Genomic DNA, 256,862 nt, shown 5'->3' with positions numbered 1-256,862 from the left:
AGAGGATCTTGGATTAACAGTTCCTGCATGCAATACAGGCTGAGAAGCAGGCAAGGAAAGACTTGAGGAAGCCACAATAGTCTTCCAGACAATCACCTTACGCTGTTGTATGGATGCCTCCCACCGGCGTCTAGGCCGCATGCCTTCAATGCAGCTGCACACGTGGATCGACGTGTGGTGCGGTTTTGCAGCCTGACAATGCACAAAAGAAAGAGCAGGAATATGAATTTATATTAAAAATGACAGTGGACATTGCTGTAGACATTTTTTAGGAAAGAAAACCAAATCCATTCTCTGCGATTGCTGGAAAACCACATAACTGGCATCCTATATACCCCAGTTCTCTGTAAGGCGTTATGCATTGATATCAGCTTGTAAGCGAAACGCATTAAACGGGTGATAACAGCGTTGGCGCTTGCACATAAGAGACTGCACACGTCGCTTAAAGAATATATTCTGCTTTCTACCAACGAGGCGGCTCTGATGTTTGAGCTCCAATTTTAGGAACTAATTCCTGCTTGGTAAAGAAAATGTGTTGTGGAGGATTTTCAGGAAAATGAAAGCAGGCTGGCAAAAACCCTATACCATTCTTGGTTGAGTATTGCATGTTAACTGGGATGTTTGTTAGTATCTATAAAAGTCTGGCAAATGTGCATCCATCAGTACGTGTATGCATGTGGTAATGTTTATGCATGGCGATTCATTCATGTGTGTGAGTGCATGCCCACTGATGTGTGTCTCTCCAGGTACAGCGCTAGCCTCCAGGGATGGGGAGGTGTTAGAGGTGAAGGCGGGTAATCCAGTGCAACTCCATAGTGGTGGTGCCTCAGGCGTCGGACCCTGCCAGGCCAGTACTATTGCCAACACCCATGCTTGGCCCCATACTAGGCAAGGACTGGCAGCAGCGAGGGCCGTAACCAGCGGAGAGAGCACTGTAAATGGTAATGCAAGTCTTTTAAATAGGATTTTGTGCAAAATCATTGTTTGTTAATACTCACAAGTAGTAATAATAAGTACAGTAAGTACATTTAATTTATATGCAAACTTTCATTGAGCATAATTTGGTGTATGGTCTTATTAAAAAGCAAAACAATTACAAACAAATGGGATCAAAAGTTTACATTGTTAATTAGATATCATATATAAAATACAGTGACATTGTGTATGTATGCACAGGGATGGGTACCTTTTTTTAACATTTGAAACAGTACACAACCAATTCCTGTTACCTGAGAATCGATACAGTTACTAATTCTCAGTACTTTAGTGTTAATTCCTGTGTTAATAAATGTTTTTTTTTATTTGTATTTACCATTCCCCACTGAGCTGATATTAATACCCGTGCTGTCCAGTTGTTTGCTTACTTGCAAATGAGACTCAGAAGTGTATGTATTTATTTTAGTTTATCATAGATGTGTTGCCATAGTCAGGAAGTAAGTTGTGCTACGGGTGTATCCATCCAATATTAAAGGCCTACTGAAATTAGATGTCCTTATTTAAACGGGGATAGCAGGTCCATTCTATGTGTCATACTTGATCATTTTGCGATATTGCCATATTTTGGATTTAGTAGAAAACATCGATGATAAAGTTCGCAACTTTTGGTTGCTAATAAAAAAGGCTTGCCTTTACCGGAAGTAGCAGATTATGTGCGCGTGACGTCACGGGTTGTAGGGCTCCTCACATCCTCACATCCGGTACTGGCAATGTAACATGATCTGTACCTGTAAAAGTACCAAATTTGGATCTGTGTACGTGTATATACTCCCAATGAGGACATTCATGAATAATATTGTAAAGTAAAATAAAATAATACAATGAAATTTATAAATAATTAACTAAATATCCATCCATCCATACATCCATTTTTTTACCGCTTATTCTCTCTGGGGTCACGGGGGACGCTGTTGCCTATTTCAGCTACAATCGGGCGGAAGGCGAAGTACACCCTGGACAAGTCGCCACCTCATCGCAAGGCCTAATTAAAATATATATTATTTAAAAAAAGATAAAAAAATAATCAAATGTGTGAATAAAAATATATTTACCGTATTTTTCGGACTATAAGTCGCAGTTTTTTTCATAGTTTGGCCGGGGGTGCGACTTATACTCAGGAGCGACTTATGTGTGAAATTGTTAACACATTATCGTAAAATATTAATATTATTTATCTCATTAGGAGTGACAGATTGTTTGGTAAACGTATAGCATGTTCTATATGTTATAGTTATTTAAATGACTCTTACCATAATATGTTACGTAAACATACCAGGCACCTTCTTAGTTGTTTTTTTATGTGTCATATAACGTACACTTATTCAGCCTGTTGTTCACTATTCTTTTTTTATTTTAAATTGCCTTTCAAATGTTTATTCTTGGTGTTGGGTTTTTTCAAATAACTTTCCCCCAAAAAGGCCACTTATACTCCAGTGCAACTTATATATGTTTTTTTCCGTCTTTATTATGCATTTTTGGCAGGTGCGACTTATACTCCGGAGCGACTTATACTCCGAAAAATACGGTAATGTAATATATACATAGAATAAATATGATGTAAAAAATAGAAATACACAATTTTATACAGCTTAGAAAATGGCTTATACTGTAAGAGCCATACAACACAAGAGCAGCTAAAGTCACCACTTTAATTTCCTTAATGTGTGCGTGAAAGTATTTTTCTGTTGCGAGCGCTTTATGAATAAAAACCTATAGACATCCGAGAACCTATTTCTTTACCATCCCATTTTTTATTTCATTGTTTTCTTTATTTTACTGGTTGTTTTTATCCTGTCCTTGGGTGCTTTAAAAGGCGCTTGCAAATTAAATGTATGATTTTATCATTGTTATGAAACAATATGCTCTTGCAGTAAAGACAAGCGAGGAGGTGGTCCCTCGCCACGGTCTGCCACTAAGGGAGCGTGCACGGCCTGACATGATCACGCTTGGCAGCCTTTCACTGCAGCAGGTCAGTGCTACAAAGAGGAATATCTGTGTCATCCTCCCATATTCACCAGCGCTTCATCCATCCATTATGCTGCATGCGTACGTACGGGTGCAGCTTTAGCTTATGGACAAAGAAACGTGTGTGTGTACATTTTTCTGTGTGTACATTTACCTTTCTTCCTTTTTTTTCCTCCCTTTACTTGTTTCTCTGGCCCACTTTTTTGCCTTTTTGCCAAAGTGCAACTATTTTGACTTTGCTCTTAATGTCTCCTGAATGCCCTGAAAAAAAAAAAAAAAAAAGCTCTTATGAGATCTGACATTCACAACAAATAAAAGTTTGGGTGGAGATGGGCCATACAGTTTGTTTCAGGCACTGAATGCACTGTTATGTACTCATTGTACAGTGTAATCTCAATTTATGAACTTGATTGGTTTTTTGAACAGGGTTTGTGATTAGACAAGTTTGTATAATGAACCATATTTACGTTAAAGTTAAAATACCAATTATTGTCACGCACACACTAGGTGTGGTGAAATTTGTCCTCTGCATTTGACCCATCCCCTTGTTCACCCCCTGGTAGGTGAGGGGAGCAGTGAGCAGCAGCGGTGACTGCGCCAGGGAAACATTTTGGTGATTTAACCCCCAATTCCAACCTAGTGTATGTGTGTGACAATTATTGGTACTTCAACTTTAACTTTAACCCTCGCTGAGCTTGACTTGGACATTATCTGGACTGGACCTGGTTTTAAAAACCTTTTAGACAAGTCTAATTTCATTAACAACCCGGTCTGGGGAAGATAAGGTTTTTTTTTTATTGTATTTTATAAATAAAATGAAATAAGATAAAAAAAAAAAAAAAAAAAAAAAAAATCTTGGATAAAAAAGAAAGTAAAATCATATAAAACAATTATATTGAAAATAGTAATTAATGATAGTGTTAGTGGACCGGCGACACACACAATTATGTGTGTTTCAGGGACTGTGTCCCTTGCAGATTGTGTTATATATGTTGTGGGAACCAGAATTTTGGTAGCAGAAAGAAACATCCCTTTTTTGTGTGAGTGGGTGTGGATGAGTGTAAATGGGGGAGGGAGGGGTTTTCTTTGGGGGGTTGATGCACTAATGGAAAGTGTATCTTGTGTATTTTTTTGTTGATTTAATAAAAAAATAAAAATAACTTTAACCCTTGATGGTGAGTGCCAAGCAGTGAGGTCCTATTTTATAGTTTTTGGTATGACTCGGCCAGGGTTTGAACTCACGACCTACCGATCTCATGACGGACGCGCTAACCACTGAGCAGGCACATATGCATACATTTATAATAAAAAGTATGCATGAATTGTTCATAAATGTATGGTGTTATCCTTAAGAAAAAATTTAAACATGAATAATGGGGGTCTAGTCTTCACAAAAGTCCATATTAGAAAAAGTTTGCACATTTTGTGTTACTTTCTGTCTTGGGTGTTGTTGGTCTGGAACCCAGGATGCACAAACAGCAGACAAAGTGCATGTAAAAAAAGTATTTATTAAGCAAAATGAGTGCAACGGGGAAATGCACAAAAGGGCAACATCAATAAAGCAAGCATAGGGAAAGTCCAAAGCACACAAAGCAAAAAGCACCAATCAAGCAATGATCGAAAAGACGAGGGTAGCATTTAAGGCATCCAGATTGGCAGACAGGAACAGTTGTGCCCGGATTGTCCAATCTGGGGCAGGTGAGGAAGCCAGCGCCCAACCAGGAGAAATAGTAGCAAAAGGAGGCAAACCACTTTTTATTTCCAAACCCCAAAACCAGTGAAGTTGGCACATTGTGTAAATCGTAAATAAAAACAGATACAATGATATGCAAATCCTTTTCAACCTATATTCAATTGAATGGACTGCAAAGACAACATCCTTAACTTTCAAACTGGTAAACGTCATTTTTTGCAAATATTAGCTCGTTTGGAATTTGATGCCTTCAACATGTTTCAAAAAAGCTGGCACAAAAGGCAAAAAAGACTGAGAAAGTTAAGAAATGTTCATTAAACACGGACATCCCACAGGTGTACAGTCTAATTGGAAACAAGTGGGTGCCATGATTGGGTATAAAAGCAGCTTCCATGAAATGCTCTGTCATTCACAAACAAGGATAGGGCGAGGGTCACCACTTTGTGTACAAATGCGTGAGTAAATTGTTCACATTTTGTTTTGTACAGTTTAAGAACAACATTCCTCAACTAACTATTGCAAGGAATTTAGGGATTTCACCATCTAAGGTATATAATATCATCAAAAGGTTCAGAGAATCTGGAGAAATCACTGCACGTAACATTGAATACCTGTGACCTTGGTTCCCTCAGGCGGTACTGCATCAAAATGCGACATCAGTGTGTAAAGGATATCACCACATGGGCTCAGGGACACTTCAGAAAACCACTGTCAGTAACTACAGTTTCTCGCTACATCTGTAAGTGTAAGTTACAACTCTACTATGAAAAGCAAAAGCCATTTATCAACAACATAATCATCTAAGATGGGCTGATGCAAAGTGTAAAAGTGTTCTGTGGTCTGATGAGTCCACATTTCAAATGGTTTTGGAAACTGGACGTCGTGTCCTCCAGGGCCAAAAAAGAAAAGAACCATCCGGATTGTTTTAAGCCCAAAGTTCAAAAGCCAGCATCTGTGATGGTATGGGAGTGTATTAGTGCCCAAGTCTTGGTTAACTTACACATCTTCGAAGGCACCATTAATGCTGAAAGGTACTTTGCTTTTGGAGCAACATATGTTGAATTTCAAGCAACGTTATCATTGTCTTGGCATTGTCTTGGCATTGTCTATCGTTGGCACTGTCTTGCTGAAATAAGCAGGGGCTATTTCAGCAAGACAATGCCAAGCGTTGCTTCATAATAAACGAGTGCAGGTACTAGACTGGCCTGCCTATAGTCCAGACCTGTCTCCCATTGAAAATGTGTGGCACATTATAAAGCGTAAAATATGACAACGGAGACCCCGGACTGTTGAACAACTTAAGCTGTACATCAAGCAAGAATGGTAAATAATTCCACCTGAAAAGCTTCAAAAATTGGTCTCTTCAGTTCCCAAACGTTTACTGAGTGTTGCTAAAAGGAAAGGCCATGTAACACAGTGGTGAAAATGCCCCTGTGTCATCTTGTTTGTAATGTGATGCTGTCATTAAATTCTAAGTCAATGATTATTTGAAAAAAAAAAAAGTTTCTCAGTTCGAACATCAAATATCTTGTCTTTGCAGTCTATTCAAATGAATATACAGTAAGTTGAAAAAGATTTGCGAATCATATTATTCTACTTTTACTTACGAATTACACAACGTGCCAACTTCACTGATTTTGAGTTTTGTAATAACAGAGCTGGAACAACAAATACCGTAACTGTTCTTCTCATTTATAGCCGACCCGCCGGCACACTCACTATGTCAATAGCTCTGTGGTGCACTTACAGTTTGAAATCACAAAACTCTTTATATTTAATAGCCAGGTTGCTACATTGATTAGGAATGTAAAATAAAAATAATTTTTACTTTGTTATTTAATCATCTTGGTGTGCGACAGAAGAGAGAGGGAGGGAAGGGCAGTGATGACAACGCTGTTGTTACCTCCTGAATGTTTCAAACCGCACGTTGTCCGTCAGTTGCTTTCTTTTGAACTCATGTCGTGATAGAAAAAAAAGTTGTAAAAAGTACTACTGTGGCACGGGAGATCGATCAGTATCGAATTTGCAAACATTTCCACCAAAAACTGAATTTTATGAAAAGCGGGCCTTGTATTTTTCGTCAACAGCAAACTAGAGCACGGCTGCATAGAACAAGCGTAACGATCCCGAGCTCACCAAACATTCATTTGCCTTCCACAAACAAGAGAATACAGAACGTGCCTTCCATTGTGTTGGGAAGTGTAGATCCACATTTACATGCATATGTAAACAGATTGCAGAACTCATACTCACTGTATATTTAGTCCTAATCTCACTTGAAAGGTGAGTAGGAGTACGGTATTGTCGGAGTAGAAATTGAGCGTAATTGGCGAAAAATGTTCCAACAATATCTCAGCATCACTCGGAAGTCAATGACGAAGTTGACTCATCCTCCTTTACTGGATAATCAGTATCAGTGTTGGGATCAGTCTTATCATATTTATGCACATTTCCCCCCATTCAAACTACATTATCCACTAGAGATTTTACGTCTATTTAAAAAAAAAAAAAAAGAAAAAATATTGTGCTTTTCTTCTGGAGCTATTCTTTCATGGAAAGCCTGTACAGAAAGAAAGACTCCGTCACTTAGCTGCGTCAATGTGTCGTGTGTGAATGTGCTGACTTGGATGTAAACTCGCACTCTTGAAGTGCAACATACCTGCAGGGTCTGGCCCGGTATTGATTCGCTGCAGATTGCGGTGGAGTTCATTTCTTTTTTTTCTGCTCCTCCATTGTGCAATGACTGCATGCTGCCGAGAAGATGCCACCGAATTGGAGTCAGTGGGCAAAGATGAAGAGGAGACTGAGGGCGGTCTTCAGTGAGAATGACATAGTAACTAATTTACAGTATCTTACAAAGGGCAAACACTTGTATAACTGCATTATTCTAGATATTAAAGGCCTACTGAAGTGAGATTTTCTTATTTAAACGGGGATAGCAGCTCCATTCTATGTGTCATACTTGATCATTTCCCGATATTGCCATATTTTTACTGAAATGATTTAGTAGAGAACATCCACGATAACGTTTGCAACTTTCGGTGCTAAGAGAAAAGCCCTGCCTCTACCGGAAGTCGCAGACGATGACGTCACATGTTTGATGGCTCCTCACATATTCACATTGTTTTTAATGGGAGCCTCCAACAAAAAAAGCTATTCGGACCGAGAAAACGACAATTTCCCCATTAATTTGAGCGAGGATGAAAGATTTGTGTTCAAGGACATTGATATCGACGGACTAGAAAAAAAAAAAAGTAAAAAAAAACGCGATTGCATTGGGACTGATTCTGATGTTTTTAGACACATTTACTAGGATAATTCTGGGAAATCCCTTATCTTTCTAATGTGTTGCTAGTGTTTTAGTGAGTTTAACAGTACCTGATAGTCGGAAGTGTACGTCCACGGGTGTGTTGACCCGCAGTGTTTCAGGGAAGTCGACGGCAGCTGTATGGACGGCACAAGCTCAGCTGATCTCCAGTAAGAAGCTACTTTTTACGACAATTTTCTCACCGAAACCTGCTGGTTGACATTCTGTTGGGATCCATGTTCGCTGTGATCCATAGTAAAGTTTCACCTCTGTGAATTTTAAACAAGGAATCACCGTGTGTTTGTGTGGCTAAAGGCTAAAGCTTCCCAACTCCATCTTTCTACTTTGACTTCTCCAATATTAATTGAACAATTTGCAAAGGATTCAGCAACACAGGTTTCCAAAATACTGTGTAATTATGCGGTTAAGGCAGACGACTTTTAGCTGTGTGTGTGCGCAGCGCTAATATTTCCTAACAGCCAGTGACGTCAAGCGTACGCGTCATCATTACGCGACGTTTTCAAGAAAAAACTACCGGGAAATTTAAAATTGCAATTTAGTAAACTAAAAAGGTCGTATTGGCATGTGTTGCAATGTTAATATTTCATCATTGATATATAAACTATCAGACTGCATGGTGGGTAGTAGTGGGTTTCAGTAGGCCTTTAAGCTTGTATATATTAGAAGAGTCAGTGCACAGTTTGTATACCAATTTGTATTGATGCCCACTATCTAAATAGCTGATAACACAAGTTAGTACCCGGATAACTACGTCTTGCCTAGAGTCAAGCATGGTGGCGGTGGCCATTATAGGGGGCTGCATGACTGCAACCAGTACTGGCGAGATGCGGTTCTGATCCGATTACTCTAATCCAGTGTTGTTCAACCTTTTCTGAGCCAAGCCACATTTCTTTCATTGAAAAAATCTCGAGGCACACTACCAGCAGAAAACAGAAAAAAATTAAACTCAGCAGATGATATTGACAGTAAGAAGTCGTTCTCGCAATTGTTGGATATGAATTCAAACCAAAACCAACCATGCATATATTTTCTCTCAAAATAGGTGTACTGTCATGACCTGTCGCATTACACTGTGACTTATTTTGAGTAGTTTGGTGTTTTCCTGTGTATAGTGTTTCACTTCTTGCCTTGCGCTCATATTTTGATGTTGATTGTCATGTTATGTTTGGATGTACTTTGTGGACGCCATCTGTTCCACATGCTGTAAGTCTTTGAGTGTTGTCCAGCATTCTGTTTTTGTTTACTTTGCAGCCAGTTCAGTTTTAGTTTAGTTTTGCATAGCCATCCCTAAGCTCGAATGCTTTTTGTTTACTTTTGGTTTAAGCGTTATATACCTTTTTACCTGCATGCTGCCTCCCGCTGTCGTCTGCATATTATGATCCTGACAAACCATGACAAACCGACATCTACAAGGCAATTAGCTAACTGCTGCCACCTACTTATATGCAAGAGTATTACATGGTCAATCTACCGAGCTCTAGACAACACAGACACTCAACAACGGCACATTATTTGCGGATTATAATACTAGTTGGCAAAAAATATTTTTAACCCAATTCGGTGAAATTACATAATCTCCCACGGCACACCAGACAATATTTCACGGTGGTTGAAAAACACTGCTCTAATCTAGTGGCAAGTAATACTGCAGTACTGCTTTTTTTGCAAATAAAGCAAATTTTTTTGCTTGAACATGCTCAATTTAAGCAAGTGGCGGGCCGTGCGGTTCCCACCTAGGCCTTCAGTGATGTCCTGTGTCCAAGGATTACCTCTCAAAATACCATAATTGATGTCACCACATGACAATTGCTGGAGAAATACTATACAGGAACACATTTACAGACTACTGGTCAATGCATTACATTAACAATGTACAAAAATGGTTATTTTCTGGCGCATTTAAAAAAAACAATTAAAAACATCAGCAATTAAAACATATCTTATCTTATCTGTCAATATTTAAATTGCAAAAAACATACTAAACGAGAAAAAATTCATAAATAAAGCATCTGAACTCACAATTTCTAACACCCATTCGAGCTTCCGGGGTTGGCCGACATTGTCTCACAAGATGTAGTTTCTCTTTAAATATTTTTCTTGAAAATGGCCTTGCAAATATATGTTGTCTTGTCTAATCATAAAAGATCCAGACGAGGTGTGTTGGCTGACATTTAACCTAAACGGGGCTACTGCGCATGCTCTTCACTGCTGTGGCATGCTGGGTAATGGAGTTCTTATGTTACCTAGCTCATAACATCACAATCTACTGTATATCTGCCTTAGGCCAGCTAGAAGGCATTCCTGTCAACTGGTGATCTGATTGGCTAGCGCGAATAAATTCAAATAAATAAATACAAATAAAAATATTGGTTCAGTGGCCCACAACTTTGTATACTTTTCGTTCAAAAGTCACGTGACGAAATCTGTTACTGGTGTATTGTTTGATTAACCAGGTCATTTCTGACTTATCTGTTTAAAGGCCAACTGAAATGAGATTTTCTTATTCAAACGGGGATAGCAGGTCCATTCTATGTGTCATACTTGATTATTTCCCGATATTGCCATATTTTTGCTGAGAGGATTTGGTAGAGAACATCGACGATAAAGTTCTCAACTTTTGGTCGCTAATAAAAAAGCCTTGCCTTTACCGGAAGTAGCAGATGTGTGTGTGACGTCACTGGTTGTAGGGATCCTCACATCCTCACATTCTTTATAATGTGAGCCACCAGCAGCAAGAGCTATTCGGACCGAGAAAGCGACAATTACCCCATTAATTTGAGTGAGGATGAAAGATTTGTGGGTGAGGAAATTTAGAGTGACGGACTAGAAAAAATAAAAAAATAAAAAAAATAAGGCAATTGTATTGGGAGCGATTCAGATGTTTTTAGACACATTTACCAGGATAATTCTGGGAAATCCCTTAGCTTTCTATTGTCTTGCTAGTGTTTTAGTGAGTTAAATAGTGCCTGATAGTCGGACAAGTGTGTCTACGGGTGTGTTGACGCCAGTCTCTGAGGCAGGGGTAGGGAACCTGTGGCTCGCGAGCCAGATGTGGCTCTTTTGATGACTGCATCTGGCTCTCAGATAAATCTTAGCTGACATTGCTTAGCATGTTAAGTAATTAATAATTCCGCTGGAAATGACAGTGTTAAAAATAACGTTCAAAATATAAAACATTCTCATGCATTTTAATCCATCCATCTGTTTTCTACCGCACTTCTTCAAGGTTGCGGGTGGCTCAGCCAATCCCCGCTGTTTTTCAGGCTACAGGAGGGTCGCATTAATGGTAAGACGTATTTGACTTATTCTTGGTTAGTTTCAGAATACCAATGTTATTATAAAGAATAAGAAACTTATTATACTCTAAAAATGGTGGTCTTACTAAAAAATGCACGCATTTAGTTGTATTCAGCGTTAAAAAATATTATACGGCTCTCACGGGAATATATTTTACAATATTTGGCTTTAATGGCTCTCTCAGCCAAAAAGGTTCCCAACCCCTGCTCTGAGGGACAGAAGCTCCGCTGATCTCCGGTAAGAAGCGACTTATTTTGACAATTTTCTCACCGAAAACTGCCGGTCGACATGTAGTCGGGATCCATGTTCGCTTGACCGCTCTGATCCATAGTAAAGCTTCACCTCCGGGAATTTTAAACAAGGAATCACCATGTGTTTGTGTGGCTACAGGCTAAAGCGTCCCACCTCCACCTTTCTACGTTTGACTTCTCCATTATTAATTGAACAAATTGCAAAAGATTCAGCAATACAGATGTCCAAAATACTGTGTAATTATGCGATGAAAAGAGACGACTTTTAGCTGTGTGTGGTGCTGGGCTAAAATGTCCCCTCCAACCAATAACGTCACAAACACATCATACGCGTCATCATTCCGTGACGTTTTCAACAGGAAACTCCACGGGAAATTTAAAATTATAATTTAGTAAACTACACCGGCCGTATTGGCATGTGTTGCAATGTGAAAGGGGAACATTATCACAATTTCAAAAGGGTTAAAAACAATAAAAATCAGTTCCCAGTGGCTTGTTTTATTTTTCCAAGTTTTTTTCAAAATTTTACACCTCCCGGAATATCCCGAAAAACTGCTTCAAAGTGCCTGATTTTCACCATCGCTACATCCACCCGTCCATTTCCCTGTGACGTCATACAGTGCTGCCAATACAAACAACATGGCGGTTACCACAGCAAGATATAGCGACATTAGCTCGGATTCAGATTTGGATTTCAGCGGTTTAAGCAATTTAACAGATTACGCATGTATTGAAACAGATGGTCGGAGTATGGAGGCAGAGAGCAAAAAACGAAATTGAAGAAGAAATTGAAGCTATTGAGCGAATAGCTATTGACGCTATTCGGCCATAGCATGGGTGTACCTAATGAAGTGGCCCATAGCATGGCTCCCTTATTAGCATCGCCGGTAAAACGTGCGGACCAAACGATCGGGACTTTCGGATCTTGTGACACTGGAGCAACTTAAATCCGTCGATTGGTAAGTGTTTGTTTCGCATTAAATGTAGGTACCTAGTATCAAATGTACATACAGCTAGCGTAAATAGCATGTTAGCATCGATTAGCGTAGCATGTTAGCATCGATTAGCTGGCAGTCATGCCGAGACCAAATATGTCTGATTAGCACAAGTCAACAACATCAACAAAACTCACCTTTGTGATTTCATTGACTTAATCGTTGCAAATGCATCTGCAGGTTATCCATTAATCTCTGTGCCATGTCTGTCTTAGCATCGCCGGCAAATTCAATGGGGGTCTGGCGGCAGATCTCTTGCCAGTGGTGCAACTTGAATCCCTCCCTGTTAGTTTTGTTACACCCTCCGACAACACATCGACGAGGCATGATGTCTCCAAGGTTCCAAAAAATAGTCGAAAAAACGGGAAATAACAGAGCTGAGACCCGGTGTTTGTAATGTGAAAATGAAAATGGCGGGTGTGTTACCTCGGTGACGTCACGTTCTGACGTCATCGCTAAAAGACCGATAAACAGAAAGGCGTTTAATTTGCCAAAATTCACCCATTTAGAGTTCGGAAATCGGTTAAAAAAATATATGGTCTTTTTTCTGCAACATCAAGGTATATATTGACGCTTGCATAGGTTATGTGATAATGTTCCCCTTTAATATTTCATCATTGACATATAAACTATCAGACTGCGTGGTCGGTAGTAGTGGGTTTCAGTAGGCCTTTAATACATGTTGCTAAAAAAGACATCAGTAACTGTTACGTATGGTAATAGTTATTAACGTAGCTTATTTACAGGCCCCTCATCCAAAAAGCCATGAGGAAACAACCCAGCCCAGACTCAACTCACCGCCCCACTGGTGAGTCCATTTCATTTCCATATTCCTCCCCATCTGATGGCGCATCACCGCCACTCGCGTGAAAAGCATCCCCGCTGACGTCCGAGGAAGCATGTAATCGCATAAGTCCTCTCCGTGCGCAATGCATTGTGGGTAGCATGGCTCGGGGCCATAAAAATCCGTCCACGTCATTGGGGTCGGAGGCGCATCAATTCTCGCCTCGTCCACTGGAAGCCGGAGATCACACGTCACAACTCGTAAAAGCGAGCGCCCCGCGGGCACCTGGCTCGGCGTGTTTGGGTTTTTAAGTAATTACGGGCTGGCGTGGCGGCTGACGTGATAGAATCAAGAAAGTACTGCGCCCATCAGGATCTTTCTCTTGTGTTTGCTTGTTTTGTGGGTGGGTGGTAGTTGGACACCAGCCCTGTCAGATGAATGTAGTTGGGAGTTTAGCGCTATGACCTCCTCTCGACAGCTTTGAACCCTGTAAATTCCTTCTGATATCAATGGTGGGTGGCTATTAGACACGGGAGACTTTGTACGCATCACCCAGGGCTACATCTGCCTGGGATTGAATGAGAAATTATTTCACGTTTGCCCATGAAAGAAAAAAAAGAGGGGCGACGCGGCGCTGACTTGTGGTTTTTGCAACAATTCATTTGTCTCCTCTGTTTCTGATTTAATGGAGGTTGAGTAATTGCATTAGGAGGCACATTGTGCCTTGTTGTGAACTGATGAAAGCACATGTAATACTTTTGATAGGCAAACAGGGGAAGAAAGAAAAGAAAGCGCTGGCGCCTTGCCTTTGATGCTGAACATTTATTTGCCGAATTATCATTCTTTTTACTCGCATCTTATCCCCAGTCACAGGCAGGCCGGGGTCCCTGTGATATTGCTTTATTTTGAGGAATTAAGAGACGTAGCGAGGAGACGGAACGAAGCGGCGGCTTATTACGTTACCTCTGATAAGATTGAAAGGCTGAGAAAGGGAGCGCGAGAAGGAGAGACGAAGTGTGTTGCTGCGGCATTATTAGATTGTGCTGCCGTCGGCTTGTCGGGGTCCAGAATGCAGGTTGCTAACAGCGTTAACTTCCGGTGTGTCTTTGTGCAGTGCCGCTGAAGGCCCGTCGCACCGAGCTCTGGGGGAAGGCCAGGAAGCCGTGTCCAAATATGGTCAGATGACAGGAGTCCCAGAATCCTCCTCGTCAGTGTCCCAATCGCTTTGGCAGGTAAAGATGCGGAATAAAATTTTCTAAGGAGATTTTTTGTCGTTTTTAAGCAAAAAACTTTGCAGTTTACACCCATACTGTACATTAAGGTGCAAAATAGTTTGGGAACCCTACAAATAATGAAAGTGTGGTAAAAAAAAATACAGAAAGACTCTCCTTCATCTCAAATAACAATACATTTTTACTAAGACAGGACGCCCAGAATTTTCCCCATCAGTGTCCCAATCGCTTTGGCAGGTAAAGATGCACAGTAAAAATTTTATCGGGAGATTTTTTGGTTGTTTTTAAGCAAAAATGTTTGCAGTAAACACCCACACTGTACATGAGGGTGCAAAATAGTTTGGGACCCCTACAAATAATGAAAGTGTGGAAACAAAATACAGAAATATGCTCCTTCATCTCCAATAACAATACATTTTTACTAAGACAGGACGCCCAGAATCTTCCTCATCAGTGTCCCAATCGCTTTGGCAGGTAAATATGCGGAGTAAGATTTTATTGGGAGTTTTTTTTGTCATTTTTAAGCAAAAAACTTTGTAGTTGACACCCATACTGTACATGAGGGTGCAAAATAGTTTGGGAACCCTACAAATAATGTAAGTGTGGAAACAAAATACAGAAATACTCTCTTTAACCTCCAATAACAATACATTTTTACTAACTTGCACTTTAAATATATACATAAAAAGTAGAACAAAACATGGAACTTGCATTGTGTGCTACTAGGGTAGGGCGATATCCAAGTATGATGGGATGACGAAACTCCAAGAATCCTTCTTGATTGTGTCCCGATATTTTTGGCAAGTAAAAATCTGGATTAAAACACTAGGTATTCTGATGCATTTTTTTTGTTTGTTTGTAAGTGAAAACCTTCCAGAGAAAGGCAATGTTAAATTTTAGGGTTGCAAAAAATAAATATTTCTTAATCATATGTGATTGTCATTTGGGAACGATTGCTAATTGATTCAGAAAAAGAAAAAGAAAAAAAATATATATACATATATATATATATATATATATATATATATATATATATATATATATATATATATTGGTGATTGAGGGAACCTCTCATGAAACACTTCTGTAGAGATGAAGTAGTCTTGTGATTTTTTCCCACACATACATATATTGCGCTATACCACGGTATCAAGCACTATTATATGGATGATCTAATTAAGACATATATATATATATATATATATATATATATATATATATATTTATTTATTTATATATATATATGGATGGATATAAATATATATATATATATATATATATATATATATATATATATATATATATATATATATATATATATATATATAGCACAAGCCCAAATTTTAAACAAATGTTCCCATTTTCAATGGGTTTTCTTTATTTTCATGACTATTTATATTGTAGATTATCACTGAAGGCATCAAAACTATGAATGAACACGTGGAGTTATGTACATCACAAAAATGGTGAAAAAATTGAAAACATGTTTATATTCTAATTTTTACAAATTAGCCACCCTTTACTCCGATTACGGCTTTGCACACTCTTGGCATTCTCTCGATGAGCTTTAAGAGGTAGTCACCTGACATAGTTTTGATACCTTCAGTGACAATCTACAATGTAAATAGTCAGAAAAATAAAGAAAACACATTGAAATGAGAAGGTGTGTCCAAACGTTTGGCCTGTACTGTGTGTGTGTATATATATATATATATATATATATATATATATATATATATATATATATATATATATATATATATATATATATATATTAATTAATCTGTCCTGTCCAACCACTCAGGCAAATAATAATGTTGATGCAGATGCCCATAGCTGCTGTACACATTTACTTTAGGTAATATAAATGTAGGATACTTCTCTTGTTGCCTTATTTGTATTTGGCTTTATTAAATGTTTGGGTAGAATATTTTTTTTAAACAAAACCAATTTTCTTTTAAGTAATATGTAAGTGTTGTCAGAGCTGTTTATCTAATTTATGGAGGAATGTACTTAATAGAACTGGCACCAATACTATTTTAAAAATTGAGAATCGATTCTGAATCGAACCGTTTCCTCCATGAATTTAATCGAATCGCAAAGTTCACAAAGATTCACCGTCCTACCAAATATGGTGGGATGAGAGAACTCCCAGAATCCTCTTTGAATGTGTCCTGATATTTTTGGCAAGTAAAGATGTGGAGTAAAACATTCGTTTTTTATGTTTTTAGTGTGAAAATCTCTATCGTTGGCACACTTGCAGATGGCGCAAAATTGTGTTGGTACTCTTTCAACAATATAAGAAGCAAAGAAGGAGCACTAAAATCTCTATTGAAGGCCATATTTAAGTAATTATATATACAATCATTTATTTTTGCGCAATTTTAGTAGGTACAACAATTTTACTCAAATTACGATACTTTTACGTTTCCATTACGGTAATTTGCCATGTCCTTTCTGTTACCTCAATCTATGAGTGTTTGGAGAAAAGAGTTGTCCCTCAGCTAATTATTATGCTTTAAGTTTCAAGCACAGGTTTGGGTGACAGGCATTAGATTCCGTAACAGTCACAGTGAACCCCGTAAAATTCGCCCAAAGCATCTGGTCTTATTGCTAGCATTACGTTATAGATAGATATGGGCAAAACTTTGTTTGCCAACAATGAAAAGGAATAAAGTGGGTGTGAAGGACGCTTCTGAGAAGAAGTAGGGGATGATATTTACTGAATTTATGAAATACATCATAAAAACATGACCAAGCGTGTCGCCATCTTGGCTAGTCCGCACCATTATGAAGCAGAATGAGTCTAACGCCAGCCAAGAATGTTAAATATAGTATCTAAACAGTGTACATTTATACATTACAATATTTAAAGGCTGATGATAATGGGTTGAACATAGAATCCAACCCGCACCCTCCTGATGTAGAAAGAGGACGATAAAATAATATCCATACGGTACACATTTATCCATGAAAATTTTGAAAAACTGCTGATGGCGTGTTTGACAGAGATACCGCAGAAGTCCAGTCTCCAAAGTGAGTCCTATACATTATAATTACCTTACTTCATAAAACTACGCAAGTTGGTAGTTTTACATTCTATTGCATTGTTTTGATACATTATTATCTAATCTTTATTTTTTTTTTTAAGGCTTGTTAAAATTGTGCTGCATCAACCAGAATTGGTTTGAATTCATTTCAATTGGAGGTTAGATGGTGTTTTGTTGTTGTTGTTTTATTAACCAATCCAACAAAATAATACACAATAATACCTTAATATTACAATTACAATTCCAAAACCAAACCCAGCCCAGCAACATTTAGGATAGCAATCCTCGCGATTTCGAGGACACACAACCATGACACAAAACAATCCAGAAGTAGTCAAACAATAATGCAAAATATCAACAACAGTATCAATATTATTAAGAATTCCAACAAGTGTTTCGAGTCAAAAGTTCGGTCACAGAACTGATTATACTGGTAAATTAGGTACTAAAGCACTGCTTTCGATACCGTCGATCATAATATTTTATTAGAGCGTATCAAAACACGAATTGGTATGTCAGACTTAGCCCTGTCTTGGTTTAACTCTTATCTTACTGACAGGATGCAGTGTGTCTCCCATAACAATGTGACCTCGGAATATGCTAAGGTAACGTGTGGAGTTCCCCAGGTTTCGGTCCTTGGCCCTGCACTCTTCAGCTAGGTGACATCATACGCAAATACGTTGTTAGCTTTCACTGTTATGCTGATGACACCCAACTCTACATGCCCCTAAAGCTGACCAACACGTCGGACTGTAGTCACCTGGAGGCGTGTCTTAATGAAATTAAACAATGGATGTCCGCTAACTTTTTGCAACTCAACGCCAAAAAAAACGGAAATGCTGATTATCGGTCCTGCTAGACACCGACGTCTATTTAATAATACAACTTTAACATTTGACAACCAAACAATTAAACAAGGCGACTTGGTAAAGAATCCGGGTATTATCTTCGACCCAACTCTCTGCTTTGAGCCACACATTAAAATCGTTACTAAAACGGCCTTCTTTCATCTCCGTAATATCGCTAAAATTCGCTCCATTTTGTCCACTAACGACGCCGAGATCATTATCCATGCGTTTGTTACGTCTCGCCTCGATTACTGTAACGTATTATTTTTGGGTCTCCCCATGTCTAGCATTAAAAGATTAAAGTTGGTACAAAATGCGGCTGCTAAACTTTTGACAAGAACGAGAAAGTTTGATCACATTAGGCCTGTACTGGCTCACCTGCACTGGCTTCCTGTGCACTTAAGATGTGACTTTAAGGTTTTACTACTTACGTATGAAATACTACACGGTCTAGCTCCAGCCTATCATGCCGATTGTATTGTACCATATGTCCCGGCAAGACATTTGCGTTCAAAGGACTCCGGCTATTTAGTGATTCTCAGAGTCTAAAAAAAGTCTGCGGGCTACAGAGCGTTTTCTGTTTGGGCTCCAGTACTCTGGAATGCCCTCCCGGTAACAGTTCGAGATGCTACCTCAGTAGAAGCATTTAAGTCTCACCTTAAAACTCATTTGTATACTCTAGCCTTTAAATAAACCTCCTTTTTAGACCAGTTGATCTGCCGCTTCTTTTCTTTTTCTCCTCTGTCCCACCCTCCCTTGAAGAGGGGGTCCGGTCCGGTGGCCATGGATGAAGTACTGGCTGTCCTGAGTCGGGACCCAGGATGGACCGCTCGTCCAGAGTCGGAACCCAGGATGGACCACTCGCCTGTGTATTGGCTGGGACATCTCTGCGCTGCTGATCCGCCTCCGCTTGGGGTATTTTCCCCTCTGGCTCCACTATGGACGGGACTCTCTCTGCTGTGTTGGATCCACTTTGGACTGGACTCTCACGGTTGTGTTGGATCTACTATGGATTGAACTTTCACAGTATCATGTAAGACCCGCTCGACATCCATTGCTTTTGGTTCCCCTAGATGGGGGGTGGGGGGGTTGCCTACATATGCGGTCCTCGCCAAGGTTTCTTATAGTCATCATTGTCACCGACGTCCCACTGGGAGTGAGTTTTCCTTGCCATTATGTGGGCTCTACCGAGGATGTCGTTGTGGTTTGTGTTGTGGTTTGTGCAGCCCTTTGAGACACTAGTGATTTAGGCCTATATAAATAATCATTGATTGATTGATTGATTGATTTTCTACAGTACTTGTATGGCAACACATTATTTCCTGTGGGAAAAGTAAATCTTTAAAAGTCATCAAGTTCATGTTTTGGAAATATTTAGTATTTGCCAAGACGTGACTTGATCATGTATTGAAAAGCAAGCAACTCATGATGTAATTGCATGAAATGGTGTACACACAGGTATCCTGCCTTTTGGTATTTAAACTTTCGTCACTGTTTTCATTACACAAGTGTGAAAACAGTGCAATCACTTCTTGCAGGTTTGCTCGAGCGATCTTTGTGGTTTTAGGAATGAAAGTCGAAGAAAAAAAGGAGATGGAGTGAAGTGAGACGGAAGCTCATCAGCAGCTGTGGGAGGAGTGTGCTGCTGTTGTGTTGCAGGCGGGGATGAGGCAGCCATGCCACCATGCTGGCTTAAAGATGTAATGAATCTTCAGTCAGGGGCTTTCCTTCCAGGGTGACAACTGGCTTTGAGGAAGGTTGTAAATGCAGGGGAGATTGTGGTATAATTCCTCAGACTGGCGTTTGTGCCCCCCAGTCACCATTCGATTATCTCCCAAATTGCTGTGTTTCACTGAGATAAAGATTTTTTATGGCTTGCTGACTTGAAACAACCGGCACAGGCGGAATAGGGGGCAAGAAGAGGGAGCGGGGAAGAGAAGAAAAAAAGCAATGGCCCAACCTTGCTGCACGCATAGTAATTCCTTTTGGTAAATGACAAAATCTTTGTTTAGATGACATTTCCCTAAAATGACTGCGGTGAGATGAATATGAAATATGAAATGCCACATTTGGCATGCAAAACTATGAAAATGTATTTCTGTGCAAAATTCATGGAGGCATTTAATTTAGAACGTGTTTAATAACTATGGCAGCCTGCATCAGTAATCCTGCCCGGAGGTCCCAAAAAGATTGTCATATTTATTCTCTCCTTTCTCCCCCCCCCCCCCCCCCTTCATTCCCAAGCCAAACATTTTAAGGGTAAATGTTCATTGTTAATTAAGATTTACTAATTAAAATGAAAATAATTAACGAGAAAGCTTAATCTCCGAATATTAGCCCATACTTAGAAAGAAAGGAAGTTGTTGTATGTGGCGTTTCCTGTCTCCATTAGGAGTGCATTCTCAAGGCTTGAGAAGATACGTCGGCGACAGGGCGGCGACGTGCCAACCGGAGCATGACGGATCCCTCTGTGGAGCCTTTGATCTCATCTGTAGGAGTGCTGTAATGTTACGCCACTTTAGGCACAAGTCAGGCTCGGGGCGAACAAACCACCTCTGATATGGAAAAATTGGCTCACTTCACCTTTTGCCTTCACCTTGCCGTCTCGCGCAAACAATACCTCTTAAACACACACATGTGCAAATTGGGGTGCCTCTCTATTATATTTTTGTTCCTTTGCTCCTTTATTCTCTATTCTACCCGTCCTCCTCCTCCCATGCACATTTTTTTTTCCAATGTGGGGGCTTGGAGGCCTCTGTCACCTCCCAAAACGTGAGATGTGTGGGCTAAACCGCTTTGCCACCAATTATACTAATTTCACTTCTGCCCAAATTGTTTTTTGTCGTTGTTTTGGTATGCAAATATGCTTGAGCAGTATTACTGCAGGGCTCACCTTCCCCCCTTGAAAATATATACAGAGCAATGGGTGCGGCCTGCCATGGTGACACACTTTTAAAGTGAGAAACGACTACTAAGATTGTGTTGGTGCGCTGAATATTACAAAAGTGACACTGTGGAGAGACGGAGCCGGCGAACCGACAGCAGGGCAGGACAAACAGCGGTCCTACCCAAGATGGCGGCCAGTAGGCGGAGTATGCAGCGGAGCAGAGAGGCGGGGCAAGCTTGTAGCTACGCTGCAGCCATCAGAGTCAGGTGCGTAAACCACACACCTGCTCTCAATCCCTGCATCTGCTCCTGCAGTTTAAAAGGGGAGAAGGAGGAGCAATCGTGGCAGAAGACGGAGGAGAAACTGCAACAGACGACGACAAAGATGATGAGAGCGACCAGAGGAGAGATGAGCCCCTGCGGAAGACGCAGCCACCGGCCACCGAGAGGCGCGCCGAGACGAGCAGGAGCAGGAAAAGAGGTCGTGCTAGAAATTGGCGCCACGGACTGGGAGTCGACACTGTTTGTTGAAAGAATAAACGAGTGCCAAACCTATTACAATGCGTCTTGCATCGATGGTCCCTGCAACCCACACCATGACGACTGGAGACCTGTCACAGACACATTTTAGCAAACCATATTTTCAAGGAACAATAATAAGGAATTAAAACTTGGAAATCTTTTAGAGTAGCCAGTGTACAATCTTTGCCGTGCAGCCACAAGTCGGTGAAACACAAGTCATGCATTGATTGATTGAATTTTGTATTAGTAGATTGCACAGTACAGTACATATTCCGTACAATTGACCACTAAATGGTAACACCCGAATAAGTTTTTCAACTTGTTTAAGTCGGGGTCCACATTAATCAATTCATGAATTGGGATGGAAAATCGAAAACCGGTGTCAGTTAAAAAACCTAAGGAATATAAGTATAACAGTATCTCTGTCAAACACGCCATCAGCAGTTTTTCAAAATTTTCATGGATAAATGTGTACCGTATGGATATTATTTTATCGTCCTCTTTCTACATCAGGAGGGTGCGGGTTGGATTCTATGTTCAACCCATTATCATCAGCCTTTAAATATTGTAATGTATAAATGTACACTGTTTAGATACTATATTTAACATTCTTGGCTGGCGTTAGACTCATTCTGCTTCATAATGGTGCGGACTAGCCAAGATGGCGACACGCTTGGTCATGTTTTTATGATGTATTTCATAAATTCAGTAAATATCATCCCCTACTTCTTCTCAGAAGCGTCCTTCACACCCACTTTATTCCTTTTCATTGTTGGCAAACAAAGTTTTGCCCATATCTATCTATAACGTAATGCTAGCAATAAGACCAGATGCTTTGGGCGAATTTTACGGGGTTCACTGTGACTGTTACGGAATCTAATGCCTGTCACCCAAACCTGTGCTTGAAACTTAAAGCATAATAATTAGCTGAGGGACAACTCTTTTCTCCAAACACTCATAGATTGAGGTAACAGAAAGGACATGGCAAATTACCGTAATGGAAACGTAAAAGTATCGTAATTTGAGTAAAATTGTTGTACCTACTAAAATTGCGCAAAAATAAATGATTGTATATATAATTACTTAAATATGGCCTTCAATAGAGATTTTAGTGCTCCTTCTTTGCTTCTTATATTGTTGAAAGAGTACCAACACAATTTTGCGCCATCTGCAAGTGTGCCAACGATAGAGATTTTCACACTAAAAACATAAAAAACGAATGTTTTACTCCACATCTTTACTTGCCAAAAATATCAGGACACATTCAAAGAGGATTCTGGGAGTTCTCTCATCCCACCATATTTGGTAGGACGGTGAATCTTTGTGAACTGTGCGATTCGATTAAATTCATGGAGGAAACGGTTCGATTCAGAATCTTTGTTGAGCATCTTTGTGTTTGTAAAACTCAAGTCTTTGTCGAACACTATTCAGTCAGTGAAACGCGAGTCCTTGTGAAGCACCTGTGAGTCAGTAAAGCTTGAGTATTTATAAAGAACATAACTTTAGTGTTTGTTGAACACTATTCAGTCAGTAAATCTAGAGTCTTTGTGAAGCACAAGTCAGTCAGTAAAATTGAGTCTTTGTGAAACACCCGTGAGCCTGTAAAACACAAGTCTTTCTGAAGCGCCTATGAGTCAGTAACACTTGAGTTTTTGTCGAGTGCCTGTGAGTCAGAAAACCTTGGGTCTTCGTGAAGCGCTTGCGAGTCAGGTCAACTTTGTCGAGCATCTTTGAGTCTGTAAAACTCAAGTCTCAGTCCAACACGAGTCAGTCAGTAAAACGTGAGTCTTTGTGAAGCACCTGTGAGTTAGTAAAACTTGAGTTTTTGTTCGATACTAGTGAGTCTGTAAAACTCAAAGCTTTGTGAAGAACCCTTGAGTCCGGAAAACTCAAGTCTGTGTTGAGCATTTTTGAGTTTTGTAAGACTTGGGTCTTTGTCAAACTCTATTCAGTCAGTCAAATGCAGGGAGTAATTTCAACAGACCTAGTGTGTGTGTGTGTCTATGTGTGTGTGTGTGACTATCAGAGTCAGTAAAATCTGAGTTTTTGTCCGACACTAGTGAGTCAGTAAAACTTGAGTCTTTGTGAAACACCTGTGAGCCTGTAAAACACAAGTCTTTGTGAAGCGCCTGTGAGTTACTAAAAACTTGAGTTTTTGTCGAGTGCCTGTGAGTAAGAAAACCTTGAGTCTTCGTGGTGCACTTGCAAGTTAGGTCAACATTGTCAAGCATCTTTGAGTCTGTAAAACTCAAGTCTCAGTCAAACACTAGTCATTCAGTAAAACTTGAGTATTTGTGAAGCACCTGTGAGTTCATTTAAACTCAAATCTTTGTGAAGCAGTAGTGAGTCAGTAAAACTAGAGTTGTTGTCTGACACTAGTGAGTCTGTAAAACTCAAATCTTCGTGAAGCAACTGTGACTCTGTAAAACTCAAGTCTTTGTTGAGCATCTTTGAGTTTGTAAGGCGTGTGTCTTTGTCGAACACTATTCAGTCAGTAAAACTCGAGTCTTTGTGGAGTGCCTGTGAGCCTGTTGAAGACAAGTCTTTGTGAAGCGCCTGTGAGTCAGGGAAACTTGACATTTGTGGAGTGCCTGTGAGTCAGAAAACCTTTCCTAAAGTGCTTGCAAGTCAGTACAACTTTGTGAAGCATCTTTGAGTCTGTAAAACTCAAGTCTCTGTCAAGCACTAGTCGACGAAAAAATGTAGTTTTTGTTGGACACTAACTAGTGATTCTGTAAAACTTGAGTCTTTGTGAAACACCCGTGAGCCTGTTAAACACAAGTCTTTGTGAAGCGCCACGAAGTTACTAAAAAATTTAGTTTTTGTCGAGTGCCTGTGAGTCAGAAAACCTTGAGTCTTCGTGGAGCACTTGCAAGTCAGGTCATCATTGTCAAGCATCTTTGAGTCTGTAAAACCCAAGTTTCTGTCAAACACTAGTCAGTCAGTAAAACTTGAGTATTTGTGAAGCACCTGTGAGTTCATTTAAACTCAAGTCTTTGTGAAGCAGTTGTGAGTCAGTAAAACTTGAGTTTTTGTCTGACACTAGTGAGTCTGTAAAACTCAAATCTTTGTGACACAACTTTGACTCTGTAAAACTCGAGTCTTTGTTGCGCATCTTTGAGTTTGTAAGGCGCGTGACTTTGTCGAACACTATTCAGTCGGTAAAACTCGAGTCTTTGAGGAAGGTTGTAAATGTGGAGTGCCTGTGAGTCAGAAAACTTTTCCTAAAGTGCTTGCAAGTCAGTACAACTTTGTGAAGCATCTTTGAGTCTGTAAAACTCAAGTCTCTGTCAAGCACTAGTCGACGAAAAAATGTAGTTTTTGTTGGACACTAATTAGTGAGTCTGTAAAACTTGAGTCTTTGTGAAGCACCCGTGAGTCTATTTAAACTCAAGTCTTTGTGAGTCAGTAAAACTTGAGTTTTTGTCCGACACGAGTATGTCAGTAACACTAGAGTCTTTGTGAAGCTCCTGTGAGTGCCTGTGAGCCTGTTAAAGACAAGTCTTTGTGAAGCGCCTGTGAGTCTGTGAAACTTGAGACTTGTGGAGTGCCTGTGAGTCAGAAAACTTTTCCTATAGTGCTTGCAAGTCAGTACAACTTGGTGGTGCATCTTTGAGTCTGTAAAACTCAAGTCTCTGTCGAGCACTAGTCTACAAAAAAAATTAGTTTTTGTTGGACACTAACTAGTGAGTCTGTAAAACTTGAGTCTTTGTGAAGCGCCCGTGAGTCTATTTAAACTCAAGTCTTTCTGAGTCAGTAAAACTTGAGTTTTTGTCCGACACGAGTATGTCAGTAAAACTAAAGTCTTTGTGAAGCTCCTGTGAGTCCATAAAACTGGAGTCTTTGTCAAGTGCTTGTGAGTCAGTAAAACGTGAGTCTTTAGCGAGTGCCTGGAAATCAGTAAAACTCAAGTCTTTGTCGAGCAGCATTGAGTTAATACACTCGGCTCTTCGACGAGCACCTGTGAGTCAGTAAAACTCCAGTCTTTTTCAAGCACTCGTCAATTGGTAAACGGTGTGTTTGACTTAAACTTGAGCAAACTGCACCTCCAAACTGTGCACATTCTTTGGCATGGAATAAGAGGAACACAAAGGGTGCGTTTCTTTAAAGATGCTCTTTTATAATCAACCACCCGTGTCGTGTTTGGATGATGTCACACTTGTTACGTGGCTTATGCAACATTCACCATCCCGCCTACACATCTTATAGTGTGTGTGTGTGTGTGTGCGTGTGCGTGTTTGTGTGTGTTGTTATAGGTGCCCCACAGAACAACCCCCCAGCCTGTGGATGTGTGCGTGCGTTGTCTAAGGGCCACCAGAGACAAGCTTCCCAGGGGCTTCTACAGCATCAGCGTGGCCCTTCACAGCCACCTCGGAGGCCCCGCTCTCGCCTGGACTAACAAGAAGGACCAACAAGAATGGACTGTGTCCACAGATCCTGTTGAGCACCAGGGCCACGTCTACGACACAGACCTGCACATCAACCAGAACCTGGTCATGGTGAGGCCTCTTTCCAAAAAAAGCATTTATTTTTTTGGAATCTGCGTCTGTTAGCACGACTCCAATGTGAGATATGAATGAGTGGTTCTTAACCACCATGTTGTTTTAGCTGTGTGTAAACAGTGTGTTTGCTTTACACTGAGCATCGCGATCCACAGATAAGGCCTGCACGCCTCAATGACAACAGAAAGATGGTCTTTGGCAGGTAACAGTGACATGTTGCCTCCATTTCTTCTGTTGACACTAATATGTTTTTATTCAACCACGGAAAGACAGAATCGGGTGCCCCCCCCCCCTCCTTATTTACATTATGCTCAGGGAAGTGTCTCTCCCTCAGATGTGTGCATGATGAAAAAGAAGCATTAATGCAAACCATGTGCTGCCTCTGCAACTCTGACTCTGCACGGGAGACTTACATTGATGGGAAATTGGAGTAAAACACTGCCTCAGATGCAATCCTCCCAACAAACCAATATCCTGTGTTAACATAGCCCCGCCATCCAGGCTGTACCGTAATGTAACAATTTTCTGCACATACTTTCAATGTATTGAATTTATAAAGCATTAGTGTCCCAGTTTTCGGCGATCAAAACATAGTCAGCCTAGACAGCGCAGTACAAAAAGTCCTCCCCCTATTTCTCAATGTAAAATGCTTATGACGGCATATGAAAATATGCCACAATCGCAGCCTCCTGGTTTTTTTTTTTTTTTTATACTCTGGGAATCTTGGCATGAATAAAACAACTTTTTCAACATGACATTTAACACCGCGTATGTAAATCAAACCCAGAATCAAATATTCATTACAAAAAAAAAGGGGAAGTCATGTTTTATTTGAGTGAAAATGAAGACCGAATTGGTTGAGGAATGCAAGTGTCTGCTTTCTTTGTGCACATTTGGAAAATTGTGAAGCTCAAGTTTTGCGGGACTGACTAAAGCTGGCATAAATTGTTCCACTTAGGCGTTGGTACGGCAACACCTGTTTCAGACTGTTATCGACGGTCAAAATAAAGTTAAAGTACCAATGATTGTCACACACACACTAGGTGTGGCGAAATTACCCTCTGCCTTTGACCCATCACCCTTGATCACCCCCTGGGAGGTGAGGGGAGTAGTGTGCAGCAGCGGTGCCGCGCCCGGGAATAATTTTTGGTGGTTTAACCCCCAATTCCAACCCTTAATGCTGAGTGCCAAGCAGGGAGGTAATGGGTCCCATTTTTATAGTCTTTGGTATGACTCAGCCAGGATTGGAACTCACGACCCACCGATCTCACTAGGCCACTGATAACGCAATTTCTTACTACTCATAAGATTTGGAGAAAGCATTCGACCGTGTACCCCGGGAAGTCCTGTGGGGAGTTCTCAGTGTGGGGGGTATCGGACTGTCTGGTTGTGGCGGTCCACTCCCTGTATGATCAGTTTCAGAGCTTGGTCCTCATTGCCGGCAGCAAGTCAGACCCGTTTCCAGTGAGGGTTGGACTCCGCCAAGGCTGCCTGCCCTTTGTCACCGATTCTGTTCATAACTTTTATGGACAGAATTTTTAGGTCAGTCATGGCATTGAGGGGATCCGGTTTGGTGGCTACAGGATTAGGTCTTTGCTTTTTGCAGAAGATGACGTGGTCCGGATGGCTTCATCTGGCCAGGATCTTCAGCTCTCACTGGATCGGTTCGCAGCCGAGTGTGAAGCCACTGGGATGAGAATCAGCACCTCCAAGTCCAAGTCCATGGTTCTCGCCCGGAAAAGGGTGGAGTGCCAACTGCGGTTTGGGGAGGAGAGCCTGCCCCAAGAGGAGGAGTTCAAGTACCTCGGAGTCTTGTTCACGAGTGGGGGAAGAGTGGATCGTGAGATCGACAGGCAGATCGGTGTGGCGTCTTCAGTAATGCGGACGCTGTATCGATCCGTTGTGGAGAAGAAGGAGCTGAGCCGGAAGGCAAAGCTCTCAATTTACTGGTCGATCTACATTCCCATCCTCACCTATGGTCATGAGCTTTGGGTAATGACCGAAAGGACAATATCACGGGTACAAGCGGCCGAAATGAGTTTCCTCCGCCGGGTGGCGGGGCTCTCCCTTAGAGATAGGATTAGAAGCTCTGACATCCGGGAGGAGCTCAAAGTAAAGCCGCTGCTCCTTCACATCGTGAAGAGCCAGATGAGGTGTTTTGGACCACCCGGACACCTCCCTGTGGAGGTGTTTCAGGCACGACCGATCGGTAAGAGACCACGGGATAGACCCAGGACACCTTATGAAGACTATGTCTCCCGGCTGACCTAGATGCCTTGGGATCCCCCGGGAGGAGCTGGACAAAGTGGCTGGGGAGAGGGAAGTCTGGGCTTCCCTGCTTAGGCTGCTGCCCCCGCGACCCGACCTCGGATAAGCGCAAGAAGATGGATGGTTAACATACAGTAAACGGTAATGGTTGTGTGTTGTTGCTGGCAGGGTTAGCTTAGTACCTAAAGTTTGAAATTGTTTTTGTTGGTATATTTATTATGAGGACATATGTTTTTTTGTTATATTTCTTCTGTGTTTAGTGTTTATTTTTGTTGTTGGTTCTATTTTGTCCCTTGTTCATCCTCTTGTTGCTACGAGCGCTGATCGCCCTCACCTGCTTCTGTTTGGTGATTCGGACACGCACCTGTGGCCTATTCAAATCTAGCACCTTTATATATGCCAGTCTGGCCATCCAGTTGGTTCATAGTTCACTTTAGGGGACTGTTTACGTACTAGTTGCTGCTGTTTTATTCTTGTTAGCGTTACACTACATCCTATTGTGGAGGTTGCCCTCCTGTGGTTTCTTCTGACCACAAAGATCCTCTCGTGAGCCCGGTAGTCTGGTGCAACAATGTTTTATTGTCAGCACTCGTTTCCATCAACTTCTCAGTCTTTCGGCTGCTCTTCCTCTTACAGCGTGGTATCGTGCGCATGCGCGGCTCCTCTTGCTAAAACTCCAACTCCAAATGACTTATCTCGTCTTGGCTGCTGCTAACAAGCATGGCAGGTGATTGGATGATCAATCCCAGCTGGGTTATCCAATCACCTGCCAGCTGTGCTTCGAGGATGGTCCCTCCACACACCGATCAGCGGCAGGCCGGCAGAACACGCCCCCCTCCACACCTATGTTTCATGTATTTTTGATCGTGCTGTGCTAAGAGCTTTAGGTGTTTTCCTTTGGCGTCATGTGAACATCCAAGCGGCATGATTATTTGTCATTTTGGCTGTTCAAAGGATTGAATTATTTTCTTACCTGAACGGTGTCTCCTGCTTCCGCTTGTTGGGATCACAAACACAACCACCCTACCAACGTTGCGACAACATACAGTATGTATAAAGTATGGATCTGATTGGGCAGCTTCTGTGACATACCTTAAATATTGCAAAACAAACTGCTGTTTGCTGGGTAGGATTGCGAAATATAGATGATATACGACAAACTATGTACATTTGGTCGCTGATAAAGCTTTCAATACTATTCTTATATCGTGATACTATACGTTGATCATATATCCTGGTTGTATCTCGCAAATTTGACAGGGACAAGCAAACGAACGTGTCCTCATCACAATAATAATCTTTGTAAGATATGCAAACCGCAAGCTAGAGCTCTTGAATGTAAACAGAGGTGGGCGGAGCAATGCAAAGGCCGACGATAACGATACCAAGTGTTATAGTATAGTATCGATAGCAGAGTGATTATATCGATAGTTGTTTTTATTGATTAAATCATACAACTGGAAGTAATATGTTACGGAATATACCAGCAACAAAATTAGAAGCCCTTGTCACCAGTTTTGAAATGGTTTTATTATCATTTACATACTGAATATTAAGTCATGATGTCTATTGTCTTGATTCGAGGCCTTGGCGCCCGTCAGATATGATAGAAGCAAGCTAGTTGCCATAGTGAACCTCGTGAGATCCAACCAAAACATACGGTCTTACCCGCTAGCATTACCGTATAGCCAGAGAGTGACATAAATTTGTTTTTATAGTGGGTGTGAAGTACAGTGCTAAAAATAATACATTGATGATTTAAGAAAGTAATATCTAAATGAAGAAGCTGCTGATGGTGTCTTTGACAGTTTCTCATTGACATATTGTAGAAGTCCACTGTCCTATTTAATGCTGTACTTTGTTATCTACATATCTTCATAAAACTACTGTAGTTGTGTTGTTTGTACAATGTTCATTTTTAAAAGTCTGTTTTTCTTTTTAAAAGGCATGTTACATGATAAAATCTTGAGGTTTTGGAGGAGCCAAGCACTGATTTAATGGACAACGTTGTTTCGCAGTAGGTCTCGAAACAACACGAGAGTTCGCAATGTATTGTAGGGGCTGGGTAGTCATTGCTGCTGGACAAAGTTTTTGTTTACATGACTGTTCTCAACCAGCGATTTTGTGAGAGAGAGCAACAAACTGGATTAGAATGGGTCACGCAAAATAAAAAAATCAAGAAACAAACTGGACCGTGTTCCAGATGCTCGCCACCTTAGAAAATAAGTACAATTAGTGGAATTGATTTATTTGAGCATGTTCAATAGACGAGATTTGGGCTAGCTGCGGAACATGTTTTGTTTCTCGATCGTCAACGGAGTCAGTTTTTTTACAGGCCAAACATTTTTGGAATGCACAGTTGGTAAAGGCTCACAGACAACCAACTTTGGGTGTGTGTAAGACCTCGCAATTTTACATCAGAAAGGGAAGACTGTCGCCTTTTCAGAGGTAAATCAGCAGGACTTGTCACTGTGTGGTGTCTCCTGGAGAAATTTGTTTCAAACTGAATATATTTCAAGTCTGAAATACACTTTGCATTAATATGGGAAATATTTAAAGTCTTCTCAGCTATCGATCTATGAATAGGGGTATTGCTTTTTTTTTTTTTACCAAATACGTAACCGCAGATTATTTATCTTATCCAATGTTAACAGCCTACTCAATGGTACATGTACAACAGAATAACACAGGCTCCGATTCAAACTTACCCAGTGTGAAAATGCTGTGAACACACCAACATATACCAGGTGATGGCGTTAAAAGTCATGTTTGATTGTATGCATCACGGCTGCTATCCAGGCTATTTATTGTCTCTTTACAAGCTCACTAACCCATTTTTTTTTCCTTAAGCAATCTTGACAACCAGTTATTGATGCCGCACACTTGTGACCTATTTAGAACTTTTTTAAAGGAAAAAACACAACTCTACAACCGAGTCTTGCATGTCACCAAATGTAAAGAGGATATTCTGATGCCATCAGACCCATGATGTATTGCGTTTTCACATCACACCTTTCAGCATTAATGGTGCCTTCACAGATGTGTAAGTTACCCATGCCTTGGGCACTAATACACCCCCATACCATCACAGATGCTGGCTTTTGAACTTTGCGTCGATAACAGTCTGGATGGTTCTTTTTCTTTTTGGTCCAGAGGACAAAACGTCCACAGTTTCCAAAAACAATTTGAAATGTGGACTTGTCAGACCACAGAACACTTTTACACTTTGCATCACACCATTTTAGATGAACTCGAGCCCAGCAGCGTTACTGGGTGTTGTTGATGCATGGCTTTCGCTTTGCATAGTAGAGTTTGAACTTACACTTACAGATGTAGAGACAAACTGTAGTTACGGTCAATGGTTTTCTGAAGTGTTCCTGAGTCCATACGGTGATATCCTTTACACACTGACGTCGGTTATTAATGCAGTATCGCCTGAGGGATCGAAGATCATGGGCATTCAATGTTGGTTTTCAGCCTTGCTGCTTACGTGCAGTGATTTCTCCAGATTCTCTGAACCTTTTGATGATATTACAGACTGTAGGTGGTGAAATCCCTAAATTCCTTGCAATAGCTCGTGGAGAAATGTTGTTCCGAAACAATTCACTCACGCATTTGTTCACAAAGTGGTGACTCTTGCCCCATCCTTGTTTGTGAATGACTGAGCATTGCATGGGAGCTGCTTTTTATACCCAATCATGGCACCCACTTGTTCCCAATTAGCCGGTTCATCTGTGGGATGTTCCAAATAAGCACTCCTCAACTTTCTCAGTCTTGTTTGCCACTTGTGCCAGCTTTTTTGAAGCATGTTGTAGGCATCAAATTACAAATGGGATAATATTTGCAAAAAATAACAAAGTTTTCCAGTTCGAATGTTAAGTATCTTTTCTTTGCAGTTTATTCAATTGAATATAAGTTGAAAATTATTTGCAAATCATTGTATTCTGTTTTTATTTACAATTTACAAAAGGTGCCAACTTTACTGGTTTTGGGTTTTGTACATCTAAGTTTTATTTCTGGAGAGTTGCAGGGTCCAGAAATTCATGGAATTGTCTTTCAATCACTTTATAGTTGGTTCTCGTTCCCTGCTGTAAGCTGCTGAATCAGGGTTGATTTATACATTGCATGCCCCGTTTATAGAGAAATATTTTAGAAGAGTAGACCAAATTTATATTGGTCTTTTTGATGAAGCATTCATGCGACTACAGATGTGTTTCTTCTAAATCTGTGAGGATTTCAGATGCTCTCATGTAAACAAATCAGTTTGGGATGGTCAATAGTGACAGCTGGGTCTTTTGTTGAGGCTTATCCAGTGATCTCCACACAGAAGTTGAAGGGTTTCTTCTCACTATTATACCCTCCACATTAAAGGCCTTAGCTATAGCTGGAGCATTCAGCTCGTGTGGACACTGTCGCCATACTTGTGGGCGTATTCACAGAGCTGCAGCATCCAGATTGTCAGACATAAAGAACGGGCTAAACGCTGGCATGAAGTGAATGCAGACCTGGGATCTGATTCAGAAGTAAGATTTAAGTACAGCTTGGTAAATGGCTCATGACACTCACCCTCCCTCTCCTCCTCGTCTCTCTGGAAGCTATTGACAAACCTGCTGTTGTCGTCCTCATTGATGGCGGTGGAAGCGATGATCAGATTTGTCTGACGATCATGGCTGGCTTGGTTGTTTTCTTTCTCCCGTCTGGCCCACACTATGTAGCGTGCAATCTTCCCCAGCCTCCTCTAAGAGGAAATGAGGAATTAGTGATAGTAGGAGGAAGCCAGGAGCTTATTTTTCTTTCCTGCCTCCGACTCTTTTTCATGCACCCCATCTACGCTTTTGGGTTTTGAATTTAGTCAGAGTCACTTCAGCTGGCGTGTGGGAGCGAAAGAGTGGGGCCTCCTAAACACTGAATAAAAAAGCAGCGCAAAAGAGTTTTAGGGTTAAGGGGATTTGAGGATTTTTGGGATCCCCCTCCCTCCTACAATATGTTTGTACGGTCAGTGAAGAAGTATTGAAGCAGACTACGCCATGATAATTTAACAGTCCCTCTATAATTTTACAGGCTTTTCTATTTTATTGTTAAAGCTTAAAATGCCTGGATTTGAGGCAAAAGTTACAATGTTTTGACATTTTTCTTTCAATAACACTCAATTTGTGATTTTATAATTTTTTCAGTGTTTCTTGTAACGTTAATCAAAAAGACACAATATTCAAACAAAAATTGGACAACAAATAACCTGTGTTGACGTGTTAAATACAAGACTTGATGACACTGGATGGTAGTAAAAGCAAATACCTGGAGCTCTTGGTCAAATTACTGTACTGTTTTAATTCATTATAGTTTTAAAAAGTCATAATAAAAAACGAAAAAACACCACCCAAGACTTCCATGTTGCTGACATTCTGCGTGCATGTTTTATGCTTGAAATGTTTCTAAACATGTATATATCTCCCAACTATTTTCGTAACCTCAATCAATCAATCAATGTTTACTTATATAGACCTGAATCGATACCAATATTTTGGTAGAGGTACTAAAATTATTTCAATACTTTTTGGTACTTATTGTTACTTTTGTAAATAAAGGGAACCCCAAAAAATTGCACTATTGACTTTGTTTCGACAAAATTTTAGGGTATATTAAACATGTTTCTTGTTTGCAAGCTGCAAGTTTGCCCTTAAATAAAACAGTGAACATACTAGACAACTAGTGTTTTTATAGTAAGTAAAGAAACAAAGGCTCTTAATTTAACTATTGACATTTGCAGAACCATTTTGTGTCATTTTCCATTCTAATATTTTGTTAAAGTTATTAAGCACAAGTGGTAGAAAATTAATTAATGTACTGTTAATACTTTCTGTTTAAACATGTTCTTTCTACGCTTTTGTTAAAATGTAATAATCACTTATTCTTCAGTTGTTTGATACTTTACATTACCACAAATTTGGGTATCAATCCGATACCAAGTCGTTACAGGATCATGCATTGGTCGGATTCAAAGTCCTCATGTGTCCAGGGAGATATTTCATGAGTTTATCAATTTAATTTCATTGTAAATGAAAATATGTTCTTAAAAATTCTCCACTGGATAATTAATGGTTAAGTACATCAATTAATACATGTAGACTAGAAGGTAAATGTTTGTATACAACATAAGTACTTCTTAAACTTTTCTCACAAAATACCATCTCAGAAAAAAAATCGTCTTTCCATGTACCACCATAATGACCATCATTGAAATACAGTAGCCTAGTAGGCCTGAGTATGTGCAAATTCCTGTTTCCGAGGGAAGACGTTAATTAGAAGAGCTTGGCTCCCCCGACTACAGTTTTGACTAAAAACTGTAATTTCCTGACTACTGATTGTGATCACAGCGACAGGACAGCCTGCTAACATATTCGACTTCAACTCTGCCCGGTTGGAGGCACAGATTCGCCAAAGTCAGCGAACCGAAGGTTTCCAAAAGCCGAGGGCTAGCAACCCAAAACTAAACATCCATCCATCCATCCATCCATCCATCCATCCATCTTATTCTGCTTATCTGAGGTCGGGTCGCGGGGACAGCAGCCTAAGCAGGGAAGCCCAGATTTCCCTCTCCCCAGCCACTTCGTCCAGCTCTTCCCGGGGGATCCCAAGGCGTTCCCAGGCCAGCTGGGAGACATAGTCTTCCCAACGTGTCCTGGGTCTTCCCTGTAGCCTCCTACCAGTTGGATGTGCCCTAAACACCTCCCTAGGGAGGCGTTCGAGTGGCGTCCTGACCAGATGCCCAAACCACCTCATCTGGCTCCTCTCAATGTGAAGGAGCAGCGGCTTTACTTTGAACTCCTCCCGGATGACAGAGCTTCTCACCCTATCTCTAAGGGAGAGCCCCGCCCCCCTGCGGAGGAAACTCATTTCGGCCACTTGTACCCGTGATATTGTCCTTTCGGTCATGACCAAAAGCTCATGACCATAGGTGGGGATGGGAACGTAGATCGTCCGGTAAATTGAGAGCTTTGCCTTCCGGCTCAGCTCCTTCTTCACCACAACGGATCGATACAGCATCCGCATTACTGAAGATGCCGCACCGATCCGCCTGTCGATCTCCCAATCCACTCTTCCCTCACTCGTGAACAAGACGCAGAGGTACTTGAACTCCTCCACTTGGGGCAGGATCTCCTCCCCAACCCAGAGATGGCACTCCACCCTCTTCCGGGCGAGAAACATGGACTTGGATGTGCTGATTCTCATCCCGGTGGCTTCACACTCGGCTGTGAACCGATCCAGTGAGGCCTGAAGATCCTGGCGGGATGAAGCAGTCAGGACCACATCATCTGCAAATAGCAGACCTAATCCTGCGGCCACCAAACCGGAACCCCTCAACGCCTTGACTGCGCCTAGAAATTCTGTCCATAAAAATTATAAACAGAATCAGTGACAAAGGACAGCTTTGACGGTGTCCAACTCTCACTGGAAACGTGTCCGACTTACTGCCGGCAATGCGGACCAAGCTCTGACACTGATCGTACGGGGAGCGAACTGCCACAATCAGACAGTCCGATACCCGAGAGTATGGGGTATCGGACTGTCTAAACTGTCTAAACAGTCCAATACTAAACAACATATTTTAAAAGCTTCTGACCACTCAAGTGATCTACAAGAAAGGCTGACACAGCTCTGTCAGGTGCAAGGTACAGGAAACTGTTTTTTTTTTTAAAAACACCATTGAGCCGCAGCTTGCCACAGAAGCTAACAACACCAACGGCTTCACTTCGTTGACGAGCAACCATGACCATGACAAGATGTCGTCAACAGGGCAATACAGCGTTACCAGAGGTGGAACCGGACTTAAAAGAGTTAGTAGGAACCAGGGGCGTCGCCAGACCGATTTCACTGGGGCACGTGCCCCACTGTTGATCTGCAGTGCACCAGTAAAAATTTCACTAATAAAAAAAAACCCTTCAGAGTTTTAAATCTACATAACATAGACAACAGCGCACATACTACTTAGTATGGTAATTGATTGCTACTGTATTCACTCCACGTAACAATGAGCACATGGCTACTTAATATGGTAATTTATTCACGTGTGGATGAGACTTCAGTTAAGAGAGAGAGAGAGAGAGAGAGAGAGAGAGAGAGAGAGAGAGAGAGAGAGAGAGAGAGAGAGAGAGAGAGGATGCGAATCATTGCTCAGGTAAGTAACGTTAGCCAACAACAATTTGTTAATTATATTATTTTGATTTTGATTTGACTCAAACTGCAACTCCTAGATGGATATCAGAAAGTTATTCGCCCGCAGCAGGGAAGAAGCAGCAGGAATGAGAGGTGTAAGTGAAGTCCTAGCTAGCTAGGCAACATCATTGTCTTAAGTTTATGCTAAGTTAGCTAACGTTCTTCCTTGTATCAAGACAAACATATTCATTTGCTGTACGAGCTGTCGGGGGAATTTCCAATGAACATGAAACATAATGTTGGTTATTGTCTGCTGGTTCTGCATCAATGATGATTTGGAGTAAGCATGTGTGAGTTGAGTGCTTCTCAAATGGTTTATCTTCAGAAAGAAAAACATTTTTCCATATCATCAAGTCGTGAGCCAAATTTTTAAATTATTCAATTTTATTTCACAGAAAAATAGCACAGTAGACTTGTCTTGTTAATCGGTGTGACTTTGACTAAAATAATCTTGTTTTGTCACCAGAAAAATGGCTACAGCTTGAGCATCTGGTTTTGTTTCCAGAAAAAATAGTAACATTTCTGTATTTGTTTTCAGAAAGATGGCTGAAAATATCGGGTTTTGTTGCCCCATTTAGATTTTTTTTAAATATATTTCCATGTCTGTCCTGAGTCCTCCTCCAACTTGTTAGTCGGTTTGCCTTTTGCTAAAATACTCACTAATAGTCACTAGAAAAATGGCTAAAAATATCTGGTTTTGTTGCCACAATTGGATTTTTTCTCCTAAACTTTTTTTTTTTTCATGCAAACATCTGACTGCGACTCACTGAAAATGACACACAATCCACTTTTATGTCACGACCCACCAGCTGGTAACCACTGGTCAACTGTATAACAGTTACTGTAATATTTCCATGTCTGTCCAGAGTGATTGACCACTTTGCAAAAAATGAAAACGAGACGTTACAGTTTACTTCTCAGAAAATGATTCCCTGAACAGACACACAACAGTTGTTCATTTATTGTTTTGTGTATATTTTATAGTTTTGTGTATATTTTATAGTTTTGTGTATCTGAAAAAGGATTAGCCACATTGCCATAAATGGAAATTAAATAATATAAAAGAACCCAGAGATGTAGGGGTGCTTTATTTTTTGTTTTACTTTTGTAGATGTTAAATTTGCAGATGATTACTGCAATATATACTTCAAAAAGATTAATTGGTCTTCCTTTTTGTTTTTACCAGTAGCAGTTTAGAAGTCTGGGGTAAAAAAGTGCACAAGTAGGTCATATGCATTAGTTAATTTCAGGTGGTTAATCAAAGATCCATACAACATCATCTGATATGATTTCATAGTTTAAAGCACTATTTATGTATTTTTTATGATAAATAAGTGCTAAAAATGTTTTTGCTTGCGCGCTTTGCACGCTCATATGAATTATTTGTGCCCCAGGTGTGCCCCAGTACAGTATTAGGTCTAGTGACGCCCCTGGTAGGAACTCTACACAACAATGTAAATGAAACACAAAGCAACATCAACAATATCCAGGAATAGATGATCAATGGTCCACAAAAATATGTCGCAAATCTCCAAGAACAGATTAATAAAGATAGAAAATAATGTCGCAATGATATGATGGAATTTAGAAAGTTCAGAGAAGAAATTACAATTCTCGGTTAAGACAACACAGCATTAAAACAGAAGGTAGACATGCTGAAAGAGGAGAATGCAACATTACGCCAACAGTGGAATGCCAAGCAGCAAGACAACAACCATGGGGACATCAGCAGTGTCGTGGAGGACATTAACATTGAGATAGAAACATTGCGTCAACAGTTGCAACTAAATACAACTGATTTGAATAACTTCAGAGAGGAGATGGCTGCATTGATTCAACTGCTCAATGCCAGACAACAAGATATCACCAATCTGGGGAATATCACTGTTTTGGAAAACATCAGAGACGAAGTGGATCAGTTTGCACAAGAGAATGACATCATCATTGCAGGGCTACGCGTCAATCCTCGACCCTATGCAAAAGCATTTGACAGCAGAGAACCAGATGACATGGACGCTGCTTCAACAGAGCAACAAGTGGTCAACCTTCTGCAGTGAATTAATGTCAATTTTAACACCATTGATGTGTGCATTCTACTTAATAGAAGAATCAACACCACCACACTAGTCATCATCGTTAAGCTTGCCAAGAGGAAACCCAAAATGGCATTGCTGACACAAGGGAAAAAGCTGAAGGGCACAGATGTGTACATGAACGAGTGTAACAGGGTCAATTGTGCAATCTAAATAATGTATCTTATAATACAGTATTATTTTTTAAACTACACTAAATGTGTAAGTTACTTGTAATTACCTGAAGGATATTTGATTTTTTTGTCAATGTGGAAACATTGTCTCATTGTCCTTACTGCAATAATTGTTGTGACACCTGTCTCTATATATGCCTTGGACACGCTGCCCTACTTCCCTTTTGTCCACTTTAATGGGAGAGGGGCTCGACCATGGCAGAAATACTCTAGACCCCGCCTATTAGACCAGTTATGGGGCTAGAGTATACAAATGAGTTTTAAGATGGGACTTAAATGCTTCTACTGTGGTAGTATCTCTAACTGTTATTGGGGTATTCCAGAGTACTGGAGCCCGAATAGAAAACGTTCTATAGCCCGCAGACTTTTTTTGGGCTCTGGGAATCACTAAGAAGCCACAGTTCTTTGAACGCAGATTTCTTGCCGGGGCAAATGGTACAATACACAAATAAGTTTGTCTGCATAAAAGCATAGAATAACAATAATGCGAATACTTGGTTAATATTCAGGTCACAACAGAGTATTGTTAGCGATTGTTGATATTTTTCCTTTTTTAAAGTGCTCCACAGGCGTACTATTGTACTCCCATTAGCGTCACTGTTAGCCACCTCAAACCTGCTGTATTTACGATTTAAAAGGCATAAACAAAATCAACACAGGGATTGTGAATAATAGGCTAAATTCCAAAATAATTGCAGTTCCTCTTGAAGTTATAAGATAGTCTTACATCAATGCCTCTACATGTTAAAAGCGAAGCAAATATATGTGCTTTCCATACCAACAGATTGAATATTTCCACCTGGTGATGGATGAAGTGACCCGCACCTCACTGTCACTTCATGCTTTACGCAGTTCTCCGAGTAAATAAGAACCCATGTTTGGCGTGGATTGCGATAAGCGCTAACGCTGTTTGCCCCACGCAAGATGGCCTTGATAATCCCATCAGTCTGATTGATGGTTGCCTCCCTGCGTTCAGTGACAAATTCAGTGACTGTCAGCCCGTCGCGTTCCCTCCGTTTTGTGCTTGGATGCTTTATCACCGTGGCTTCTCCGCTTCTGTGGACGGGTGGGAATGACAGTTACGGGGGCTCCACACAAAAACATGGAAATGTTTGTGGGGTGGTATAGCTCGGTTGGTAGAGCGGCCGTGCCAGCAACTTGAGGGCTGCAGGTTCGATCCCCGCTTCAGCCATCCTAGTCACTGCTGTTGTGTCCTTGAGCAAGACACTTTACCCACCTGCTCCCAGTGCCACCCACACTGGTTTATATGTAAAAAATAAGTATTGGGTTTCACTAAGTAAAGCTCTTTGAGTCACTAGAGAAAAAGCGCTATAAAAATATAATTCACTTCACTTCAAATAAGTTAGAGGAGGATTCAAGTCTGGGATGTAGATGAACTCGCCCCCCTGAGGGCTCATTTTGCTGTCGTTAGAATACATTCTGTCTGTCGTTGGCTATGTGGTTGAGAGCAAGTCTACGCATGTTTACTTCATTAGTTCTGCATTAATAAATGTGTGCTTACGTTGCTGGATGCACCTGCAGGGGTTCTGCATGCAATTAAGAGTAATGTTGTCCTTGTTTTGTGTCTGCAGATCTTACCGCCAACCTGTGAGCTTCTGCCCTCCATGGTCTTCGTGTTCCAACTGATTGCATCACCCGGGCAGATTGGCTACATGAAGTCAGTTCTGGCTTGGGGGGCGTTTCCGGTTTGTGGATCGAGGCTCGGGCCGGTCCAAGGCAGGTATGCTGTTTATCCGATGTATGGATAATCTGCCTAAATTAATAAAGTTTGGTACTCACTGTCCTTTTTTTAAACCAGGTACAAAACTCCACTCCTTCGAGGAGAGCCCCACAGCCAGGTGGATCAGTTTTGGAAAATTGAAGCCCTTATGTCCTCAGATCTCGATCACTGGCTGTGTAACATGTACTTTCAGGTAGGCTCATTAAAATCTACAATTTCTATGGTTTAAAAGTGTTTTGTACTGTGAACAAGCTTTTAGATGTGTTTGTAGCTTTAATGCTAATGAGCTGTGTTTCAAAGTGTTAGCCGAGGTGCCGGTAACCCAAATTGTTGAAGGAGCCATATTAGACCAAAGTTACAAAAAAAAATCTGTCTGGAGCCGCAAACATATTTTAAGTCTTATATAGGTGTTATAATAAAGGCAACACATGACGTAAGTATCTATATTAGCTATGATAGCCTACTAGCAAAATAATTATGTGTCTCAGGCTGACAGAAATCTTTGTTACAGAAATGTTGAAATGTTTATTTTTATTTTAAACATTTTACAACATTGGAAAATATTCAAAAAACAGAGGTTCCTCAGAGGGTGAGATAACTCCTGGAAATGAATGGCTTATAATGGCCAAAGGTATATGTGTGCGTGTCCAAGTTAAAATAACTGGCAGGCTGTCTTCTGTAATGGGATTAGTACAATCTTTGCAAGCCGGGTAACATATATATAATATATATAAAACAATTATCAGACATGCAGTCAGTCTTACTTACAGGTAATGTGTCAAGAGAAATTCAATATTAAATTAAATGCACAGAGAACATACGTAAAGGATATCAAAAGAGCTCAAATGTACCTACAAGTGAGGCATAATGATGCAATATGTACATATGTACATACAGCTAGCATAAATAGCATGTTAGCATTGATTAGTTTTCAGTCATGCACTGACCAAATATGCTGTTCAACACTCCAACAAGTCAATAACATCAACAAAGCTCACGTTTGTGCATTTATGCACAGCATAAAACGTTTGGTGGACAAAATGAGACAAAGGACTGGCATAAAACATGTTTTTTTGTGGCAACGTCAGAGAAAGTTTTACATGCAAACAAACTGTGGTGAGTTCAAGAAGTGCCGAAAATAGGACAAAACGGCACTCGCCAAATACTCTCATCAGTGAAGCATGTTTAACATAAACAGTGGGATTTATAACAATTAAATAGGTTTGTGTCATTTTTGTCCTACAGAAACCATATTTAAACAAAGATTAAATTTCCCTCTCATCCTTTTCCATTTTAATACATTTTTGAAGAAGCCCCAGGGAGCCACTGGGCAACGCTAAAGCATACTTGTCAACCCTCCCGGATTTTCCGGGTGACTACCAAAATTCAGCGCCTCTCCCGAAAACCTCCCGGGACACATTTTCTCCCGAAAATCCCCCGAAATTCAGGCGGAGCTGAAGGCCACGCCCCCTTCCCCATTTAGACGGTAACGTCTGCATAATACTCACTTCTCAGGTAAAAAATGCTGGGATGGAATGAGCATCTTGCCGCATTTTCCCTAATGGTGTTTTCGAGTCTGAAATGAATTCCAAAGTTATGGCTGCAAAATTTTACTAAAAGTCATGTGAAGCATGATTTATAATTTAGTCATGAACTTTTCCAAAGTAAAAAGCGGTTCAGCAGCATCCCTCTCGCTAGTGGCGGGAGGAGCAGTGTGACTGTCTCTCGGAGCAAAGCGCTGTCTTACTAAAAGTAGTTCTTCTGTGTTATCTCTAACAATAACAATGTCACAATAGCTTGGTTAATAAACAGGTCATGGCATGTACTGTAAATGCAGCGTTGCTTGTTGTTTTTGGGTGTTTTAGACCACTTTTTCAGAACCAGAATCAGAAATATTTTATTAATCCCCGAGGGGAAATTAAGATTTTCAACACAATCCCATTCAAGAGCAGACAAACATTACAGGGAGACAGAACAGGATCGCTGACAGGTCTGCAAACATCCGGCACCTCTTACAAAAAAGGTGATACATAGGTAAACACTGGGGGAGAGGGGTGTGGAAAAAAAAAAAAAAATCAGTCCAAGCCTGGGTCCCTGGGGAGGGGTTCCACTCTGAGGCCAAGGAAAAAAAAACTCGTAGCCATAGCACACATAACACATGTGTAAGAGGGAAACATCAAATAAAAGAAAGAACATTAAAGACATTAAAAGAGCAGAGCTGATGCAACCAGCCATTTCTTCATACAGCTACAAAAGTAAAACAACAACAACAAAAACATATACACTGTTTCTGTATATGTCCATGATATATGTTCTGTTTTTGGACATTACTACTTGCCGTATGGGATGGGAATCCGGATGTTGTGTGTCAGGGTACTAACATGCCGGCTGATATAAACAAACGCTGAGAAATAGCTCTGTGCCTGCCTACTTTATGGGTTATAGATAAACCTATGGATAACGGAGACATATATAATAGTCTCCTTTTCAGATAAGAGGACGCATCCAATATTGTTATCCGGATGGAACTCGGTAGAAATTCGGGAGAATGGTTGCCCCGGGAGATTTTGGGGAGGGGCACTGAAATTCGGGAGTCTCCCGGAAAAATCGGGAGTGTTGGCAAGTATGAATATACTACATAAGAATGGACTCATAATTAAATGAAAACATAGATTTACAAACAGTTATGCTGTGCTAAAAATAAAAGAAAAATGTTTTTGAACTAAACTGACAATAAAATGAAAATACAGCATCCCCACTTTAGTCATAATTTTTGCGCATAAAAAACTTATCTGACTTCAGCTTCAGACTTCTTCTGTTTGTTTGATATTTTCATTACTCCCACAAGTAGTGGAAAAGTGTATTACAATTGCCTACCGCTGCTGCCCGTACAAACCACAACTAAAAAACATATTTGTTCGGCGGCCCTCTATAGGGCAATGGACCCCTGCAATAGATGACTCCAATTATAAGCCACCTCGTACTTGCCGTATTATCAGATCAGATCAGATCAGATCAGATCAGATCAGATCAGATCAGATCAGACATACTTTATTAATCCCCGAGCGGAAATTAAAATTTTCAGTACAATCCCATTCAAAATCAGACAAACATTACAGGGAGACAGAACAGGATCGCTGACGGGTCTGCCAACTTCCGGCGCCCCTTACAAAAAAGGTGAGATACAGGTAAACAAGTGGGGGGGATTTGGGAGAAAAAAATAAAATATGACTTACAATCCATAAAAATAGAAAAACATATGTGAATGATGGGTAAAATTCCATAAACAGAGCAGTACCCCTTTAAGAGAACTGACTAATCACTGGCGTGTGCATTTTGGCATGACTATCAAGAGCAGTCTTTATTGAATCAAACTGTCATTATTTCATGCTGTGACTTACTAATCGAGGCTGTTTCTGCAGTTTGATCACTCATACCTGTCGCGTAATTACACACACATGCTGCTCTCCCATGAATAATGGCGGCAAAGCAGTGCACCTGCAGAAAGCAATAAAGTATTCTAATTACATCCGTGCTTGTGTTTGATATTCAAGATAAAGACCCTCCCACCAGGAACATCCGGGGCACCAGAGTGTTCAATCCCCCCGCAGACACCGCCTTTAAACACTTCTGCCGTGCTGCAACCCGCGGTCAGGCACAGCCGACCACAATCCAAACGGGATCCACGACCCATCCATCCTCAGTCCCAGTTGAACCCGCTCCACGCCGGCCCCAGCAGTGGAGCACGAGAGCCCGCAGTGATGCATTCTCCCCGGGGCTCCGCCTTCCACCTGTCAGCCGATTCCCCTTGTTCGTCATCATCTCTGCCAGGTAGGGGTTCAAATGTTCAGTCCCGCCCCCGACTAGGCCACAGTGGGAGGAAAATGTCACCCTAATGTCAGTAGAAGAGCGATTGGAAGAATGGCAGCTTTCACTACTCTTCTCCACTGGTGCTGCAGGGCATTGGGTGGGTTAAGAGCATAAAGTGTGTTTTATTATGCCAAAAGAAAATCAACTGAAGCATAAATAAGGGAATCAAATATTTGAACAGCAATTTATATTGGGTAAGGTGACAAACCGAAAAACTTCAGCTGTGACTTTTTTGGGGTTTTTTGTTTTGCGCTCGAGCCAATGTTAGAACAGGTTTCTCATGAAAAGGATGACAAAGCGGGAATATGTCGTGTTTAAATGCCTCTCAATAATAGGATAGGATAGGATAGGTCTTTATTGTCATTGCATAAGTACAACGGAACTTTGTTTTCAACACAAACCTGTTCAAGATTAGACAAACAAACAGTGTACAGCTTGGGTGTCAAACTCTGGTCCGCGGGCCAAAATTGGCCCGCCATGTAATTTAATTTGGCCCTTGAGGCAATATCAAATTAACATTAGAGCTGGTCCGCCGCTGTAACACCACATTCACCGCTAATACTCATACTCGTCAACCTTCCCAATTTTCCCGGGAGACTACCGAAGTTCAGTGCCCCTCCAGAATTTCTCCCGATTTCCACCCGAACACTAATATTGGGGGCGGGCCGTAAAAGCACTGCTTTAGGCGTTCTCAACATGTCGCCACGTCCGTTTTCTTCCATAAAAACAGCATGCCGGCCCACTCACATAATATATGCGGCTCATACACACACACAAGTGTATGCAAGGCATACTTGGTCAACAGCCATACAGGTCACACTGAGGGTGGCCGTATAAACTGTTACAAATATGTGCCACACTGTGAACCCACGGCAAACAAGAGTGACAAACACATTTCGGGAGAAGATCCGCACCGTAACACAACATAAACACAACCGGACAAATACCCAGAACCCCCTTGCATCACTAACTCTTCTGGGATGTTGCAATATACACCCCCGCTACCACCAAGCCTCACCCCAACTCAAACCCGCCGCCGAAAAAAGGCCTTAAATTTGTGTTTTTATTTAATTTGATATGCCAATGATATTTTTTAATTAATATTATTTGAAACTGGATTTTGCATGTCACTATAAACTTATATAAGCCTTGCTTGGTCAATATTCAATGCAAAACTTGTTTGGGTCCATATTATTAATTTGTTCAACCTCGGCCCGCGGTTTTGTTCAGTTTTAAATTTTGGCCCACTCTGTATTTGAGTTTCACACCACTGGTGTACAGGGTTACAGAACAAGAACACTGATGGGTCGCCATGAGGCGCCCCGTAAAAGATGGGAAAAAGGTAAACGCTGGGGAAGGATGAGTAAAAAAATACAATCCAGACTGGGCTCCTAAAGGGGCCCAGTCTGGAGTGGGAAAAAACCTCCATAGCAAAGCACATATACATATTACAACATACATCTCGAGATATCTAGCAACACAGGGAAGGTAGTTCAAGGTCATGGTGGTAGGCCGCAGTTCTCAGGCGCTGACCTGCCATTCATCACCCCTATGGGATTTGCATCAAGGGCGTGGGGTTGAGGGGCATGGGGTGTGTATGTGTGGCGTATATTTTTGTGGATGCGTGTGTGTGTGTGTGTAAGCCCGTAGTGTACTCTGTTCCGCAGCCTTAATGTATTGCAGTCGCTAGTCCAAAGTTAACAGCAGGTGTGTGTCCATGAAAGACAAGAAGGGAGTTTGTTGTGTCTTCGCTGTGCTGTCCTTTGGGAGAGTCTCGACGCCAGGGAAACAATCCAAGTTAGAATGATTTTTATGCTGGTGAAAACAAAATTTGCTTTTCACTCTAAATTGTTTATGATTGGTCCTCAAACCTGCAGGGTAGACAGTCCGATGTAATCCACAGTTCTTCCCGCATCCTCCAATCATTTGTGACAGCTTTGAAGACTGCCATCAACTTCCAATTTGTCGACAAACCAGAGCAACGCTTACTCAAATCGGCAGATGTCCGGTTGTCATAACTCTGAATAGGTGAATATCTTCACATCCTCAACAGAAGAGGGTCGGCAGGCACGCGGCACTCCTTCTTCTCCCAAGAGTCCGTCGTGTGTCCAGCAACAACCGCTTCATCACGACAGCAGGTTCCCCCAAACCCAAGATCTTGTAAATTTTGTTGAGGCCAGTTAAATAGTTCCAATGTTTAGATTTGGAGAGCAGTGCAAAAAGAGGCAACAAGAAAGTTAAGACAAGACAAAACAAAGAAGCAAGCAGGAGAGATAAGGGAGAGGAAAGGGGAGCGTCCACCCTCGATGAGTGCCAGTGTCCCATTGGTTTATTTATTCTATATAAAACTGAAATACCATTTGGGGTCTTACCTTCATTGCCTCGCTGTAGAAAGATGACAGCGACAAGCACCTGCCGGGTCATATACGCCCCCTCATGGTGAGCCTTGTACTGCGAGCCTTGCTCTATGGTATTGATCTGCAGTTTATGTCCAATGAGCAAAAATTTTGATGTCACCCCTATGTAGTGTTGTCCCGATACCAATAATTTGGTACCGGTACCAAAATAATTGTGTACTTTTCGATACTTTTCTAAATAAAGGGGACCACAGATAATTGCATTATTTGCATTATTTTGATGGCTTCACGGTGGCAGAGGGGTTAGTGTGTCTGCCTCACAATACGAAGGTCCTGAGTAGTCTGGGGTTCAATCCCGGGCTCGGGATCATTCTGTGTGGAGTTTGTATGTCCTCCCAGTGAATGCGTGGGTTCCCTCCGGGTACTCCGGCTTCCTCCCACCTCCAAAGACACGCTGGATTTTAATGTTGGTCATTATGGTGGTACTTGGAGAGCCATGTTTTTTCTGAGGTGGTACTTGATGAAAAAAAGTTTTAGAACCATTGTTATAGGCCATTTTGTCTAATGACTTACAGTAGATTTAGACAAAACTTTATTGAGCCACAAGGGAAATTGTTTGCTTGTAATGCTTATAAACAATTGATAATATCTGTAAAAATGTATCTAAATGTTTTTGATCATCAAAGACATGCACCTGGGTTAATTGGCAATACTAAAACTGACCCTAGTGTGTGAATGAGAGTGTGAATGTTGTCTGTCTATCTGTGTTGGCCCTGTGATGAGGTGGAGACTTGTCCGAATGCAGCCGATATAGGCTCCAGCACCCCCTGCAATCCCGAAAGGGACAATCTGTAGAAAATGGATGGATGGATGGATTTTGATCACAACCCGTTGGGGACACCACAAACCTAACCCCAAATCCAATTGCTATTACTTGGCAGTTTCAATCAATTCTATTGTCGACCAATTGGTCTTAACGCAAACAAACTGTTAACTCTACCCTCGCCCTTTGATTAGAAGTATTTTATCGGAACCGTTTAACCTTCCATCTCATCTTCCACTCGCCAGGGAGGCTTACACTGTGACGTCCTCTAGCTCCAACAGGGGGCGCTATGAACAGCTGTGAGACAAGGTCAGTCCAGTATGTCCTAAGTTGACCTCAAAGCCTCCCCCAGGTTTTCCTTGAGGCATTTGAAGGAGATACTGAAGCCATGTTGACTGCTATATTCGAGAAAATGTATAAGTTTTTCATCCCTAAATGGATTTGTGAAACAAGGTCCTAACTTTTAAAATCTATCAATCAATCAAACAATGTTCGTTTATATAGCCCTAAATTACTAGTGTCTCAAAGGGCTGCACAAACCACAACACAAACCACTACGACATCCTCGGTAGGCCCACATAAGGGCAAAGAAAACTCACCCAGTGGGACGTCGGTGACAATGATGACCCAGATGACCCAGTGGGACGTCGGTGACAATGAGGACTATGAGAAACCTTGGAGAGGACTACATATGTGGGCAACCCCCCCCCCCCCCCCCCCCCCCCCCAGGGGACCGAAAGCCATGGATGTCGAGTGTGTCTAACATGATACTGTGAAAAGTTCAGTCCATAGTGGATCCAACACAGCCGCGAGAGTCCAGTCCAAAGCAAATCCAACACAGCAGAGAGAGTCCCGTCCACTGCGGAGCCAGCAGGAAACCATCCCAAGCGGAGGCGGATCAGCAGCGCAGAGATGTCCTCAGCCGATACACAGGCGAGCGGTCCATCCTGGGTCCCGACTCCAGACGAGTGGTCCAACCTGGGTCCCGACCCTGGACAGCCAGAACTTCATCCATGGACATCGGACCGGACCCCCTCCACAAGGGAGAGTGGGACATAGGAGAAAAAGAAAAGAAACGGCAGATCAACTGGTCCAAAAAGGGAGTCTATTTGAAGGCTAGAGTATACAAATGAGTTTTAAGATGAGACTTAAATGTTTCTACTGAGGTGGCATCTCGAACTGTTACCGGGAGGGCATTCCAGAGTACTGGAGCCCGAACGTAAAACGCTCTATAGCCCGTAGACTTTGTTTGGGCTTTGGCAATCACTAATAAGCCGGAGTCCTTTGAACGCATACCAGGGGTCCCCAAACTTTTTGACTCGGGGGCTGCATTAGGTTAGAACAATTTAGCCGGGTGCTGGGCTGTATATATATATATATATATATATATATATATATATATATATATATATATATATATATATATATATATATATATATGAGATAGGCGCCAGCGCCCCCCGCGGTAGAAAATGTATATATATATATATGTATATATATATATATATATATATATATATATATATATATATATATATATATATATATATATATGTGTGTGATGGGGTGGCGACTTCTCCACTTGTCTACCGCCCGAATGCAGCTGAGATTGGCTCCAGTGACTCCCTGCGACTCCAAAAGGGACAAGCGGTAGAAAATGGATGGATGGATTAGAAAGAACGGATTTAAAAAAATAAAAATAAATAAATAAAATCGAGTAATTATTTTCTTTTCTTTAACTTGGGACATCCCGCGGGCCGGATATTGGACGCTTTGTACTCAAGCACTTATTTGGAATTATCAATCTCCTTGTTATTGATACGTCCCGCCTCCCTCACACCGCTTCTTATATTAAAGCATGGCTCATCTTTATTTAACAGTCCTAAAAAGTTTCTGCTTTAAACATCACACGGGCTTTTTAATTACAAATGAGTTGTGACAGGTCTGCTGCGTGGCACCCTGGCCCATTTTAAACGTGATGCCGACTGACAGCTCGGCAGTGTTCTCCCAGCGCTGGAACATGTGGAAGAAATTGGTCTTTTACATTTCACAGCTTGTCGCTTCCTCCGCCGACTGACCTGTGACCCCCCACAGAGAGCTTAACGCCCACAAGGGAAGTGTCCCCAACGAACCGAGTGGCTTTCTAGGGAGAGAGGGTGCAGAAGGCGGGGTGAGACCTATGTTCTGCCAACGTACCGGGTCTCCTCCACGCACATGGCTTCATCCAAACCCAGATGTGGATGTCAGCTTTGTGAGAAGCTTGCTTTGGAAAGCGAACCCGATCCGATCAAAAGGTGTCCGAGCCAGGTCTCTCATTCTTGTGCCGCCTAAGCCGAAGTGACGTCGGTGCCTCTTTTACATGCAGATCCGTTCACGTTACATTATGTCTGGAGAACATTCCGCCGTTCATGCGCAGGGATTACATCAACATTGAAGGAAGCCATTGGGCGGACAGCTTTAAACGATCTCCAAAATGCAAATCCCACTCAGTAGGGAAAAGCAGACACAAATATTTCCTTCCCATTCCGCAGTTTTTATGTCAAGTATTCAGGTTTGAGATTTCCTTCCCATTTCGTCAATATGTTAAGTCATGGGTGTCAAACTCATTTTGGAGAGAAAAATCTACTCCCAAGTGGCCGGGACTGGTGAAATCACAGCACAATAACTTAAAAATAAAGACAACTTCAGATTGTTTTCTTTTGTTTAAAAATAGTACAAGCACTTTCTGAAATTGTAAAAATCATAATGTTGTTGGGTTTTTTTTACACCTACATGTTGTGGTTAATAGTCTATATACTTCATTTGTCGGTATTTATACTTTCTGAATAAATGATGAGATTATGTTCATCAGCATACTTGCCAACCTTGAGACCTCCGAATTTGGCAGATGGGGCGAGGGAAAGGGGTTTAGGTTGGGGTGGGTTAAAGTGGGCGAGGTTGGGTGGGGGGGAGTTTGGTGGTAACAGGGGTGTATATTGTAGCGTCCCAAAAGAGTTAGTGCTGCAAGGGTTGCTGGGTATTTGTTCTGTTGTGTGTATGTTGTGTTATGGTGCGGATGTTCTCCCGAAATGTGTTTGTTATTCTTGTTTGGTGTGAGTTCACAGTGTGGCACATATTTTTAACAGTGTTAAAATTGTTTATACGGCCACCCTCAGTGGGACCTGTATGGCTGTTGACCAAGTATGCATTGCATTCACTTATGTGTGTATCAAAGCTGTATATAATGTGTGAAATATGACCAATGTATGATCCTGTAATGACTTGGTATCGGATTGATACCCAAATTTGTGGTATCATCCAAAACTAATGTAAAGTATCAAACAACAGAAAAATAAGTGATTATTACATTTTAACAGAAGTGTAGATAGAACATGTTAAATTAGAAAGTAGGAAGATATTAACAGTAAATGAACAAGTAGATTAATAATTTATTTTTGACCACTTGTTCTTAAAGGCCTACTGAAATGAGATTTTCTTATTTAAACGGGGATAGCAGGTCCATTCTATGTGTCATACTTGATCATTTCGCGATAACGCCATATTTTTGCTGAAAGGATTTAGTAGAGAACATCCACGATAATGTTCGCAACTTTTGGTCGCTAACAGAAAAGCCCTGCCTTTACTGGAAGTCGCAGACGATGACGTCACATGTTGATGGCTCCTCACATATTCACATTGATTTTAATGGGAGCCTCCAACAAAAAGTGCTTTTCGGACCGAGAAAACGACAATTTCCCCATTAATTTGAGTGAGGAAGAAAGATTTGTGTTTGAGTATATTGATAGCGACGGACTACAAAAAAAAAAAAAAGTAAAAAAAAAAAAAACGTGATTGCATTGGGACGGATTCAGATGTTTTTAGACACATTTACTAGGATAATTCTGGGAAATCCCTTATCTTTCTATTGAGTTGCTAGTGTTTTAGTGAGTTTAACAGTATCTGATAGTTGGAGGTGTGTCTCCACGGGTGTGTTGACGGCAATGTTTCAGGGGAGTCGACGGCAGCTGTATGCACGGCGCAAGCTCAGCTGATCTCCGGTAAGAAGCGACTATTTTACCACAATTTTCTCACCGAAACCTGCTGGTTGACATTCGGTCGGGATCCATGTGCGCTTGACCGCGAACCGATCCATAGTAAAGTTTCACCTCCGGGAATTTTAAACAAGGAATCACCATGTGTTTGTGTGGCTAAAGGCTAAAGTTTCCCAACTCCATCTTTCTACTTTGACTTCTCCAATATTAATTGAACAATTTGCAAATGATTCAGCAACACAGATCTCCAAAATACTGTGTAATTATGCCGTTAAAGCAGACAACTTTTAGCTGTGTGTGTGTGCAGCGCTCATACTTCCTAACAGTCCGTGACGTCACGCGTACGCGTCATCATTACGCGACGTTTTCAAGAAGAAACTCCCGGGAAATTTAAAATTGCAATTTAGTGAACTAAAAAGGCTGTATTGGCATGTGTTGCAATGTTAATATTTCATCAATGATGTATAAACTATCAGACTGCGTTGTGGGTAGTAGTGGGTTTCAGTAGGCCTTTAATAATTTTGACAAAATATTTGAATGGAAAAAGATGCAATATGTTTGTTTACTTACTAGTAAAAGACAAGTTGTCTTGTATGTTCACTATTTCATTTAGGGACAAACTCGCAGTACAAAATATATGTTTAATTTACCGTAAGGTTTTTTTGTTAAAATACAGCCAAAATAAACAAAATTTGTGGTCCGCTTTATTTAGAAAAGTACCGAAATGTATCGAAATAATTTTGGTACTGTTACCGTTACCAAAATATTGGTATCGGGACAACATTAGTTAGGATAAACAGTATATCAGATATTTGGATTTAAATGTCTCAGTTGACTCATCCGAGCACGATGGTGAGTATTTGGCTTTTTAACTCGGAGATTAGCTGAAGGCACTTCGGGTTAAGTGACCTTTCCCATTAAATGAATGATCCAGTTACATCGGGTTTGTTTGAACCCACATGACTAATTAGATTAGCGTCTCGTTCCGTGATCGCCATTAGTGGATCACCACGAGCCACGCAGATGATTCTGCCACAATTCCGCAGCTTCTTCACTTTGTTGCCTCCCATCAAGACATCCATCCCCTTGAGCGGACATGTGGATTTCAAGGTTTCCCTTATTGAATGTCGTCTTCAGAGCGTCACCCCTTCAGTTTCAGGATGTGGTCTCCTCTGGGCCCCAGTCCCTGTCATCATAGTTTTAAAACCGCAACATACGCTCGCAATCATCTGAACGCGGCATCCTCTGTTCAAAAGTGTATGTGCTCCAAAAGACACGCAGAGTAGAGTGGGTGATGAAAGGTGAGGGGTTTACTTTATACTCTCGAGGGACGATGCTATAGAAATACAACTTCAGAGTAGTCCGTATACAGCTTGTAAACGAGCTACTGAAAACAAGTCACACTCAGTCAATTGTCTGACTTGTACACCTCACAATGAACAAATTTTATCCAAAGTGTCAATAATTCATACCAAATTTTGGGAAATAATGCAAAAATGCTTCCCAGAATGTTTTACTTTATTTAAATGGAGGTTATTGTATATGAAATTAAATGAGTTTATTTCCGTCATTTTGTGTGATCAATTTAACAGCACAAATTATACATATTAACAGCCATACACATACACACACAAAAAGAAAAAGGAATAGGCTGAAGCCAAGGCTTATATTTGCCTGAGCTATACATTCACTAAAAATTAGATTGCCTGAAACATCAATGTAAAAAAAATCAATGGGATGAATGTAATTTTTGCTATAGTTTATAATGTTCCATTATCTCACCTTTCAAGGCTTTTTTAAACCTTCATGTCTTCAACTCATCCCTGAGCTTTTTACACTATTTTTAACTCCTAAACCAAAAATATATTTGAATCTTATATTCGTTCTTACTTTACATATTTCAAAACTCAATAACCCATGTAAACTATAGTTTTCTCCTCTTAATTTAAGCTGAAAGGTTGTTGTTCTATACTTGAAACATAATTTCCATTGTTTTTAAAAACGCAATATCTGAAAATGTAAACACATTAGAACTTATGAATAATGGGTTGGTAGGTTCAAAGTAGCACGCTTTGTGTATTATTCTAATTACCCTTTTTTGGAAGTTTAATTATTAGGTCCATGTTTGTTTTATAAACATTTACCCAAACTTCAACACGATATGTTAGATATGGAAAAATAAAAAATAGTATAATGATTGTGATATGTTTATCAGGGATGTGTCGATCGATCAAACATTGATCATTGTCACATTTTTGTGAAAAAAAATATGTGATCGCCAAATTTCAAACACAAACGGCGATCCCCTCTCCTTGACAAGCAGCGAGCAGCTAACATTGCGTCGCCATACACAGTGTGGAGCCGCTCCTTAAGCTAATAATTGTCATCTCCATTATAACATTTTAAATGTCATTATCGAGTAGCATTATCACTGGAGGACGAGGCTAAACATGTTACACACCGAGAACAAGCAAAACGTAGGCATGCTAATGGCTTAACTAACCGAGCTTTATCAGCACCAAGAAATACATTAAATGCTTGGTAAATTTTGAGAGATGGATATGAAATCATGTAGCAGATGAACGTAAGCTGATATTAACATGAAATTAACGAGTACATTAATAAGAGTATAGACTCCAGAGAGAGGATAATGTAATATAACTGCTGGTGTATCAACTTTGTGGCAATCAGTACATGACATGTAAGAGAAGGGTGCATTGATATAAATTGGTGTTGCCGATACTAAGACTAGTATCAGTATGTGATCGATATTAGAGTGATTACTTAACATTTTTTTCAAAGTCTTAAATTTTTTATTTTTTTGTTAATGTTAACAAATTCCGAGAATAATTATTTCCTAGACTATAGTGGTCAAAAACGTCAAATACATTGTGTACTGTTGACTTTCTTTTGAGTAAAGGATTGTTTGTAATGAAACATAATCAGGAGCTAGTTTAAATAGTATGTTGATGTTGTTACACTGTCAATAGTGTTTACCATAAATACATCTAAAAATGTACAGGTACTAGGCTGTACATGTAATCGGTATTGGTATCGACCAATCTTACACATGGATGATCGGTATTTACATATATATATATATATATATATATATATATATATATATATATATATATATATATATATATATATATATATGTGTCCATCCATCCATTTTCTACCGTTTATTCCCTTTCGTGTCGCGGGGGGCGCTGTGATAGACAGCCAACATTCACACTCACATTCACACACTAGGGCCAATTTAATGTTGCCAATCAACCTATCCCCAGGTGCATGTCTTTGGATTTTGGAGAAAGCCTGAGTACCCGGAGGGAACCCACGCAGTCACGGGGAGGACATGCAAACTCCACACAAAAAGATCGCTGATCAGAACATTCCCAGTATTTAGGCTTTTGTTAAACGTGACAAATGATTCCTGTTACTCAAACTAATTTCACTTCCTGTATATGAATTTTAACATCCTGTGGGTGGAGCTAATTCAATTGGAATTCTAATTATTCAAATTAATGTAAATACAATTGTAAATCTACAATTTGGGTACAAGTTTTACTCCATGAACCACTTTTCTCCAGTGGCGGCAGCACTCGTTCAACCACAATTATCTTGCTACTCACTTGTGTTTCAAAGTATTTGGACAATGATGGCTTGGTGAGAGCTGTACAGAAGAGTGTTTCCTAACAATAGAGCGGGGCCCAAAAACATATCTGTTTCTTAGCGATGGGTCGCAGAAGTACTCAGTTGTAATACACTTTTCCACTGCAGTAATGGAAATCTCAAATTGAAAAAGTCTCGAGGTAAAAGCATAGAGAAGTTTCTTCAGCGCAAAAATTACAACTAAAGGGGTGAAGCTGTATTTTCATTTGTACTTTTATTATTTTAGAGTTTATTGAAGAAACATATTAATTAATAAGTTAGTTTATCCATTTGAGCACATGATAATTGTATCTAAATGTATTTTCCTTTCTTCGGCAGTATATTTGGTTTGTACTTAATTTTCTAGGGCTTCACGGTGGCAGAGGTGTTAGTGCGTCTGCCTCTCAATTCGAAGGTTCTGCAGTCCTAGGTTCAATCCCAGGCTCGGGATCTTTCTGTGTGCAGTTTGCATGTTCTGCCTGTGACTGCGTGGGTTCCCTCCGAGTACTCCGACTTCCTCCCACCTCCAAAGACATGCACCTGGGGATAGGTTGATTGGCAACACTAAATTGGCCCTAGTGTGTGAATGTGAGTGTGAATGTTGTCTGTCTATCTGTGTTGGCCCTGCGATGAGGTGGCGACTTGTCCAGGGTGTACACCGCCTTACACCCAATTGTAGCTGAGATAGGCGCCAGCGCCCCCCGCTACCCCAAAAGGGAATAAGCGGTAGAAAAATGGATGGATGGATGGATGGATTAATTTTCTAATCGGCCTAACCCAAGCCTAAGGTTTATGTGTTAATCCATCCATCCATTTTCTACAGCTTGTCCCTTTTGGGGTGGCGGGGGGGGGTTGCTGGAGCTTATCTCAGCTGCATTCGGGCGGAAGGTGGTGTACACCCTGGACAAGTCGCCACCTCATCGCAGGGCCAAAACAGATAGACGGACAACATTCACACTCACATTCACACACTAGGGCCCATTTAGTGTTGCCAATCAACCTATCCCCAGGTGTATAATTAATACATGGTTTCGTATCATTTGACAAGGTTGTAAACTGTAAGTAGGTTAGATATAAATATTGAATATTATTAAAATCAAGAGTAAGATTAGTGGTAATTCAGTGGTAATATTGGAGTGGAAAAGCCCTGAAATCAAAAAAGTTAAGAACCCCTGATTTAGAAGTTATAATCAAAAATGTCTCCTGAAATGGTAGGCGTGTACTTATCATAGACATGCTGCTAATTAGCATTAACGATGTTACATGGCGATTTCAAGAACTCCAAATTTGGTAATGGAAACTACAGCTAAAATGCACGTTACATTCAAACAGCTGTGCATTTTTTTGGGTCAAAATTAAAGGCCTACTGAAATGAGATTTTCTTATTTAAACGGGGATAGCAGGTCAATTCTATGTGTCATACTTGATCATTTCGCGATATTGCCTTATTTTTGCTGAAAGGATTCAGTAAAGAACATCCACGATAAAGTTCGCAACTTTCAGTGTTAAGAGAAAAGCCCTGCCTCTACCGGAAGTCGCAGACGATGACGTCACAAGTGTGGGGGCTCCTCACATATTCACATTGATTTTAATGGGCGCCTCCAACAAAAAGTGCTATTCGGACTGAGAAAATGAAAATTTCCCCAATAATTTGAGCGAGGATGAAAGATTCATGTTTGAAGATATTGATAGCGACGGACTAGAAAAAAAAAAAAAAAACAGGTTAAAAAAAACAACGCAATTGCATTGGGACGGATTCCGATGTTTTTAAACACATTTACTAGGATAATTCTGGGAAATCCTTAATTTTTCTATTGTGTTGCTAGTGTTTTAGTGAGTTTAATATTACCTAATAGTCGGAGGTGTGTGTCCACGGGTGTGTTGACGCGCAGTGTCTCAGGGGAGTCGACGGCAGCTATGGACGGCACAAGCTCAGCTTTTCTCCGTTAAGAAGCGACTTTTTAACCACAATTTTCTCATCGAAACCTGCTGGTTGACATTTGGTAGGGATTCATTTTCGCATGACCGCGGTGTGATCCATAGTAAATGTTCACCTCCGGGAATTTTAAACAAGGAATCACCATATGTTTGTGTGGCCAAAGGCTAAAGCTTCCCAACTCCATCTTTCTACTGTAACTTCTCCAATATTAATTTAACAAATTGCAAAAGATTCAACAACACAGATCTCCAAAATACTGTGTAATTATGCCGTTAAAGCAGACACCTTTTAGCTGTGTGTGTGCGTAGTGCTCATACTTCCTAAAAACGCGTGACGTCTTGCGTACACGTCATCATTACACAACGTTTTCAAGACGAAACTCCCGGGAAATTTAAAATTGTAATTTAGTAAACTAAAAAAGTCGTATTGGCATGTGTTGCAATGTTAATATTTCATCATTGATATATAAACTATCAGACTGCGTGGTGGGTAGTAGTGGGTTTCAGTAGACCTTTAAAGAACTGATGCGTTCAGTAAAGAAAAAAAAATATATATTATTGACACACATTCTTTTCAGGCTTTTGTTTGCCTAATAAAGATATACAGCCCACCAGATCTGTCCCCCGGGCTTTAAGTTTGACACCTAAGCTCTAGATATTACAATTTACCATGCCAATAAAGCACAAAGAAGGCACAAAAAAGCACAGTTAGGCTTCACTTTCTAAGGTTTCTATTGGATTTGTCATAGACAGGCTACCAATTAGCATTAGCGATTTTACATGACTACAACTAAAAATGCACGTTACAATATATTAGCTGTTGTGTCATAAGTACAATACTTATAGAATAAACACTATGTAGGGCACACCACTAATTTAGACCGGGACATTGAGCTTTAGGGCAAAGACTACTTTCTAGCTAGCCAACACATCTTAGTCTGTACTGTGTGTTCATTTTTGTGGATTAATATATTTTGTTTTATGCAAACATTTAAATAATAGCTAGGTGTTTGCAGCAATGCTAATGTGGAATCCTTTTAAAATAAGAGACATGTTATCAATATTCATTCGGAGGTCGACACTGTGAGGGATTTCAAAACTCCTCAGAGCATCACAAAAACAGACTTTATAGGGAGTAACTGACCTACGACCCCAGTGGGACTTAGGAGCAGTCATCAGGCAATTAGGGGCCCAGGTGAGCAGCAACTGCCATCTCAGCGGTCCCACGCTGACAGGGTCTCGACACCGTTATGGCCCTGGGGCGTTTTTTTGTCTCCTTGGCCTGTTTTGGAGTGAAGGTGTGTTAGAGAGTTAATGCGTTATGCAAAATATTATCAAGCATCTTGTGTGTGTGTGTGTGTGGGTGCATCATTGCAGCGCACGGTGTGTGTGTGTGTGTGTGTGCGTGTGCGTGTGTGTGTATGTGTATGTGTTTGTTGGTTTTCATACGTGTTGGTAGCACATGGGGATTGTTGCTGGCCTTGAGTGCCTGAAGAGGCTGGAGTCGTGGCAGCTCCAGTGCTCCGAGTTCACGGACGTAGCCCTCAAGCTGTTGCACGCTGCCTCTGCCTCTGCTACAGTCCTACACGTCGAGGCCTCGTGGAATGACGAGCAAACGCATCCCTATTCACAGCGGGCCAAACAGTTGTTGTTGGTTTTTGCTTGTGTCCTTGAATGCTTAATGAGACATTGTGAGCATTCATTGCGGACTTGTTGCCAACCCAGGGTAGACACTTCGATAGAACCAGTGTATTGTTAACATAAAGATATAATATCTAGGCTGTACTGTATTACTATGTGTATTCATTCATTCACTGTCAAAAAGATGATATAAACACTTCAATAAAGACTCCAGATGTTTATTTGAAACACGCCGGACAAAGTTACACAACATATGTTTACACTTGCACAATTCAACGTGTGCACATAAAGGAGTAGGAAGAAGAAGAGTTTATTTAACCAACCCTTCCTCCATGTCTCAGTAATTACAAATAGTTTGTCTACTTCCTGTGTTCAACATGTACCAATAGAGACGTGATGTTTGCAAACGAATCAAGCCCTTTGGTTGACTCTTTTAAGAAAAACAATAAGAAGCGATTCGCAGTTGCAAACTGTTTAATATGCTGACCAACTGGCGACTCATTTTTTAGTTTTATTCATGCTTACCATATTCATGCTACTGTCATTTTGTAATTTGTGTAATTTTGTTCTGTATTGGTAAAATGCTCCTGCGCTCCACAAATGTGGGGGAAAATTCAAATATGGCGCCAACTTAAGGAACGTTTACAATGACAAAGCAGCAATTAAAAACAAAAAAGTAAAGTCAATATTTCATAATTATTTCCCGCACTAGAGTAATAATGTTGTACCTATATACATATATATCCATCCATCCGTTTTGTACCGCTTATTCCCTTTGGGGTTGCTGGTGCCTAGCTCAGCTACAATCAGGCAGAGGGCGGTGTACACCCTGGACAAGTCGCTACCTTATCGCAGGGCCACAAATATTAATATATATATATATATATATATATATATATATATATATATATATTTATATATATATATATATATATATATATATATATATATATATATATATATATATATATATATATATATATATATATATATATATATATATAAATATAAATATATATATATATATATATATATATATATATACATATATATATATATATATATATATATATATATATATATATATATATATATATTAGGGGTGGGCAAATGAATGCGTTAATTACGCATTAACTCATCAATCTATTAACGCCGACAATTATTTTATCGCACATTTGCGTATGTTGTTTACATGCTTTTATTTTGTTAACTTCTTTTCTTAACAAGATGGCATCTCTTGGATGTACTTCGGCGTCGAGGGGCTCTTGGTAAAGATGGAACATTTGGAAAAAATACCGGACAATTCTGCAGATTTCATGGCTGGCTTACAGCGTGGTCACTCCGGGATCACTTACGACCGCCAGACAATTCTGGATGTGGATAGATCGGGCCGTTTTGGACTGAATGACGCGTGCTTGCTAGACCGGCTAGCTAGCATGGGAATACTTTGCCGGCTACATCCAGCGGCCTGTGAAGCAGCGGAGTATATGTGTTATCTGTCTATTTATGAATAATGCAGACCAGGAGTGTTGGCTCAGTTCTTAACGTTTGCTTTCAGAGCGTGCATATAACAACATACAAGATGCCGTCATGGCGACACAACCTACACCGGGCTACCGCGCATGTTCGTCACTCCTGTTGCATGCTGGGTAGGGTAGTTCTTTTTTTCCCTGGCTCATAACATCACAATATAGTACCATGTATATGATGCGTTCAGTTTATCAAAGCACCAAGCAAACAATCGGAAAATTCCCATCATATCAATTCCTAGATATGGTCGTAATTATTTTAGGTGCACTACGCAGAATAAACACAACATTATTAATATTGCTACTACGGATAATTTGATAAAAAATTCCCTAAAACAGCCCACTACCTATAATACAGGTTTTTAAACATAAGATCCCTGATAAAAAAAAAAATTCTACTGTTATCTCAGAAATTGCCTGTTCAGATGTTATGATTGTGGCTCAGAGATTTGTATGTAGATTATATTTATTTTCCATAACAAACAGGATAACTAAAATACCCTGGCAGTGGCAATAAGCTTAAATGTTTGTATTTACATTTTTTGAGTTGATTTTCATAAAATATGCTATTTAACTGCTACTGTTTAACAAGGACTTATTTAAATTGTGTTTGCACAACAAATGTTTTGGCGCTTTTGTTCATGTGAGAGAATATTCCAATAAAGGTGCATTACACACTACTTTTGAAATAATTATTGGGCTTTGCGTATACAATGCAGTTAATCGCGATTAATCGGAGAATAGTGCGATTAACTTCGATTAAAATTTTTAATCGTTGCCCAGCCCTAATATATATATATATATATATATATATATATATATATATATATATATATATATATATATATATATATATATATATATATATATATATATATATGACACTATTGTGCCACTATTGTTCTTTTTTTTATTTTTATAAATGTCTAATGATAATGTCAATGAGGGACTTTTAATCACTGCTATGCTGAAATTATAACTAAAATTGAGACTGTTGTTAATAATATTCATTATTGTTTCACTACTTTTGGTTTGTTCTGTGTCGTGTTTGTGTCTCCTCAATTGCTCAGTTTATTGCAGTTCTGGGTGTTGCTGGGTCAGGTTTGGTTTTGGAATTGGATTGCATTGTTATTGTATTGCTGCGTATTGTTTTGTTGGATGGATAAAAAAAAAAGAGAATCGATTCTGAACCGCACAACGCGGAGAATCGCGATTCAAATTTCAATCGATTTTTTTCCCACACCCCTAATATATATATATATATATATATATATATATATATATATATATATATATATATATATATATATATATATATATACATACATATATATATATATATATATATATATATATATATATATAGAGAGAGAGAGAGAGAGAGAGAGAGAGAGAGAGAGCAATGACAATTTTAATAGCATGCATACAGTTATAATATTGTGCATCACATATTTCCACATGTGTGTGGGGGATAAAGATAAAAATACATTTTTTTTTTTTAAATTTCGAAAGATGGTACAAACTGATGAATACAAATCATATGATAAACAAAACCTAGATCAAAACTAAAAAAAACTGTGAAAATTGATGGAAATATTATATAATAACAGCGACCTGTTGCTAGGCGGATTTATGGTGCACACTGTTCCCCCACCCAACTGAGAACCAGCAAAACAAAAAATCCAAAATATTGTAAAATATTTAGAAAGTTCTAAATCACTGCTCAGCATTTAATATAAAAATGAAAATACATTGGCGGGGCATTTAGTCTTTTTGCCTTTAATTACTTCATGTGTCTTTTTTCAACATTATTAGTGTGAAAAATAAAATCACATTTACATCCATCTTTATATAGTCATATATATATTTTTTTATATATGTACGATACATATAGATGTGACCGCTTGTCACCACTGGGGTACTGGGTTTCACACAGTAAGATTTTTTTTTGCATGTATAAAAAGCTAAGGTTTACTTAATTACAACCTTCAGGCGATGCAGGAACCCCGTTTTAAAATTCTGTGAATGTTAATATGCTAAATAATGCAGATCTCTGACTCTTCAAGCATGAGACACACATCTGGCGGCTTACCATTTAAATTACAGGAAAAAGGAATGGAGAGGAGGGGGGTGGGGGGGCACTTCAAAAAGTAATTTTCCAAAGAAGAGACAAATGGGAAACATGTATTATTTATTTATTTATTTTTGTTTAAGTTTTTATTGCATACATACATTAGTCTGGCAGATGACTGTGCACTCAAATGTGTGAGGTTCGAACTGTGCACTGAACATACTTTAAGATTTTGTTTGGTAAAAGATCACTGGTATTTTAGAAATCAATGAATATAATTCAGAATTGATCAAATTTGATTGATTGAGCAGGTTTTTTGTCCGCATCTTTTCAGGGAAAGATTCTTCTCCACACGTCATTTGGTCAAGCAATCGTCCTCACGGGGAGAAAGAGGGGAGTGGGCTTCACTGCCAGGTAACATATTATATTATCACCCACCTTACTATTCATCAAAAATTATTTTCACTTTAACATGTCTTATAAAGTAAACCACGGCCCTAGTGTGTGAATGTGAGTGTGAATGTTGTCTGTCTATCTGCGATGAGGTGGCCACTTGTCCGGCATGTACTTCGCCTTCTGCCCGAGTGCAGCTGAGATAGGTTCCAGCACCTCCCCGACACCCCCGAAAAGGACACTGGTAGAAAATGGATGGCATTTTCAACCAAAGAGCGACGAGTGTCCCCTAGAGGGCTGCAAAAAATGTTTCTCAGCTTTGGTCCATATGGGGCAAAGTGGTACTCAGTTGTAATACACTTTTCTACCACTTATGGCAGTAATGACAATATCAACCATACAGAGGAAGTCTGGACCTAAAATCCTGGAAAAGTTTCTTGAGGGCAAAAATTATGACTAATGTGGTAAAGCTGTATTTTCATTTTATTGACAGTTTATTTAAACAGCATTTATATTAAAAACAATTTATTATTACATTTAGTCAGATTGTATGTATTTTTGTTTTAATCATTATATTTATATTTTATATGATAAATTAATGTATATGTATTTGTATTTATTTTAGCACTGGATGTATTGAAGAAAATTAAAATAAAGAGTAAGATTGCTAATTTAATGTTAGTATTTGATTAGGCCCCGGACTCCTTTTGTAGTGGAAAATTTAGGCCCCGAATTCCAAAAGGTTGGAAAATCCTGCCCTAGAGGGCCGCTAAAAAAATATCCATTTCTCAGCCTGTGGCAGAAATTACAATACCAAATAAACTGAAGAAGTCTGGAGCTAAAGTAAGTTAGTAAGTAAGTAAGTAAGGAGATTTTATTTATAAATTGCTTTTCACGGATAAAATCCCAAAGCGCTGGAGAAAACATAGGTAAAGTAAAACAACAATTCAATTAAAACATCAGGGGCAACATCATAAAAAGGATATAAAGTGGATTAAAATTGATAATTAAAAGTGCATTAACTAAAAGCTTTACTAAAAAGAGGAGTTTTCAAATGTTTCTTAAAGTTTCAACACAGTCAAGATTACGGAGGGACTGGTGCAAATTGTTCCAGAGTCTGGGAGCTATAGCTTGGAATGCCAAGTCTCCACGGGTTTTAAAACAAATTTTGGGGATCTTTAGAAGACCCCGGCCTGAAGACCGTAGGGGCATAGCAAGTCAGTGATGTACTGAAGGGCTCCACCATGCAATGCACGGAATGTCAGGACTAACATTTTAAACTTGATGAGGAATTTAACTGGAAGCCAATGAAGACTGGACAGGATAGGGGTATTATGGGCTAAAGTCATAAAAACATTTCTTAAGCGCAAAAATAATGACTAAAGTGGTGAAGCTGAATTTTCATTTGCACTTTAATTTTATTGACAGTTTAGTTAAAAAAATTTATATTATAAAACATTTCTTATAAATTAAGATGTGATTTATTGTATTATCTGTACTTCATTTTAGTTGTAATTAATTTAGATATACATATTTTAATTTTTGCACTTAAATTATTGAATAAGATTAAAATTAAGAGTATATTTAGTAACTTAGTGTTAAAATTTGATGTCGGCCCTGGGCTCCTTTTGTAGTGGAACATTTGGGCCCCAAAGTCCAAAAGTAAGAAAACCCTGCCCTAGAGGGGCTGTGGTCTGTACGGGCCGCAGCAATACTTTGTTGTAATACACGTTTCCACCACTTGTGGCAGTAATGACAATACCAAACAAACTGAAGAAGTCATAGAGAAATTTCTTAAGTGCAAAAATTATGACTAAAGTGGTGGAGCAGTATTTTTATTTGTACTTTAATTTATTGACAGTTTAGTTAAAAAACATATATTATACAACGTTTATCATACATTTAGATGTCATTTATTTTGTCATATTTACTTTATTCTAGTTTTAATTAATTTGGATAACTATATTTTTATTTTTGCACTTTCCTTATTGAATCCGATTAAAATCAAGAGTAAGAATACAAATCTAGTGTTAATATTTGAAAGAATACTAATCTACTGTTAATATTTGATTAGGCCCCGGGCTCCTTTTGTAGCGGGACCTTTGGGCCCTGAACTCAAAAAGGCTAGAAAACCCTGCCGTAGTTCAGCCGTGGTTCGCAGCGGTACTCAGTTTGAATACACTTTTCCACCACTTTTGGCCGGGCGGCGGCAGTGAGAGCGTTTCAAATGTAATTAGACAAATTTACTAGGATAATTCTGGAAGATCCCTTATCTGCTTATTGTTTTAATAATGTTTTAGTGAGATTGTAAAGACATACCTCGAGGTCGGATGGCTGCGGTGAACACGCAGTGTCTCAGAGAGAAGCTGAGGAGCCAAGCTCACAGCTGCCTTTTAAACAGCCACTGCAGGAGGACGAATAATCCAATGATGTCTCCGGTAAAATATATATCACAATTTTCCCATCCAAAAACATGCTGGTTGACGTAGAGAAGCATGTTCGCTTGACCTCTCTGTGTTAAAAACAAAGAAACACCAGCTGTGTCTCGGTGCTGAAGACAGCTGGAATACACCGCTTTCCACCTACAGCATTGTTCTTTATAGTCTCCATTATTAATTGAACAAATTGCAAAAGATTCAGCAACACAGAGTCCAGATTACTGTGTAATTATGCGATGAAAACAGACGACTTTTAGCCGTAACTGGTGCTGAGCTAATATTTCCTGACAGTCCGTGACGTCACGCGCACACGTCATCATTCCGCGACATTTTTAACAAGAAACCCGTGGGAAATTTAAAATTGTAATTTAGTAAACTAAACCTGCCGTATTGGCATGTGTTGCAATGTTAATATTTCATCATTGATATATAAACTATCAGACTGCGTGGTCGGTAGTAGTGGGTTTCAGTAGGCCTTTAATCTGCCATGACCCGTTTTCTAAATTTGGTTTTAGTTTGCCGCATCCTCCGCAGACTGTTTTCCCTGCTCTTTAAAACCCGGCTAACTCTGTCAAATGTTCCGGCGCGGAACCCAGTTGCCTAATGATTAAGTGGAGTGATCTCCAACCTGCCCCAGCCTGGAAGCACAAGGGATCAAATTTCAACCATTCAACCTGCAGTGCAGGCCTAATTAAAATGAATTTTCTCCAGGCGACCACTTTGCCCCCAGGGCGGGAATCCGGCTCTATACCAGATCTGCTTTTAAGGTATTGCATTAAATTTATTGCGGGGAGACGCCAGAGAACATTGTGCTTCATATACCCACTGCATTTCTCTCTCCCTTTCCGCCTCCTTGCCACCTTTTTATTGTGATCATCACTCTGGAATCCCAGCTTTCTTTGGCAAAGATTGCCCTATGAAAACGAATGGCGCTTTTATCGGGCCCGGCTGGTTCACGACTTCCTGGGTCGGTCTCAGGAGAGGCCGAGGAGGCGGGCGGCGGGGGAGAGGAGCAGGTTCAAAAGACGGAGCGTGGCGCTCATTAGCATACATCAGTATGAGTATTTTGCAACTTCAAGCAGAAAGGCACTAAGCCCACCCAAGGGCAACGCAGGCAGGGGCTGACAGGCCAGCCGCTAACATGTTGGCGGCTTAACAAATAATATCGACTCCAAAGTAGCTCGGTGAAATATTCAAAGCCGCACTTCCTAACTCCGTTTGACTGTGTTTATGATGATGACAGTAAACGACTTGTACGTGCTATCATATATTTAACTCCGCCCCCCGCTTGAGTGATGGCGTGCCATATGCGATTTCGCCGCCGCGCTCGTCTCGTGTCAACGCCGCCGCGTTTCGGAGACTCTTCCCAAAGCGCCGCCGCTGTCACCGTCGCCGTGTGCATCCCCCGAGAAAAATTTTGCCAGGGTTGCTTCCTGCTTGGTTTACAAATGACGTCCGCGTGTGTTCTCTGCTCCTCACAGAAGAAGCCAATCAAGAAGACAAATAGCCGCGGCGCCAGCGTGAGCGGCGGAAACGGCGCCGGCGAACCCACCGCACACGCGCTCACCGTGGCGGAAATGGAGGAGTACACCTTTTCGCTACTGTAAGTCACTCAACATGTAAACAAAACATTTTAGCATTAGCTATTCAGACAACAATGACACAGGTTCGGAATCACTCATGCAACCACAGCTCCCCTGTACCAGCAGCACTCATGCGGCCATAGGCTGTGACACTGCCGCCACAGTACTTAATTTATTGGTACCCACTTGCTGTCTCAATAGCTGCAAAACAAACGACTCATGTTTCATCCAATGAACCACAGCTCCCTATTGTCAGCAGCACTCGTGCAGAATTACTGCTAGAAGCTGTGTGCTTCTTGTCACACCTATGGATCATGTTTTGTTTTGGTCATGTTCGATTTAGTTTTTTGGACATTTAGTTCTGTTTTGCATTTCCTATTTGGTCTTGTTACCATGCCAACTCATTAGTTTTCATCTTTCATGTCTGATCATGAGATTGTATGGCCATACTACCCTGAGCATCCCCAATCTTGTTTGTTCTCGAGGCTAAGCAGTGTCTGGCCTGGTTAGTACTTGGATGGGGGACTGCCTAGGAATACCAGGTGCTGTTTGACCTTAGGACTCTTTAGGTTCCTTTTTTTTCACTCCCTGTTTTGTCACCATGACGACCAATTAGTTCACCTGTCTTGTCCCACACCTGTTTGCACTTATCATGTTCATTATTTAAGCCACAGTTACCAGGTAGTCAGTCTGGCAACTTCATCTCCTTCACGCCCTCGATCATCTGCGTCATGCCTTGCTATGCTGTTCATTTTGTCCACGTAAGTTTTTGTCATTCATGCCATAGTGCAAGTGTTTTTGTTTCATGTTTATAGTTATAGCCTCTGTGCTAGTCTTTTGTTTCATAGCCCAGTTTTTGTACTTCCGCCCTCGTGCGCACTTTTTGTTTATTCCTGATATGAGTAAATGAATTAAATATGTACCTACTAGAGATGCGCGGATAGGCAATTATATCATCTGCAACCACATCACTAAAGTCGTCATCCACCCAAACCAACATTTCATCAAAGCCACAACCGCCCGCCACCCGCCCGTTGTTATATATCTAATATAGACGATGCACGGCATTAGTGAGGTTAGACAGTGTAACTCCGTCCAAATAGCACAGACACGATGGCTTTCTTGAACTGATTTATTTGAAGGCTTCCTTTCCCTTCAAATTCACAGTGAAAACTGTAATAAATAAAGCATGTTACAAACGTAAAAATAATAACATGCACAGCATGTGGATCAAACAAATACCTCGTTGGCCATACCCGGAAGTAGCTTCCTTACATCCGTCGACAGACCAAACGAGACACTTCAAAATAAAAGTATGCCCACATACTGTTTCAAAGAGTGCTGCTCGTTTTTCCTATGTGGGTAACAACATTTAACTATATATAAATGTTTGATTTCTATAGGCTAGTAAGGTAAAGTGTTGTACCTGACAAGTTTGGGCTACCTTGCTTCTGCAGCCTTCATCAGAGGTGTCACGTGATGTTAGTGTGACGTTGTCTGTGACGTGTTATATGGATTGTACCATCAAGAGTTGTCAGGTACAACACTTTACCTACTAGCCTGTATAAATCAACCATTTATAAATACACGTCAGGAGGCTAAATGAACCTCTTCAACATAACATTTAACTATGTATAATGTAGCGGCTGGCTACGGGGTGTTAGCCAATGACTTTGGCTGGGGGGCGGGACTTCCATGAGATATTAGGGAAGTGTCGTTATCGACAGGAAGTGAGAGTTCGAGTTGTCCTGGGAAAAGCGTTAGAGACATGAGAGCTGTTGTGTGGTTGTGTTACATGTTGTGCAATTAAGACAAGACAAACAAAGAAGTTTTATAAGCCTACATTCCTGGGATTATTACAATATATATTTCCGAATTGGTTCCACCGCCACCCGCCCGAACCTATATATAATTTATTTTTTCCTCATGTCTGCGGACTCCGCAGTTGTGACCGCAAACCGCGCATCTCTAGTACCTACCTTCACGCCGTTTCCACGCCATTCACTTCGCACCTCGGGAAAACAACCCCCGTCCAAGTTCAAGCCTGACACTTCTAGGGATGACTTTTGCAGAACGTACTTTGGTATTTTTCTTGCTACAACTTGTGTTGGCAGCGATTTAGACAACAATGGCTGTGTGTTAATCTTTACTGCTATACAAGATGTACACTGAATACTCTTAACGTATATCTGTATACATACGGCTGTTACGACTTATGTTGGAAAATTGCCATGAGGCCCGCTTCAGAGTGGTCATGTTGGAATTCTTGTTTTCGTCAATGAATCGCAGCTCTCCAGTGTCAGAAGCACTCATGCAACAACAGCTGCCCTGTACCAGCAGCACTCATGCGGCCATAGGCTGTGACACTGCCGCCAAAGTGCTTCTTTTGTTGGTACCCACTTGTTGTCTAAAAAGCTGCAAAACAAACAACTCATGTTTCATCCAATGAACCACAGCTCCCCATTGTCAGCAGCACTCGTGCAGAATTACTGCTAGAAGCTGTGTGCTTCTAGGGATGACTTTTTGCAGAACAGACTCTGGTATTAGCAAAAGAAACAATGATGAAATACAAAACTATGTCTGTGTCTAAATAAATAAACTGACAGATGTTTCTTGCTACTCACTTGTGTTGTCAGCGATTTAAACAATAATGGCTGTGTGTTAATAAGATGTACACTGACTACTCTTAACGTATATCTGTATACATACGGCTATTACGGCTTGTTATGTTTGAAAATTGCCATGAGGCCCGCTACAGAGTGGCCATGTTGGAATTATTGTTTTCGTCAAAGAGTCGTATCCCTCCAGTTTCAGACGCACTCCTCCTTCTGACTCATTTTAATACATCTTCTTTCGGTTCAGGACTACACACATGAAACCTTCATCTATTAGGGGATTCATGCTCTGCTTCAGAATGTCACAGTACATGTTGAAATTCATGTTTCAGTCAATGAACCACAGCTTGCCAGTGTCATCAGCAGTCATGCAGCCCCAGACCATGAACCTTCTGACACACTTATCTTGCGACTCACTTGTTTTTTTAGCTGCTTAGACAATAATGACAGTGTCTTCAGTCATTTTATTATATCGTGTTACGGTTCGAAACTAAAGACATGAATCCTTCAACTATGTAGGGACCCGAGCCCTGCTTCAGAATATTATCACAGAACATGTTGAAAATGAGGTTTTGGTGGACGCACGGCTGCTGAGGGTTGGCAGCACTCATGCACCCCCCGACCATGACACTGGTGACACACTTAAACCTGTGTTGTCAGCATTTTAAACAATAATGGCTGTCTTGTTGACTCCTGTTAAGTGCGTTGTACATGTTGTACTGTTGTACAAGCTGTACACAGACTACTCTAAAGTATATCCAAGTTATGATGTCTTCTTAATGTTCAATACTATTTAAATTAATCCCTTAACTATGAAGGGTTTCGTGCTCTGTTTGAAAATGTCACAGATCACGTTTCAGTCAAAGAACCATAGCTCTCAGTCTTGGCAGCACTCATGCAGCCCCATACCATGAAACTTTTGATGTAATTTTATTGCTACTCACTTGTTTTTTCAGCTATTTAGACAACAATGGCTGGTTGTTGAGCCATTTTCAGTGAATACTTCAGTTCATCTATACTCCTACAGAAAGCAAAAATGTACAAACCCCGTTTCCAAATGAGTTGGGAAATTGTGTTGGATGTAAATATAAACGGAATACAATGATTTGCAAATCCTTTTCAACCCATATTCAATTGAATATGCTACAAAGACAACATATTTGATGTTCAAACTGATTAACACTTTTTTTTTTTGCAAATAATCATTAACTTTAGAATTTGATGCCAGCAACACGTGACAAAGAAGTTGGGAAAGGTGGCAATAAATACTGATAAAGTTGATAAATTATCATCAAACACTTATTTGGAACATCCCACAGGTGTGCAGGCTAATTGGGAACGGGTGGGTGCCATGATTGGATATAAAAGCAGCTTCCATGAAATGCTAAGTAATTCACACACAAGGATTGGGAAACGGTCACCACTTTGTGAACAAATGCGTGAGCAAATTGTCAAACAGTTTAATGGGCTATTGCAAGGAATTTAGGAATTTCACCATTTACAGTCCGTAATACCATCAAAAGGTTCAGAGAATCTGGAGAAATCTCTGCATGTAAGCGATGATATAACGCACCTTCGTTCCCTCAGGTGGTACTGCATTAATAAGCGACATCAGTTTGTAAAGGATATCACCACATAGGCTCAGGAACACCTCAGAAAACCACTGTCAGTAACTAGTTGCTACATCTGTAAGTGCAAGTTAAAGCTTCACTATGCAAAGCGAAAGCCATTTATCAATATTATCTAGAAACGCCGCCGGCTTCGCTGGGCCCGAGCACAGCAAAGATGGACTGCTGCAAAGTGTCAAAGTATTCTGTGGTCTGACGAGTCCACATTTCAAATTGTTTTTTGGAAACGCTGAACGCCTTCCGCCCGATTGTAGCTGAGATAGGCGCCAGCGCCCCCCGCGACCCCAAAAGGGAATAAGCGGTAGAAAATGGATGGATGGATGGAACGTCGTGGTCTCCGGACCAAAGAGGAAAAGAACCATCAGAACTGTTCGAGGTGCAAAGTTGAAAAGCCGGCATCTGTGATGGTATGGGGGTGTATTAGTGCCCAAGGCATGGGTAACTTACACATCTGTGAAGGCACCATTAATGCTGAAAGGTACATACAGGTTTTGGAGCAACATATGTTGCCATCCAAGCAACGTTATCATGGACGCCCTTGCTTATTTCAGCAAGACAATGCCAAGTCCCTTGTTACAACAGCGTGGCTTCATAGTAAAAGAGTAGTCCAGACCTGTCTCCCATTGAGAATGTGTCGTGCCTTATGAAGCCTAGAATACCACAACGGAGACCCCGGACTGTTGAAGAACTTAAGCTGTACATAAAAAAAGAATGGGAAAGAATTCCACCTGAAAAGCTTCAAAAATGTCTCTCCTCAGTTCCCAAAGGTTTATTGAGTGTTGTTAAAAGAAAAGGTGATGAAACACAGTGGTGAACATGCCCTTTCCCAACTACTTTGGCACGTGTTGCAGCCATGAAATTCAAAGTTAATTACTTTGCAAAAAAAAAAAAAGTTTATGAGTTTGAACATCGAATATCTTGTTTTTGTAGTGCATTAAATTGAATATGGGTTGAAAATGATTTGCATATAATTGTATTCCGTTTATATTTACAGTACATCTAACACAATTTCCCAACTCATATGGAAACAGGGTTTGTACACTGACTACTCTATATCGGTATATTGGCATACATACATGTGTTTGGGCTCATTATGCTATGCCATGTTTCAGGAATATAACCGTACTTTTTCGAGTTCACGTCTTTAGCCAATTAACTGCAGCTCTCTAGTGTTGGCAGCACTCATGCAGCCCCAGACCACGACACTACTGATACCCTTATAATTCCAATCTCTTGTGTTGTCAGCGATTTGAAACAATAATGGCTGTCTGTTAACATGTTTTCAGTGGGTATTTTAGTTCATATATACTGTTGTACAAGCTATACAGTGACTACTGTAGAGTACATTAAATCCAAGTTATTGTATATTTTCAAGATTCAAGACTATAGAAATATAACTTTTAACTATGGCGGGCTTCACACTCTGCTTCATAATGTCACAGTATGTGCTGGAATTAAAAATTTCAGTCATTGAACCACAGCTTTCCAGTGTTGGCAACACTCGTGCAGCCCCAGACCGCAACACTCCTGACACGCTTATCTTTCTACTCCCTTGTGTTGTCAGTGATTTTAAGCAATAATGGTTGTCTGTTAACATGTTTTCAGTGGGTAATTTAGGTCATCTACTGTTGTACAAGCTATGCAGTGACTACTCTAAAGTACTGTTTATCCAAGTTATTGTATATTTTCAAGATTCAAGACTATAGAAATATAACTTTTAACTATGGTGGGCTTCATGCTCTGCTTCAGAATGTCACAGTATGTGCTGGATTTCAAATTTCAGTCTATGAACCACAACCTTCCGGTGTTGGCAGCACTCGTGCAGCCCCAGACCATGACACTGCTGACACACTTATCTTTCTACTCCCTTGCGTTGTCAGCAATTTTAAACAATAATGGTTGTCTGTTAACATGTTTTCAGTGGGTACTTTAGGTCATCTACTGTTGTACAAGCTATGCAGTGACTACTCTAAAGTACTGTATATCCAAGTTATTGTATATTTTCAAGATTCAAGACTATAGAAATATAACTTTTAACTATGGTGGGCTTCATGCTCTGCTTCAGAATGTCACAGTATGTGCTGGAATTCAAATTTCAGTCTATGAACTACAACCTTGGCAGCACTCGTGCAGCCCCAGACCATGACATTGCTGACACACTTATTTTTCTACTCCCTTGCGTTGTCAGCAATTTTAAATAATAATGGTTGTCTGTTAACATGTTTTCAGTGGGTACTTTAGTTCATATATACTGTTGTACAAGCTATACAGTGACTACTGTAAAGTACTGTAAATCCAAGTTATTTTATCGAAATAAGTTATAGAAATAAAACTTTAAACTGTGGCGGTAATCATGCTCGGTTTCAGAATGTCACAGTATGTATTGGAATTAAAAGGTCAGTCAATTAACCGCAGCTCCCCGGTGTTGGCAGCACTTGTGCACCCCCAGACCATGAGATTTTTTAAACAATTCTTACATTTGAAAAAATGTTTAAAATGATCGTAGACTCTAATGACTGTGTTTTTACACACTTTCAAAGGGTATATATGTATATATATATATATATATATATATATATATATATATATATATATATATATATATATATATATATATATATATATATATGTACATATATATATATATATATATATATATATATATATATACATATATATATATATCTCTTTTGAAAATATATATATATATAACAAGCTATACACTGACTACTCTAAAGTACTGTATGTTAGTTTTGCTAATCTCAGACGGATGTTTTGTATTTTTAAGGTAATTTGCTTGTATAGTGCACACCTAGCATCCAAAATCTTTTGAAAAAGCTGCAAAAACTCCATATTTTTTTAGTTGTTACTTCCTGTAGGGGTATTATCCAGTTGTCCCAATACTTTTGTCCATAATGTGAACTTCTTGTTGCAAATATTGAAAAGTCCTGCAAGCACAAATCATAATTCCGGGGGTAAGCAAAAAGAAGACATGTTCCTTTCATTCCTTAATGAAATTTCAACTGTTTTGCATGCAAATGAATACGGACTCCATATTGCTTAAGTTTGGGCGACAATCATTTGTTTTTCCCGGGCCCTGTTTTGACATCAGAATTAGGCGACTGAAGTTTTCCTTTTCATCATGGCTCTCGGCGTTTGATTTTAATGAGAGAAAAAAAAGGGGGGGAGGGGCGGGGGCATGAACAACAAACAAAGCCCAGCTTTTCCAACTGTGTTAAAAGCAACACGGTGCAGAACATGCCCATGGTGCATCAAAAACAAGTCATATTTATTTTATTGCAAAGTACACACACACAGGTGTTGGATTTAAAAAGGCATCTGAAATAAGGGGAGGGGGACATGTTTCTGTAATTTATAGCTGCTGGTCACATAAGAAAAAAGATCAGAGACTACCGTTGGGAACACACTGAATTCAAATGTCCTGCCAACAAATGACGACTATCCGCAGCAACAATTAAATGCTTTTCTCAATTCAGGTTTTTTTTTTTTTTGTGAGCTGTTGCAGACGTTCCTTTCATTGAGTTCTTTGCTATTGGAGGCCAGGCTCCATCCAAGTGTTGCTATTGATTTCATCTTCACAGGAGAACACATTACACCATCTTTTGAGCTAAAGGCTGTTTTATGACCTCACCTAATCAGAGCATTAGAGAGACACTGTCGGCTTTCACGGGAGATATAAAAGACACCGCCAAGCTCAAAGTCATCGCCTCCCACTGCCATGTTTGACTTTGCCAAGGCTTCTCCACATTACCTGACTATAGGACAGTGTTTTTCAACCACTGTGCCGTGGCACACTAGTGTGCCGTAAAATACAGTCTGGTGTGCCGTGGGAAATTATGTAATTTCACCTAATTGGGTTAAAAATGTTTTTTACAAACAAGTAATTATAACCCGCAAATGTGCCTTTGTTGAGTGTCTAGAGTTCGGCAGAGTAACCGTGTATTTCTCTTCCATATCAGTAGGTGGCAGCAGGTAGCTAATTGCTTTGTGTTATGATCCGCTGCCCGGATCATAGTCTGTTAAAGTTTTTTGAGTCACTTGTGTTTTCCGTTAGTTTTGGACTCCTTTAGTTCCTGTTTGTGGACCTCTGAGTTGGTTACCATAGGTACTTATTATTTTCACCTGCCGCTTGTATTTGAGACGCGACACGCACCTGTTTGTAATCACAGACATTATTTAAGCTTGCTTTTGCCAGTCAGTCGATCTGGCTTCATAGAATAGAATAGAACGTACTTTATTGATCCCTGGGGGGAATTCAGCATCACAGTTCGCTCACAATAAACAATAAAAATAATTAATAATATAAAACATATATTATATATATTTGCGACACGCTACTCTTACGTACGTTTTTGCTTGTCTCCTAGCTCCTGCTAGTGATCTCTAGTCTGTGCTAAGTTGTAGTCTTAGCTTCCGGTGCGATTGGCACCTTGTTTTGTCGGTTTGTTTTCTGTTTTGTACCTGTTTAGTGTTATTTTACCATTAAATCATGTTCCTACCTGCAAGTCCTGTCTACAGTTGTCTGTTTGCATCCTGGTGGAACAAACCCCGCAGCACCCTGCAACCCAGTTGAAACAGCTTTGTAGATGTCTGGAACAGGGTTTGTGGTGATCACAATATGCGGGAGGACTAAAACACTACTAAAACTCCAAATAAGTCGCGGCGTGATGTGACAGGTCGTGACAGTACTTAGAGACAAAAGCTATAGTGATGCATGTGTTGTGATCCGGCTTCTGGATCACACATCTCTAGCATGTTTATGTCCTTTTTGTATTGTCCTATGTTTTGATCAAGTTTTGGACTCTACCGATCCCGTTTGTTAGTGCACTTCCTTGTTTTGTATTGTCACCATGGCAACCTAATTACGCCTCCTGCACAGACTCACTACGCACACCTGTTTTGAATTATTTGTGTTGTATTTAAGACCACCTGCTACCTTAGTTCCTCCTGGCTGTTTCGTTTGCTGACGCAACAAGTTACGATTGCTTATCCTCATTGTTTTCACTCTGCTAAGTTTTAGCTTAGCTTTCCGCGCGCTCGGCTCGCGCTGCTTACGGACTTTTGAACTCTACCCTTGCTACAAGTAGCATTTAGCTTACCGTGCGGTGGCACGCCTTTTCTTTTCCTTTGTCAAGTTTTTTGTTGTGTTTTATTATTAAATCTGGTTCCTACCTCCACTCCTGCTTGCTCCCGTCTTTGGCATCTTGGGACCGACACCTCCGCGCATCACAATGCGCCCACCATATCGTAACAGGAAACAGCCAGCATCACGTCGCCTTGCCGAAGACCTCCCGGAGCTCCGACCCCACCAATCCTCTTATCCATTATCCCACCACATGTATCCCACCACTCCAACCCAGGACTCTTCTCTACGGGTTGGTACTTTGTTCACTTCTCCCGTTCCCAGTCACCATGTTGTTAGTCGCATTAGCATCCCACCATCTTCCGCCTTCCCTGTCACTCACAGTGACGTCACTCCGTTCACGCCCCCCTATGACGTCACCGTTAACACCTTAGTGGATTCCTCTGCACATTTTTTGACCGTAGTGACGAGGAGTTTTTTGAAAATGAACTTTCTCCCATTCCACCCAAGGACCTAATTTTATATAAGAACATTTTCAAGGATAATTGTAGCACATCCAAGCCCAGTCACACTCCCAACAATGACTTTAATAATATAATTAATTATTACCAGGACATTTTCCGCCACTACTATGACTCTAGTCCGTCTTCACCCCCCACACCTGCTTCCCCCCCTCTCAAGTCTCGTTCTCCGCCTGAATCTGTGCCTTTTTCCACCTCATTTAGTGAGGATTTTGAACATTTTAGAGGGGAGGAGCCTGCCCTCCTCCAAACCTCCCACGGCCCGCCCTTACGGTCAGCCTCTGTCCAACTAGGCCCCGTCTGGAATCCGGGTCTTGAGGGGAGGGCCAGTATTACTACTAAGCCTCCTAGACCTCCACCACCGGTGTTTACCCCTGTTAAACCTGTTAAGCCACTACGGCCTCCTAGACCTCCTCCACCGGTGTTCTCCCCGGTCAAGTCACGCCCTCTTAGACCTCCTCCACCTGTGTTCCGTCCGTGCCCTAGTTCTAGTTTTAGCCCTGCTTCTGTTCAGAGTTCAAGTCCTAGCCTTTCTTGTAGCCATAATTCTAGTCATACTCGTAGACCCGCTTGTAGACTGATTCGGAGTCCAAGTCCCGGTCCGAGTTCCTTAGCTTCTCATAGCCTCAATTCTAGTCTCAGACCCACTTGTAGACTGAATGGTAGTCCAAGTCCCGGTCCCAGTTACGTACCTTTGTGTAGTCTTGATCGTAGTCCTTGTCCTAATTCCCCTCGTGGTCTTAGTCCTCACAGTAACCCTAGTCCTTGCCCAAATTCTTGTCCGAGCCCCAGTGTCACTGTAAGTCCTAGTCTTTGTCCAAGTCCTTGCCCGAGCACCAGTATGATTGTAAGTCCCAGTCCTTGCCCTAGGTTGACCTCTAGTCCTAGTTCCTGCCCAAGCCCTGGTTCGACTGTAAGTCCTGGTCCTTGCCCAAGTCCTTATAAAAGCACTAGTTTGATTGTAAGTCCTGGTCCTCAAACAAGTCCTTGCCCATGTCCTAGTGTTAGTCTAAATCCTCGTAGTAGTTGCCCTTGTTTCAGACTTTCCCCTAGTTCCCCTCGGCGGGCCCCTGTGCCTGCTCCTCGGCTGAAGCCGACTCCTGCTCCTCGGCTGAAGCCGACTTCTGCTCCTCGGCTGAAGCCGACTCCTGCTCCTCGGCTGAAGCCGACTCCTGCTCCTCGGCTGAAGCCGACTCCTGCTCCTCGGCCGAAGCCGACACCTGCTCCTGATCCGCTGCCGGCCTCTGCGCCTGATCCGCTGCCGGCCTCTGCGCCTGATCCGCTGCCGGCCTCTGCGCCTGATCCGCTGCCGGCCTCTGCGCCTGATCCGCTGCCGGCCTCTGCGCCTGATCCGCTGCCGGCCTCTGCGCCTGATCCGCTGCCGGCCTCTGCGCCTGATCCGCTCCCGGCCTCTGCGCCTGCTCCCCTGCCGGCCTCTGCGCCTGCTCCCCTGCCGGCCTCTGCGCCTGATCCGCTGCCGGCATCCGCACCTGATCCGCTGCCGGCATCCACATCAGCATCGGTGCCTGCTTCGGTTACAGCCCCCACGCCTTCGTCTGCTGCTGCCAAGCCGAGTCCTCCTCCACGTCGGCCACGGGTGTGGCCGTACCCCGGGCGTCCGCCTCAGCAGGCGCGTCCACCTCGACTCTGGCCACGGGTGTGGCCGTACCACGGGCGTCCCCCTCAACGGGTGCGCCCACCTCCACAACGGCCACGGCTGTGGCCCTACCCCGGGCCTCCTCCTCGTAGGACGGGTCTTCGTCAGCAACTAAAGTGGCCTCTGCGGGTTCGCCCGCCTGGACTGTTGTGGCAGCGACGTTCCACCCGCCGCCGCCACCTAGCGTGTCCTCGGTGGATCCGAGGACACAGGACTTATCGACCCTCCACCAGGTCCTCCCTCCACCCTCCCTTCATTTTCAGACTGTCTCATTGTGGGAGGGGGTTCTCTTTATTGCTGTTTTTTTTTGGGGCATCTGGGATCTGCCCCTTAAGGGGGGGGTAATGTGATCCGGCTTCCGGATCACACATCTCTAGCATGTTTATGTCCTTTTTGTATTGTCCTATGTTTTGATCAAGTTTTGGACTCTACCGATCCCGTTTGTTAGTGCACTTCCTTGTTTTGTATTGTCACCATGGCAACCTAATTACGCCTCCTGCACGGACTCACTACGCACACCTGTTTTGAATTATTTGTGTTGTATTTAAGACCACCTGCTACCTTAGTTCCTCCTGGCTGTTTCGTTTGCTCACGCAACAAGTTACGATTGCTTATCCTCATTGTTTTCACTCTGCTAAGTTTTAGCTTAGCTTTCCGCGCGCTCGGCTCGCGCTGCTTACGGACTTTTGAACTCTACCCTTGCTACAAGTAGCATTTAGCTTACCGTGCGGTGGCACGCCTTTTCTTTTCCTTTGTCAAGTGTTTTGTTGTGTTTTATTATTAAATCTGGTTCCTACCTCCACTCCTGCTTGCTCCCGTCTTTGGCATCTTGGGGCCGACACCTCCGCGCATCACAATGCGCCCACCATATCGTAACAGCATGGTTGGTTATGGTTTAAATTCAAATCCAACAATTGCCAGAACGACTTTTTATCGTCAATATCGGCTACTGAGTTTCATTTTTCAATAATTTCTGCTGGTGGTGTGCCTTGGGATTTTTTTAAATGAAAAAAATGTGCTTTGGCTCAGAAAAGGTTGAAAAACACTGCTATAGGAGACGTGCAGGAGGGACGGTTTGTTTATTTAGTTCTGCCTTTTTTTTCTTTTTTTTTTCTCGCCTGATAACGTCTGATGCTTGCCGGTGTCATTATGCATGGACACCGGTAAAAATCCCATCAAAATCCGAGGACATGTACAGTATGAGCACTGCTGCAGTGATGGAGGGATATTACTGCCATCTATTGAGCCACCAGAGACTAAGCTCATTGAGGTTTTTATAGGGTGTCCTAATATTCATGCATTATTAAGCAAACATGTGCATGGGGGATTGATTGGGGATATTCACATGAATCACACGTTGCATTTATTCCCAGTAAAGTGCACCTTTTTAAGCAAAAAATAATAATAAATAATTGTGTGAAGGCTCCAAAGCATTCACACATTCGGTTTTCCACACCAAAATGCATCTATTTATTCTTCTATTACTACTACTTCTTCTTCTTCTCCAGATTTTGGCACGCTCTACCCTCCACATTTTTCAAACTGTTTCAACTTCAAACTGTTCAGCCTATTAGGGAATTGCGGGCTTTCCCATGAACAATTCAAAACATTCCCAGATTTCCCAGAATTTCGGGTTTCCCAGGACATTTTTCCCATTCAAAATTAATTGGCCGTTTTTCAAACTTTCACTATTTCCACATTTTTCAACCGATTCAAACCATTTCCACATTCAACACGTTCCACCATCCTGGAAATTCAAACTATCATTTTTCCAAGTTAAAAAAAATCTCCAGAATTCCTGTTTTTTCCAAAGACCTATTTCCACCCCCTTTTTATGGCGACTCCATTTCAACCGTCAAAACATTCTTCTTAATCAGGAAAAAAAAACATGTTCTTTGAACTGGAAAAATTCCCGGTTTTTCCAAAATTCCAGAAATTTTGTAATACCATTTCTCAATTCAACATTTCTGTCAACATTTCTCCACAGTTCTCAAAAACTCCCACATCAACAATTTTAATTCATTCAGACCATTAAAGTTTTTTACCATTTTCAAAAAAATTCCCGCTTTTCCCGAAATCCCAACATTTTTTGGAAATTCTCATTGAAACCAATGGGACGTTCTTCAAAGTTCCACAATTCCCACATCTTTCATCTGATTCAAAGAGTTCCAACTTTGAAATATTCAGCCTGTTTGGGAATTGTGTGCTCTACTTCAACAATTCCAAAAAAATACCAGGATTTCAGTTCAACTTCAGCACACAATTCATTCAGGAATTACCTCATCTAGTTCAAATATGATTTTTTTGGGCTGCATCACATCCAAACTCAAAATCAACTTGTTTCAAATACTCGGGTGCCCTATTCATGCATTTATTTTTAATTTATGTCTGCTGATGTCATTTATGTTTTTTCCAGGCAGTTAGTACTATTTTTATTGTATTATAATCCGCCATTTATTTAATTGTTTTTGTGTGTTGTTGATGTTTCCTCTCGTTTTCATGTGGGGTTTTTTTTGCATTTTTGTTCGGGACCCTTTGGGACTGTGTGACAAAGGGTGGCACTTTCGTGACTTCTGCAGTGTTTTTTTGTGAACCTCTGGATCTGCCTCCCGGGAGCCTTTTGGCCATGGAGACCAGCTGGTGGGTCTCTGCCAAACCAGAGTCCGTTTGGAGGGACTGGAGGAGATGCAGATGAAGAGACAGGGCCGCAGAGCTAGTGCTGAGCGCCAGAACGAACAAGCTTCATAGTGTCTTGGTTGAATGAGCAGGTATCAGACACCCCGGTCTCCTTGGACGTATCCTCGCTCATCCATGTGGACTGGACACTGACCGAGAGTTGGTAGGCGGCCGTAGGTGGAGTCGGCTCTCTTGGTTACTTAGTTGGGTCTGCTCCTGTCTCTGGCCATGCTCCTCCCACCCCAGCAGACAGTGTATATGTTGTTATTTTATTTTTGTTGTTGTTTTAGTGAGTGTAGAAGTCGCTGGTTGCATCAGCTCTGCTATTTCAATGTCTTTAATGTCCTTTGTATTTTTTGATGTTTCCCTCTTACACACATTTATGTGTGCTATGGCTGAGTTTTTTTTTGCTTGGTGTCAATTTGGACCCCCTCTCCAGGGGCTCAGGCTTAGACTGAATATATTTTTCTCAACCCACCCCCCAGCTTTTACCTGTTTCTCACCTTTTTTGTAAGGGGCGTTGGCAGATCTGTCAGCAATCCTATTCTGTCTCCCTGTAATGTCTGTCTACTCTTGAATGGGATTGTGCTGAAAATCTTAATTTCCCCTAGGGGATTATTAAAGTATTTCTAATTTTGATACTGATAAATTTTATATTATCTCTTCGTCGTCTTATACTGTATTCAGAGTTTGGAGATGTATACAGTCTGACCTCAGGTTTTTAGAAATGTGTTTCGGACTGCCAAACAAAAAAATTAAACAATTTGTTTCCCATAAGAAAAATCCAATTCATCTTCATGTATGAAAAAAATACACATTTTATAGATAATTATTATATTTACATGCAGAAAAGAATCAGAAATATATACAATCAACAAATGCAACATATTAATCTAACCTTTTTCAAATGGCCACATTTCAAATTCAAAATATGTTCTTTCACACATGTTAACTGCTGTCATGCTATCATTAGAATGCTTTGATTTTGACTAATTTTAAAAGACTCAGTTAAATATTGTTACTTCACACATGCTACAGTAACTGTTCGCATGTTAGCATGCTATCATTAAGTGTGCTAGCCTTTGAGTTAATTTTGCAGGTGTAACTTTGGTCAAACATGTTAATTCACACATGTTTACTTTTAGCATGCTAATGTAGCATGTTGGAAGGCTAGATTTTTTCCTCTTATCAGGTATACATACATTCAAAAGTCATATATTGGGACGGCGTGGCGCAGTGGGAGAGTGGCCGTGCGCAACCCGAGGGTCCCTGGTTCAATCCCCACCTAGTACCAACCTCGTCACGTCCGTTGTGTCCTGAGCAAGACACTTCACCCTTGCTCCTGATGGGTGATGGTTAGCGCCTTGCATGGCAGCTCCCTCCATCAGTGTGTGAATGTGTGTGTGAATGGGTAAATGTGGAAGTAGTGTCAAAGCGCTTTGAGTACCTTGAAGGTAGAAAAGCGCTATACAAGTACAACCCATTTATCATTTATCATTTATATAGTCGTATATTGTGTTTCTTGACGCTATCTGGCTAGCGTGCTAACTGTTAGTATTTCAGTTTGTCTTTAGCTTTTCTGCATTCATAAGCAATTTTAACCGAAATGTATGTTTTTAGTTTCTATTAACATCCTGATTATCAATCCCAAATCTTCATTATGTTTGGTAGAACATAGCGTTTTCCGCAGATTGGCAATTTACTTGGTGTAGTAAGGTAAAGCGTAGTGTGAAATAGTTTAATAAAATATGGGGCGAGGGTCACCACCTTGTGAACAAATGCCTGAGAAAATTGTCGACCAGTTCAAGAACAACACTTGTCAACAAGCTATTGCAAGGAATTTAGGGATTTCACCATCTAAGATCTGGAATATAATCAAAAGGTTCAGAAAATCTGGAGAAATCACTGCACGTAACATTGAATGCCCATGATCTTGGATCCGTCAGGCGGCACTGCATTAAAATGTGACATCAGTGTGTAAAAAATATCACCACATAGGCTCAGGGACACTTCAGAAAACCACTGTCAGTAACTATAGTTTGTCGCTACATCTGTAAGTGCAAGTTAAAACTCTTTATGCGAAGCGAAAGCCATTATCAACAACACCCAGAAACGCAGACGGCTTCTCTGGTCCCGAGCTCATTTAAGATGGACTGATGCAAAGTGAAAAAGTCCACATTTGAAATTGTTTTTAAAAACTGTGGACGTCATGTCTTCTGGAACAATGAAGAGAAAAAAACATCCGGATTGTTCTAGGCGCAAATTTCAAAAGCTTCCATCTGTGATGGTATGGGGGTACCGCTGAATGTTACGCTGTCATGTTATTTTCATATGAAATAGTCTAATAAAATAAATTGTCATTAATTGAACATGGCCTCTTGAACTAACCATTAATTTGATTAATTGAAGATAGAAACCTTAAATTAAAGGACAAAATACAAAATGATGGTGTTATTTAGTGTTGGACTTACATCTAAATCCGTCGATACTTTTCCGCTTTCGTTGGATTTGTACACATGCCCAGATGCAAGGAGTGCATGAATTTAAATGGAAAGCACAACTCCTCAAAATTTTCGTCAAAAATAAAATCATACTAAAAAGATCGGCAAGTTAGAGCTTCTCTCCCTGTCACATGCACACCAGTGACTACACAGACATGCATGGAAAAAAAAAAAATACTTTGAAAAAAGTAATAGCAGACAAAGGAGTTATGATGTTCTAAAAGTAGGGGGAGGTTTGACTTTAAAATGGCTAAAAAAATGTTTTTTTTCCTAACACATCTCGACGTCGCGGTTGTAGGTGAGAAACCTGTTTTAATCAAAGTCATTCTCACGTGGCAATTAGATCTAATTAGTCCAATTATCAAGATTATAATTACACTGAAATACACCCCCTTATTCTCATATCAATTATGTGACTTGTCCTGATCAGGAGAGACGCCGTTAGGACAGAGCTGCGAGGTAAAACAGAAAAGCGTCCTCCGTCTCACGAGGCCACATGACTTCATTCATCCCCAAAGATCATATTCCAGAAGACATTAAGATATTCTGTTGCATACATTAAAAAAAAAGCAAAAAAAAAAAAAAAGCAATCAAGCACACAAAAGTGAGCACACCCCTGACATATTAGCCACAATTTGGAACTGAAACTTGGAAACATTTCAGAGTAGTCAGTGTACAGCTTGTGTCACGGTATGGATTTTAACATCCTCACAGCCCGAGTGTTTAGCCACTTGAGAATTTATTTTCTACAGTTAAGCGTTTTGGTGTTAGTGTAATGATCTGGTGGTGCATGAGTGCTCCCATTGCTGAAGAACTGTGGTTCTCGAGTAGGAAACATGAATTCCTACATTTGCAATGTTTAGCATCTGGAATGCAGTTGGTTGGCTGAGTAGTATCTTGTGGGATGGCTTAACTCAAATACAATTGGTTAGCAGATTTCCTGGACCAGTAACGTCAAGTCTATAAAAGCTGCACGGCCTAAAAGTAGAACTGTCCAATTTTTTATTTTTTTGAATACACACCTATATATATAAAATATATACATATATATATATATATATATATATATATATATATATATATATATATATATATATATATACATATATATATATATATATATATATATATATATATATATATATATATCTGTGTGTATATATATGTGTATATATATATATATATATATATGTATGTATATATATATGTATGTATATCTATATATATATGTATGTATGTATATATATATATATCTATGTATGTATGTATAAATATATATATACATATATATATATATATATATATATATATATATATATATATATATATATGTATATACATGTATATATATATGTATATATACATATATATATATATATATACATGTATGTATACATATATATATATGTGTGTGTGTGTGTGTATATACATGTATATATATATGTATATATACATATATATATATATATATATATATATATATATATATATATATATATATATATATACATGTATGTATACATATATATATATATGTGTGTGTTTGTGTGTATATATACTGTATATATATATATATATATATATATATATATATATATATACGTGTGTTCTGCGTGCGAATGACAAATAAAGCTCCTTGTAACCTTGAATAACCGGCCATTAACATTACATTAGATTAGATTAGATTAGATTAGATAGTACTTTATTTATTTATTCCGTCAGTTTAGTTTTGAGAAAATAAAGTGCCGCAATAATTGGCTGCAAATGTCAGCAGCCAAATTACGAGGCTTTGAACACGTTTTTGAAATGGTTCCATAGTCATCTTGTAAATGCAAAATAATATATCCTGATATATATCGTTATCACGGCAGTCTGCATTATGTATCATGAGATTAGATTAGATTAGATTTTAGGAAAAAAAAAACAACCCTAATGTGTTAATGTAAACCTGAATGTCTGTCTGCGATGAAGTGACGGCTTGACCAGGGTGCACCCCGCCTTCTGCCCGAGTGCTGCTGGGATAGGCTCCAGCACCCACTGCAACCCCAAAAGGGACAATTGGCAGAAAACGTATGGATGGATTTTGGACAAAAATATTGAAAACACTAGAACACACTAGAGGCTGTGCAAATAAGTTTTTATTTTCTTTTAGTTTTATTCAACCTGGAAAGGAATACAACTCTTTTTGCACAATATCAACAATGCTGTCAAAATATTGTCCCACAATATTTGTTTGTCTTTGGTACACTAATGTGTATATTTTAGGCCATTGGTTCTTTGTTCTATTTTTGCAAAAATGTATACAGTATATCTATTTTTATATTGCTATTTTTATCTTTGGTATGAAAATTATTATGTAACAACATCTATTAGTATTTTTTGGTTCTTTGTTGTTGCTATTTTTGTATTATGACAATTTATTATTGGATCATGTTGTACTGCATTTTAATCGTTTGTTCTGTGGTTGTGTGATGTTTTTTGCCTGGACCCCAGGAAGAATAGTCTCCACTGCGGTGTAGACTGATGGGGATCCTTAATAAACTAAACTAAACAAAAAATACTGATCCTTGCATCCAAATCCAGCATTTACAGTATTAGCAGGATGGCATTAGTAGGTGCAGAAGACACACAGTGCGTTCCTGTTGTAGGAATCAAAGAGAACACATTGACCTAATTTCCCCCAGTTAGCTCGCCTCGTTGGGGACCAACGTTCCTTTTCCGCAGCCTATCAGCGCGCTGGCACCGCTTCGTGCGCCCTCCATCTGTTGACGCGTTCGGGTTTAGTAGGGAAAAGGGACACTTTGTTGAATCCATCTGTTTGGTTCTGTGTGTGTACGACGGAATAAAGGAAATAATCCTGTGAACACTGCAACTTTAAATCACAGTGCGTGCAGGGGTCAATCAATTCTGATGCTGGGAGAGGTGGGTGGGTGGCAGCGCCTCGGTCACCCCCAGGTCGCTTTCCTGTGCCGGAGGGGCTGGGGATGTTTACGAGAGACCCCCTGTGGCGTTGGGGATTTCTGAGTCCAGGCGTCAGTTTAGCGGCAAAGACTTCATATCTCACTTCCTTCCTCCTTTTTACGGAAATGAAAACGGTCAGGCTTTAGGTAGCCCAGTGAAAGGCTAATAAGCACTAATGTAGTGTTGTAACGATACCAATATTTTGGTACCAGTACAAAAATATTTCAATACTTTTCGGTACTTTTCTAAATAAAGGGGACCAAAAAAAAATTGCATTATTTGCTTTATTTTAACAAACATTCTTAGCGTATATTAAACATATGTTTCTTATTGCAGTTAAGTCCTTAAATAAAATAGTGAACATACAAGACAACTTGTCTTTTAGTAGTAAACAAACAAACAAAGGCTCCTAATTTACAAACCCTGTTTCCATATGAGTTGGGAAATTGTGTTAGATGTAAATACAAACGGAATACAATGATTTGCAAATCCTTTTCAACCCGTATTCAGTTGAAAAAGCTACAAAAACAACATATTTAATGTTCAAACTGATAAACATTTTTTTTTCTGCAAATAATCATGAACTTTAGAATTTGATGCCAGCAACACGTGAAAAAGAAGTTAGGAAAGGTGGCAATTAATACTGATAAAGTTGAGGAATTCTCATCAAACACTTATTTGGAACATCCCACAGATGTTCAGGCTAATTGGGAACAGGTGGGGTAAAAAAACATGATTGGGTAAAAAAACAGCTTCCATGAAATGCTAAGTAATTCACAAACAAGGATGGGGTGAGGGTCACCAATTTGTAAGCAAATAGTCGAAAAGTTTTAGAACAACATTTCTCAACGAGCTATTGCAAGGAATTTAGGGATTTTACCATCTACGGTCCATAAAATCATTGAAAGGTTCAGTGAATCTGGAGAAATCACTGCACGTAAGCGATGATATTACGGACCGTTGATCCCTCAGGCGGTACTGCATCAAAAACAGACATCAGTGTGTAAAAGATATCACCACATGGGCTAAGGAACACTTCATAAAACCACTGTCAGTAACTACAGTTGGTTGCTATATCTGTAAGTGCAAGTTAAAAATATACTATGCAAAGCCAAAGTCATTTATCAACAACACTCTGAAACGCCGCCGGCTTCGCTGGGCCCGAGCTCATCTAAGATGGACTGATGCAAAGTGGAAAAGTGTTCTGTGATCTGACGAGTCCATATTTCAAATTATACTTGGAAACTGTGAACGTGGTGTCCGCCGGAACAAAGAGGAAAATAACCATCCGGATTGTTATAGGTGCAAAGTTCAAAAGCCAGCATCTCTGATGGTATGGGAGTGTATTAGTGCCCAAGGCATGGGTAACTTACACATCTGTGAAGGCACTATTAACGCTGAATGATCCATACAGGTTTTGGAGCAACATATGTTGTCATCCAAACAACGTTATCATGGATGCCCCTGCTTATTTCAGCAAGACAATGCCAAGCCACGTGTTACAACAGCGCTGTTTTGTAATAAAAGAGTGCAGGTACTTTCCTGGCCCGCCTGCAGTCCAGACCTGTCAACGTCGAAAATGTGTGGCGCATTATGAAATGACAGCAGAGACCCCGGACTGTTGAACGACTTAAACTCTACATAAAACAAGAATGGTAAAGAATTCCACTTTCAGAGCTTCAACAATCAGTTTCCTCAGTTCCCAAACTTTTATTGAGTGTTGTTAAAAGAAAAGGTGATGTAACACAGTGGTGAACATGCCATTTCCCAACTACTTTGGCACATGTTGCAGCCATGAAATTCTAAGTTAATTATTATTTAAAAAAAAAAAAAAAAAGTTCATGAGTTTGAACATCAAATATCTTGTCTTTGTAGTGCATTCAACTGAATTTGGGTTGAAAATGATTTGCAAATCATTGTATTCCGTTTATATTTACATCTAACACAATTTGCCAACTCATATGGAAACTGGGTTGGTAGCTGCTGTAACACTTTGTGTCATCCATCCATCCATTTTCTACCGCTTATTCCCTTTCGGGGTCGCGGGGGGGGCGCTGGCGCCTACCCCAGCTACAATCGGGCGGAAGGCGGGGTACACCCTGGACAAGTCGCCACCTCATTGCAGGGCCAACACAGACAGACAGACAACATTCACACTCATATTCACACACTAGGGCCAATTTAGTGTTGCCAATCAACCTATCCCCAGGTGCATGTCTTTGGAAGTGGGAGGAAGCCGGAGTACCCGGAGGGAACCCACGCATTTACGGGGAGAACATGCAAACTCCACACAGAAAGATCCCGAGCCCGGGATTGAACCCAGGACTGCAGGACCTTTGTATTGTGAGGCAGACGCACTAACCCCTCTGCCACCATGAAACCACTTTGTGTCATTTATTATTCTATTATTTTGTCAAAATCATTAAGGACAAGTAGTAGAAAATGAATTATTATTCTACTTGTTCATTTACGGTTAATATCTTCTTACTTTCTCTTGTAACATGTTCAATTTAAACTTCTGTTAAAATGTAACAATCACTTATTCTTCTGCTTTTTGATACTTTACATTAGTTTTGAATGATACCTCAAATTTGGGTATCAATCCGATACCAAGTAGTAACAGGATCATACATTGGTAGTATTCAAAGCCCTCATGTGTCCAGGGACATATTTACTGAGTTTATAAACGTAATATGCATTTTTAAAAAATGAAAGAAGATCGACATAATCATAGTAGTATCGACTAGATACGTGCCTGTATTTGATATCATTACAGTGGATGTTAGGTGTAGATCAACCAATGGCGTTTGTTTACATTTTGACACTGATGAGCTACGGTCTGTACTGATACATGTTTAGCTATTCTTCGTCTTGCAGGGATGACTCTTGTAAAAAACGTGCTTTATTTGTCGCCATGGAGACGAGGATTAGTGATTTAGAAGTAGCTAAAACACTGCCGACGGCGGCTTGACATTAACCACTAGCTAGCCATGCCATAAAGCACCTTTTTGCCCTGAGGGCGTTTCCGTGTTATAATGTCACCTTTATCGTTAGTTTTTAAGCCAAAATGCGTCAGTTCTCCCTTTTCTGTCTACACTCTGTGTCTGCTTGTAAGTACTCCATGTGTGTGCGCTGCCGAACATGCTCGTCTGCTCGTAAACCAGCAATGTCACGACGTGACTTTGATGGACCGGTACAGTTCAGAGACTGTATAGTACCAAAAACGATTGATTAGTATCACGGTACTATACTAATACTGGTATACCGTACAACCCTACACTGATGTGGCTGTCCGTCAGTGTTCTCAGCGAACCCATTGGTGCTCTGGCTCACATGCCGCGGTTTTCCCACACATGCACACAGGAGGGGTTTCATACAGAGGACAAGTGACAGGAAGGATATGTGTGAGCGTATGAGTGATTGCGTCTGATTTGCTCATGCGCGTATTTAGGACAGAGGTCCGCAATCACTTGCTCCTCGGTCTGACAAAAAAACAGGTAAAGTCAACAAACGAGCGTTTAAAAGCAGCGTTTAGCATGCATATGTGCAAATAAATAATTCTGACAGGTACTACGAAGGTTACAACTGACATTCTAGCAATGATGTCAAAATGTGTTCTGTGGGTTTGCATGAATGATATCACTGGCGCTCACTTGGGTTTGGACCATTCCTGCTTTCAGAAAGGTGTCTGGGGGCTATTCTACCTTTATTATTTGTGTTTATATTTAGCTAAGTTTTACATTTTAAAATGCGGTGTTGCCCTCCCATGTCTATACATTGATTAAAAACATTCTGTATAGTATTATTTAAAAAAAAATAAAACAAATTGACAGTCTGAAGGTTTTTGGTTTATTTTTCCTGTGTATTTTTGTTCCAATTCCTGTTTTGGTTTTTGTCTTGTAGCATACTTGCCAACCTTGATGACTTCTGATTTCGGGAGGGGGGGGGTGGGGGCGTTGCCGGGGGTGGGGCGGGGGGCGTGGTTCAGAGGAGAGTATATTTTACAGCCAGTTCACCAACTCGAGTATTTCATATATATACACACATATATATACACACATATATATATATATATATATATATATATATATATATATATATATATATAAAAATATATGTATGTATGAAATACTTAATATTCAGTGAATTCTAGCTATATATATTTATTTTATTTATATGTATAAATAAAATAAATAGTTGAATCTCAGACGGCACCTATCAAATACACAGTAATAAAAACACAGTTGTTGTACTAACTGTACTGTGCTTGCTGGCAGTGGTTACGAAAAAAACAACAACAACACCTACCTTTCACTATTTGAGTAGCGTCACTTCCGAGTTTCCAGAGGATGGTGCCAGTATGTGCTTTGCCCTGCCGTCTCTCGCTGTCAGCTCTGTTCGTTTTTGTGTTGTTTGCGTCTATTTTTGTCTCTGTCAGCTCACTGCTTGTCTTTGCCCCTTGCCCCTTTCCCACTGATATGATCAACTTCGACGTTGGTTTTTCGACGTCCCAGTCAGCTTTTTCACCTGGCCGGATTCCTGCCTTCCTTTCCCGCCTTGTGGCTCCTCTCCTCCGCCACCTGCGGGCTGTGTGTCGGGCTGCACCTGGATTAGCTGCGCCCTTGGACGTGCTGGCCCCCGCCAGGTTTGGTCTTGTGAACGCAAGATCTATGACAAACAAAATATTTATCCTTAAGAATTTCTTCACTTCCCGCGGACTTGACTTCCTCTGTGTGACGGAAACATGGCTGAGAGCCGGTGAGTCCGCCCCTCTTGATGAACTTCTGCCTTCGGAGTGTCCCTACTTTAATTCTCCGCGGTCGTCCGGTCGAAAAGGGAGAAGATTAGCAGTAGTTTTTAAAAATGACTTTGAATGGCGTCAGATCCGCCTGCAATCCTCCTTTTCAAGCTTCGAACTGTGCATGTTTGAGCTGAAGGGGGCGTGGCCTCCAGCTCCAGATAAATTTCGGGAGATTTTCTGGAGAACATTTCTTCTGGGAGGTTTTCGGGAGAGGCGCTGAATTTCGGGAGTCTCCCGGAAAATCCGGGAGAGTTGGCAAGTATGTCTTGTAGAAACCATTGAAGCACTATTCTCTAAACCCGCTCTCGATTAATGTTAAGGGGATTAAGGGTTTATCGTCCAGTGTAGCCACGCTTGCGACACTGGTGCATTGACCGGTGTTTATGGTACGCCTTTTGATTTTTGCTTGTTTACTCCTAATTAAAAATACTTTTTCTCTGCACTTTGCCTACCGTTCCTGCATCTCGGGGTCACACCAACAACAACAATTCACAATTCTGACCGAACATATCAATACCTCAATAAAAAGCCTCACAGATCCTACAAATGGAAATTGAAATACATACTTAAACCAATCAATCAATCAATCATCCATTTTCTACCGCTTATTCCCTTTCGGGGTCGCGGGGGGCGCTGGCGCCTATCTCAGCTACAATCGGGCGGAAGGCGGGGTACACCCTGGACAAGTCGCCACCTCATCGCAGGGCCAACACAGATAGACAGACAACATTCACACTCACATTCACATACTAGGGCCAATTTAGTGTTGCCAATCAACCTATCCCCAGGTGCATGTCTTTGGAGGTGGGAGGAAGCCGGAGTACCCGGAGGGAACCCACGCAGTCACGGGGAGAACATGCAAACTCCACACAGAAAGATCCCGAGCCTGGATTTGAACCCAGGACTGCAGGACCTTCGTATTGTGAGGCAGACGCACTAACCCCTCTGCCACCGTGAAGCCTCAATCAATCAATCAATGTTTATTTATATATTCCTAAATCACAAATGTCTCAAAGGGCTGCACAAGCCACAAGGACCTGCACGGTTCAGATCCCAAATAAGGACAAGGAAAAACTCACAACCCAGTGCGATGTCAATGTGAATGACTCTGAGAAACCTTGGCGAGGACCGCAGATGTGGGTGACCCCCATCCTCCCCACCCTCTCGGGGAGACCAGATGCAATGGCCGTCAATTGTGAAAGTCCAGTCCATAGTGGATCTAACAAAATAGTGAGAGTCCAGTCCATAGTGGATCTAATGAAATGAAATTAAAACAATTAGTAAACATATTTCCTTAATTTTCATGCATGACTCGTTTGGTAGCGTGGCCGTGCCAGCAACTTCAGGGTTCCTGTTTCGATTCCCAGCTTCCGCCATCCTAGTTACGTTTGTTATGTCCTTAGGCTAGACCCTCCACCCTTGCTCCTGATGGGTCAGTAGTGCCTTGCTTGGCAGCTTCTGCTCTTAGTGTGTCAATGTGTTTGTGAATGGGTGAATGTGGAAATAGAGTCAAAGCGCTAAGAGTACCTTGAAAGTAGAAAAGCGTTGTATAATATAGCCCATTTGCCATTTTTCCATAATTCATTACGGGTTAATTGTTTTTAAACCTGTTCCTTTTTTTAAATTGTAATTTTTTTTTAAGTATATACTGATTGCGAGACGGTTAAAAAAAACTGTCACAACTCACATGTCTTGTAAATAAATGCATAGATGCATTTTTAAAAATTGATTGATTGATTGATTGATACTTTTATTAGTAGATTGCACAGTACAGTACATATTCCGTACAATTGATCACTAAATGGTAACACCCGAATAAGTTTTTCAACTTGTTTAAGTCGGGGTCCACGTTAATCAATTCATGGTAATAACAATGAGAAACAATGTTTAAATATAATAATATTGTTTTCTTAATTGTTCATTGTACAAGCTGTATAATTATTTACATTTAAGACAGTTAAAGGTCCCATATGTAATAATTTTATGTCAAGTCATCATTAAATGGTCCTAGTATGTCAAGAACATTAATAAATCATGTTATTTCTGATTACCTCCCTAACTGATAACAGTAGTTCAGCCGGGATATGCCCATTTAGATTTACAGCCCCGAAATATTGTTAATGTTTTCATTTCGATGCCCCGCCCTCCACCGTTTGACCAATTAGAAAGTCTGTGGGTGTGTCACATCCAGGTTGCCAGTTACACTCTGCTACCTTCGTGTAACTACTGCCACTGGTAAAGTTACTCAACATGTCAGACCTTAGTAAATCTAAAAGTCACCGTTGTGATTCTCAACTTATTCATGACAAAGCCAGGAACAAAACGAGGCTTTGTATCAGAGATGCCTTTGAAAGATGGAGACTATTGAAGGCAGATAATTTTTTTTCATCTGACGCCAAACTTGCTAATTTCTTCCTTGATAGGTAAGTCAGGTATTCACGTTTTCTTATTGTTCCTATTATTCTTGTAATAAATGGAAAATTACATTTCGCATGTAAACTATATTGTCCAATACAGTCTATGATCTTCTCTCACAAAGCTAGTATGTTTGTGCAATGACTGCTTAGCATGCTAGCCCGGTCAATGACACATCGACATACAGGCTAGCGGGGAAAATGTGTGCCAGTTAGTCTGTGTGTCGATGTGTATCCAACTGACGGGGAAAAGTATATTTGCAACAAATAAAATCTATGTGAATATGGGTAGTGTCAGTGCCTATTTCGTTCTCAATATGCATATATGCTGAGGAAATTTGTTCAAACATTAGCACGGCTAATTGCGGTTTCTGGTGCTGTATGTGCATCAGACACATATGGGGTGGTATTTGCTTGGCACAATATAATGCATTAAATGTAATGATTTTTTACTTTGTGTATTGACATGGTAGTAGGCTATATGATGTATGCATAACATGGTTTTTGTGTAACGTAGGTTGGCTCATAGATTTGCAATCTGCACTGAAAGATGGTGATGTGCATACATGGAAGAGAATGCGGTGCGTCAGGTTGGATGCAAAATGGAGTTATGCGATATGTAATATATTATTACATAGAATTATTTCGATGCTGGTGCGTGCAGTCGAACTCGACATTTTAGCAGGGTAATGCCAACAATCTGTCCTGACTCCTGAAGAAAATATTGTTGCATAACTTTAGAAATACATTTTGGCTAATCGACATCAGTAACTTAGTAAACCATCTTGCAAGAAGCATAAACAAGAGAAACCTACAGCCTAAGATTCGACAATTGCCATTTAAAGTTCCTTGGAGTAGGATTCAGATTCGCTGCATATCTGGCAACCTCAGTCATGGAGAATGGGAAGGGACTACTGAATTTTGACTGTGGTTGCAGTACCAATTTTTGGCCACATTACTACATATGGCAACTTTAAAGGCCTACCAAAAACCCACTACTACCCACCACGCAGTCTGATGGTTTATATATCAATGATGACATATTAACATTGCAACACATGCCAATACGGCCTTTTTAGTTTACTAAATTACAATTTTAAATTTCCAGGGAGTTTCGTCCTGGAAACCTCGTGTAATGATGACGAGTACGCAAGACGTCACAGGTTTTTAGGAAGTATGAGCGCTGCGCACACACACAGCTAAATGTCGTCTGCTTAAACGGCATAATTACACAGTATCCTGCACATCTGTGTTGCTTAATATTTTGCAATTTGTTCAATTAATATTGGAGAAGTCAAAGTAGAAAGATGGAGTTGGGAAACTTTAGCCTTTAGCCACACAAACACATGGTGATTCTTTAATTAAAATTCCCGGAGGTGAAATGTTACTATGGATCAGAGCGCGGTCAAGCAAGCATGAATCAAGACGGAATGTCAACCAGCAGGTTTCGGTGAGAAAATTGTGGTTAAAAAGTCGCTTCTTACCGGAGAAAAGCTGAGCTTGTGCCGTCCATAAAGCTGCCGTCGACTCGTCTGAGACACTGCGCGTCAAGACATCCGTGGACGTACACCTCCGACTATCAGGTATTATTAAACTCACTAAAACACTAGCAACACAATAGAAAAATAAGGGATTTCCCAGAATTATCCTAGTAAATGTGTTTAAAAACATCGGAATCTGTCCCAATGCAATCGCGTTTTTTTATCTTTTTTTTTCTAGTCCGTCGCTATCAATATCCTCAAACACAAATCTTTCATCCTCGCTCAAATTAATGGGAAAATTGTCGTTTTCTCGGTCCGAATAGCACTTTTTGTTGGAGGCTCCCATTAAAATCAATGTGAATATGTGAGGAGCTCCCACACTTGTGACGTCATCGTCTGCGACTTCCGGTAGAGGCAGGGCATTTCTCTTAACACCGAAAGTTGCAAACTTTATCGTGGATGTTCTCTACTAAATCCTTTCAGCAAAAATATGGCAATATCGCGAAATGATCAAGTATGACACATAGAATGGACCTGCTATCCCCGTTTGAATGAGATAATCTCATTTCAGTAGTCCTTTAAGGTATGCAAGGCAGACCTGAACAAATAAATGTGTGGGCCACATATGGTCCATGGGTCGTAGGTTTCTTGATCCTATTTTAATATGATCATATTAAAAAAACCTTATCAATGCCAAAATTATATTTAAAAAAAACTGTCATGCCCCATGGAAAAAAAATAAAAATACACAAATACAAAATAATAACAATAATACACAATAATACATAATAATTACATATAACATACCAGAAAATCTCCTAGAAAAAAAACGTTGTATAAAATGAACACATACAATTTAATTAATCAATAAGAATATAAATGAAAACCACACTAGTCCCTTTATAATGTTAATTCCGGAACTGTGTCCCTAATGAAGGGGCTACCATGCTCCTCATGTAACAGACAGCTTTACACTGTGGCTCACTCAATTTTCAACAGAGATCTCTCTCGTGACCGTGTCCTGCAGTCTGGGAGACAAGGTCAGAAAGCAGTTAAATACTGATGCAGTTCTCTGGAGGTTTTGATTCTGCAGCAGTCCTGGAAGCAGAGGAGAAGTCCTTGCAAATGCGTGCGTGGCGTGCCACAACTGTCTTTTTTAATTCTCGAGGCATAAAACAATCACATTTGATCTGCAATAAAACTCGAATCATTCAGCCCTTGAATATAAAAGGCAGCAGTGCACAGTGAAGATGCAATCAAGCAGCCGAATGGCTAAGAAAAGCTGAGCTAATAACCGTCAGTGAACGTTTAGGATTGGTTTATACCAAGGGTCACCAACCTTTTTGAAGCCAAGAGATACTTCTTGGGTACTGATATAAGCGAAGGGCTACCAGTTTGATACACACTTAAATAAATTGCCAGAAATAGCCAACTTGCTCCGTTTACCTTTAATAAATAAATCTATATATATAAAAAAATGGGTATTTATGTCTGTCATTCCGTCTTACATTTTTTTTCCTTTCACGGAAAGTTTTTTGTAGAGAATAAACGATGAAAAAAACACTTAATCAAATGGTTTAAAAGAGGAGACAACACGAAAAAAATCTAAATTAAATTTTGAAAACATAGTTTATCTTCAATTCCGACTATTTAAAAGTCAAAATTCAACCGAAAAAAATTAACAGAAAAACTATCCATCCATCCATTTTCTACCGCTTATTCCCTTTCGGGGTTGCGGGGGGCGCTGGCGCCTATCTCAGCTACAATCGGGCAGAAGGCAGGGTACACCCTGGACAAGTTGCCACCTCATCGCAGGGCCAACACAGATAGACAGACAACATTCACACTCACATTCACACAATCTTTTTGAAAAAATAAAAAAAATAATTTATGGAACATCAATAGTAGTTTTTCCTGATTAAGATTAATTTTAGAATTTTGAGAGGGCTTCACGGTGGCAGAAGGGTTAGTGCGTCTGCCTCACAATACGAAGTTCCTGCAGTCCTGGGTTCAAATCCAGGCTCGGGATCTTTCTGTGTGGAGTTTGCATGTCCTCCCCGTGAATGCGTGGGTTCCCTCCGGGTACTCCAGCTTCCTCCCACCTCCAAAGACATGCACCTGGGGATAGGTTGATTGGCAACACTAAATTGGCCCTAGTGTGTGAATGTGAGTGTGAATGTTGTCTGTCTATCTGTGTTGGCCCTGCGATGAGGTGGCGACTTGTCCAGGGTGTACCCCGCCTTCTGCCCGATTGTAGCTGAGATAGGCGCCAGCGCCCCCAGCGACCCCACAAGGGAATAAGCGGTAGAAAATGAATGGATGGATGGATGGATGTTTCAAATAGGTTAAAATCCAATCTGCACTTTGATATAATAAATAACAAATTGGACCAAGCTATATTTCTAACAAAGACAAATCATTATTCTAGATTTTCCAGAACAAAAATTTTAAAAGAAATTCAGAAGACTCTGAAATAAGATTTGAATTTGATTCTACAGATTTTTGAGATTTGCTGGAATAATTTTTTTGAATTTTAATCATAATAAGTTTGAAGACATTTTCCACAAATATTCTTTTTTGAAAAAACAGAATCTAAAATAAAGAATTAAATTAAAATGTATTATGATTCTTTACAATGAAAAAAAAATACTTGAACATTGATTTAAATTGTCAAGAAAGAAGAGGAAGGAATTTAAAAGGTAAAAAGGTATATGTGTTTAAGAATCCTAAAATCATTTTTAGGGTTGTATTTTTTCTCTAAAATTGTCTTTCTGAAAGTTATAAGAAGCAAAATAAAAAAATAAATGAATTTATTTAAACAAGTGAAGACCAAGTCTTTAAAATATTTTATTGTATTTTCAAATTCTATTTTAGTTTTGTCTCTCTTAGAATTAAAAATGTCAAGCAAAGCGAGTTCAGCTTGCTAGTAAATAAATACAATTTAAAAAAAATAGAGGCAGCTCACTGGTAAGTGCTGCTATTTGAGCTATTTTTAGAACAGGCCAGCGGGCGACTCATCTGGTCCTTACGGGCTACCTGGTGCCCGCGGGCACCGCGTTGGTGACCCCTTGTTTTATACTATGTTAAGTGATTAATTGCATTTTGTTGATAGTTGACTCAAAATGAATCACAATTATTTATAGCAAGCTACAATTTCTCATCATTAATAAGTATAACATTGACAAGTAATTTAAAAGTTTTTAAAACTATCACTGGATAATTTGTTTGCATTATTGAACATGCTTTTTGTATACAGCTAAACACAACATAGACATAAACATGCTTTTAATGACAATGAAAATAAAATACCTGCAGTGCGTTGATACAACCCCAACATAATTTCAATTTCTGCTGTAGGAACACTTGCATTCAAACACGGGGAGCTACACTATCATGTTTTGATACCAGTTTTAGGCATTATTAACACAACATGTTGATTGTCAAAGATGTTTGGTAATGTAGCACAACCCGAGGGTCCCTGGTTCAATCCCCACCTAGTACCAACCTTGTCACGTCAGTTGTGTCCTGAGCAAGACACTTCACCCTTGCTCCTGATGGTTGCTGGTTAGTGCCTTGCATGGCAGCTCCCTCCATCAGTGTGTGAATGTGTGTGTGAATGGATAAATGTGGAAGTAGTGTCAAAGGTAATCAAGGTACTCAAAGCGCTTTGACACTACTTCCACATTTACCCATTCACACACACAATGTCTTAACCTTCTCTATTCATTATGAAAGTCTAAAATTCAGCCGTCTCAACATGTTATAACAAAAATATACATACTATTTCAGACAGCCGGGAAATGTACCCTCCTTTATTCCTCAACTGATAAACCAGCATTTATTTAGATAGAGATATCCAAGATTACATTAAAAAACACCTTCGAAAAAGTATAATTGTAATGTAAATCTTTTTTAAAATTTGGTTGATGTAGTTGGACCAGATTAAGACACGTATCGCATTTATTTTGAATCCGAAAGTGTGTGATTGGTTGGACCAGTCTCTTGAAATGTTTTGATGACAGAGGGATACAAAATTGCCTACCGTCTTTCAGCAGCCATGACTTTGGACCTGGGCTTCTTACAATACATTTTAATACATTTCCGCTCGCTATCTTTATCTGCTTGTGGCTCAATAGTAACTGAACGCGGATACATTTTTCCACACTACGGAATGGACCAAGGGTCACGTTAATCACGCATTAATCGATTGTCAAAAAAATTAACACCGTTAAAGGGAATTATAGTTAACACGTCATTATCACATTTACTTTGACAGCCCTAATACGCAACTACAGGTGAAACTAAAAGTGGGGCAAAAAAAACTAATCACAGTTAAGCTGTAATTACAAAATTGTTATTAAGTGTGGGTAATAAAACTATTTTCTAATTAAACTAAACAAATACAATGTATTTTATTTTTTTAATTTTCTATTATTTTTTTGAATACTGAAGACATTATTACATAAAATATTTTTGAATGTAAAAATAATCCTACACTTTATTTGTAATTTTCTATATCATATTTGTGTCTTTTAATTCAATGCTAGTGTTGAATTGCACTAGTGCATATTTGCTCACCTCCCTTCCATTGTAAAAAGGAGCAGCTGACTATAAGTCAAACAAGGATTACTAATTAAGTGGAACATATTTTCTCATTGCTTTTGATTATGCACTCTTCCCTTAACTGTCAGCTGCAAATAATTCCGATAATTCACCGGTGCATCGTTACACCGTTTTTTAATTACATGATGATGTACAGCGGCTGAGTCACTCTTCCATAATTCTCCTTTTAACAACACCCCGAATACCTGCCACTGAGCCTCCATTTTGTCAATGAACCTCATTTATGTATACGTGCTTGCCTTGTCAGATCCTTGGTAGGAAACAAAGCCTATAAAACTCCCTTATGGTAATTGTTCTCGGAGCAAATAAAATAAACGAGGAGAAGATAGTGGAATAAAGGGAACGTCTGTTTTGAAAATGTTCTACTTGTTTTTATGCACATAAGCATATTAAAAAAATAGCTAATTAGTGATATAGCTTCCTGCGGTATATTATTAATTTTATATTATTTTTTATCAATACAGGGAATGCCTCTAGGCAAAGCACATAAGTGTAGTTGTTTGTTTTTATGCATATAAAAAAACGAGCATGCCATCGTTTAAATTATTTTATCAGATGCTGGCTATAATTCATTAAACATACAAATTACACTGAAAAAAAAAACACTTTTGTTTTTGCACCCATTTTTCACAAGTTGAACTCACAGATCTTAAACTTTTACGATATACACAACATATCTATTCCTGTAAAATAGTGTTCACAAATCTGTCTAAATCTGTGTTAGTGAGCATTTTTTCTTTGCCAAAATAATCCATCCCACTTCACAGGTGTGGTATATGAAGATGCTGGTCAAACAGCATGATTATTGCACGCTTGTGCCTGAGGAAATGTGCAGTTTTATCACACAGCAAAGTGCCACAGATGTTGCTAGTTTTAAGCGAGTGTGCAGTTGGCAATCTGACTGCAGGAATGTCCACCAGAGCTGTGGTCCAGGAATTGAATGTCAATTTCTCTACCATAAGCCATCTTAAAATGCATTTAATCTAATTTGGTAGTGCATTCAAACGGCCTCACAGCCTCAGACCACATGAAAACACACCAGCCTAGGACCTCCACATCCAGCAGTTGCACCTCTATGATCGTCTGAGACCAGCCACCCCGGACAGCTACTGCAACAATTGAATTTCTGCACAAACTGTGAGAAAGTCTCAGGGAAGCTCATCTGCATGCCCGTCGTCCTGATCAGGGTTGCAACCTGACTATAGTTTGTCGTCGTAACCAACTTAAGTGTTTAAATGCTCACATCCGATGGTGTCTTGCACGTTGGAGAGGTGTTCTCTTCAAGGAAGAATCAAGGTTTTTACTGTTCAGGGTAGATGGCAGACAGCGTGTGTGGCGTCATGTGGGAGAGTGGTTTGCTGATGTCAACGGAGTGGTCCATGGTGGGGGCGGGGTTATGGTACAAACTGGCTTCGGTCATACTTGCCAACCCTCCCAGATTTTCTGGGAGACTCCCGAAATTCAGCGCCTCTCCCGAAAACCTCCCGGGACAAATTTTCTCCCGAAAATCTCCCGAAATTCAGGTGGAGCTGGAGGCCACGCCCCCTCAAGCTCCAAGCGGACCAGAGTGACGCGTCTACAGTCTGTTTTCACGTCTGCTTTCCTACAGTGTAAAGAGCGTGTTTGCCAAATTACTTTATAACTGTAGAATGATCGAGGGCAAGCTCTTGGTTTCTCATGTATTTATTGTTAGGCAGTTTCATTAAAGTCCTCCCAGCCCGGTAATAACACACAACAAGAGCAGTCACATTTTCGTCTACCGTAAAGCAGTTCGTCTGCCGTAAGCTCCAATGTTGTGAACTTGTAACACTCTTAAACAGGACAATACTGCCATCAACTGTACATAAAATAGAATAGAATGTAGAATAGAATGTACTTTATTTAATTCAGCACCACAGTTCGCTCACAATAAACAATGATAATAATAAATAATATAATATATATATATAATATATCATATATATAATATATGATTACTATAAATATGTTCGACATATATTGTACATTTAAGTGCAGTTAAGGTACATATGCATCATACAGTCTGATGGCTGTCGGTATGAAGGACCTCCTGTGTCGTTCCGTGTTACATTTTGGGAGTCTGAACCTTCCACTGAACGAGCTCATTCTCTCCGCAAGGTCCGAGTGTAGTGTGTGGGAGGTGTTGTCCATAATGGCTCGGAGCTTTGCTAGACTTCTTCTCTGCCAGAGAGTCTAGCTGTGGTTAGAAAAATAGTGACAGAGAATAGAAGAAAGATGGACATTTCAACCCTTGACGCAACAATGAGTAGATGAGTGTGTATATGTGTAAATAAATGAACACTGAAATTCAAGTATTTGTTTTAGAGATATATATATATATATATATATATATATATATATATATATATATATATATATATATATGTATGTATGTATATATATATATATATATATATATATATATATATATATATATATATATATATATATATATATATATATATATAATAAAATAAATATACATACATAGCTAGAATTCACTGAAAGTCAAGTATTATATATATGTACAAAGTTGGCAAGTATGAACAACGAACGCGAGTGCATTTTATTAATGGCATTTTGAATGCACAGAGATACCGTCACGAGATCCTGAGGCCCATTGTTTTGCCATTCACCCAAGACCATCACCTTATGTTGCAGCATGACAATGTACAGCCCCATGTTGCAAAGATCTGTACACAATTCCTGGAATTTGCCAACATCCCAGTTCTTGCAAGGCCTGCATACTCACCGGACATGTCACCCATTGAGCATGTTTGGGATGCTGTGGATTGGCTTGTAGGACAGCGTGTTCAGGGTTCCTGCCAATATCCAGCAACTTGGCACAGCCGTTAAAGAGGAGTGGACCAACATTCCACAGGCTACAATACACAAACTTAACAACTCCATGTGAAGGAGATGTGTGGCACTGCGTGAGGCAAACGGTGGTCACACCAGATACTGACTGCTTTTGGGGTGTGTTGATATAGAACAGGGGTCGGCAACCCGCGGCTCCGGAGCCGCATGCGGCTCTTTGACCACTCTGTTGTGGCTCAGCTGTATACTTGCTGACCTTCCCAAATTTACCGGGAGCTTTCTGACCTCTGTGCCTTTCCCTAAAATTGCCTGGGGTATACATATTACGATTTTCACTCGGACAGCAACATTGAGGGCGGGCCGTGATGGCAATACCCACAATATCTTATACCACATGTAGTTGTGGCAGCCGGTCACGTATTGTGCGAAATCTTGATTACAATCCTCAAGCGATTGCAATGCATACTTGTTCAACAGCCATACAAGTTACACTGAGGGTTGTGATATAAACAACTTTTAACACTCTTACTAATATGCGCCACACTGTGAACCAACACCAAACAAGAATGACAAACACTTTCGGGAAAACATCCGCAATGTAATAAACACAATATAAGAAATACCCAGAATCCCATGCAACCCTAACTCTTCCAGGCTACATTATTCACCTCCCGCTAGCACCAAACGCCCCCCCCCCCCCAGCCCGCCCACCTCAACCGAGGGCCGCGTGTCTGAGACCCCTGGTTTATACATAGCACAAAGCAAAAAAAAACCTCTGTATACAGTGTCATTTCATTATAAATTTCAAGAGCCTTGTGGCTCCCATTATTTTCTTTAGTTTGTGGAACGGGTCAAAATGGCTCTTTGAGTGGTAAAGGTTGCCGACCCCTGATATAGAAGGTGGTGTTTATCATCAATAGCTGGCAGGAGGAGCGACATCATTGATTATCAGTGTTGGGACTAACGCATTACAAGTTTCTGTAACGCAGTTATTTTCAACGGTAACTAGTAGTCTAACGTGTTATTCTTTTTATTCAGTAACTCAGTTACCGTTTCTACATGATGCGTTACTGCATTATTTTACACTATTTTTTATATAGTATAGGCTAGAAACTGAGAAGATTGCAGTGTGTTTTATTGGAAAGCTGTGACGTCGTCCTTCTGATTCTTCCGAGAAGAGGCGTGCTGTGTGTGCGTGTGTTTACTAACAAAACATCATGCGGAGCCGAAGCCAAGTTTCTTAACATTGAGATATTCTCACAACTTTTCTTTTGTCGAGTACAAAGAAAAGAACATTTTAGTTGAATTTAAGTTGTGTCTTGGATCAAAGATCCTATCTACTGGCCAAAATAGCAATTAAAATCTGCTGAAACAGCCACAAAAGCAACATGCTTCAACAAAGCTCGTAAAGAGAGACACAGACTCCGACGTCTCTTCACTAGCACCTCAACCTCCGCCACCACCTAACGGAAGGACTGCTAGCCAGGACAACGTTGATAGAGCCATTGCAGCGTTTGTGTTAGAAAACATGTAGGCTATTTCTACAGTGGGATCACCTGCTTTCGGGCCGCTAATTAGCATGATAACGGGCGTCAAACGGCAAATGTCACGAAAACATTTTCCAAGTTCCTGAACACAGTGGACAGTGAGCACATAAAAATGGAAAGCAAGCTAAAGAAGACACTCCAAACTCTGCCTCTGCTCATTCAATTATCTTATTTACTCTTTCATTCAAGACTTCTAGTGTTTGATTATCACATCACTCTTCATGTATAGACTGTAAAGTTCAGAAACATAAAGAGGGATCCGAGTGGGGACAATCTTTCCTTTTCTCTTAACTAAAACTGTGCAAATGCGTAGAGCAGGGGACACCAACATTTTTGAAACCAAGAGCTACTTCTTGGGTACTGATTAATGCAAAGGGCTACCAGTTTGATACACACTTAAATAAATTGCCAGAAATAGCCAATTTGCTCAATTTACCTTTATTAAATAAATTTATATATATAAAAAAATGGGTATTTCTGTCTGTCATTCCGTCATACATTTTTTTTCCTTTTACGGAAGGTTTTTTGTAGAGAATAAATTATGAAAAAAACACTTAATTGAACGGTTTAAAAGAGGAGAAAACACGAAAAAAATAAACGAAAATTGAATTTTGAAACATAGTTTATTTTCAATTTCGAATCTTTAAAATTCAAAATTCAACCGAAAAAAATGAAGAGAAAAACTAGCTAATTTGAATCTTTTTGAAAAAATTAAAACAATCATTTATGGAACATCATTAGTAATTTTTCCTGATTGAGATTAATTTTAGAATTTTGATGACATGTTTTAAGTAGGTTCAAATCCACTTTAAAATAAGATTTAAATTTGATTCCACAGATTTTCTAGATTTGCCAGAATTTGAGTTTTAATCATAATAAGTTTGAAGAAATATTTCACAAATATTCTTCGTCAAAAAAACAGAAGCTAAAATGAAGAATTAAATTAAAATGTATTTATTATTATTTACAATTAAAAAAATTACTTTAACATTGATTTGAATTGTCATGAAAGAAGAGGAAGGAGTTTAAATGGTAAAAGGGTATGTGTGTTTAAAAATCCTAACATCTTTTTTAAGGTTGTATTTTTTCTCTAAAATTGTCTTTCTGAAAGTTATAAGAAGCAAAGTAAAACAAATAAATGAATTTATTTAAACAAGTGATGACCAAGTCTTTAAAATATTTTCTTGGATTTTCAAATTCTATTTGAGTTTTGTCTGTCTGAGAATTAAAAATGTTGAGCAAAGCGAGACCAGCTTGCTAGTAAATAAATAAAATTAGAATAAAATAGAGGCAGCTCACTGGTAAGTGCTGCTATTTGAGCTATTTTTAGAACAGGCCAGCGGGCGACTCATCTGGTCCTTACGGGCTACCTGGTGGGCACCGCGTTGGTGACCCCTGGAGTAGAGTGTTCTTGACTTCAGTACAGTGCTCATCTCCTGAAGACATGATTTTGTTTCACAATTCCATGAGAGAAAAAAAAAACGCCTGGTTAGGCGTGAATATAGCAGTATGCGTGCTGTATATAGTGACATGATATATAACCATGTCATTTGTGCCTTCTTTGGGTGAAGCCAGGTTCACAACTATGTTGTGATATGTTGTTATTATGCGGTTTTGTATGTTATGTTGCAGCTATTTAAAATAGTTGTGTCAATTTGTTCTGGCCCAATACAAATCGACCCATTGAAACATATCTTTGTCATTTTGTGTTGTATGTAGACCACATTGCTTAGCAGAATTCAGTGATGCAAATGCATGTCAAGTTGAGCAACATTATGTATTATTCTCCAATGTAATAACAGTACAGAAATGAAGGTTAAGAGGGCATTAATGGGCGCCTTAAAAAAATAAGTAACTAGACAGTTACTTTTCACAGTACCGCATTCCTTTTTTGTGTAAGTAACTGAGTTAGTAACTGAGTTACTTTTGAAATAAAGTAACTAGTAACTGTAAGTAGTTACTGGTTTTCAGTAACTAACCCAACACTGTTAATTATGCAACACACCCAGGTTGGGTGCATGTGCTGGTGCGTGAGTAAGCCTACCAACCACGGTCCTAATTTCTAATTTTCTGAGTCAATCTGGGTAGTGTTGTTATGGAAGGTGGTGTTTTTTTTATCAATAACAAGCAGGAAGAGTGACATCATTGATGATGCAACATGTCCGGGTTGGGTGCATGTGATGGTGCATGAGTAAGCCCACCGTGATCCTAACTCTTTATTTTTTGGAAGGTGGTGTTTATCATCAATGACTAGCAGGATGAGTGACATCATTGATGATGCAACATGTCCGGGTTGGGTGCACGTCCTGGAGCATGAGTAGCATACCAACCACGGTCCAAATTGATAATTTTTTGAGTCAATCTGGGTTGTGTTGTTATGGAAGGTGGAGTCTAATATCAATAACTGGCAGGAGGTGCTACATCATTGATTATGCAACACGTCCAGGCTTGGTGCATGTTGTGGTGCATGTCATAGCCTACCGTAGTCTTAATTGCTTATTTTCTGACTCAAACGGTGTGTGTTGTTCTGGAAGGTGGTGTTAATCAATAACTAGCAGGATGAGTGACATCATTGATGATGCAACAGGTCCAGGTTGGGTGCATGTGCTGATGCATGAGTAGGCATACCAACCAGGGGCCTAATTGCTCATTTTTTGAGTCACTCTGAGTTGTGTTGTTATGGAAGGTGGTGTTTATTATCAATAACTGCAAGGAGGAGCCACATCATTGATGATGCAACAAGGTTGCATAATCTCATAGGCATGCTCTGTATTCAAACACTGCAGACCTTGGTTGCCAAAAACAATGAGTCTAATGTGAGTACAGTCTTAAACATCTTAAAATCAATTGCAAGAATGGCTGGCAGTGTCAGCAGAAGACAAACGCCATTAAATCCTAAAACAGTTGCATAATCAAGGAGATGAGATGTAAGCAAAGATAAGGTATCACCCGTCCCATCTCTTTGACACCTCAGATAATCACGCTTCTGTAATCAGCGCAGCAGTCATGCATGTGGGCCACGAAGAGAACAATCACATTATCCGTCAATCTTTTAAGTCTATTTTCACACTCTCAATCTTGGGCTTTCTCCACGCGCCCAACAGCGAGCCGTTCCTCGACGATGTGCGAGAAGACGAACGGTTTTAGCGTTGCATTCATAAACAATGCCAGTGGCCCAAATAGGAAAAGTGACAGGAAATAACTTTAATCCTCAAAATGAAAGGATAAGTCCGATACTTTAAGTGGCCCCTTGACTGGAGGGTTTAAACCAGCGGGGGCGTGGCAGAAGGATTGGGAGAGTTACCTTCTGTGTTCTTCGCCCTGGAGACTTCTTACCATTAATCTGCTATTTAAAACGGGGGACTTTACTGTAATCCTCCCCATGCTGCCCATTCTCATTACCTATGCATTTTCCCAATTCCAATTCTAATTTGCGTTTATTTTACTATTTTTAAGAGCAAACCCCTCCGGGTGATGGCTGATTGACAGGTACACTGTATTGCCAAAAGTAATTGGCCACCTGCAATGACTCACATTTGAACTTGAAGTGCCATCCCATTCCTAACCCATAGGGTTCAATAAATGGGTTGTACTTATATAGTGCTTTTCTACCTTCAAGGTACTCAAAGCGCTTTGACACTACTTCCACATTTACCCATTCACACACACATTCACACACTGATGGAGGAAGCTGCCATGCAAGGCGCTAATCAGCACCCATCAGGAGCAGGGGTGAAGTGTCTTGCTCAAGGACACAACGTACGTGACGAGGTTGGTACTAGGTGCATGGATGGAACCAGGGACCCTCTGGTTTCCCACGGCCGCTCTCCCTTTGCGCCACGCCGTCCCATATGATGTCGGTCCACCTTTTGCAGCTATTACAGATTCAACTCTTCTGGAAAGGCTGTCCACAAGGTTGCGGAGTGTGTTTATAGGAATTTTCGACAATTCTTCCAAAAGCACATTGCTGAGGTCACACACTGATGTTGGTCGAGAAGGCCTGGCTCTCAGTCATCACTCTAATTCATCCCAAAGGTGTTCTATCGAGTTCAGGTCCGGACTCTGTGCAGGCCAGTCAAGTTCATTCACACCAGACTCTGTCATCCATGTCTTTGTGGACCTTGCTTTGTGCACTGGTGCACAGTCATGTTGGAAGAGGAAGGGGCCCACTCCAAACTGTTCCCACAAGGTTGGGAGAATGGAATTGTCCAAAATGTGTTGGTATCGTGGAGCATTCAAAGTTCCTTTCACTGGAACTAACGGGGCCAAGTCGAACTCCTGAAAAACAACCCCACAACATAATTCCTCTTCCACTAAATTACACACTCGGCACAATGCAGTCTGAAATGTACCGTTCTCCTGGGAACCTCCAAACCCAGACTCGTCCATCAGAAATGTCATAACGGGATTCGTTACACAGGTGGCATCCTATGACAGTTCCACGCTAGAAATCACTGAGCTCCTGAGAGTGGCCCATTCTTTCACAAATGTTTGTAGAAACAGTCTCCATGCCTAAGTTCTTCATTTCATACACCTCTGGCCGGGGCAAGTGATTTATTTATTTATTTACATTTATTGATTAGGACACCTGAGTCTGAGCATTTAGATTGGTAGCCACATACTTTTGCCAATGTAGTGTGTATGCATTTTTCGCCCAGTCTTGCATGGTTGTGTCCATTTTTGGAGCAAACATGCTAAGCTAATTAGAGAGCAGCTTCTGACCCAGATTTTACCGAATCCTTAAAAGTGCAATTAAAATGTAATGAGTGCCAAGGCATGGTTCAATCCAACTATGGGCCTATCAGTCGTCCAAGGGACAAGCATCGTGTTTTTTGTGCATTATAATCCTGCATTCGGAGGTGCCATAATGAAATCTATTCAGCGGTGAGAAGAGATTTCACATCGCGTTACCAGTTTGCGTTGGAAGCGGCACCGGCGTCTAAAAATATTCCTCTTTCATGGACCATCAATATCTTCATTACATGAAGGATGTGTGTCAGGTTAGGTTTGCTGTTTTCACTTAACGCTTCTTGACAGGGGAGCATCTTGCCTCTGTGTTTCCAGCACAATCTATGTAGCGAGGCAACCGTGTAATATTTACATGAATGTTTTTTAGCCTTGCCGTTGAGGTTATGGTTTGAGTTTATTCGAACATGCACAGAATTGCAACATGATGCATCACAATTGCCAACGTGTTCTTTTCAGCATGTTCGAAAAGGAGTAGGAAGGAGCAAGGTTTATTCAATCCTATTCCTTTTTCATTACATAGCAATTGCTAACGCTTTTGTTCACTTCCTGTTGTCAATTTGTGCACAATATACTCCCTATAGAATATAATATAAAAACAAGTAATAATAAATATTAAAGTAAATTGCATTTTGTGTTGTGGGATGAGTAAGGTTAGTTTGTCAATGGCATTTGTAAACAGGACTTAATAAATACATTTTGGGAATAATGGGAGAAAAATAATCTTAATTCAAGAGATGATCCTAATGATATATATACAGTAGTACCTTCATTTACAAGCTTTATTGGTGTAATTTTATTAAGTAATTTAGTAAAAAAGTACATCTACCTTGGAGAGTAGACTAGTGGACTGATCCTTCCAGCTGCTTTTTTGTCAAATACACTAGCAGCAGCTTCTCCTTATTTTCATAGATAAATGCCTGCCATTACGATATCATGTTAAAGATTTTGGCTGGCATTATGGTTTGCGTTTATTCCCAACATGCACACAATTGCAACATGATACATCACGATTGCCAGTGTATTCTTTACAGCATGTTCGAAAAGGAGTAGAAAGAAGTAGAGTTTATTTAATCCTATTCATTTTTCATTACATAGTAATTGCCAACACTTTTGTTCACATCCTGTCGTCTATTTGTAAATAATATACTCCATATATAATACAATATTTAAAAAAGTAATAACAAATATTAAAGTAAATTGCATTTCATATTGTAAGATGAATTTAGTTATATTTTCAATGGCATTGTAAACAGGACTAAGTAAAACAATGACACTGCAAATCTGGGCAATAATGGGGGGGGAAATCATCCTAATTCAAGTGATGATCCAAATAATACATTCACAGTAGTACCTCAATCTACAAGCCCAGTTGGTTTTATTACGGGGTAATTTTATGAAGTAATTTCTCAAAAAGTACATTTATCTTGGAAAGTGGACTGGTGGACTGGTCCTTCCAGCTGCTTTTTCATCAAATACACTCGCAGCAGCTTCTCCTTATTTTCGTGGATGAATGCCTGACATTTCATTATAATTTCAAAGCTTTTGGCTGACGTTATAGTTTGAGTTTTTTCCGAACATGCATACAATTTTAACACGATACATCACAATTTCCAGCGTGTTCTTTTCAGCATGTTTGAAAATGAGTAGGAAGGAGAATAGTTTATCTAATCCTACTCCTTTTTCATACATAATAATTGAACACTTTTGTTCACTTCCTGTTGTCAATTTGTACACAATATACTCCATATATAAAAAACTATTTAAAAAAGTAATAATACATATTAAGGTGAATTGCATTGTAAATTGTAGTGCTAATTTTCCAAATTGTTGTAGGTATTACACGCCGCCCACTCCCAACTTTTATCTCGTAATGATGCGAACCACGCCCATACGTAACACACAGGCAGTTGCATTAGTTTAGCTTTGTGATTTATCACCTGCAACTGTCTTTGGGCCCATGGTGGCTTATTTTGTAACCGTAATGAAAAAAAAAAAATGAGAAGAAAACCCCCACAGAATATGTGTGATATTGCGTGGGGTTATTTAGCCACTGAGCAGGCTAATGGGATGCTACTGTCCGATGTTATCCAAAACAACAAGAATGTCCACAGCTCTGCCCGCATCCCCCATTTTTTTTTGTGGCAGTTTTAGGGTATTTTGAATGCTGCCAGCGTCTTTCAATTTGCCGACAAACTACAGAAACGCTCACTCCAATCAGCAGTAATTCCGAATAGGTAGTTTTCTTCAAGGTCCTCGTCCTTTTCCTCCCAAGTGTCCGTCGTGTGTCCAGCAACAACCGTTCCATCAAATTATGCAGGTTCCCCCAACCCCGAGATCTTGTCAATTCCATTGAGAGGCCAGTTAATCATTCAATCAATCAAACAAAGTGTACTTATTCAGCCCTAATTCACAAGTGTCTCAAAGGGCTGCACAAGCCACAACGACATCCTCGGCTCAGATCCCACATCAGGGCAAGACAAAACTCAACCCAATGGGATACAATGACAAACCTTGGAGGGGACCGCAGATGTGGGGACCGCCACCCTTGGGCGACCGGTGTAATTGACGTAGAGTGGATCTAGTTCATAGTGTGAGGGTCCAGTCCATAGTGGGGCCAGCAGGGGATCATCTTGAGTGGAGGCAGGTCAGCAGCGCAGAGACGTCCCCAACAGATGCAAAGATGAGTGGTCCACCCCGGGGTCCCGACTTTGAAAAGCTAGCGCTTCATCTGTGGTCACCTAATAACTTTTCCACGCAGGAGAGGGGGCAGGGCAGAGAATAAGACGGCAGATCAACTGATCTAAAAGGGGGGTAATTTTAAACAGAGGTAGCATCTCCAACTGTTACCTTTAGGGCATTCCAGAGTACTGGAGCTCGAATAGAAAACGCTCTATAGCCCGCATACTTTTATTCATCAATTTCAATGTTTGGATGTGGAGATCAATGCAAAAAGGGGCGACAAGAAAGTTAAGAAAAGACCAAACAGGAGAGATAAGGGAGAGAAAAAGGGAGCGTCTGCCCACTATGGGTGCCAGTGAGAAATCCCTAAATCACTGTTATGACTACTATTTCCAACATTTTCATTTAAGTCTCCATATGACTGTTGTTATGTAAACCAAGCAAATTAACACCATGTCTGGTAGTTTTCAGCATCCATGCGCGTTTGCGTGGCGCCACAGGAGCAGAAAGCGATCCCTTGGAGCAGTCTTTAGCATCCCTCAGCACCTCTGCCTCCTCTGCGACGCCCTTTGTTGGTGTACTCAGTTATTCCCTTTCATATCTAGAGCACAGATGGAGACGAACTCGCAATATGTCAGAGTGGGCGAGCACACGTGTGACAAACCACATATACTGTAGCATATAGGAGTAGTCTGCAGTGATTGATACATGTAAACACAAGCAGTACGGCCTGACCTCCATTATCTGGCGAGCATTAATTAAAGTGAGTTTAAAGTAGACAAGCTATGGATGCAGAGTCAGATGTTTGATGGTAAGACTTTAGGCCTTTGCCTTTGGATATCCCAATGTCTCACCACGGCGTCCCAGAGCACGGTTGGAATTCACTTTGTAGTGTCTATCTAGGGAAAATGGTACAGTGCCTAAGGACAGAAAACAGAATCAATTGTGTTGCCCTACCCCTCCACCCAATAAATTAGTCTAGACTTGCATCTCGCATTACTTTAATGGACTCCGAGCAAACGCACTGCATTTCCTCCCACCTTGCAAACTGCGCCGAAATATACAAAGACTGTCCGCGTGCCACAAAAACAGATGATTTTTGTGAGCTTGGCGTTCTCTCTGAGGTGTTGAATTGTTTCAAGTTCCTCCGTGGATGCGCACATGGGCAGAGGGATTCATTGAGGAAACACTTAGCCAGCAATTTTGGGCTGATAAATATTAATAGGTTTTCAGCGAGCTAACATCTGTCATGAAAGTTGGCCACTGGTGAGTTAAGATAAAGTGCAGAATTGGAATAAATTCGCTGTGGATAAATACAATTCATCCAACGCCTTTTCAACTGCATTCATGTATTCATGTATACATGTATATATATATATATATATATATATATATATATATATATATATATATATATATATACATATATATATATATATATATAAATATATATATATATATATATATATATATATATATATATATATATATATATATATATATATATATATATATATATATTTATATATATATACAAACCCCGTTTCCATATGAGTTGGGAAATTGTTTTAGATGTAAATACAAACGGAATACAATGATTTGCAAATCATTTTCAATCCATATTCGGTTGAATATGTTACGAAAACAACACATTTGATGTTCAAACAGATCAATTTTTTTTTTTTTGCAAATAATCATTACCTTTAGAACTTGATGCCAGCTACACATGACAAAGAAGTTGGGAAAGGTGGCAATACATACTGATAAAGTTGAGGAATGCTCATCAAAGACTTATTTGAAACATCCCACAGGTGGGTGCCATGATTGGGTATAAAAACAGCTTCCCAAAAAATGCTCAGTATTTCACAAGAAAAGATGGGGCGAGGTAAACCCCTTCGTCCACAACTGCGTGAGCATATAGTTAAATTGTTAAATAGTTAAAGAACAACGCTTCTCAAAGTGCAATTGCAAGAAATTTAGGGATTTCAACGTCTACGGTCCATAATATCATCAAAAGGTTCAGAGAGTCTGTAGAAATCACTCCACGTACGCGGCATGGCCGGAAACCAACATTGAATGACCGTGACCTCACTGTATCAAAAACCGACATCAATCTCTGAAGGATATCACCACATGGGCTCAGGAACACTTCAGAAAACCACTGTCACTAAATACAGTTTGTCGCTACATCTGTAAGTGCAAGTTAAAGCTTCACTATGCAAAGCGAAAGCCATTTATCAACATTATCCAGAAACGCCGCTGGCTTCTCTGGACCCGAGATCATCTAAGATGGACTGATGCAAAGGGGAAAAGTGTTTTGTGGTCTGACGAGTCCACATTTCAAATTTTTGGGGGAAATATTGGCCATCGTGTCATCCAGACCAAAGGGGAAGAGACCCATCTCGACTGTTATCGACGCAAAGTTCAGAAGCTACCATCTGTGATGGTATGGGGGTGTAGTGAAATGAAGTGAATTACATTTATATAGCTCTTTTTCCTCAAGTGACCCAATATCTAAGTTACAATTAAACCAGTGTGGGTGGCACTGGGAGTAGGTGGGTAAAGTGTCTTGCCCAAGGACACAACGGTATTGACTAGGATGGCGGAGGCGGGGATCGAACCTGCAACCCTCAACTTGCTGGTACAGCCGCTCTACCAACCAAGCTATATCGCCCCTATATTGTGTATTAGTGCCCAAGGCATGGGTAACTTACACATCTGTGAAGGCACCATTAATGCTGAAAGGTACATATAGATTTTAGAACAACATATGCTGCTATCTAAGCGCCGTCTTTTTCATGGATGCCCCAGCTTATTTCAGCCAGACAATGCCAAGTCACATTCAGCACGTGTTACAACAGCGGGGCTTCGTAAAAAAAGAGTGCAAGTACTTTCCTGGCCTGTCTGCAGTCCAGACATGTCTCCTATCGAAAATGTGTGGCGCATTATGAAGCGTAAAATACGACAGCAGAGACCCCGGACTGTTGAACGACTGAAGCTCTACATAAAACAAGAAGGGGAAAGAATTCCACCTTCAAAGCTTCAACAATTAGTTTCCTCAGTTCCAAAACGTTTATTGAGTGTTGTTAAAAGAAAATGTGATGTAACACAGTGGTGAACATGCCCTTTCCTAACTACTTGGGCACGTGTTGCAGCCATGAAATTCTAAGTTGATTAGTAATTGCAAAAAAATTAAGTTTATGAGTTTGAACATCAAATTTCTTGTCTTTATAGTGCATTCAATTGAATATGGGTTGAAAATGATTTGCAAATCATTGTATTCCATTTATATTTACATTAAACACAATTTCCCGACTCATATGGAAACGGGGTTTGTATATATATATATATATATATATATATATATATATATATATATATATGTATATATATATATATATATACATATATATATATATATATATATATATATATATTGAGAGAGAGAGAGAGAGAGAGAGAGAGAGAGAGAGAGAGAGAGAGAGAGAGAGAGAGAGAGAGAGTGCAGCAAAAATATTTCTCAGCTCTGGTCCTTACGTATGGGCTGCATCAGTACTCAGTTGTAACACACGTTTCCACCACTTGTGGCAGTAATAACAATACAAAACAAACTGAAGAAGTCTGGAGCCAAAATCCTACAGAGGTTTCTTGAGCACAAAATATATGAACAAAGTTGTGAATCTGTATTAACATTTGCATTTTAGTTGTATTAATAGTTTATTTAGGAAACATATATATTACAAACTACTTATTATTAAGTGTAGTTATAATGCATCCAGTTGTATATAATTTATTATTATTATCTTGTATTTAATTAATCAATGTTTATTTTGTTTAGCACTGTAATTATTGTACAACATTAAAATCAAAAGTAAGATTACTAATTTTGTGTTTATATTTGTGTGGACCACATTGTAACAATATTTGTTTTTTCTTTCCGAGACCCTACAGCAACTATGTGAACTACTACACCGTGTGAAACAGAAAACAATTTTTTGGTTTTCCAGAGGTTGAAGGTTGCAAAAACAAACAGAAAAAAAGATCTGTAATCTTGGCGACAGAATTGTCTTTCATTTTTCGGCGTCAGAAGTGGAATCGGATAGTATTGTAGATAGCAGATCTTGGCCAGATCCCATCATCCCTAATTCAGATCAGAAAATCATGGGACATGTAAATAAAACAAAAATTTAAAACAAATTGATATTTGTGTTTGTTTTTATTGGTATGTTCTTATAAGCCACCTCTTATCTGGGACTGCTGCACTCAAAAAAGTGAACGTTAGTCAAAACATAGACCCCTACGGTGTTGCTTGTGCTATTAATTTTCAGACAAAATACACCACATGCTGTCATTAATACTCAAAATGACTTGAAATGTCTCACACACAGCAATATTAGTCATAAAGCAAAATAACTTTGTAGGGGGAACTGGTGGGTGTTAGTAACTTTAATGTGCAACTTGCAATATAGTTTCTAACAACACGGTCAATTACCATGTTGATATGTTTTGTGGAGGGTCCCAATGACTACTTTGCCTTGGACCCCTCAGATGACCACTGCACTGCACCTCATTAGTGCAGATTTGCCCTGCGAGCATGCAACCTCATTATGCCCTGTGTAAGTCATTTTATCGTTAATTGTCTTAAAACAGATCTTCGCAAATTGCACCGGGTCCCTCTCAGCTGTCCGATCCAGCCCACTTGGCCCTCCGCATGCTGCCGTCCGAGCTGGGCCTACCGTTACCCCGGCAACATCATCAACAACAACAAATGCGTGGTAGCTGGCGGGGCTCTGTTTGGCAGCTTGGCCTCATTATACTGCTGCTGGCTTTGATGTGGTTTGTGAGGCTCTACCTGCATTACTGCAGCCAGTGGCTCTACCTGCAGGCCATAGCAGTTCCTGTCAACAAGTGAGTTGGCTTCCTTTGATACACACGCACGCACACACACACACACACACACACACACACGCACACACAATGTGAGGATGGGGAGGGGCTAGCAGAGATATGCAGACAACGTATATTTTGTAGCACTTTCTGCTGCATCATGGTGAACCAACACATAAAGTACAGTAGGAATATTGCTGAATAAGACATATTGCACCTTTGTACCACATTCCAACAAACACTGTAAACATGAAGATCATATTTGGAACCCCTTGTCAACAATATTTGAAAAACCTTTCTGGGGGAATTTCTTAATTTCACCGTGAATAATATTTGGGAAGAATGTATTGTCTTTTTGCAGTGGGGAATGCAGCATTGTACGACAGGTTTTAAAAATAGCATCTGGGTAACAAAGGTGCAGATTTATGACATACAGTCGCGATCAGGAGTTTCCATACACTTGTAAAGAACATAATGTCATGGCTGTCTTGAGTTTCCAATGATTTCTACAACGTTTATTTTTTGGTGATACATGGTAAATGGTAAATGGGTTGTATTTGTGTAGTGCTTTTCTACCTTCAAGGTACTCAAAGCGCTTTGACACTACTTCCACATTCACCCATTCACACACACATTCACACACTGATGGAGGGACACAACGGACGTGACAAGGTTTGTACTAGGTGGGGATTGAACCAGGGACCCTCAGGTTGCGCACGGCCACTCTCTCAACTGTGCCACGCTGTCCCTAGTGTGATTGGTGCACGTACTTGTTGGTCACAAAAAACATTCATGAAATTTGGTTAATTTCTGAATTTATTATGGATTTACTGAAAATGTGACCAACTCCACAGGACAATGACTCCAAACATGTCAAAAGTAGTAAAGGAATGGCTAAATTAGGCTAGAATTAAGGTTTTGGAATGGCCTTCCCAAAGTCTTGACTTAAACATGAGGACAATGCTGGAGAAACAAGTCCATGTCAGAAAACCATCACATTCAGCAAAACTGCACCAATTTTGTCAAGAGAAGTGGTCAAAAATTCAAACAGAAACTTGCCAGAAGTTTGTGGATGGCTACCAAAAGCACCTTATTGCAGTGAAACTTGCCAAGGGACATGTAAGCAAATATTAGCATTGCTGTATGAATACTTTTGACCCAGCAGATCTGGTTACATTTTTAGTAGACCCATAATAAATTCATAAAAGAACCACACTTCATGAATGGTTTTTGTGACCAACAAGTTTGTGCTCCAATTACTATATCACAAAAAAATAAGAGTTGTAAAATGTATCGGAAACAAGACAGCCGTGACATTATGTTCTTTACAAGTGTATGTAAACTTTTGACCACGACCGTACATGCATAACGACATGTTTGTGTTAACACTGGCATTTTTCAACATTTACCTTTATTTTCAGTATAATTCCAATGCTCAATTACAAAATTCCAACATTCGAAAGAGGTGTGTATCTATGAAATATGTTGTGCTGTCTTGAATCAGGAGGGATCCAACTTGGCAGAGAGACCTAAACACATTCTTCTATTAGCATCCCAATTCTGACGCCAAATATGGAAAAAAAAAAAAAAGAAGTTGTCGCCAATAATACAAATGTTATTATAGCATCCCTTTGAGGTATACATTGATATATTGGGTTTTGTTTTTGGATGTTGTAGTATGGTGTCCATATACGGCAGGTCTATTCAACCCATGGCCTCCGGAGCTATGTAAATCAATCATTATATCATACCTTCCCACACCCTCTGTTTAAAACTTTGGAAACAAGCATTTCTGCAGCACATTCTCAAAAACACCAGTGTTCTCGTTGTTTAGAGGAACTTGGCTCTTGCATTGACATCTCAACCTTGCTTGCAAACTTAAAACACTGGGTTCTACACTTGTAACTACATAACTGAGGTGTTCCTCATGGCACCCCTAGAAGTCCTCTCCTGTTTGGCAGTTTTTTTCCCCCTAATGTGATTTATAAGCAATTAGCTGACATATGTTAAATGTATTCAGTCATGCGAGTGGTGTTCCTCAAGGTTCTATTTTAGGTTCTCTCTTTGTCAACATTCCGGCTATTTAACTGGTGGCTCGCGAGTTCTGTTAAAATAACTCAAATGTTTTCATCATATTCTTAAAAACACTAGAGTCCTGTCAAAATTCTGATGTTTGGCCAGATTCTTGGCAGACGGTCTTTATTAACAGCAGAGCGCTCCTGTTACTCGGTTTCCTGGCTTTCCGGGAATGTGGCACCCAGATAATTTCAATTTTGTTTGACTTTTATCATTGCATTACTGTGAATAGCTAAGGCATTTAAACATAGGCGAAAGTTGTGTATCTATGAAAAATCTGGTGTTTATAGGAATTTGGAATGATCCGACTTGGCATAGGACTTTACATTTGAATCCAACTTCTGACAACAAAAAAAGCAAAACTGAAAATGAAGTTTCCAAAAATGCACATGTTCAGTTATTGCTCCATCTCAAATTGCTTATTATCAAACTGAATTATTACATTTGTCTTAAATATTGCATGGCGACAGACTGGCCATTTAATGGTACTTTTATTTGGCCTTGTAAATGTATAATTTTGATCCTGGCAAAAAAGGTACCGTTGTGTTATCACCTAGCACACTTTACACACCCAGCAAACAGTGCCACTTCTTTAAACCTTCAAAACTTCTCAGTCTTGAAAATCCCACAAATATAAAACATAGCCCAAAGCATTCACATCAAATAGGCTTTAAAAGTTCTTTTTTTTTTTGTCGGAAAAAAACCCCTATACCAAATCTGTAAGTTTAAAATGCATGAATTATATTGTTTGGGACACTTTCAGAGTTCATACCCTGCCTTAAAAAGATAATAAAGATATAATCTGCATTGTGCAGGACTGATGACACTGAAGGACGTCATCAGAAGCATCACTCGTCACAATCAGGAACACTTTGGGACTTTTAGAACAAGTTGGGTGGGACTTGCATCCAACTTCCTGCGGCAATAAAACAAAACAGAAAAAGATGTCGCCAAAATTGCAAAACGTCAGATATTGTACCAAGTCTAACTACACTTATTTTTGTCGTACATATTATATACTGTACATTCACACTTGGGCCAATCAATGGTACTTTTGTTTGGTTATGTTTTGTTTTAATCCAGGCAAAAGGTTTCCATTGAGTTATCGCCTAGAACAATTTACACACACAGTGTCACTTCCTTCGACCTTCAAAATTTCCCACAAATATAAAACGTAGCCCAAAGCATTCACATCAAAAAGGCATCAAAAGTTCAGATTCATGTCAAAAGAACCTCTATACAGAATCTGTGAGTTCAAAATGCATAATTTAAATACTTGAGACACCTTCCCAATACAAACGCTGCCTTAAAAATAACAGGGATTTGGTGTCAAAGGAAGAATACTGCAACAAAAGCTATAGTTTTGCTTCACATAAAACATGAGAGGGTGTCATCAGCAGGATCAATGGACCGAATCAGGTATGCATTGGACTTAATGAGTCCCCATTAGCATCCAACTTCTGACACCAAAAAAGCAAAACAGACAATTTTGTCGCCAGAATTAGATATTTTCCGTAAATGCTCCAACATAAAACAATCTTTAAAATTATTTTTGCTAAGCTACAGTTATATTTTTCATATACAGCTTCACACATCAGTCAAATAACTGTACCTTTTTTGCAGTATTGTTTTGATCCAGGCAAGATCAGTCAAAAACCTCTACACATAAGAATATGTGAGTTTAAAATGCATCATTTATAACGCTTGGGACACCTTCAAAATACAACCCCTGCCAAAAAAAATATATATATAATATAGCTGGGGACGGTGTTGAGGGAGTGGTCGTGCCAGCAACCTGAGGGTTCCTGGTTCGATTCCCACTTTGTACCAACCTAGTCACGTCCGCTGTGTCCTTGAGCAAGACACTTGACCCTTGCTTCTGATCTGTCGTGGTTAGGGCCTTGCATGGCAGCTCCCGCCATCAGTGTGTGAATGTGTGTGAATGAAAAGGTGAATGTGGAAATAATTTCAAAGCGCTTTGATTACCTTGAATGTAGAAAAGCGCTATACAAGTTTAACTCATTTACCATTTATAAAAGAGACTTGGCATCAAAACATTGATACTACAATAAAATATATTGTTTTGCTTCACATAAAACAGAAAATTATGTGTACCAAATCACCTATGCAATGGACTTTTACAGCAAGTTCGACTGGACTTAATAAGCATTCCATTTGCATCCCACTTCTGACATTAAAAAAAGCAAAACCGTAAAAGATGTAGTCCAAATTGCTAATTATCAGGTATTGTTCTTACACAAAACATTTAGATCAGGGGTTTCAAACACGCGGCCAGCGAGACGTTATTTTGCGGCCCGCACCTTAGTATGAAAATTTAATGTTGGTGCGGCCCCCTAGTTTTAAATGAATGGCGCCTTACGTCGTCATATTTGTACACCCTCGATTTTACCGGGAGACTCCCAGTTTTTAGTGCCCCTTAAGGAGTAATCATTCTTCCGAATTTCACTCAAATAGCAATAGTAAGGGGTCACCGTGGAGGTGCTGTCTTTAACGTCCTCTACAACATGTACAAACAGCGTGCCGGCCCATTTACATGATGTATTTGGCTTCTGGAGACGCAGTAAGAGACTGCAAGACATAGTTGGTCGACAGCCATACAGGTCACACAGAGGGAGGCCGTGTAAACAACTTTATCACCGTTACAAATATGCGCCACAATGTGAACCCACACCAAACAAGAATGACAAACACATTTTGGGAGAATATCCGCACTGTAAAACAACATAAACATAACAGAACAAATACCCAGAATCCCATGCAGCCCTAACTCTTCCGGGCTACAGTATACACGCCCCCCCCCCTTACCCCACCCCCTATTGTAGCCCGGAAGAGTCCAGTGGCCCCCAGGTAAATTGAGTTCGAGACCTCTGATTTAGACAATGTCGACAAAATGTTTCTTGTCAAACTACAGTTATATTTGTCATATATGCTCTATAGCTTCACACTTGGGCCAATGAATGGCACTTTTGTTTTGGTCTTGGAATGCATTGTTGTGATCCAGACAATTGTGTTAAGAATCTCTGTACAAAATATGTGAGTCCAAAATGGCATAATTTATAATGCTTGGGACACTTTCAAAATGCCAACCCTGCCTTAAGAAGATTATAAAAGATAGAACCTGCAATATTTTGCTTCACATAAAACACTAAAGGACGTCGTCAGCAGGATTAATGGACAGGATCAGGAACACGTTGGGACTTTTGAAGCGAGTTAGGTATGACTTAATGAGCATAAAGAGGATTGGCTTTGCCTCCTCTTGACTGTTGGGAAGATTAAGAAGCTCATGAGGCTTGCTGTAAATGCAGCTTCCAGAAGGGTGAACTTTATAGCAGGTAAAAAAACAGTTTTATAGCATAAGAGGGAATTCATTGTCTTCTTACATTAAACACAAATAATATGATATAATACAACAGTTCATAACCTTTTTGACATCGGGGCCCAACTTTTCCACTGTAGACTTCCAAGGGCCTCACTCAAATATTAACACTGAATTAGTAATCTTAGTCATGATTTTAGTCATATTCAACAATTATGTCAAACCTACTTACAGTTTAGCAGGATACACCTAAACGAATGATATGAAAGTATGTGTTAAACACAAACAATATTATCAAGGCTGATTACAAAAATAAATACGAATAAAATCTTCTGAAGAAAAAGGGATTTTGCAATTTTCGGTACTTTTCTAAATAAAGGGGACCACAAACAATTGGCTTATTGTCTTTATTTTAACTAAAACTCTTAAGGTATATCAAACACATGTTTTTTTTTTTATTGCAAGTCTGTCCTTAAATAAAACAGTGAACATACTAAACAACTTGTCTTTTAGTAGTAAGTAAGCAAACAAAGGCTCATAATTTAGCTGCTGATGTATGCAGTAACATATTGTGTCATTTATTATTCTATTAGTTTGTCAAAATTATTAAGGAAAAGTGGTAGAAAATTAATTAGTAATCTACTTGTTTATTTACTGTTAATATCTGCTTACTTTCTCTTTTAACATGTTCAATCTACACTTCTGTTAAAATGTAAAAATCACTTATTCTTCTGTTGTTTGATGCTTTACATTAGTTTTGGATGATACCACAAATTTGGGTATCAATCCGATACCAAGTTGTTAAAGGATCATACATTGGTCATATTCAAAGTCCTCATGTGTCCAGGGACATACTTCCTGAGTTCATAAATATAATATAATTAAAAATAAAAACAAAAGAAGATGTTGTGATGCCAAAAAATATTGACGTAGTCATAATGGTATCGACTAGATATGCTACTGTATTTGGTATCATTACAGTGGATGTTAGATGTAGATGCACCAATGGCGTTAGTTTACATTTTGACGCCGGTGAGCTGCGGTGTGTAGTGAAGCATGTTTAACTATTCCTCGTCCTGCAGGGATGATACTTGGAAGAAAAGTACATTGTTTGTCGCCATGGAGGCGAGGATTAGTGATTTAGAAGTAGCTAAAACACTGCTGTGAACGACTCTTGCCGTCGTCGCTCAGGTTCCACTGACCACCAAGAAAGGATACTGTATCTGTTTAGCTGGTTTGACTTCTTTATTTTTCAATAAGATTTAGTGTAGGTCGTGTCGATTTTCAGCTCCTTCCTCCACTGCTTGTTCACGGTCTGCTTTTCAGCCGCCGCCACCGTCGTCGTCGTCGTCTGCTCTTGGGCGTTTGTGCTTCTCAGTCGCTGCTGCCGGCTCTCGTACTCCTTCCGCCCCAATCTCTCCTCCTTCTCCCCTTTTATACACTTTGAGGAGATACGTTGATTGTTTCCCGGTGTGCGAGCCATGCACCTGATCTCGCTCGTAGCGTCGCTCCCGGCACGCCCCGCTTCTCCGCTCGGTCGTCCTCTCCGCCTCCTTGCCGCCATCTTGGGCCGGGCTGCAGTGTGCTCTGCCCCGCCGCTCGTTCGCCGGCTCCGCCTCTCCACAACTGCCAACTGGGCCTGGACTTTAGCCGCTGGCTATCTAGTCATGTCTTAAATCAGCTCTTCCGGTGGGCATTTCAGTGTTATAACTTCACCTTTATTGTTAGTTTTTAAGCCAAAATGTGTCCGTTCTCCCTTTTCTGTCCACACACTGTGTCTGCTTGTAAGTACACCGTGATTGTGTGCCGCTGAACATGCTCGTCTGCTCCTAAAACTAGCAATGACACAACGTGACGACGTTTTGATACATTTTAATAATAAATACTAATGACATATTTTACCTAAACAAGCTATAATTACAATTTAAGTTAAAATTTAAATATTGTTTCACCTCTTTAGTCCTAATTTTGGCGCTAAAAGAACAGCTCTTTGACTTTAGCTCCAGGCTTCTTCTGTTTGTTTGAGATTGTCATTACAGCCACAAGGAGTGAAAACTTGTATTACAACCAAGTACCGCTGCGACCCATATTTGAAAAACAGATATTTTCTGGCCCAACAATGATAAATGAAACATTGATATAATGTGAATGGATGTCCCCAAAGCAGCATCACATCACCATATTGACACATGCACATAATCCCCTGCCACCAGATTCCAGTTCCACGCACACACGGTGGACCTTGTGTACCAGAGTTCTCTGCTCCACACCCGCGAGGAGCTGGCGATGGTGGTGGTGGGTCCCCTGACCTTGAACGCAGTAACGTTCCTGCTGGTTCTGATCAGATGGGGCTGTCAACAGATATTTGGCTCACTCCCTTCCTTCACGTCAAAGTTTATCATGGCTCAGGGAGTGTGGACAGTCCTGCACCCCCTGGCAGTCCTTGCAGTGGACGCCGTCCTTGGGGTAAGTCACTTAAAAATAACTTGGACACTTGTGCACTTTAAATAGGAGTTCACTTTATCTTGGCAAAGTGACTTTAGATTACAAAAAAAAAAAAAAAATGAGGAGGGGAGAGAGGATGAGAGAGAAAAAGTGCAAGGTTAGTTGGGTGTCCTTTTATTAGTCACAGGGACATAGTGTGTTCTGATCATGAAGTACTAGCCTGTGTCAAAATATTGCATATATTTTGTGTACACCTTTTGTTTGTATTATAAATCCATGGATCAAATATAAATCACTATTTTATTTGAAAAACAAGAATACACTTAATATACAGGATAATTATGCAACCAGGTCACACATTGCTGTGGGGCGGCACTCCTTACACCTTGAAATTAATATACCCAAATAATTGTCTTTGCAGCATCTCGTTTACAGCCCAGATAGACCAGTGGGTGACGCCGCCAAACTTTACTGGCACTTCCGCCGAGTGGACCAGTCGGGTGCAGCCGGGGTGATCATCACCCTCTTCCTTTATGCTGTCATTTTCCTCCTGTCCGTCACCATCCTCTGCATTTACCTGCTCAGGTGAGACTGCTAACATCTCATGCTGTATTTAAACACCAACTATTGTACAAGTAATAAAAGTCTTGGCTATCTCTAAACAGAAGCGTCAGGGAGGGACAGTCTGACAAAGAATATGAATACCCTTCCCGCAACACAGTGCTCTTCCCCAGCACACTATACTTAAACATCCATTCAGAAATAACTTACACCCCCACAGGCTCAAACACCAGGTCTCAATGGCAAAAAAAATCTTGGAAGATTGAAATAATTTTACAAACAAGTGTTAGAAATAGTTTTGAAATAGTCAACATATAAACTATTTCAGTGTTTTTCAACCACTATACAGTCTGGTGTGCCATGGTGGATTATATATTTTCACCTATGTGGGTTAAAAATATTTTTTGCAAACCAGTAATTATAGTCTGCAAATTATGTGTTGTTGTCGAGTGTTGGTGCTGTATGGAGCTCGAGTAACTGTGTAGTACTCTTTCATATCAGTAGGTGGCAGCAGGTGACTAATTGCTTTGTAGATGTAAGAAACAGCGGGAGGTAGCGTGCAGGTAAAAAGGTATCTATTGCTTAAACCAAAAAATAAACAAAAGATGAGTGCCCCTAATAAAAGGCATTGAAGCTTAGGGAAGGCTATGCAGCACGAAACCAAAACTGAACTGGGTACAAAGTAAACGAAAACAGAATGCTGGACGACAGCAAAGACTTACTGTGGAGCAAAGATGACGTCCATAATGTACAACAAGACATGCCAATCAACAATGTCCCCACAAAGAAGGATTAAAAAAAAAACTAAAGTATTCTTGATTGCTGAAACAAAGTAGATGCGGGAAATATTGCTCAAAGGAAGACATGAAACTGCTACATGAAAATACTAAAAAAGGAGAAAAAGCCACCAAAGTAGGAGCTCAAGACAAGAACTAAACAGTACACACAAGAAAACAGAAAAAAACTCAAAATAAGTGACGACGTGATGTGACAGGTGGTGATAGTACACCTATTTTGAGACAAGAGCTATATTGAGGCATGGTTAGTTATGGTTTAAAGTCATTGTGACGGGTCTCCAGCCGTCATCGTGTGGGTTGCAGTGACGATCGATGCAAGACCCATGGTAGCAGGTTTTACTTTCATTTATTATTTCAATCAATGAGTTTTCTTGCCAGTCGGTCGCGCCAATTTATAGCGCACCCTCTCTTCCTGCTCGTCGCGGCGCGCCTTTCGGTGGCCGGTTGATGCGTCTTTCGCGGGGGCTCATCTCACTCTGGGTCGATCTCGTCGCTCTAGTGGTCTTCGTTGTCCGTGGTTTCCTCTCCTACTTCTGCCCCGAGGTCTGAACTTTAAGTGTTTTGACAACGTTAATATGTTTGTTGTTTTTTATTTACATACATAAGAGTCGTATCTCAACTTAAGAGTGTTTTATGATAAGAGACGTCTCTTGGCTAGTTTTATACTTTAAGTTGCAAACAATAACGTGAATTTCAAGCATCCTCTCCTTTAGTTGACACAGCTAATGCCACGGGGAACCCCGATCAAAACATATGGTCTGACTTGCTAGCATTACCTCATTGCTGGGAATCGACATAACTCAGATTTTCCAAGCAAAGGAAGGAAGTACTTGAGTCTGAAGGACAGTGCTGAGAAGAAAAAAAAGATTAACAAAATGAATAATCAAAAATATGACCGAGCAAAACAATTGTTGTGATGAATGATGATAACTTGGATAGCCAGTATATACTATTATAATTATTTTCATTTTCAGAGCCTCTGCAGTGTTGAGGGCCACTACCACATTTATTGGGTAAACTGGTTATTTCAATATCTAGTGACATTTGGAGCGTGGATGGTTCGATTTTAATTAGCAACTTATAAAATCAAACCCTAGTAATTTTAAAGACTAATTGGGGTCAAAAATACAATTCTGTTTAGTGCCGTACGTTTTCGCTCACAATGGGCAATGTGCAACATCTTCTTTATGTATTCAGACCACTTCCATAGAAATTTGGTGCAACAGACTTTTCATTGGTTGAAAGTCAGAAATCCCCTGAACGCACCTCCAAGACTTAAAGAGGCTTTTAAAATAGTGGAAAAATTAAAGGTGGCTTACAGTATGAGTAGCGGCGTATTCATTCAAGGTGTGCTATCCCAGCCTTGTACTGTATCTGGTGGCCAAATTCCATTACCGGACCCAAAAGTAAGAAAACCCTTATTGAATTAATCAGTTTGAGATTGGCGGCCGAGCAGAGGGTGGCATCTAATTTCAGTAAGCGGGACGCTTATCGGGCTGCGGCTAAATGGACAATATTAAAACAGCGGCCGGGAATAATGACTTCTGCCACTCAAGCGCCACGCGGGCTTGTATTGAATGTAGGCCACAAGGCTGAAGCAAGGCTGATAATTTTATGGGTTACAGTTTTCATACTGGCTCCAAGGAAGGGGCTCTGACACGGAGCATGACCCATTTCGGAAAAAAAACGAAGGCCTTGGGCTGTAAGTATAGATAGAATGGACTGTTATCCTTTTTAATTACATTTTAGGCAGTCTTTAATCATTGGCTACAGATACAATATGCATATTGATGATTTACTCTTGTATCATTTTTGGACACTGGCAAACAATTAATTTGGACCTATAAGAAACCGGTGCTGACGTTAATGGTAGTAGTCCTATGGAAAGAACTACTTATTTTTGGTTCTTCGTTTTGGAGTTACCTTTTATTTACCCTTCAACATAGTAATGAATGGTGATATCCTTCAAGTCTTGTAAGTAGGATTGTACAGTATACCGACCGGTACTAGTATAGTATTGCTGTACTAATGAATCAAAAACGGTACTATACTCTGTTTGAAAAGTACCGGTTCTGATTTTTTAAATTTATTTTAACGGGCATGACGCCGCGCCATCACGTCATGACATTGCTGGCTTTATGAGCAGAGGAGCGTGTTCGGCAGCGCACAATCACGGAGTACTTACAAGCAGACACTTTGGCTGAAAAACTGACAATAAAGGTGAAGCGATCACACTGAATCACCCTCAGGAAAGGGTGCTCTAAGACAGGGTGAACCAACCTTTTTTCCACCAGGGACCGGTTTAATGTATGCGTTATTTTCACGGACCGGCTTTCTACATGTGGCAGTTAAAAACAGCCAAAAAAATTTGCCTTTGGCTACAATCTGGCACATTAACATTTTATAAGTCCGTTAATGTGTATGATCCCATGTACTATAATAAAAAAGTTAACAAGCTTAATGGTGTGTTTAGTGGGACATGCGGACAATAATTTGAAGAAAATGCGGTAGTTTATAAATCAATTAATGTTTCTGTGCGGCCCGGTAGCAAACGCGTCACGGACCGATACCGGTCCCCGGACCGGTGGTTGGGGACCACTCTTTTAAGACATGGCTAGCTTGCTAACAGCGAACATCCAATTCATAGTCGGCAGTATTTTAGCTACTTCTAAATCACTAATCTTCGCCTCCATTGTGACAAGTAAAGTGAGTTTCTTATAAGTATCATCCCGGCAGGATGATAAATAGCTAAACATGCTTCACTGCACACTGTAACAAAACCTAGTGTTTAATAATTACGGCAACAAATAATGCACAAAAACATAAAAATAGCAACAAGCAAATTCAGAGCCAGGAATATCTCTTAAGCAACTAAAACAATAATATATATGAAATAATAGTACATTAAAATAAAAAAAATAAGGCACATTGAGCTACAATAACTTAAAAGCACCATAGGCTCAGTAGGCATTAATTGATTGATTGATTGAAACTTGTATTAGTAGATTTCACAGTACAGTACATATTCCGTACAATTGATCACTAAATGGTAACATCCCAATAAGTTTTTCAACGTTAATCAATTACTTAATAAATGACCAAGTCGAGGTGATCTACCTCATATATACACAACTTTAACGACGCCCTGCGCGAAACCATTGATAACATAGCACCGCTAAAGTTAAAAAAGGCTCCAAAAAAGCGCACCCCGTGGTTTACAGAAGAAACTAGAGCTCAGAAATTATTATGCAGAAAGCTGGAACGCAAATGGCGCACGACTAAACTTGAGGTGCACCATCAAGCATGGAGTGATGGCTTAATAACTTATAAACGCATGCTTACCTTAGCTAAAGCTAAATATTACTCAAATCTCATCCACCGTAATAAAAACGATCCTAAATTTTTGTTTAGTACGGTAGCATCGCTAACCCAACAAGGGACCCCTTCCAGTAGCTCAACCCACTCAGCTGATGACTTTATGCAATTCTTTAGTAAGAAAATTGAAGTCATTAGAAAGGAGATTAAAGACAATGCGTCCCAGCTACAACGGGGTTCTATTAACACTGATACGATGGTATATACGGCGGATACTGCCCTCCAAAATAGTTTCTCTCGTTTTGAGGAAATAACATTGGAGGAATTGTTACAACGTGTAAATGGAATAAAACAGACAACATGTTTACTTGACCCTCTTCCTGGGAAACTGATCAAGGAGCTCTTTGTATTATTAGGTCCATCAGTGCTAAATATTATAAACTTATCACTCTCCTCGGGCACTGTTCCCCTAGCATTCAAAAAAGCGGTTATTCATCCTCTTCTTAAAAGACCTAACCTCGATCCTGACCTCATGGTAAACTACCGACCGGTGTCTCACCTTCCCTTTATTTCAAAAATCCTCGAAAAAATTGTTGCGGAGCAGTTAAATGAACACTTAGCGTCTAACAATCTATGTGAAACCTTTCAATCCGGTTTCAGGGCAAATCACTCCACGGAGACAGTCCTCGCAAAAATGACTAATGATCTATTGCTAACGATGGATTCTGATGCGTCATCTATGTTGCTGCTCCTCGATCTTAGCGCTGCTTTCGATACCGTCGATCATAATATTTTATTAGAACGTATCAAAACACGAATTGGTATGTCAGACTCAGCCCTGTCTTGGTTTAACTCTTATCTTACTGATAGGATGCAGTGTGTCTCCCATAACAATGTGACCTCGGACTACGTTAAGGTGACGTGTGGAGTTCCCCAGGGTTCGGTCCTTGGCCCTGCACTCTTCAGCATCGACATGCTGCCGCTAGGTGAAATCATACGCAAATACGGTATTTGCTTTCACTGTTATGCTGATGACACCCAACTCTACATGCCCCTAAAGCTGACCAACACGCCGGATTGTAGTCAGCTGGAGGCGTGTCTTAATGAAATTAAACAATGGATGTCCGCTAACTTTTTGCAACTCAACGCCAAAAAAACGGAAATGCCGATTATCGGTCCTGCTAGACACCGAACTCTATTAATAATACAACTCTAACATTTGACAACCAAACAATTAAACAAGGCGACACGGTAAAGAATCTGGGTATTATCTTCGACCCAACCCTCTCCTTTGAGGCACACATTAAAAGCGTTACTAAAACGGCCTTCTTTCATCTCCGTAATACCGCTAAAATTCGCTCCATTCTGTCCACTAAAGACGCTGAGATCATTATCCATGCGTTTGTTACGTCTCGCCTCGACTACTGTAACGTATTATTTTCGGGTCTCCCCATGTCTAGCATTAAAAGATTACAGTTGGTACAAAATGTGGCTGCTAGACTTTTGACAAGAACAAGAAAGTTTGATCACATTACGCCTGTACTGGCTCACCTGCACTGGCTTCCTGTGCACTTAAGATGTGACTAAGGTTTTACTACTTACGTATAAAATACTACACGGTCTAGCTCCATCCTATCTTGCCGATTGTATTGTACCATATGTCCCGGCAAGAAATCTGCGTTCAAAGGACTCCGGCTTATTAGTGATTCCCAAAGCCCAAAAAAAGTCTGCGGGCTATAGAGCGTTTTCCGTTCGGGCTCCAGTACTCTGGAATGCCCTCGCGGTAGAAGCATTTAAGTCTCACCTTAAAACTCATTTGTATACTCTAGCCTTTAAATAGACTCCCTTTTTAGACCAGTTGATCTGCCGTTTCTTTTCTTTTTCTTCTATGTCCCACTCTCCCTTGTGGAGGGGGTCCGGTCCGATCCGGTGGCCATGTACTGCTTGCCTGTGTATCGGCTGGGGACATCTCTGCGCTGCTGATCCGCCTCCGCTTGGGATGGTTTCCTGCTGGCTCCGCTGTGAACGGGACTCTCGCTGCTGTGTTGAATCCGCTTTGGACTGGACTCTCGCGACTGTGTTGGATCCATTATGGATTTAACTTTCACAGTATCATGTTAGACCCGCTCGACATCCATTGCTTTCCTCCTCTCCAAGGTTCTCATAGTCATCATTGTCACCGACGCCCCACTGGGTCATTATTGTCACCGATGTCCCACTGGGTGTGAGTTTTCCTTGCCCTTATGTGGGCCTACCGAGGATGTCGTGGTGGTTTGTGCAGCCCTTTGAGACACTAGTGATTTAGGGCTATATAAGTAAACATTGATTGATTGATTGATATACATACACACACACACACACACTCACACACACATATGTATATATATATACATATATATATATATATATATATATATATATATATATATATATACACACACATATATATATATATATATATATATACACACACATATATATATATATATATATATATACACACACATATATATATATATATATATATATATAGATATACACACATATATATATATATACATACATACATTTATATATACAGTATATAATGTATATTTATTTATTTTGCCGTTTTTGTTCACATGTTAAAGGTGTTTTAATGAAAAAACATGCATGTCTAACATATAGATTCCTATCTTTCATTAAGACAAGAATATAAGTTGGTGTATTACCTGATTCTGATGACTTGCATTGATTGGAATCAGACAGTAAAGTGCTGATAACTTCCACGTTTTCAAATGGAGGAGAAAAAAAGTTCCTCTTTTTTGTTTAATACAACATGAAACTCGTTGGTTTTTGGCATCTTATTTGTCCAGCTTCCATATTTGTTTTTATACACTTTACAATAAATTCATTGGTGGCAAACTCCGTAGCTTTCTAGCTTGTATGCTCTGGCTTTCGGAGACTCTTATTTTGTTAGCGCAGCCTCGATGGAGCAGCACTTTTATTGTTAAGACAGGAACTGTGCGATCAGTCTTTAGGCTTTTGATGGGAAGTACGGTTGAAATAAAGTGTCTTTTTTCCTTTACACTTTTGATTGATTGATTGAAACTTTTATTAGTAGATTGCACAGTACAGTACATATTCCGTACAATTGACCACTAAATGGTAACACCCCAATAAGTTTTTCAACTTGCTTAAGTCGGGTAATACGTGTGACGGTCATGTGACCGCCTGGCTCTGTTTGATTTGTCCAACGTCACCAGTGACTGCATGTGATTGGTGAAACGCAGGCATGCGTAGATCCTACTTTGAAAAACCAAAACAAGCATAATAGATCGATAAAAAAAAGTAGCGAGTAGCAAGCTGAATGTAGATAAATGGAGCGGAGTAAGAGTAGCGTTTCTTCTCTATAAATATACTCAAGTAAAAAGAAAAGTATGTTGCATAAAAACTACTCTCAGAAGTACAATTTATCCCAAAAGTTACTCGAGTAGATGTAACGGAGTAAATGTAGCGCGTTACTACCCACCTCCGTTTATAGGAAATCAAAATTGAGCTGTCTGGCCACAACACCCAGCAATATGTTTGGGGGAGAATAGGTGAGGCCTTTAATCCCAGGACCACCATCCCTACCGTCAAGCATGGTGGTGGTAGTATTATGTTCTGGACCTGTATTAATGCCAATGGAACTGCTGCTTTACAGATAGTAAAAAAGGACAATTAAAAAGGAGAATTACCTCCAAATTCTTCAGGACAATCTAAAATCCTCAGCCCGGAGGTTGGGTCTAGGGCACAGTTGGGTGTTCCAACAGGACAATGACCCCAAACACGCATCAAAAGTGTTAAAGGAATGGCTAAATCAGGCGGGAGTGAAGGTTTTAGAATGGCCCTCCCGAAGTCCCGACTAAACGTGCAGACAATGCTGAAGAAACAAGTCCATGTCCTAAAACCAACACATTTAGCTGAACTGCACCAATATTGTCAAGAAGAGTGGTTTAAAACTTCAACCAGAAGCTTGCCAGAAGCTTGTGGATAGCTACCAAAAGCGCCTCTTTGCAGTGAAACTTGCCAAGGGACATGTAAGCAAATATTAACATTGCTGTGTGTATACTTTTGACCCAGCAGATTTGGTCACATTTTCTGTGGACCCATAATAAATGCCTAAAAGAACCACACTTCATGATTTTTTTTTTGTGACCAACAAGTATGTGCTCCAATCACTCTATCACAAGAAAATAAGAGTTGTCGAACTAATTGGAAACTCAAGACTGCCAAGACAATATGTTCTTTAAAGTCAAAGTTAAAGTACTAATGATTGTCACACACACACTAGACGTGGTGAAATTTGTCCTCTGCATTTTACCCATTCTCTTGTTCACCCCCTGGGGTGTGAGCGGAGCAGTGAGCAGCAGCGGTGGCTGCGCCCGGGTATCATTTTGGTGATTTAACCCCTAATGCCAACCCTTGATGGTGAGTGCCAAGCCTTGGAGGTATTGGGTCCCATTTTTATAGTCTTTGGTATGACTTGGGGGGATTTCAACTCACAACCTACCGATCTCAGGACGGACACTCTAACCTCAAGGCCACTGAGCAGGCTTTACAAGCATATGTAGCGTAGTTGTATTATACACATATCTGTAAACCGGTTAGTACAATTTCTTGCAGGACATGAATGATGCATCTCCGGTCACTCTTGCCATATCCAACATGACTTCAGCGCTCAATGCGGCATCTACGTAAAAAGTACTTGTCAATGGGCGGAACAATTACACAGAAGGCAGAGGTCCAACGTATGTTCTTGTGCCTCGCTAATATATTCTTAAAGGCCTACTGAAACCCACTACTACCGACCACGCAGTCTGATAGTTTATATATCAATGATGAAATATTAACATTGCAACACATGCCAATACGGCCTTTTTAGTTTACTAAATTGCAATTTTAAATTTCTCGCCAAGTGTCGTGTTGAAAACTTTGCGGTATGATGACTCGTATGATGACGCGTGCGTTTGACGACACCGGTTGTAGCGGACATTATTTTCCAGCCCTTCCCAAGCTATAAGTAGTCTGCTGTAATCGCATAATTACACAGTATTCTGGACATCTGTGTTGCTGAATCTTTTGCAATTTGTTCAATTAATAATGGAGAAGTCAAAGTAGAAAGAAGGAGGTGGGAAGCTTTTAGCCTTTAGCCACAAAAACACAGCCGGTGTTTCCCTGTTTAAAATTCCCGAAGATGAAGCTTTACTATGGATCAGAGCGGTCAAGCAAACATGGATCCCGACTACATGTCATCCGGCAGTTTTCGGTGAGAAAACTGTGGTAATAAGTCGCCTCTTACCGGAGACATCAGCGGAGCTTCCGTCCTGCTGCAGCTGCCGTGACTTCCCTCAGAGACTCTGGCGTCAACACACCCCTGAGGCCACACCCCTCCGACTTTCAGGTACTATTTAATCTCACTAAAACACTAGCAACACATAAGCAGATAAGGGATTTTCCAGAATTATCCTAGTAAATGTGTTTAATAACATCTGAATCGCTCCCACTGCAATCGCCTTTTTTCGTTTGTTTAACTTTTATTTTTATTTTTTTTTCTTTTCTAGTCCATCCATCCATCCATCATCTTCCGCTTATCCGAGGTCGGGTTGCGGGGGCAGCAGCCTAAGCAGGGAAGCCTACACTTCCCTCTCCCCAGCCACTTCGTCTAGCTCTTCCCGGGGGATCCCGAGGCATTCCCAGGCCAGCCGGGAGACATAGTCTTCCCAACGTGTCCTGGGTCTTCCCCGTGGCCTCTTACCGGTTGGACGTGCCCTAAACACCTCCCTAGGGAGGCGTTCGGGTGGCATCCTGACCAGATACCCGAGCCACCTCATCTGGCTTCTCTCGATGTGGAGGAGCAGCGGCTTTACTTTGAGTACATTTCGGCCGCTTGTATTCGTGATCTTATCCTTTCGGTCATGACCCAAAGCTCATGACCATAGGTGAGGATGGGAACGTAGATCGACCGGTAAATTGAGAGCTTTGCCTTCCGGCTCAGCTCCTTCTTCACCACAACGGATCGATACAATGTCCGCATTACTGAAGACGCCTCACCGATCCGCCTGTCGATCTCACGATCCACTCTTTTCCCACTCGTGAACAAGACTCCTAGGTACTTGAACTCCTCCTTCACTCTAAATTTCCTCATCCTCGAATCTTTCATCTTTGCTCAAATTAAAGGGGAAATTGTCGCTTTCTCGATCTGAATAGCTCTAGCTGCTGCTGGCTATGATTGTAAACGATGTGAGGATGTGAGGAGCCCTACAACCCATGACGTCACGCGCACATTGTCTTCTACTTCTGGTAAAGGCAAGGCTTTTTTATTAGCGGCCAAAAGTTGCAAACTTTATCGTGGATGTTCTCTACTAAATCCTTTCAGCAAAAATATGGCAATATCGCGAAATGATCAAGTATGACACATAGAATGGACCTGCTATCCCCGTTTGAATAAGAAAATCTCATTTCAGTAGGCCTTTAACAATACTGAAGAAGAATGGGTGAATCACTCCTATATTTCAATTACGCAGGGCTTTCCCAACAACAAAGACTGCGTTTTGAAGCACAAGAGGCAAAGATATGGATGTCCTTTTTTTTTTTTTTTTTTTTGCAAAAGTCAGCATAAATGAATCAATCAGAAGAGTGATTTAAGTATAGCGTGGAAATAGTAGTGGGTACTACAAACATGTTCATCCCAAGAGAGACAGGGCATGATGCTGGGTTCAAAGCCGAGCAACACTTCCATGCATAAATCCCTATTTCCTTCATGTTGTGTGAATGTGAGAGTTGATTACCCTCTGAAAGACTACAATCTCTATGGAAGGGCGCAAGGTCGGTTGGTTTTGATGGTCAGCCAATGCTGTTTTTTGTTTTTGTTTTTTTTATTCAGACGTGTTGATTCCTTTTTAAAGGTTGGCTGCATGCATCCATGTGTAAAAGAAACACTTTGTATTATGGATCAATACGACGTCTGCTTTCGCCATGTGACTCAAAGTGAAAGTGAAGCGGGAACATCTCAGGATTGGACTCCCACACATGACCAGATGCATCAAACAAACAAACAACAAAGTGCTTCCTACACAACAAGCCGATGTATTTGATTCCGTTTGCACTTTATCCGTGTATTCGCCATTGTGTCTTGTCCTAAAAAAAAAAAAAGCCATAGTGACAGCAAAACAACACGCTACCCGGCTTGTTTTGTCTCGCTAAGGTATTTGACCCCACGTGACCTCAGGAGAGACAGTGATTCAGGCTGGCATCCCTCCTGCTTCCACTCCCACATGGTTTTGACTTCTTCTTTTCCACTCCTTCCAGATTTCACAACGACGGCCGCATTCTGGACGTCTTCCAGAGGCTCACCGCTAAGGAGGGGACTTACTTTGTACCGCAGGACTTGGAGCTGTCCAATCAGGAGCTGAGCTACATTGTCAAGAAGGCGGAGCAATGGAGGGGTTTTAATGGCGAGAGGCGCAAGGTAAGCAAGTCTCTTCTTGTGGCTCCACAGAAAATCCTCATCATTAACCCTTTGTTGATTAAACATGTGCTTCTTAGTCCCCCAAAATTTTGTGGTGCACAACCCGAGGGTCCCTGGTTCAAATCCCACCTAGTACCAACTTCGTCACCTCCGTTGTGTCCTGAGCAAGACACTTCACCCTTGCTCCTGACGGGTGCTGGTTGGCGCCTTGCATGGCAGCTCCCTCCATCAGTGTGAATGTGTGTGTGAATGGGTAAATGTGGAAGTAGTGTCAAAGCGCTTTGAGTACCTTGAAGGTACAAAAGCGCTATACAAATACAACCCATTTATCATTTATCATTAATTGGACTAATTGTCACTTTATATGACATAACTAGGGACAGTATCAATTAAAAGCCCGGATCAATACCACTCTCAATGTGGTTAATTTGTATTTATTATTTACTGGTCTATGCACCTCCGTTTCCCATATTGAGACCATATTTAATGCTGTATGTTGTAGTATTGATTTTTACCATGGGTGTCTTTTGATTCACCATGGGTGTGTTGTTTGGTCTAATCCAGTGTTTTTCACTAGTGCACCGAGAGATACAGTCTGGTGTGCCATGGGAGATGATGCAATTTCACCTATTTAGGTTAAAACTATTCTTTGCAAACTAGTAATTATAATCCGCAAATGTGCCATTGTTGAGTGTCGGAGAAACCATGTAATACTTAAAGACAGCAGGAGGCTGAGTGGAGGTAAAAGGGTATCAAATGCTTAAACCAAAAATCAACAAAAGGTAAGTGCCGCTAAGAAAAAGGCGTTGAAGCTTAGGGAAGGCTATGCAAAACTAAACTAAAACTGAACTGGCTGTAAAGTAAATTAAAACACGATGCTGGACGACAGCAAATACTTACAGCGTGTAGAGCAGCAGATGGCGTCCACAAAGTACATCCGAACATGACATGACAATCAACAATATCCACACAAAGTAGGACAGCGACAACTTAAATAGTTTTGATTGCTAAAACAAAGCATGTGCTGGGAATAGCGCATAAGGAAGACATGGAACTGCTACGGGAAAATACCAACAAAACAGGTAAAGTCACCAAAATAGCAGCGCAAGACAAGAACTAAAACCCTACGCAGAGAAAGACACCAACAAACTCCAGATAAGTCACGGTGTGATGTGACATGTCGTTGACAGTATGTGACAAGACAAGAGCTAAAGTGATGCATGCTTTGTTATGGTTTAAATTTGTATCCAACACTTGTGAGAATGACTTTTTATTGTCAATATCAGCTGCTGAGTTAAAATGTTTTAATGTTTTCTGCTCGCAGCGTTTTCCAGATTTCTTTAATGAAAAGAATGTGCCTTGGCTCAAAAAAGTTGAAAAACACTGGTCTAATCCGGCCTTTTGTTTAAACTACATTGTGTAACTTCAACCATGCAGTGTAAATCCAGGCTACTACATGTATTACATGTAAATAGCATTGGTAGCTCATCCCAAGTAAAATTGGTGATGCTAATCAGTAGCATGCATGTGACCGAGGCCCTAGTGGCCACATGCGTGGACAGCACCTTTTAGCTCTTATTTCCAAAATTGTGTAAACTACTGAATTGCGGTCTTATGCCGACACATGACCACTTATACTGCTGTCTGGTGGTGTCAGAATAGTATAGCATACAATAGAATTTAGGACAAAAAAAGTGTCAGAAAAAAAAATTGCCTTTCACTACACATGAAGTACACATTTGTGTTCTTATGTACTAAGTACATATAATCAAAAGATGATTTTTAGTTTTTATTCTAATTAGGGTCTAATAAGCCCACACAGCAAAGAGAAATGAAAAGAGGTTAATAAAGCTAAAGCATCTTGAAAAGTGGACCCTTACTGTAAGTTTGAGTGTTTTCTATTCGGCATACTTGCTTTGTTTGCATTGCAAATTGCAACATTATCGAGAAGCAATTTGACTGAGTCTGCTCTGAGTGCTGCTTGAGTGAGTTTCCTCGCCAAGTATTTTTACCGATGTTTAGTCTACAACTGGACGTGACGTCTTGAGCACAATGACTTAATTATATTGTACGCAAACCGATACCTGGCAGTATCGACATATTTCGGTCAGTGCCTAAAACAATATCGAATTCGGAACCCATCCTAAAATGTATTTAAAAAATTGGAAAACATGCTAGCTTACATGTAAAAAGGATACCTTTAATAAATTATGGAAATCAGACAATGCACAATGACTTATTAGTTGCAAAGTCATGCCGGTGCCCTTGCAAAGGCATGTTTTTGTGTGCAATCTGCTCAGATTGCACACATCTGCTTCTTAGTCCCCCAAAATGTTGTGGTGATCTGTATAAAAATGTTACAGTTACAGGGAGAGTTTTGTCGAGTGCATATTGAGCTGTGTGAGAAATTTTAAGTCAAATTAAATTTTTGGTGTTAATGAATTTGTCAGAAAAAAAATAGCACAGGAAACAGTAGAGATGCACAGTTGGACACATTTTCACCCGTTTGTGTGCAGCGGTTCAAGATTAGTAGTGTTGCAGGCAAATACAGTATATAGTCTAATATACCGTAATTTAGGGACTTTAGAGCGCACCAAAAATATAGGCCGCACCCATATAATTTTACTTTGTACATATATTGGGTGCGAAAGTCTATAAGATATAGATATGCACAATGAAACATGAAATATTTACACAAACGTTAGTGAACATTCACAAATTTAACAAAAGACAGTGCCTCAACACGACAAACCTACGAGAACTGTCATTGAGCCTGATCTTCTTCATCCTTCTCTTCTTCCTCCTTCCTATCTTGGCCTGGTAGAGATGGTGGATTTACGTTCGCTGCAGCTGTTGTTTTCTTTTTTGGTGGTCTTGTCGATTATCTTTGGCATTGGGGCTGCATCGTTTGCATTTTCTTTCTTTTTCTTCATGACAAGGGTGAGTCCATAACACACTAAATGGCTGACTGAATGATTGTGATTGTGCATTTTATTTTACGTAAACTATTGCATTGGTCCACCGTGACCCTAAATTGAAGTGGCAGAAATTATGTTAACCTAGAAAAATGTATCCCCAGCATTGTATATAGCTTGGGAAAAAAGTCGCGACTAATAGTCCATAAATTATGGCAATGCACAGACTCGTTTCAATTTAAATGATTGCATTTTCTTTAGTTACATTTCAAAAAGCTGGGAACTCATCTCAGCGGTATTTAACTTCATTGTAATTAGCAAAGGATAATTACCAAAACAGAAGCCTAACTAGAAGGCCGCCTGGTTAGTGTTTGAAAACCATAATCCAGTGATATTTCAATCATATTATTCATTATACAATTTTTTTTAAAAGACTGAGGAATATGCTACACCTTTATCTCAACGTGCGCTGGGCAACTCAATGTCACACACTTTGCATAAATATCGGTGTCCATGAAATTTGACAGCCAGGCACGGGGTCAACGGCGACAACACAGGAGTGAGACGTTGTATTAGCGCCAAGCCCACACCGCCGATGTCAAATCTTTGCAAAGCGAGTGAAAATGTGACTTGTCGAGATAAGGGAAATAGAACTTGGCCAGGCCCCTCTTTAATTTAGTCTGGAGGATTTGTAGCGGCACATGCTCTTCATCTTCATTAACTCCCTTTTGCTCTTTGCACATAAGCCTACAAAAACTCTGAAATACAGTAAGCATTCATGTAGGTACTACATTAATTTTCAGTCAAACTATTGTCAACAAATTGTGCAGCGTTTTAACCTTAACCCAACCGGTATTATTGCAAAGTCTATTTATAATCAACAATTACAGCTGAAGGAAATACAAAAAAAAAAAAATGTAGGAAAATTCCTATTGTCTCTAATTTAGCATTACATGTTAACATAATCTGTATGTCATTTAACGGTGGGTTATTGCACTTTTTAAAAGAAATCATATCTTTATTGGAATAATTTACCAATGTGCAATTATTTTTGTCACTTTCCCCTCTCATTACCTATTCATAACGCACAGGGAAAAAATATATAACTATAACAAAAAGGCAAAGGAGCCGCCCGACGAGAGCTGAAACTAATATTTTGCAACTCTAATGATTTTTTGCATCCCTAATTAGATAGAATAGGGTTGATATGATTAGGTCAGGATGTAGTGTTTTTCATTAAAAATACATTTCAGAAACTGCATTCCAAATGTGCCCCTGCAATTAAATAATGAATCCCCCGCATTTCTTATTATGAACTCAATTAATATGAGAGGCAAGGGCGAAATTTTTAATAAGAGTCGGCCACAAGGCCTTCATTAGCTGGCTGAGATTTGAAAGGAGGGATGAGGGAAAAGAAAAAAACGGGGTCTCTGTGTCTAATTTTACTATACTGGGAACATTTAGAAAGGTATTGAACAGGATGCACGTTTAAACCAAGGGACGGCCAAACATATTTATGTGATTTTAGCTAACAGAAAACAGGTAAAATAATAATGTTTATATTTTGGGCTTACCTTTTATATGTTTCAGTGATTGTTTATTTATCAGGTTTTGTGCAAGACCAACAGTGTGAGAAATATTTACTTGACCCCAAGTTTACCACTCAGTCCATAATTGCAACGGAAGATTTATCCAAACAGCAAAAGAAAAAGAAAAAAAAAAGACAAGAAAATGAAAAAATAGACAGCAAAAGATACTTTTGTAGTGTTTTCCTCTGTTTTGGTATTATTTCCTGTCCATATTTTGCTGTACCCCTCAGTTCTTGTGCTGTGTGTCCTGCAAAGTTTTTACCTCAAATTCAGAGTGCTGGTCTCCTCACCTGTTCCTGGTTGTCAATCAGGAGATTTTCCTGCCCTGATTGCCAAACAAGAGGGTTTGTTTGCCAGCGTTTCCTTAATGACACGTGTTCATTGTCTTTTTGTATTCTATATGCATACTATTTATAACTACTTTGTGTTGCTTCCCCTTTCCTTTGTTTTCCTTTATCAGAGTTTTTTTCTTTTCTAGCAATCTTATTTTGGTTATCTGAGCGCTATTCTCCTCGCCTGTTCCTGATTGGCAATCAAGAGGGTTTATTTACCAGTGTCGCCTGCCTTAATGCTGGTTAACTGTTATGTGTGTATGTCTCACGTTGTTGTTTGTGCAACCTATATTATTTTCTTCTGCCTATACTTATTTAATGAAATAACCTTCTGAGCCGCTCTTCGCCTTCTGCCTCTGGATCCTGGGTCCACGCCAATCGTAACCATGCACAACCGTGACAGCCTCGATTAGGGTGGGGCTGGGTTGCCGGGTGCCATTTTTGCATCTTAAGGTCACAGTGCCAGGCATCATCCGAGAAAATCCTGAGCTAAAACTTCGAGATGCCGAGGGACAGCCTGAAAGTCTTACCAGATTTAGAGAGAATCTAGACAAAAAAACAAATGAGATGTGTGCAACACTGATGACCAACTACTAGAAACATCTCATCTCGCCAACAGGGGTTTATCTATCAAGTACTACAAGGTGTGTCAGGAGAGTCCCAGGAGTGGTGTCACAAAAGTTATATTTCAAATCCAAACTACAACATGCAATTGTCCCTCTTTGAAGTAAAACTAGTCCCATGCACATTCCCAGCCTTCTCTGCCATTTATAGTGGGGGGATTCTTTCATAGTTCACGACGTCCTCCAAACAATGTCCAACTTGATAACACCAGAAAGAGTGAAACAATCACAAGGCAATATTCTGCTCAAGGCATTGTGAGCCACAACTTTCGCCTCTTTTTTTGCACACTGAAAAAAAAAAAAAAATGCAGCAAGACCTATTTGTAGAGACGTGCTGGTTGATGGTCTTCACATTGAAGATGTTTTGCTTGGGGGTCAAATTTCCCTCAATTACAGGAAGATGGATTTATAACCTTTTTAAATGTTATTACCGTAAGTTAGGGATTAAAAACCCCTACTTTGTTTATTATGTTCTTTAAGGGTGTATGTAAACTTTGGACCTCTACTGTATATTGTTATCACAGGGTGCTGATATCTCAATACACATTTTAGGCCGTATGGCCCATTTCTAAAGCTTACCTTAAAAGCCTACTGAAATTAGAGTTTCTTATTTAAACGGGGATAGCAGGTCCATTCTATGTGTCATACTTGATCATTTTGCGATATTGCCATATTTTTGCTGAAAGGATTTAGTAGAGAACATCGACGATAAAGTTTGCAACGTTTGGTCGCTAATAAAAAAGCCTTGCCTTTACCGGAAGTAGCAGACGATATGCGCGTGACATCACGGGTTGTAGGGCTCCTCACATCCTCACATTGTTTATAATCATAGCCTCCAGCAGCAAGTGCAATTCGGACCGAGAAAGCGACGATTTCCCCATGAATTTGAGCGAGGATGAAAGATTTGTGAATGAGGAAATTTAGAGTGAAGGACTAGAAATATATATATATAAAAAAAAAAAGGTGATTGCAGTGGGAGCGATTCAGATGTTATTAGACACATTTACTAAGATGTAGCTGAGATAGGCGCCAGCGCCCCCGCGAACCCAAAAGGGAATAAGCGGTAGGAAAATGGATGGATTGATCGAATTCTGGAAAATCCCTTATCTGCCTATTGTGTTGCTAGTGTTTTAGTGAGATTAAATAGTACCTGATAGTCGGAGGGGTATGGCCACGGGTGTGTTGACCCAGTGTCTCTGAGGGAAGTCACACAGCTGCAGCAGGACGGAAGCTCCGCCGATGTCTCCGGTAAGAGACGACTTATTACCACAATTTTCTCACCGAAAAATGCCGGTTGACATGTGATCGGGATCCATGCTCGCTTGACCGCTCTGTTCCATAGTAAAGCTTCACCTTCGGGAATTTTAAACAAGGAAACACCGGCTGTGTTCGTGTGGCTAAAGGCTAAAAGCTTCCCACCTCCTTCTTTCTACTTTGACTTCTCCATTATTAATTGAACAAATTGCAAAAGATTCAGTGACACAGATGTCCAGAATACTGTGTAATTATGCGATTAAAGCAGACTACTTATAGATTGGATCGGGGCGGAAAATAATGTCCGCTACAACCCGAGACATCAAACGCACGCGTCATCATACCCGTCATCATACCGCGACGTTTTCAACATGACAATTCGCGGGAAATTTAAAATTGCAATTTAGTAAACGAAAAATGCCGTATTGGCATGTGTTGCAATGTTAATATTTCATCATTGATATATAAACTATCAGATTGCGTGGTCGGGAGTAGTGGGTTTCAGTAGGCCTTTAATAATGGACAAGAATCTTCCCATCCCCAATGTCTCTAATGCTGTAATGTTCTGAGTTACGGAGGGTTCTAGAGAGCTATGACGGCTTCAGTAATGAGCCCCATTAATTATGTAAAGGAAGTGATGCAGGCGGACCTTATTAATTGTCTCCTGTCACCCTCCCTTGGATCACCGTACCTAGAAGGGAGGCGTTAAATCCAGTAATACTTAAACAGGTGCGCAAACTGTTTAGTCAGAGCCACTGCAATGACAATGACAGAGTAGAGCGTCGGCTTTCCTGCTGAAAACCTTGTTTGCTACTAATTCATCCACATGCAAAGTTTCCCGGTGGTGCTGACATTGGGGTAATTGAAGGAGAGGGCAGATTAAAAAGAAAGCAGGAGGATGGCTAAGAGGCGGTTTGGCGCCGTGGCCCCGGAGATGTTTTCGCAACCTGATTGCATCAACACTCCGCCGTGCCGTTTGTCTTCGCGTGTCTAGTTAATGGATTACCTCGGCAGGCAAATTTGGGAACACCCAAGGTGATTTGCAACAGCCGTGTGGTTTGTAGGGGATGCATCCTTCAGTGCACATTGCAGCTGTTATGATAGCTTGAAGATGGAGGCTCACCTGTTTTATTATTTATGCCGCTGTCATCAATGACAGTGAAGATGCAATTGCAGTTGCAACAATACCAATATTTTGGTACCTGTACTGGTACTAAAATTATTTTGGTACTTTTCGGTACTTTTCTAAATAAAGGGTACCACAAAAAAAATGCATTAATGGCTTTACTTTAACAAAAAATCTTAGGGTACATCAAACATATGTTTCTTATTGCAGTTAAGTCCTTATATAAAATAGTGAACATACCAAACAACTTGTCTTTTAGTAGTAAGTAAACAAACATCCATCCATCCATTTTCTACCGCTTATTCCCTTTTGGGGTCGCGGGGGCGCTAGCGCCCATCTCAGCTACAATCGGGCGGAAGGCGGGGTACACCCTGGACAAGTCGCCACCTCATCGCAGAGTAAACAAACAAAGACTCCTAATTAGTCTGCTGACATATGCAGTAACATATATTGCCATTTATCTACCTATTATTTTCTCAACATTATTAAAGACAAGCGGTAGAAAATGAATTTTTAATCTACTTCTTCATTTACTGTTAATATCTGCTTAGTTTCTATTTTAACATAATCTATCTACACTTCTGTTAAAATTTAATAATCACTTATTGTCACACCCCGCCTCGGGTGAAGGTAATGTAACCTTTGCAAACCAGACTTTCAAACCAAGGATGGCAAGGCACGCAGTGGGTAAAAGTACACAAACATTGATTGAAATCCCAAAAGTGTCAAGAGATGAACATTAGGAGAAAGAAACAAAGCACCCAAAATCTCAATAGATGTTTGATGCATGGAGACCGAAACTCTTGTTTAGGACAGAGAACCTCCTCTGATAGTGACAGACAGCAGACTGGCAGAAAAATTGCATTTTCCCACTTAAATAGCTCATGGCCCCAACCACTATCTGGGACCAATTTGACAAGGGGAATTAAAGGGGAACATCATCACTATTTCAAAAGGGTTAAAAATAATAAAAATCAGTTCTCAGTGGCTTGTTGTATTTTTTGAAATTTTTTTCAAAATTTTACCGGTCCCGGAATATCCCTAAAAAAAGCTTTAAAGTGCTTGATTCTCGCTTTTTGCGATGCGACTATCCATTTCCCTGTGACGTCATACAGTGCTGCCAATGTAAACAAACAATGGCGAATAGCACAGCAAGATATAGCGACATTAGCTCGGATTCAGACTCGGATTTCAGCGGTTTAAGCGATTCAACAGATTACGCATGCATTGAAACGGATGGTTGGAGTATGAAAGTACTGAAGAAGAAACTGAAGCTATTGAGCCAATAGCTATTGACGCTATTCATAGCCATAGCATGGCCGAATAGCTGCGTTAGCATCGCCGGTAAAATGTGCGGACCAAACGACCAGGACTTTCGCATCTCGTGACACTGAAGCAACTTGAATCCTTCGATTGGTAAGTGTTTTTTTCGCATTAAATGTGGGTGGAAGGAAACATAATTTAGTTGCAAATGCATCTGCAGGTTATCCATACATCTCTGTGCCATGTCTGCTTTAGCACCGCCGGTAAATAGCATGTTAGCATCGATTAGCGTAGCATGTTAGCATCGATTAGCTGGCAGTCAACATCAACAAAACTCACCTTTGTGAATTTGTTGACTTTATCGTTGCAAATGTATCTGCAGGTTATCCATACATCTCTGTGCCATGTCTGCTTTAGCACCGCCGGTAAATAGCATGTTAGCGTCGATTAGCATAGCATGTTAGCATCGATTAGCTGGCAGTCACGCTGCAACCAAATATGTCTGATTAGCACATAAGTCAACATCAACAAAACTCACCTTTGTGATTTTGTTGACTTTATCGTTACAAATGCATCTGCAGGTTATCCATACATCTCTGTGCCATGTCTGTCATCGCCGGTAAAATGTGGAGACACTCTGGCACATTCAATGGGGGTCTGGCGGCAGACACTTTCGCATCTTCGGGCCAGTGGTGCAACTTGAATCCCTCCCTGTTAGTGTTGTAACACCCTCCGACAACACACCGACGAGGCAAAGTTCCAAAAAATAGTCAAAAAAACGGAAAATAACAGAGCTGAGACCCAATGTTTGCAATGTGTTGAAAATTAAAATGGCGGCCGTATTACCTCGGAGACGTCACGTTCTGACGTCATCGCAAAAATAGAGCGATAAACAGAAAGGCGTTTAATTCGCCAAAATTCACCCATTTAGAGTTCGGAAATCGGTTAAAAAAATATATGGTCTTTTTTCTGGACCATCAAGGTATATATTGACGCTTACATTGGTCTGGTGATAATGTTCCCCTTTAAGAACAGTTCTTTTGTAAATTACACCATAAATAACCATCACATGTACCCCGCCTTCCGCCCGATTGTAGCTGAGACAGGCGCCAGCGCCCCCCGCGACCCCGAAAGGGGATAAGCGGTAGAAATGGATGGATGTCTAAAAAGTATTCACGTAGTACTTGTGTATTTGTAAAGCAGTCATTTTTGTGCGGAGTGTATTTAGGCTTAAACAACACAACTTTCAAATGTCCAGTGTCCCTCCGCAACACCCAGCTCCTGACAATCATGGTTCGGCCCAAATTAGGCCTAATTAGTCAAAGCAGGTGTGCTCACCTATATAAATCCCTCAGCCCCACCCTGACTCTTTTAGCCACACATTCAGAGCCATGGTGAGTGACAGGTTACAATTGTTGAGCATGCTTTCCACTGACTAAAAAAATGCTTTTCACTAACACGATTGAATGTTTGTGGTTTGTCAATGTTGAGCTTCCTAACAAATGTGCACGCTTTGAGAGGAAGCCTAAAGGTCAAACAGTGACAGGGTGGAGTCAAACTGTCACATTTATTCTTCTGTTGTTTGATACTTTACATTCATTTTGGATAATACCACAAATTTGGGTATCAATCCGATACCAAGTACAGGATCATATATTGGTCATATCCTCAACTGTCCAGGGACATATTTCCTGAGTTTATAAACATAATGTCCATTTTTTAGAAACAAAAGCAGATGTTGTGATACCAAAAAATATCAACATTATCATAGTATTGACTAGATATGTGCCTGTACTTGATATCATCACACTGGATGTTAGGTCTCGATCCACCAAAAGCGTTTGTGTACATTTTGACGCCAGTGAGCTACGGTGTGTAGTGAAGCATGTTAAACTATTCCTCGTCCTGCAGGGATGATACTTGTAAGAAACGTACTGTATTTGTCGCCATGGAGACCAGGATTAGTGATTTAGTAGTCGCTAAAACACTGCCGACGGCAGATAGACGTTAGCCGCTAGTTAGCTAGCCATGTCTTAAAGCACCTCTTCCTCAGGGCGTTTCAGTGTTATAACGTCACCTTTATCGTCCGTTCTCCCTTTTCTGTCTACACACTGTGTCTGCTTGTAAGTACTCCTTGTGTTCCGCCGAACATGCTCCTCTCCTCGTACACCAGCAATGACACGACGTGACTTAATTTGACGCGGGCGCGGGAGAGTGCTGGACCGGTACTTTTCAGAGACGGTATCGTACCGAAAATGATTCATTAGTATCGCGGTACTATACTAACACCAGGTCACGCACAGGCATCCTCCATAAAGGGATACACCCCTACCAGGAGGATCGTCATACTCGTTCGAGTGACCAGCCTCAGTCAAAAAGAGCACAGTCCGAGGAACAGCCAAGATACTGTGGGGACGACACTTCGCCCTTGCTCCTGATGGGTGCTCGTTAGCGCCTTGCATGGCAGCTCCTTCCATCAGTGTGTGAATGGGTAAATGTGGAAGTAGTGTCAAAGCGCTTTGAGTACCTTGAAGGTAGAAAAGCGCTATACAAGTACAACCCATGTATCATTTATAACCCTCTGGTAGAGGACCCAAGCTTGAGGCTGACACAGACAACCCACTGGGGTGAGTTTTTTTATTATATATATATATATATATATATATATATATATATATATATAATTAGTAGTTTTTTTGCATAGATTATATATTTATTTGTGTTTTGCATAACTATACTTTTTTTTGTTAACTGCCAAAAGAAATATATAAAAAACAAGTACACTATTGTGGACGCTGGTTATCAGCAGGTTATACGATACGCCGTCTTATATTCAGAGACTAGTTACAGTTATACTTCTCCACAAGCTTTTCTTCCTGTCACTCCCACACACCCATGATCTGCAGAGTTGTAAAAAAAGAAAAAGATCATCAAAAAGTTGGGCAAGTTTGCAAACTTTAGGTTATTTTTTTTACAAGGCAAAAAATATAAAACACAATAACTCAATCCAGTAAGTAAATGCCATACAAGGCAGGTGTACCCAATTGAGTCTGCAGTGATTGTATTTAGTTTGGGGCGGCATGGCGTAGTGGGTAGAGCGGCCGTGCCAGAAACCTGAGGGTTACAGGTTCGCTTCCCACCTATTGACATCCAAATCGCTGCCGTTGTGTCCTTGGGCAGGACACTTCACCCTTGCCCCCAGTGCCGCTCACACCGGTGAATGAATGATGAATTAATGATTGGTGGTGGTCGGAGGGGCCGTTGGCGCAAACTGGCAGCCACGCTTCCGTCAGTCTACCCCAGGGCAGCTGTGGCTACAAATGTAGCTTACCACCACCAGGTGTGAATGAATGATGGGTTCCCACTTCTCTGTGAGCGCTTTGAGTATCTAACAATAGAAAACGCGCGATATAATTCTAATCCATTATTATTATTATTAGTTTTAAAATACCGTATTGACACAAATACTCGACTCAATCCATATGGGTTCTGATGTGGTCATCATACAGTGACCAGGAGTTCCAAACCACCTGAGACGCTTATGTTGACCTTGCGCAACAGAGGAGGAAGCTGAAGGGTCAGTCAGAGGCAGAGGGGGAGGCGGGCCGTGACGAAACACACAGGAACCGCTGTCACTTAACAATAAAACCCAGCGCTCCCCAAACAGGAACACATAACAGCAGCACAGGAACACCGGGAGAGGCCATAAACAGCTGAGTGCTTTTGGGTGGCATAGGTCAAACCAGCGGGGCCAACCTGTGGTCAATGGTGTGTGTGCGTGTGTGTGTGTGTGTGTGTGTGTGTGCGTGTGTGTGTGTGTGTGTGTGTGTGTGTGTGCATGCGTGCGTGCGTGTGCATGCTTCACTGCATGAGCTAGAATCCAATTGAGTGTTTATTTGAATGACATCGGTGCATGTGCATGTAGAGTCATACACACATGCAAACCTTTTTGTGTGCCTGCATGTCCATGTCACATTAAAGTGGCTTCTTCTATTACAGAGGATGTTTTTTTTTTTTTTTTTTTTTTTTAGTGGGCAGCGCTTTGGGCCCCGATGGCCTGAGGCAATAGCAGGCAGGCAAAGGCAGGAAGCATCCACACAGTCTGAGCATTAGGGAGCTCGATATGAGAAATGACTGCAAACGCTACGCGCGGCCTCGTTCCTGAAAAGGTCACAGACTTTGGTGAGCACTAACGTGTGAAAGCAGCGGTCAGCTCCAACTAAGGCGCACGGGATAAGAAGACGAAACACACATTGCACACAATTCTTCTTCTCCGGCTCCAATGTGCAACATTTTATGGACATAAGTACAAAGCGCATTAGGGGGAAACTGAAAGCTGACTCTACATGACCGCCGGAGCTCCAGTGCAAGAATTACTGTTGAGTAAATGTTGTCTCTAAAATGAGGTCATTGAATGTTGTCATATTTAACTTAGCCTGTTGGAATTTTTCCACTGAAGGACAAAGCATTGAACACTTTAATAAATGCATCTTAAATAATAATAATAATAATAATAATAATAATAATAATAATAATAATAATACAGTGAAAACAAAACAGGGGTGAATCATTTTGCAATGCTGCATCATGCAATACCCTGGCTAATAAATGCTGCATCAATGAAAACTGTGACATTTTGGGAGTTTAGAATTACTTGTGAAATTGAGGTAAAATGATGGGAACATCTTATTTTTACACTTGCTGACTGTTTTTTATTTGTTCTGTTTATCAATTACGTGTTTTCTAATATTTGCATAAAGCATAAAAACATTGATATTATTATTATTATTATCAATATTATTAATATTCTAACTTCATAAAATGTTTATTATTATCTATAATAAAAAATGGTGCTAAAAATATTATTCACATCCGAATAGTGTTATTTTTTAAAATTATTTATTTATTTCATTTTAATTTTTTTTTTTTTTTTGGATGTATTTTTTTATTTTTTGGTTTTTTATCCTTTTTATAGAATACATTCTTAAAATGTGCTTCACGTATATAATTTTATGTCCGCAGCTTTTGTAACCTATAACCTTTTTTCAAAAGGTTTCATTCCTATTTGTTAATTTACGCTTGTATAGTTTGGTGGTTTTATTCGTATATTGAATGTGCCTTTTATGATTATGTTCATGCTTTCTTTTGATTCTGCGAAATGTTTTGGGAGTACCTTTTTAAAAAAATGTTATTAATAAAACTTATTTTTATTATTAAAAAGAGTATTATTTTAGTTTGCTATTTTTGTTATTATCATTACTATGATTATTATTTATTTTCAATGGGGAAATCTAATAATAAACCTTATACAGTACGAATACCGTATTTTCCGGACCCTAGGGCGCACCAGACTATAAGACGCACTGCCAATAAGCAAGTCTAGTCAGGTCTGTTTTCATACAAAATGCGCACTATAAGGCGCATTAAAGGGGTCAAATTTGTATTTATTTTTCTCTAAATGGAAAACACTTCCTTGTGGTCTACATAACATGTAATAATAGTTCTTATGCCAAAATGTTGCAATGATTATGTTTTACAAATCGTCTTCAAGCTGTTTTCTGAAAGTTGCTTTAGGATGCGCCGTTTTGGGCAGTCTTCAGTGTCAAAAGATGGAGCTAACTGTTTTAATGACATCCAGACTTTACTTAAATCAATAACAGAGCAGCATTTCCTCATTTGTGCATCACTCGTGCAATAACAATGCTGGATATGTGTCCTGTGAAAAAACGTTTGACCGGAAGTCTCTAATAACTAAAGTTCCTTGGGTGAATAATGTAAACTCACTACACCGGTATGTTTCAGGGCTTTCATGGCGAGTTTACTGACCAATATAAATAAGAACTTTACACTACTTTATATTAGCAATGGCAACAACAGAGGATGAATGTCCCATAACAATAAGATAGAGGAAAAGAAGAAGCTTATCGACTATGGTGTTAACACGGACTACAAAGGTGGACCTGCGCCAATTTTCAGGACTTATGCAGATCACAAATACAGATCAGCAGGTACCAAAAGTTAAGAAAAGTTGCTTTTGCCAAAAAAAACGCCAGTCAATATATCTTACCTTATACACACACCATAATAATACTCGTATGTTGAAGCACAGTACAATCCATCAAGCCGTGCAGCTTCATAGCTTACCAAAGTCGTACTAAAACATTTTGATAGATTTTAGAGCACCGTGTGTAATGTTCTATATTTTCAATGGAACATATAACATGTTGGTGTTGTTTACTTGAGTCATATTGCAGTCTACATGTATCTCTTATAAGTGACTGCCATCTACTGGTCACACTTATAATTTCACCATGTGCCAAATAAAATTGCGTCGGTTTGGTAAGCACAACCAAAATTATTCCGTACATTAGGTGCAATGGGTTATTAAGGCGCACGTTCGAGTTTTGAGAATAATTTAATTGTATATAAATATATATATATATATATATATATATATATATATATATATATATATATATATATATATATATATATGTATGTATATATATATATATATATATATATATGTATGTATATATATATATATATATATATATATATATATATATATATATATATATATATATATATATATATATATATATATATATATATATGTCTTGATTGGATTATCCAGAGAATAGTGCTCGATACCGTGGTAGAGCGCAATATGTAGGTGTGGGAAAAATCACAAGACTACTTCATCTCTACAGAACTGTTTCATGAGGGGTTCCCTCAATCATCTCCTGATGATTGAAGGAACCCCTCATGAAACAGTTCTGTAGAGATGAAGTAGTCTTGTGATTTTTCCCACACCTACATATATATATATATATATATATATATATATATACATATATATATATAAATACATATATATATATATATATATATATATATATATATATATATATATATATATATATATATATATATATATATATATATATATATATATATATATATAAACTAGATTAGTATTGAGCATATTGACAATCATGGTTAATTTAATTTGGTCAGACATCCAAGTTGAATATCTCTTATTTCCCATTTTTATTGAAGGCACCATTTGAGCAAATACGTATTTTAGTCTCCTTTTAGTTTCCATTCCACACAGTATTATTTTTTGAAGCACCACTATTAATTCCCCGACACGCCAGCATTTGTAGAAGCAAGAGAGGAGACAATGTTCCAGTATGAACTTGTCGGTGTGAGCGCTTTAATTACAGGGAGTGTCAGTGCCATTGCTTAATGTGTCCCTCACAATTAATCCAGAGAGAGCATGTCATTATCTATGGGCAGGCTTCCGTAGGAGAGTGAAAACAAGGGAGGGGATGAGACTGAGAGATAGGAAAAGAGAAGGAGAAACGCAAACAAGCAACATGAATACGTAGAAACCAACATGTGTGTAAGAAACATGCATAGATGGACATGAACTCCTGAGGTTAAACTTGACAGATCGGATTCATTCTGACGCTTTGTTTTTAGCCACTTGGTTTCCTGTCAGGACTTTAACCTTGGCGGCTTCCTGCACCCTGGAGGGGATGAAGGAGGCAAAGTTCTGGCGACGGTGACAGGTGTCGCGTCTTAACAGCGCCACATGGATTTGTTGATATTCCCCTACACTCATAACCTAAATCAGGAGTGTCAAACTTCATTTAGATCGGGAGAAAAATCTACTCCCAAGTGGGCCGGACTGGTAAAATCCCTCCACGATCACTTAAAAATAAAGACACCTTTAGATTGTTTTCTGTGTTTAAAAATAGAAAAAGCACATTCTGAAAATGTACGAATCATAATGTTGTTGTTTTTTTACACTTACATGTTGCGGTTAATAGTATTCTATCTTTATGTGTCGTTATTTATATTTTCTGAATGAATTATGTGATCATTTTCATCAGTCAACTCAATTGTGTTCATTTTCAATCAATCAAGATAAGAAAAATTAAATCAAATTACAGTATGCCATGTATGTAGTTTGATCATTTTCCTCGATTGATGTACAAACCCCATTTCCATATAAGTTGAGAAATTGTGTTAGATATAAATATAAATGGAATACAATGATTTCCCAATCATTTTCAACCCATTTTCAGTTGAATGTGCTACAAAGACAACATATTTGATGTTTAAACTGCAAATAATCATTAACTTTAGAATTTGATGCATGCAACACGTGACAAAGAAGTTGGGAAAGGTGGCAATAAATACTGATAAAGTTGATGAATGCTCATCAAACACTTATTTGGAACATCTCACAGGTGTGCAGGCTTATTGGGAACAGGTGGGTGCCATGATTGGGGACAAAAGCTGCTTGCATGAAATGCTAAGTAATTCATAAACAAGGATGGGGCAAGGGTCACCAATTTGTAAGCAAATTATCGAACAGTTTTAGAACAACATTTCTCAACGAGCTATTGCAAGGAATTTAGAAATTTTACCATCTACGGTCCGTAAAATTATCAAAAGGTTCAGAGTATCTGGAGAAATCACTGCACGTAAGCGATGATATTACGAACCTTTGATCCCTCAGGCGGTACTGCATCAAAAACCGACATCAGTGTGTAAAGGATATTACATGGGCTCAGGAACACTTCAGAAAACCACTGTCAGTAACTACAGTTGGTCGCTATATCTGTAAGTGCAAGTTAAAACTCTTCTATGCAAAGCGAAAGCCATTTATCAACAACACTCTGAAACGCCGCCGGCTTCGCTGGGCCCGAGCTCATCTAAGATGAACTGATGCAAAGGGGAAAAGTGTTCTGTGGTCTGACGAGTCCACATTTCAAATTATATTCAGAAACTGTGGACATGGTGTCCTCCGGAACAAAGAGGAAAATAACCCTCTGGATTGTTATAGGCGCAAAGTTCAAAAGCCAGCATCTGTGATGGTATGGGGGTGTATTAGTGCCCAAGGCATAGGTAACTTACACATCTGTGAAGGCAACATTAATGCTGAATGGTCCATACAGATTTTGGAGCAACATATGTTGTCATCCAAGCAACTTTATCATGGACGCCCCGGCTTATTTCAGCAAAACAATGCCAAGCTATGTGTTACAACAGCGTGGCTTCGTAGTAAAATAGTGCGAGTACTTTCCTGCCCTGCCTGCAGTCCAGACCTGTCTCCCATCAAAAATGTGTGGCGCATTATGAAGCGTAAAATACGACAACAAGACCCCGGACTGTTGAATAACTTAAGCTGTAAATAAAGCAATAATGGGAAATAATTCCACTTTCCAAGCTTCAAAAATGAGTTTCCTCAGGTCCCAAATGTTTATAGAGTGTTGTTAAAAGAAAATGTGATGTAACAGTGTTCTAAAATGTAGATGTTCTCCTGAAAAGTGTTTGTCATTCTTGTTTGGTGTGCGTTCACAGTGTGGCGCATATTTGTAACAGTGTTAAAGTTGTTTATACGGCCACCCTGAGTGTGACCTGTATGGCTGTTTATCAAGTATGCCTTGCATTCACCTATGTGTGTGTACAAGCCGCATATAATGTGTGACTGGGCCAGCACGCTGTTTGCAGACGTGACGACAGGTTGTAGAGGACGCTGAAGGCAGTGCCTTTAAGGCACTCCCCTATTATTGTTGTCCGGGTGTAAAAAGGGGGAAATTCGGGAGAATGGTTACCCCAGGAGATTTTCGGGAGGGGCACTGAAATTCGGGAGTCTCCCCAAAAAATCGGGAGGGTTGGCAAGTATGATGTAGTCTATTATGATTACGGTACACTTACTAGTTAAATTCACCTAATATAACTTTCTTGACAAATATATTATTGAATATTCTTATAAAAACAACTAAAATGTGTTTATAAGATTGAGGGATAAGGACAATAAATTAATAAATTTGATATTTGATGAATATGTAAATGTGGGTGTTTTTTGATTTGCAATATTGATTCATTTTTCTAATTTGTTGTTGTACTATAATCCAAAATTGGAATTACATCCTCGACATCATATATTTTTTTCATTGTTTCATTATATATTTTCAATTATTGGTAACACTTTAGTATGGGGAACACATATTCAGCGTTAATTAATTGCTTATTAACATGCAATTCAGTAACATATTGGCTCTCAATTAGTCATTATTTGGTACTTATTAATTGCTTATTCTGCGTGGCCTTATTATACAACCAGGAGTGTGACTCTTTGCTGGCATCGTGGTGTGTTTTTTTTCCTCTTGTGGATGCAGTTTGAGATGGACACAGCGTGAAGGTAAGAATGATGATTTATTTAACTATTAAAACGGACTAGGAACAGAAAATACTTGCACAAAGCGCTAGCATGTGAGCTAGGGACAAGCAACAGAATAGCGTAGAAGCTAAAGTACACAAAAGTCTTTACCACAATTCGGGAATAGTGACGTGTCCTATTGCATCAAATAGCAAATGAGAATCCGAGAGCGAGTAATGAAAAAGGCAGGCTTAAGTGGAGACAGAAATTAGGAGGCAGGTGTGCGTTGAAAACACAAGGCAGGTGACACTAATATGAAACTTTGGCAACGGAACAAAACAGGAAGTGCCACCAGGAACTAAGGAAGTCAAATAACAACAAGACGAGATACAAAACAGAACAAAACCAGAATATGCCATGATCCGAGTAGCGGATCATGACAAGGATGCCATTAACTAAGATTCTTCCCTCAATAACCTCCGAATGATTGCTTATTAGTAACTATGATTGGGTATCGTTTGAATTCATACGATTCCGATTCTTTCTTTCGATTGTGATTCCTGACGAATCCCTGGAAGGTGTTATGTATTTTGGGTTGAGAGTTTTCACCATATCCCTGCAAACATAAACAAACATGTAATGATGCTGTTACTGTTTAGCCCAGTATCAATTAGCTTAGCTCTAACGTTATTGCTTATCTAACCTAAATGTTGGAGATTCCACCTCTGAAAAGGGATGCAGTCTTTTAACTATGTGTGCAGTGACCTTTCTGTGGCACTCTTCCGTCTGTGGCACCGACATCTTCCCCATTGCCGCTACGGTGAACGGAGTACGCTGAGCACATTGCAGAGCCTGGCTAGCAGGTTGTAAATTGTCTATGAAAAAATACACGGGCTAATTTGCTAGCTGCCTCAACGTTGGCGCAAAACACATTATTTATTGCATATATAATGTTTTACTTACCGGATTCGGACTGCAGTGCGGTCACCGAGATGCCAGGCTGGGCGTCGGAGCCGGAGCCAGAGGAAGAGGCAGAGGAGGATGGTCGGCGCAGCGCGTCATAGACGGGACACGCATTTATTTGTACTCAATGAACTCGGAGGTGCTTCATCATGTTCGACGTGCATCCTCCTAAGCACGAAACAGTCCTGTCGCACGTGTTACATTTTGTCAATATTTCATTTTTTTTAGAAAAATAAAGCCACACTTTCGACCGCCGATGCCCGCTATCCATGCTTGACTGACTCGCTCAGCTACATAGGCTTGGCTATGCTAACACTTCCGGCGGTGGGCGCTTCTTCGTTGGTGTTCAGCGGCTTCTTCTTCCGGTCGGCGGAGTTATTCTTTTTTTCCGGTCGGTGGACTGGGTATCGAAAATAGGAATCGAAATTTAAACTTTTGAACGATTCCGGGAGAATCTTAAAGTTAGTCCCGGCTCCAATCGATACTCGATACTCGATACCCAACCCTATTAGTAACCGTAACCTTAACCCTGACCCTTGTATGATCCCTTAGTGTCCAAATAAATCTAAATAAAGTATTTTTTTTAACTTTAATAAGCAACTAATTAATGGTGAATATGTTCCCCATACTAAAGTGTTACCAAAATCTTATTGTTTTTTTGCACTGTAATTCCATAATATTTTTACTTTTTTATCATAATGTTATGATTCAATTCCAATACAACTTTTTTTAATCTTTTTTTGTATTCTTAATGTGGCCATAATGTAAATAATGCTTAAAGGTAGTGCACTATTGAGGTTGTAGTTTGCAATAGCGTTTTGCTGTGTACTATATATTAAACTATTTCTTTATATATTGTATCAAGTTTATTCTTCTGCTTGTGCGTGTTAATTTGATTACCTAAATATGTTGATAGGTAAGTATAAAAGGGAAAGCGCTGCAGTGTGAATCAGACACGGTGTAAAAGTAAGTGATGGCCTTCCATGTGACTTGTTTACTGTCGGCTGGCAATAGGCTTTATTCCCCGTAAAGGAGATTAGTAACAGTAAATTATGCATATCTTATTTTCTGGATTATCTCAGCCACTCAGCGATATTATCTCGCCGGATAATCTTCTTTTAAAAGTGGCGCAGTTTATTCCGACTGTTTATGGCCGTCGCTGCTTGTTTATCTTTTCTCGAAGTCCAATTCGGCGCGCGCTAGTTTAGGACGGAGACGTGTGCGCTGCTTTAGCTGCGATTATTCCAGCTGAGATGCTCACAGGCAGTAGTTTTGCTTGCACGGGCTCGGTAATGAGGCCGGCTTTAGTGTAGAGGTTTGCTGTTTTGTCACTCGGTGTGTGTGTGTGTGCGTATGTGTGTGTTTCCAGCATGCAAATGTGGATGGGTGGCCCGTCTTGTCCAGTGGTGCGTCTAACAAGACGTAGGCCTTTACTGGGGCCAAATCAGACACAGTGTGCATCCGTGCCATTTTCAAGCTGCTCCAATTATATCCGCCTACCATCCACATATTGGCCAGATTTGGAATAATAACACATCTATTTCCGTTCTAATGGCTGACATTGCTTGGCTTATCCATGCATAGGCGCCAATCTACATTTCTGCCAGTGGGTGCTTGGTGTGTGTGTGTGTGTGTACAAGTCTTGTCCCTATACCAATATTTTATATATTAAGTATTTCGGAACTTTTCGAAATAAAGTGGAACACAAACAATGTCATTGTTGGCTTTTACTTTAATAAAAACAATCTTAAGTTACATTAAATATATGTTTATTATTGCAATTTAGTCCTTAAATTAAATGGTGAAAATACAAAAAAACTTGTATTTTAGTAGTAAGTAAACAAACAAAGGCTCCTAATTTAGCTGCTGATGTATGCAGTAACATATTGTGTCATTTATCATTCTATTTTGTCAATATAATTAAGGAAAAGTGGTACAAAATGAATGATTAACCTACTTGTTCATTTACTGTTTACTTTGTCTTTCAACATGTTCTATCTACACTTCTGTTCAAATGTAATAATCACTTATTATTCTGTAGTTACAGGATCATACATTAGTCATATTCAAAGTCCTCATGTGTTCAGGGACATATTTCCTAAGTTTATAAACATAATATAAATTAAAAAAATAAACAATAAATATTTTGTGATGGGGCTTCACGGTGGAAGAGGGATTAGTGCGGCTGCCTCACAATACGAAGGTCCTGAGTAGTCCTGGGTTCAATCCCGGGCTCGGGATCTTTCTGTGTGGAGTTTGCATGTCCTCCCCGTGAATGCCTGGGTTCCCTCCGGGTACTCCGGCTTCTTCCCACCTCCACAGACATGCACCTGGGTCATTTGGCCAAACTAAATCGGCCCTGTGATGAGGTGGTGACTTGTCCAGGGTGTACACTGCCTTCCGCCCGATTGTAGCTGAGATAGGTGCCAGCGCCCCCTGCAACCCCAAAAGGGAATAAGCGGTAGGAAATGGATGGATGGAAATTGGCCCTAGTGTGTGAATGTTGTCTGTCTGTCTGTGTTGGCCCTGCAATGAGGTGGCGACTTGTCCAGGGTGTACGCCGCCTCCCGTCCGATTGTAGCTGAGATAGGCACCAGCGCCCCCCGCGACCCTAAAAGGGAATAAGCGGTAGAAAATGGATTGATGGATGGATGGATATTGTGATGTTAAAAAATATCGATGTAATCATAGTAGTATTGACTAGATACACAATTGTACGTGGTATCATTACAGTGGATGTTAAGTGCAGATCTACCAATGGGATTTTTTATATTGGAGCGTCCCAGAAGAGTTGATGCTGAAAGGAATTCTGCGAATTTGTTCTGTAGTGTTTGTTGTTTTGTGTTGCAAATATTCTTCCAAAATGTGTTTGTCGTTGTTGTTGTTTACTGTGGTTTCACTATATGGCACATGTTTGTGTTGGCATTGTTTATACTGCCACCTTTAGTGTGACATGTATAGCTGTTGAGTAAGTATGCCCTTCATTCGCCCGTGGGCAGTGTGTTCGAAGTCAAGATTACTGTGTCATTAGTTCATTATTGGGCACAATGAAATCTTGGTTAGGCTTTGTTAATTATAGACTATATTATTCGTGACTTTTTAATGATGTAAAACCGACAAACTCACAACAAAATTAACAACAACAAGATTGATTATTCATGAATTATTATCAGATTGAAAGTTGCCACCAATTCCAAGTGGGTGCTTTGGGGCCTATGTATCCATGCATGTGTGTCTGTGCGCTCTTATGCGTATTTCGTGAGCACACACACATTTGTGCAGCGTGGACTTTGACATATGAGGCGTGTTTATGTGCACTTGTTATGTCCAAATTGTGAATGAGTCCAATTTGTTCATGCAATTGTCTGAGAAGCCGATCCTGGGTTGGCTCCATGGCGGTGCTGCTAGGGGACGAGGTTGTGTGTGTGTGTGTGTGTGTGGGGGGGGGTTGACCCTCAATGGCTTTGCTAGCCTCTGCACGGTGCGTACTCCTCCTCCCCCACCTCCTCCTCCTCCATGCTGCCTGGCCCTGAGTGCCCGCAGGCACTGGAGATGCACGCATGCTCACCGTGTGAGGCTTTGTTCATGAGCAAGGATGTGTGTCTGTGTGTGCGTGTGTGCGTGTGTGTGTGTTACCATAAAGATGGTTGTTACTGTTTCTATGTGTATTGGTGTGTGTGTGTGAATGGGAGATCTGCGGACAAAAGAGGCAACCGTTTTTCTTCTTTCCTCCGAATGCATCGTGATGTCGTCACTGTCCTGGAAGGTTCTTGCAGGAGAATGGTTTACTGCTTCTGGCTGTCGAGAAATACGGAAAAAAATACCATCAACTTCCCATCAAACTCGCGACGTTTATTGTAACAGTCCCAATAGTCATATCTGAGAGAGGACATAGTGCAGATGCATCACATTATGGGCCTGATGTACAAAGCACTAAAGAGTAGGGTTGTGAATCTTCGGACACCACTTGATTCGATTTGATTCGATTCTTAATTAAATTCAGAATTTTGAATTTTGAATGAATGAAATTAGTTTATTTCAGTTATCAACGTTCAAAAAATCAATAGGATGTAAGTCATCGTTACTAGGTTTTGTTATTTTCCATTATTTCACATTTCTAGGCTTTCTTAGACCTTAACAAAGAACTTCATGTCTTCAACTCATCACTGAGCTTGTTCCACCATTTAACTCCTAAAAGTGAAATACATTTCTTTTTTATATTTCTTCTTACTTTACATATTTCAAAAATCAATATCCGCCGTAAGTTATAGTTTCCTCCTCTTAATTGAAATAACCTAAGAATGCAAGCTGGAAGGCTATTGTTCTTTACTCAAAACTTAATTTCCATTGTTTTTAAAAACACAATATCTGCACACTTTTTTGAAGTTTAATTATTGGGTCTATGTTTGTTTTATAAATAGATATATAGTTGTGATCAAAATTATTCAACCCCCACACAATTTTGGTGTTTAGCAATTTGGACATTTATTCCGTATTTTGTTTATAGTTATATCAAATAAAGATGGGTCAAATAGACAAATGCAACTTAAATTGTAACACTGTATTTTACAAAATACCAAAAAAAGACATTTTTCTTAATATCTCATTGACAAAATGATTCAACCTCCTAGTTACATGCATCTTTAGTACTACCCTTTGGCAGTAATTACATCCTTCAAACGTGATACATAAGCGGACACAAGCTTCTTGCAACGATCTACAGGTATTTTAGCCCATTCCTCTTGGGCAAAGGCCTCCAGTTCATTCATATTCTTGGGCTTGCGTGCTGCAACTGCCTTCTTCAAGTCCCACCACAGGTTTTCTATATGATTTAGGTCTGGCGACTGTGAAGGCCACTCCAGAGTCTTCCAGCCCTTCTTCTGCAACCACTCTGATGTTGATTTGGAGGTATGCTTGGGATCCTTGTCCTGTTGGAAGGTCCAACGTCTCCCAAGCGTCAGCTTCGTCACTGACTTCATGACATTTGCAGCTAATATATCCTGGTAGGAAATAAAATTCATAATGCCTTGAACGCGCTGGAGAATCCCGGTACCTGAGGCAGAGAAACAAACCCAGAGCATGATTGACCCCCCCACCATGCTTAACAGTAGGCAAGGTGTTCTTCTCTTTGTAAGCTTCATTTTTTTCTCCTCCAGACATAACGTTGATTCATAGGCCCAAAGAGTTCCAGTTTTGTCTCATCACTCCATAGAACAGTTTCCCAAAACCTTTGGGGTTTGTCCAGTATTTTTTTGGCATACTGGAGTCTATTTTTTGTGCCTGGTAGTCAGAAATGGGGTGCGCCTGGGAGTTCTGGCATGGAGGCCTTCATCTCGTAATGCGCGCCCTATTGTCTGGGACGAAATCTGCGTTTCCCCCTCTGCAATGTCCTGTTGTAGTCCCTCAGCTGTTACCCGGGGGTTTTTCACCACTGTACGCTTCAAATACTGGACAGAAGTTGCACACAGCATCCTCTTTCTACCACACCCAGGTAGTGTTTCCACTGTGCCTTTAGCTTTAAACTTGCGAATTATGCTCCCAACTGTGTCTCTTGGAATGTGTAATGTCTTTGCTATTTTCTTATATCCATATCCTTTCTCATGAAGAGAAATTACCTCCTCTTTTGACTTCTTTGACCACTCCCTGGACTTCACCATGTTGCAAATACACCATTGACCATCTACAAGAAGCTGAACGTCACAGTCTTTTTCAATCAGTTTGTTGCTCGTTAGGGTTCTAATCACATCTACAGGTGTTTTTAACACCTGATTGAAAAGACCTTATTCAAATTCTGCTCTTAAGAGTTATGATCTTCAAGGGGTTGAATAATTTTGTCAATGAGTTATTAAGAGAAATGACACTGTTTGGTATGTTACAAAATATAATCCTGTAATTCAAGTTGCATTTGTCTATTTAATGCATCTTTATTTGATATGACTATAAACAAAATGCGGAATATATGTCCAACTTGCTAAAACACCAAAATTGTGTGGGGGTTGAATAATTTTGATCACAACTGTAAGCTCTGCGTATATTTAGCGCGGGAATGCGTAAAGGGAACGGAATGTCAGTGGAAATTGACATACTGACTTGAATAAAAACAGAAAGAGTGCGCCGGCAAAAATTTGAGATAAAACTACGTTTATATTGGAAAAGTGGTGCAGACCGCCTTGTTTAAATGAGGATTTTTCTTGTATACAGGGTTTTTACCACATAGACGATAATTTTCAGCACTCTCATGTTATCACACTGCTACCTGTGTGGGATATGTTGAATCTGCAGCATATATCTATGATTTGTAGCATCTTTTCTCTAGTGAAATCTAAACATATTCACACTGACATCACTGAATTCAGTGCGCAAGGCTGTGGATCGCATCACCAGCGCAAGGTAACGTGTGGAGTTCCCCAGGGTTCGGTCCTTGGCCCTGCACTCTTCAGCATCTACATGCTGCCGCTAGGTGACATCATACGCAAATACGGTGTTAGCTTTCACTGTTATGCTGATGACACCCAACTCTACATGCCCCTAAAGCTGACCAACACGCCGGATTGTAGTCAGCTGGAGGCGTGTCTTAATGAAATTAAACAATGGATGTCCGCTAACTTTTTGCAACTCAACGCCAAAAAAAACCGAAATGCTGATTATCGGTCCTGCTAGACACCAAACTCTATTTAATAATACAACTCTAACATTTGACAACCAAACAATTAAACAAGGCGACACGGTAAAGAATCTGGGTATTATCTTCGACCCAACTCTCTCCTTTGAGGCACAAATTAAAAGCGTTACTAAAACGGCCTTCTTTCATCTCCGTAATATCGCTAAAATTCGCTCCATTTTGTCCACTAAAGACGCTGAGATCATTATCCATGCGTTCGTTACGTCTCGCCTCGACTACTGTAACGTATTATTTTCGGGTCTCCCCATGTCTAGCATTAAAAGATTACAGTTGGTACAAAATGCGGCTGCTAGACTTTTGACAAGAACAGGAAAGTTTGATCACATTACGCCTGTACTGGCTCACCTGCACTGGCTTCCTGTGCACTTAAGATGTGACTTTAAGGTTTTACTACTTACGTATAAAATACTACACGGTCTAGCTCCATCCTATCTTGCCGATTGTATTGTACCATATGTCCCGGCAAGAAATCTGCGTTCAAAGGACTCCGGCTTGTTAGTGATTCCCAAAGCCCAAAAAAAGTCTGCGGGCTATAGAGCGTTTTCCGTTCGGGCTCCAGTACTCTGGAATGCCCTCCCGGTAACAGTTCGAGAGGCCACCTCAGTAGAAGCATTTAAGTCTCACCTTAAAACTCATTTGTATACTCTAGCCTTTAAATAGACTCCCTTTTTAGACCAGTTGATCTGCTGTTTCTTTTCTTTTTCTTCTATGTCCCACTCTCCCTTGTGGAGGGGGTCCGGTCCGATCCGGTGGCCATGTACTGCTTGCCTGTGTATCGGCTGGGGACATGTCTGCGCTGCTGATCCGCCTCCGCTTGGGATGGTTTCCTGCTGGCTCCGCTGTGAACGGGACTCTCGCTGCTGTGTTGGATCCGCTTTGGACTGGACTCTTGCGACTATGTTGGATCCATTGTGGATTGAACTTTCACAGTATCATGTTAGACCCGCTCGACATCCATTGCTTTCCTCCTCTCTAAGGTTCTCATAGTCATTATTGTCACCGACGTCCCACTGGGTCATTATTGTCACCGATGTCCCACTGGGTGTGAGTTTTCCTTGCCCTTATGTGGGCCTACCGAGGATGTCGTGGTGGTTTGTGCAGCCCTTTGAGACACTAGTGATTTAGGGCTATATAAGTAAACATTGATTGATTGATTGATTTGTGTGTCCGGTTATATTTCTAGAGTATTTATTAGTAGCCAGCGATAAGTTATATTTTTGACGTCACGGATGTAAACAGAGGTCCCATTACCGGAAATATATTACCCAGGGGATTGCATGGCCACAAGATAGAGTTGTCAAACATTTTCTTAGTCCTTTGCATGAATGTTATATAATTTTACATTACATTTTCAAAGATGAAAACATTTTAGTATTTTTTTTTTTTTTTAAACTACAATTTGTGTGGTACATTACATGCGCTGTGTAAGTGTCAAATAGTAAATACATCGAAAGTAAAATAAAGTGTAGAAATGCACCCAAATGCAGTAAACATAATCTTCATTGTCAACAAATTATTTCTGGGTTAGTGTGGCTAGAAATGTTAATACTTTTTTTCTCAATGTTCCTCTTTTTTTCTCAAAGGGTGCTCACATTCCTGAGTGATATATCCATCCATCCATCCATTTTCTGCCGCTTATTCCCTTTTGGAGTCGCGGGGGGCGCTGTGATATATTTTCCTAAATTAAAACAAAGGACGTTTTAAAAAAACGCCAGCAGACACCAACACGTATATATTAAATTAGTTTTGATCAGCCCCTTAAGTCATCCAGCTGCTATAAAATTATGAAATTAAGTTGCTGAATATACGATATTTCTAATATTTTTTATTTCTGACCATCCAAAATGTTGACACACACACGTACGACATAGGATCCTTTGTCTGTCCATCGCACTGTTCCTGCAGTCATGTGTGTGTGTAATATTGCAATATTTTCTCATAAAATGATTACTTTTTATGTAAAATTATTACTTTTTATTGCAAAGTGGTGACATTTGTCATATAAAATTTAGACTTTCATCACATTGCCAATTTGTTTGATGTTCTTGTAAAATAGTGACATTTTTGAGTAAAATTCCGATTATAATCATAATATTGCCAACATTTTAAAGTTTTCTTATAAAATTGTGACTTTTGTCAAGTAGAATTATGACTATTTTCATAAAATTGTGAAAATGTCAAGCTTTTCTTGTAAAATTGCGACTGTTATTGAGTAAAATTCCAAATTTTATCATAATATTGCACACATGTTCAGTTTTTATTGTAAAATTGTGTCTTGCTCTGAGTAAAATTACAACTGCCCCAAAAAATTATTGTGAAATTCCAACTCATTTTTCTCAATAAGTTTTTTCATATGTGCATAGTATGTATATATTATTAAAGTTGTAAATACAAATCTTTATATATCTAGAAAGGGTAGTCCTAAAGAGCTAGCCATTATTCAGAGGTCTCAAGAAGGTAAGAAATACAAGAATGTGCGTGTGTGTGTGTGTGTGTGTGTGTGTGTGTTTTCTTGCCTGAGCTCCTCCCTCTCTGACTGAGGGCTTGAATTATTGCCCAAATAAGTATGTCCACCTCGCAATGACACCGAAACGAGGCCCGACTTCAAAACCCTGCAAAAAGAGGCATCCAAAATCATGTGCAAGCTCATGGTTTGACCTTATGATGATTTGATGCTTCAGCATTGCTTAACACGGGTATCCCACGTTATAACAACATCTATTAGTCAGAAAAGACACAATTCATTAAGGACACCTTTGAGCTAATGCACACCTGTTTAATAATAATTTCAATTTTGATGTTAAGCATTTAGGGCAAGCAAAAAAATCTTCATTACGACTATTTTCCCAAAAATACGCATTGAGGCTGTATTGTGTGTTTTATCCGATTACTTTGAAGTGAATTAGTGAAGTGAATTATATACGAAGGTCCTGAGTTCGATCCTGTGCTCGGGATCTTTCTGTGTGGGGTTTGCATGTTCTCCCTGTGACTGCGTGGGTTTACTTCGGGTACTCCGGCTTCCTCCCACCTCCAAAGACATGCACCTGGGGATAGGTTGATTGGCAACACTAAATTGGCCCTAGTGTGTGAATGTGAGTGTGAATGTTGTCTGTCTATATGTGTTGGCCCTGTGATGACATGGCGACTTGTCCAGGGTATACCCGGCCTTCCGCCCGAATGCAGCTCTAATAGGCTCCAGCGACCCCCCCCCCCCCACGACCCCGAAAGGGACAAGCGGTAGAAAATGGATGGTTGGAATTAAATTTATGTAAAGCTTTTCTCTAGTGACTCAAAGCACTTTACTGAGCAGTTTCAGTTCAGTTTCAGTTTATTTTGAACATCCATACAATACAATGCATTTTATCACATATTTCCAGTTGTTTCATTACAACACGTCCGAAAAGGAGTAGGAATAATCTGAGTTTATTTAATCCTACCCCTTTTCATTCCATAGCAATTTCATCCTATTTCCTTGTTCTCCGTAACACAACATTGAACAAATAAATAATAAACTAATAATATTCCAACTGAGCCATATGATTAATCGAATAAAAATAATCGATAGATTACTCGATTACTAGGATAATCAATAGCTGCAGCTCTACAGCACAATGAACTGTGTATTGTGTTTTAGGATCCCCCTCATTTGTGTGATTATACACTCCCTTGATATGAGGTTAAAAGAAAATCAGGACAATGCATTGTTAAATGGTGGAGTTCAACATCTGATTTTTAAATTCCAGACATGAAAACATACATTTACTGGCCTACAAAATTATAGGGATGAGGTGCTCCATTCTTGAAAAAGTCTATGGTATGGCTGTCTTTAAAAGACGAAGAGAGAGTGCGTGTTTTGGCAGCCAATAGAGATCCACTGTTGGTTCCTTATCTGCAAGAATTCTAGAACTAACTTCAACCTAATGTACTTCTAGGACTGGTTCGAGCAGCACCAACTGGTGTTATGTAGGCAAAAAAAAAGTAGTACACTAGGGTTACTTGCCTACTTGAACGGATATGGAAAATAATGACGTATAGTTTGAGACCTTTCCAACCTCTCCAACTCAGCCGAACCTATACCGTGGTCCTATAGTCCCAACTTCGCTTTTCCAATGATACATAAATAACCAAGCCTGTCCGCCACCCAGGCAAATTCAAATGCACCTGTCAAAGTGATGAAGCACCCGCCCGCAGGGAAGCATTGTTTACATTTTCACTCCACTCTTCGCAAAAGTGAGATTCTAATTATTTTCTCCCACTGTAAATTAAAGCCAAGCGGGACAGAACTAGAAACCGAAGATATCACGGTCTGGGTGCTGGAGAAACGTGAACGTCTCCTTTCCAGGAACCAATGAAGCTTTGCAGCTTTTGGGACAAAGTGGGAAGACGCCGTAGAGAACTTGAACCAACATTTTACATTTGTAAGTTGTAATTATGCTAAGGAGGACAAGAAAATAGAGAAATTACATTAAATATTATATATGTATATATATATATATATATATATATATATATATATATATATATATATATATATATATATATATATATATATATATATATATATTAGGGCTGTGAATCTTTGGGTGTCCCACGATTCGATTCAATATCGATTCTTGGGGTCATGATTCGATAATATATCGATTTTTTTCGATTCGATTCTCGATTCAAAAATGATATTTTTCCGATTCAAAATGATTCTGTATTCATTCATTACATAGGATTTCAACAGGATCTACCCCAGTCTGCTGACATGCAAGCAGAGTAGTAGATTAAAAAAAAAAAAAGCTTTTATAATTGTAAAGGACAATGTTTTATCAACTGATTGCAATAAAGTAAATTTTTTTTAACAATTAAACGAACCAAAAATATGTCTTATTTTATCTTTCTGAAAACATTGGACACAGTGTGTTGTCAAGCTTATGAGATGCGATGCAAGTGTAAGCCACTGTGACACTATTGTTCTTTTTTATTATTTTTATAAATGTCTAATGATAATGTCAATGAGGGATTTTTAATCACTGCTATGTTGAAATTATAATTAATATTGATACTGTTGTTGATAATATTCATTTTTGTTTCATTACTTTTGGTTTGTTCTGTGTTGTGTTTGTGTCTCCTCTCAATTGCTTTGTTTATTGCAGTTCTGATTGTTGCTGGGTCAGGTTTGGTTTTGGAATTGGATTGCAGTGTTATGGTATTGCTGTGTAGTGGCTTGTTGGATTGATTAAAAAAAATAAAATCGATTTTTTAAAAATGAGAATCGATGCTGAGTCGCACATCGTAAACGGTTCGATTCGTATTCGAATCGATTTTTTCCCACACCCTTAATATATATGTAGAAGTAGTGTCAAAGCGCTTTGAGTACCTTGAAGGTAGAAAAGCGCTATACAAGTACAACCCATTTATCATTTATTTATATATATATATATATATATATATATATATATATATATATATATGTGTGTGTGTGTGTGTATATATATAAGTAATATATATATATATATATATATATACATATACGTGTGTGAGTGTGGTCCAGCCACAATGCTTGTGTTTTCCCGTCATCTCTCCAGATCACTTGTTTGTGACAGGAAGAAAAGCTCTGACCCATTTAGGGATTAGTAGCACGTTAGCATTAAAATAAGTATTTTTTTAAGGTAGTAAGAATAAAGGCATAAAAAAACAAGCCTACAAAAAGCTTGGCCTATAAAATTAGTAAATGCTGCAGTTTTTTAATGACATTTTTTACGACCTAAATTCCAAATGGCTTCATATTCACAGACACGTGAATGAACTTGATTAACAGCCCAGTTGAAAGGAAACAAAAAAACACCTGTGCCTCAATGTAAGTGCTTTGATTGTGTGTTTTCCATGAAGGCCGCTTTAATTAGGTGAGTGTAAAATCACATTTACTTGACTGAGAAAGACAGGAACCATCCCTGCACACTTCCTGTGGCCCTGTCCCTCTCGCCCCCTCTCCATTTGCCGTAATCCTGAAATTTATGTCCCTGCTGGAAAACATGGTTTGCCATTTATAGTCCTGAGCCAAAAGACATAAGGTCTGTCTCTCTTGATGCCAGTCAAGGGACTCTATCAGATTTCTAAATACAGACCCCAACAATAAATCCCAGCTTGATTGGCTTTGAATTGGGTTAGCTCACTTGAATGCTATCTGCTTAAACCACAGCTGGCCTGTCTGCTCTATGCAGGCATTGAACCTAAATCAGTCACTTAGTGCTATCAAATGGGACAATGGCGGATTGGAAAGAGCTCTCCAACTCTTGTTAGAACGCAAGAAGCCAGGCTAGCTGCACAATTGAACACAACCAGACCAGAACAGGAGTGGTGCTTCTTTCCAGTTGTTTTGTCCCCGCCATGATGTGCCCTGAGAGCCATGGCACATTGCATGAAATGGCATCACCCAGACCTGATGAACAAACACCTTTTCAAGCCTTTGTTGGGCCTTGTCAGCTGGATTTCACATGCTAATCGGCGTAGGACCGTAGCGTGGCGGAAAGACGGGCGGGGTGGTGGGGGCTTTGGAGAGGGGCATTCATCATCAATGCAAGCACCACATGGACTTTCAAGCAGGTGCGTTAAACCCAAATGTCCGTCAAACAGCTTCGTGTTCCAGTCTTGGACTCGAAGAATACACCACACCTACTACTTTTTTGGACAATAGAGGCCCTGTGAAAAACGCTGTAGGTCAGATTGACTTGAAATTTCTCACACCATTTGAGGTAGTGTTGTCCCAATACCAATATTTTGGTACCGGTACCAGAATTATTTCGATGTTTCGATGGGGGCGGTATAGCTCGGTTGGTGGAGTGGCCGTGCCAGCAAATTGAAGGTTCCAAGTTTGATCCCCGCTTCTGCCATCCTAGTCACTGCCGTTGTGTCCTTGGGCAAGACACTTTACCCACCTGCTCCCAGTGCCACCCCCACTGGTTTAAAAATGTAACTCACAGTAGATATTGGGTTTCACAATGCAAAGCGCTTTGAGTCACTAGAGAAAAGCGCTATATAAATATAATTTACTTTGCATCACTACTTTTCGGTACTTTTCTAAATAAAGGGCAACACAAAAAATGCCATTATTGGCTTTATTTTAAGAAAAAATCTTAGGGTACATTAAATATATGTTTCTTATTGCAAGTGTGTCCTTAAATAAAATAGTAAACATACAAGAAAACTTGTCTTTTAGTAATAAGTAAACAAACAAAGACTCCTAATTTAGCTGCTGACATATTGTGTAATTTTTCGTTCTATTATGTTGTCAAAAGTATCAAGGACAAGTACTAGAAAATTAATTATTAATCTATTTATTAATTTACTGTTAATCTCTGGTTATTTTATTTATCATGTTCTACGTACACTTCGGTTAAAATGTAATAATAATGTATTCTTTTGTTGTTTGATACTTTACATTATCTGGTAACACTTTAGTATGGGGAATATATTTTAAGTAACACAAATTTAATTAAGAGTTATTTGGACACTAGAGGAACATATAAGGGTTAGGGTTACTAATAAGCAATAATTCTGAGGTTATTGAGGGAAGACTCCTAGTTAATGGCTTACTTGTTGTATAATAAGGCCATGCAGAATAATGCAATAATAAGTACTTAATAATGACTAATTAAAAGCCAATATGTTACTAATTTGCATGTTGATAAGCATGATTATTTTAAAAAATTAAATAAGATGCTGTGATGCTAAAACATATCGACGTAATGATAGTACTATCGACTAGACCTTTAAGACCATTGTCTTGAAAAAATATATCATTCTTGAATCAACATTGTGAATAATGTTAATTAAAAACTAAACGTGGGATATAAATAATAATGGAAGTATAATTGTTTGTATATATAGTATATAATTGGTGCAAATGTTTAATATGTGTGCAAAGATATTTCACATGCCTTTACTGTGTATATAATTGAACTATGTTCATGTTGTGTATGATGTGTATTCATAATATGTTGTGCAAAGGATCTCCAAAACTAGAGCTCAGAAATTATTATGTAGAAAGCTGGAACGCAAATGGCGCACGACTAAACTTGAGGTGCACCATCAAGCATGGAGTGATGGTTTAATAACTTATAAACGCATGCTTACCTTAGCTAAAGCTAAATATTACACCAAATCTCATCCACCGTAATAAAAATGATCCTAAATTTTTGTTTAGTACGGTAGCATCGCTAACCCAACAAGGGACCCCTTCCAGTAGCTCAACCCACTCAGCTGATGACTTTATGCAATTTTTTAGTAAGAAAATTGAAGTCATTAGAAAGGAGATTAAAGACAATGCGTCCCAGCTACAACTGGGTTCTATTAACACTGATACGATGGTATATACGGCGGATACTGCCCTCCAAAATAGTTTCTCTCGTTTTGAGGAAATAACATTAGAGGAATTGTTACAACGTGTAAATGGAATAAAACAAACAACATGCTTACTTGACCCTCTTCCTGGGAAACTGATCAAGGAGCTCTTTGTATTATTAGGTCCATCAGTGCTAAATATTATAAACTTATCACTCTCCTCGGGCACTGTTCCCCTAGCATTCAAAAAAGCGGTTATTCATCCTCTTCTTAAAAGACCTAACCTCCATCCTGACCTCATGGTAAACTACCGACCGGTGTCTCACCTTCCCTTTATTTCAAAAATCCTTGAAAAAATTGTTGCGGAGCAGTTAAATGAACACTTGGCGTCTAAAAATCTATGTGAAACCTTTCAATCCGGTTTCAGGGCAAATCACTCCACGGAGACAGCCCTCGCGAAAATGACTAATGATCTATTGCTAACGATGGATTCTGATGCGTCATCTATGTTGCTGCTCCTCGATCTTAGCGCTGCTTTCGATACCATTGATCATAGTATTTTATTAGACATATCAAAACACGAATTGGTGTGTCAGACTTAGCCCTGTCTTGGTTTAACTCTTATCTTACTGATAGGATGCAGTGTGTCTCCCATAACAATGTGACCTCGGACTACGTTAAGGTAACGTGTGGAGTTCTCCAGGGTTCGGTCCTTGGCCCTGCACTCTTCAGCATCTACATGCTGCCGCTAGGTGACATCATACGCAAATACAGTGTTAGCTTTCACTGTTATGCTGATGACACCCAACTCTACATGCCCCTAAAGCTGACCAACATGCCGGATTGTAGTCAGCTGGAGGCGTGTCTTAATGAAATTAAACAATGGATGTCCGCTAACTTTTTGCAACTTAATGCCAAAAAAACGGAAATGCTGATTATCGGTCCTGCTAGACACCGACCTCTATTTAATAATACAACTCTAACATTTGACAACCAAACAATTAAACAAGGCGACACGGTAAAGAATCTGGGTATTATCTTCGACCCGACTCTCTCCTTTGAGTCACACATTAAAAGCGTTACTAAAACGGCCTTCTTTCATCTCCGTAGTATCGCAAAAATTCGCTCCATTCTGTCCACTAAAGACGCTGAGATCATTATCCATGCGTTTGTTACGTCTCGCCTCGACTACTGTAATGTATTATTTTCGGGTCTCCCCATGTCTAGCATTAAAAGATTACAGTTGGTACAAAATGCGGCTGCTAGACTTTTGACAAGAACAAGAAAGTTTGATCACATTACGCCTGTACTGGCTCACCTGCACTGGCTTCCTGTGCACTTAAGATGTGACTTTAAGGTTTTACTATTTACGTATAAAATACTACATGGTCTAGCTCTATCCTATCTTGCCGATTGTATTGTACCATATGTCCCGGCAAGAAATCTGCGTTCAAAGGACTTCGGCTTGTTAGTGATTCCCAAAGCCCAAAAAAAGTCTGCGGGCTATAGAGCGTTTACCGTTCGGGCTCCAGTACTCTGGAATGCCCTCCCGGTAACAGTTCGAGATGCCACCTCAGTAGAAGCATTTAAGTCTCACCTTAAAACTCATTTGTATACTCTAGCCTTTAAATAGACTCCCTTTTTAGACCAGTTGATCTGCCGTTTCTTTTCTTTTTCTTCTATGTCCCACTCTCCCTTGTGGAGGGGGTCCGGTCCGATCCGGTGGCCATGTACTGCTTGCCTGTGTATCGGCTGGGGACATCTCTGCGTTGCTGATCCGCCTCCGCTTGGGATGGTTTCCTGCTGGCTCCGCTGTGAACGGGACTCTCGCTGCTGTGTTGGATCCGCTTTGGAATGGACTCTCGCGACTGTGTTGGATCCATTGTGGATTGCACTTTCACAGTATCATGTTAGACCCGCTCGACATCCATTGCTTTCCTCCTCTCCAAGGTTCTCATAGTCATCATTGTCACCGACGTCCCACTGGGTCATTATTGTCATCGATGTCCCACTGGGTGTGAGTTTTCCTTGCCCTTATGTGGGCCTACCGAGGATGTCGTGGTGGTTTGTGCAGCCCTTTGAGACACTAGTGATTTAGGGCTATATAAGTAAACATTGATTGATTGATTGATTGATTTAAAAATTTCCGGAAGTTTATATTTATTTTGTACTTGACATTGCTTATAGGGTTAGGCGCAATACGTTTTCAACTTCAGCCTAAACCCTTTCGGTCTGCAACATTTTTTTTTTCTTATTTTCAATCTATGTATTTATAACAGTTTGTTTGCTGACCGAAGAACAATGAACTTAAAACTAAACTTGAGATACATGCCTGTACTTGGTATCTTTACAGTGGATGTCAGGTGCAGATCCAGCAATGGCGTTTATTTACATTTTGACGTCAGTAAGCTATGGTGTGTAGTGAAACATCTTTAGCTATTCCTCGTCCTAAAAAAAAACTGCAGGACCGGTACATTTCAGTGGTGGTATAGTACCGAAAATTATTAATTAGTGGTACTATACTAATACAGGTATACCGTACAACCCTAGTTTATGGGTGTTTCTCCGATTTACTACGAAATCTGCCACGCAGAATGACAAACTTGTGAAACATTGGAGCAAAACTGGTAGAAAAAAAAAAAGAATTTTCCATAAATCTGTGAACATTTGTTGAGTGAGTATACTGTACAACTTTGAGGATATCTAATATCTATGCTAGCAGGTCTTCTAAGTAGGGATGTCCCGGACTGATCAACTGATCAGCCCATCTATACGACAGCTGTGACTCAGTGTTTACGTGCATAACAATTGTACTCACATGAACGATTCCTTCAAAAAGGGACGCTGGGGGAGACAATTACATATCTATATTCCTTTGTTGCACACATTCAGGAGTTGCATGAATTTCAGAAGGGTGCAAGTCTTGCCAGAACACCGCCTCCGTATACAAATGTATAATCAAAATAAACTTTGTTTCTTCCAATTACCGTTATCACTGGAGGAGTCGAGCAAACTAAATGGCTAAGCAAGCTACACATACACATCTAGCTGGACAACACGAGCAGCTAACCACTAAAGCTTCAATGGAAAGTAGGGGTCGACAATTGAGATGTCTATACTATCGATACCTAGTATGGCATCAGTTTTGAACCATACGATGGTAAATACATCAACATTTAGTTTGTTCTTCTTTTTTATTACTACACAATTCTTTTTTTAATTTTGTATTATTCTTACACACTCGGGGAGCTACAGCAAGGCTTTAAGGACAAAACCCAAATTATTTAAATGAGAGGCAAAAATGTAGTTATTGTGCACTATTTACTTTTATTTGTTAACAAAAAAAGTGTATGTAGTGTTGAATACCACTTCATACACATCATCGGATTTACAGCAATGCCAGCAAACTGTAAATTAGGGGTCACCAACCTTTTTGAAACCTAGAGCTACTTCTTGGGTACTGATTAATGCGAAGGGCTACCAGTTCGATACACAATTAAATGAATTGCCAGAAATAGCCAATTTGCTCAATGTACATTTAATAAATACATTTATATATATAAAAAAAAAAAGGGTATTTCTGTCTGTCATTTCGTCGTACATTTTTTTTCCTTTTACGGAAGGTTTTTTGTAGAGAATAAATAATGAAAAAAACACTTAATTGAGCGGTTTAAAAGAGGAGAAAACACAAAAATTATGAAAATTAAATTTTGAAATATAGTTTATCTTCAATTTCGACTCTTTAAAATTCAAAATTCAACCAAAAAATATGAAGAGAAAAACTTGATAATTTGAATCTTTTTGAAAAAATTAAAACAATAATTTATGGATCATCATTAGTAATTTTTCCTGATTAAGATTAATTTTAGAATTTTGATCACATGTTTTAGATAGGTTAAAATCCAATCTGCACTTTGTTAAAATATATAACAAATTGGACCAAGCGATATTTCTAACAAAGACAAATCATTATTTCTGTTAGATTTTCCAGAACAAAATTTTTAAAAAGAAATTCAAAATAATTAGAAATAAGATTTAAATTTGATTCTACAGATTTTCTAGATTTGCCAGAATATATATATTTTTTAATTTTAATCATAATACATTTGAAGAATTATTTCACAAATATTCTTTGTCAAAAAAGCAGAAGCTAAAATGAAGAATTAAAATAAAATATATTTATTATTCTTTACAAAAAAAAAATATATTTGAACATTGTCAAGAAAGAAGAGGAAGGAATTTCAAAGGTAAAAAGGTATACGTGTTTAAAAAACCTAAAATAATTTTTAAGGTTGTATTTTTTCTCTGAAATTGTCTTTCTGAAAGTTATTAGAAGCAAAGTAAAAATATAAATGAATTTATTTAAACAAGTGAAGACCGAGTCTTTAAAATATTTTCTTGGATTTTCAAATTCTTTTTGAGTTTTGTCTCTCTTAGAATTAAAAATGTCGAGCAAAGCGAGACCAGCTTGCTAGTAAATAAATACAATTTTAAAAAGTAGAGGCAGCTCACTGGTAAGTGCTGCTATTCGAGCTATTTTTAGAACAGGCCAGCAGGCGACTCATCTGGTCCTTACGGACGACCGGGTGCACGCGGGCACTGCGTTGGTGACACCTGCTGTAAATGTAATAAGATAAGCTTTGTAAAAATATGCTATTGTTTTTACTTTAGTTATACCATGAGCTCTCATGACAATTGTTATTAGTTTATGGTCATTTGTTTCCGTTTCCTGTCCGCCTCTTTTTGCCACTATTTCTGCCGTTTCTTTTTGGCAATCAGGACACACCGTTTTCTGGTTGTTAATCAGGATCATTGTGCTTTGTACTTCCATGGTGCATCTTTTGTTTCTATCTTTCCCAATGCTTCTTGTGACTGTTTTTTTTAAATTCTGTGTGCACTTCCCTGCTGCACTAGTTTTCTTTTTAAATGCATTTTCCATGCACTTCGCCTGGCGTCTCTACACCCAGGGATCACCAAAAGCATTTGCAGTTGTCTAATCTATATTCAAAGTATCAGATCGGGCCTCGAAATCTCAGGCCCAATGATCGGCTTTGGGACATCTCTACATCCAAATATGTACTGTAGGGATCACTAACTGATGCACCACAGTCTAAGTCCAGACCCAGACTATATAGACCTGAATTTATAGACACAAGATACCGTTTTTTTCGGACTATAAGTCATAGTTTTTTTCATAGTTTTGCCAGGGGTGCGACTTATACTCAGGAGCGACGATGGTTTGCAGGTATCTAAAGCTTAAACCAAAAATAAACAAAAGTTGAGTGCCATTGAAGCTTAAGGATGGCTGTGCAAAACGAAGCTAAAACTAAACTGGCTGCAAAGTTAACAAAAATAGAATGCTGGACGACAGCAAAGACTTACAGCGTGTGGAGCAGACGGCGTCCACAAAGTACATCCGTACATGCCATGACAATCAACACCAAAATAGTAGTGCAAGACAAAACTTAAAACACTACACACAGGAAAACACCCAAAAACTCAAAATAAGTCACGGCGTGATGTGACAGGCCGTGACAGTACACCTACTTTGAGACAAGTGCTAAAGTGATGCATGCTTAGTTATGGTTTGAATTCATATCCAACAATTTCGAGAATTACTTTTTACTGTCAATATCAGCTGCTGAGTTTCATTTTTTAATGATTTGTGCTGGTGGTATGCCTCGGGATTTTTTTCAATGAAAAAAATCTGCCTCGGCTCAGAAAAGGTTGAAAAACACTGCATTGGTACATGCGCCCCTCTGAGGGCAGCTAGTCTTGCGACGTGGCCTTTAATAGAAACACATTTGACACACCTGCGACAAATTGCTCACCGTCTCTGCATCCTCCCCAAGTCCACACAACATTTTCCTCATTCACATTCAAGGTGCATTCACAGACGTCGTCAACAGGGTGTTACATCATGCACTGATACGGCACCGGTCAGAAAAGGTAAGGTTTCGCAATATTTACTTAACTTATTGTATTAATAAACAAGCTAGCCATTCAGTTAGGTTTTTTAAAGCTCGTCACTTTTAGTATACCTCACTGCTTTTTAAAGTGAGTCATGTGCGGCGTTCAAGCAAATAGCGGCGTTCTGCGCGTTGTCGTTTTACATCCTCCCCAAGCTTGAGCGAAAACGGTGCGTTCAGGACACATCGGAGCCTTTACCAGCACACGCGCTCAAAGTGGGAGCGAGAGCGTCCATGATCTTCACACATGGATGACTTGGAGTTACATGACCTATATAACACGTTACACGCTCTGCTTGCTGCCTATGTCTCACCCTAATAGAGAAGGGCAGAGCATTACAGGTGTGGAAGCTCCAGATATGCACACGCACGCACGCACGCACACTTCTCTGCGATCGTAATCGCGTATGCATGATTGCGTAAACAACCAGCGTGTTTACCTGCCGCTGATTGGGCCCCACAGGATTCATGCGCTAGTCACCATTAGTATCACGTAAAGAGCGCCAGCAGAACTAATCTATGTAAAAATACTGCTAAAAGTAGCATTTAATAACATTTCTGACAGCTCATTTTAAAATAGTGTCATTATGTACACTACATTTATAAAATAATAATGATCATTTTGCTTAATCTTTAGGACATATTTTTGTTTGTTTGTTTAATGCATGTACTTGTAAATAGGAACATTACAAAAAACAAACTATGAATAAGTAGCGGTACAACGTTTGGTTTGTCTTATTTGATGAATAAGACCTCAGAGAAGAACTGTGAAGTGTGAATTATATGTATAGCTCGCTGTTTCTCTAATGACTCAGAGCACTTTACATTATCTACATTTTTAAGCCACATTTACACCGGTGTGGGTGCGGCACTCGGAGTGACACAGTGTCTTGTCCAATGGCACAACAGCAGTACTTCGGATGGCAGAAGCTTGATTGAAATCAGTAACACTCAAGTTCCTGGCTGGCCGCTCTACCATATGAGCCACGCCGCCGCAGAAATATATTATTTGTTTAAAAAAACAAACAAACATATACTGTAAATAGACAGTATATGTTACTTTCTTTTATGACACAATAGAATAGAATGCCTTGTATTGTCCCTATACACAGGTACAATGAGATTAAAATCAACACCAGTATCAGTGCAAAACATAGGAAAGAAGAAAAAAAAAATGTGCAAAAGGAGGTAAGGTGCACGGTCCTGTCCTGAGAACGAATGTTCTGAAAATGTTGTTTAAATATTATACTATATACATATATACAGCAGCATTCAAACTGTGGGTGGAAAGTAAAAATTGCACACAGAGGTGCTAAACTATAAAATTAGTGCTATTAGTGTTCACTGTGGTTATGGCTTTAAGGAAAAAAACGGTTTAATTATGCGTTTATTAGGTTTAATCTGCGATGAGGTGGCGATGAGGTGGCGACTTGTCCAGGGTGTACCCCGCCTTCCGCCCGATTGTAGCTGAGATAGGCGCCAGCGCCCCACGTGACCCCAAAAGTGAATAAGCGGTAGAAAATGGATGGATGGATGACGGTTTAATTATTTAATAATTTAAAATTTACAAAGTCAATCAAGAATATTTACACAGTTATTTGGTTTATTTGTTTAATTATTGGTCTCTTTTGTTGGACAAAACCTCAGAGGATGTGTTTGAAGCGCTGATATACTAAATGTACGATACAGTTGATCCAGTAAATGATTAAGATGCAGGAAAAAAGTCTGTATTTGTTATGCCAGCATGTTCCTCCAAATCCAAACCCTCTTGCTAGCTTAACGTTTTCCTGTGACTTCAGATCTACATTCGCAATAAAAATGACGGTTGTAGTTATTGGATGAATTAATTGATGAGATGGGCTCCAGCAAATTGCCCCCCCCCTCACGACCCGGAAAGGAACAAGCGGTAAAAAAATGGATGGATGGATGGATGTTGTACAAACCGTAGATATTAGATGAATTGATTGCTGAGATAGGCTCCAGCACTCCCCACAACCCCAAAAGGGACAAGCGGTAAAAAATGGATGGATGGATTTTCGCTCCAGATAATGAAGCTACAGTAAGGAAGGAATTCATATGGTCCCATTCCTAGGTGGATCTAGCGTGAGAGGAAGAGAGAGGGGGTTAATCATTCCGCAATGCAGTCTGCTAGGGGTGTGAATCTTTGGGCAACACACAATCCGATTCGATTCTTGGGGTAGCGATTTGATTCCAGATTAAAAAACAATTATTGATTCAATCAATACGTTTTAATAAGATTTTTTTTTTTTTTAATTTAACTTTATTTTTTTTTAATCAAGAATTGTTACAAGTAAGGATTGCAATACTTTCGAAAATAGATTTTTTTTTGACACCCCTACAGTCTGCTGAAAACAATGGAAAGCGCTTTTTTACATAGCAACTGACGCTGTGGTCAAGGTTGGAATTGCCGCACAACACATTTCGAGATAGCCAACACACTACTGCCGTCTGATGGCTAAAGGGGATTGTGCACCCACTCCCCATTTGTCACGTTTCATGTGACAGGTATACCTGCAACGAATGAGGACTTATGAATCCCCTTCCAACTGTAACAAGCTAAATACACAGGAGCACAACCCCTGTTTTAAATATGCCTCACACACATGATGAACACATTTTAAATGGTGAAATGTTTAATTGCTCACCTATAATGAATAATAATAAAACATTGATAACAAATATGGAATCAGAGTCACGGTTTAGCCTTTAGCCTGATCGACCAACTAGTGCTAACGTAGTACCAGCGTAGTAGGCCGAAGTAATCATTAAAAATAAAGCAGAGATTGTGTTTGTACATTTAATATTCTGGCCACTTTAACATAACACACAGTTTGAACAGGAACACTGTGTTTAAATGTAGTAAAATAAAACACTGTACTTTATTGAAGTTATTCTTCAGCATACCACTAAGCCGGCGTACCACTAGCAGTACACGTACCACCGTTTGAAAATCACTACTCTGATCATTGTGAATACAGACTACACATTTAAATAACCAAAAAAGAATAGATTCATTCTCTTTCATAAAAACATTATGGTAATAATATGATATGAAAAATGGGAACAAATTATTTGTCAAAGTCGCTATCAAATACTTTTTGGTCCCTTTTGCTTCAATAAATAGATAAAGTATTTAAGTTAAAGTTAAAGTACGACTGATAGTCACACACACACACACTAGGTGTGGTAAAATTACTCTCTGCATTTGACCCGTCCCCTTGTTCCACCCCCTGAGAGGTGAGGGGAGCAGTGAGCAGCAGCAGGGGCTGCGCTCAGGAATCATTTTGGTGATTTAACCCCCAATTCCAACCCTTGATGCTGAGTGCCAAGCAGGGAGGCAATGGGTCTAAATACATTAATATAAATGTATATAATATAATTAATAAAACATGAGGTGGCGACTTGTCCAGAGTGTACGCCGCCTTCCGCACGAATGCAGCTGAGATAGGCTCCCTTCACCCCCCGTGGCCCCAAAAGGGACAAGCAGTAGAAAATGGATATATATATATATATATATACATATATATATATAATATCATTAAATAAATATATTAAAAATATATTCCCCTATATTGCCAGACTCATCCATCCCTTTTAATTTAATTGAAAGCTGTAAAACAATGTGTTTGCATCTGACTAAAAAATAAAAACACAAACTCTGACTTCCTGTATTAAAAATGCAATTTTTGTTATAAATAAAGTTGGATGAAAAATGTTTGTTAAATATTGTGGAGACGTGCATTTCTAAGCTCACCAGCGCCCCCACTTCTCCCAGTGTGGCGAGTCTGAGTACTGCTTACCTAATCGACCAGCTCCTCATGTCTTTACTCTAGAGTCCGATTAGCAAGAATAATGATCTCACACTTACATTAAAAAAAAACATTTAACAGACTGTAGATTCTACAGTTTTCAAGCTAAAAAATCCACACAAGCACACTGAAGCTTCGTGATCGGTTTGTGAGCAAATTAAGTGATTTTTACTCAAGTAAATGTTAAAATGTGATTTTATGCATACAGAAAATGCATTTCCAACACAGTTTAATGAACAAACAATACTATTTAACGTTGGTATGTTTTTCCATCGTGACAAGTGGGGCCCCACCTCACCTGCCTACCCTGATTGCGTGTCCTTGACAAACAAGCACTGCCACCTCACATGGCCGCACATTTAATGATTCACTATCAAAAAAAGTCAAACAATAGAATAAAAAATAAAATAAAAGAGTAAAAAAAAAGGGGGTTTTAACCAGAAATCTGCAAATCTGTGTGTTTGCAAATGCCAAAAATACAATAGGCAAGGATCTATTGCAGGGGTCAACAACCTTTTTGAAACCAAGAGCTACTTCTTGGGTACTGATTAATGCGAAGGGCTACCAGTTTGATACACACTTAAAAAATTGCCAGAAATAGCCAATTTGCTCAATTTACCATTAATAAATAAATAAATAAATATATATATATATATATATATATACATGTAAAAAAATGGGTATTTCTGTCCGCCATTCCGTCGTACATTTTTTTGCCTTTTACGGAAGGTTTTTTGTAGAGAATAAATGATGAAAAAAACACTTAATTGAACGGTTTAAAAGAGGAGAAAACAGGAAAAAAATGAAAATTAAATTTTAATACATAGTTTATCTTCAATTTCGACTCTTTAAAATTCAAAATTCAATGGAAAAAAAGAAGACAGAAACCAGCTAATTCGAATCTTTTTGAAAAAATAAAAAAAATATTTATGGAACATCATTAGTAATTTTTCCTGATTAAGATTAATTTTAGAATGTTGATGACATGTTTTAAATTGGTTAAAATCCAATCTGCGCTTTGTTAGAATAAATAACAAATTGGACCAAGCTATATGTCTAACTAAGACCAATAATTTTTTCTTCTAGATTTTCCAGAAAAAACATTTTAAAAGAAATTCAAAAGACTTTGAAATAAGATTTAAATTTGATTGTAAAGATTTTCTAGATTTGCCAGAATATATATTTTTTTATTTTAATCATGATAAGTTTGAAGAAATATTTCACAAATATTCTTCGTCGAAAAAACAGAAGCTAAAATAAAGAATTAAATTAAAATGTATATATTATTCTTTACAACAACAAAAAAAAATACTTGAACATTGATTTAAATTGTCAGGAGAGAAGAGGAAGGAATTTAAAAGGTAACAAAAATAATTTTTAGGGTTATATTTTTTCTCAAAAATTGTCTCTCTGAAAGTTATAAGAAGCAAAGTAAAAAATAAATGAATTTATTTGAACAAGTGAAGACCAATTCTTTAAAATATTTTCTTGGATTTTCAAATTCTTTTTGAGTTTTGTCTCTCTTAGAATTAAATATGTCGAGCAAAGCGAGACCAGCTTGCTAATAAATAAATACAATTTAAAAAAATAGAGGCAGCTCACTGGTAAGTGCTGCTATTTGAGCTATTTTTAGAACAGGCCAGCGGGCGACTCATCTGGTCCTTACGGGCGACCTGGTGCCGCGTTGGTGACCCCTGATCTATTGTATATGGATGAAGTGAATAAACATTAAAAGACGATTAACATCCAAATTGCAATTCCTATTTATTCTGATTCTAAATAAATTCCTATTTTTTAAGAATTAATTTTAAAAAACAACATTTATGTGTATATGTGTATGTATGTATGTACTAGTGTTTACCCGATACCAATATGTTGGTACCGGTACCAAAATTATTTTGATATTTTTCGGTACTTTTCTAAATGAAGGGGACCACAAAAAATGGCATTATTCCCTTTTTTTGACAAAAAATCTTAGGGTACATTAAACATATGTTTCTTATTGCAAGTCTGTCCTTAAATAAAATATTGAACGTACAAGACAATTTGTCTTTTATAAGTAAGTAAGCAAACAAAGGCTCCTAATTTACCTGCTGACGTATAGTGTAATTTTCCGTTCTAGTATTTTGTCAAAATTATTAAGGACAAGAAGTAGAAAACCGGTACTTTTCAGAGGCAGTATAGTACCGAATATGATTCATTAGTATTGCGGTACTATGTTAATACCGGCATACTGTACAACTAGGATGTACAAATATATATTTTTTCTTTTAATTATTTGTTTTAAGAATCCATTTTTAAATCTTTTTTTTGTAATACGTAACATGTTTTCAAAATGTTTTATCATAATTTTCACACCAAAATCATGTTGAATCGAGAAGCAAAGTTTTTTTTTTTTTTTCAATGTAAGGGAAATACCGTATTTCCTTGAATTGCCGCCACGGCACTAATTAATTTAAAACCTATTTTCACTCCTGCGCTTACCGAAGGCATGCGGTAAAAGTAAGCATGCGCTAATTATTTTAAAACCTCTTCTCACTCCGGCACTTACCAAAGGTATGCAGTAGAAATTTGAGTGTGATGCAAGCTTGGAACTTAAATCCCACTGAATAACTCTTTATCTTCTTCTTCCCTTTATGCGATTTCAAATTACCGGTATTGAAATCAGCCTCCTCCATTTTGAAAATGATGACAGGGGAAGTGTCACAAGTTTGAGCAGGCGGTAATACTAAGCATGCGCTAATTATTTTGCGAAGCGAGTTTGACCCGGCAGTAATTCAAGGCAGGCGCATACTATATGCCCTGCGGCAATTCAAGGAAATACGGTATTTATAATTTTTGAAACACATTGTGAAATTATACAATATATTGATATGACTTAGTTAGTTGTATCACATTGGTGGTAATTGATGTTATTTTGGTAGTTATGCAAGTGCAAATTAAAATGACATGACTTTGTTGTTTTGGGGTATTCATCATAATAATACTAATACATTTTTTTTTTTTTTTTAGGTGTCAGTGTACGACTACGTCTGGACGGCACAGGACCCGCTAGCGGGTTGCGCCACCCTTATAGATGACCCACATAGGGAGGAAGGGTCTTCGCCCCTGCCAGAGGGCGAGACCAGCACCCACGTGGCCGTTTACACGCTCTACGTGAGCGGGCTCAAGCAGAGACACCGACATTTCCTGCGACAACCAGACGGGGCCATCATTGAGGTATGGCTGCTACCGTAGGCCACAGCATTAGGTACACCTGTAGCGAGATGAATAGACAGCGGAGAAATGGGTGGAATGCAGACTCCTAACCACTCCCATCAGTCCTCCACCCTCTCTCTGTGGGAGGCTGGAGGCTCGTAGTGCAATCCACAGGCAACAGTGCAGCTATATGGTGTGTGAGGGTGAGCAGCCACACAACGAGAAGAACGAAAATCAAAGGGTTTTCCTTGGGCGAAAACAAATGTCAAATTGTGTTTCCTTCACAAACACGAGATTTTGCCCTCAGAAACAAATCATAACTTCATTCAACATACTAATATAGTGAAGTCACTGCTTAGCAAATAGTGTCCAGTTCAGCCTCGTATCAACGCTGCATTCATACAACAATGTCAGCGGTTGGGGAATTTTAATTAATTTTTAACTCCTTCCACTTTTTGGTGTTAGCACAGGGGTGTCAAACTCATTTTCGATCGGGGGCCACATGGAGAAAAATGTACTCCCAAGTGGGCTGGACTGGTAATCTCACAGCATCCATTCATTCATCCATTTCCTACTGCTTGTCCCTTTCGGGGTCACGGGGGGTGCTGGAGCCTGTCTCAGCTGCGGTAGGGCGGAAGGTGGGGTGCACCCTGGACAAGTCGCCACCTCATCACAGGGCCAACACAGATAGACAGAAAACATTCACACTCTCAATCACACACTAGGGCCAATTTAATGTTGCCAATCAACCTATCCCGGCATGATAACTTAAAAATAAAGACAACTTCAGATTGTTTTCTTTGTTTAAAAATAGAAAATGCACATTCTGAAAATGTACAAATCATTATGTTGTTTTTTTTTTTTTTTTTTACACTTACATATTGCGGTTAATAGTATTCTATCTTTATTTGTCATTATTTATACTTTCTGAAGGAATTATGTGTTAATGTTCATCAGTCAACTCATTGGTGTTTATTTTCAATCAATCAAGATAAAAAAATTGGTAAGACTTTCAAACGGGAAACATATTTACTTTTAATGATTTGCTTATTAACATGTAAGTTGTTAACATATTGGCTCTTAATTAGTCATTATTAAGTACTTAGTAACGTCATATTCTGCACGGCCTTATTATACACCCTGTAACATCTGTGTCGCATAGCAATGCCGGATATGTTCTTCCAGGGATGCGTCGGCAAGAACACAGCAAAGGTAAGAAATAAAGTAATTATTTAACTAATAAAAGGGGTTAGGGAACAAAAATACTGGTGCTAAGCAGAAAGGCAAACAAATGGCGCTAGCATGAAAGCTAGAAATACAAACAGACAAACTAAACTTGGCACGAAGGCACAAAAAGGGAAAACAAACCATCAGGAATAAAATAAAGGCGTAGCGTGTAAACTAGCGAGAATATAAACACAGATCTGTCGTCACTTGTTGCACGAAGGCAAATTAGGAACCCAGGATGAACAACGAAAAGGGGCGAGCTTAAATTAGGGAAGTGATTACAAGAAACGTGTGCGTGGATAGCAAGGGGCAGGTGAACTAATGAGCTACCATGGTGACAAACAGGAAATAAGGACGTCAAACAACAGAGTGATACCAAAAAGTAACAATAAACAATAGTATGTAAAGATCCGAACAGCGGATCGTAACACACCCAGTAAGCTATTAACTAAGAGTCTTCCCTTAATAACCTCGGAATTATTGCTTATTAGTAACCCTAACCTTAACCCTATTATGTTCCCCTAGTGTCTAAATAACTCTAAATTAAGTCTTTCTTACTTTAATAAGCAACTAATTGATGGTAAATATGTTCCCCATACTAAATTCTTACCAAATAATACCAAAATCTAATTCCTGTATATCCATCCATCTTCCATCCATCTTCTTCCGCTTATCCGAGGTCGAGTCGTGGGGACAACAGCCTAAGCAGGGAAAGCCAGACTTCCCTCTCCCCAGCCACTTCGTCTAGCTCTTCCCGGGGGATCCCGAGGCGTTCCCAGGCCAGCCGGGAGACATAGTCTTCCTAACGTGTCCTAGGTCTTCCCCGTGGCCTCCTACCAGTTGGGCGTGCCCTAAACACCTCCCTCGGGAGGCGTTCGGGTGGCATCCTGACCAGATGCCCGAACGACCTCATCTGGCTCCTTTCGATGTGGAGGAGCAGCGGCTTTACTTTGAGTTCCTCCCGGATGGCAGAGCTTCTCACTCTATCTCTAAAGGAAAGCCCCGCCACCTGGCGGAGGAAACTAGTTTTGGCCGCTTGTACCCGTGATCTTATCCTTTCGGTCATGACCCAAAGCTCATGACCCTAGGTGAGGATGGGGACGTAGATCGACCGGTAAATTGAGAGCTTTGCCTTCCGGCTCAGCTCCTTCTTCACCACAACGGACCGGTACAACGTCCGCATTACTGAAGACGCCGCACCGATCCGCCTGTGGATCTCACGATCCACTCTTCCCCCACTTGTGAACAAGACTCCTAGGTACTTGAACTCCTCCACTTGGGGCAGGGTCTCCTCCCCAACCCGGAGATGGCATTCTACCCTTTTCAGGGCGAGAACCTGTAAAAATTCCTGTATATTATTTATGTAATTTGCTCATTTTCCTTGACTGATGCACTAACATGCTGTGCTTAATTTTTTTTGTACCTATGTAGCATCATCTACAAAAGTACAAACAATTGTTATTGCAACATCTAGTGGACACATTTAGAACAGCAGTTTCTTTAATTCAAACAGTTGGCTCATTTTTATACTTAGCAAACTCGTCGTACGTTTGACACCCCTGGTGTAAGGCTTCATGTCTGCGTCCCTCCATCATTCCTAGCATCCCCCCGCCCCCCGGAGAGCCACCTGCAGCATCCAGACTAAATTAATATCAGGAAGTTTGACTGTCAGATAACATGAGGAGCTTTGTGACGCTATAGGCGCCAACAATTAGCTGTCCTAATAGTCTTCTGTCATTATTGACGGATGGAGAGCGTAAACTTGCAAACATGCTTCTCTCCCCAGCCTGCAGAGCTGATCACACATCTGGGAGGAATATACACAAACACATGATTCAAACGTATATGCACCGACATGATAAAAGCTACGTTAAGTGAGGGGATGCATGTGTCCCTTGGGTGCTACTGTCTGTTCTTTGCATCTTCACCACCAGAGACGCTGATGGCATGTCATTTTCAGAAAGAGGGGGGGCGGGGGGATAACACCAACAAGAATAAGCGCCTATTTGCATATTCCTAAACTAATCCTCCCCTGTCTATATAGAGACTGCGTTTTATGTTGATATGAGCATCCAGGAATCACCAAAGGGCATCCCCTGCACTTGAAGCTGATTTTTATTGCCGGTTTATACAATGGTGGCGTTAAGATACACACACTGTGTGCAAATTGTCCTCCAGATGCACAGTGATAGCTCCTTGGAGATAAACGGCAATAAAAAAACATGAATAGATAGAAGATGAAATGATAGAAAACAAAATAGCTTGATTGGTGGATGCACTGTATGGATCAGAGTCTTTTTAGCATTTCCTTTCCAAGAACCAAACGTGTTGAGACATCAACATATTCTCCGGAGAATCAGTGTCCACTGCAGTGGACATTTGTTTTTGGTCGATTTCTTTTGTCAGAGGTAAACAACTTAGGAGAAATGAATTGCCTTGTGTCTTATTAAACTCAAACAGGACCTGTTCAGTGGCCTTGTGGTTAGAGTGTCCGCCCTGAGATCGGTAAGTCGTAAGTTCAAACCCCGGCCGAGTCATACCAAAGACTATAAAAATGGGACCCATTACCTCCCTGCTTGGCACTCAGCATCAAGGGTTGGTTATCGGGGTTTAAATCACCAAAATGATTCCCAAGCGTGGCCACCGTTGCTGCTCACTGCTCCCCTCACCGCTCAAGGATTGAACCCAGGACCTTCGTATCAATCCTCCTTAAATTGTACACATATGTTTCTCACTCCCAAAAAGTGTGTTTTGATTCCCCCTTACAGTGAGAGTGTGAGAAATTTCAAGTTGATAACAACTGGCACAGGCAACAAAGTGAAGTTAGTTAAATGATCAAATATGTCACTTATTGCATACCTATGTGCGAGAAAATATCCTCGAAAATGAAGGTTTCCCCTCTCTTCAAATCTTCGGTGTGACCTGCCCTTAGAGCTCCACACTGATACAAATATTTACCTTCATTTAAATATGGAATAACGCGAACTGGCTCTCCTGCCAAACTTAGTTAACAAGGCTAATCATGCTCCTTAAAAAGGCTTCTTCCATTTACTGAGGAAATATTGACGGATGGCTCATTTCCTTTAAAGTGCTCTGTTGTCACAGGCAGCGTCCTGGACGCCAATGCCCCCGAGGACCAGCTCCTCCCTTAGACTAACATGACCACAGCTCCGGGGGGGGGGGCAGCGGCTTTGCATATTACTCACACATTTTACAGCACAAATTTGTCTAAACGAACACCTTAACAAGTAAAGTCCCCGGAGGAAAGGCCCTGAGCTGTAGACATTGTGAGACACGGTTTGGAAGGAACCCAACAGTCAGGTGTGTCCTGTTTGGAGAGAAATGAAGAGTCGTGCAAAAACCCAAGATGTTTCCAAGCAAGTTACTGTATATTGTTGGACCCAGAAACAAAATATATTTGCTGCAAAATGTGACTTCCACTCAAAGAAAGTTTTGCATTAAATTGTTTTGGGGGCTACTTTTACAAAAAGCTAAGAACCAGGGGGCCGAACTTCTCCTTTCACTGTTAGTCGTACGTTGTATATACCAGTAGACATTTGATTTGCTGTCTTTTTATTTTTGTCAGAGTTACAGGAGTGACCTGCTGTTTTTGCAGACTTTCTGCAAAAAAATAAAATAAAATAATAATAATAATAAAAATAAAAATAAATATATATATATATATATCTTGATTGGATTATCCAGAGAATAGTGCTCAATACCGTGGTATAGCGCAATGTGTAGGTGTGGGAAAAATCACAAGACTACTTCATTTCTACAAAACTGTTTCATGAGGGGTTCCCTCAAACATCAGGAGATTGAGGGAAATCTGCTGATGATTGAGGGAACCCCTCATGAAACAGTTCTTTAGAGATGAAGTAGTCTTGTGATTTTTCCCACACCACATATATATATACATAGAATATATACATAGAATTCTATGACAGTAAGGCAAAGAAACGCAAGTTTATTTATAGATCACAATTTGCACTCAAGGCAATTGTTCAGTTCAGTTCATCCATCCATCCATCCATTTCCTACCGCTTATTCCCTTTTGGGGTTGGGGGGTGGGAGGCGCTGGCGCCTATCTCAGCAGTTTCAATTTATTTCGAACATGCATACAATACATACAATACAATACAATGTAATGGATCACACATTTCCAGTTGTTTCATTACAACACTAGAACAAGTCCACAGTTTCCAAAAATAATTGTAAATGTGGACTCGTCACACCACAGAACACTTGAAAGTGCTTTACAGTAAATTACAGGAAGGCACAAATATAAAATATGAAATCATCATAAAAATAATCATGATCCAAATTAAAATCAGAACAATAACATCATCACAAAACAATCAAAATTAGTGTAGATACAATTTTTTTCATATTTTTTTTTCATTTGCACAATAAAATAATAATGGATTAACATTGCCAACAGTTGGGCCTGTCTCACATCTTCCGGAAAACCATTCCAGATTTTAGTCGCATAAAACTGAATGGCAGTCTCATAATGTTTGGTGAGTACTCTAGTGTTTTTAAGGATGTGCTCCAGAAATGTGAGTCTTACAAGTTAAATAGCCCAAATAATCAAAATGAGAGGACCTAAGATGGAACCTACAGGAATACCACTAGGACAAGCAGAGAAGTTCAAACTAGATATGTCCGATAATGGCTTTTTTGCCGATATCCGATATTCCTGTATTGTCGAACTCTTAATTACCGATACAGATATCAACCGATACCGATACATACATTATTATGCCTAATTTTGTCGCTGGATGCATTAAACAATGTAACAAGCTTTTCCAAAATAAATCAACTCAAGTCATGGAAAAAAATACCAATATGGCACTGCCATATTTAGGGTCCGCCCTGCAATGGCAAAGGACATCCATGTCCTTTGCCATGCAAGGACCCTATTGAATCTGTAACGTTTCTTATTATTATTCTTTCTTTCTTTCTTTCTTCCGCACCGTCGCGCCCCAACATCACCCTCTTAACATATTTCAAAACTCACCAAATTTGACACACACGTCGGTCTTTCATGCCTTCCCAACATATTAGGCAGCCAAATCATAAAAATCAAAATTGCGCAATAGCGCCCCCTAGGAAGAAAAAAAAAACAGACTGCTTGTAACTTCCGTTAGGAATGTCGTAGAGACATGAAACAAAAACCTCTGTGTAGGTCTGACTGAGATCTACATTTCCAATAAAAAATGTCTATACCCAAAATCAACAGAAATTTTGCAAAAACTCATTCAAAGCAAAATTTTAGCAAAAAATGCTATTTTTGCCTCTTTGAGCTGCAATTTGACCCCCTTAAAATGCTTCAAAACTCACCAAACTTGGCACACACATCAGGACTGGCAGAAATTGCAATCTAAAAAAAAAAAAAAAAAAAAAAACTCAAAATTGCGCTCTAGCGCAATTTTTTAATAAAACACAGAAAAAACTGCTTCCAGGAAGAAAACACAGACAAAACTGCTCGTAACTTCCGGTAGGAATGCCGGAAAGACATGAAACAAAAACTTCTAGGTAGGTCTGACTTAGACCTACATTTCGATAATCGACATCCTTCGGCAAAACTCAACAGGAAGTTAAAAATTGCCCCTTCAAAATAAAAGTTTTGTGAAAACCCGTCACCTTTTTCAAATCGACACTCCTCCCAGTGCGTTTGTCGTTTCGGCTTCAAACTCGCACAGGAGAGAGATTGAACCCTTCTGATTAAAAGTATAGATCAAAGTTTTGATAAGTTTTCAGGTTTTGATTTTACGCGCCTTCAAAAAACCCTGCGCAACTTTTCCTAAAAAATTACGTTTTTGCCTCTTTGAGCTGTAATTTGACCCACTTAAAATGCCTGTAAGTGCTAGTTAAAGCTCTGTTATGCAGACCGAAAGCCATTTATCAACAACATCCAGAATCGCCGATCTGTAATTTCACCCCCTTAACATGCTTCAAAACTCACCAAATTTTACACACATATCAGGACTGGCAAAAACTGCAATCTAATAAAAAACCAAACCCCAAAAATCTAAATTACGCTTAGCGCCCCCTAGGAAAAAACCCAGACAAAACTGCATGTAACTTCTGTTAGAAATGTCGTAGAGACATGAAATAAAAACCTCTATGTTGGTTTGACTAAGATCGGGACCCGGGACACGGCGGCGGCGGCCAACGGCGGACCCGACCAACGCTGCTTGCAGCTTTAATTATTATTGAAGTCACAAAGTGCTTTTTTTTTAATATGCCTCAAAACAGCAGCTTGGAATTTGGGACATGCGCTTCCTGAGAGAGCATGAGGAGGTTGAGGCGGGCGGGGTTAAGGTGGGCGGGGTTAAGTTGGGGGGTAGCGGGGTGTGATGCCTAAGCATCATGTCAGCCACACAAAATCATCCTTTAAGGTAACTCTCCTTGGATAATTGTTTACGCGCCGTGTATTTCTTGAATCTCCGGCTGTTAGTTTCGTATGGACTCATTGATCATGAATTACCATGAACTGATTAACGTGGACCCCGACTTAAACAAGTTGAAAAACTTATTCGGGTGTTACCATTTAGTGGTCAATTGTAAGGAATATGAACTGAACTGTGCAATCTACTAATAAAAGTTCTGATTAATCAATCAATCGATTGTTTACAAACCGAGTTCGGAGGGGAAGGGACGCCAGAAAGATCGTGCCCCACAAAGGAAGTGACGTTGGAAAGAACAAGCCACAGCCAGCTTTATAACAACCTGTTTCCCCTTGGAGGTAAACACTAAAAAGATGGTGGCTAGTCATCCAGACATGCCCGTGTTTCTCCTTCCTCTACATGTACAGACGCTTGTGGAAATCACACGTGAATTCCTTCAGTGATAGCGTTTGCAGATATTTGGGATACAACACTTCTCAGACGGCAAGAAAACTTTCAAATGTCCACGTCAGCTGTAATTCTACTTACAACAAACGTCCATTTGTCGAAGGAGAGACAACGAGAATGCAGGCTCCAGTAGATGTGATTAAAAAAGTGTTATTGTCCGCCATGTATGTCGCAGATTCAACATCAAAAGTCTATAAAGTCACCATAAAGGAATGGACAATGATGGTGAAGACAAAAGAGTGAGGAGTGTCCTCACCAGATATTTAGATCCCTAGATTGATTGTTGTCAAATGTTCTGTATCACATTGTTTACTTACACTTGTCCATTAAATATCTGATTAATTTATGATAGCTCAGGTGGATATTTTTCAGATAAGTTGAATTTAATTCAAGAACTTGCATACAAAGCAACACTGGAGGTGACTATGATGTGCGCATTTTCCGCGCATGCGTACTAGGACGGAGGAGGGGGGGGGGTGTCTCAAATAACCATTGTATGTGTGTGGACAAGGATAAGGTTAGGTGGAATTTACCCTGGATAACCTTAGCCATGAATTGATTTACGTGGACCCTGACTTAAGCAAGTTGAAAAACTTATTCGGGTGTTGCCATTTAGGGGTCAATTGTATGGAATATGTACCGTACTGTACAATCTACGAATAAAAGTTTCAATCAATCAATCAAAGTTTAGTGTAGTGTAGAAGGGGTCTTAAAGCGGTGCTTTGAGGAACGCCTCAGTTAGGTTAATCACAAGTTTGGACACGGGGTTGACATGTCAATGCAAGGATCTGCCAATGTGTTTGGAGTGGTCCAAGTTCCTCTATACCCGTGGTTCTCAACTTTTTTTCAGTGATGTACCCCCTGTGAACATTTTTTTTAATTGAAGTACCCCCTAATCAGAGCAAACCATTTTTGGTTGAAAAAAAGAAATAAAGAAGTAAAATACAGCACTTTGTCATCAGTTTCTGATTTATTAAATTGTATAACAGTGCAAAATATTGCTCATTTGTAGTGGTCTTTCTTGAACTATTTGAAAAAAAGATATAAAAATAACTAAAACTTGTTGAAAAATAAACAAGTGAATCATTTCTAAATAAAGATTTCCACACATATAAGTAATAACTTAAAGTGGCCTCTTTGGGGATTGTAATAGAGATCCATCTGGATCAATGAACTTCATTCTAAACATTTCTCCGCAAAAAATTAATCTTTAACATCAATATTTATGGAACATGTCCACAAAAAATCTAGCTGTCAACACTGAATATTGCATTGTTGCATTTATTTTCACAGTTTATTAACTTACATTCATATTTTGTTGAAGTATTATTCAATAAATACTTTTTATAGAAAATTTTTGAATTGTTGCTATTTTTAGAATATTTAAAAAAAATCTCACGTACCCCTTGGCATACCTTCAAGTACCCCCATTTGAGAACCACTGATCTGTACAACAGGATCAGTCCAGGGTTTGTTTAGGAATTTGCTGCAAAACTGTTTGTCTCACAAGTTTTGATCCCGTCATTCCCGGGCCGGATGTGGCCCCCGGGCGGCCGTTTGAATAGCCTTGATCGATATAACAGTGTGCATATGGCCCAAGGATTTTGTTTCACGTTTAGAGCGGAGGCACAACAATACAATTGTTCTCTGTGCTCCAATAAAAAAAGAAGGTAAAGTGAGGTGTAGCTTTGCAAGCACTCATTACCTATAAACAGATGTTCCCCAGCTGCCAGCTCCCAGACAACAACATTTAGGGCCAAAATGACGCAGGGAATTGGGTCTGTACAACGCAGGACCTTCAATGAAGGCCTCATAACCGCTCGGTCTGCAGAAACAAGATGGCTGATGAAGAAATTAATGCAGGCAAAGTCATTATCTCCCCTCCTAAAACCACAGTGAGTTTATGTCCCCCCGTGTCGTCTTTTTACCTCGCGGGCTTGCGCTTAAGTGTCGACGGACAACTGTGCTCTCGTCTTTTCGCTCCATATGGGAGGCGGCGGCATATGCAAAAAACTGGCTCGGCTTCTGTAAAACTTCCATTAAAGATGCACAACTAAGGCTCCGCCAGCTTGACTATTACCACTCCCCGCAAATTATTTATGGCTCCCCCCCTTTCCCCGAAAAAAAAGAGCTGATGAGGAGTATCTCCAGCGACGTGGATAAATAAAAACACGGGGGTAAAAAAAAAACACTTTTCACTTGAAATTTCTGCTGTGTTGTCTCTCTTTTCTGGGGGAATCACTTTGAGAGAGAGAGTGTGTGTCGTTTATCCACATGCTGCGGTTTTGTTCTGATGTTCGATGCTTTTTGAATTTGAATGCACTCTGTCTTCAAAAGTATAGAGACAAAGTATCTGGATGACCACACTTGGAGCTTACAAGTAAAAAAAATATGGCCAACAATTGGAAACTGCAATTTTGACCTGAACTTTAACACAAGTTACTTATTGTTAAAGTTGAAGTTAAAGGCCTACTGAAATGACATATTCTTATTTAAACGGGGATAGCAGGTCCATTCTATGTGTCATACTTGATCATTTTGCGATATTGCCATATTTTTGCTGAAAGGATTTAGTAGAGAACATCCACGATGAAGTACTCAACTTTTGGTCGCTAATAAAAAAGCCTTGCCTGTACCGGAAGTAGCAGACGATGTGCGCGTGACGTCACGGGTTGTGGAGCTCCTCACATCTGAACATTGTTTATAATCATGGCCACCAGCAGCGAGAGCGATTCGGACCGAGAAAGCGACGATTTCCCCATTAATTTAAGCGAGGATGAACGATTCGTGGATGAGGATAGTGAGAGTGAAGGACTAGAAAAAAAAGATGGCAGTGGGAGCGATTCAGATGTTATTAGACACATTTACTAGGATAATTCTGGAAAATCCCTTATCTGCTTTTTGTGTTACTAGTGTTTTAGTGACATTAAATGGTACCTGAAAGTCAGAGGGGTGTGGTGACAACCAATGTCTCTGAGGGAAGCCACGTTTCTCGACGAGGCGAAGCGAAGGCAGCCGTTGGGGCCGGGCTGAGCTTTTTTCCCCCTCCTCCACGGTGGAAGCATCCCACGTTCAGGGGCGGCCGGTCGGAGGACGCAAGAGAGTCCGCAGCTGCCTCTTTGACAGGTGCACGAGGAACGACGCAAGCTATCCGCTCATGTCTACGGTAAGAGCCGACTTATTACCACAATTTTCTCACCGAAACCTGCCGTTTGACATGTGGCAGGGAACCATGTCCGCGTGACCGCTCTGTTCCATAGAAAAGCTTTCCCGTCATCTTTCGGGAATGTAAACAAGGAAACACCGGCTGTGTTTGTGTTGCTAAAGGCGGCCGCAATACACCGCTTCCTACCTACATCTTTCTTCTTTGACGTCTCCATTATTAATTGAACAAATTGCAAAAGATTCAGCAACAAAGATGTCCATAATACTGTGGAATAATGCGATTAAAGCAGACGACTTATAGCTTTGATCGGTGCTGGAACAACATGTCCGCCACAATCCGTGATGTCATGTGCACGTGTCATCATACCGCAACGTTTTCAACAGGATACTTGCACAAAATTTAAAATTGCAATTTAGTCAACTAAAAAGGCCTTATTGGCATGTGTGACATTGTTAATATTTCATCATTGATATATAAACTATCAGACTGCGTGGTCGGTAGTACTGGGTTTAGGCCTTTAAAGTACCACTGATAGTCACACACACACACACACACACACACACACACACACACACACACACACACACACACTAAGTACGGTGAAAGTATCCTCTGCATTTGACCCATCACCCTTGATCACCCCCTGGGAGGTGAGGGGAACAGTGAGCAGCAGCAGTGGCCGCGCCCGGGAATCACTTTGGTGATTTTACCCCCAATTCCAACCCTTGATGCTGAGTGCCAAGCAGGGAGGGAATGGGTCCCATTTTTATAGTCTTTGGAATGATTCGGCCGGGGTTTGAACTCACGACCTACCGATCTCAGGGCGGAGACTCTAACCAAAAGCTATATACAAACCCCGTTTCCATTTGAGTTGGGAAATTGTGTTAGATGTAAATATAAACAGAATACAATGATTTTTAAATCATTTTCAACCCATATTCAATTGAATATGTTACAAAAACAACATATTTGATGTTCAAACTGATAAACATTTTTTTTTGCAAATAATCATTAACTTTAGAATTTGATGCGTGACATGTGACATAGAAGTTGGGAAAGGTGACAATGAATACTGATTAAATTGAGGAATGCTCATTAAACACTTATTTAGAACATCCCACAGGTGTGCAGGCTAATTGGGAACAGGTGGGTGCCATGATTGGGTATAAAAACAGCTTCCCAAAAAATGCTCAGTCTTTCACAAGAATGGGTGGGACGAGGTACACCCCTTTTTCCATAACTGCGTGAGCAAATAGTAGAACACGTTAAGAACATCTTTTCACAAAGTGCAATTACAAGAAATTTAGGGATTTTAACGTTTCCGCTCCATAATATCATCAAAAGGTTCAGATAATCTGGAGAAATCACTCCATGCAAGCGGCATGGCTGAAAACCAACATCGAATGACCGTGACCTTCGATCCCTCAGACGGCACTGTATCAAAAACCGACATCAATCTCTAAAGGATATCACCACATGGGCTCAGGAACACTTCAGAAAACCACTGTCACTAAACACAGTTGGTCACTACATCTGTAAGTGCAAGTCAAAACTCTACTATGCAAAGCGAAAGCCATTTATCAACAACATCCACAAAAGCCGCCGGCTTCTCTGGGCCTGAGATCATCTAAGATGGGCTGATGCAAAGTGGAAAAGTGTTCTGTGGTCTGACGAGTCCACATTTCAAATTGTTTTTGGAAATATTCGACACCATGTCGTCCGGACCAAAGGGGAAGCGAACCATCCAGACTGTTATCGACGCAAAGTTCAAAAGCCAGTATTTGTGATGGTATGGGGGTGAATTAGTGCCCAAGGCATGGGTAACTTACACATATGTGAAGGCCCCATTAATGCTGCAAGGTCCATACAGGTTTTGGAACAACATATGCTGTCATCTAAGCGCCGTCTTACATTCATATTTTGTTGAAGTATTATTCAATAAATATATTTATAAAGGATTTTTAATGGTTGCTATTTTTAGAATATTTAAAAAAAATCTCACGTACCCCTTGGCATACCTTCAAGTACCCCCAGGGGTACGCGTACCCCCATTTGAGAACCACTGCTGTAGACAAAGTTATTGCGACAAAAAAATGTCTTCCCCAAAGAAATTGTAGAAGTAGGACAAATTCATTACGGACCCTTTTGTTTTGGCTTGCCACGACTCAGTCGACATTTGGTGTCTTCACTGGACCCATATTGACCTCATTTGACATGCAGGAGTATATGAAGGAGGTTAACCTTTTTTGAAAACACCTCTCAGCAATATTAATTGACAAAACCGCATCAATTCTCCCTCCCGCCACTCTTTTTTGTAATTACTCAGCCAGCGCCGTTTTGATTGCCGCTTTGGAGCTGGAGGAGCCACGCTTCATTTGCCGTGAGGTCAAAGTCAGCCCTCAGAAATGTGGATCTGATTTGGAAAGGAAGAGTGTATGTAAGTGTGTGTGTGTGTGTGTGTGTGTGTGTGTGTGTGTGTGTGTGTGTGTGTGTGTGTGTGGCTACAAGACAAAGAAGAACGTCCTTGGCTATGTGCTGTATGTTGCATGAGGAGATTAATGCCTCCCTAGCAGCCATATCTGCTTAGCAGGAGGACTTCTCCAAAGTACTCCGCATGTCATTATCTGGCAAGTTGGTGCAAGTTTTAGATAAAGAAACACTCGGCGGAACATTTTTCAAGTTGGCTGCTCTATCTCCTCAAAATGTGCAACTTTTTTGAAAAAACACTTACCAATATTTTTTGCATGGACGTGTACGAAAAGGGGTTGGTATTTACCTACGCCTAGGAGGTTCGACCAAACATTATGGAGAGATGGACCAAGGACGGACCCGCTGGTTTTTATTGGGATGCATTAAAACGGATTGGACATGAATGGTAAATGACAAAATTCAGTCAGTTGCAGACACTAGATAGCTAAGATGGTGTTCAAATGTATTTTTTGGCGAAAAAATCAATAAAAATACATTTTTGTGTGGATCCATTTACAAACCCCGTTTCCATATGAGTTGGGAAATTGTGTTAGATGTAAATATAAACGAAATACAATGATTTGCAGACCATTTTCAACCCACAATCAGTCTAATATACTACAATGACAACTTTGCATAGTAGTGACAGTGGTTTTCTGAAGTGTTCCTGAGCCCATGTGGTTATATCCTTTAGAAATTGATGTCAGTTTTTGATACAGTGCCGTCTGAGGGATCAAAGGTCCCGGTCTTTCAATGTTGGTTTCCTGCCATGCTGCGTACCTGGAGTGATTTCTCCAGATTCTCTGAAACTTGTGATGATATTATGGACCGTAGATGTTGAAATCCCTAAATTTCTAGCAATTGCACTTTGAGAAACGTTGTTGTTAAACTGCTTGACTATTTGCTCACGCAGTTGTGGACAAAGAGCTGTACCTCGCCCCATCCTTTCTTGTGAAAGACTGAGCATTTTTTGGGAAGCTGTTTTTATACCCAATCATGGCACCCACCTGTTCCCAATTAGCCTGCACAGCTGTGGGATGTTCCAAATAAATGTTTGATGGGCATTCCTCAACTTTATCAGTATTCATTGTCACCTTTCCCAACTTCTTTGTCACGTGTTGCTGGCATAAAATTTTAAAATGAATGGTTATTTGCAAAAAAAAAATGCTTATCAGTTTCAACATCAAATATGTTGTCTTTGTAGCATATTCAACTGAATATGGGTTGAAAAGGATTTGCAAATCATTGTATTACGTTTGTATTTACATCTAACACAATTTCCCAAATCATATGGAAACAGGGTTTGCAAGATGCACAGCAATATTTTTTTTAAATGTCACTTTATTGTAGAATAACAAATACGTATAAGGTATAACAGTATTTAAACATAGTGGTATATAGGTGGGCAGCACGGTGGGAGAAGGATTAGTGCGTCTGCCTCACAATACGAAGGTCCTGAGTAGTCCTGAGTTCAATCCCGGGCTCGGGATCTTTCTGTGTGGAGTTTGCATGTCCTCCCCGTGACTGCGTGGGTTCCCTCCGGGTACTCCGGCTTCTTCCCACCTCCAAAGATATGCACCTGGGGATAGGGTGATTGGCAACACTAAATGGTCTCTAGTGTGTGAATGTTGTCTGTCTATCTGTTTTGGCCCTATGATCAGGTGGCGACTTGTACAGGGTGTACCCCGCCTTCTGCCCGATTGTAGCTGAGATAGGCTCCAGCGCCCCCCACGACCACGAAGGGAATAAGCGGTAGGAAATGGATGGATGGATGGTATGTAGGTGGTGGTGGTGCCAATCCAAGTCCGGGTTGTTGGCCTGTTCTGCACAATACTGAGACCCGCAAGGGAGGTCATTGTTAGGTGTTCGTTGGTTCCTTGTTAATGGGTTAGGTTAGCAAAAACTACCTAACCAGTTTCATTGAAGGCTGGATAACTACATTTGTTTTTTATTCATCTTCGCAATGTTACTTACAACAGTGTTTTTCAACCACTGTGCCGTGGCACACTATTGTGCCGTAAGATACAGTCTGGTGTGCCGTGGGAGATTATGTAATTTCACTTTATTGGGTTAAAAAAAAAATGTTCACACTAGTAATTGTAATCCTCAAATAATGTGCCGTTGTTGAGTGTCGGTGCTGTCTAGAGCTCGGCAGACTCACCATGTTATTCTCTTCCATATCAGTAGGTGGCAGCAGGTATCTAATTGCTTTGCAGATGTCGGGAACACGTCGTTAATGATCAAAATATGCAGACGACAGCGGGAGGCAGCATGCAGGTAAAAAAGGTATCTAATTCTTAAAAGCAAAAATAATAAAAAGCGAGTGCCGCTAAAAAAAGGCATTGACGCTTAGGCATGGCTATGCAAAACAAAACTAAAACTGAGCTGCCTGCAAATTAAACAAAACACAAAATGCTGGACGAAAGCAAAGACTTACAGCGTGTCGAGCAGACGGCGTCCACAAAGTACATGACATGACAATCAACAATGTCCCCACAAAGAAGGATAGCGTCCGCACAACTTATATAGTCTTGATTGCGAAAACAAAGCAGGTGCGGAGAATAGCGCTCGAGGAAGACACAATACCGCAACAGGAAAATACCAACAAAACAGGAAAAAAACTACAACAAAGGAGCGCAAGACAAGAACTAAAACACTACTGTGGAGGTCTTGCTCCTCAGGGTTCCTTGGATCACCAAAGACGGACATGACAGTCTCGGTCATATTTGCAAACAATGATTTATTTTTCAATAAATGTTCCTTTATGCTTTTCAGCAAATGTCTGTCGTGTCTGTCAAACTCGCCAGTGAGCACACAAACGTTTTTTCTTCAGTCTCTGTTCTCACTCTCGTGCTCGGTTGCCAACTCTCCACCCTAAACGACCATCAACAACTCCCCCTTCTCCTTCCTGACTGCTGCCCTTAACAGAGCCACAGATGATCAGACAAACACTCTCAGATGTGTCATCTACGCACCTGTCGCTAATCTCAAAGCCTGTCCTGGCACATACCACTTTGCTGCAGGTCCGCAGGCCACGCCCCTCACAACTACACACAGGAAAACACCAAACAACTCAAAATGGGTCGCAGTGTGATGTGACAGGTCATGACCTATAGTGATGCGTGGTTTCTTATGGGTTAAATTCATATCCAACAATTGCAAGAACGACTCCTTATCGTCAATACCAGCTACCAAGTTAATTTTTTTTAAAGATTTCTGCTAAAAAAGGTTGAAAACACTGACTTAGAAAGTTCATGCAAGGTCCTACAGTACACAAAGTAGGCCAAACTACAGTTGTGAGCGCCATTTCCCTTCTGGGACAAGACGTAAACACTAAAGTACATGACATTACTACACATGTGCCTGCAGGAGAACAATGGTATTTGTATTTTCCCATGCCTGATACAAAAGACTGCAGGCTTTCAAAGGAGCTGCTCAGTTCATGCATCATATTATATCTGATAGACTCTCAATGATTCTGTGCTTTCCCGCAAGGTGATTGGCAACCTGGACGGGTCGGAAAATACAACCAGGACCGTGTCCACCTCGGCTCCGAGGACGCATCGGGACCGACCCGGCGTCCCCCGGCAGCTAAGAAAGCGAAAGAAGCTCTTCGGACGTGAGTTCTGTTAACGTAAATTTCAATTCCCACGGGATAATTCTGCACGACAAGACACCATTGACTCTTCTCAAACATGTGTCCCTCCTATGTGCGCAAACATTTGTTTAACTAAACTTCACAGTTTTAATGGGTTTCTCCGTCCCCTCAGGGTGCGCTCGCGTCGAGCCGGTGGGAGGAAGCAGGTGTGACTCCGGTTTAGCACAAGACCTCAACCAATGAGAATCCAGCACTGGGAGGTATGACTCCAAACTGAGAACAACTGTCACTTTGTCCTGTATGCACATGATACTTTTCAATATCAGCAACAAGGATGTAACAGTAACAGCTAAAATAGCAATACTGCCTTGCTATTAAGCGGGGTAATATCCTGACCGGCTTGATTTCTATTGAATACGTGTCGGCTATGGTCCGTGCTTAGCGTAATAAAGTAGCACACAAATCAGACCTTAATGGCCGCCTACTTACGCATATTGCTTCATTAAAGGTTGTGAGCTTATTAGCATGTGTCCTCAATGCCGGGCAAGGCTTTAAAGATTTAATAGATAGCTAATACTGAGCTTAACAACATGTCATTTCTATTAATGATGAGTCTTCTTTATGGGCGGACATTACACATTGTAACGCCTCTGCTGTTCTCAAGCACGAGGTGGAGTGTTTGCTATGATATGCGGTGATGCTTTTGATGACCTTATTTAGGAAACCACATTAAAACTAGCAGTATTGTACTCCAATAATCTGAAGATTATTTATATGTGGTATTTTTAGGTGCAAATAATAATGGCTATTAGGGGGTGGGAAAAAATCAATTCAGAAACGATTCTCATTTAAAAAAAAAAGATTTTATTTTAGTTTATTTATTTATGTATTTATTTTTTAATTAATCAATCCAACAAAACAATACACATCAATACCATATCAATGCAATCCTATTCCAAAACAGAACCTGACCCAGCAACACTCAGAACTGCAATAAACGGAGCAATTGAAAGGAGACACAAACACGACACAGAACAAACCAAAAGTAGAGAAACAAAAATGAATATTGTCAATAACAGTATCAATATAAGTTATAATTTCAGCATAGCAGGGATTAAAAATCCCTCTTTGACATTATCATTAGACATTTATAAAAACTAAAAAAAAGAACAATAGTGTCACAGTGGCTTGCACTTGCATCGCATCTCATAATCTTGACAACACACTGTGTCCAATATTTTCACAAAGATAAAATAAGTCATATTTTTGGTTCATTTAATAGTTAAAACAAATGTACATTATTGCAATCAGTTGATAAAACATTGTCCTTTACAACTATAAAAGTTGTTTACAAAAATCTACTACTCTGCTAGCATGTCAGCAGACTGGGGTAGATCCTGCTGAAATCCTATCTATTGAATGAATACAGAATCCTTTTAAATCGGGAAAATAATCGTTTTTTAATCGAATCGTCGGACACCCAAAGATTCATAGCCCTAATGGCTATGTACACTATATTGCCAAAAGTAGGTGGCGACTTGTCCAGGGTGTATGCCGCCTTCCGCCCTTATGCAGCTGAGATAGGCTCCAGCACCCTCCGTGACTCTGAACAGGACAAGCGGTAGAAAATGGATGGATGGACTGATTTGGCCACCTGCCTTTACTCACATATGAACTTGAAGTGCCATCCCATTCCTAACCCATAGGGTTCAACTCTTCTGGGAAGGCTGTCCACAAGGTTGCGGAGTGTGTTTATAGGAATTTTCCACCATTCTTCCAAAAGCGCATTGGTGAGGTCACACACTGATGTTGGTGGAGAAGGCCTGGTCCTCAGTCTCCATTGTAATTCATCCCAAAGTTGTTCTATCGGGTTCAGGTCAAGACTCTGTGCAGGCCAGTCAAGTTCATCCATACCAGACTCTGTCATCCATTTCCTTATGGACCTTGCTTTGTGCACTGGTGCAAAGTCATGTTGGATGAGGTGCTGAGGTAGCATCAGCATTCTTCAAAAGATAGATAGATAGATAGATAGATAGATAGTACTTTATTGATTCCTTCAGGAGAGTTCCTTCAGGAAAATTAAAATTCCAGCAGCAGTGTACAGAGTTGAGATCAATTTAAATAAACGTAAAAAGTAAATAATGGGGGTTTAAATGGAAACAAAATAGAGAAATATTACAAGAAGAATAAAAAAAATAAAAATAAAAAATAAAACATTAGACTGCTGTAATAGAGAAGATGTGTAGCTTGTTTTTTGTTTGTTTGCAGAAGGTTCTTAATAACAGCAGAGCGCTCCTTTAACTCCTGACTAAAATCAAATGTCTACTTTTGAAGAAGCTGGTTTTCTGGAACATACAAAATAAGACCAATAGTGAAGGAAAAAGTCCGGCCCCTGCAGTCCTTAGCTTTCTGGAAATGTGGTCCCTAAAACAATTTAGTTGAATATCTCTGCAGAATTTTAAATGTTGCTTAAAACAACGCCTCTAAAGCAGGGGTGTCAAACGTATGAGGCCCGCAAAATGAGTTTGCTGGTCATAAAAATGTATGGAACTGCCTTTCTAAATGTGTCCACTGGGTGTCACAATAGCAATTCCACTGTAACCCACATCACACTGTTTAAATATGTCATGTCACATGACTCTGGATCGGCTCAGGTGCAAGCAATCAGCTGCTCCTGTTGTGGCTGGCGGCAAAATAATGCTGTAGCGACGCACAATACCTTCTTTAACTGTAAATTATCCACTCAACGGATAAAATAACAAAACGGTAAGATGCAAAGACTTAAGTCAACATGACCATCATCTTTGTCAATACAATTAAAAGCAGCACTCTCGATTTGTTGACGGCCCGATGTGCACCCTGAACTCCATTGGAAAAATGTATGTTTCTTCTTTTGTTGTTTGTTCTATTTTATTTTATGCATAAATCTACCATGTTCACATTAGTTACAGCCGTAGTTATGTTACCTTTAATTTGGTTATTATAGTGTCATTTTGAGAATTGTTTTGATGATATTATAATTGTAATATTTGAATGATGATAAATTCACGTGTTGTGGCAGTTGTGGATGTCACCAATATAGGGGTTTGAGGAAACATCGTCTTTATTTTAACGGCTTTGTAAATTCCACTGTGTCAGGCTTGCCCCTGACAGTTTGTTTGTGTATTAGTTTTTCCTGTGTGTGTGTAGTATTTCATGTCTTTAGTTCCTGTCAGCACTCTTATTTTGTCTGTTTCCTGTCTTTCTCCCTGAGTGTTGTGTCCTCTTAACTGCGGCTGATTGGCACCTGGCCACACCTGGCGTCAATTAGCCCGCTCCTATTTAGACCTGTCTTCCCATCCAGTCAGTGCTGCATTATTGCCGATGTCACTTCTGTATTGTCGCTCTTGTCGTGTCGTTTCGTGTCGTGTCATTGCAGCGTAGTGGTAAGCTATATTTCGGTATCTGTTTGTAACTTACTGTCTTTTGTTCCCTGCTTCTGTTTTGTTTTCATTCTATAAGTAACAACTTTTGTTTTCCTGCTTGCTACCCACAAGCTTCCACACTAGATCTTTTAGTTTCTGCTAGCTTCCATGCTAAGCTCCTTTTGTTTTCCAGCTCCCATGCTAGCTCTTTTAGTTTTGTTATCTGCCTCGTGCGCGCTTTTTGTTGTACCCCTTTTGTTCTTGTTCTAGTATTTTAATTAAAACTTGTTTACGTGCAAAATACCTGCTTCCTTGGGGTTCGTCACAAACTAACTCTGGCACACTGAAAAAAAAGTCTTAGTTCATTGTGTTCTTATGGGGACGGCATGGCCCAGTTGTGAGAGCAGCTCTGCCAGCAACCTGAGGGTTCCTGGTTCAATCCCCACCTCCTACCATTCCAGTCATGTCCAATGTGTCCTTGAGCAAGACACGTCACCCTTGCTCCTAATGGGTCCTGGTTAGCGCCTTGCATGGCAGCTCCCGCCAACAGTGTGTAAATGTGTGATTTTGGAAATATTGTCAAAGCACTTTGAGTTTCTTAAAAAGGTATAAAAGCACTATACAAGTATAACCCATTCACCATTTTACCATTTACAATGTTCTTCATGGTGTCTTTGAAACTGCGGCAAATTTTTCCTTAGAATCTTCAACTAGCTTAAAATGTTTTGCCAATATGATTATTTGTCTTGTGTACATTTTCAGATTGTGCTTGTTGTAGTTTTGGCCAAAGTAAGACACATAAAACAATTTTGAATGTGTCTTTATTTTAAAATGATTATGCCATGGTTTTACCAGTCCAGCCCATGTGGGAATAGATTTCCTCCCTGCGGCCCCTGAGCTAAAATGAGTTAGACACCCCTGCTCTAAAGTTAATACAAATAAATTACAGCAGAGTTGCGTCACCACCTTTAACACTGCCATTTATTCATTCATGCACGTGTCCTTTATATTTAGCAATGTCCAGGAAGTGCTAGGTTGAATAACACTGTTACGTGTCCATCTGCCTTTTGACACAAGCCAGAGCCAAAAGAGCGTAATGCTGGCCAATTAGAGATCACTCCATTAAGAGTGACAGTGCTACACCCCACAATTCAATCAGGGGCCTAAAGAACATGAAGCAGAGACCTTGTGGAGATGACAGGATGCTCTTGTCTTCTTTCTTTCTCCTCGTGGACTTTACCTCCAAGCTACAGTATTTTTTAGTAGTTATTTTTACAAATGGCCAGATTTGCAAATATTTTGTATCTTTTTAATTAAGGAAATGCATTGCAGGCAGGCTAAGATAACAACCAAAACACTGATCAAAAATCCTTTATGAGAAGTGCTCTGCTGTTTTTCAGATTTTCACAGCAAAAAATGTTAGTCGCTCCCAAGTTTTAAATCAACCTTGGATGTCAAAACCCTCTTTTTTAACTCCATCCTTACCTTTTCAGTCCTGTTGTGTACGTTTACACGCATGACAGCTAGTCCAATTTCTAAAATACTGTATACACTAACACAAGGGGTGCAAAATGCACGGCCCGCGAACATGTTTTTTCCGGCCCCCCCGGGATGAGTTTGCTAAGTATAAAAATTAAGAGAAATTTTTGAATGAAAAAAAGCTGTTCCCTTGCCACACTAGTGATTTAGGGCTATATAAGTAAACATTGATTGATTGATTGATTAAATGTGTCTTTATAGATGGTGCTACATACTGTATGTAAAAAAAAACCAACAACACATGTTACTGCACTAGTCGAGGAAAATGAGCAAACTACATAAATGACATCCTGTAATTTGATGTTAATATTATTTTTTTTTATCTTGATAGATTGAAAATTAACACCAATGAGTTGACTGATAAACATTATCACAAAATGTATCCAAAAAGGATAACTAACGACAAATAAACATAGAATACTATTCCCTGCAACATGTAAGTGTAAAAAATAAAACCCCACAACGTTATGATTTGTACGTTTTTTTCAGAATTTCCATCCATCCATTTCTACCGCTTATTCCCTTTGGGGTTGTGGGGGGCGCTGGTGCCCATCTCAGCTACAATTGGGCGGAAGGCGGAGTACACCCTGGACAAGTCGCTACTTCGTCGCAGGGCCTTTTTTTCATAGTAAAATACTGAGAAGTGAAGTGAATTATATTTATATAGCGCTTTTCTCTAGTGACTCAAAGCACTTTACATAGTGACACCCAATATCTTAATTACATTTAAACCAGTGTGGGTGGCACTGGGAGCAGGGAGTAAAGTGTCTTGCCCAAGGACACAACAGCAGTGACTAGCATGGCGGAAGCGGGAATCGAACCTGCAACCCTCAGGTTGCTGACACGGCCACTCTACCAACCGAGCTATACCGCCCCCTATTCTGTATTCAAAATGTGTATATCAGAGCAATAGCCTGTAATTTCACATTAAAATACTGTAATGTTATTTAATATGAAAATGTGAAGGGAATTATATTTATATAGCGTTTTTTTCTCTAGTGACTCAAAGCGCTTTACATAGTGAAACCCAATATCTAATTTTTACATTTAAACCAGTGTGGGTGGCACTTGGGAGCAGGTGGGTAAAGTGTCTTGCCCAAGGACACAATGGCAGTGACTAGAATGGCGGAAGCGGGATTTGAACCTGCAACCCTCAAGTTGCTGGGACGGCCGCTCTATCAATCGAGCTATACCACCCCCCCCCTAAAATGTTACTATATTTATTAAACAGTAATTTGCTTTGAATTTTCAAGGAAAACTTTACAGCTTATACTACCCCAAAAAATCGACACTATAGATATTCATAAGGCCCAGCCTTAGTAGAAGCGGATGGTTCAAACAGATAACAAAACTTTTCCACAGTTTTTTCATATTCTTGTGCTTATATGTTGATGCTCCGTTCAGGCGTCATATCGTGTTAAAAATGCCTTCTTGGAGAACAACCTGTTACTTATTAAACATTTGTAATTTTTATTTTTATTGTATCCAAATAAAAAGAATATTGACTTATTTCAGCTTCTGGAGCTCAGCTTGTGTAAACAGTCCTCCTCCCTCCGGCTTTTCTTCTTCTCCTGTGAATATAATGTTGTGAAGCGTGGGGCCGCCATCCTCCACGGAGAATGCCGCATGCTTGGATGATGGAGTGGTCAAAGCATATACGAGCATGAAGGATCTGGTTTCCAATCAAATAAATTAGGCGTGTTGATACCATTCTTAAAGTCCACATGGTCGAGAAAAGGTGTTTTAAAAATGCAATAATTGAGTAGTGTGTGTGTGTAAAACAGAGTGGTGCAAACAGGAAAGCTGCAGGTATTGAACAGGTTCAAATATTTGATTGTTGGGCTTTTCACCACAATCTAAATTTTAAAATGATCCCTGGGAGGAAAAAAAAAAACATAAGAGAAGCGCCGCTAGGTCCCAGCGCCACACATTTGCTGATTTATGTAAAAAGCAAAATGAAGTGTTTTGCAGAGCTTTCATGCGAGGAAGCACAACTTTTTGAAGTAAAAGCTTCCAGCCAAGCCAACCTGGGGAGGAATATTTTTGAAAAATAGCACTTTGCCAAACTCTATGTATGAAGCCCTCAGCATGACGCGTTCGGTTTGGATTCAAACGTGCGTCGGCAGTTCTTCGGGCAAATTGTTTTGAATTAGACTTACTCAACTTAATAAAAAGGATTGACATTGCATACACCTTGGATGCTTTGTGTTTGCTTTTGTCGTTTCCAGCCTTTCCTGGGTTGGTTCTAAAACACAAATAACTCTGTGTTTCATGCCGCCGAAGAGAAACAGCTTGAGTCGCTATTGTTAATTTTTTTGTAATTATTGTAAATAATTTCTTACTGCTCGACGTGTCTTAGAATAATTGATTTTGAATATCCGATATTACATATCGGGTATAAAAGTATCAAATGATTGCCTTTCATCTAAAATCTCCGATACAAGCAGTTGCAAAGCTGGGCAGCCAGTTATATCGACCTGTCTTCAAATAATGGCACAAAATCTGTATATTTTCTTCTATTTTCGTAAAGTTATTTGCAGAAGATAAACATGGTAGGCTATAGTGCCTATCTCAGCTTCTATCTGATATATATGTATATATATATATATATATATATATATATATATATATATATGTATATATATATATATATATATATATATATATATATATATATATATATATATATATATATATATATATATATATACATATATATATATATATATATACATATATATATATATATATATATATATATATACATACACATATATATGTATATGTATTTGTATGTATATATATATATATATATATATATGTATATATATATATATACAAATGTATATATATATATATATATATACACATATATATACACATATATATATATATGTGTGTGTATATATATATATATATATATATATATATATACGCATATGTATATATAATTGACATTCTTTGGTGATTGTAGGTGTGTAGTCCTTAACTCTGACACCATGTCATGTAAATGAAGATGTGCATGTATATATATATATATATATATATATATATATATATATATATATATATATATATATATATATATATATATACATATATATATGTATATGTATGTGTATATATATATACACATATATATAAAACAATTAAACCTTTTGCATGTTTTTTTTTTGTGTGTGTATTTGAAGGTTTTAGCTTTTTTCTGTTTTTTGGAAAAAGTTGCAAAGGAGATGGGTTTATTTGCAGAGATCCTCAATAGCCATACTTGCCAACCCTCCCGGATTTCCGGGAGTCTCCCGAAATTCAGCTCCTCCCCCGAAAACCTCCCGGAAGAAATTTTCTCCCGAAAATTTCCCGAAATTTAGCCGGAGCTGGAGGCTACGCCCCCTCCAGCTCCATGCAGACATGAGTGGGGACAGCCTGTTTTCACGTCCGCTTTCCTGTTATATAAACAGCTTGCCTGCCCAATCACGTTACAACATCTACGGATTTTAATAAAAAACTGCACACAAAAGGAAACGAAGCAGAAGAACGAGGAAGTTACTGCCATGGCGACGCCGTCTGTAATAGAGTGATTCTATGTTGTCTGTTGCCATCTCCTGGTGAATGTTGGCTGTAGCGCTATGGGGTTGCTTTTTGATTGGCCAACGATTTACGTGGTGTTGCGCAGCTGACGGCAAGTGAATCCCGCCAGTACGCAAATGGCAGAACAAAGGTTACTCAAATAATGAAAGGTGGGTGTTGTTGTTGTTTTTTTTTTTTGTAACCAGCAAGCACAGTACAGTTAGTAGAACAACTGTGTTTTTATTACTGTGTATTTGATAGGTGCCGTCTGAAATTCAACTATTTATTTTATTTATATATATAATACAATAAATATGTATTGCTAGAATTCACTGAAAGTCAAGTATTTCATATATATATATATATATATAAGATATATGATATACTCGAGTTGGTGAATTATACTCCTCCCCTCTAAATCACGCCCCCGCCCAAACCATGCCCCCAACCACGCTTCCACCCTACCCCCAACCACGCCCCCCCACCCCCCACCTCTCGAAATCGGAGGTCACAAGGTTGGCAAGTATGTCAATAGCTGTGCTTTTGCTAGCATACATGCTACAATAACAAACAAAACGATTTTTCGAAAATTTAACCAATTAGATCAGCTATAAAAAGCCTTCATGTAAGACAGTCCTACTTATGGCAATGTTTTAGGATACATTCCATGATGGAATAGCAACAAACAACACATGTTTACGTTTAGACAAAATTACTAATGTTATCCAAGAAGAGACTGAGGGCAACATTTCAGTATTTTAGTTATTCTAATGTTTTTTCTGGCTACATTAAACTTTTTAATAACATATTGAATGCTAACATTTTAGCATATTATTGTTTATTGGACCTCCCATGACTATACTTTTTACTGTGTTTGAAATAATACATAACTATCATATTTAACTGGGGAAAAAAGAAAATAAAATACCTTCATGCTTTATTGTAGTGATATAATTAGTTGGATTGAGTTGATTATGCGAAAAAGTTTATTCAACTTTGCCAACTGAAGACTTTTTGCCAGATTTAAATGTGGAAATGTGTGTTAATTAATCAAGAGATATGGCTTTATATTTGAGCGTCACATTCCACGATCTGCCAAAACTATGTTCAACCTGACAGAACAAGTGTTACAGCAGCAGAGGCACCAATATGCAAATGAGATGTACATTCCAGGCCTCTGTCAGGTTTTTTTCCATCCGAGCTGTATACTTCTCCACTGACCCTGAACGCGATTTCCTGGTGCTTAAGCTGTGCAGAAACACGGCAAAAGAAGCTATAAGATGTCAACATCGTGCTACATTTCAGTGGCATCTGGATAGATCATGTGCCTCCCTGCACACATATTTATTTATTTGCTTCCCTTCCACGGTGAAGTCAGGGAGGCAGATGTCCTGCTCACAGGAGAAATCATTTGCAGTGGGGGGTTTGAAAGAAAAAAAAAAAAGCAAAAGGGAGGGAAGAAAAAAAAATATGAATATGCAAATCTAGTCACAGTGTGGAACCTTGTAATGAGTGGGAAATGTAGACGCCATCTTTCATTATGCAGAGGTCATTGCTTAATGTCAGGCAGCTGGGCCTAGCTTCGTTTCTAAGCCACCTCCTTCCTCTCCTGTCATCTCACAGCAACTTGAAGCAAAGAGTGGCAACAAGAAACATGGCACACACACACACACGCACAAACGCAAACACATACACACTTTAAAACCAAACACCAAAATACCTGCAGATGAACGACTAATTAATTCACACCAACTTTTTAAACCTATCTTATTTGATAATGACAATCCATATTGAATTGAGGAAAAAAATAATATGGTTTGAGTAAAAGGGAATAAGCGTTAGAAAAAGGATGGATGGATGTATTATCATTATTTTCATTAGCATGTGTTCTTCTATTTCTGTCCCTCGCCATTTTTTTTGTATTTCTTTGGTACGGACTACACAGGAATTTTTCGATTTAATATTATTATTATTTCTACTATTTTAATTATGTTATTTTTACCTTTTATTTGTAATGTATTATAGTTGTAATTATAATTGTAATGCATTTAAATTGTAATAAATCATGTCTGTTTGTTGTTCAAATAAATGGATTATTATACCAAAATGGACTCATTAAATAACTAATTACATTTTTACAATGAATGTATTTAATTATTACATTACAATTATTATCATTTAGCCCACTTATAATATAATGTAGTCGTGCTCATATGTTTGACTATTATTTCAATTAAATTAATTTCTGTCAAATTAATGCACAAATTAATCATCATCGTTAATTAAAAATACATAATTAAAAATACATAATTAAAATATCTATCCATCCATCCATCCATCCATCCATCCATCCAACCATCCATTCATCCATCTTCTTCCGCTTATCCGAGGTCAAGTCGCGGGGGCAGCAGCCTAAGCAGGGAAGCATAGGCTGCTTAAAACATGTAAATTTAATTTATTTTCAATTAAATGTCACGGTCGTCGTAATTTATTGTTCTGTTATTTGATTGATTTTTAGATGAATTAAAACTGAATCAATAAGTGTATATATATATATATATATATATATATATATATATACATATATATACATATATATATATATATATATATATATATGCATATATATATATATATATATATATATATATATATATATATATATATATATATATATATATATATATATATACTGCGTGGCGCAGTGGGAGAGTGGCCGTGCGCAACCCGAGGGTCACTGGTTCAAATCCCACCTAGAACGAATCTCGTCACGTCCGTTGTGTCCTGAGCAAGACACTTCACCCTTGCTCCTGATGGGTGCTGGTTGGCGCCTTGCATGGCAGCTCCCTCCATCAGTGTGTGAATGTGGAAGTAGTGTCAAAGCGCTTTGAGTACTTTGAAGGTAGAAAAGCGCTATAAAAGTACAACCCATTTATCATTTATAATGTTCACTTAAAATTGTATATAATTTTTATAACATTCAAAAACATTATTATTCATGTTATTATTATTGTTATCATTATCATTATCACTATCATTTTTAGGTATCATTTTCTATGTATAATGAATCCATTTGATTTTTATCTATTTGAATTATTTATTAAAGATATTATAATGCTGCCCACAATATAAATGAAAATAAACAAAAATAAATGTAATAGTGTACAAAAGTTTGTTTACATCAGCAATTTAACTTCAAATGTGAAGCTAATATCAGACATAAACCCAATACATGCAAAGTGAGATATGGCAAGCTTTTATTTGCTATAATTGTCATGACCACGGCTTGCAATTTTCAAAAATGTTGAGGTTTTCATAAGATGTTAGCCATAACCATCAAAGTTATATCAAAAGAAGGCTTGAAATATTTTGAGTTGCACATATTACTAAATATTAGTATATATTAGTATCACCTTGTAAATGTCATTGCTGGGATAAACAAACTTTTAACATGTTTAAGTGTTTGCCTGTAACTGTCAAGTTTCTAATTGAATTTTACTCATTAAAGATGACTAAACTATGTATTTTATTAATTTCTATGATCATCCTCTACTGGAAAAAACAAACATTTAGGTCAAAATTTAATTTTGGGATCTAGTGTATGTTTTTTGTCAACACAATACGTCTGCTCTGTTTGCACATATGTGCACTTAAAGGGAAACTGCATTTTTTGGGATTTTTTCATTCACAATCCTTAAGAAAGACAATAAGACAAAAGCTTTTGTTTTTTCTTATTTTATATAATCCATTCCACCTCTAATTCCCTTTAAAATGCATTCAAAAACTGTCAACGATACTTCATTAACTTTCGGTAACCCGCATAATAATCAAACTGTAGCAATATTTTTATTGCAAGAGCGAACTCTTTTTCTATCGTAGTAACACACCGTCGTGCTACGGTATTAGCCGTAAAAGCTAACTACGGCAAGAGATGAGCTAGTTTCTACATCAGCAGGAAACGCGTTTGAGTTTGTAATGCTCAACAATGCGAAAAGGACAACAATCTCTACTGACTGAGAAACATCAACAATCATATTACAGTATTTGTAAAATATTAGCCCATATTTCATGTTTTGTTTTGTACACAGCTAGCCAGAAAGCATATTTACAGTTATGTATAGTGACTTAATTTTTTGGTCCTGCTGGCTGGGGATGTTTCCGGTTGATTTTGGTAAACAAACCATTAATTCGGCATAGTTTGGTTCAAAGTTCCAGATTTGCAGCGTGACCATGTCACTCTTTCTCGGCTTCCGTCTGCTCCAATATGTCAGCCTCTTCTTCATGCTTGCTTCTATAAACAGCAGTTCATCCTCAGTATATTCAGCTTCAAAAAGATAGTTGTGAATCCTCATATGTTCAAAAATAGTCGTACTGGTTATCTATTCCCAAGTCTGCCAAGATTAGAAAACATACTTGGGTTTGATTCCGGTAGTAGGAACAGGAAGTCAGAAGTGCGCTGCTATGGAAACGGAAATACATTCACCAAAGAATTAGTTCAGGCTGTGCATAAAAAGACCAAAATACAGTAAATATAGGTCATATTAAATAATGTTATGAATGGGTATGTTACTAAATTATATATAGACTTGCAGTGGGTTTATAAAACGTTAATTGGAGGGTTTTGAAGTTGTTTTAGAGGGCTTTAAATGCTATAATGGTGACTCCCGTTTAGTCACATCTTGCGTGCGTTTTTTGAAATTTTATATATAATGATTGTGAATGATAGGCAAAATTCCAAAAAAAAGTGCAGTTCCCCTTTAAGACAGGGCCAAAACAATGAAAGAGACCCATTTGTTCCCAGGCGGAGACTAAGGGCATGGCAGCAAAGTGTAATATTGTAGTGTCAGACAAGCTAACATTCGACAGAACTATAGTTTCAGTGGAAATGCAAGCTATTTAGCAAGAATGACTGACTTTTGATGATTCCAGTTTCAAACTCGGTCTAACCTGTCAACGACTGTCTCGTCTCGTGCGCTCACGTTCAAATAATCCCATCTCCGAGTCTAAAAATGTAATGAACTTCACGCTCCAGTGGCGCTGACATTGCTTAATTAATGGCTGCATTTAAAGTACATAGGGCCCCTGTAATTGATTTATATGCATGATTTGCACATACAGCTGTTGGTTCCTGTAGGAGGATCATCACTCAGAACGCGGCGGCGCTGATGAATCATGTCGCGAGGTAATCCAGCCTTGGGAGGAAATTCAGGGAAGAACGGGAACAACTCGGTGCAAGTCTTTGTCTTCAGCTGCATAGTTTGATGTGGCACCTTGCGATACTTCAAAAGCTGATTTTTCAAGAGTCAGCATTTCTGCAGCACTTATGCATGTGCTACACTACACTTCTAATTAAGGTTTTTCTACGTGAAGTTCACAAGGTCAATGACCCTTAACCGTTATTTGTTGCTTTTGGACCGGGCCTCTGAGGACCCCCTGGATCAATCCTGCCCACCTAAGAGAACAAGTGAGCATATTTCTCTCGCTTATATGGATTTTTTTCCCATATTATGTGCAGGGTGTGCACTGTACACATCTATCTTCTTTTATGTATCATGTAGTGATAGCATACTTTACGGCAGTGGTTTTCAAATGGGGGTACGCGAACACCTGGGGGTACTTGAAAGTATGGCAAGGGGTGTCAGGCTTGCCCCTGACAGTTTGTTTGTGTTTTAGTTTTTCCTCTGTGTGTGTGTAGTATTTCCTGTCTCTAGTTCCTGTCAGCGCTCTTATTTTGTCTGTTTCCTATCATTCTCCCTGAGTGCTGTGTCCCCTAAGCTGCGTATGATTGGCACCTGGCCACACCTGGTGTCAATCAGCCCTCTCCCGTTAAGACCTGTCTTCCCAAAAAAAAAAAAAATCCCTCATGTGCAACATGAGTAAGCCACCGGTCAATTACGACCCAGGAATGTGCAATCACTGGTTACATGCCAACTGGACAATATTTACCATATTGATTCACATATTTAATCCACAATAAAAAGCCTGCACAGCATAGGAAGTAGGAAATACTGACCTCCCCACCCCCCTCAGCACACTGGGAATCAGCACTACTCCTCTCTAGTCAGTTTACTAGTCACTTTATACTTTTTATTGTATTGTTGTTCACATTGCCTCTTAGAGTGGTTTTAGGCCATACTGTATATTGCATATTGTGTCTAATTTGTTGTCTCTGTATATTGTGTGGTTTCTTCTTTTTTTTTAAATGCAAAGCACCTCAGGGAAGCTATCTACATTTCGTTGGACCTGTACCTATACATGCACAATGACAATAATGATCATTCATTCATTCATCCAGTCAGTGCTGGATTATTGTCGATGTCATGTATTGTCGCTCCTGTCATGTCGTGCCGTGTCGTGTCTTTGCAGCGTAGCGGTAAGCTATATTCATGTTACAAGTACGACTTCTGTTTTCCTGCTCGCTACCCGCTAGCTTCCACGCTACGCCCCTTTTTGTTTTTGCTAGCTTCCATGCTAAACTCCCTTTGTTTTCTAGCTCCCATGCTAGCTCTATTAGTTGGTTATCCACCTCGTGCATGCTTTTTGTTGTACCCCCTTTGGTTTGTTCTTGTTTTAGTATCTTTATTAAATCATGTTTTCCTACCCAATGCCCCACTCCATCTCTGCACCTTGGGGTTCGTCACAAACTAACTATGACAGAATAATTCAGCCTAAAACAAACCCCGCTGAGATTTCCATGGCGGAGAGGCTTAACAAGGTGTTAGAAATGATGGCTAAATCGAGGAAAAACTTTGCTTCATTTTGCAATCCCTCCCACCCATCCCTGTCCTATGTTAGTTTCTCAGGGGACGTCTGGGATCCTTCCCTTGAGAGGGGGGCTAGGAGTAGCTGTGCAGCTGGGGAGGCACAGCTCCTTCTCGCCCTAGTGGGTCTGCAACAGACGGCGCCACCATCTTAAGTGGGTCTGCAACAGACAGCGCCACCATTTCAAGTGGTTCTGCAACAGACAGCGCCACCATCTCAAGTGGGTCTGCAAAAGACGCCACCATCATCTCCGGTGGGCCGGCAGACGCTATCATCATCTCCGGTGGGTCTGCAACCTACGGCACCACCACGCACTCCGGTGGGCCAGCAAACTCCACCACGCACTCCGGAGGGTCAGCAGCATGGGGCCCCACCATCCTCTCCGGTGGGCTAGCAGCAGCGGGCGCCACCATCATCTCCAGTGGGCCAGCATTAGGGGGCGCCACCATCCTCTCCGGTGGGCTAGCAGCAGCGGGCGCCACCATCATCTCCAGTGGGCCAGCATTAGGGGGCGCCACCATCCTCTCCGGTGGGCCAGCAGCAGGGGGCGCCACCACAATTCTGTCAGGTGGGTCAGCAGCAGGGGCGCCACCGCCATTCTGTCCGGTGGGTCAGCAGAGGGCGCCACCATACTTTTGTCGGTCAAAGAGGTGATAATTTCATGGGCGACCGCCTTGCAAATTGCAGTGGCGTTCTATTCGCCGTTGCCACCTGACTATTCCCCGCTGGGTGCTGGGACACTTGGCCTAGCGGCTCATCGCCTTGTTCTCCCTCCACCCTCCTTTGACTTTGGACTGATTTTTTTCTAGGGGATGAGGGTTCCTAAAACGTCTGGTATCCGTTATGGAAGGGGGGGCTACTGTCAGGCTTGCCCCTGACAGTTTGTTTGTGTTTTAGTTTTTCCTCTGTGTGTGTGTGTAGTATTTCCTGTCTTTAGTTCCTGTCAGCGCTCTTATTTTGTCTGTTTCCTGTCTTTCTTCCTGAGTGCTGTGTCCCTTCAGCTGCGGCAGATTGGCACCTGGCCACACCTGGTGTCAATCAGCCCGCTCCTATTTAGACCTGTCTTCCCATCCAGTCAGTGCTAGATTATTGTCAATGTCATGTATTGTCGCTCCTGTCGCGTCGTGCCGTGTCGTGTCTTTGCAGCGTAGCGGTAAGCTATATTCGTTAGATGTTTGTAGCTTACTGTTTTTAGTTCCCTGCTTCCAGTTTGTTTTCATATTAAAAGTACGACTTCTGTTTTCCTGCTCTCTACCCGCTAGCTTCCACGCTAGGCCCCTTTTTTGTTTTTGCTAGCTTCCATGCTAAGCTCCCTTTGTTTTCTAGCTCCCATGCTAGCTCTATTAGTTGGTTATCTGCCTCGTGCATGCTTTTTGTTGTACCCCTTTGGTTTGTTCTTGTTTTAGTATCTTTATTAAATCATGTTTTCCTACTCAATACCCCACTCCATCTCTGCCCCTTGGGGTTTGTCACAAACTAACTCTGACAAGGGGTATGTGAGATATTTTTTTAAATATTCTAAAAAGAGCAACAGTTCAAAATTCCTTTATAAATGTATTTATTGAATAATAATTCAACAAAATATGAATGTAAGTTCATAAACTGTGACAAGAAATGCAACAACGCAATAATCAGTATTGACAGTTAGATTTTTTTGTGGACATGTTCCATGAATATTAATGTTAAAGATTTGTTTTTTGTGAAGAAATGTTTAGAATTAAGTTCATGAATCCAGATGGATGTCTATTACAATCCCCAAAGAGGGCACTTTAAGTATATGATTACTTCTATGTGAATAAATCTTTATTTATAATTGAATTACTTGTTTATTTTATAGTTATTTTTATATCTTTTTTTCCAAATAGTTCAAGAAAGACCACTACAAATGAGTAATATTTTGCACTGTTATACAATTCAATACATCCGAAACTGATGACATAATGCTGTATTTTACTTCTTTATCTCTTTTTTTCAACCAAAAATGCTTTGCTCTGATTAGGCGGTACCTGAATTAAAAAAATGTTCACAGGGGGTACATCACTAAAAAAAAGGTTGAGAACCACTGCTTTACGGGAATAATCAAGCCCAATATGCAAATTTGGCTGCTTTTTTTTTTCTCAAATTGTATCCATGATGTCGTTTGGCAGGAAAAAGTAGGTCTATGGAGAAATATTCGGGAATAAAACCTCATGGACAATAATCATGGCCGTGTACTATATCAGAGCGCCGAATCAATATCACATTACTTTGAGTACGAGAGTATACACAAGACTCATCAAATTGATTATTTTTGATGCTACAATGGCGGTTTCATTCTGCGACGACGGCGACTGTTCAATTACGGCGTTGTGTTGGCGTTGAAGAAAAATAGAAACGGCAACAAGACAAATGGTGGTTTATTTGACTAACTACTGCAAAGGAACACAAATGGGAAAGGCAGCAGAAATGAGGGATGGCGTGTCAGAGTCAAGCTCTGCTTAAAAGATGACTTGCTTCATCTGACATTGAAATGTTCATGAATATATTTCCCCAAACAAAATTTATCATGAAAGTTGGTCGCAGGGCCGTAATGTCAGAGCAGAGATTAGTCAATTTCCTAATGGATCGTGTTGTGCGGAAATGTTAAGCAGCTACAGTGTGCCTCCCTGGCGTTCTCACAGGCGCCATCGTTCTTTTTGCTTGGCAATCATAAATCCAGGATGACTATTTTTAACACTGATATAGGCATAAAGGGTTTTAGAAAACAAACATTCTTATTATAAAAGGTCAGGAAAAAAACAAAGCAATGTTTCCCACAGTGTAATTAAAATTAATCCATTCCAGACAACCAGACCTATTGACAGAAAACACCATATATGGAGCATGATTATTGGTTTACATGCATAAACGATGTGCAATACATATAAATGATGAATGAACATTTAACATTACTGGACTATTGTTACTTAACGACAGTGTTTCTCCTCTTCTTCATCAAAGTGCTGGCATTCACAACTTTTTTTGGCCCCATAGTGCATACTTGCCAACCCTCTGCGGACCTGAGTGAGGAGAGCCTGTTTTCACGTCCGCTTTCCCACAATATAAACAGCGCGTCTGCCCAATGACGTTATAACTGTAGAATGATCGAGGGCGAGTTCTTGGTTTCTTATGTGGTTTTATTGTTAGGCTTTTTCATTAACGTCCTCCCAGCGAAGTAACAACACGCAACAACAGCAGTCACGCTTTCGTCAACTGTAAAGCAGTTTGTTTGCCGTAAACAGCAATTTTCTGACACTCTTAAACAGGACAATACTGCCATCTACTGTACATGCATATGTGACAATAACTGTCTGAAGCAAAACTTTTAGCTCCGGCGTTGGTCTTCCTCTAATTATTACCTCCTGCTTCGATTGAAAGTCCAGTTTAGAAAACTGTTTTATTTTAGATATGTAATCATTCGTGTTAAAAGTCCAAGGGATAGGAAAAAATAAACGATCGCTGCCGCTGCACTTGACTTGCAAACTGTAACTTGTTGTCACTTATTCTGCAGCCGAGTAATCGCAAGAATGAGCCCTGGGATCACTAGCGCCCTCTACCACCAGGAGGCGGGAGAGCAGGTGCCTCACACAGTGTGTCTTCGCTGACGTTGTATGATTGCCAAGCACAAGAAATATGTTACACACATACGTACAGTTGTTGACAAAACACACTGTACATTATATACCTCAGCTAACTAAACTATGGAAATGTATAATATAATTCATTTAGCAATACGGTCTCACTGCACAGCAGCCAGCAGTTAGCCGAGTCATTACGCAATCCATGGTGAGGCTCAACTGGCTGCTGACTCATCGCAAGTCTTTTCTCAGTATTTGAACGGCAAATGTGAAAATTCAGCGATTTTGAAAAAAATAATCTAAAACTGGTGAAGTTAAATTGAAAATAACTTTATAAAGTATAATCACTGGATACGTATAACAATTTAATAAATGTTTTTTCTTTTTACATTTTTCGTCTTTCCGTGATGCCATGTGAGGCACTGCCTCACCTGCCTCCCCTGACTGCACGTCACTGATATATATATATATACATATATATATATATATGTGTATATGTATATATATATGTGAATATGTATATATATGTGTATACATATATATATATATATATATATAGTCTGGTGTAGCTAACATATGTAAAAAAACATTCTTAAAAAATGTCTTAAATTCCCTGTGCGCTTTATATTACGGAACATACAGTTGATATGAAGATAATGGTGATCAATGAAGAAGGACTAGAAACAACAGTTTACACTGATAGGAAATATATATATATATATATATATATATATATATATATATATATATATATGTATATATATATATATATATATATATATATATATATATATATATGTATATATATATATATATATATATATATATATATATATATGTCAGTTTATTTTTTTTTAATTGCAATTTTTCCGCTTTCATTTCACTGATATTTGTCTTTGGGTTGATGTAGTATTTCATGCGAACAATAATGCATTCCATAAATGTTTTTTCTCCGCTCAACTTCCGCTCCAAAGCGTCCCTTAAGGAGCATCATCAGTCCAACTGTTGCTATATGAAGCGCCCTCCCTTTAATAGCTGTAAGTCTTCAATATGGGGCCATCAGGAGAAACAAAGTGTGGCGGCTTCTTGGATGATTAAAAAGTCATTTTCTTAACTGTCCTCGCAGGATTTGTGAGTGTTTTGGAAAGAAAACATTAAATTGCTCCAATCAAGCATAAACGTCTCCTGCTTGTGCGATAATTTGTGCTGCTGTTCACATGGTGGGCGCTTATTTGTCATCCTTTTCCTTTGGCGCTTTGATCAACAATTAATAGTTCAAAATGCTTCCCGGTTACTTGTGGCTCAGACAGATGCTGGAAAAGAGGGTTTGATTTTGCCGCATAAAATAGCCTCTTCTTTCCGCCCCCACTCTGTTCTTTTCCCCGCAATGACCTTTAGTGCTCGTTTCTTCATTGTGGGGACAGGCCTGGCATCTGATAGAATCAATATTCTATTATGATAGTGCGTGGAGCGTGTGGGGCTTTACAACTCCGCGGTAATAGTCTCGCTATTTCATCCCGTGGCAGCAATGGCCTGAGGGGTCATTTCCGGCTTCTCCCGGGCTCTATGCTCCCAGCGTCGCCCCCTTTCCATTAAATCCTCTCTGCCTACCAGGGGACAATCTGTGTGACCGATGCCTGGGGGGGTGGGGTTTACGCAGAGTCCAGCCCAGGTGCAATGTATGTCACGGGAGGTTGCAATGGCTCAATATATTATTTGGAAATATAAATGAATATGTGAGCAATCACAGCTCATATTTCACTTTAATGCATTTAAAAACAAATAAAGGAATATCTGGATTTTAGTTTATGACTGCTTTGAACCAGCATCAATCTTGCTCCTCAGCAATAGTCAGGTTTTTGTTTACATTATTTACAACAGAGGTCTTGAAGTTTTTTGGTTGATTAGACCAATTTTTCTATACCATAGGAACCAAACTTCATGAATGTTTTTTTGTGACCAACAAGTATGTGCTCCAATCACTCCATCACAAAATAATAAGAGTTGTAAAAAGTATTGGGAACTCAAGCCAGCCATGACATATATATATATATATATATATATATATATATATATATATATATATATATATATATATATATATATATATATATATATATATATATACCTATATATACATATATATATAGTAGGGATGTGGGAAAAAAATTATTCGAATACGAATCGAATCGAATACGTTGTGCAATTCAGAATCGATTCTCTTTTTTTTTTTTAAATCGATTTGTGTTATTTTTTTTATCAATCCAAAAAGTTCTATTTTGGTTTCATCTGACCACATGACATTCTCCCAATCCTCTGCTGTATCATCCATGTATCCATTTTGGTATAAACTCAACTCGTCGTGTTTGGAGGAAGAAGAATACTGACTTGCATCCCAAGAACACCACACCTACTGTGAAGCATGGGGGTGGAAACATCATGCTTTGGGGCTGTTTTTTTGCTAAGGGGACAGGACGATTGATCCGTGTTAAGGAAAGAATGAATGGGGCCATGTATCGTGAGATTTTGAGCCAAAACCTCCTTCAATCAGTGAGAGCTTTGAATGGTTGACCAAATACTTATTTTCCACCATAATTTACAAATAAATTCTTTAAAATTCCTACAATGTGAATTCCTGGATTTTTTTTTCACATTCTGTCTCTCACAGTTGAAGTGTACCTATGATGAAAATTACAGACCTCTGTCATCCTTTTAAGTGGGAGAACTTGCACAATCGGTGGCTGACTAAATACTTTTTCCCCCCACTGTATAGTTCACCTTACATGCAATCTGCTTTTGACTCGGCCTCCATGTCAAAAGGTTTGGACACCCCCTTCCTTAAACCTTATTCATCCATGGTAAGACAGTTAAAAACACATTTTCATTGCAATGCCGACCAAGCAAAGAGGCAATTTTGGAAGATTTAAAAGATTAATAACACATTTATAGAATGACAAATTGATGCAATGTCATCAAAAAAAAAAACCTCAAGAGATCACAACTTTTGCCACAACTTTCTGGAAATACTGCTGCGATATCAGGAATTCTTAGCTGCAACAATCGCAAAACCCCCCCCCAAAAAACCTGTGCAATCCTTGCAGGACTGAATAATGCTGTAAGCATGTTGGTGTGTCCTGGAATCGTGCAGTCAAATAATGACATGTATAGCAACGTCTCATGTGATGTACACAATCATTTTCTGACCACTGCTTTAAACACAACTATAGGAAAAATTACCTTTGTGTATGTGTTTGTGTGCGTGTGTGTGTGTGTGTGTGTGTGTGTGTGTGTGTGTGTGTGTGTGTGTGTGTGTGTGTGTGTGTGTGTGTGTGTGTGTGTTCTGGCAATGCTTACTTAATGGAGACATCGCTTTGTTTACACAGCCATTTTTAGGGAACCTCTGACGGTATGGGGACAAAAAAAACATGTCCCCTAAAGGAAAATCTTTTTAAATAATTGTCAGATCAATTCTGAAGATGCCTAAGTGATTTTTAAGCTTTGGCCCATAAAACATGTTTACTGGTTAGTTTCAGTGTGAGACATTTGCACAGCAGCCCCCTCATCGGGCTAGAGCTGGTACTGCACTCGCTGCTCTGCTCACACTTCTTCCGTGATTAGTTATCACTTACACCTGGTCCCCATAACGAAGGTGGTTTGTCTGCAGGAGATGTCGGCTAATGTGATACGAAAATAAGTTGATAATAAACTTGGTCCTCATTCCAAATGATAACGTGTGTGTCTGTGTGTGTGTGTGTGTGTGTGTGTGTGTGTGTGTGTGTGTGTGTGTGTGTGTGTGTGTGTGTGTGTGTGAGTGTGTGTGTGTGTGTGTGTGTGTGTGAGAATGTGCGTGTGTGTGTGTGGGTGTGCCAGGTCCACTCCCATGTCGGTGTCATTCACACAGAAGTGCACCACAGGGCTGTGTGAAAGGCCTTTAATGACAGGGTTGCCACCTTGTGCACTAAACTCCTGCATGACAGGCAGCTGTTGATACCAACGGGACCAATGTTGTACTGTACGAGTGTGCAGGGAGTGCTAAAGTGAAATGTTAAGCTATTAGAGATCATTGCAGCAGGCAGACCTCCTATAAAAGATTAATGCCATTGCAGCTGCCTTTCTCAAATAATTAACTTAGGTGAGTATTTTACACTGCCGAATGCAGTTAAGGCTTTCAAAATCCTCGCATTCAAATGTCACATGGGCGGGGAGTTTTGATGGCAATTTTTTAATCCCACGCAATAAACATTATGAGGTGACCCGGGCACGCAGGAAGGAGGAGAAAAAAGATTGTTACGATATCATTCTGGGATTTTCATTAATTCTTTGCACTGTGTAATGTCAATATTTGCTCAGAACTACATGTTTGAGTAATATTTAGTCACAGATGTGTTCAGACTCGTGTTTTGGACTAAAAATTCTAAATAGCTCCAGTGATCTCTATAGACCAACTTTTCCCTGCCAAGTCCGACTGAACGGAACCGAGCGAGAAGCAATTTTTTCCACTTGGTGCATTCCGTGCGCTCAAAAGTATTAAGAAAAATAATTATGGTCTTACAAACCAAAAATTAAATTAAAAAAATAAAGTAACATAATATATGTCGTGAAATATATGATTAAAAACATATTTTAGCTACACTACACAAAAAAATATGCTGGGTTATTTTGATAATCCAATTTATGAGTTGTGAGTGTTGGGTTAAATTTATGAGTTGTTTTTATGAAGAGCAATCCATTTTTTGGGTTATCCATCCATCCATCCATCCATTCATTTTCTACTGCTTGACCCGTTAGGGGTCGCTGGAGCCTATTTCAGCTGCATCCCGGCGGAAGGCGGCGTACACCCTGGACAAGTCGCCACCTCATCACAGGGCCAGAGGGTATTATTTTAACTCAATTTCTGGGTTTTCAAAACTATGAACCATTTTTGGGTTGTTTTTCAATGAGTAGCGCATTTTTTAAAAGTTATTCTTTTATTTAAATAAAAAGATAATTTTTTCTTGAAGGGATTTATTTTAGGGATTGATCTCATTAGCATTATTTACAATCACACATCTTATGTACATGAAAATATGTGAGCATGCTGTATAGAACAAAAAATGTCATGATCCGTCATGTTTGAAGTTTTTGACTCTCTCATTTCCTGTTTTGAGCACCGCTGGGTTTGTGTTTTAGTTGCCATGACAGCAGATTATTTTCACCTGCCTCTGATTGGTGTTCGGGACGCTCACCTGCTCCTGGGCACTAATAAGAGAGCTACTTATTCCATGCTTTTTGCCACACTCAGTCTGGCTTTCTTATTTGCTTCCACGCAACATTTACCACGGCTATTAATTTGATTCCTGAGCTAAACTTCGCCTTTTTGTTTGCCTATTTACATGCTAAGCTTTTCTTGTTTACTATTCCGTCAGCTTTCTGTGCTATCGGCACAATGGTGGCATTTTGTTTGTATCCCGCATGATTTATGAACAATAAATAATTTCCTTACCTGCATCTTGCCTCCAAAGTCCTGTTTGCATCCTGGGAGAACGATCCACGCAGTAAAATGCGACCCCGCCAAGACAACTATGACCATACACTGCAATTCTTGTAAAAAAAATGTCACTCATATCTTGATTTTGAGTATATTTTAATGGAATAAAAATCATTTGGGGTTTGGAATAACCAAACATTGTAGTGAACACAACTCAGCTTTTGTGTCAAATAAATTCAACCCAATAGTTTGGTTATGAATCAACAAACATTGAGTTAGCATAATTCAACTTTTGGGTTAAACACTTTAACCCAATAGTTTGATTGAGAATTACCCAACATTAAGTTATCAGAACTCAACTTTTTGGTTAAATAATTCAAGGCAAAAGTTGGTTTAAAAAAAATGTACCCAAAATGTTGGGTTAAAAAAACTCAAATAAGAGGTTTGTCCTTTCCTGAATTAGCAGTGTGGTTAAAATTGGGTTGTATTTTAACCCAACATTTTTTAGTATGTACAGTAATATTTTTTAGTGCACTAGTTCAGTGTTGCAGTGTAGTATGTAAAGTTTTTTACCGTATTAACCCAAATACAGGACAGCATTTTTGTCAGAGCAATTCTTCCCATCACTTACGAACACTAATAGTCCATAGAAACAGTATAAAAAAGACAAAAAAAACGAGTCAAACTTTTGACGAAAAGTTGAGTGTACCCAAAACTGAGTAATACTGTATTTAAAAATATGCAATATGTTATCATTGTTTAGTCCTGTTTTTATTTACACTACAAGTAGTAATAGTAGTACTGTACATTGTGTAATTTGTGGGCGTTATTGTCGTATTGACCCAAATACAGGCCAATTTTTCTTCCCTTGAAAATTCCCAGGGGAGTCATACGTTTTATTTCCATAACTCACAAACACCAGTAGCCTGTAGAAACAATATGTACAAAATTAGGAAAACTTTTGGCAAACAATTAATCATACGGAATTTGAGCATACTAAAACTGAGCAACCACAATAAAGTATAATATGAAAATATAATCATTGTTTTATCATAAGATATTGTTTTGAAAAGACAATTAAAGACATAAATCTACATATTGTATGTATGTACAATTTATATATGGAGTTTGTTATGATTCCGATTCGGATATTGACCCAAATATAGGACAATATTTTTCCCATAAAAAAAACTAAAATTCACAGAGGAGTCAGCGCTATTCTTCCATCACTCAAAAACAATAGTAACCTGGAGACCTGCTATATGCAAAACTAAGAACACTTTTGGCGAAGACCAAACCATACAAATAACGGGTCATACAAAAACCAAGGAACTTAAGTAAAAAAAAAAAAAATACGGTATCCAAAAATAGTGTACCATATATTTTCCTTGTTTAGTCAGAAACTATTTAAAATAAAAAATAAAAATTATTTGATTTATATACAAGCACTATAAAATAGTACTATGTAGTGTGATATGTGGGATTTGTTGACCCAAATATAAGACGATAATTATCCCTTTAAAAAGTCAGAACATTTGAGAGAAGTCAAAGCTTTTCTGCATATCACTTGCAAACTCCAGTAACCTATACAGATTGTATACACAATTTTAATGCAAACACTTGGCAAACACTGAGGAAACAGAGTAAAACATATACATAGAAATAGTATTCAACACCATATATTGTCATTGTTATATTGCTTTTCTGCCCGTCACTCTCAAACACTAGCAACACATTTCCTACAAAAACTGAGGCGGCGCAGTAGTATTAAAAAAAAAAAACAAAAAAAACATATAATGTTAGTAGGCTTCACGGTGGCAGAGGGGTTAGTGCGTCTGCCTCACAATACGAAGTTCCTGCAGTCCTGGGTTCAAATCCAGGCTCGGGATCTTTCTGTGTGGAGTTTGCATGTTCTCCCCGTGAATGCGTGGGTTCCCTCCGGGTACTCCGGCTTCCTCCCACTTCCAAAGACATGCACCTGGGGATAGGTTGATTGGCAACACTAAATTGGCCCTAGTGTGTGAATGTGAGTGTGAATGTTGTCTGTCTATCTGTGTTGGTCCTGCGATGAGGTGGCGATTTGTCCAGGGTGTAGCCCGCCTTCCGCCCGATTGTAGCTGAGATAGGCGCCAGCGCCCCCCGCGACCCCATAAGGGACAAGCGGTAAAAAATGGATGGATGGATAATGTTAGTGTTAAATCACAAATTATTATTTAAAAATATAATACAAATGTGTAGTGGTATGTGTGGGGTTTGTTACTCTACTGACCCAAATAGAAGACAATAGTATTTCCCTTAAAAATTTTGAAAATTCTAGGAAGGTCAGAGCTTTTTTTCCCATCACTCACGGACACCACTAACCTATAGAGACTGTATATAAAATCAGAGGCAAACTTTTGGCAAAAACATAGAACCACAATAAAATAAAGATACATAAATACCACACCATATATTGTCATTAAATCATAAAAAAGCATTCAAAACATATAATAGAAACATAAAACATAAATATTGTATTCAAGTATAGTCGAAGTTTAATGGTATTTATTGCAATATGTGGGGATTGTTACTGTGTTAAACCAAAAAATATCATATTTTAAGTCTGAAATACCCAGAGAAGTCAGAGAGCTTTACTTCCTGTCACTTGCAAACACCAGTAACATATAGGGACTGTATGCCGAAAACCGAGGCAAACTTATCGCGTAACATGAGGAGCCACCAACTGTTTCCCTCAGTCTAAAATTCCCAGATAAATCAGAGCTTTCCTTCCCGTTACTCACAAACACCAGCAACCTATAAAGACTGTATACAAAAACCGAGGTCAACCTATGGCGAAAACTGAGGGACGGCAGTAAAATAAATATACAGACAAATCATACAATGTTATTAAGTCATAAAACAGTATTTATTATAAATAATACAAACATATATAGTGTCTTTATATACAGTACAAGTGTAACTGTAGCAGTGTGTAATGTAATATAAGGGGTTTGTTACCATATTGCTGCCATATAACTGCCATGCAAGGCCCTAACCACGACTTGTCAGGAGCAAGGGTGAAGTGTCTTGCTCAAGGACACAACGGACGTGGCGCAGTCGGGAGAGTGGCCGTCCCAGCAACCTGAAGGTTCCTGGTTCAATACCCACCTTCTACCAACCTTGTCACGTCTGTTGTGTCCTTGAGCAAGACACTTCACCCTTGCTCCTGATGGGTCGTGTTTAGCGCCTTGCATGGCAGCTCCCGCCATCAGTGTGTGAATGTGTGTGTGAACGGACGAATGTTCTTTCATTTTACAAGTACAACTTCTGTTTCCTGCTAGATACCTGTTAGCTTCCACGCTAGGTCTTTTGTTTGTTATCCGCCCACGTGCTCGCTTTTTATTTGAACCCTTTGTTATTTTTTTTTGTCTTAGTATTTAAATTAAATCATGTTTTGCTGCAAAATGCCTCCCTCCTTCTCTGCATCTTGGGGTTCGTCACAATCAAACTTTGACAGAATAATCCAGCCAATTTCGAACTACGCAGAGTTATCTATGTCGGAGAGGCTAAACAATTTTTTAAATTAATGGACAAATTGAGGAAACACTTTGCATCATTTTGCAATCCCTCCCACCCATCCCTGTCCTATTTTGGCTTCTCGGGGGACGTCTTGGATCCGCCTTTTGAGGGGGGGGGGGGGGGGGGGGGGCTATCAGTAGCTGTCCAGATTGGGAGGCACAGCTACTTCGCGTCCCAGTTGGTCTGCAACAGACGGTGCCATTTTCTTCGGTGGGCCAGCAGATGCCACAATCATCTTCGGTGGGACGGCAGACGCCACCATCACCTCCGATGGGTCTGAGATCTCTGGCGCCATCACCTCTGGTGGGTCTGCAACCTAGGACGCCATCATTTTGTTATCATATTGACCCAGATAGGACCACATTATACCCCTAAAAAATGTCTTAAAAACCCAGACAAGTCAGAGCTTTTCTTCCCGTTATTCTCAAACACCAGCAACCTATAAAGACTGTATAAAAAAACCGAGGCCAAACTATAGCGAAAACTAAGGGACCACAGTAAAAGAAAAATATTCATATCATAAAATGTTAAGTCATAAAACAGAATTTAAAATGTATAATAAAAACATATCCATTGTGTTTTTATACAGTACAAGTGTAACTAGTATTATGTAGTGTAATGTATGGGGTTTGTTACCATATTGACCCACATTATACCCCTAAAAATGTTTTAAATGCCCAGACAAGTCGGAGCTTTTCTTCATGTCACTCACAAACACAAGTAACCTGTACAGACTGTCCACATGAACCACATGAATTGAAAAGTGTGCTGAAAATGTCGTTTTGAAAAAAAATAAAAAATAATGATGCTTTGTTTACCGTAAAAAAAATATATTTTGAAGGGCGTCGTACATATTTGTCATTCCTTCTAACGCCGGTCAGTGAAGAATTTAGTGGACCTGAGTTCACTTGCATCCCATTCTTTCAAGTGGTCTGGGTGTGACTATTTGTGCGCACACCAGACTTGATTGAGAGTGGAGGTGCGCGATGACGCTCATGCCCTATTCATCATGATGTAACCGTGAGCAACCGCCATGTAAATTACCTTCGTCTGGCGTCATTCCAGCACATGCTATAAATGAGCTAATCGCCCTTGACTATAAAATTTGCATTTTCCAGACTTAATTGCTATCATTACATTTTTTCCGCGTGCTTCTATTAATTTAACAGAATGGGCTTGATCAGAGGCTTTTTTTATGGCCATAATTTGCAGTAAAAGAATGCATTTGCAGAATAGGAGTGGCGTCCACTTCCATTATCTGTTCCCATGTCGTTGAGCAAACGCTAACTTCGGATGCACGTTTGTGTCGAGCAGAAGAAAAAAAAAAGCATTTTCATTATGTGGGCTATTTTTGCCACCCCTATGATTTTGCATGGCCTGCGTCTTTTGTGCGCGTACTGTATGTGCGCCATGTCAGCTGCACTCAACGGCGCCATGGACATGGAACAACAGAGCCATCAACTCCCATTTATGCCTCCCGTTGTGACCTTGCCACAGACGTCGACCGAGTTTCAGCATTCTGCAACCCGCTGCACTTCCTCTGCACTGCTGACCTTAAAAGTGTGTCCTCGATTCGGGCAAAAGCTGAAAATATTCACAGGCGTCCTTATTATAGAATTCACACATGTGGTTTTCTACACCAAAAAAATCTATTTATTATTCAAAAATGTTTTCTTCTTCTTCTTCTTCCACATTTTTCATCCGATTCAAACTGTTCCAACTTCAGACTGTTCAACCTATTCAGGAATTGTGGGTTTTCCCTGAAAAAAATCCCCAAATTCCCAGTTTTCCCAGAAATCCAGGAATTCCGGGACATTTATCCCATTCAAACTTCCACCATTTCCACATTTTTCAACCAATTTAAACCATTAAATCTTCAACACATTTCACCTTTCTGGAAATTCTAACTATCATTTTTCCAAGTTAAGAAAAATTCCTGGATTTTCCAGAATTCCTGCTTTTCCAAAGCCCTATTTCGGCCATTTTTTTGGCGATTACTCCTTCCACATTTTTCAACGCATTTCAACAATTCTACCGTCAAAACTTTCCTCTTAATCAGGACAAAAAATGAAGTTGTTTTTAAACTCAAAGTAAAAATGTATTTCTTTCAATATGCATATAAACAAAAAGGGTAATATTAAAAAAATGGATAGATGTTGATAGTCCAACTCATACTGACTGGTATACACAAGCTATGGAGATGATATCAGTAGAAAACACTGCATTTAGTTTAGATAATAATGAGTCATATATATGGGAATATGGGATCCATTATTTAAATTAGTTTTAAGTATTAAATTAAACAAAATATGACTTATTATATCTTTGTGTAAAATATTGTCAAGCTTATGAAATGTGATCCAAGTGTAAGCCACTGTGACACTATTGATCATTTTTATTTTTAAATTTTTTGTATTAACTTTTTAAATTACAATATCAATGAGGGATTTTTAATCACTGCTATTTTGAAGTTGTTACTAAAATTGATGATATTAATTTTTGTTTCACTACTTTTAGATTGTACAGTGTCATGTTTGTGTTTCCTCAATCACTCTGTTTTTGCTATTCTGAATGTTGCTGGGTCGGGTTTGGTTTTGGAATTGGATTGCGCTGTTATGGTATTTTTTCGTATTGTTTTGTTGGATTGATTAATAAATTCATTAAAAAAAAAAATGTAAAAAAAGGAATTCCCGCTTTTCCCGAAATTCCAGGAATTTTTTAATTCCCGCCTTCCGCCCGAATGCAGCTGAGGCTCCAGCACCCTCCGCAACCCCAAAAGGGACAAGCAGTAGAAATTGGATGAATAGCATTTCTCAATTCAACATGTTACTACTTCAACATTTCTTGACTTTGAAAAGTTCCAACACCAACCATTTTAACTAATTTAGACCATTCAAGTTTTTTACCATTTTCAAAAAAATTCCTGCTTTTCCAGAAATTCCCAATGTTTCTGAAATTCCTGTTAAAATCAATGGGACACTCTTCAAAGTTCCACAACTCCCACATTTTTCATCTGATTTAAACTGTTTGAACTTCAAAACATTCAGCCTGTTCAGGAATTGAGTGCTCTACTTCAACAATTCTAAAAAAAAATCCTGGATTTCCCTAAATTTCCATTTTCTACATTCAAAATGAATTGGCCATTTTTCAAACTTCCACAATTCCCACATTCTTCAACCGATTCAAACCACTCCACATTCAACTCATCCTGGACATTCAAACTACCATTTTTGCACATTCAACACATTTCCAGGAATTCACGTTTTTTGGTAACCTGTTTCCACCCTTAAGTTCGACTATTCCTTTCACATTTTTCAACCCATTTCAACCGTTCCACCATCAAAACACTCCTCATATTCAGGACAAAAACCAAGTTGGTTAAGGAACTATAACAATTCCCGGTTTTCCCGAAATTCCAGGAATTTCTCAAGTAAAAACTGTTACTAATTCAACATTTATTGACCGATTTAATAATTCCAACAACAACCAATTCAGCTCATTCAGGAAATTCATGCTCCTAATCATTCAGCATTAAAGCATTCACATGCAATTACTTCAGGAATTGCCTATTCTATTTATTCAACTTATTGTTATTCTTCTCCAGATTTTGGAATGTACTATCTTCCACATTTTTCATCCAATTCAAACCATTCTAACTTCAAACTGTTCAGCTTATTCCGGAATAGCGGGCTTTCCCTAAACAAATTCCAAAACTTCCCAGATTTCCCAAAAATCCAGGTTTTCCAGGACATTTATTCCATTCCAAATGAATTGGCCATTTTTCAAACTTCCACCATTTCCACATTTTTCAACCATTTGAATCCATTTCAATCATTCCCCCTTCAACACATTTCACCATTATAAAAAAATTCAAACTACTCTTTTTGAAAGTTCAAAATTATTCCAGGATTTTCCAGAATTCCTGATTTTCCAAAGCCCTATTTCCACCATTTTTTCTGGCGACTACTCCTCCCAATTTTTTCAACCCACTTCAACCGTTCCACTGTCAAAACATTCCTCTTAATTAGGACAAAAAAATTAAGTTGTTTTTTGAACTGGAAAAATTATATTTTTCCCAAACTTCCTGGAATTCCTTGATGCCATTTCTCAATTTAACATGTTACTACTTCAACATTTCTCGACCGATTTAAAAAATTCTAACACCAACTATTTCAACTTTTTTAGAACATTTGTTTTACCATGTTCAAAAAATGTTTTGTTTTTCCCAAAATTCCCTAATACCATTTACTATTTCAACATTTTCTTGACCGATTGAAAAAAAAAAAATCCAACACCAACCAATTCAGCTCATTCAGGACATTCATGATCCTAATAATTTTTTCCAAAAATTCTCACATTTCCAGGAAGTTCCCATTAAAATGAATGGGATATTGATTGATTGTTTGAAACTTGTATTAGTAGATTGCACAGTTCAGTACATATTCCGGTCAAGTGACCACTAAATAGTAACACCCGAATAAGTTTTTCAACTTTTTTAAGTCGAGGTCCACGTTAATCAATTCATGGACATTTTTCCAAGTTGCACACATTTTCAACCAATTCAAACCATTCCAACATTAACGCATTCCACTAATCCTGGACATTCAAACTAAGACTTTCCCAAGTTCCAAACCAAATTTCGGTTTTCCTGGAAATTCAAACTTCAACATTGAAACCATTCCAACATTCAAACCATTTCAGTATTTAAAGGATTTCAACATTTCCACTATTTCTACATTCATCCTACGTTCCATTAGCATTTTAATTCAGCGTCAGCTTTTCAACATTCAAACCATTCCTACATTCAAACTATTCTTACATTCATACTACATTCTGTCAGCATTTCAGTTAAACTTCAGCATTGGAGCGTTCAGGAATTGCCTCTTTGTTATTTAACAACTTCTTCTCCAGATTTTGGCGTGCTCTACCTTCCACATTTTGCATCAGATTCAAACCGTTCCAACTTCAAACTGTTCAACCTATTCAATCCATGTTTTCCAGGACATTTATCCCATTCAAAATGAATTGGCCATTTTTCAAACTTGCACATTTTTCAACCGCTTCAAATCATTCCACCTTCAACATATTCCACCATTCTGGAAATTAAAACTACCCTTTTTCCAAGTTAAAAAAAAATCCAGGATTTTCCAGAATTCCTGGTGTTCCAAAGCCCTATTTCCACCCTTTTGTCTGGCGACAGCTCCTCCCACATTTTTCAACCCACTTCACCGTCAACATATTTCTCTTAATTAGGACAAAAAACTAAGTTTTTTTAACAGGAAAAAAAAATCCCTATAATTCTGAAATTCCCAGAATTCCTAATATAATTTCTCAATTCAACATTTCTCGTTTGATTTGAAAAATGTCAACACCAACTATTTCAACTCATTCAGACCATTCAAGTTATTTTACCATTTAAAAAAATAAAAATCCCGCTTTTCTCGAAACTTCCGAATGTATTGAAAATCCCTATTCAAATCCATAAACCATTTTTTAAAGTTCCACAACTCCCACATTTTTCATCTGACTCAAACTGTTCCAACTTCAAAATATCCAGCCTGTTTGGGAATTGTGTGATCTACTTTAACAATTTTAAAACAATTCCAGGATTTGAGTTCAAGTTCAGCATTGGAGCATTCACACACAATTCATTCAGGTATTGCCTCATCTAGTTATTACTCGTATTGTTTACACTTACCTACTTTTTTTTTTTTGCAAAGAAGGTGGTCCACAGCAGGGGTCCTCAATAGACCAGAATATATACTCGTATACAAGCTGCACACTGACTTCTCTAAGTAACAGCCAAGTTTTGGAGAATAATATCAAGCAAGAATAACACTACTAAACCCAAGGCTTCCTCACTTCTCCTCACGCTGACTTCTGCTGACACCGACCAGGTGCTCGTCACAACCGTTTTCCACGCCGCCTTCAAACAGGAAGCAGGTAGCGATGCAGGAACGATGTTGTGACCGTGTCAGGCGACATCAGCTCAAAAGCTCCTACACCAAGATCTTCCCTACCCTTCCTGGGTCTTTGCTTCGAGCATCTGTGGCGTGACTGCGTGTTGTGGCTCCGTTGCTGTCAGGTGTTCATGCGGCGAGAGAGCGCTACTGACAGCGATGTTTTGGCGAGGCGAGCCTGCCTCACCTCCATGCATCCTTTGGGTGAAGCATAGTGCTTGTGTTGGCAATGTTGTAATGGCCACCAATACTGTGCATGGTTTACATTTTTAAAAACAAAACAGACCAAACTTTTTCCACCAAGTAACACCTCAGAAAACGCTTGGCTCTCCAAGTACCAACATTAAAACACAGTAGCTTAGTAGGCTTAAGTATTCATTAAAAACAAGGCCGTTTTATTTAACAAGTACAGTAAGGAAATGATTCATATGGCCCCAATCCTGGGTGGATCTCGCGTGGGAGGAAGGTGGGGGGAGGTGAGGGTGTAATAATTTTGCAATGCAGTTTACTAAACTGGTGGAAAGCGCCACTCTCCATAGCAACTGACACTCTGAACAAAGTTGGAATTGCCACAAAACACATTTTAGGATATTCAACACTACCGCCATGTATGTATCCCCTTCCCATTTTATATTTAATATTCAAATAGATTGAACATTATCCTTGTGTTTGGAGATAGGGAAATATAACAAGTGCTTATGTGGCGTACCACTGGATGGAACCTACTTATAAGGTGGGGTGGGTGTAATCATTTTGCAATGCACTTTACTGAAAATGGTGGAAAGCGCCACTCTCCATAGCAACTGACACTCTGATCAAAGTTGGAATTGCCCTAAAACACAGTTTAGGATATTCAACACTACCGCCGTCTGGCGGCTAAAGTAGATAGTGCACCATCACCCGTCCCCGGAATCCGTCATGTTTCATGTGTCAGGTAAACCGTGAAAAATGGGGTCGTATGAATCCCCTTCCTATTTTATATTTAATATTCAAATAGATTGAACAGTACCCGTGTGTTTGGAGATAGGAAAATATAACAAGTGCTTATGTTGCGTACCACTAGATGGAACCTGCTTATCAGGTGAGGGTGGGTGTAATCATTTTGCAATGCAGTTTACTGAAAATGGTGGAAAAAGCGCTACTCTCCATAGCAACTGACACTCTGATCAAAGTTGGAATTGCCACAAAACACATTTTAAGATATTCAACACTACCGCCGTCCTGCAGCTAAAGTAGATAGTGCAGCCTCACACCTCCCCCAAATCCGTCACGTTTCATGTGTCAGGTGAACCGTGAAAAATGGGGCCGTATGAATCCCTTTCCTATTTTATATTTAATATTCAAATAGATTTAACAGTAACCCTGTGTTTGGAGATAGAAAAATATAACAAGTGCTTATGTGGCGTACCACTAGATGGAACCTGCTTATCAGGTGAGGGTGGGTGTAATAATGTTGCAATGCAGTTTACTGAAAATGGTGGAAAGCGCCACTCTATATAGCAACTGGCGCTGTGATCAAAGTTGGAATTGCCACAAAACACATTTTAGGATATTCAACACTACCGCCGTCCTGCGGCTAAAGTAGATGGTGCACCCACACCCCTCCCCCAAATCTGTCACGTTTCATGTGTCAGGTAAAACGTGAAAAATGGGGGCGTATGAATTTCCTTCCTATTTTATATTGGATATTCAAATAGATTGAACAGTAACACTGTGTTTGAATATAGGAAAATAAAACAAGTGATTATTTGGCGTATCACAGTTTGAGGACCAGTTAGGGTTAAGGAGCAAACTGCTGAGCCAGCAGTAAATCCAAACACATATGATTTACACAATAAAATCTGAAAGCAACATTTTAAAGGGCATGCAGATGTGTTGAATGCAGCTACAGCGGCCGAGTGAAATTCATCCATCCATCCATTTTCTACCGCTTATTCCCTTTTGGGATCGCGGGGGGCAATGGCGCCTATCTCAGCTACAATTGGGCGGAAGGCGGGGTACACCCTGGACAAATCTCCACCTCATCGCAGGGCTAACACAGATAGACAGACAACATTCACACTCACATTCACACACTAGGGCCAAATTTTAGTGTTGCCAATCTACCTATCCCCAGGTGCATGTCTTTGGAGGTGGGAGGAAGCCGGAGTACCCGGAGGGAACCCACGCATTCACGGGGAGAACATGCAAACTCCACACAGAAAGATCCCGAGCCTGGGATTGAACCCAAGACTGCAGGACCTTCGTATTGTGAGGCAGACGCACTAACCCTTCTTCCACCGTGAAGCCCAGTGTAATTCATGAGAAAAAAAAGAAAAACTACTATCAGGAGGTTGCCTACAGCCACAATGTTTTGTTTTCACTTGATGCGGTTGAAAGACCCTGGCATTTGCTTGCTGAACATGTCCAATCTAAAGTCTTTTTTTTTTTTTTTTTTTTTTCAATTGAAATATTATTACTTACTTTTTTTGAAAGCCAATATCAATATAACTTCAATGTGAAGCAGGTATTTGCTTATGGAGACCACGCACCCAGCAACTATAGTAGACGGGTGGTTGATTAGCGTATTTGCTGTAACGATAGTGTTAATGTTAACAAAAGTGCAAAAAGTAACTTTTTCCGTCTGTAGTTAATCAGCAGTCTTCAACTTTTTTCAGCCCAAACAACCCAAACTCCAAACTGATGGCAATATTTAGCAGAGACCCTTTATTTATATATCCTGTATTGCATTGTTTTTACATTAAAACTGGTCGTAAAGGCACTTTGTTATTTTGCGGTACTAAGATAATCGCTAGGTTGGCAATTAGTGCACTATTCTCTATCCTATCTTAAATGCAAAGCTGAACATAATAATTTACTTATTTATGTGTTTACTTAAACCTGCAATGTAGAGTGAGTAGGGTGGCCATGTCGCTGCCTTTTCTATTGGCTCAATGTTGATGTGCATTTAAAGACATGGGAACTTGTGGAAACATTATGTACTGAGTATAAAAAAAAGTGTGTTTAAAAAAAAAAAGTCTAATTAACCAAATATTGGTGGACCTCTTGGGGTTCTCAGACCGCCTGTTGAAGACCTCTGCTGTAAATTATTAAAGGATTTCCTGGTTCACACAGACAGGATTGTAACCCTTTTTCATTTCTGGGAAAAAATAAATAAATACGATCTTCTAATTAAGGCATCTCGACACAATGTTTTCACTTCCAATTCATCTATTCATCTATTTCTACCGCTTGTTCATCTCTGGGTCGTGGAGGATGCTGTGGCCTATCCCAACTGCATATGAGTAAAAGGCGGGGTACACTCTGGACAAGTCGCCACCTCATCACAGGACCAAAACCGATAGACAGACAACATTCACACTCACATTCCATCCATCCATCCATTGTCTACCGCTTGTCCCTTTTGGGTTCGCGGGGGGTGCTGGAGCCTATCTCAGCTGCATTCGGGCGGAAGGGGGTGTACACCCTGGAAAAGTCTCCACCTCATCGGAGGGCCCACACACTCACATAATGTCCTTTAATAGTGAGTGATACCGATATTGAACAAATAAGCTATCAGCACGAAACATGTATACTTTTAATATTTTGTAGTGTGGAATGTAAGAAAAGGTTTGATCAAGTCAAATGTATCACACACAGTAATGATAGGTATGAAAACAGTAACCTTTTTGTTAATAAACTTATGCTGTCTTTAAGTTTAATTAATGCTGTAATCCATTAGGTTACGTTGAATGATGCGGACACGTTTGTTACTGGATACTTTCTTTTTGTAAGTAAAACATATGCAACTATAATTATTTGATACTTGTTTATGTTGACATTTCATATTTTAGACTGTATTATTGTTCAGTTAAGGAAACATTACATACTGTTTGTCTATCCATCTATCCATTTTCTACCGCTTATTCCCTTTGGGGTCGCGGGGGGCGCTGGTGCCTATCTCAGCTACAATCGGGCAGAAGGCGGCGTACACCCTGGACAAGTCGCCACCTCATCGCAGGGCCAACACAGATAGACAGACAACATTCACACTCACATTCACACACTAGGGCCAATTTAGTGTTGCCAATCAACCTATCCCCAGGTGCATGTCTTTGGAGGTGGGAGGAAGGCGGAGTACCCGGAGGGAACCCACGTATGGAGAGACGGAGCCGACGAGCCAACAGCGGGTTAGGACAGACGGCGGTCCTACCCGAGATGGCGGCCAGGAGGCGGGGCATGCGACGTATAGGAGAGTCGGGACGCACTCGGAGCGACGCTGCAGCCAGCCAAGTCAGGTGCGTAAGCGACAAACCTGCACTCAATCTTTACATCTTCTGCAGCAGTATAAAAGGGGAGAAGGAGGAATACTCGTTGCAGAAGTAGGCGAGAAAACCACGGCGAACAAGGACCACGAGCACGACGAGAAAGACCCTGGGCAAGATGAGCCCCCGCAGCAGACGCAGCCACCGGCCACCGAAAGGTGTGCCGCGACGAGCAGGAAGAGCCAGCGAGCTAGAAATTGGCGCGACAGACTGGCAAGACATGATGTTTGTTGAAAGAATAAACGAAATTCGAACCTGTTACGATGCGTCCTCTACCGAGTGTCACTGCAACCCACACGAGGACGGCTGGAGACCCGTCACACCACGCATTCACGGGGAGGACAAGCAAACTCCACACAGAAAGATCCCGAGCCCGGGATTGAACCCATGACTACTCAGGACCTTCGTATTGTGAGGCAGACGCACTAACCCCTCTTCCACCGTGAAGCCCACTATATGTCTAGCTTATAATAATAATAATAATAATACATTGTATTTGTCATAGCGCTTTTCAGAGTACTCAAATATGCTTTATAAATAATTTAGATACAAAACACTTCAAAGTAATAATATAAAATACAGGAAATATAAAAGCAGTACATTGTAAAATACATAATAATACAAAACAATTACAAGACACTAGCTTGTGTGCTATTGTTTGCTTAGGTGATGTGTAGCTGCCAGCTTTCGCCCTCCATGTTTATATTTTGGAAATGACTGCACGAAAATGCGAGAAAAGACCAACCTTTTGTGTTTATTGGAGGACATTTAGATGTGAACTGTTCAGTTTTGCACAAGTAAACACGCTGCAGCACCGCTTATATCGGAGCTTGTATTGGATATTTTACTCCAACAGAAATTGGTTTAATAAATTTTGCGTGACTAACAAAGCAAATTAACGTTCGAGCAAAAGAGGACGCGCGGTCCCATTGCTGGACCTCTTTGGAAAACTAACAGTACAAAAGTCTTGAGCACACACGTTTGTGAGTTCTGCGCCTTGTTTGGATTTAGCTGTGTTGAAAGCGACTAATCCCCATCTATCAACACACTAACACCGCCGCGTTAAATAAAAGTACATCTGCTGTGATTGTGTTTGCAGTGGAATTGGCACGCTCACCACTTCATGCGGCACTTGAATGGGATTTTCTTTTCAATATTGTTCTCTGACTTTGGAAAAAAAAAAGTAATAAAAAGAAAGTTTATATTTGCATTAATGCCAAAATCAAGAGGTCGTTCAGCAACAGAGGGAGATTTTGTTGATGAAGCACTGTACTTGGCAGTCATCTGTCGCGCAAATTAACATTTAATAGCCACACACATTTGAATATGTTCTTTTCACAACACAGTGTGGCTCATACACACACTTGCACACACTCTTGTACACACTCTTGTACACACTCTTGTACACACTTAAGTGCACGCTGAGGGGGACGGGAGCGACGACTTTTTGGCCGCCAGCGCTTTTTCCCACCGCTAGCAAGTTTCCAGCATGGTCATTTTTCAATGTTGTTTCTCGCGTTTCCTCTTGTAAACAACTTTCACCTCAACTTGTTTTTGATAGCCTTACACTGCAAGGCGCAGGAAAACAAATTGTTTATAATATTTAATAAACATATATTTAAATATAAAAACGTATTTATTTTTGTAATGTTTATTTTTTTGGTGACTTTCAGAAAAATAACTAAAAACATTTTTAAAGGACATGTGTAATTATTTAAACTCATATTTAAATGTATTCGTCATGCTCTTAATAACTATTTACTATCGTACTACTGTATTGCTGTATCGATTCCAAGATTACAAATATTCTTATGATTCTTATGTTTTATATTTTTATATATATTTAAATTTTTCTGAGGGAACTCTCTTGAAGGAATCAATAAAGTACTATCTACCTATCTTCTTATGATGATGATGATGATGATGATGATTATCATTGTTAGTATGGTTATTCGTATAATTATTAGTATTACAACAAGATTACCGATGATATTGATTATTATTTTTCATCCATCCATCCATCCATTATCTACCGATTGTCTCTTTTGGGGTCTCAGCTGCATTCAGGCGGAAGGCGGGGTACATCCTGGACAAGTCGCCACCTCATCATATTATTTTTTCTGATGATAATTAATGCACCTGAGATAGGTTCCAGCCCCCCCCCCCTCCCCATAAGGGACAAGCGGTAGGAAATGGATGGATGAAGGATGATAATTATTATTATCCTATTTTTAATGAAAATAATAACAATAATATTAATGATAATAATCACCATCATAATACATATTGATATATTAGTAACAATACATGTATTACATATACCGGTAGTAAATATTAATGTTATTATTAATATTATATTTGTTATTATTATTATTATTATACTCATCACACAAACACAAATTAGATTGGACTCACCAAATAAAACAAAGTGTCCTAAATTAATGTTTTAAAAAAAGGAAAGGAAGGAAAAAGTAAAGGGAAATGTTGTGAAAACGAAATCATCTTTTGTCGTTAAGACTAGTAGTTGAACAATTCAAATTTATTTATTTTGTATTTTTTCTATTTTTCCATGTTTTTTTTTTATATTCCTTATAGGGAAAAAAAAGTTATTTTAGATCCATTTAAGTTTGAAAATGTACATATTATTTATTTTAATGGTCAATATCAATATACTTAAAAAAAAATTGTACATTTTTTACAATATTTTTATATATATTTTTTTAACAATAACTATTTTCTTTTTGAAAAATGTTACTTCACTTAAAAAAAATAAAAATAATCCTACACAATCACTTCTGGACTTTTTTAAAAACAAAACATATATATATATAATTATATTAATCATATATATATTCACGGTGGCAGAGGGGTTAGTGCGTCTGCCTCACAATACGAAGGTCCTGCAGTCCTGGGTTCAAATCCAGGCTCGGGATCTTTCTGTGTGGAGTTCGGTGGGAGAGGGGTTAGTGCGTCTGCCTCACAATACGAAGGTCCTGCAGTCCTGGGTTCAAATCCAGGCTCGGGATCTTTCTGTGTGGAGTTTGCATGTTCTCCCCGTGAATGCGTGGGTTCCCTCCGGGTACTCCGGCTTCCTCCCACTTCCAAAGACATGCACCTGGGGGATAGGTTGATTGGCAACACTAAATTGGCCCTAGTGTGTGAATGTGAGTGTGAATGTTGTCTGTCTATCTGTGTTGGCCCTGCGATGAGGTGGCGACTTGTCCAGGGTGTACCCTGCCTTCCGCCCGATTGTAGCTGAGATAGGCGCCAGCGCCCCCCGCGACCCCAAAAGGGAAAAAGCGGTAGAAAATGGATGGATGGATGGATATATATACATATAATTATATATATATATATATATATATATATATATATATATATATATATATGATTAATATAATTATATATATGATTAATATAATTATATATATGTTGGGTTTTTTTCAAAGTCCAGAAGTCATTGTGTAGGATTATTTTTTTTTAAAGTGAAGTCAAATGTTATATATATACATATATATATATATATATATATATATATATATATATATATATATATATATACATATATATACACACATATGTATCTATATGCACAGTTGGTTCCTTGTGGTATGCAATTGTTCAATTGACAAGATACCAAGATAACACAACTCTACCATCCTCAAGTTGGCGTACCAAGTATATTGTGGGGGTACCAAGAAGGGGGTTGCAAAAGTGGGTTAGACTAACCTGATTGGTCGATGTAAGAACACATTCACACCTAAAGGCAACAAGCATGTTTTTGGACTGTGGGAGGAAAGGGGGCAGAGCAGTGTGGTGGTTCTCCCTCAGGTGTGACTTTTAAGGTGACAACTTGTAGTCTGAACAACACTAGCGTTTTGCACCTGGAAGCCGGCGGAGTTGCATCTCCTCCTCCGAGCCAGGATCAGGTGCTCACCCTTGGGACGAGTGGTGTGGAAGCTCTGATAGCTACCTTGACCCTAAATTAAACACTAAATCCTTAACGTGTCTGTGTCTGTGTGTGTGTGTGTTTGCGTGTGTGCGCGTCTGTTTGTGTGTGTGCATGTGTGTGTGTGTCTGATTGAGACTGATGCGTGCCGATCGGTCGCCAGGCCGTGTTCAGCGGGGTCTCGCCAGTGTCAGGTGAAATTAGCAGCCGCCAATGAAGGACCAACAGAACCTGGGGGATTCATTAGGAACATACCCCACATCACACCCCTCCACTCAAACCCACACACACACACACACACACACACACACACACACACACACACACACACGCACACACACACACACACACACACACACACACACATACACACACAAACACACACACAGACTCACACGCACACAACCCTGCAGCCCATCACAGCATGCTGACAGCACTTCACACTCACAGAGCACTTCGATACACATTGCATGCAAACACACAAACACACACACATTAGACAACGCCAATCCTGTTAGCAAACACTTCAATTGGTACACCAGCAAACATTTATGTCTAACTATATGCTAAATGAAAGTGGCACATATTTTTGTAATTATTATTATTACAATTGTTATAAAAATATATTTTTGTGATATTAAACTGTGTGATGTATTGTGTTGTAAATGTGCTCATGTTCAAAATAAACTATGAAAAGAAAGAAAGAAAGAATAACAATTTCTCATATTAAATCTTATTAGAATCAGTAAGTGTGTGTGTGATGTTTGGACAACATAATTAGTAGTAGCATGAATTTAATATGTTGCCAACACCGACATGAAATTATTTATATATTTTATTTTTTGCAGCTTTTTTCTCCCAAAATTGTGTGTGAAATGCTGTAAAGCCGAGACTGAAATGAAACGCTAACAGGTAAATGGTAAATGGATGATACAAGTATAGCGTTTTTCTACCTTCTTGATATTCAAAGCGCTTTGACACTATTTCCACATTCACCCATTCACACACTAAAGGCGGGGGCTGCCATTCAAAGCCCTAACCACATTCCATCAGGAGCAAGGGTGAAGTGTCTTGCTCAAGGACACAATGGACATGATGATGTTGGTAGAAGGTGGAGATTGAACCAGGAACCCTCAGGTTGCTGGCACAACTACTCTCCCGACCGCGCCACCCTGTCCCCAGTAGCTTGCTGGATATATAGCACAAAGGAATGTTCAAATGCAGAGAATAATTTCGCCACACCTAGTGTGTGTGTTACAATCATTGGTACTTTAACTTTAAGGCCCTAAATACACAACTCCAAGGTGCGTAACTGCAAAAAAAAAATCTAAAATGCTAACATTAGCATACTAATACAGTATGCTAACTTTAGCATGCTAACATTTAACGTGTGTAAAGTACCATCCGGTCGAGGCTGGAGTCAGCTCTCCTGGTTGCTTTGTTGGGTCTGCTCCTGTCTCTGGCCATGCTACGCCCACCCCTGCAGACGATGGCGTGGAACACCGCAGAGGCCACCACAGTGTATGTTTTTTTGTTGTTTTTTTTTGTTTTACTTTTGTGGCTGTATGTAGAATTTGCTGGTTGCATCAGCTCTGCAATTTTAATGTCTTTAATGTCCTTATTGTTCTTTGATGTTTCCCTCTTACACACATGTTTACGTGTGCTATGGCTATGAGGTTTTTTTTTCCGCTTGGCCTCAGTCTGGACCCTTCTCCAGGATCCCAGGATTAGAATGATTTTTTTTTCCACCCTCCCCATCCAGTGTTTACCTGTTTCTCACCTTTTTTGTAAGGGGCTTGGCAGACCCGTCAGCAATCACGTTCTGTCTCCCTGTAATGTTTTTCTGCTCTTGAATGGGATTGTGCTGAACATATTTATTTCCCCTCAGGGATTATTAAAGTATTTCTGATTCTGATTCTGATACAAATCATATATGACTTTACCTATGTATTAGCTAAAAAAAACATATACCTCTGCATTTGACGCATCCCCTTGGTCACCCCCTGGGAGGTGAGAGGAGCAGTGGGCAGCAGCGGTGCCACGCCCAAAAATATTTTTTGCTGATTTAACCCCCAATTCCAACCCTGGATGCTGAGTGCCAAGCAGGGAGGTAATGGATCCATTTTTTATAGTCTTTGGTATGAATCAGCCGGGGTTTGAACTTGCCACCTAATGATCTCAGGCAAGAATTTGTTGTTGGTTTTTTTACCAGTAATAATTGTGTAGTCTGATGTCAATAAAATTATCATCATAGTCCACACAAAAGGCTATTTTATCCTAAAAAAATAATAAGAACAAATGTGTTTTTCAGCTTGTGAGCCCGTTTGTAGAGATTAAATCATATTTAGTTTTTTTAGTAAAAATCTTTGGGGTCAAAAAGTCACAATCTGAAAGTGAAAATATCAGAATTGTTGTTATTAGTAAAATCCTATTTAGAATTGTTCTACAAAAATGTTAAACATGATATGTAAAATATTGTATATATATATATATATATATATATATATATATATATATATATATATATATATATATATATATATATATATATATATATATTATATATCTATATATGTAACTGCCATAATTTTACTGGCATAAAGCCGTATTCTTTAGGAAAAAAAAGTTAGCGCCATGAACAATATCTCTTTAAAATATATTGAGGAAATATGTTGTGATAATGTGAGGATTTTTAGAATTTGATAACAATAAGTAATAATATATTTATTTTGTAAGGCGCCTTTTGATGCCCATTCTTTTGAGATAGAAAGTGTAAAACAGTTGCAATTTTTTAGGAACTGGATTCTGGACTGCAGAGGATACCAGGGTGGGATTTGTGTCTTTTTACCAAGGTTAGACTTAGACTTAGACAAACTTTAATGTTCCACAAGGAAAATTGTTCCACACAGTAGTTCAGTTACAATGATGGAAAGTGTAAGGATGGAAAGGACAATGCAGGTATAAATAGACTAGGCTGACCATATTCTGAATCCCAAAAAGAGGACACATAAATGCATGCCAAGGCGGGCAGCACGCCAAGGCCGGGACTAGGTGAAAATTTGCCAATGATACTTGAACTTGCTTTATAAATAATATATTTATTTACATAAATCATTTTTTCTCCTCTGTTGACAGTATAACAAATTAAGTCACACTTATATTATGTAATATTCAGTTTTAGAAAAAGTACATAGGTATTAATATTCAAAATAACCTCTTGTATATAATAAACACATGAATAATGCCTCAAAACAGGTTAATTATATGTAAACAAAAAAAAGGTAACAGCCCATTCTTTAAAATGTCTCTTCTCAGTCTAGTGGACCATTCTAATGTAAAAATATAAATAATGCCTCAAAACATTTGAAACAAAACCAGATGTACTCAGAGAATACACCATAGGTGAAGGGTATTTCACAAATCAATTAAAACAACAAAAACAGAGGTAGCATTTCTGAGACAATTATTTTCGGCTTCTGTAAAAAAAAAATGCAGTTTACATTTAAAACAAAAAAAGGACCTTTCCCGGCAAAACTCGAACCAACACTTCCTGTCAATAGCGTCACTTCCCTAACTTCCCCGAAAGTCCCGCCCCCCAGCCAAAGCAATTGTTTAACACCCCGTAGCCAGCCGCTACAATATTTACAGCTAGAATTCACCAACTCGAGTACTATATATACGGTAACTTAACCCTGGACGTACATTGAAAATACACGCAACCCTAATTCAAAATGCCGGACAATTGAGGCATTTAAAAAAACCCGCCCGGCCACCCCCAAAAAAGGACATGTCCGGGGAAAAGAGGACGTATGATCAGCCTAAAATAGACTAAATTACATATTCCAAAAATATTTTTATGAAGTCCATCCATCCATCCATTTCCTACCGCTTGTCCCTCTCTTGGGGTTGCGGGGGTGATGGAGCCTATCCCAGCTGCACTCGGGCGGAAGGGCGACAGTACCAACCTCTACAAATCTGAAGCGTGTACCTGCACCATTAGCTGATAGTGATAGCGTGGTAATGATACAATTTTAGCAAGTGACTAACATTAACAAGAAGCATTTTGACTTTGGGACGGTACAAAATTGTTGAGATATGTGGAATTCGTAACATGTTTTAATGAACGAACAAGTGTTACGCAAAAGCGTTAAAATCTCACATGACCAAAAATGTTTCTAATATCTACAAACGGAATGTCCAGAGTAAGTGGAATATTTTGATCATGGAAGAATCGAAATTGCTTGAACAATGTAGGAGAAATAGTCAAAAGATAAAAGGTTGGAAACATTGATATCGAAAAGTGGGAATTCTTTGAAGGTAAAGGAAGGAGCTGATTGGCTGAAATGTGTGAAAAAGGCGGAGACAAATGGAGCAGGGACAAGAAAAGCACAAAAATATGAAAAATTGGTCGAAAAGAAAAGGACACTTGATGGACAAATAATAATTGTTGCATCACTTTCACCTGACGAATAAACGTGTTTATCCCAAATGTTTATCCTCATCTGTTCCGAGCTGACGACTTTGCAACCACGTCTCCATCTACTCTCCCGGGAGTCGGTTAATCCAATGTTTACCACTTTAGGAGCTTGTGGCAGCGCCGCTCATTAGAAGTCAGAGACATTAGCGACGAGCAAAGGAAGTCTATTTCACGCACGTCTCCCCGCCGACTAAATGAAGCTTTGCAAATCCTAGCGCTCACGTCTAATAGCTGCCGCTAATATCACAGGTCACCAGCGCTCGCCGTCTCTGATGTCTGGCAGATCAAACGCAGGCGGAGATTACCGTTGTTATTTACGCTTGTGTATCGTCAGGCATAAACACGCGGTTACGCAAATGGGACGGCTCAACGGTAATGCGCTTTGTAATGATCTATGCTGCAGTGATTCATGGGAAATTAGCCAGCAACATCCATGTTGTTGTTTTTTACCAGCAATAAAACTATAATTGTAGTCCACACATAGAAACATTTATTATCAAGCTGTTTGTTTATATAAAAAAAAGGATATTTTATCCTCAGAAAAAAATAATAAAATATATATTTTTTTATATATCAATTTTTTTAGGAAACATCTTTGGGGTCAAAAATGTCATAATCTGTAGGCCGGATCATGTTTTCTTTAGTCATGTTCTGTTTAGTTTTGGACTCCCTTAGTTCCTGTTTTGTACACACCTGGGGTTTTTTTTGGTTACCATTGGTGCTGATTGGTTTCACCTGCCTCTGATTGTGCACCCCTGGGTTTGTTTTGGTTACCATGGGTGCTGATTGGTTTCACCTGCCTCTGATTAGTGTTTGGCATGCTCACCTGCTACCAGGCACTAATCACCTGCCTCTGATTGGGCACCCCTGGGTTTGTTTTGGTTACCATTGGTGCTGATTGGTTTCACCTGCCTCTGATTAGTGTTTGGCATGCTCACCTGCTAACAGGCACTAATCAGAGAGCTATTTATCGACGTTGTGCACCACGCTCGGTCTGGCTTCGTTATTTATTGTTTGCAACTGTTATGTTTGGCTATTCCTGTTTCCTGGTTTATGATTCCTGTTCTAAGTTTTTGCACTAGGCACGCATCCCTTGTTGTTTGTTTCCTGTCTTTGGTTTGTGCTATGATTTATGAGGAATAAATCATATCCTTCCTTCACGCTTTTTTACCGGAGTTGTCCATCTGCATCTTGAGGGAACAACCCCGCATAACCATGCAACCCCAATGCCACAAAAAAGTCACAATCTGAAAGTGAAAATGTCAGAATTTTCGTAATTAGTAAAATCCTATTTTTATTTTTTCAAGAAAAAGGATAAACATGATATGCAATAGACATCAAGTAATCGATTGGGGCTCATTTTGAGTGGGGACAGGTCAGCAGTGCTGAGACGTCCCCAGCTGATGCACAGATGAGTGGTCCACCCCGGGTCCTGACTTTGAACAGCAAGTGCGTCATCTGTGGTTTACCTAATAACCTCTCCGCGCAGGAGAGCTGGGCAGAGCAGAAAAAAGAAGGCATATCAACTGGTCTAAAAGGGGGATCTATTTAAAGGCTAGCGTATACAAATTAGTTTTAAGATGGGACTTAAATGCTTTGAGTGATGTATAAAAAAAATCTCCTGAAGAGCAGGGAAACCTTTGAAACAGACTTGTAGGGATTAAATAGCCTCTGTGTTTTTTCTTGACCTAACGTGTATTTACATATATACATACATAAATACATATGTCGCTGCCATAATTTTATGAGCATAAAGCCATATTCTTTAGAAAAACAGTTTTAACTCTCTTAAAAAGAGACTGAGGAAATATGCAACGATAGTGTGATGAATTTCAGAATTTAAGAATAAGAAGTAATAATACATGCATTTTGTGGGTAGCACGGTGTGAGAAATGGGTTAGTGCGTCTGCCTCACAATACGTAGGTCCTGGGTTCAATCCTGGGCTCGGGATCTTTCTGTGTGGAGTTGACATGTTGTCCCCATGAATGCGTGGGTTTCCTGCGGGTACTCCGCCTTCCACCCGATTGTAGCTGAGAGGCTCCAGAACCACCTGTGACCCCAAAATGGATAAGCGGTACACAATTGATGGATGGATGGATGGATGGACATTTATCTTGTAAGGTGCCTTTTGATGCCCATTCTTTTGAGTTAAAACATGTAAAAACAGTTGCAATCTTTTAAGAACAAAGTTACTTACATAAGGTCCCAAAATCACAATGAAATATTATTAAAAAGGTTTTCATCATTGTATAAAGTCACACATAAAAAGTAATCCTGCAGTTATATTATTATTTTTTTAATTATTATTATTAAAGAGCCATGCATGATGAAGGCATTTATTTTTTCGTTTAAAGAATAACATTTAAAGGAATTTTTTTAAATTTGACATATAATATAATATTACATTGGGCAGCACAGTGGAAGAGGGGTTAGTGCGTGTGCCTCACAATACGAAAGTCGTGGATGTGAGCCAGGGTCTTTCTGTATGGAGTTTGCATGTTCTCCCCGTGAATGCGTGGGTTCCCTGCGGTTACTCCGGCTTCCTCCCACCTCCAAAGACATGCACCTGGGGATAGGTTGATTGGCAACACTAAATTGGCCCTAGTGTGTGAATGTGAGTGTGAATGTTGTCTGTCTATCTGTGTTGGCCCTGTGATGAGGTGGCAACTTGTACAGGGTGTACTCCGCCTTCCGCCCGTATGCAGTTGGGATAGGCTCCAGCACCCCCACGATTCTGAGAGGGACAAGCGGTTAAAAAATGGATGGATAATATTACATTGTGTGTGTGTGTGTGTGTGTGTGTGTGTGTGTGTATATATATATATATATATATATATATATATACATACATATATATATATTATTTCACTAAAAAGAACTAGCATTTTTACAATGTGATATTTAACAAAAATATAGACTCAAAAAAAGAAGCAAGCTGTTTTTTTTGAGTGGACACTGTTTTATTCAAGATTTTGTTTTGTTTTTTTCCAAAAAGTTTCTATCTCATGAGAACAAATGTACTTATTAAAAAAATTCTAAAATTACAATGGAAAAAGAAAACCTCTCAGAATATTAGGAAGTCAAATTAATTAAAAAATAAAAGGTGCACTCCTGCCATAACAGTCTTTGTTTTTATTTAAAACAGAAACAAATATCCAAGAAGATGCAATCTAGTGTGTCATAATTTTTTGACAACTCTTTTTTTATTTTTAAACATTTGCAATGTTTCAAGAATAAAGTTGCTTTTTTTTAAAGCCCTAAAGTCACAGTGAATAATACATGGACAACATGTCATAAACTTATGAAGTCACATTGTTGTGAATTTAAAAAAGAAGGTGCAATCTTGAAAGAGTAGTCTTTTTTTTTAATCATTAAAAACAGAAACAAACCCAGAAGAAAAAAGGTCATATTCGAATTGAAAAAATAAACCTTCTGAAGAACATACACTTTCAATTGTGTTTAATGAAATGGACAAACGGTAGAAGATGGATAATATATACAATAAAGTAATACTGTTTTCATTACAACACTTGTATTCTCACTACCATGACCTGAAAACACCAGGTCATTTTTTGTTGTAGTTTGGTTTTAGTTTTCCTGTGTTCTGTGTTCCTTTCCTCCTTTGTCTCCTGTTGCTAGGAGCGCTGATTGTGCACACCTGCCTCTGATTGGTGTTCAGGACACTCCACCTGTCGCCGATCACTTGTTGGAGGTGGGGCTCTGAATCTTTGGGCACCACGTGATTCTATTCGATTCTTGGGGGTAACAATTCGATTTAGAATCAATTCTCAATTCGGACTGATTTGATTCAGAATCAATTCTCGATTCAAAATCAATATGTTTTAGCAGTATCATGTGCCTGTTCTATTATCTTCAAATTATGTTTCATGTTATCTGTATGTTACCGTCAGTGACGTGCGGTGAGGTTCATGGCTAGTGAGGCACTGACTTCATCACAGTCAGATTTATAAACATATGAACCCTATAGAGTATCTTATTCACCATTTGATTGGTAGCAGTTAACAGGTTATGTTTAAAAGTTCATATTCTTCCCTGCTTGGCACTCAGCATCAAGGGTTGGAATTTGGGGTTAAATCACCAAAAATGATTCCCGGACGCTGCTTCTCACTGCTCCCCTCACCTCCCAGGGGGTGAACAAGGGGATGAGTCAAATGCAGAGGACACATTTCACCACACCTAGTGTGTGTGTAACAATCATTGGTACTTTCACTTAATGTAGCAGGTACTTTAGCTAGTATATCCATCCATCCATTTTCTACCGCGTATTCCCTTTGGGGGTCGCGGGGGGCGCTGGCGCCTATCTCAGCTACAATCGGGCGGAAGGCGGGGTACACCCTGGACAAGTCGCCACCTCATCGCAGGGCCAACACAGATAGACAGACAACATTCACACCCACATTCACACACTAGGGCCAATTTAGTGTTGCCAATCAACCTATCCCCAGGTGCATGTCTTTGGAGGTGGGAGGAAGCCGGAGTACCCGGAGGGAACCCACGCATTCATGGGGAGAACATGCAAACTCCACACAGAAAGATCCCGAGCCTGGATTTGAACCCAGGACTGCAGGAACTTCGTATTGAGGCAGACGCACTAACCCCTCTCCCACTGTGAAGCCCTCAGCTAGTATAGTAGAGTATAAATAAAGTACACTTATTATTATCATTATTAGCGATAACACTGCTAACATTAACAATATTAAATAAACACATGTATGTAGAAAATAACAAACACGACAGTACACAGTGTTGTCCCTATGACAGGTGTAACCGCGCTCCAGCGGCCGTGTTCATTCATTGTCTTTACTGTAGCATAAAAAATGCAGATGGCCTTTAAACGCCACAATACTCAGTTACCATATTTAAGTACCCAAAATAAAGACCCGACATAAATATAAATCATCAGATCAGAAACATTGGAGGAAACGGGATTAAAACCCGATGCTAACCGCCCTTAGAAAATACATGGTTACGCCTCGTAGCTACTATTAGCAAACAGATAGACTTACCAACTCGGCTTAATATCTCAACATCGACACACTCTTTCGTTGCAACTCGGCCCTGATGGTTGGCACCTATAAGTTTACATTTAGTTGTAAAATGTTGGACGGTTGTTCTTACGATATGCAGGCAAACCACAACTTTAAAACATACCGGCTTCGGCCAAGCCGAGTAGTGCAAGAATGATCTCTGAGATCACTAGCGCCCTCTATCACCAGGAGGCCGGAGAACAGGAGCCTCACATTGTGCGTGTTTCGCAGCAGTTTTATGATTGCCCAGCACAAGAAATACGTTACACACATACAGTTGTTGACAAAATACACTGTACATTATATACCTCAGCTAACTAAATTATGGAAATCCATCCATCCATCCATTTTCTACCGCTCTTTCCCTTTTGGGGTCGCGGGGTGTGCTGGCACCTATCTCAGTTGCTCCTCTTCTTTGTAATTTTGCTTGCTTACAGAAGTAAAGAACTCATCTAACCTGCACCCTGTCTCCTGCCTCTGCGTTCTGGGATCACGTACACCCCCACCTTCCCAAGATGTGACACTTATTGTTATTTTTTGTCTTTTTTATATGATATACTCTCATTAAAAAAAAAAAAAACAAGATGCAATCTCATGAGAAAAAGCCAATTAGACAATTTCTTTTCTGAAAAATGACTTTTTTAAAAACACAAAAGTTTCTTTCTGCAGATATCCCAGGTCGTTTTTTTGTAACGTTGCTGCTTTTATCCTCATGTATTGTGTATTATTTCAGTGTGGCGTAATACAAAAAAATGTCATACAATAGCATGATGTTTTCCATGTCCACCCAAAGATCCCACATAGTGTAAAGTCTCAGGTGTTCAATGTATTAGCCAATTAAACATTATGATTACTCTACTGACTGTTTGTGTAAAAGTGTGCATGTGTGGTATTGGGGGGGCACTGATGCCACAAACACAGCAAGGCAGGCAGGCAGGCGTGCCTCACATTGCCCACAGCTACTCGCTAAGGATTCCCGATAAGGAGAATTAGTCAAAACTTGGGAGCTGCCAGTCAACGCCAATTAAACTTTAATCTTGGGCTGAAACAGGCACAAATAAATTAAACCCTCGTGAGCGGCAATGTGCGCTCTCCTGATAATAAGGGATTGAAGTCGACTCGGAGCAAGGCGGCGCGTACTCAGCCGTGCAGGGCGAGCAAACTAAAAAGAAGTTGACGAATTGCGTAGACACCGACAACATTCGCACACAAAGTGAAAGACTACAAATTACTTGGATTGTAGATTCTGGACCGCAGGCTGGGATTTGCGTCTTATTACCAAGGTTACATATTCAAAATATATTTTTACAAAGTCCATCTATCCATCCATTTTCTACCGCTTGTCATTTTCGAAGTCGTGGGGTTGCTGGAGCCTATCACAGCTGCACTTGGGCGGAAGGCGTTTACACCCTGGACAAGTCACCACCTCATCGCAGGGCCAACACAGATAGACAGACAACATTCACACACTAGGGCCAATTTAGTGTTGGCAATCAACCTATCCCCAGGTGCATGTCTTTGGAGGTGGGAGGAAGCCGGAGTAACCGGAGGGAACCCACGCAGTCACAGGTTTTTATAATGTACCTCTTGTATTTAAATGACCACAGAATATTCGTTTTCAAACCTCCAAAGTTCTGCGGGATTTAGCGACCCACAAAATTAGTAAACATGAAAAAAAAAGAGAGTAAAATGAGCAGGTTTTTATCGTACTTTTTTTTTTTTTTTAGAAAAGAATACAAATGTACAAAATACAATATTGAGGAAAAAAAAGTAATACAATTTGGTGTAAAAGTAAGACATTTTAGTAAAAGCACATTTTTTTTCAAGTAAAAAAGTAGAACAATTACGTAAATTGTTATCGAGAAAAAGATTTGTAACAAATGTGGCCGACTTGTAAGATATTTCACATATTTTGATAAGAAGATTTGGGGAACAAAAAAAAAAAATCTGTGAAAAAAACTTGAAAAAAATATAATTATATGAGTAATTTATTTTTTTCAAGTAACAGGGTATTTTTTCTTTATTTTTTCTTTATTTTTTTATTTTTTATTTTTATTAATCCATCCATCCATCCATCCATTTTCTACCGCTTGTTCCCTTTGTGGTCGCGGGGGTTGCTCGTGTCTAACTTAGCTACAATCGGGCGGAAGGCGGTGTACATCTTGGACAAGTCGGCACCTCATCGCAGGGCTATTTTTATTAATCAATCCAACAAAACAATACACAATAATACCATAATATTACAATTGACATGAATGGACTTGGACTCGATATTCAAATGTTTTTCGTTTACCTGTATGATATGATGACTTAGCGAAAATATGCAACTTTTCTCTGACGTGAAATCGGAGCGGTTCAAAAACCTGACGTTCATTTACAATTATTGCATGCTGTGTGTTCAAATGTTTTAGCATATTGCTAACGTGTCCTCCTCTTGATGAAATAGCAGCCTTATAATTATTTCAAGTGGCGTTACTGCAACGTTTTCTTGTAAAATGGTAGTGTTTGTTTTGACCGAGCATCGCCATCTTGAAATCAGAAGTCACTACTCAGTCGGCACCTTGCGTAATGATGTCATCCCCGCCTGGAAGAATCGATAAAAGAATGGCTTGACAAAATGTGAAGCGATTCCAAGGATTTGATACACTGGGACCGGTTCTAAACAAGAGCTGGTTTCCGATTCCCATTCCTAACAACAACTGTGTCATAGGGCAAACCTAGCGTTTTAATTTGTGATTAAAAATACTACAATTTTTTATAAAGTAGTTGGCAATATGTCCAACAAATATA

At 39.7% G+C, this 256,862-nt stretch overlaps 2 protein-coding genes across 2 annotated transcripts; both read left to right on the top strand.

Annotated features, from left to right (window-relative positions):
• The first annotated feature begins 13,470 nt into the window (after positions 1 to 13,470).
• Positions 13,471 to 66,708, top strand: LOC133569914 (uncharacterized). The gene is made up of 10 exons (XM_061922502.1): positions 13,471 to 13,508; positions 14,424 to 14,541; positions 26,104 to 26,346; positions 40,690 to 40,838; positions 40,917 to 41,031; positions 44,393 to 44,669; positions 44,798 to 44,805; positions 58,971 to 59,165; positions 63,087 to 63,166; positions 66,492 to 66,708. Exons 1-10 carry the CDS (start codon positions 13,471 to 13,473, stop codon positions 66,706 to 66,708), a joined length of 1,440 nt encoding a protein of 479 aa, XP_061778486.1.
• A 170-nt stretch (positions 66,709 to 66,878) lies between these two features.
• Positions 66,879 to 203,687, top strand: ofcc1 (orofacial cleft 1 candidate 1). Its single transcript, XM_061922501.1, has 8 exons — positions 66,879 to 67,186; positions 116,609 to 116,866; positions 124,472 to 124,724; positions 125,125 to 125,288; positions 136,709 to 136,868; positions 184,935 to 185,141; positions 202,338 to 202,461; positions 202,613 to 203,687. Exons 1-8 carry the CDS (start codon positions 66,879 to 66,881, stop codon positions 202,681 to 202,683), a joined length of 1,545 nt encoding a protein of 514 aa, XP_061778485.1. The 3' UTR covers positions 202,684 to 203,687.
• The last annotated feature ends 53,175 nt before the right edge of the window (positions 203,688 to 256,862 follow it).

Source organism: Nerophis ophidion, linkage group LG15, assembly GCF_033978795.1.
Source record: "Nerophis ophidion isolate RoL-2023_Sa linkage group LG15, RoL_Noph_v1.0, whole genome shotgun sequence".
Lineage (NCBI taxonomy): Eukaryota > Metazoa > Chordata > Actinopteri > Syngnathiformes > Syngnathidae > Nerophis > Nerophis ophidion.
The sequence above is the reverse complement of the archived record's forward strand: the minus strand, read 5'-3'. Positions and strand labels throughout refer to the sequence as shown.

Bases quoted from the DNA above. Each gene is read 5' to 3' on its own strand.
- LOC133569914 (XM_061922502.1), top strand. From the start codon at position 13,471: ATGGCTCGGGGCCATAAAAATCCGTCCACGTCATTGGG. The intron at 14,542-26,103 runs GTAAAGATGCGG...GTGTTGTTATAG, and splicing joins TGTCCCAATCGCTTTGGCAG to GTGCCCCACAGAACAACCCC. The intron at 40,839-40,916 runs GTATGCTGTTTA...TTTTTAAACCAG, and splicing joins CTCGGGCCGGTCCAAGGCAG to GTACAAAACTCCACTCCTTC.
- ofcc1 (XM_061922501.1), top strand. From the start codon at position 66,879: ATGGCGTGCCATATGCGATTTCGCCGCCGCGCTCGTCTCGTGTCAACG. The intron at 67,187-116,608 runs GTAAGTCACTCA...GTCTTAAAACAG, and splicing joins GAGTACACCTTTTCGCTACT to ATCTTCGCAAATTGCACCGG. The intron at 116,867-124,471 runs GTGAGTTGGCTT...CCCTGCCACCAG, and splicing joins ATAGCAGTTCCTGTCAACAA to ATTCCAGTTCCACGCACACA.